At 38.0% G+C, this 288,358-nt stretch overlaps 3 protein-coding genes, 3 long non-coding RNA genes and 1 pseudogene across 28 annotated transcripts; 4 read left to right on the forward strand and 3 right to left on the reverse strand.

Moving 5' to 3' along the window:
- The first annotated feature begins 6,120 nt into the window (after window positions 1-6,120).
- LOC143680469 (keratin, type I cytoskeletal 18 pseudogene) lies at window positions 6,121-16,808 on the forward strand (annotated as a pseudogene).
- A 4,030-nt stretch (window positions 16,809-20,838) lies between these two features.
- LOC143679258 (uncharacterized) lies at window positions 20,839-28,780 on the forward strand. Its single transcript, XR_013173616.1, has 3 exons — window positions 20,839-20,937; window positions 24,964-25,107; window positions 28,589-28,780. It is a non-coding gene; the product is annotated as an uncharacterized LOC143679258 (long non-coding RNA).
- Window positions 28,781-51,558: 22,778 nt separating this feature from the next.
- On the forward strand, window positions 51,559-160,929 carry LOC143681281 (uncharacterized). Of its 17 annotated transcripts, none has more exons than XR_013174518.1 (6): window positions 84,863-101,668; window positions 107,410-115,710; window positions 141,805-141,993; window positions 142,927-144,164; window positions 145,120-145,190; window positions 145,888-160,929. It is a non-coding gene; the product is annotated as an uncharacterized LOC143681281 (long non-coding RNA). The 17 variants fall into 17 exon arrangements; XR_013174516.1 differs by having other exon boundaries at window positions 142,927-143,115; window positions 144,107-144,164; window positions 144,963-160,929; XR_013174514.1 differs by having other exon boundaries at window positions 84,867-101,668; window positions 107,410-107,922; window positions 115,186-115,252; window positions 115,657-115,710; window positions 142,927-160,929.
- On the reverse strand, window positions 65,506-101,314 carry LOC143681282 (uncharacterized). The gene is made up of 3 exons (XR_013174522.1): window positions 100,953-101,314; window positions 80,079-80,198; window positions 65,506-68,949 (listed from the first exon to the last, which is right to left on the reverse strand). It is a non-coding gene; the product is annotated as an uncharacterized LOC143681282 (long non-coding RNA).
- Window positions 139,749-154,689, reverse strand: KCNRG (potassium channel regulator). Its single transcript, XM_077158181.1, is given in 8 exon segments — window positions 139,749-140,286; window positions 150,278-150,933; window positions 150,935-151,039; window positions 154,117-154,145; window positions 154,147-154,200; window positions 154,202-154,327; window positions 154,329-154,374; window positions 154,376-154,689. Coding segments are annotated over 7 exon segments (771 nt in total). The 3' UTR covers window positions 139,749-140,286; window positions 150,278-150,836.
- Window positions 151,970-207,200, reverse strand: TRIM13 (tripartite motif containing 13). Of its 7 annotated transcripts, none has more exons than XM_077158175.1 (4): window positions 207,098-207,200; window positions 199,117-199,373; window positions 166,416-166,507; window positions 151,970-157,604 (listed from the first exon to the last, which is right to left on the reverse strand). In XM_077158175.1, exon 4 carries the CDS (start codon window positions 157,596-157,598, stop codon window positions 156,372-156,374), a length of 1,227 nt encoding a protein of 408 aa, XP_077014290.1. In that variant the 5' UTR covers window positions 157,599-157,604; window positions 166,416-166,507; window positions 199,117-199,373; window positions 207,098-207,200; the 3' UTR covers window positions 151,970-156,371. The 7 variants fall into 7 exon arrangements, with proteins under 7 accessions (XP_077014290.1, XP_077014291.1, XP_077014289.1 ...); XM_077158176.1 differs by having other exon boundaries at window positions 199,061-199,373; XM_077158174.1 differs by lacking the exon at window positions 199,117-199,373 and having other exon boundaries at window positions 207,098-207,197.
- Window positions 207,201-239,922: 32,722 nt separating this feature from the next.
- On the forward strand, window positions 239,923-264,580 carry SPRYD7 (SPRY domain containing 7). The gene is made up of 5 exons (XM_077158182.1): window positions 239,923-240,215; window positions 244,548-244,664; window positions 246,858-247,024; window positions 252,909-253,011; window positions 262,140-264,580. Exons 1-5 carry the CDS (start codon window positions 240,110-240,112, stop codon window positions 262,235-262,237), a joined length of 591 nt encoding a protein of 196 aa, XP_077014297.1. The 5' UTR covers window positions 239,923-240,109; the 3' UTR covers window positions 262,238-264,580.
- The last annotated feature ends 23,778 nt before the right edge of the window (window positions 264,581-288,358 follow it).

Consider the following 288,358-nt stretch of genomic DNA (forward strand, 5'->3'; position numbering starts at 1 on the left):
AACCTTCCATACATGGTATACAATCAATGGCTCATGACATCATCATATAGTTACATATTCATCATCATTATCATTTTTTAGAGAAGTGTTCTATTTTAAAAAATGTGTCTGCAACATTTTCCATGATTCCCCATTTTAAGCAGCTTCTTTGATTAACCAACCAATTACTGGTCATGGTCACAAGATATAAGGTTACTGCTAAAAACAAATCAAATCAATAGAGCTACTTTAAAAAATATTATGGTTCAAAAAGAGAGGGGAGGACTGAGAAATGTGAGGAAAAATTTCCCTTTGATTTACTACCAGGAACAGAAGAAATGTTTTAATGTTTTGAAAACCAACGACTAATCCAATGACTAGCCAATTTGATGAATAATCATCTGACAAATACTTTACACAAAGTTTAGAACAATTTGTCACAGTCTTTGCTCCACCAGAGGCCAATGCAGGGTCACAGACAAAGGCAGAGGCAGAAGCAAGGACAGAGACAGAGTCAGGGGCAAAAGTAATTAAGATGGCAATCAGTGTTTTTAAAAACCCCAACCATTCTGTAGAAAATATTGAACATTCTAGATATGCTCAAAGTCTAGAATACGAAACTCAGACAAAGTTGATATTTGGCAGTGTTAACTGATAAATTCCCAAGAGAATAAATAACTGCAGTTATACCAGGGCAAAAATTAAATTTTCAAAAGAAAATTTTTCACGTACTCAGCACACTTATTATTTGGCCAAAATGATTATTGGAGAATTAGCATATGGAGACTCGGTTGTTCACCAATGGGTTTGGGGTAAATTAAGGTTAGATGAAGCAGCCAGTTTCCAAGGTGAAAGAGGCCATTCTGTCTTGAACAAAAGAATCACTTAGCTCCAAAATCAATCCCGTGGAATAAGGGACCAGTCTGTTTGGTTCACTGGTGCATCCCCAGCACCTAACCTGAGGCCTACCATAGAGCAGGCACTCAAAGAATGGTTATTTCATGAATAAGTCTTCAGTGATGGACAATAAGGTCCTACACATAGGTCAGAGCCCAGAGAGGTGAGGGTCACGGATGCTGCACCTGATTCTACCTGGGCGAAAGAAGTCAGTGAAGGCTTCTGAGTAGTAAAATGGCATGGGTGAAGTAGGGTGCAAGAAGATTAATCAGCTTGAAATGAGTAGGATATGTTAAAAGAGGAGAAACCAGTAACAGGATGGATCTAGGAAGCTATTTCACCCATGCATGGTCTAGCCTGCAGATGGGAATGGGAATGGAAAGGAAGAAAAAAAATTGCTGTCAAAGGCCACAAAGGAAGTATAGGTAATTTGTTGGTTGATTCTATAAGGGAAAGGGTCAAGGAAAAGAAAGCATCAAGTCTTTTAGCCTGGAAAACTAGACCATTGAGACAAAAGGGAAGGCCAGATAAAGGTCGTAGTTTACAGGTAAAAAAAATGTTGATTTTCCTTTTGACAAGTTGAGTTGGAGGAGCCAAAAGAAAATAAAAATGGGGAAGTCCACTAAGTAGCTGGAGATGCAAGAAAGTGACCGAAAGTAAGCTGAGAACCTCAGCTTCAGTATGTAGCTTCCGGTAAAGTAATAATGGTCTTCAGATAAAAAGAATTAATATGGGAGGTATAGTAAACAAACTTCTTTCTTTAGAAAAGATTGATTACTACCACAGAAACAACTTACTGAATAAGATAATGAAATAAAGAACTGGATATACATCTTTTTGCCTAAAATTAAGCACAATTCTATTTAGATGAATTATCATGTCATTAATATCTTTGTGTACACAATCTTGGAATAACACAGGATGCCACAAAGAATTTTAAGACAAATCTCCTTGGCTGGGCTATTAAAAGAGAAGATTTTAGGATCTAGGTTGTCAACTTCTCAGCCTCAGGTTTTCAATCCGGTTTTCTGAATTATTCAACCTGAGGTGGTTCAGTATAACATCAACATACATTCTAACAACAAATGTACGAAGGGTTGCAAATACTCTATCCCTTGGTGCTATTATCTTTCACTCAGTCATTACTGAGAGTTCTCTGAGATCTGGGTACAGAGACTCAAGGAGTCTTGATTGCTTTAGTCAGTTGATGTCAGTAAACTGTTACATCCTTGGATATGTGATATATATATGTAATTATTATGATTATGACTTTAGATGTGTAGAGAGAGATGGATGATGGAAGTTAGCAAGAAAGGGAGGCACACGCTATCAAGTTACCACATAATTTTGAAGCTCCTCTCCACTTGACTATGTAAAGATTATTTTTTGATTAATCTATAATTGGCACTAATACCTAGCCCCTCCAGGAAGAAGTTCTGCAAATTTCATCCATCCATGCACTTCCCTCTGGCATGTTAAAAAGGACTGACTCATTCTGTTACCTAATTATTTCATGCATGTATTATTTTCTCCCCCAAAATCTTCTCAGTTCCTTAAGTATAAGAATCATGCCTTACTTTTCTTTAGGACCCCTCTGAGCCTGGAGTGGGTCTTTGTAAATATTAGCTTAATCTAATTACAATTAAGTATGTGCCTTGAAATTCTGTGCCAATCACTTTGTATTATAGAACACTGCCAAATTGGTCATTAAACATGCCAACCTTGATTGTGCCAAACGATTTTGTCACTTTTTGTTTTTTTAATATCCAGCATGCCACTTCTCTTTCTCACAGCCAGTTTCTACAACTTTGGAATTTACAGTATTTTCATATTTCCATAATGACACCTGCTGGTAGGAGAAGAATGGATGAACAGCAGAATTTTTATTCAACTAGCCACAGTCTAGTCTAAAACAACTAATGTTCTGGAGCATACAAAGAGTAAACCTCAATAACTCCAAATACCTAAGTACTAAAAATTTGACAAAATAAGTCTAGGGTGATTTCAATACTATTTTTCAACCAGAATTAAAATGCATCCTTGCAATCTCTGTCCAAAGCAAAATGGTTGCAATTAAAGGCAGTTATTATTCAGGGCCTCAAAATTCTCAACACATTTCTATAAAGTATTTTATTCCTTTTGAGAGTTAGCATTTTAAAATGTGGCTATTTTAATTCTGTTGTGAACAGAATTCCCTATGATGCACATACCATATGTCTGTCTCTGGGTTGGTGTGTTTGTATAGATAAAGAAATAGACACATGTAGGGAGACACATTTAAAAAAAAAGCACCAAGTTCAGTGCTAAGTACTTCACATGTTCTATTTCATTTAGTACCCTTCAACAACTTTATGAGGTAGAAATTGTAATTATCAACATTTTCCAATTAAGAAAACTCAGGCATGTAGAAGTCAAGTAACTTTTGTTAGGACACATATTTACAGTTAAAGTGATTTTTAAAATGGCATTTAAACCCAGTTTGTCTGATTATAAAACCTGTTCATTTAACTCGAAGGAATAGTCATGTCATACTTACAGGAAGGATAGAGGAAAGCAAGATAGCTTTCTGTCCTTCAGAACTATTTAACTAGTCACCAATTTCTTAAGCAGAAGGTGTTTGTCTCAGATATTGACCATGTAAAACATCTTTCTGGGGGAAGTAAAAGGAAAGTAATGTTGGTTGAATGCCATCTCATTTAATCATCATAACCCCAAAGAGTGGGCTCTTCTTATCCCCACATTACAGATGAGAAAATATGAATGTTTTAAGAGTTATAAAATAAGGTATCCTGAGCTTTCCTTTTTTTTTAGAAAGAATGTATATAATCTCATAAGAGCTTCAGGTTAAAAAAACAACAACACATGTATCAGGTATGACTTTACTTCTACAAACCTCTCTTAATTTGAACATTTTTTACAATGAGCTGCTATTCAGATACTACTGATACAACAAAAACAAGAACAAACAGGATTCAAAAACATTTTCTGATGGTAGAAAAATCAGTGTCTAACATTCTGGGTACCTGGCTCCTAAAAAGCTTTATGGCTAGTACCCCAAATGTTCAAATGACACCAGAGGCATTACCAAAAAAAAAAAAAGAAGAAGAAGAAAAGAAAAAGAAAGAAAAAAGTGACTATTTAAGAGATCATCGTTTCCTTGAACTTTTTCTGTTGTTGTCTGTGATCAGTTAATTGATCTATTTTAAGTGATCCAAAAGACAATGAATGAGACATTTGTCCTGAGCTTGTCTTGCCCTTTGGAAGAGCAAGTGTAGGAAGCAGCAAGATCAGCCTCTTTTGGAAATACTGCTGGGTAAGCCCTAAGTCTCCTGCAATGTGCAAGCATGAGACATGCCTCCGGCATTCATTTATTCAACACTGGAAGCTCCCAGAAGGATAGGTTCGTGCCTGCCCTAAATCCTCGGGCTCAGCACATTGCCTGACACACAAGAGGCATCAATAAATATTTTTAAACAAAGAAGAGTGAGTGAGTGAGTGTGTGTGGCCAAAGAGTCTTGACCCTGGGTAGACCTTGCCCAGACACCAAGATGTTAACCACATTAGATGGCTTCACTTAACACCACCAGAGTGAGTTTATTTAACACAACCATTCAGAAAGTAGGAATATTAACCAAGAGGGCCCACAGTAAAACAATGGATAAGCTATAGGCACATAGGTTTCTTTAACAGTTCAGAGGCAAATGTAGAACTCATTATGACATGTATGAAACAGGTGTTTTCTTATTGAGTCCACAATTTCTCTTCATAAGAAATCAGGCGGGTGTGCCAGTGACGGGGTAAAGATGGAATCTCAGAACAGATTTTCTTTCTAACTCTCTGTGGGTTGCAGTCTATTCTGGTCTCCACTCAGCTAGCCATCCCCTTGCGGTTGTTTCGTCTTGACAAGTATGCTTACTTCCCAGACTTCCCTGGATTTGCTTAAGTTTGGTCTCCTTCACACAGAGAAGGAATCACTTATAGGGAAAGTGTGTGAAATAGACTGCTTCTGACACGCCGTTTCAAAAGTATTCCCACTCTTCTAAGGCAGCAGGGCACGAGGCAAAAATCATCATGCTTATTAATCAAAAGCCATGATTTGCTTTCAAAAAGGAAAGTCCTCTTGAGTACCTTAAAAATCTTTCTCTTACCTACAACCACCAGATGGGTTCCTAGGCCAGGAAAGTCCTAAAACACAGGGGGCCCAGCCTTTCCAGAATATCAACTGGTTCCACCCACCACCCCATATTATCGACAGCCCCTTCCAACATGAAATAGTTAGAATGGGCAGAACCCAAATACCCTTAACGAGTGGGAGAAAGATCAAAGGAGAAGGAGGAGTTATAATTCAGAAGGTAGGGTTTAACAAATGAGTATGACTGCTGAATCATTATGTTTATATTTTAGTCTCCGGTGTTTAAGAGCAGTTAGAAGTAAAAACCTAAAATTCTGGAATTGTAACCCACACCAAATTCTGAAATCTGTTCTACAACTAATTGTCACAATGTGCTTTGACAGTTATTGCTTTTTTGTATATCTGTTATTATTCACTATAAAAAAAGATTAATTGACCATAAAAAAGCCTTTCACTTTACTTCTATGTATGTGGATTATAAAGCAAGTCAATAAATACTACGAACACCCATTACATACTAGCCCTGATAGGCGCACACACACACACTGATAATAATAATCAGGTAGATCCCACCTTCAAGGAAAGAGTTCATAGTCCAGCATCAGAGTCCGTAGCCTCGCCTGCCACAAGAGCTGTCATACCTTGACAAGTCATTATTTAGCTTACTCTGTTTCCAGCTCCCATCGCCACGTTGTTGCAGAGGCTATCTCAGTTAGCAGGTGGCAGAAGCAAACCTCAGGAAGACTGGGCTATTCCAGCACACCACGGCTCATTAGGACATCTCAAGAAGGGCAAATCCTAGTTCCCAGGTTCCAATATCACATTGCAATAAAGCATCTGACCCTAGGCTTTGTTTCTCATAAATATCTTTTGATTGATAGATGGGGTTATATAAACAAACTAATTTTTGTTTGGGTCATATAAATGAGTGCATGTTTATGCCTCTGTATATATGTGTGTGTGTGTGTGTGTGTGGTGACAGACACACTGAACTGGAATACTTCTGGCCTTATACTTTACATGGTTGATGAGAATACTTCATTCTTTGCCCTCTATCTGGAGAAAATACTATAGTGATTCATTTCGTCTAAGGTTTGTCAAAGACAAAAATCATGGGGGAGACCCCAACTCTCTTCAAAGTTCATTTTGAAAAGGTAAAATATGTCCTCTGACTAAAGATAAACCTGCAAATGGTTGGAAAGGTTTAAGGAAAAAGGGGAAATAACATTTATTGAGAGCTCATAAAGTTAGCTCCTACGCTAAGGAGCTTCTTTGACGTCTGACAACAATCCTATGCAAGTATTATCATCCAAGCTTTACAGCTGGGGGAAATGAAGTTCAGAGAGGCTAAGAAATGTGTTGAAGCCACACAGCTCATAAGGACATAACTGGCATAATCCAGGTTTATCAGACCCAAAACCCATTCTCTTTCTATTCCTGCATGTAGCTTGCTCTCTACGCTTGTACTCTCAGATACTACTGATTAGTCCACGTGGGAGAGTGTAGCTGTGGAACAAGAGGATTTGGGATTTATGCGACTCAAAGTTTATACACAGTTTGTGTCCCTCTTCAAAGAAAAAAAATAAAATTAGATACAAAACTGAATATTTATCTAGAATGAGTAAAGAAATCACAACAGATTACAATTTTTATTTATTTTTTATTTTTTTTATTTTTTTATTAACGGAAAGAAAGAAAAAAAAAGAAAGAAATTAACACAACATTTAGAAATCATACCGTTCTACATATGCACTCAGTAATTCTTAACATCATCACATAGATGCATGATCATTGTTTCTTAGTACATTTGCATCGGTTTAGAGGAACTAGCAACACAACAGAAAAAGATATAAAATGTTAATATAGAGAAAAGAAATAAAAGTAGTAACAATAGTAAAAAAAAAAAACCCTATAGCTCAGATGCAGCTTCATTCAGTGTTTTAACATGATTACTTTACAATTAGGTATTATTGTGCTGTCCATTTTTGAGTTTTTGTATCTAGTCCTGTTGCACAGTCTGTATCCCTTCAGCTCCAATTATCCATTATCTTACCCTGTTTCTAACTCCTGCTGGACTCTGTTACCAATGACATATTTCAAGTTTATTCTCGAATGTCGGTTCACATCAGTGGGACCATACAGTATTTGTCCTTTAGTTTTTGGCTGGACTCACTCAGCATAATATTCTCTAGGTCCATCCATGTTATTACATGCTTCATAAGTTTATCTTGTCTTAAAGCTGCATAATATTCCATCGTATGTATATACCACAGTTTATTTAGCCATTCTTCTGTTGATGGACATTTTGGCTGTTTCCATCTCTTTGCAATTGTAAATAACGCTGCTATAAACATTGGTGTGCAAATGTCCATTTGTGTCTTTGCCCTTAAGTCCTTTGAGTAGATACCCAGCAATGGTATTGCTGGGTCGTATGGCAATTCTATATTCAGCTTTTTGAGGAACCGCCAAACTACCTTCCACAGTGGTTGCACCCTTTGACATTCCCACCAACAGTGGATAAGTGTGCCTCTTTCACCACATCCTCTCCAGCACTTGTCATTTTCTGTTTTGTTGATAATGGCCATTCTGGTGGGTGTGAGATGATATCTCATTGTGGTTTTGATTTGCATTTCTCTAATGGCCAGGGACATTGAGCATCTCTTCATGTGCCTCTTGGCCATCCGTATTTCCTCTTCTGGTAGGTGTCTGTTCAAGTCTTTTTCCCATTTTGTAATTGGGTTGGCTGTCTTTTTGTTGTTAAGTTGAACAATCTCTTTATATATTCTGGATACTAGACCTTTATCTGATATGTCATTTCCAAATATTATCTCCCATTGCGTAGGCTGTCTTTCTACTTTCTTGATGAAGTTCTTTGATGCACAAAAGTGTTTAATTTTGAGGAGCTCCCATTTATTTATTTCCTTCTTCAGTGTTCTTGCTTTAGGTTTAAGGTCCATAAAACCACCTCCAGTTGTAAGATTCATAAGATATTTCCCTACATTTTCCTCTGTTTTATGGTCTTAGACCTAATGTTTAGATCTTTGATCCATTTTGAGTTAACTTTTGTATAAGGTGTGAGATGCGGGTCTTCTTTCATTCTTTTACATATGGATATCCAGTTCTCTAGGCACCATTTATTGAAGAGACTGTTCTGTCCCAGGTGAATTGGCTTGACTGCCTTATCAAAGATCAAATGTCCATAGATGAAAGGGTCTATATCTGAACACTCTATTCGATTCCATTGGTCTATATATCTATCTTTATGCCAATACCATGCTGTTTTGACCACTGTGGCTACATAATATGCCTTAAAGTCCGGCATCGCGAGACCTCCAGCTTCGTTTTTTTTCCTCAAGATGTTTTTAGCAATTCGGGGCAACCTGCCCTTCCAGATAAATTTGCTTATTGGTTTTTCTAATTCTGAAAAATAAGTTGTTGGGATTTTGATTGGTATTGCATTGAATCTGTAGATCAGTTTAGGTAGGATTGACATCTTAATTATATTTAGTCTTCCAATCCATGAACACGGTATGCCCTTCCATCTATTTAGGTCTTCTGTGATTTCTTTTAGCAGTTTTTTGTAGTTTTCTTTATATAGGTTTTTGGTCTCTTTGGTTAAATTTATTCCTAGGTATTTTATTCTTTTAGTTGCGATTGTAAATGGGATTCGTTTCTTGATTTCCCCCTCAGCTTGTTCATTACTAGTGTATAGAAAAGCTACAGATTTTTGAATGTTGATCTTGTAGCCTGCTACTTTGCTGTACTCATTTATTAGCTCTAGTAGTTTTGTTGTGGATTTTTCTGGGTTTTCGACGTATAGTATCATATCATCTGCAAACAGTGATAGTTTTACTTCTTCCTTTCCAATTTTGATGCCTTGTATTTCTTTTTCTTGTCTAATTGCTCTGGCTAGAACCTCCAACACAATGTTGAATAATAGTGGTGATAGTGGGCATCCTTGTCTTGTTCCTGATCTTAGGGGGAAAGTTTTCAATTTTTCCCCATTGAGGATGATATTAGCTGTGGGTTTTTCCTATATTCCCTCTATCATTTTAAGGAAGTTCCCTTGTATTCCTATCTTTTGAAGTGTTTTCAACAGGAAAGGATGTTGAATCTTGTCAAATGCCTTCTCTGCATCAATTGAGATGATCATGTGATTTTTCTGCTTTGATTTGTTGATGTGGTGTATTACATTAATTGATTTTCTTATGTTGAACCATCCTTGCATACCTGGGATGAATCCTACTTGGTCATGATGTATAATTCTTTTAATGTGTTGTTGGATACGATTTGCTAGAATTTTATTGAGGATTTTTGCATCTATATTCATTAGGGAGATTGGTCTGTAGTTTTCTTTACAATTTTTTTAGGTTGACAAATACTACAAATGTTTTCCTTTTGATTTATACTTTTGCTTTTCAATACGAATACTTTCTTCTTGTCATATCTGAAAAAAATTACAAAATTAACCTGAAATTAAGTAAAACACAGAGCAATTAAATGCTACTACAAGAGGGTACAAAGGTAGCTCAGTGGTAGAATTCTTGCCTGCCATGCAAGAGACCCGGGTTCAATTCCTGGCCCATGCACTTTCCAAAACAAACAAACGAAAAACCAAACCAACAAAAATTCAAGAAGTGGTGCTGCAATAAGGGAATACTTACATGGAAAAAATGAAATGTAACCCCCACCATACAGTATATAAACAAACAAACAAAAATGCTACTATACTGAATTGAGTTACATAATTGGATAATTGAACAACTTATATATATTCAATATACTCCTCATATTTTCAAGTACATATACCATGACTTCTTGATGAATGTGTGTGTGAGAGTTTTGCCCCTAAAACTTGATTTTCAGGGAATTTTTCTTGCATCAGTGGGAATTTTGCATGTCCTTTCCTCTGAAACCACTATGCTTTATGAGAACAAGATGCAACAAATACAATGGGATGTGATCCAGAATGTGATGCAGGAAAACATACATCTTCTCACACAAGCATTCTTACAATTTGTAGTATCACATACAGGTATGTGCCCTACAAACACAGGAATTCCTTTAAAATCTATTCCTTGCTATTCTCATGAAAAAAAGAAAAAATATACAGCAAGTTTATAACTGTATATTCTGCATTGAGTATATTCCATCAATGGACAGAATATATTTGGCTAGACATCAAACTTCTGCAGACAGTTTTATATCCAATAAAGGTAAGATTTTTTTTATAGTTGAGCTTCTCAAACTTTTATTTGAATCGTGTTTCTTCTCCAGTACCCCTGTACTTCCAGATGAATGCTGGAGAATTGGTCCATATCCATTGGACCTTTGGCCTTCACCTTCACTCACATCTCAGGCTAGGCAAGTCAGTCAGTGGGCTGGAAGAGTCCTAGATGGCTAGGAAAGGGACGGCTGCAAACTACATAAAAGCATCCTACTAAACTACAGGTACCCACAACTGAACTTACTCTTAGGCAGATCCCAAAATGCCCATCTTTCAGATATCACTCAAGATGAGGCCAAGGGTGATGAGGGCAAAGAGCGTTCTTGAGCAGTTGCGTTTAAAACATCTTGCTTTTATAAAATTTTCAAACCCATATGACTCTGTAAACATACTGCTAGTATCTCTTGCAGAGCTTTCATGAAATTGTTGGTGATTGGCTTCTTGTGTAGAATAAATCATATTATAGGAAGACAGAGTTGGGAGAGAAGTAACCAAGGAGCCAAGATGAAATTTGATCATTCAAACAAGGTTTCTGGGTGCTCCTATATATCAGACAAGATTTGGTCCAAAGCAGAAGGCATGTTAGGGAAGAAAAATAAAAGTCCAGCAATCAGTTGTATTTTGATGATTTTAATAAACCACAGGCAACACGGTTGGCTAAAAATCTGCTCCAAATGTGGCCTCCATAATCCACTCTAATAGAATTTCAGAGAGCAATACAATATAGTTCGGTAATTAAGATCAGCCTTTTGGCCTTTTCTTCTCCTCAGGCTGGTAGTTTCTTTCGTTGCTCAGATGTTTATTATGGACCATTTTATAGCAAACTAGCAGTACCATCAACCCATGTGTTATTTTCAGACTGAAAGGTGGTGGTTGTCTTCTTTTCTCTCTTAAAAGAGCTTTAATATCTAGTTTCAGGGAAGGCAAATTTGTTTTCATCAAGGATTGAAAAAATAAGTATGATCCCTCTGAAAAGACAGTATGAAGCCCCTTTATTTTGTTAAATATTGACCCTGGTATAGATCCTTCAAGGGGAAATAGCAACGCTTTTAGCTCCAAAGAACACACAAAATTGACCTGACAGGATTCCAGACCTCCATTTTTAAGTCTTTTATAAACTACTGCCTCTTTCCCCTTCTGTTGCTACCTGAATTGGGTGGGATGGGCCAGTGTGCTTGAAAACGCCTCTGCAAATAAAATCCTCAATGTTGCAGCCTAAGAAAGACCCCTTCTCCTATTCCCTAAACCCAAACATAAAACATGGGCTTTCCTAATGGTTGTGAGGTTGAGAAGGAAAAAAAAAGAAAGGAACCTCTTTGCCACTCTTGCTTAGAGTTCTAAAACTTAAAATCACATCACAGATTCTCTTGCTGTGATCCTGGATCACAAAAGAAAGGACACTGACAAAATTTGGTTCCTAGCTACTATGTGCAAGGAACTTTCATTCATACTTCATTGATATGCTCACAAAAGACTTTTGAGGCAAATACTAGATCCTTATTTTATAGATGAGTAAACAGAGGTTCAGAGAAATTAAAACCATTTTCTTCCAAGATCCTGCAATTGTAAAGGGTCAGGGAAATATTTAAACAGAAGACATCTGACACCTCGTGAAGCAGTATCCAATAGTAGAAAGTGGGAAGACCATTGGCTTTGAAGTGAAATCTGGCTCTGAACAGAACGCCATTTGACCTGAAATAGATGCTGATGCCCCTTTCCTCATCCTAAAATAGGGGTAAGAATAACTCCTCTTCAGAGTTGTTGTGAGGGTTGAATGAGGTGTATATGCAAAAGGCCAGCACTTGAAAAGTAATCCATAATTTTAAGTATTTCCCTTTCTGTCAGAACTAAAATAAAGGTGGCATAACACAACTAGATTTGAAGTTTCTTGAAGGCAGATACCACATCTTTTTCCTTAGCTTACATACATCCAGCACTTAGCTGATATCTGTGATAATGTACCTTTCCTTGCCCAGAGCTTTGCAGTGACAGCTAACATGGTGTTTTCCAGACCAACCCAGGCATCCTCATGCTCAAAACACTACAATTTTTATGTCAACAGATGGAGCGTCTGGAATAGCCCACACAACAATGTAATTAAAGCACGAAATGGGCAGGAACAGCATCTTACAATGCACTAAGCCATCAGTTCCAACATCTCTTCTTTTTAAATTTTTTGAAACCAGTGGAATGTAAGCAAAACAATAACCAAGTTGGCAAATAAACATCCTAAGCAGCCTCATGCACGCTCAAGACAGGAAAGGCCAAAAGGCCAGATTATATCAGATCCATCTAGGTGACCCAGGGAGGGCTGCCTTCTAGGGTTTCAGGTGAGCTGGCCAGCACTAACCACCAAGCATGTGAATGCTCAAATCCGTAGCCCTAAACAAAGGCAGCTACTAATGTAAGAAATGGGGCTTAACATTACTCTATATATACCCAGAAGAACTGAAAGTAGGGACGTGAATAGACATCAACATACCAACATTCATAATGGCATTATGCACAATTGCAAATAAATGGAAACAGCCCAAATGTCCATCAACGGAAGAAGGATAAACACACTGTGATATACACATACGATGGAATATTATGCAGCTGTAAGAAGGAATGAAGTTCTGATGTATGCAATAATGTTTAAGAACCTCGAGGAGATTATGTTGAGTGAAATAAGCCAGACAGTACAGATATTGTGTAGTCTCACTAATATGAACCAATTAGAATAAGTAAACTTTGAGAGTTAAAATCTAAAGTATAGGTTACTAGGAGATAAAAAGAGGGTAGAGAATGGGCAGATGGTACTTAATTTGTAAAGAATGTTTAATCAGGTTGCTTGCAAATGTTGAGAAATGGATAGTACAATACTATGTGATGGTAGCACGATACTATAAATATAACTAACAGTGCTGTGAGTATGGTTGAAAGGGAAGGTCTAGGGTCTTGTTTGTCACTAGAAGGAAAGCTAGAGGATAAAATATAAGACTGTATAACACAGCGAAACCTATAGTAGATGATGACTGTGGTTAACTGTACAAATAGAAGAAAGTCCTTAAATAAACTAAAAAAAAAAAAAGGAGAGAGAGAGAGAAAAATGGAGCATGCCCAACAAATACACGCTTTTGGCAAGAATTAGTCTGTTTCAGGTCTAAACCATCATTTTTGCTACCCTGGAATTCTGCATTAGCTTCCTAACTGATCTCTTGCTTCTGCTCTTGCCCTCTTTCAACTATTCCCACATGGCAGCCCAATCAGATCTTTTCTGTCCCCTGGCCTCCCACAGCTCTTAGAATTCAGACCAAGCTTTTCATTACGGCCTATAACACCTAGTGGGATCGGGACACTGCTTACCACTTGATTCAGTGAATGAATGAATGAATGATATAGCAATTACCACATATCCAGATGAAACACAGAGTGTTTTGGATAAGAGACGTGACTGTTACTCCTCTGATGTCCTTCTCATGATCTCTTTAGCACATGGGCTGTGTATGAAGCAACAAAGATAATTCAACCCCTGCACTTCAAAAGCTATATTCCAGAAGGTGGTTTTCCAAACATGGAAGGAAGGAAAGGGTCTTGCTTGGCAGCTGTTAGCTTCTTTCTCTTTTTATTTCTTCAGGCTTTGATGGAGACTATGGTGTGTAGACAGCCATGAACAACTGTGCTCATTTGAAACTGTTATGTACCACAGAAAAGCCATGCTCTTTTAATGCAGTCTTGTGGGTGGGACCTTTTGATTAGATTATTTCCATGGAAATGTGACCCCAGCCATTCGAGGTGGGTTTTAATTAGGTTACTGGAGTCCTTAAAAGAGCTTACAAGAAAAGAGCTCAGAGCTGGTACAGAGAGCAGATGCCTAGACACAGACACTTGGAGGTGAATGGAGAGCTGGCAGAGAGAGCCACTGGAATGAAAAGCTGAGGGCAATGCAACTCGGGAGCAAAGGACCAGGAGATACCAACCTCGTGCCTTCCCAGCTGACAGAGAAAACCTTGGACATGATCAGTCTCTCTTGAGTTAAGTTCTCCTCTTGTTGATGCCTTAATTTGGACATTTTCATGGCCTTAAACAGTACACTTGTAACTTAGTTAATCCCCTTTGTAAAGACCAACCCATTTCTGGTATATTGCATTCCAACAGCTTTAGCAAACTGAAATAACCACCACGAAAAAGACATCAGGAATGCTAAGGAAAAGGAGCTGAGACAGCTAGAAGGAAGGGAGAGAGAGAAATCAGCACAAAGATAAGGAAGGGTCAGGGAGGTCAGAGAAGGAAGGAAGCAATGAGGAGAAAAGAAGAAATCCATATGTGACTTTCCACCTTTCCCTGCTTATGACAGCCATTTGACTGGGCTCATCTGAAAAGCCAGAAATCAAGCTGCATATTGGAGCTTCACACAGGTCTGTGACCACCCAGGAATGGGCTGCAGTAGCCAGAGAAGTACCTCATGCTCTCAGCTTTCTGAGTGGATGCTTGAGCAACAGGCAGAAACTACGGCTGGATAATATTCCACCATTACTGCCTTCACCTCCATTTCTGAAAATAATTTGCCCATAGTTCTCCAGAGTTCCATATCATTATATTTGTGCAACATTGCCTAGGTGAGGAAATAAGAGTTGAGTAAGCCTCTTCTATTCTCCCTATCCCCTTTCTCATGAGGTTTTAGAGTCATTCACTGCTAAAATGCCAGCAGCAGGCTTTAGCTATTTTAGTTCTTTAAATAGGCCCAGTGGTTCCTGACTTTTTCTAAACTACTAAAGCACTGTAAGTGGCTGCGTATCATATATTGTACAAGAGTGCTTTTTCTCTCCTAATAAATGATGAGAACCTAGATGGTAGAAACCATATAGTCCCTCTTTCATTTGTATCCTCCAAAGTGCTCAGCAATATGAGAAACATAGCAGGCACTCAAGAAAACTCACTGCACTGAACATGATCCAATGCTTTTTTATCTTCATTTTTCCCTTCCCAAAAGTCCTCTTTCAAGGACATGAAAACTTTTAGTCTGGTGTTAGAGAAGAAACCAAGAAAGAATCCCAGCTAAAATGTCAACAGTAATTTCAATAAATCAGTGTGTGCTACTGATTCATCTAAATAATACAGCTGATCTACCACACTAAAAAAACACTCTGATACCCCAGGAAGGGGGCAATACTAATAAGAGTAGATCCTACCACCACGTGAACACTAAGGAGCTGGCCCACCAATAGATGTGTAGGAAATGCTAGTGCAATTTTAAAAATATCACTTCCCCTACTCTCCAAGAAGCAGTTTTCCAGGTTAATACAAATATATGAGTAGATGTAGTTAGACCCATCAAGGCTCCCAGGAACCCTCACAGGTTCATTGGGTTGGCATCCTAAGACCTTCTCACATTTGTGAGGTCTTGATTGAGCTGTTACTGCCACTGCTGATTTAATAAATCTTCAGTGATGCAGCAAAATGTAAGGCTGAGACAACCACTCTTGCCCCATGGCCAGTATCATTAAATGATGGAATTGTTTCCATTGAGTCCAGACTTGGCATCAGAACTTCTCTCAACCCAAGAGAGAGAACTGCCTCAATCAAACAGAGTTTGGACTTGACATGAAACCTTTTTTCCATACCAGGCATTATAGGTTGAATTGGGTCCTCCAAACCATTAAGTTCAAATTTTAAACACCCATCCCATGAATGTGACCTCATTTGGAAATGGGATCTTTAAAGATCTGATTAGTTACAATATGACTGGTGTTCTTATAAGAAGAGGAAATTTGGACACAGACATGACAAAGGAGAAGGCCATATGAAGATGAAAGAGGCACACATTGGAGTGATGCATCCATAAGCCAAGGAATGCCAAGGATGGCTGGTAAACACCAGAAGCTGGAAGAGCAAGGAAGGATTTTCCCCTACAGGTTTCAGGGGGCACACGGTGCTACCAAGGCCTTGATTTTGAACTTGTAGGCTCCACTACTATGAGGTAATAAATTTCTGTGGTTTTTCGTGGAGATGGATGCCCCCAAGTCTCAGGACCTTTGCAAGATCATGGCAGACATCTGGGCCCAGTATGACAAGTTGGCTCAGAAGAACGAACTGGAGCTGGACAAGTACTAGGCTCACAGATTGAAGACAGCTCCACCGTGGTCACCTCTCAGTCTGCTGAGATAGTAGCTGCTGAGATGACACTCACACAGCTGAGATATACTGCCCAATCCTTGGAAATCGACCTGGACTCCATGAGAAATCTGAAAAACAGCTTAGAGAACAGCCTGCGGAAAGCTGAAACCCACTACACCCTGGAGATGGAGCAGCTCAGTGGGGTCTTACTGCACCTGAACAGAGCTGGCACAGACCTCGGCGGAGAGGCAGTGCCAGGCCCAGGAGTATGAGGCCCTGCTGAACATCAAAGTCAAGCTGGAAGCTAAGCTCACCACCTACTGCCGCCTACTGGAAGATGGGAAGGACTTCAGTCTCAATGAAGCCGTGGACAGCAGCAACTTCATGCAAACCATCCACAAGACCACCACCCACAAGACTGTGGATGGCAAAGTGGTATCTGAAACCAAAGACACTAAAAGTCTGAGGCTTTGAGGCAGCAGATGCAGGGTGCCCTTTGGCGAATGGGTGACCAATAAAAACTGCATCTTCAAATAAAAGTCTGTGGTTTTTTTGAGCCATCCAGTGTCTACTATTCTGTTACTACAGCCCTAGGATCCCAAGACACCATTTCCACGAAGAGCTACTCTGAAGATTAAACTCCATATCAGGCTATGATATATGCTGCTTTTGTCTTAAGAAAGCCCCACAAAAGTAGCCCCACCTTTACAGGAGCTACTCCCATTATCGCTATCACCTCCAACCCCAACAAAGCCCTTGTTCTAGGATGTTTGTGCTAAATCAAATTGCCACAAGTCTTCCCTTGCACAGATGCTACTGCAATCTCAGGACCTTTCTTTCTCTAACCTCCTTCTCTGTTAACATCTGGATGCCGGTTGTCTATTCCTCCAGGAACCTTCTTTCTTAGCTCCATAGATAACTGGCTAGTTAGCCTAACAAGCTCACCTAATGTGCTCATCTTCTAAGGAACATCCTTGCATTTTAGAAGAGCCCTTCTGGAAATAATGGTCTGAATGACACTAATAGTAAAATTCCAAACCTTAATGTTAACAGGCTACAAGAGAGATTGGGAGCCCCTGAGAAAAACTGCTTCCATCATACTTTCTTAGTTTTCTGAGTGCCCATTCAACAATTCTCTTTCAATTAGTTACTGAACTGGGTCTCTTATAGACCCATTTCAGCAGGCCAGCTGTTATGGTTAGGCTCATGTATGAGCTTGGCCAGGCAATGTTGTCCAGTTGTCTGGTCAAGCAAGCACTGGCCCAACTGCTATTGTTGAGGACATTTTATGGACTTAAATCATCAGTAAATTGATTGTTTCTATGACTGATTACATCTACTATCAATTGAGAAGATTGCCTTCAGCAATGAGAGAAGTTTCATCCAATCAGCTGAAGACCATAAAAGGTGAAGTGATGACTTTGACAGTCAGAAGAGAAAACTTTCATCTCTACTTCAGCCCATCTTCTCCTGGGGAATTTGTTTAAGAACCTTTGTCAAAAACTTTCATCATTGGTTCAGTGGCAGCATGCTCAGCTGCTATGTGGAAGACCCAGATTGGATTACCAGCCCATGCACCCTCCCCCCCAAAAAAAAAAAATGATGAAACACTTTCATCAGAGCTACTAGCTAGCATCCTGCTCTAGAGACTTTGGACTCATGCAGCTCCACATTTGAATGAGACAATTTTATAAAATCTCATAGTATTTACAGATAACTCCTATCAGTTCTGTTTCCCTACAGAGCCCTGACTATTATACCAACTTAATCACCATGTAAGAATATCAGCCATAAAACTCCTAAAAAGTCCCAGGAAAAGCTGAGGTCATTGTGGAAAAGAAGTACCTGGTTTGTTTGAGGCCTTTGGCTTATGCTAACTGGTAGAGTTTCTAGCAAATACCCATTCCTGCCCCCAATCCACCCACCCTCCCCCTTCCCCTGCCAACTCCCAGCTCCCCACCCCCCAACCACCACCACCACCAAAATACAAATCCTGCCTCTGCAAATTTTAAGCTGGTACCTTTCAAAAGCTGAGTAGATTAGCTACCCAATACCACTTAGGGTAAGTGGCTTAATGTTCTCGCCAGATCTGAATAGGCCTAAGCAACAAGGAGGGGATGGGATGAGTGTGTATTTTCCTTCCTTTCATGAGCTCTGTTCTCGTGGACTGGCTGTTTCTAAAACTAACAAACACAGAAAGCTTTAACGGCATGAGTAATTTTTGTTTTGCAGAACATTTATCGTTCACTTTCAATAATGCCACTCAAAAAAGACTTATAGGATTACAAGAACCAAGTATAAAGATTCTAATACAATTCAATAGTCCTTAAGTGAAAACATGAACATCATCGACTGCAGCTACCCTGTGCAATGGCAGGAAAACTGTCAGGCTCAATTACATGAAAACGCGAGAGGATTATTTAGACAAGCAGTTCACCATATCCTTCAATTGCTCATATGATAGAGGATGCTTAAGATCAAAACTCTAATGACACTAAATCAGTGGTCTGATTATAAAACATGATTTTCAAGTTAGTTCCACATAACTAAGATAGTCTCTATCTTAGTACCCAGAGTAGGATAAACATTACAACAGTTATTCCTTGGGGGGCCAATTGCAAAAGCCACCTGCCAATCAAAATTTGCAGTCAAAGCTAGAGAAAACGCTTAATGCAAATGTACTAATGAAGAGTGATTTGAGAATGCAACATACTTGAGACACCACCACCACCACCACCCTTGCCTTAGTTAGTGCATCTTGTTGGTGGATCTTGTTTTATTAAATGCAATCCACTTTCATAGGTACTTGTTCAGTTGAGGCTTTGAAACACTACTAGACAAACTTGGGCACACAGCAAGGATGCAAAATAAGTCTGATGAATGAATTCTTAGATATAGCAAGGATCTCCAATAAATGCAGAGAAATTTCCTTCTAAAACCATATCTCACTTTACTCAAAAATGCTATTAATACTCTACTTGTTACTTACTCTCCTTAAGGCAATTTTTCCTTGTGAAATGTTTTAAGGTTTATATTTTCCCAGTGACAAATTAAATGGTTTATTATCAGTACATCTCTACATTTGCACAGAGCATTGATAAAGAAAATCTAGCAGGCCCACATGGAAGTGTCCATGCTAAGTCCCTTGTCAGTAAAACCAGACACCTAAGCTAGTTTTACTTCCTGTAAATGCCGGGCTTTTACAGAAAACCAAATTTAAATACAGCCGATCAGTTGTTGCCAGCTTACTTCCTCATTCCTAAGCAACCATCTGCTCCCCACTTTCTTAGCCCCCCCCACCTATGTAAAATGGAAACTTGTCAGCCAACGTGAGCTTCCCCTTTCTACATCCCCTCCCCCCACCTCACAGGAGTTCCTTTCTATTTTCCTAGTAGGGTTCAGAAATTTCTCAATAAAGCTGTGAGATCCTAAATTACTCGGTTTTTTTTTTCTTTTCTGAGCATGTATTATTGTTTTCCTATTTCGTAGGCAATTAAATTAAAATGCAAAAGTTATGTGATTATGCTAGAGTGGGTCATTAGCAGACAAAGGTAAAAACTCATGAACTGTGCTTTGGTTCCTGTCACATTTGTCTTCACAGTCCAAGCGTGTTTCATAACTAAAGTTTCCTTCGGCTGGTGCCTCAAATTCTTTATTTTTAAAATACAAATGATTCAACCAATATCCCTGTGGTTTGGAAATGCCTGCTAAAACCTCCCTGCTGGTTTCTGCCGTGATCCCTTCTGGATTGGATATAGTTCAGTTAGATGTCTTCTCACTTTTTCACAAGTCGCCTGTTTTTGTAAAAGTTTGTAAAACTTTGGAAAAAAAAGATCTATAAAATGTTTTCACTGTCATTAAGGGGAAAAAATGGATGGCTTGAGACAGACGCGGCTCCCTGTAGAGCTAACCTTTGATCCTGGCATCCTTTCATGCACTTAAGTCTTCTTTCCAGTCAATGGCAGTGTTGTGTAGACAAGGGCAGTGAGATCAAGTTCAGTCTCTTCTTTAGTACTCTATAGCCAAGGGGTAGCCAGCTGAATTTGGTTGTTTAAAAAAAAAATCTTCCCGGGTGCTTTGAAGTTTTTTAGACAGTATAATAATATCAAGATTTGTAGGAGATATTTTGCACAGTGCTTCATAAGATATTCTTATAGCTTCAAAGAATTACTGGGATGAGAGAAGGAGGAAGCTCCAGGACATATGTGAAGTATTTTTTAACGTTCTGTGAAAAAATGACCTGAAATGCATTTCAGGAAGATGTATAATCGTAGCAATGTCCAAAAATGTGTCCAGGCAGGATTGCACCTAAATTATTCCTGATAAATGGACTTCTACCCTATTTTTAAAGGGAAGGGGTAATATAATATCCCTCAGTAAAATGCCTCCGGTATAAATGCTTACACCATTTAGAATCAGGAATATGTGAACCCTGTTAACTAGACAAGTCCTGTATGGTGTGCACTCATTTATTCTTTGTTTGTCTTCTTTAAAAGAGTACAAAATATTCTGGTCAACACAAAGAAGCTTGCTGGAGTGTTCTACTATCTGTAAATGGATTAAGCAACCCTGTGATTAACCCAACTTTTGAAAACAACACAAGGTACTCTTTCCTTTATAGTCCTTATTACCCGAACCCCACAAGCACTCACTGATGAGGACTTCTTTCCAGATAAGATCAATGGCTGGGCAAGGTGACTCTGCCGCTGCCAAGTGGAATGGGGGCTAGAGATGGAAGAACAGTGTGCATCCCCGGAGCCACAGTGTCTCCATACTGGAAGCCAGTTCAGCTGATAATTACCGAGAAACTGAAGTTCAATGCCTGGCATTTTGGCCTCGACATTAGAATTTTAAACTAACACCATTGGACAAAACCTTTTTTTTTTTTAAAAAAAAAAAAGCATTTTATTATCAACTTGTGGAAAATTCCTAAAACCCCTATAATTGACTCATATTGGGAATGCAGCATTTACAACTATAATTATAGCCTTGGTCTGCAAAAAATAAATGGCCCCACTACTAATAAGTGATGGTCCCGATACTGTATATGAGGTTAGTAATGCCTCTCTCTGGTTAAATACACACACATGCACACACACATACATTTCAGAAGCATGATAAAGCTAGAACAAACAATAGAAAACACTGTGGTTAGCAGTTGGAAATGAGTTTTAATATACATGTAACCGAGAAATCAGGATGATTTGATTACTGAATTGTTACATAAATTGTTACATATTCCTTTTTGCTTTCTGAAATATGGGAGTAGACAAAGAAATACCTGAAATCTCTGAATTATAATCCAGCTGCCTCGATCTCTGATAATGATTGTATACCTTTAGCTTCTGCCCCTGAGATTGTAAAAACCTTGAGACTAACCTTCATCTGTACATAGTTATACAGTTTTTCAACTTTACAGTCTTGTAATCACTAAAGACAGCCCCTAAGGTTTGTTAGTGAAGCGTCTGGATCCGTCCGGAACTAACCCACCTCAAGTCCCCAAATTATCTTGATGACTGAGACCGGATTTAACCTAAGTGGGCCCACCTGGCATGTGCAGTAGCTTAGACTTTAACCTACAAGTCACCTAGACCTCATTCTGCCCTTTTCTTTCCTACACTCGGTGACTAAGTATGGAATCAATCTGCGCATGCTCAACAATGAGACGCCCCTAATTACGTCATTTGGGGCCACTGTGCTCATTATCCTAAACCCTGCCCAAGTTCTCTCTAATAAAACTATTTGAATTAATGCAATTCAGAGAGACAGATTTTGGGCTGCTAGGCTGTTTGCTCTCCTATGACGTGCCTAGTAATAAACTCTTTCTCTCTTTGAAACCTTAGCGTCTCAGGAATTGGTTTATTGAGCGTGTCCAGTAGAAAAATCCACAGCCCTTGTCCAGTAACATACATGATTAATTAATCGATTTTTTCCCCTATTTTTTGGAACCCGGGTGTCAGACAATGTAATCTTTGCTTCTGAATGACTATTGTGTCTTTAAGAAATCTCTTAAAACTTTAGTAGTGGTCCTGAGACACTTAAAACACTGTACTAAGAGGTAAGTTTTGCAAATTCTCTTCTTTGCTATGTCCATTTAGATCTACAGTGCCACATGTTCATCAGTACACCCAACTAAAAGAAGTATTTTGTTACGTACTCTGGGTCTTGTGCTAATATGGTTCAATTAAATGATTTTATTGAGATAAAACAGTTCTCTGGGGTTTCAAGAGAAAACCATGGGACAAAGAACAGGCAATTCATAAAAGAAATAGAAATAACCAAAAAACACACAAAGAGATACTCAGGCTTGCCTGCAATCTAAGTAATGCAAATAAAATCAGTTTAGCAATTTTCTATGAGAATGCCAAGTTTTAGAGGATTGATATAACACTGAGGGTGCTGGAGAAAATGTGCAGAAACACATATTTGTGTATTATTGATGATAATGTAAATTAGTATGAAATGGGCATAAATTTAGCAACTCAGCGATATATAACTCTCCAACTGTTAAATGTTTCTTACCTTTTGGTTTGTCAATTCCACTTCTAAGAAGTTTTCTTAAACAGATATTTAAGAAACATGTAAATGAGTGGACAGTGTTCAATAACATGTATGCATGTGAACAAAGAAGAGATCAATGTCTGTTCCTTGCAGTGCCATTTACAATAGTGCAAAACCAGAAATTAAATCATGCCCATTAAGAGGAGATTGGTTAAATAAGTCTTTGTTCATTTATTCAACAACTCCCACTTAAGATTCTACCAAGTGTCACATACTATTCTACATACAATATGCACAATGCAGCCATTATAATAATAATATAGGTCCTCAGTTATTGGTATGCAAAAGGGTTACAAAACAGCTTATATTGTATAATCTTTTACATAAAAGCATGTTTATGTATACTTGTGTGTATATATGAATACATATGCATTGGGAGACATCTGTAAGGCTGATTACCAATATGTTATCGTATTATCAGTGGTTACCTCTGGGATTTTTGTTAGTTTGTTAATCTTAGTTCATACTTGTCTACACTGTTTGGATATTTCACAATATTTAATTTTACAGCCTACAAATACCAGGGGTATATTTATCTCAAAGGGTAAGAAAATGAATGCTTTGGTCCAATTTAATCATATTAATATGCAGGAGAAAATACCAGACAGCCACAGAATTCCAGAAATCCAGCTGCAGTTCTAAAAAGTGAAACACAAAAGCAGATGCCTGCCCACAAGGATGAGGTAAATAAAGGATGAAGCACAACACTTCCATAGAACTCAAGTGCACAGAGCAGCTGAATGCACTCTACTGAATCAGAAATCCAGGCCAACCAAGATCCTGAGATCACAAAGCCTAAAAACTAGTAACAGCCAACATATCATGCACAAACCTTTTGTATAACTTGGATTTTATTTACGTTGAAACATTGGTCCTTTAACAGTTTATAATGTTGTTTTTTTACTCTATATCATCCTTTTTTCCCTTAGAAATGATTCCCCATCCCCTTAATCCTACAAGACAGTTCTCACTCTGAGCAAGGGGAAAGTGAATATCTTGGTCTAAAGTCTAAAATATGCTTGGTTTTACCTGATTTTTGATGATCTCAGGGAAAGTAGCAAGTACATATCAGTAACTCTATCTTAATTCACAGGTATTTCCTTTTTCTGCCACAATAAGTCAAATCAACAGGATGGGCATAAAGATAGGTAGAGATACCATAACACAGGACACATTAGGACCCATGCTAGAAATTCTCCTGTCGATCTGGTGAAGCTGAACATATGAATAGCTGGTCCAATATGAATAAGAAAGAAACATATGACCACTTCAGATCTTTTATCTGCTAGGAACAGATGTTCACAGATGCCTCATGTTAAATGCATAGAGCAATTATTTAAAAGTCTGGATTTCTATGACAATGGGGGGACTAAGAATTCAATTTTGCCGATTTTTTTTGTTTGTTTTTGTTCTTGTTGTTTATTCTTATTGGGTAACTCTACATTTTTCTATCTTGGACTATGTGTGCATAAAAAAACAGCAGCTTTCTGAAACCTGTGTGTAACTCCTGCTCCAGTTCTTTAAGATGGAATCAAACCCCAGCAGTAAGCAAATACCTTGCTTTCACAGTTTTTATGATAAAAATGGAAACCGAAACTCGAAGACATTTAGTTCAGCCAAACAGAGCAAACAAAGCAAGCACTGTAGTTTGGTGTCTTTTACTAGGCCAGCTTTGAGTTCTGAACACGCAGGCTCTCTTGATCACACAAAAATCTTAAGAAAGCATTGTGTGCACGTGTGCACCGTACTCTATGACAACCCCCTAAAATACATCAACATTCTAGCCCTGCTGCTTTCAAAAATTGTTCTAATGAATCAGTATAATCAGCCGGAAGACTTTTTAAAAGCTGAGAAAAATATTCTGAAGCATATGACCTTTCTGATTAGAGGGAGAGCACATGCAGATCATTGACCAAACCCAAGTCTCAGGACACTGCTGTTAGGAAAGCCCAAGACTTGTTGACTTGACTTGAGTTGTTGTTGACTTATGTTCCCTGAGTTTCAGACAGGAAGCATCTAGCCCTCTCTGGCCTTTCACCCTTACCTTCCCATTTGTTTTATTCTTCAGATGAAAAATCCAACCTCGAGCATTCCACTGGTCTTCCTAAGAATCGAGCAGGCTTTATAGACCTGAATATCTTGCAAGGACAAAGAAAATTTAGGAAACCCTAAGAACGTAAGACTGACTCGTGAAGTTTTGAATGTCCAGCAGGTTAGTATGCAGGTCTGGCTTCCCCTATTGGAGAAGGAAGGTAAGAGTTCAGGTGTGTGTGGTCTTTACATTAATAGTTCAAAGTTAGAGAGTGGGACCAGAGATTGAGTGCAGAAGACCCTGCCTTGACTGCCAAAGCACGTTCTCACTGCAGTTGCTTCTTTAAGAATCTTTGCGAATGGAGAACTAAAAGAAATGACTGAAAGAGAAAGAATACACCATGTTCATTAGCCAAATGCTGCACAGTTAAAGATTATTTCCATATTCTTTAATGACATTTGGTGGAATGATGTCAGAAGCGGTTTTAATCTCAAATCTTCTTAAAATTGTTAGAAAAAAAAAATCTCGAGGCCAAAAATTGCAGTAGATTGATCTTTCATCTTAGCTGTTCAACAACAAAGGGTTTGGATTTGGTTTAATGTGTGTGTTTTCATGTAGTTTCTCAGCAATTAGGACTGGATCCAATCCTTTTTGTATGGTTCTATTGCAATAATTGTGTATGAAGTGTCCAAGAATGTTTTATTTGCCTGTGCTCAAATATTTAGTACTTAAAATTGAGTAAATTTTCTAAAAATCTCTTAGTTTATATCTAAATGATGAACTAAAATTTAAAAACAAAACAGAAATTTTCAATTCAGTGAAAACTATTATATAACAGTCTATTTGACTAAAAATAGCACATTATGCTCATATTTTTGTGTTAGTATTTATTATTAATATATTTATTACTATCATGGAAATAGGATTTTGGGCATAATTAATAAGAGTAGGAAAAAAATCATCCACTCTTAAACCGAATGATCTCTCTAAGATTCCTTCCAACTCTAAACTTCCACAATTCTTATTAATTTATTAATCAGAACTAAATGGAACACATCTTCCATTTATCAGAGAAACACTCATACTTCTATATCTCTACATCTTGTAGGAAGAAGCAGTTTTCATGAACACATAGAAGCTATACTGTTGAAGACAAAGTATGTGAGGTCTTATAAAATTAAACAAAAAATTTATATAAGAGCCCTTTACATTTTATAATAACTCACTCTCATCCTTCAGAATTCTTTGAAGGAGGGCCTATGTATATTTTAGCCTGTGACTAGGCTGCATTCTTTACCAACTTCCCAGGTCTCATCCAATCATTGCTTCCCACCAAGTAATAGCTAGATACTAAAAATCCAAAATGGAGCCAATGAAAAGGTGAACATTGGCTCAGCTTCTATTGAAGCAGACAAAGGCGTAACTAGCCTATCACTTCTTGTCAGGCTAAGGACCACAGTAGATTGATGTAGCCTCAAAGGACCAGCCAAGGGCTTCCACAGGTCATGTGGTTGACTCTCCAGAGCTTTAGGCAAGGCTCCACTTATCTAGACTATTCCTCCCACATCAGTTTCTCTCATTTCCAAAAATCTCCAGAAAAAAGATTCAAAGTAATCCATTCCAAGGCTTAATAAACCTCTCACAATTGGGAAATTCTTCTCTATGTCCAACCTAGCCCTCCCTGCAAGTTATAGACCATTTCCTTTTGTTCTTTTCTCAACAGTAAGGAAAACAGCTGGTCTCCAGGCTCCATGCAATAACCCTTCATATAGTTGAATTGTTTTTAAGTCACCCATTGGTTTCTCTCTTTCAGGCTGACTAATCCTAGTTCCTTTAACCTTTCTTCATAAATCCTATCTGTTCAACCCTTTGAACAATTTTATTCTTTCCTCCATATTTCTACAGCTCTAATTTATGTAATAGCCCTGGACTACTGAAATGAAATCTGAGAAGTTGAGGCTTAACAGTAGACTGGGGTAGGTGGGGGGGGGTTGAGGATTTTGAAACAGGATCTAGAAATGGCAAGATTGGATGACAGAGAAAAACTAGACAAAACTACAATAGAACTAATGCATAAAATCAAGGTAGTCTTGGGAATCTAAATATTAACAGTCATTCTGAATTTTCCACAATTCCTTGCAGTCATTGTATTTTCAAGAATGGCATGGGTTAAAGTTAAATTTAGCTGCACGTTTTATGAACATCAGTCTTTCCCAACACTTGGGGAACATGCTGTGCCACGCACCCTTCAGTACAACTTTAGACTGCAATAAAACACCTAGGTAATACTGGCTGACTCAGGGAAATGCAAATCTCCAGGAACTCAGCCACTAATAAATGCTGAATGCAAAAGTTAAAGTCACACACCAAGACACACAGTTTGATTCTATCCCAATATTTCATCAGGGACAGAACCCGAGGATTACCTGAGAGAAGCATTTGTCACCCTAAAATGTTCAGAGCCACATTGCAGTTTCGATCTAAATTTCAGTGGCAGAATGTCCTGAAAATGTGGGAGTGTTTCTTAGCCCTTCTGGGTGCCTATGTCTCAAAGTATCTGCCATACATAACACACCAAGAGTTTTCTTCACTGGTGTCTTTGTTTTTCAATTTTTATTAAATAAGAACCCAAGAATAAATGCATTTAAACGTATAAACTTACATTTTTTATTCTTGATTATGTCAGGGTACTTAAAAAACAAAAAGAAAGAAAAAAAATGGTTTGCACAAGATTAAGATGAAACTTTCTCTACTTTGTAAGGTTTAAACGCTGATTAGATGCACCCTGGCAAGATTCTTTTTATATGATGCCCATTTTGACAAGGACCAAGTTGGGTGTTTTCCAAGTTCTCATTTCTCAAATACCACATTTCTGCCCCAGAACTTTTTTCTTAAGGCATCATTTTCCCCCCAAAGATATGTGGTTCAGCTTACATTTTTCCACAGTACATCACATCCTATTCTTAGGGACAAAGGCAGGGTGCCTTGTCAGTTACGTGTGTATCTCTGCACACATTTGTGAGCTGCTGTGTGTTTGTGCATCTAGAAGGTCTTCACCACCCTGTTGTGTGAACATGCTGGTCCTAGCCACAGATTGAAAAGATATTGATCTGCTTATCAGGAACAAATGGCTGTCAGCTGTAAGATTAATGACTAAAGATATTACTTGGTACCATAATGAAATTCAGGAATCAAGGTGGATGTGGAGAGGGATACTTTCAATATTCAAATTTTGCTTTTTCCAACCACCACACACTGAAAGAAAGGTCAGGCAGCAATAACTGCACAGATGGGCTTTTCCCTCCTGCTACAGGCCAAGGGTGATGTTCTTGACAGCCGAGGGGCATTTGCAATGCAATGCAGAATCCAGGAATGCCAGATGTGGAGTGGGCTCCTTTTACGTACATCTCCAGCCTGACTCCTCCAACTCTTACCACTGCAAAATTTAAATGGGTAACATGGGATCTGGCACCTAGTCAAGTTCAACAAATATTTATCAAATAAATGAATGAAAACAAAAGGTCATAGATCTTGGACCATGTCACGCTGGTGCCAACATCTTGCTATAGCTTGAGAAACTCGACCAGAGAGGGGAAAAAGGCTAGTCTGTACACCATGAACTGAACGTGGCAGTCATGTGTTCTTTTTTTCCCTTTTCCAGCTGTACTGTGACCACCTGACTGAATGAAGATGTGGTGGAAGGCTTATACCCTAAAATGAATTGCTCAGTTGTACTGCTATTTAGGAGATATATATAGACCTACGTTCCCTGTCCTGAATAATCCAGCCTCTTAATTAATACAGGGCTAGGAATCAAACACTGAGGATTGGGCCTGCTCCCCATTACACTACGAGCCCAATTCCTTTATGACTAGTTATTTCTGCATTCCATTGTCGTAAACTAAACCCCCAATATTAAAATGGTGTTGGCTGTGTTTCAAATCATCGCCTATTTGTGACCTTTCTCTCCTAGGAAAAAAGCACAGCAATAACCATAGTGTATCTCCAGAATCACAAAATCTGAAAATCAGAAAAATATAGCTTTTATTTGTAGATTGAATGAAATTTTAGCTTGCTGCTAATGGCCATGGTTCATGAAAATCAAAGTGCTAAAGTGTGTTATTTGATATGGATAAATATGATTACCTTTATTGTTATACGCTTATGATAAGGCTTTGAATCTTGGTCATTTTAAAGTCCAATATATTTAACTTGTCCTTTGTCCCACTGACTCTCCATTCGGCCCCTTCCCCCCCCATCAGTGACACCTTCCCTCTGATAAGGTGCTATCTTCCCCTCTCCCACCAATGAGAATTTTTATTAGCTCAATCAAACCCGAGTTTAGTTACTGAATTAAAACGATAACAGTCATTTCCAAAGGACCTTATATTTTAACAGGACAGGAAATCCAAGCCAGCCAGTAACTAATTTAAAAGAAGGAACATATAAATTATTAATCTATGAGTTCATCATATTAAGCTATGAGTTCATCATACTAAATAAAAATAGAAATAAAGCACAGTGAAACTTAAAATTCCTTGGTGTCCTCTAGGTCTTTGGTTACCAAAGAATAATCAAAAGATGATCAAGACATCAGAAAATCTGAATTACTGTTTTTTCCATACTTTGAAAGGAATGTCTTAAACTAAAACTGAGGTACAAAATTGGTGCAGTGATGATGAAAAATTTGCCTTCAACTCTTTTCAGTTCAGAGTTGTAAAAGGACAGGGTAGGGCTCTTGCTCATGGCTGGTGGAAATATAAATCAGGATAAGTCTGATGGAAGGAAACTGGCAGTACAAAACAAGGCTACTTGTATACACTACTTGACTCATCAAGGAATTAATCCAAGAGAAATAATCAAAGATACACCCAAAGATTTGGAGTGAAGATATTTTTTTTAATTCACAATCTCTAAAATTACAAACACTCTATACCCACCAAACAGACAACTCCTCATTCCCGGTTCCCTCTAACCCCCAGAAACATTTAATCTATGTTCTGTCTCTATGAATTTGCTATGTCTAGATATTTCATGCAAGTAGAATCATATAGTATTTGTCCTCATATGCTTGGCTAATTTCACTCATTATGATGTCTTCAAGATTCATGCATGTTGTCACATGTATCATAACTTTAGCCCTCTTTATAGCTGAATAATTTTCCATTGTGTGAATATACCATATTTTGTTTATCCATTCACCTTTCAGAGGCTTAGGTTGCTTCTATCTTTTAGATATTATGAATAATGCTGCCCTGAACAATGATGGACAAGTATCTGATAAATCCATGTTCTCCATGTTTTGGGTAAATATCTGGGAGTGGAATTGCTAACTTATATGGAAATTCTGTAGTTAACTGTTTTCTGTTTTGTTTTTTGTTTTTTTTTTTTGTACTTAACATTTTGAGGAACCACCATAATGTTTTCCACAGAAGCTGTACCATTTTTTATATTCCCACCAGCATGCATGACAAATCCAATTTCTCTACATCTCTAGAAAATATTTTCCATTTTTTAAAATAAAAGTCATCATTATGGGTATGAAATGGTATCTCATTATGGTTTTGATTTGCATTTCCCTAACGGCTAATGATGTTGAGCATCTTTTCATGTGTATAAGGGCCATTTGTTTATCTTCTTTGGAAAAAATGTCTGTCCAAATCTTCTGCCCATTTTTTATTTGGGTCACTTATCTTTTTGTTGTTGAGTTATAGCATTTCTTTCCATACTCTGAATAGTAAGCCCTTATCAGATGTATGAATTGCAACTATTTTCTCCCATTCTTTAGATTGTTTTTTTTCTGTTACTTCCTTGATCATATCCTTTGATGTACAAAAGTTTACAATTTTGATAAAGTCCAATTTATCTATTTTTTTCTCTTTTGTTGCTTGTGATCTCAGTATTATATTTTGGAAATCATTGCCAAATCCAAGGTCATGAAGAGTTTCCCCTATATTATCCTCTGAGTTTTATGGTTTTAGCTCTTATATTTAGGTCCTTGACCGATTTTGAAATCATTCTGTATATGGTGTGAGGTAGGGATCCAACTTCATTCTTTTGCATGGGGACATCCAATTTTTCTGGCACCATTTGTTTAAGAGACTATTTCTTGCCCCTCCCACCCCAATCTTGCAGGTACTTAGCACCCTTGTCAAAAATCAGTAGGCATCAACTAGTTCCATCCCCCATCCCGTATTATTAACATCCCTTTCTAACATGCAAAAGTTAGAATGGGCATAACCCAAATACCTCTAAATATTGAGAGAAAGATCAAAGGAGAAGGTAGAGTTACAGAGAAGATAGGCTTTAACAAATGAGTATAATTAAGTCATTTCTTTTAGTCTCCAGTATCTTAGAGCAGCTAGAAGGAAAAACCTAAAATTGCAGAACTGTAACCCATGTCAAACTCTGAAATCTGTTCTATGACTACTTGTTGTGGTGTGCTTTGAAATTTATTGCTTTTTTGTATATATATTGTGTATGTTATTTTTCACAATAAGAGTACAATAAAAATTTTTATTTTCACAAAAAATAATAAATAAATAAATAGGCCCTAGATGTGTGGCTCTATGTTTGGACCCCCTATTCTATTTCATTGGTTTTTATGTCTATCCTTATGCCAATACCAGACTGCTTTGATCACTATGGCTTTGTAATGAGTTTTGAAATTGGGGAGTATGAGTCCTCCAATTTTGTTCTATTTTTTTCAAAATTATTTTGGCTATTAGGAACCCCTTGCAAGTCTACATAAATTTGAGAATTGGCTTTTCCATTTCTGCAAAAAGGGTTCAAGAAGTTTTATAAGCTTTGTGTTGAATCTGTAGATTACTTTAGGTAGTACTGACATCTTAACAATACTAAGTCTTCCAATCAGGGAAGGAACAGGGGATGTGTTGCCATTTATTTAGGCCTTAATTTAGCAGTATTTCGTAGCTTTAAGTATACAATTCTTTCACCTCCTTGGTTAAATTTATTCCTAGATATTTTATTATTTTAGATACTATTGTAAATGGAATTCTTTTAATAATTTCCTCTTCAAATTGTTCATTACTAGTTCATAGAAACACAACTGATTTTTTGTGTGTTTAACTTGTACCCTGCTACTCTGTTGAACTCATTAGCTTTATTAGCTTTTCTGTGGATTCCTTGGGATTTCCTACATATGGGATCATCCCATCTCTGAATAGAAACTGTTTTACTTAATCTTTTCCAATTTGAATGCCTTTTATTTCTTTGTCTTGCCTAATTGCTCTGGTTAGAACTTCTACTACAAAGCTGAATAACAGTGGTGAAAGTGGGCATCCTTGCCTTGTTCCTGATCTTATAGAGAAAGCTTTAAGTCTTTCACCAGTGAGTTCCTTGTTAACTGTGAGTTTTTCATAAATGGCCTCTATTGTGTCGAGGAAGTTGCCTTCTATTTCTATCAGCTGAGTGTTTTTATCATGAAAGGAAGTTGAATTTTGTCAGATGCCTTTTCTGCATCTATTGCGATGCTTTTGTGGGATTTTTTCCCTTCTTCTACTATGTTGTATGTTGATTTTCATATGGTGAGCCACCTTTGCATCCCTGGGATGGATCCCACTTAATCATGGTATATAATCCTTTTCCTGTGCTCTTGAATCTGGTTTGCTAGCATTTTGTTGAGAATTTTTGCATCTATATTCATAAGGGAAATTGCTCTGTAACTTTCTTGTAGTCTGGCTTTGGTACTAGGGTAATGCTGGGATCATAGAATGAGCTATGAAGTGTTCCCTCTCTTCATTTTTTGGAAGAATTTGAGAAGGATTGGTGTTAGTTCTACTTGGAATGATTGTTAGAATTCACCAGTGAAACCATCTGGTCCTGGACTTTTCTTTCTTGGGAAATTTTTGATGACTGATTCAATCTCCTTCCTGTTGAGATTTTCTATTTTATGCAACACTTTTAAAAACAAAATAAAATATTTTTTCCAATCAACCTAAATGTCCAGCAATAGGAGATTAATTTAAAAAAATCTGGGCATCCACTGACAGGTTTGTTGTGCAGCCTTTACAAGATGAGTAAAATATACTGACTAGAAAACATCCACACTACAAATCACAATGTATAGAGTAGTCTGAATGGAATGACTTCATTTAAGGAAAACATTCTCACTCACAGACATACAGACACATTTCTATACTCATACTTCTTCTAAATACTGTAAGAATATGGTACAAGCTATGAATGAAGTTACCTCAGGGAAAGTGACTAAGAAAAAGAGAAAGTGAGCTGGCAGGGTATGGGAAAAGAGAAAGTTTAATTTTATGCTTTATAAACTAGTTTTTTTCCAGCTAGTATTTGTTTTGTAATTTAAAAACAAACATGCAAAGCTTTTAAAAATCATGTTTCAAAAGTAGGACATGGGAAACAAATCAAAATATTTTCTTGAGTGAAAAAAAAAAAAGATACAAAAAAGTACAATTCTACAAAGGTTTCATGCACTAGGGTAACATTCCAGAAACCTACAATCTCCAGATGGGTCCCTGGACCAGATAAGTCCTGAAATGCAGAGGGGCCAGCCTCTCCAGAATATCAGCTAGTTTCATCCTCCTATTCCATTTTATCAACAGCCCCTTCCAATATGAAAAAGGTAAAAGGGTATAGCCCAAATACCACTGAAGAGTGGGAAAAAGATCAAAGGTGATGGTGGAGTCATACAGAGAAGGTAGAATATGATTGCTGAATCATTATATTGATATTTCTTTTAGTCTCCAGTATCTTAGAGCAGCTAGAAATAAAAACCTAACATTGTGGAATTGTAACCCATACCAAACTCTGAAATCTGTTCTACAACTGATTGCTGCAATGTGCTTTGAAATGTATTGCTTTTTAGTGTATACACTATTTTCCACAAAAAAGAAAAAAAAAATTTCTTCTAGCCTCCAGTATTTTGGAGTGGCTAGAAATAAAAATCTGAAGTAGTGGAATGGTAACCCATAACAAACTCTGAAATCTGTTCAGTATCTAACTAACTTATTGAAGTGTACTTTGAAAATCATTGCTTTTTTTTCTTTCCTTTCTATATATGCTATATTTAACAACAAAAAAGGCTTAAAAATAAATAAATAAATAGAAATAATAATTTAGAAAGTACAACAATGTGATCCCAATTTTATAAAAGTAAATCATGTATGGTACAGAGTATAAGGGAAATATAGAAAGCCAAAGGAATGGAAATGTATCAAATATTACCAGTTAATTCTAGGTGGTGAAATTAAGATAAATTATTTTCTGTATTTTTTCCCTAAACTTTATAAGTTTTCTTCAATGAACATGTATTACTGGTATAAAAGATAAAAACATTAAATTTATTCTTAATACATTAAATTTGGAAAATTGCCAGATCAATAAGTTAATGGTATTTGTTTATTTGTTTTTCTAATGCTGTTAGGACACATACCTCTGCCAATATTGACATTCATTTTTAAATGCTAAGCAGTGTTACTCTGGAGATCCAGATGACAAATTTTCTAAAGATGAGTATGCATTTAGATTACTATGTTATGCACGTTCTAGTAAAGACTCTTAAAATGTCAAAAGAGGTGGGGTGCAAGGGTAGCTCAGTGGTAGAATTCTCTCCCGCCATGCAGGAGACACGGGTTCAATTCCCAGTCCATGCACTTCCCCCAAAATGAACAAACAAACAAATAAACAAACAAAAATTCAACAAACGGTGCTGTAATATGGGATACTCACATGGAAAAATAATGAAATGTAACCCTGCCATACAGCACACACACAAAAAAAATGTTAAAGGAAAGAAGGGTCATTAAATAGCCAAACAATGCAGCTAATGGAACTGAGGTCCAAAGAGTTAAAGTGGTTTTCCAAAAGTGCAAATCTTCATTCAGTGGAAGAGCTGAGGCAAGAACTGATTCTTTCAACTCCCAGTCCAGTGTTTTTCCATGACACGATGCTGCTATGTGTTGGATTAAAAATCACTGAAACCACAACAAAAGTAAGACTTTAAGAAATGCACAGCAAGATGGCAAATGGATTAAAATTTGTACACAGCTTCATGGAGAACTGCTAAATCCAGCAAAGTACCAGGTTCCACCCGCAAAATTCCATCGGACTTTCTGAGAATTCTATCTTGAAGTGACTAGATTGGACCTAGTAGGATATTTAAAGAGCCTTGATTTTTATTGGAATAGTAACACAATTCCAAGTTTAAATGAAAACATCTGGTTTCATTTTTTACTGATTATGATAGCTGGAGATTCTGAGACATCAAGCATGACTCTGTCATTTTTTTGATATGCAAATAAAGTTCTTGGCTTGAGTGTATAATTATACTTTCCACTGTACCCCCTTGTAGCTAATTATTTTTTTATGTCCTCTCATGGGTCACAAAAAAGCTTGAGGTATGGTTATTAAGAACTGCATCCTTCCCCCAAAAAATGCCTATGGGCACAATTCCAAAAAAATGTAGATCTTAATTTGAATCCAGATCAATGGGAAAATGGCCAGTTCTGCTTTTTTCCCACCCCAACCTCCCTCCCAAAAGTTGTGACCGAAACCCAAGGGAAACCACATGGCAGAGCAATCAACTTCTATTGCAGCTATGAAGCATTGCCATGTCTTAAGCGCCAAATGGCTAAAAGTGATAGTCAAAGATTACCAGCATCAGATGAGAACCTTGGAATTGTTCTGACACTCTCACCAGACATCCCCTACACACACATACATACACACCAAAAACAAACAGATCCAAAGTTCTCAGCGCTCTCATTAATCAAGGAAATTTGATATAACAGGTTATGAGGCACTGTCACCCTTATTAATCAAAGACTTACTTTGGCCCAGTGGATAACAAAGCTAAGATATAATTCTGGATCTCAGCAATAAACTACTTTTGGCACTTGTTGCACACATCCTCCTAATTCAAGGGGCCTAAGGCCTAGCTCTTTTTGTCACAGAACAGTCTCTCTTAGTTAGGAATCATGCATGTAACCTCTGACAGAAGCAGGGTACCAAAGTGTAGTTGTATATCCATTCATGTCAGGCAACACAAGATTTCAGAAAATGGGGGCCTGGAAGTTTCCTTTCCTGTTTTTATTTTCACACAGACCTAGATATAAAGTTGCTAATTCCACCTGAACCAGAGAGAGAGAGAGAGAGACACTGAGGAGAGTACTCAGGGCACAGGTAACAAATACATACCTTTCTAAAGCCAACCATCCTGAGTCTCATTTTAGAATATTTCTAGATTTGAGGCAGAGAGGCAGAATCCAGAATACATCTTAATTTATTTATGCAAACAGAGATTTAACCAGAGGGGGGAACTAAGTGGCCCACAAATAACAATTAATTAGTGTTTAACTTAAAAAAAAAAACGTTAGCCAGCAAAAATAGCCAGGATTTAAAAAAAATATGTTCTGCAACATATGATATTTATGATATGAGAGCAAACAGCATGCAAACCGGAAGCAGGATTGTATTCAAATAGGCAACTGCCATATTATATCACTGAATTTGTATCAATTTAAGCCCAGCCTATGCATTCTAAATGTCCAATGCTGCATTGTTCTTTTTTAACCCATTGCTATTCACAGTAGTAACTGTGATATTCTAAGATGTCTACTATATAAATCACCTGGGTTAAATTCATTTAGGATATTCAGTACACAATAGATAAATTTCATATTTTAATTAATTTTAAACTGACAAGCCATGTTTAATAATCGTCAAAGTACTCGAACATAGCCCAATCGTGAACACTTAAAATCACACCTGTTTAACTTACCACCAACATGACAAACAAAACAGAAAAAGAAACAGAACCAGCTTTGGCAACCCAGCAAGCTACTATCATTATCTAATAGTATGTACTTCAATATTTAAGTAAGTCCAGATTTTTATACCACTTCAGATCTCCCATTCCTCAGTAGACGTAAATTTTGTTCTAAATTCAGAAATCAAGCTGGTTTCTCTTATCCTAGCTTCCTGAATACTCTGATCTCTACTTTTCCACCATCTTCTATCACCACTCACATATTTTCACCATTTGACCCACTGTAGGATGAGGGAGCGAAAGAAGAAACAAAGGGAAGTTTCCTGATTTCTGAAGTTGAGAAGAGGATTTGAGTTCTGAAAAGGAGAAAGATGACAGTTTTGCTTAATTCAAGTATTGAGTAAATTCAAAGTATGAATGTGCTTGGTTTTTTTGTTTCGTTTTTCTTTTTTGATACACCACATTTTAGCTGCTTATTTATTTATTTAATTTATAAGAAATGTGACTATAAGGTAATGAAACCTGTCCTACACACAGAAATCTCTTCACCCTTCAAACCCGATACCCACCCCCCCCCAGATCATAGCTTAGGTGCCCTTAAATGCCAAGCACCCTGGTGATAAAATGAGCAGACTAACACAGCTGCACCACGGAAAACACGAAGGGGAAATCTATCCTTGGAAAAATAAGTAAAATATATGTTAACGTAATGTGTAATTCAGGGAACCAGAGTCTTTAAATAGATCCCCAGATGTGCTGCTGTCTAAACCTTTTAAAAAAGAAACCGCTTTTCATTACTTCCTGAAGCCTCCCTTATTGTGCAGGTGATTTCAAAGCCTCCCGTATTAAAAGAGAAAGACATTTCTCAAAAGCTGTCAGATATCCGCTGTGTCCCGGGCAACATGCATGCTCCAGAACCCCAGGGAAAGCTCTCAGGCCCCCAAACTCGTCTGATTTCGGCCACCCGCCTCCTAGGCTGTGCTTACAGGACTCGATCCAGATGAGTTTATAAAGCTCGTATAAAATGGAATCTCATGATTCTGAAACCAATATTTCAAAACTGTTAAAACAATTGAAACAATTTAACCATTAATGGCCTGGATAGGATCACCATAAACTCCTGCCCTTCCCCTGGACATTGCATGCCTCACCAGAATCTTTAAGTCAGTCTTTAACTCATTTAATCAACGAGTGTAATTAAAATTGAATAGGAAATGTCCAATTGAAAAAGCACATACACACACACACAACTTAACCAATTTTCATGCAACTTGGCCTGCCTTTCTTCCGTTAAAGATTCTGTGAATTTTTCAATTGTATGAGCAAAATAAGAAAAGAGTCATCGTTCTTTCCCTAAATGGGCAAAATAAATACATACACATACACACACACGCGCACGTGCACGCACACCTGGGTAATTCAATAACATATCGGACTCTTGTTCAAAATTTCCAAAACAAAACACACACACTTTGTATACAGATTATGAAAGGAAAATGTTAAACCAAGATCGAGCTGAGAGTCAGGGAGTAGGAGGCATATTATTTGTTGCTCTAAATGCTCAGCCAATACCCACAGCCAGTCACATCACACTTTTCACTAAGGCTGCAACTGAGGTAGAGACTGGTTATCTTCTGGATCATTATATTAGAATGACTCAGATCAAAAATGTGGTCAAGCGACTAGTTTCGACCTCCACACAAATGTAACTGCTAGAAAAGGTCCCCAAAGCAATGTGACAGCCAAAGACAGACTCATTTCAGAAGTGATGGTGGTCATGGTGTCACAGGTTCTTGGAGGGGTACCTCAAATAGGCCAGAGGGCGAGGCTCTGGACACACTCCGAATGCTTGTGGCCTTTGGGGACCACAGCGAACAAGCCAGCTAAAGCAGCCGGCCTCAGCCTTTGCTGCTTTGTAAGGAGAGCAAAACATTGAGATTTTTCATTGTGACTTCTGGAAAATATTTACAGCTGGGCCTTCAATGCCCTGTCTTCCTTCCCAAAGTTAGGAAAGTGAGGTATTGAATCACAAAGTCAATCGTAAATAGCCTGAATGCCCCACTGCTTATTGAAAAGTGAAACTCTGGCATAAGGAAAAAGAACTCACATACATTGTCTGCTGGAGGAGTCTACCTCAGGATAACTGTTCCAGGGCTCAACTTAGCATGTGCATCCAAAGTCTTAAAAAGTATGCATGCCATGTAACCCAAAAGTGTCCCTGCTAGGAATTTACCCTAAGAAAATACTTAGAAACATACACACAAGATTCAAGGATATTCAATGGAGTGCTATTCATAAAAGTGAGAAAATGAAAATAATCAAATGCTCAACAGTAGGATATTTGTTCGACAAAATGTGGTTTATTCTTCTGCAGATTATGAAAGTCACTAAAACAAGCTATAGAAGATGAGTGACAAAATCAAGTTATAAATAGCATCTACATGTAATCCCAATTTGGTAAAAAAATACTACTGTATAAATATATGGCTGTAGTGATAAGATGCCAATAATAGCATACTCTGCGGGTGATGGCAGAATTAAATTTTATTTCCTTTCTTTGTGCTTGACTATATTTTCCAAACTTTCTATAGTCAAAGCATATTAATTTTATAATCAGATGAAAGATCAATTTTATTTTTAAAATTAACCATGCATGATTCTTACAAAGAAATTATTTCCTTTTCTTCCTTTTTGCCCTCTCCTATCACCCACCCTTAAATAAAAACAGCCTGAATGTCCGCAGGCTGCCCCACTTCACCTGGGCTCTCTACCTGATTAAGTGAAGCAGAAACAGTTTAGAGGGAACTGGACTGTAAAAAACCAAATGCTGATAAGTTCATCTTCAAAGACAGTTGGTAAGACCATGACTGTCTGAAAAATTTTAGTGATGAAATGAGCCACTACGTGGGTTATTTACCTTCATTTCTACCGAGAAAATGCTAGTAAGCTTTCTTTTCCCCAATTACATTTGGAAGCAGAAATGGTGGCATTTCATCTATTTATTCATTCAGTCATCAGAGACTTACTACGCTTCTAATGGTGCCAGGCCTGAAATGCAAAGAAGGCAAGGCTAGACCTTGGCTTCAAGGCCCGTCCAGTTTGGCCGTCATCTTCTTTAATTCCAGTTCTTCCTTACATATTGGGCTTCCACTAAAGTTTCATCTGAATAAAAGTCTCTTTGGCTTCAAAAAAAAAAAATTTGGAACCGTCACTCTACAGTTCTTGGACCATAGAGATCTCAGGGTAAAGTGGCATCCAGCTGAGCTTTATATGAATTCATGGGTAAAACTATTGGCCAAAATGCCTCCCTCTCTCTTCTCATTATAATGTGTATGATTTATGTCCTCCTATATGCTCTCCGAAGACTTCCCATCACTTTCCTGCCTCTTGCCACATGGAGGCCCCTATGTGGACCTGGATCCCTAACTTTGCTAGTGGAGGAAAATCACATCAGGACCAAGGGCTGAGTTTTCTTTAGGCCATGTGACTGTGAGCCAGGGGTCTAGCCCTTTTTCCCAAAAGCTGTTCTGGGCATGCTTCATAAGAACTACAAGGGAACTTGTTTAAAATCGAGAGTCCAGGCGCCAGCCCCAGGAAGCCTGACTCAACAGGAGTGGGGTGGGAATCTAGGTATTTAATAGGCTGCCAGGTATCTTCTGAGCTTGAGAACCAGAGTTAGTAGACAAAGTTTTTCCTCTGGCTAAGGGAGGCTTAGAATGTTGTTGGATCTGTTAGCACATTTGCTATAATTCACCTATTTATATGTCTCCTACACTCACTAGACGTGGAACTCATTTTGGACAAGGAACTTACCCTAATTTTTGTATCTACAGGCCCACTACAATGTCTACCTTGTCAATGAAGGTTTGTGGGAAAATTAATGAAACAAAGGGCAATAATAACAATTCATCTGCTCCTACTGGATTGGGGTATTTTTTTAATGAATGGGTTATTATCATTAACCTGCTATTTATTAGGTTATTAGAGTCCATATGCTTCTCCTAAGATTAAATTAAGTGAAGCAATTAAAAATAGCTTTAAAAAAATTTTCTTACAATGCTTTTAGGTTTTATGAGTACTTAATGAGTTAAACAGGATGAGAATAGTTATCCAGCTGTTTTAATAGAGGAAACGGGCCAAGGAGGGATGAAATGACTAATAAGTTTTCATGACTATTTTCATAGCCAAGGATGCAGTGTGATGTAGCACAAATAGCATAGTCTTGGTTGCTGGGTTTGGGGCACATTCCCATCTACTAGCTGTGTGATCTTGAACAAATTGTTTAATTTTTCTGAGCCTCACTGTTTTGTGAATACAGGGACAGTCAGCAACTTGTCTAGGAGTCGATGAGTCTAGAAGGGCCACTTAGCACATAGCAGGAGCTGAGCAAGCATTGTTTTCCTTCGTGGAAAGAACATGATATTGGTGTCATATCTTAATACACAGCTTGTAAAATGTACTCAACAGATAATTACATGATTAATTAATTAATCAATTAATGTAATTTTAGTGTTTTTTTTTAATAAACCTTTCCTTTTTCTTTCACCTATCACAATTTTATCAATCAGTCAGATTATATTACCATAATCCCTCCCCAACCACAAACCTCAGGTGGTCTGCAGACTAATGACAAGCCAGGTTCAGTGGCCACCCAGAGGAAGTAACCTAGAGACTACAAATTAAAAAAGCAAAAGGGAATGGAAATTTAAATGTAAAATTAAACACCACTCATGTTACCTAGCCCAATAAAGTTTTTAAACTAACATATAAGCCTCTCTTTATTTTGAAATTTTTCTACCATACAAAGGATGGTAAAGGGAAAGTAATCATATTGTGTGAATTTAATTTGTATAAAACATCCCTGCTGTTCTGCTGTGGCTTCTCTAATTTTTTATATTAGCAACCCTAGGGTATAATTTAAAGGGATTTTAAAGGCCACCCAACCCTACTTTTTCCATAGGGATTTAAATTCCTCAAATGTAAATACTCTTACTATGATTTCTGGGGGGCTGAGGGGTCATCACTGTCTGGATGGGGAAGGGCCCCACTGGAAGAGTTCACAGGCTTGGTGTCAGAGAGCTCTGCCACTTACTCCCTGAGTGGCCTTGCATAACCTCCCTGAACCTCACTTTCTTAATCTATAAAATGGAGATAAAAATTCCTACTTTGTGAAATTGTTATGAGGGTTTAAAAAGGCAAGAAATGTCAAGTGCATATGACAACAGCAGGCACTCGATGAATTGTTGCCTCCCACCCCTACTAAAATGCTACAAAGGGATTCAGTAGCTCCGATTAAAAGCACTATATGTAATGTTTTCATAATTAATCACTGTGACATCCAACTGATAAGATTTTTTAGTCTGGTTAGTTGCAAGTCCTCTCTTTGGTCTCTCCAGCTTGTAGCCATCCTGAGACCTAGAAATGCTATGAAGGTCCCAACACTTCGAGGGAGGATTCTGAATACTGTACAGATATGGAAAGCCTTCCCTTCTGGTCTGGCCAATTTCCCCATGGGACCTCCCCAAGTTACTCTGAGCTGAATGCACCACACCTTTTATCTGGCTTTCTGAATTTAAAGCTGGCCCTGACTGCTTCCCTCTATGTTTCAGGAATGATGAATTTCTTGTTATCACCCAAAAGCTATACTCATTCCATCCTGGACGTGCCCATGTCTCCCTCTTCACAGCAGATTTTAATTGCCTGGCTTTATTCTCTACAGAAAAGACTGGACTCAGAATTCCACAAAGATAGCAACTATCTTGTCCCCCCTCAGTCCCTGTGCCTGGTATGCAGTAGGCTCTCAATCAAGTCTGTTAACCGAATGATTCCCTTTTGGCAAAATTTTCCACAACACTTGACTAAAGAGTAAAGAGAAAACAAATGGGGAAGAAACTTAAAAATACAGGCAACCAAGCAAGGAAAATGACATGTGTGACCCTAGCTGGGTCTCAGGGAGTGCTGGCCTTGCCCCATCCCACCCTCACACTGGGCATGGCCACCCTGTCTTCCTAGTCAAGGCAGAGAAACACCCCAGGCCTCTTTGTCAACAGGAGAGCGTCATCTTAGCCGTCCCCACCAGCCCTCCCACCAGTCAACACCTCCTGCTGGGGGGAGGGGGGAGCCTGCACAGTCCTGTCTCAGGGTTTTGCCTCCCTGCAGGCCTAGCTGGACTCTCCCTCCTAAGTGTGCTTTGCAGTCTGCCAAACAGGCCTCTTTCTGCATGCAGGGAAGCCCCTCACACACATAGGCAGGACCTCCCCGGGCTGGCTCAGCCCTGTGGGGAGCATCCAAAGTCCCAGGAAGGAGACGCCTCTTTGAGCCCTTCCCAGCCTTGTTACCCACCCTTTAACCGTTGCAACCACTCACTTGAGGTATGAAAAAGAAAGTCCCGAATTCAAGTGCATAGGCAAAAACATCTGAAATCCTAAAAAGGCAGTCAGCTTTGGAATCACTGGTTGCAGATGTGGGAAACTTTACAATTCTTTTTCTACTCAAAGAAACCTGTCTCTGAGCTAACCCCTGCCCAGAGATCGCTGGGGCCTGGAAACACCCTTGTGGATTCCCCAAGCCTGGGCGGGTGCCTGGGGCTGCCCTGGTGTCCCAAGGTCGCCGAAGGTTCTCCCTGCGGGCCAGGCCGGCCCCGACTTAACGACAGTGGGCCTGCCTGTGTCCAGCACCAGCAGGCGGAGGCCGCTGTGCCGCCTCGGCTGGGAGCGCCCTCCCGGCCAGGCCCAGCTTCGATGCTCCGAGCCCGTGTTTCTGCTGACTTCGCCGAGGCCGGCAAGATCGACGACGAGAACCTAGAGTTCCCTCCCGCCCCGTCTCCCTTCTCCGCCAAACCTGCCTGTGCCAAGAAGTTCCAGAAGCGCTTCCCCCTGCGCGCCCCTCGCTCTGGGCCGAGCCCGCCCGAGCGCCTCCGACTCGGCTCCTGCGCCTCAGCCCGCGTGGGCTTTTCCTGGCCGCCGCTACTCGGTCCCCCTTGCTCGGAGCGACGTCGTCCGCGCCGTGCGGAGACCTAGCGCCCCTCGGTGCGTAGCCCCGGCCCGGAGCGGCGCGGGCAGAGCGGCGAGGCCCGGCTGGGGCACTAGGGGCCCCGGGAGCTTTAGCCCGCCCTGGCGACTAGACGGATCTGATGTGGGAAAGTCCTGGAGTTAGGACCCGGCCGCGGGGGTGAGAATGTGTGTTGGGGGTGGTGTTCACTTCAAGTCCCAGTTTGCAAAGATATGAACATGCCAATAATAATGGCCCCACGGAAGGCAACCGATGAATTCCGCGCACACTTCAGACGTGGCGTCCAGTTTGCATAAAGCTCAGAGCCCCCGCCCCGCCCCCCAAAACCCTAGGGCGCTGAGAATTTCCAGGGAGCGCCGAGCCGGGCAAGGGATTTGAGGGGTTTTTTACCCCCTGATTCTGACCTGGATCTGCGGCTCTGAGTGTACTGTGCCCTCCGCGCCGGGTGTGGGCTCTGCGAGAGCGGGAATCTGGTGTGCCAGACTCAGGAGGTTTCAGGTTCGCACCGGGGGCTTGCAGACCCCTGGAGTGGAGGCGGGGACAACTTTTTATAGGTTCGTGCGTGGTGTGTTTTTCTAGAACGAGCCAAATGCGTGTCAAAAGAAGAAAGTCCTGATCCCAAAGTCAGGACCGCGCCCCTGGGTTTCTCCACAGACTCCGTAAGGGCGTTTGGGTGAAGAGGAGATATCGGTACAACAAGTTTTCATCTTGCTCGGGGCGCTGAGTTTGGGCGCAGCGTGCAGAGCACCGACGGTGCCCGCCCGCTCTCTCGGCGGGAGCCACCACGGAGGCGCTACTGTCCTCCCACTCACCCCGCAGGACGGCTCCGCTCCAAGAGGCTGTGACCTGCCGCGAGCGCCGAGGTCACCCGCCGTGACCGCCCTTGTGAGTCGAAGGAGAAAAGACAAAAATGCTGCGCGGAACACTATTATTATTATCGTTGTTATTATTTTAACAGTTTGAGGCAGAAAAACCTGTAAGCAGAATTGAACGTGCGAGAATTCTCTTTTGTTTAAAGAGAAGTGCACACTTGCCAGGAAATTCACTGCAACGTGCCTGTTTGCTCACGTGAATGGACCCCAAAGAAAATCCGCCGGGATCAGGGGCCACGCGGCAGCCGGGAAGCCGCTCGGGCCCGGCTCTCCAGGGACTCCGCACCCCGGGCTGGAGGAGCGGGCAAGTGGGTTTTCACCACCCAGGAGGGCAGCAAACTCTTTCTCCCTTTCTCATTTAATTTTTTCAACACCCTCCCAAAATGCGCACAAGACTCAAAAGCGGATAAGCGAAGGGCGTTGAGATAAAAAAAAAATTTGCGCTATGAAAGATGTGAAGTGGCAATAGATCGGTTCGTGGGTGAAGGCTGCTCTACCAGAAACTAAAGAAGTGAGCAAGAGCCCACAAATTTCGTTTTTACTGTAGAACTCTGTAAACGAAATCAAATGGTATTAGTTACCTACTACGGTCACCGAGACGTAAGAATTAATTTAACGTGTTTCGGATTTATATGTATGCAATTATATTTTTTACTTTGCTTCTTTCCATTAAGTTTTAATAAGCTATTAAAGTTCCCTGGATAAATCTTGTGAGTCTTTTTTTTTTTTTTTTTTTTCAAGTGAGTGGAGATTACGTGAACCAGAAGCGAAGTTTGAGCATAATTTCTTTAACCACTGGGAAGTTTGTATCTCCTGCCAAAATTTCCACGGAGGGGAGAAGAAAGGGGAGAGAGGGAGACTAAATATTCACTAAGTACCTACTATGTGCAGACACCCTCCTAGAGCTAGCTTTAGCCATTTTGTTTCATATTAATAAGTGTTCATCAGTGAGCGTTCTTCTTAAAAGGACAGAAGCCTTTTTCTTCAACATCCAGACCTCAGGACAGCTGCCATAATTGTATTTGATTCGCAAGAATTTCGTTTTTATTACTTCCTTCTAAGTTACATAATTACCCTGGTTAATGGAGTGGTTCTAACTAAATGATATTAAAGTCTGTTTCATTTAACTGATTACATCGTTTAGTGTTAAGCCTTGTCCGACAAAAATAATAATAATAAAAGTAAAGATGAGACTTTAGCACATTGCTGGCTTGCTCCTGACTTTCAAGGTCCCCGTAAAAATGAAGGAAACTCTACAACTGTTTGGGAGGAGAGGAGACTTGTGCGGGGAGAAGAGTACCGTCACCGAAAGCGATGTGCAAAAAAGAACACGCAAAAGCAAAACTGTTCCGTTGCTTCACCTGGTTGTCAACTCCTTTCTTATATCTATCAATGGCCAAAATAAGCCGCGGTGTTTTGTCCAGTCCTCACGAAACGGGTCATATTTTCAGTTCCGAAAAAGGCTGAAATAGACTACAGCTAAATATCATTGTTACAATGGAGTACTCGGACCTTTAAAAATATATAAGAAAGGAGTTGAAAATCAGATGAAGTGGGAAGGGATGGGGAGTAAACTTCACCCTGGAGTTCCAGCAGGCAGGTACATCATCAAAAATTCAGTTTCCGCAACTAATGCAAAAACCAATCTTACACCCGGAGTCCGCGGGAAATGGTTCTCTGACGCAAGCCTGATGGTGAGTCTATTTTTCGTGTTTCTTTTCCGGACTCTCAAAAAAAAAAAAAGTGATCCCGGGATTCAGCCCGACGTTTTGACTGGGAGACTGAAAACTGTACCAAACGTTTCCTGCTGTAACGCCCGGGCCGCGGCGGGGCCCAGCGCCCAGCCCGCCGAGAGTCGCGCGCTTCCCGCCCCGGGGCTGCTCAGAAAGGGCATTTCCCTTGGTGCCCAGGAGAAGCAAGCCGGAGATCGGCCAGCAGGGCCTGCTCCGGGTCCCAGCGGGGTCAGAGCTTCAGCCTTCCTTGGCGGGAGCACGCCTTCGATTTTATTCTGGAAGGGGAAATGGGCGCAGCTGTCCGCAAGGCTCTGAGGATTGCCGGGCGCTGAACGCACTTAGAAATTCTGAAACTCTGAGCTGAGCTTCCTGGGTTCTCGGAGTCCCTTCGGACTAAGAGGGCTGCGAGCGGAGGGCTGCTATTTTGGCTGATGTGCTCCACGTAGCCCCGAGGAGCGCCGCGGCAGGCTCCGAGGGCAACCCGCCGACCTGTGCGCCCCGCCCGCCCCTAGGCGTCCACGCAGTAGGGTTCGCGGAGAGAGACCGCGGGGGAGTACTCCTCCGCCGGCCCGAGCTCGGTGCCAGGGCGCTCTCCTGAGATGACCCTGTCCAAAGGGGCCGGGACGGGCAGAAACCTGGGCTTGGCTCCACCGCAGCCTACCTCCGCCCCGCTCCCCGCCGGCGTCGGCCTGGCAACTAGACCCCCAGAGCCGAAACCCTCTCGCTTTACACCTCCCCACGCTCTCGGCTTTTCCCGCCCTTTCCGGGACCCCACCCCCGCGTCTCCTGCCCGCGTCGGGGCTGAATGCTGGCACTACTCCCCACGCCCACCCCGCCGTGCCTGCTTAACCCCTTAGTGGTTTTCGCTGCCATGAAGGCCCGGCCCACCCCACTCCCACCCTACCCGCGCCAGCTTGGGTGCTGGCCTCAAGCAGCCCCTGGGGGATTATGAAATAATCCGGTGCCGGGGGGGGGGGGGGGGCTGGGGGACACGCTACCTCCGGACTCTTGAAACTTTGGCACAATCTTGGGAACACTTGTGCTCCCCCAGGACAATTCCCTTCGCCTCGCGGCCAGCGCGGGGTGTCCGAGTTTCTAGGCACGGCCTGCCTTTCCCCCGCCTCTTTAAGGACATCTGATCTTCAGACCCAAACTTTCTCCCCTTGTTACGAGCCTCGTCAATCGCCGCAAGCGACACCAAGCGAGGCCGCGAAGCGAGCGCGCTGGTATGGGGTCATCCCAAAACAGGACGCCCAGAGGTCAGCCAAGGCCTGCGGGTCGCGACCCGACGAGCTGTGCGCAGGAGGCAGCAACCTCCCCCCCCCCCGCGCGCGCGCGCGCGTACACACACACACACACACACACACACCGCCGTCCCCGGGGACGAGCGCGGGGCGTGTCGCCGCGGCTGAAACAGGCGTTCCCTTTTCCAGATCACATTCCCCATAAAATCTAAAGCCAGATGCATCGCTTGGGCAAGTTCCCATTCCACCGCGAAAGGCACAGATTTGTTTCCAAACTGGACTCAAAATCGAAGTTTCTGGTGCGGATTCCAGTGATCGACTCACAGCCGGGGCTTTCGATGGCTCTGGAGACTGATCCGGCGGAGAACGTTCTAGGCGATGAAGTCTCAGCCTAACGCAGGCAAAGCATCATTTGCGAAGGCAAATTAAAATAAAATAAATAAAAAGGAGGGTGCAGAATTAAGACAACTAAGGGCTTTGAAAGCCGCCTATCTACTTTTTATGTGCGGTGGAGAAAAGACTAAAACCATAATTACAGACGCCAGTGTAGCAAAATAACCTGATGGAATCTCTGTTTCACAAAAAAGTTACTTGCAAGAAAGTGAGAACAGTCGCCATCTGCGAAACCAAAGCAGGCATTTATTGTTATCAGTCTGTTGAGCCAAAAACAGCTTTTGTTTCAAGTTTTTAAAGGAATAGAAAGCTGTTTCCAAAAAAAGAAGAGCCTGAGGGTCTACTTCACCTGTCGCTCTCCTCTCATCATTGTATAAAGAAATATGGGTGGGATGGGCTGTCTTTGCCATTGTGGGTGAAGGGCGGAGGAAATAAAAATCAACCAAGCTAGTCTGAGGTTGTACTGCTTGTTACAAGCAAAACTTTAGCAGGAAAACAAGACTGATTAACCGAGCGGTTTTAAGTCTCCGTCTCATAGCTTTAAAAACTACAGCTAGTCGCTGGTGAAGTGAGTAAGCGGCAATGCAGAGTCTAAACCAGTATATCGTCCCGAGTGTCCCAGTTTAAAGGGAGAATGAGCGCGGGGCGGAAGCACCTGGGAGCAGCTAGAGGTTTGCACTGCATCATGTGGCAGTGACAGAAAGCACACAACTGACTGCGCTCACCTTCGCCCTGTTTAAGGTCAATAGCTTTTAAAAGCCTTGGTGAAACCCATAGGCATTACTATAGCAAAGGTGCTGCTGCATAGAATCAAGTTGAGTATTAGGGTTAGATGGGACTTTTGGACATCCTGCTGCATCAGTACACTGAGTGACAGTGCGAGCGGCTCGCAGGCCAATGTGCCAGTGTTGGTTCGCTGAACAGAAATAGGGGGTCGCATTTTAGTACTGGCCGCCATGCCTGAGGGGTGCGTGTGGGGGGCGGAGGATATCTCATGAAGATATTCTCACCTTTTCCCTTGCATGAAAAAGTCTGCGGCCAGTTAGTTCCCCCACGCCGGCCGGGCCTTGTCCACATTTGCCCGAGCCGCCTTTGTCCCCACAGTGACTACGGTGCGGGAGGCAGGCGGACCACGGAGGATGTCACCAAAGTTTTCTGTAGTCTATATAGCGCACAGGGCTCTTGCTTCTCGGCCGGCGGGGTGCTTGACGATTTTAGTGGTTTACCAAGCTCGCTGGCCTCTAGTCCCGAGGGGCCTCTGCCGGCCCTCGCCGCGCTAGCCCGGGCCTCCTCCTGGGATCTACCGCCGGGACAGACGCTCGCCCCCGGGCCCCGCTGTCCCCGCGCCGCCTCCCGGCCTCACGATCCCAAACAGGCTCGAGTTTCAACTTAAGACCCAGGCCACTCTTTCCTGAGGAATTGGTAGAGGATCTGCGCTAGTTTAGCCCAAGGGAGGAGGAGCGACGAGGCTCCCGGCAGGGCCCATTCCTCGCCCCCACTTCCCGCTTGATTGGGCCCCAGCTCCGGTCTCCGGAGCTCAGACCTTGCCTCCCACCGCCGCGCTTCTGGGAAGCCGCGCTGCGCCCGATGCGCCCCGGGTGCTTTCGTTTTGCTTTCACTCCCTCCTCTCCGCAGCTGGGATGACTGCGGAAGAACAAAGTGAGATTGAGAGGCGCGTGTCCTGACAAAGTAGCGGGGCCACCGCGGCCCGGCCCCAAGCTAGAGCTGGGGGAGGACGGCTGAGACAGAGGCCTGGGCGCCCCTTGCCCCTTACAAGACGGGAAGGGGCCGGAGACCCTGGCTAGTTTGTCAAGAGACGTGGTTTGTAGATAATGATGCAATAAAAATTAGCGCACAGAATTCACCTTCTTAAGCGGGCTGTCATTTTCGAATAGAGATGGCAGGGCAAGGTGTAGAGGAGGGAAGAGGGGCGACTGGAGCCCTTTGAGAAATTGGAACGAAACCAGGAGAAGAGCCCGCAAGGCCGGGGAGTAGAAGCGTGGGCTCCCGCACCACGTTCGGACCACCGTCCTGTGCGAGCCGCCGAGGCGCCGTCCAGTTTGCTGCGGTCCCACTCGGCTCCGCGCTTGGAAAAAGCAGCACCAAAGCAGAGGCAAGCAGTGTACAGACTTGCTTTCCTTCCCCCTCGCTTCCCTTTTTATAGCGGAGCAAAACTGATGCGTTACCTAAAGTCTCCCTCTTTTAAAAGGGTGATATGGGGGCGGTGGAGGAAACCTAGAAACGTTCCCCAGATACAGGCAAAATTACTGCTTCCCCGCCTGGTTCTGTGCAAAAGCGCTGGTAGGTTTGGACAAGCGCAGTGTCCAGGAGGCCCCGCTCTGCGGGCGCCGGGCCATCCAGCGTCCCCTCGACTTGCCTCTGTGCCCTAATGTGGGAGAGTGCATAAGAACAAATTGCCCAAACCCCTTTAAAAATAATCGAATCCTTCCAGACTGTTTACCACACTGTCCCGCTGCCCGGAAAGGTCCGACGCGTTTCCTGCACTCGCCCAGCTCAGCCCCGACTTCCTGCACCCATGATCGGGTGAGCTAAATTATTTTATTAGACTCTGGAAAGTTCAGCTGCGATCTAAATAAATAATCTAGGGAAAGGACCGGAAGCTGTGAAGGGAAAGTGCACTCAGACCAGCGATTTACACTTGGTTTGGTTGTAAGTCTTGACTCTTGGGTCCACCGACCTCCTTGTTTACATTGAGTTCAGGAACTGAGCCTTTAGGCCAGCAGGGCGCTCAGTTTCATTTCGGGGCCTGGCGGGGCCTATCATTTCGTCATCAGGTTTCGAAGGAAAGTTCGAATGATTTTGTCTCAAATCTAACTTCCTTCCAGTAACTCCTGGAAAACTGTTATGCCCCTACCCCTACACCCCACCGTGGCTCGGGTCTGCCAGTCCTTCGCTAACTAGCCGTTAGGGGAGGGCGCAGTAAGCTCGCGCAGCGCCCCGCTGCACCTGCAGAGCACCAAGAGAGTCTCCCCGCGGCTCTGCACGCCCGGGCCGCGCTTCCCGCGCTCCGCCCGCCCACCAGCTGCTGGTGAGCCACCCCCGCAGCCCGCACCCCTCCGCCCTCCCACAAAGGTGCGGAGGTGGGGGGCTAGGGCTGGCACCCCAAAGCCTGGGAGGGCGGCCGCGCCAGGAATGTCAGGCCCCTGGCTCCCAGGAGAGGCCCGGACGCGCGCGCACACTCGCCAGCAGGGCGGTGGCGCTCCCGAGGCGATGGGGGTGGGGGTGGGGGGGAGAGAAGCGAACGCAGGCAATCAAAACGCTGAACCGCGGACCCAGGGATCCCCGCCGGGTGGCGAGGGTACCCAGGCGGTGCGCGAAGCCTGGGCCGCGGCCAGAACACACCAGCGGGGCGCGCAGCTGGGCGAGGCCGCCGCCGCCACCGCCACCACCACGGAGCCTGGCAGGCGGCGCGAAGCCCCAGGAGCTGGTTTTCCCGGGCAGGCACGTGACGGAGTTGGCAGCGCCCTGGCCTGGGCTGAGAGTGGGCGGGGGGGGGGGGGGGGGGGGGAAGCGGCGACCCCGAGACCGGGGCGGGCGGTTGGCGCGCTGTATACTTAGGTCGTGCGCTGGGGCTTTTCTCTCCCAAGAGGCGGAGGGGGGAGGGGTGGGGGGAGGGGCCACCGCTCCGCCTTCTCCTTTTCGCAATGTTGACGCAATCTATAAATAGTGGAACAAAAGGACCAACTTCCTCGGAGCTTTGCTGAAACTACACCAAAAAATCCAGCTGGGGGCTTCCCTGGTCCCCGGCCACGGGGCGGAGAGCGCAGCACCGGGGGGAGGGGCAGGCGCGGCAGCGCCGACCTGCTGAGAGGGGACACCTGGCTGAGGGACCGCTGCCTCCACGGCTCAGCGCGAGTCCAGGACGCAGGTCCCTGCGCGGGCTCGAGAGCTCGCCCAGACCCGGGGTCTTTCTCCTCCGCCTTTGACAGGTTAGTCCGTGCCGCCCCCTGCGACGCTGTGGGCTTGCTTTGCACTCCCGCAAGCCTCCACTTTGGGAAGGGAACTGAAGGGAAAAACAGAACCTGGCGCTGCAGCGACAGGCACCGAGTCTGCACCCAGACAGTCCAAGGCGGAGGTGGCCGAGGGGGCTCATGGAGACTGTGCGACGCGGTCCGAGACGGAGCCGGCAGGACTGCCGTACGCCGCGTGGGCGACAGGGAGAGCGGAGGTGGCAGCGCCAGCGGCCGGGCAGGGGTCTAGGGCAGGCTCCAGGCTGCGTCCCCCGCCCGGGGGTCGACCCCCGGCAGCAGCGAGCCGGGCCCCGTGGGCGGCTACGCGTTCCTCGCTCCTTCCGAGCTCGGCCTGGTCTTCCTGCGGCGGCGAGAGGGCTAAGCTGAGACGCACAGTCGTCGTGCACCCTCGCTTAGGCGCCCATACAGCCCGCGCGTCGGAGTTGGGGGGTAAGGGTGGGGGCCAGAGAAGCACTCCCCTTCGGGGGCTCGGGACCTGAGCGCGAGCGCCCGCTGAGCCGCCGCGGCGGTTGCTCTGGGCGCGGGGGAGGGGGCGGAGCTGGCGCTGTTGACAGCCGGGCGGGAGCCGGGACGGCGAAAGTTGGGGAGAGGGGGCGGGGAGGGGAGGCGGGAGTCGCGGCTGGGGGAGGGAGCGCGCGCGCGGGATTCGGCCGGCTGGCGGGCGGGGGGTGGGGGAGAGAGACGGGGGTCACGTGGCCGGTAGTCGCCCCCGCTACAGGCTGACAGTCGGGATGACGTCACCATTCCCTGACGGCAGGGGGTGGCACTTCCGCTCCCTCCCACCACCGCCCCGCTCCTTCTCCCCACCCTCAGCTCCCGGAGCCCACTGTCCTGGCGCCTGCAGCCATTTCGCCGCGTAGGAGTGGGCGGGGGATATGGAGGGGTGTTGCTTCGCTGGGCTCCCGGGAATCCAGGGCCCGCGAGCCGCGCCGGCCCCCTCCTGACCCAGTCTCTTTGTGCGAGTGGCGATTCAGGGCGGGGCGGCTGCCGCCGGCCCCCCACGGCTTTCAGCTGGAGGGGGCCGGGGCGGACCGTGAGGCTTCAAGGCCAAGTGCGGCTGCCGGCGGGTCCTCAACCATGGGAGCGCCGGCTGGGCGCGCGAAGTAGGGCGTTTTCGACTCCGGGCTGACTGCCGGGTTCTGGAGACACGTACGGGGCCGCGCATCGACAGTCGGGCCCCTCGGGTGTGCGGTCGGAATGTGCAAAGTTCCACGGAACGCGATTCCAACAGTTGTTTTAAGCTATTTGGGGATGCTCAGGGTTTTGATGACTCAGCGCGGTGAGCGCTATTTATAGGTAGATGCGTTACTAGCAGGAAAATACCCTTTACCGGAGGACTGCAGAGCTCCGTTATGAGGCAGAAATTAAAAGACTTAACTTTTGGGGTGGGGGGTGGTGAAGAGAAGTAATGGTTTGACTGTTAGAGCCAGTACGTACTGTAAGACAGCAGGCACGTGCACAAATCATAAGTTTATCTCAAAAAGTTGGAATGATTTTCAACGGTTAATGGAGAATTTTAGGGACACCTCGTTACTGTCTTTTGGGAGGTAGTGTGTGAACCAGGGACAGTAATTCAGATAAATTACCCATCAGCCTTTCTAGTAGATTGCAGAATGTCAGGACCTGTGTTCTTTATTAATTACAGGATTTGTTAAAACATAACACCATGTGGTGGCAGGGCATAAAGGAAAATTGGATGATGTTGAAAATTCCTGTACAGTATTTGTGAAATACAAAGATTAATTGGATAGTGAATTTGTCGTTTAAGCATTAAAAAAATGGGGACCTTAAATTATGTTTACTGCCCCGTTTCTCCCTTCTAAGAATGCACTACGAAACAGTCCTCTACAGTGTATAAATGATGCACAAATACGTACCAGTCATTGCCTGTTTTGGCTTTACCTCACGGTTTTAATTCTTTTTTTCCACCCCCATAGCAGTCTGAAAACCCAGGAGACAGATGCTGAAAGAGCAATTGCTTGGTTGGCTGGAAGGAGACAAGAGTTCACACCCAGCTTGCTGTGCCTGCATTTAAGTATGATATGAGGTGTTTCAGGATGGCAAAAGTTAGGTCAACTAAAGAGAGGAAAGGACATCCCAAGCTGAGCCACAAAGGCACATAGTCAGGAACAAAAAGACCAGAGCAAAGAGAGGGGTGAGAAAGAATGCTGGACAGTTGGCGTGGTCATGCAGGACTGTACCATGCTGAGAAATTGGAACTTGAACTTGAAACCTACAAGTTCTTAACCTATTGGGAGACAGGTACACGATTTCAGGGGCATTGGGTGTAAATTCTTCTTGGACATCAGGATTAAAATCCCTGCTGTGGGAAAGAGAGAGCCATGAAAACATTTTTAAATTGGAAATGACATGGTCAGGTGTACATTTTCAAAAGCTAAACTGCTTGGGCTATGGAGCCTTGCAGATAGCAAATAACCTGTAATCTAAGAATCCTTAGGACCTGTGCTGTGTACCTAGTAACAGTGGGGACAGGGAGAAGAGGAGTTCAAGAAAAGTAATTAGAGTCAGTGGATGGGGTGGGCAAGTGATTGTGTAGGGAGAGGGGAAGAGATAATAGCCAGGTTTCTGGCCTGGGATGGGGACCAGGAGTGGGTCTGAAGTCCAGGAAGAGGAGCTCTGTTCTATAGAGTCTGAGGTATGAGAACTGTCCAAAGGGTTGGAAATAAGGTCTGGTTCTCTGGAGTCATTAAAATGAAGGTGGTGGCCAAGCATGGGATAGATAATATGGGTCCGAGTGTGTCAAGTGCAAAGAGGTCTACGAAGAGAACTCTGGGGAGCACCCACATGAAAGACAAGGAGAGGAACCGGGGCAGTAGTGACTAAGAGTCCTCTCCATAGGATATAAGCTCTGATAAGTCAATTCCTCCTTGGGAATAAGTGAAAACGTTGCTGGTTTGGTTCCTTTATATTTGAGACTCAACAGGCAGTGTATTTCTTTCATGAAAAAGAAAGTAGAATTACCTTTCTAAAGAAGGGGATGAATCTTGTTTTTCCCCTTCTTTGAAACTAGAAATACCTAAGGGCAGAGACAGGGAGAGATGGAGGGAATCTAGCGTCCTTTTTCCCTACTAAACCCTCTAAACCTTCAAGTAGAAAAGGGAATTTCAATGGACTGGGTCCTGGTGATGTTTTTTCTAAGAAGAAACTTAAAAACCACACTTAATCTCCAACAATTAATACTAAGATATGCTAAGATCTTACTCTAGCTAAGGAAACAAGGTAAAGAGAAAGGAAAGGGTTTTCCTTTGTTTATTCCATCTCCTTCCTACTTGTTATGACCAACCCGAGCCAGATTTGTTGAAAGCAGGAACTCAAGTATATTACAAACCAAAATCAAATGGCTTAAAACAACATTATTTTGTTCGTGAATAGGCTATCTGGGCAGGGCTCAGGAGGAACAGCATGTTTCTTCTAATCCACTTGGCCTCAGTGGGATCAGCTCAAAGGCTGGGAATTTGAAACCTCTGAAGGTTTGTTCCCTCATGAGTCTGGCAGTGACCCATGGATGCTGGCTGGGCCCTTGGCTAGGCAGCTGGCTACCAGCATATGGCCTCTCCATGGGTTCTGGGCTTCCTCATGGCAATGGTAGCTGGGTTCCCCCAGAGAGAGAGTGTGAAAGAGAAGCTGCATTGCGTTTTATGGCCTAGTCTTAGAAGTCACCCAGCATCACAGCAGTCACATTCTTTTCATTAGAAGCCAGTCAATAAGGCCGTACATACTGTATGGAGGGAATTAGATGCTGACTTTGAATGGCAATGGCGAAGAATGTGCAATGTATTAACATCACCACACTTGCTAATTTCAGATAAATCATTTTATAAGCATGTGCATATTAAAATGTTTAAAAGAAGCCAAATATATCTCCTTTTTGATATCAGAATAAAATATAAAAACCCAAACATTTCATTGTTATAGCCAAGCTAATTCTGGACCAACTAAGTAACGGTTTGTCTTCATAATCTTCCTGATTTTCTCTCCCTGGTGACCTTCCCTCCAGGCCAGGCTTCCTGCACACACAAGATCCCCTTTTCCCCGCCTCCCTGACCCTGTAGTGGTGATACTTCCAGGGGAAGTCAGATCTTAAAAGCTTTTTCTTTTCCCTTCTGAACTGTCCCGGACTTTGGATCTCACTGGGTCACTGAGTTGAGATTTTAGGATATAAGACTTTGCATGTTTCCCTTGATGGTGATACAATGCAGGTTATTACAAGGAAAAAACAAAAACTTAAATGACTCTTCCTCTGCTTTTACAGTATACACTGCATAATTTTTCTTTAAAACAAGCATACACAGTTATTTGATTGGTAAGGGGCTCAAAGGCTATCCTTCTAAGGAAATAAAAATACTACCTTTCCCTGAGTTATCATGGTTAAAGAGTCTTCTCTTATAACCATCTGTCTTTTTAATGTCTCTGCTCCAAAAGCTAATATTATTATAATTTATGTCTTTGATGTTCCCTTAGGAAGACTAAATGTGCTGCCTTTATGACTTAGGACAGAAATAGTGTTTAGGCCATTTTAATAATTCTTACTCTTCTAAAATGACTAATACTCATATTTTAGCAATTTTGGTTAATTATTTATATTGAGTTGAAAGGTACATCTAGCTCCGTTTATTTAGGGTATGGACAGATGAGTAAAAAATATGGATGGAGAATGAACAAACAATAGGGGAGACAACGGTTAAAATTGGGTAGATGGAAATAACAACTAGTCAAGAGGGAGGGGTATGGGGCATGGTATGTATGAATTTTTCCTTTTTCCTTTTTATTTCTTTTTCTAGAGTGATGTAAATGGTCTGGAAAATGATGATGGTGATGAATGCACAACTATGTGATGGTATTGTGAGCCACTGATTGTAAACCATGTGTGGAATGTTTGAATGTTAAGATTTATCAATAAAAAAAGGTACATCTAGATAATGATGTACCTACATCTAGATACACCTGGTTAATGAGCAAATGTTCATTTAAGAGTCCTTTATTTTTGTGTGATTTTAATGATTTTTCAAATAGCATACTTAAAAAAAAAGAGTTTAGTGTACCTTTGTTTACATAGCTTCTTATACAGCAGTGATAAAACTGACACAGCATACAGTTAAACTAATAGACTTTGTTATCAGGGCCTGAACTGTTGTAATTATCTGTGACTTCATAGCTGCTATGGAGGCAGCCCAAAGGAGCTGAAGTAAACACTTTTAAATTACGTAATGCAGTGCTGAAAGAGGAATAACCCCAACCAAACTAGGCCATATAGTTCTACAAATGATATTTTTCTGTATGCCAGAATGTTTATTACCCTATCTACAGAACGATAACATGAAGGAAAATTTGGAAGTGGGCCAGTCTGTCTCTTAGGTATCTTGAGTAAAGGCAGGGTTGAGGAAATTATTTTCAAAGTAGTTATCTATTGAATGTTTTTCTTAACCTTATAAACTAAACACTTAGTGCCATTTTGGAAAGTGCCATAGTGAAATGAGCACACTGAGAAACAAATTCAGTAAATAAAATATGATATTGCTAGCTAATAAGAATACTGCTATCTACTAACTGATTAAGAACTAAAAAGTACATTGGATCTTTATATTTTTTCCCTTCACCTTTCTATGTGTTCAAAATACAATTTATTTTAAAAGAAATATTGCTAAGGTCAATAAAAAATGTATTTCTGCAAAATTTGGGCAAGGTTCTATGCTAAAGATCATGGAGAGGACAAAGAATAAGGTCATAAGATAGTGAAGTTTTTTTAAAAATAAGAACTTTTTTTTTAATAAAAAGTTTTTTAAAAATTCAACTTTACCAAATTAAATTACAGAACAATTCCTTGCATCCAACTGACACAAGATTGATAATAACTGCTAATAAACTAGTGTTGCTCAGGGTGCAGTGAAATTTACAATCTCATCTATTGCTCTTTTCTGGAGTCTTAAAAAAATGTACGTTTTTATGCATACTCACTACAGCATCTATATGGAGGAAGCAGTGTGAATATTCAGCATCAGGGTTAAACACAGTGATGCTTCAATCTAATAGAATACTGTGCAACCATAGAAATTTTAGGGTATAGCCAAATATGTAGCCACACAGCCAACCATATACCCTTTCATTTAAAAATGCATGTATTTATATACATAGGAACATGATGGAATACACTAAAAGTTATATAATTATGGTAATTTTTACCTTTTTAAAGTATTAATATTAAAATATATAAAAAAGATTCCTTTGCACATATTTAAGTTAATGATATATATATATTTGCATCTTTAAAACACAAGGATATTTAATAAAGTAATATAGCATATTAGTTACTTTTCATAAACAACTTTTCATTTTGCATATTTATAATATAGCAGTGTACGCCAGTAAATAATATCTACTTACTAAATTAGATAATACATAGGAAAGTACAGAGTATTTGAAGGGTATAATTTGAGGATTTAAATGCTGGTAGAAAAGTTGATTTGGGGAAAATTTGAAAAGTCAGAATCCTTCTATAAAACTATTATACATGGCTGGATCTATTTTATGAGTTTTACAATAGTATATTAAGAATAAGAAAAAAGAAGATCTTTTGGCTTTATGAAAGCAATACATACTCATTACAAGTAATTCAAACAATTTAGAAAACTATGGGAAAAAATTTAAATCTCCCCAAATACAGATTTTACCATCAACATTCAATGAACATTCTAGGCATATTTTTAGATATTTATCCAAATAAGATATACAGTATTATTTAAGATAAGAACACACACTATTGTTAAATAAATGATTGTTAAAATTTAAAATTATTTGAATTTAATAGAAGGAAAAGAAACTTAAGTGGAATGAAACTGAAGAAATTGCTGAACTTTTAGAAAAATATTCTTATACCACTAGAGATTTTATTTTCTAAAACATCTAAAGTTAAAAAAATAATTAAAAATTAAGTGTTTGGAGACTTTTTATCTGTTTCAAATTTAGAAACGCCAGTAGACTCTGCCATGTAAAAAATGATTCTTGTTGGTGATGTCATTTCTACAGTCAAGGTTTTAATGTTTATTTATTTTGCGTTATCCTAATTCCTCTGGCCATTTGGTCTTGATCTGTATATATATATATATATATATATTTTTTTTTTTTTTGGTATGGGCAGGTACCGGGAATAGAACCCCAGTCTACGCCATGGCAGGCAAGAATTCTGCCACTGAGCCACTGTCACACTGCCCTTGATCTGTATTTTTAAATCTAGTGCATAACACGCCTTGCCTCTCCACATCCTAGTTAATTTTGATTCACTTAGTAGGATTTTTTTTTTCCTGCAAGGACTCATAAATGCCATGTCTACCTCTTTACTTAATTCCTGAATGCCATTTATCTGGATATCAGAGTTTTGGGTCATTGCCTTAAAACTGTGAAGATGTTTTCCAGCTTTGAATATTACTTAGAGGAAGCCTGAGATTAGCACTATTTGTTCCCTCTTTTTAGTGATTTAATTCTTCTACCTAGAGGTTTGAGAAGTTTTCCTTCATTCTCTATGGTCAATAACTGAACCAGTATGTACCTCAATATTGAATATTATATATCCATTTTATTCTGCTGAAAAACTCTATTTTTGTGGCAATTCTCCTTTTATATCTTTAAAATGTTTTTTTTCTGATTCATTTGTTGCATTGTATACTAAAGGAGATGAATCAGCCTTATGTTGTATCATCTTTGTCTCGCTTCCATATAGATTATCTTCTTTGCAATGACTTTGATCCACTCTTCTGCAGTCACTGCAATTTATTAGTCTACTAGAATTTGCTGAGTGCCTACTCTATCTGCCAGGCACTCAGTAAATAAAGTCACATCCCTGCCTTTATGAAGCATGTTTTAGTTGAGGATGGGGTACAGAGGGAGACAGTAAATAGATTTATAGTGATAATAAGAAACCCAGGTGAGGAACTGAGTGCCAGGGTGTGTGGGTTCATTTTTAGATAAAGTGGTCAGATCAGTCCTGTCTAAGAAAATGACATTTCAGAACAGACCTGAATGAAGTGAGAAAGTGAGCACCTGGCATTCCAGATACAGCAGAACAGCAAGTCCAAAGGCCCTGCAGTGGGCAGGTAGTGGGAGATGAGACTAGAGAAGTGGATAAACCACAACACAAAAGGGGTTGTGGGCCACAGTGAGGAACTGAAATTTTGTTCTAAATATGGTGGGGAGCCTTTGAAGGGTTCTGAGCAAGGAGATGATTTACACTTCATAGGAGCCACTCCACTTACTGCTAGGTATTTCAACAGGGATAATGTACCTGCAACACGTGTTGAGAACTGATAGAACAAAAGGAACACTGAGATAATACAGTAACTTCAGAAAGCAGCTAAAACCCCTAGTACCAGGTAAACATAAGGAAGACCCTGAAGTTACCAGAATCTAGAAGGTAGGAAGAGAGACTCCACAGAGCTGGGACCCTGGCCTGAGGCAGAACTATGGCCCATTTGCTGCTGGTACTTCTGAGAGGATATGTGGGGTTGGTTCTAGGAGTGTGGAAAATAGTTGAAGTTTGGGCTACTGCTGCTGTCGGGATGAAGGCACAAAACTTGGACCATGCCAACAGGTAGAGAAGCAAACAAGGACCAAGCTCTTTCTGTTCTTCCTGACTCAGTCTTCCTCTCATGGCCCCTACTGATAGGACATAACCAAGAATGAGCTAGCAAATAGGACATGACCAAGAATGAGCTGGCAAAGTAGAAATGTAGTTTTTGCAGAGGACCAGCACCAGCATCACAAAGCAGAGTATGGAAGGGTTGTAACTGGCATCAAGAAAAATTAAGGATGATCCCCAGGGTTTCATTCTGAGCAATTGTGTGAAAATAATGGTATTTATTGATATGGCAAGGACTTGAAAAGTTGCCGGGGAGAAGAAAAGCAAGAGATTTGCTTTGAACGTGTTAACTTTCAAGTCCTTATTAGATATATAAGTGGAGTTCTTGGGGGGCAGCTGGATTTGCACCTGAAGTTCAGCAGAGGTACTGGAGCTAGAACACAAGTTTTAGGAGTCCTAAGAACATGGACTATTTAAAGCCAAGAGACTGGGTGAGATAGGTAACCTAAGGGGAAATGAGTGTTGATGGACAAGAAAAAAAGGGTGAGGAATATGCCTAGGCTCTCACACATTATGGAAAAGAAAAAGGAGCTAGTAAAATGAAGGTAGTTGGTGATCTCAGTTTAGGTGGGACTGTGGAGACAGTCATAACTGGAAGAGATTGAAGAAATAACGTAAGTTGAGGGCATGGAGACTGCAAGTATAGACAGTTTTTGAAGAGCTTTGTTAAAAAGGGTACAGAAAATGGGGCTGTGTCTTGAGGAAGATAATATTACTTTTTGCTGATCAGAACAATTGAATGAAGAGGGAGAACTTGAGAATGCAACACTGGAGGAGATAATCACAGGAACAAAATCCATGAACATGTTAGAAAAGATGGGAACCAGAACCCAGGTGGAGGGGCTTGCTTTAGATAAGAGCAAGGAGAGCTGATCCATTATAACAGAAGAGAGGAGATGTGAGTACAGGCGAAGATTGTTGTAGATTCGGTGGTGGGAAGGTGAGGTGCTTGTCTTATGACAGCCTCTACTTATCGGTGAAGCAAAAGTTCAGAAAGAGTAGGAGATGAGATATATTTTTCTTGGAGAATAGAAGAATGAATTGACTAGGGGAATGTGTTAGGGTTGCCAGCCATTTCTTTTGCTGGGAATTTGATTTCCAGCTTTGACTACTTTGTTTTCTGCTGTTCCAAGTTTGTTTGTTTGTTTTTTTAATGGTATTAGTTTGGCCGTCAGCTGGTTTAGATTATGGACCTTTTTGTGTTTGTTCCTAGTGATATTTTTAAAGAAAGTTTTACTCCTATTTTTCCCATTTTGTAAGCTTTGGGGGAGAGACATTCTACGGTTGGCTTTCACTCCCCATCTTTATCTGGAATCAAAAAAAAAATGCTTTTAAATGAACTTCATATTTTTTCAGTTCACCATATATGTAGGAAAATAACAGACAAGAAGTCATAGTACTATGATATATTGTTATAAAAGCCACCATTTAGGAAATGCTTTTGTGCCACACTCTCTATTAGGCACTTTACATACATGATCTTTAATACTTAAAACACCCCTACAAGGTAAGTATTATTACCAATTATTTCTACAAGGTACTATCAGATCACACATTTTACCTGAGGTTCACAGCTGGCCAAAATAAACAAGGTAAGAACACATTTTTCTCTTTGGTTTTTGTCTAAAGTTAGCATTTAAGAGACTGCTGTCTTTGAAATACAATGTGATAGTTTGTAAAAGTGTACCACACAATCTAAGGGACATTTTACAATGACAGCTTTTTTATATCATTCTTTATCATTAAACTCTTGGTGGATAAGTTGCTAACAGATTTAAGGAACTGTGTAAATTTGTTGCAGTACCCCTTCTATACAGCAGCTAACATACTAAGAGTCATATCAAAATAATATATTAAACAATTATTATTTTACAAGTTACATGATATGTATCTGTGTTTGTTTGGAAACTCCATTATTTGGGTTTAATATCAAACAATTCTCTAGGTTAACAATATTTGTACTTATGTATTTATATACCCACACATGTAAATGTATTTTTAGCTTGTGATAATTCTAAAAACATCACTGAGACATAAACCTATCTATGACAAGTAATGGATTTCTATTTCTGATTATAGAAGTAGTATATGTTAAGTGTAGACAATTTTTAAAATATGTTTAAATAAAATAAAGGAAAAAAATTTTTAAATGAAGGACAGCAGTTTACTTGAACACCGAAATTATATGGAATCTTGAATATGGTGTGAGATCTTGTTGGTTTGTACAGGTTAGTGTGATACCCTGATACATCCCAGAGTAATTGAGACAGAGAATAGAAAAGTATTTGCAAACTCCTCTTGGGACACTAGGGAGAAAGGAAGAAATATTAAACCTCCCCACCTGGGGACTTGCTGATATTCTTGAAAGCAGGGATGACAAACAATTTAATAGGGTGAGCCCTCAATCTTGGGGTTCAACCCTATGAAACTTATTCCTGCAAAGGAGAAGCTAAGCCTACTTAAAATTAGGCCTCAGTCACCCCCAGAGAACCTCTTTTGTTGCTCAGATGTGGCCTCTCTCTCTAAGTCAACGCGGCAGGTAAACTCTTTGCCCTTCTCCCTATGTGGGACATGACTCCCAGGGGTGTAAATCTCCCTGGCAACGTGGGTTAGGACTCCCAGGGATAAGATGGGACCCGGCATCAAGGGATTAAGAAAGGCTTCTTGACCAAAAAGGGGAAGAGAGAAATGAGAGAAATGAGACAAAAAGTTTCAGTGGCTGAGAGATTTCAAACACAGTCGAGAGGTTATCCTGGAGGTTATTCTTAAACATTGTATAGATATGCCTTTTTAGTTTATGGTGTATTGGAGTGGCTGGAGGAAAGTACCTGAAACTGTTGAACTGTATTCCAGTAGCCTTAATTCTTGAAGATGATTGTATAACTATATAACTTTTACAATGTGACCTTGTGATTGTGAGGACCTTGTGGTTGACATACCCTTTGTCTAGGGTATGGACAGATGAGTTAAAAAAAAATAAGGACAAAAGATAAATAAATAATGGGGGTAAGGACAAGGGGTAAAAAAATGGGTAGACTGAAATACTAGTGGTCAGTGAGAGGGAGAGGTAAGGGGTATGAGATATATGAGTTTTTTCTCTCTACTTTTTCTGGAGTGATGCAAATGTTCTAAAAATAGTCATGATGATGAACACACAACTATGTGATCATACTGTGAGCCACTGATTATGTACTTTGGATGGACTGGGTCTGCATTAATATATATCAATAAAAATATATATTTTTAAAAAAGGACACCAGGAAAAATAGCCAATAATATTTTTATTTAGAGGCATCTGACTTAATAGTTAACACATTACCATGTAATTTTTTAAACTGATGAAGTTCAAACCATTTGTTTGTGTACACTGTTTTCCTCTTTATTGAAAACTCTTCCAAAACATTTTCAATGGCTGCATAATGTTCCTCATATGGAATACTATTTCCCTAAGAAGTCATTCAAGTTATTTTTCTTACACTCTTACAATGTTGCTATGAACTCTTTTTTTTTTTTTCACATTGGCAAGCACTGGGAATCGAACCTGGGTGTCCAGCATGGCAGGCGAGAACTCTGCCTCTGAGCCACTGTGGCCCACCCTTTTTGTTTTGTTTTGTTATGAACTTTTTTATGCATTTTTGTTTGTGTACACTGTGTACACTGTTTGCACACTGTTACACAATTTGTTTTAGCATTTCAGGTTATTTCTTAAATTAGGAGATTCCTAGAAAGGGGAACCTATTTTCAAGCCTCTTCATCTGATACAAATTTTACTGTAAAACATAAATCTTTTAATTTTCTACATAGTTTTATATTGATAATCCAAGGAGGTAAAATTTATGTGGACTACCTTTTTAAATGGAAATTATTATTAAAATTTAGACTTAGGTTTTATGGGTCTGTTTTACTTTTGGTTTTGTTTTTTGTCTTACTATCTCTTCTAAGGAAAAATCTGCTTTTCCAGGTACTCTTTTGTTCAGGTTCAAATTTACACCAAGATGAGAATGTAAAGTAAATGTATTCAAGACATCACCATCTCATTTTTCCTGTTTTCAAATATGCTCACCCAACAGGGCTAGCTAGCAGTCTCCTGACTAACCATCAGTTTAATCTCACTCATTTACAGTAAAGAGTTAAGCATTTATCTGTGGATGAAGATCCGAAAGTTACAGGCCAAATTCATCCCCAAACTTAGCAAATTTGGTGAGATAGTATTTTTTAAGAATACCTAAATTAATATTACAAAGGAGGTCAACCTCCAAGACTGAAACACAGAGCCACATAACAAGCATGACAGGCTCACCTTTTAAAATGAATTTAAAATGCTGATAGTCACAAAGCTTGGGAAAATCTCTAGGAGAAACCTAATCAAAGCAAACAAAGGATGGCTGCTTTTTAGTAGCTATCATTTATTCATTCATTTACCAAATACTTATTGATCATTTATGTTTCAAACACAGAAAACAAAAGAGATGCAAGGCTGTTCTCCTGGTCTCATCAATTCCACTACTCATTATTATTATTATTATTATTATTATTATTATTTGTATGCTGTATGGCAGGGTCACATTTCATTATTTTTCCATGTGAGTATCTCTTTGTTTCAGCACCATTTGTTGAATTTCTGTTTGTTTTGCTTGTTTGGTTTTTGGGGGAAATGCATGGACCAGGAATTGAACCCAGGTCTCCCACATGGCAGGCAAGAATTCTACCACTGAGCTACCCTTGCACCCCCATATTCAGTATTATTTAAAGGAAGAGAAAAAGAAATATTTTGTTTTTCCCTAAGGATTTTAAAGTATACTGAGTAAGAAAAGTGTAAAGGAATACAATTAATAGGAAATACTGATGATCTCTATAACTGTTGTATGATTCTAAACAATAATGATCAGTGATAGCACTCCCCTTGTGCCCCCCCCCCCCCCCCCAGCACCAGCACCACCACACATACACACAAAAGAAGAGATTTCCAATTCTTTGGCTAACATTACTCTAACTTGGTATGCCCCAAAACCAGATGTTGTGGTATAAAGTAAAATGTACTGAATTTGGGGAGGAAGGAAAGCTAGGTTTTAGCAAGTGGCCGAGTTGGGGTTGAAACCTTAGGTGAGACATCCACCTTTCCAGGATATTAGTTTCCTTTGCAAACTGGTGGATTTGGACCAAAGGATTTTTCTGACCCCTTCAAGCTTTAAAATTCACTAAGTCTATGCATTTCTCTTTAAAAACACTCTTGGAAGTTTCCTATATAGTTTTACTCAGCAGTTTATAATGACCATTTTCTCACGTTAATTGAGTATTTCTGAAACCATGCTTAGCATTACAACATATGGAAATACCAAACTTTAAACATTTAGATTGCTTCCCAATTTCTGCAGTTATATAAGGACAATTTAGAATCCACTTGTCTTTTAGTACTCAAAATACAATTGTAGACTCTCTTCTGTCTTGTTCCTTTTGTCGGGGGGAAAAATTATAGCTATTCCTTCTCATCTCCTCCAGCCTGTATACTGGCTTTCTCTCATAATAAAAGCTTCACTTTTAGGGCGGGCCACGGCAAGCATCCTTGCCTGCCATGCCAGAGGACCCGGGTTCGATTCTTGGTGCCTGCCCATGTAAAAGCTTCACTTTGGATAATGTTATAGAGCCAGGACTTTCTCCTTTCTAAAACAGCATTATCTCTGAGTGAAGTCCGTTTCTCTGCAGATCCCCTGCAGCAAAAGATCCCCTGCAGCAACGGTGGCTCAGTGGCAGAATTCTCACCTGCCATGCTGGAGACCCAGGTTCGATTCCCGGAGCCTGCCCATGCCAAAAAAAAAAAAAAAAGAATATGACTGACTTAAAGCCAATTCTGTGCCTGCATAATATATATTTTACCTTTAACCAAAATTGAAATCCATGAGATTAAAACCCAACCAGCAATAAAGGCATGTTAAAGCCTTTTTTTCTGGCAGCAGATTAATCTACATCTCCTTGAAGTTTGTCACACACACACACACACACACACACATATATATATAAAAAGAGGCTAAGTTATTAGATGCATACAAGTTTAGAATTGTTTCATTATGTGGTTACTCTAACTCTTGTAATCCTTCTTATCCAAAAGTCTATTTTGTCTAATTATTAATACAGTTATACCAATTTCACTTTGAAAATATCAGTTTATTTGTTCATTTTTTTACTTTCAGCCACTGTATCCTTGTATACCTTTTGCAAATAACAGTTTTAAAATTTGTTTTTGTTTACACTTGTCTTTATTTTAACTGAAGCATTTATTGTATTTACATACACATCTGAATTCATTTTTATCACAATAAACTATTCTATTTATTAAATATTAAAAAAATTAAAAATAAAAACCCAACCAGCAGACAAATAAGCAAAGAATCATTCTAATTAGCTACACCAAAAAATTTAGCTTTAAATTATATATTCAGTATTTAGCATTAAATTACATATAAGCATTAAATGATAGAAATTTAACATTTTAATTAATTATATAAATTCAGCATTAAATTATGTACAAAATAAATAGTTAACTATGAATTTTGTGCCTTTATCATGATCCTGAACTTGCTATACTACAAACTTATTACATTGAAACATCAGTGTAAGCATATAATTACAAAAAGCAAAATTTAAGGTTTTCACTGGTGAATTCAGTGAAAACTATATAATCTGCTATCTATTTTTTACTGTTTTGTAATAAGGTATTATTTTGATGCTTATCACATTCGGCATCAGCTTTGATATGTCTTAATCCACTATTCAGGACTTTACAGAAATCAGACAGGTGACACATTTTAAAATTACTCTTTAAAAAACCAAAGTGAGTTAAAAATGTTTTCAATTTTATGACTTTTGTTTGGGAGAAGAACAGAAGCTCTGTTATATCCATTTGATGGTGAAAGATTTAGAATTTGAAGGAACACACAAGTTAATTATTTCTTCTAATAACTCTGTATACTGTAGTCAGAGATGATAGAATTTTAGTGAGGAAGGAATCTTGGTGGTCATATAATCCAAGTCTCATAAGACAATTTTATTACTCAGAGTAAGCTTTTTTGGGGGGAAGGGAGAAATAGAGAGTTCCTAAAACTCCCTATCTGTATGTATGTAACTGTATATAACCAACACAGACAATAAATCTAAGAACTTTGCTTTGGTCCTAAGTATACACTTTCCCCTTAAGATTCTTGTTGGATGATCCATTCCATCTTTCTTTATTACCACAGTTATAAAAGGGAAGTGCCTTTACACAAATTGATGCCCATATATAAAACCCAACTTAAAAGTTGAAGTTAGTTTAGCAGAGCCACAGCCTTGCACAGCTCCTTGGGGTGGGGGTGGGGGCATTTGCATATATCCATATATATCCACATGTGTGGCCTCCTAATTGTACATCAAGAGATGCCATTTACATACAGTGTAAATGGTGCTCCCTGGAGTTGTGCACCATTGGAACAGGGCATATATATGTTTTCTATATTGAATGAATTAGGGTAGGTTAACTGCCTTAATAGATCAACCCCAAAATGTATAATGGCTTAGATTTGTTTCTTGCTGAAGTAAACAAATTAGTTAATACTTAGTTTCCAAGGTCTTTCAGTACCTAATTTGCAAGGTTGCTCTAGGTCTTCTTTAGTTCTTTGTTGGAAGGGGAGGTTTTTTGGGTGATGGAGGACCTAGAAGTAGTGCATATCACTTCCATTCTCATTCCATTGGCTATAATTTAGTGACATGCCCCTACCTAACTGTGAAGGAAGCTACAAAATGAAGTTTACATGTGTGCCAAGAAGTGATACATAGATTTTGATGTCTAGCTAGCAGCCACTGCTTGTTTGAGTGTGTGCCTGCACTAATTCTCACTCAACCCAGCACACAAACACATATACACTCTGAAGTGCTTACCAAAAGATAAGTTAATTCATACATTTATGCTTTAAAACAGAGCAAGTGAAAGAAAGGGCTTTTATTTAAGAATTGCACTTACCTCTACCCTTTAGGCAAAAGTAATTGTTAATGTATAGCATAGTCAACTGACAACTGAAATTTCAAAATAAGGAAAAAAAGTTTTGCAAGCATTACTATATGAGTTTCCCATCTGCTAAAACAAATACCATATATGGGTTGGCTTAAACAACAGAAATTTATTGGCTCACAGTTTTGAGGCTAGGAGAAGTTCAAAATCGAGGTGGCAGCAAGGGTACACTTGTCCTCAAAGACACTGTGGGGCTGGCTGCTGGTAATCCTTGGGTTTCTAGGGCTCTTTCATCTTCTGGTGATAGCCTCTCTTTTCTCTTTCGAGTTCCACTGACTTCCAGCTTCTGGTTGCAACCCATGGCTTTTCTTTCCATGTCCAATTTCCTTTGCTTATAAGGACATCAGTCATATTAGATTAAGGCCCATGGTAACAGTTTTGACACACCCTTATCTTTAAAGGTCCTATTCAGAAATGCGTTCACACCCACAGAACCAGGCATAGATATCTGAACATTACTTTTCTGTAATTCAGTCTCCAAATTACCTTTATATATTTGAGGAGTTTTGGCTTTGTTTGCTTATTCCATAAATCATTCAAATTCAAAACTAAACTAAAACTCACATTTGGTTGCTTGTTTTAGGGACACAAGGACATCACATTCCCTTTTAACTATTGTATTAGTACATGTTTGAAAAAATATTCAACTTTTTATACAATGAAGATAACAGTTACACAAATGAAGATAGTATGTTTAGTGTGTTTTCTTTGGATAGTTGTCATTGTAAATCCTCAAACTGTTCTCAATTATTCAGAGTTTTTAACAGAAACACTGCATGGTTGTACTTGTGAAGGCATAAACAGGAAACGTGTGCTATACAAATGTAAGTAAAATGAAAACTCAGTTTCAAAGATTTGATGTTTTTCTTCCCCCCATATTTTCATGTTAGTTCTGATTTTATGTGTACTTAGAATGACTGCACGAAGGCAAATAGTATTATTACCTAATTAGTATCATAAGCAACTAACATTTTGGGGCATGGGAAAATCTGTAGAAAAACCTAGACATGGTATATTCATCAAGGAGAGGATGCAAATGAAATAACTTAGAAACTGCTATTGATTTGGCATTATTAGAAATTGCTCTTGTGTATAGGTTGCCCAAATTCATTGTTGCCAGAAGACAGTGTGGATGAAGAGGTCAGAGAGTGAGTGATACTTCATTTAAATATTTGAAAATCCATTATAGGAAACACTATTACACTTTATACAGTCTTATTTTGACACCTCAGCAGTTCCTTGAATGTGTTCCACTACACTAATTCCTTCATGAGACAGTAAGGAGTAGCGTAAGTACTGGGAAAAGCCAAGATATTATCTCTAGTTCTTCTCTGTGAAGAAATTAGGAGTTTTCTTATAGTTCATTAATAATTATATGTTCTACACAACACAATTTCAGTTTCTCTGCTATATGTACACTTCTTTGGAAATTCAAAGGCAAGACTCAGGTGGACTAGTCCAAAACTTCTAAACAGTTCTGGAGAATGTTACCAACATACAAATGGTTCTATAATTTTAAAGTGTTTTTACTTCAGGTAACTGTTTCGTAATTTTTTGTTAAACTAATAATGGAAGGAACAGTTTACTCAAATTCACACAATATATGAGTGAAATAGCAAAAAATAGAACCCAGGTATCTAAACTTTCTTTCCAAGGTAGACTGCACTGACCCAGAAAATGTCTAAAAATACAAGGCAACCTGTCTATTGAGTGTCTACTTTTCTGCAGCAGATGAAGTAACATTAAGTCTCTCACACATACACACATATAACATTTAAGAAATTATCTTTTAATTGAAAATGGAATATATATAAAGAAAAGATGCTGGTAAATGTGAAAATCACAAATAAAAGTACATTAATGCAGTGCAAACTAAATAATACTAAGGACATGGAAAAATGAAGTGACTTAAGAAGAGATTGATAATGGACAGAAGTTTACTGGAATTAGGAAAATTTTATTATGGATTTAAAGTAATGATGGATTTGGATTGCCAAGAGAAACGATAACTCCATTCATTCATTCATCAATTTTTTTTATTTACCAAATGTTTATTGAGTATTTATTATGTGGTAGGCACACTTGAGACATCAGAGACAGAGCAGCAAACACAACCATGGTAGATCAGGAACAAGCAGGTTACCACCCAGGCACAATCTGATAAAAGCTCAGATAAACAAGAGTGGAAAGAAATAAAATAGAAAGGAAAAGGCTTATATTGAAAGACCTTAAGTACTAGGATGTTTCTAAACAGATATTCTGTAAAGCTGTCTTCTGTGAACTGAATTCCTTATATCACCACAGTCAGAATAGACTGTTTTCCCTTCTCTGTTGGTCAGCATCTCCTAGCCTCCTAGATAACATTATAATTACCAGGATAAAGCAAAATAAATATTGCACACAGACTCTCAACTGTGGAGAGCAAAAAATGGAAAGAATGGCTAGCAAAACCTTAAATCTTCTTTTTCATCTATTTTCATATATTACCATCAGTCTCTTCCTAGCAACATTCTCCTATTGGGTCTTTGTCTACCTGGTGATTCAGTTCTTCAAATTTCTTTTCTTTGTTCCTTCCTGGTAGAATCAGTGAAACGAAAGGAAATTCAATTATAATTCCCTGTATCTATTCAACAAGCAACACTTTCTACAGAGCACTAATGAAAAGAACTACATGATTTGTATAGGCTATTGGGGAGCAGGACAGGCAGGATGGGGTGAAAGAGAAAATAATAGTCAAGAGGATATATAGTACAAGCTTGACATTTAAGAGCTTGGATTAAATGGGCAGTTTTTTTAATGAAAGGGGACATATCTCAAGGATCTTATAAAGAAGTTAACTATAAGAAGTAGCAAGTTTAGCAATAGTTTACCTATGGGAGGAAAAGACAATAAGGACCAGTGGCAGAGAAAACCTAAGGTTGTAAGATTGAAGGGCCAAAAAACTGTGGTGTCACCAAAAAAAGCTAAGAAATTAGCTACCCACACCAGCGCAACCGTGACCGGAGACACACCCCACAAACCCAAATCCCACCCACTGACTCCCATACCCTGCGCTCCAGGCGCCCCCACCCCACCAGCCCCCAGTGCACATAACTGCTCCACACCTACACCCCAAGTGCAGCCCAACCCACCTCTCCTGCACCCCTCCCAAGCACTACCTCCCCCTCCCTGTTCCCTGCAAGCTGTTGCCAGCGCATACATGCTGCGGACACTAACCTCCATACCCAGGCTACCCCTGCCCATAGCGTCGCACAGTCTCACCCTACCCCGCCCACCCACCCCCAGCTCTGCGCAGCAGTTTACAGCACTCCTATGCCCACATATGAGCATGGGCCCCCAATCACATCATTCAGCTCTGGAACCACGCTTTATAGCAGTCCTAGAACCACGCATGCACACGGCCCTCAGCCACACTTCCAGCTCTGAGAAAGTACCAGCCTGTGCAGCTGGGTCACATCTGTCCCCAGTTCACAAAGGCATAACGCTGATCTGCTGCCACAGCTCTACACACAAAGGGCCCCATACCTTAGACCAGTGCACACCAGGGTTATGACCCCAAACCCGTGCACCCAAGGAACGCAGCCTGGCTTCCTTCCTAGTCCCCAACTCCCATCCGTGTACTCCCTCCGACTCCCTGCTTCTGCACCAGGTTCCAGCTTTCTGCCTCTCAGTTCCTCGGCCTCTGCAACCAGGGCTGCCCTCTGTGGTGCAGAAGGCTCTCCCAGGTCAGCTGCATTCCCGTATTGCCACCTTAGTGGCCCTCCTGTCCCTTCTTAATATTTCTGTGGAGCAGGGCTAATCTCAAACTACTCTAATCGGCCATCTTCTAGGCATTCCCCGACATTTACATTTAATGTGCTTACTGATATGATTAGGTTTTATAGCTATCATATTACTACTTGTTTTCTATTTGTTCCATCTGTTCTTTATTGCATTTCCCCTTCTATTTGCTTTCTTTTGGATTGAGTATTTTTTATGATTCCATTTTATTTCCTTTCTTGATTTATTAGTTTTAACTGTTTTGTTATTCTACTGGTTATTTCAGGGTTTATAGTATACGTCTTTAACTTATCACAGCTTACTTTCAGGTGATATTATACTACAGATATAGCAAAAGAACATTACAATATTATACTTCTTTTTCACTCCTCCTGGTCTTTATGCTATTGTTAACATATGTTTTATTTATGTACATTGCAAACACTACAATATATCGTTATTACTTCATTTAAACAGTTGATTATCTTTAAAAGAGATATAATTATCGATGATTATCTTTAGAAGAGATATAAATATTAAGAAAAGGTTCTTACATATTTACCCATGTAGTTACCATTTCTTGTGCTCTTTATTTCTTAGTGTATATCAGTATTTCCATCTGTTATCATTTTCCTCCTGCTGAAGGACTTTCTTGGACATTTCCTACAGTCTGGGTCTGCTGACGATTATTTCAGTTTTTGTATGTCTGAAAATATCCTCATTTTACCTCTGTTTTAACAATATTTTGCTGAACAATTTTCAGTACTTTAAGGATGCTGTCCCACTGTCCTTTCATTTGCAATGTTTCTGATGAGAAATCTGCTATTGTCCTTACCTGTGTTCCTCTACATAACATATCTGTCTTCTCAGGCTATGTTTAAGATTTTCTCTTTAACACTGGTTCTGACCAATTTGATTATGATGTACCTTGGTGTAATTTTTCTTTCTTTTTTGTGCTTGGTTTTTCTTGACAGTCTTGGATCTCTGAGTTCATAGTTTTCATCAAATTTGGAAAATTTTGGTCATTATTTTTTCAAATATCTGTCTCTACTTCTCCCCTCCTTGTCTCCTTTGAGGACTCCTATTAAATATATATGAACTGGAAATTTGTCCCAGATGCTGTTCTCATTTTGTTTTCATTTTTTTTGGTTCTTTTTTCTCTTGCTTTAATTTCCATGCATTATCTACAAGTTCCCTTATCTTTTCTTCAGCCATGTCTTATTTGCCAATAAACCAATTCAGTGTAATTTTTATCTCAAGAAATTACAGGCTTTCATCTCTAGAAGTGTGATTTGGGTTCTCAGAAATATATTCCATGCCTCCACCTAACTTTTTGGACATAAAGAATACAGTCATAATAACCTTTAGTAACTTTGGATGCTAATTCTTACATGTGTGTCAGTTTCAATTGATATATTATTCGCTTTTCCTGCCTCTTTAGTGTCTGGTTATCTTTGAATGCAAGACATTGTGAATTTTATCTTATTGAGCCCTAAAACTCTTTTATTCTTATAAATATTCTGGAGTCTTGTTCTGGAATTCAGTTAAGTTACTCGGAAAGGTTTGATCCTTTGGATCCTGTTCTTAAGATTTGTGAAGCAGGTCTGAAGTAGGCTAGATTCAGGGAGCTATAATGTAATAGCAGAATATTATACCACAAAGCCATCTTTAAGCTTAGGATTTAGTTCTGCAGAAGACTTTAGGAATGACCTTGGCAACACATTTAATCCCTTTTCTAATATAAAAGTGATAATTTTAGAAGATATATTTACTTGCATTAAAAACTACAAAGCACTCTGAAAAAAAGAAGGGAGAGGGAGGCAGAAAGAGAGGGAGAGAAATAAACTGAGGACAATGGGCATTCCAGAAATTCATTTTGAGGATGAAGATGAGTTTTGGTAAGAACTGTTCTATAATACATGAATGCATTTCATTCTGAGGATAGTGGATAAAAACACAGACATTAGGGACAAATAGACCTGGATATTCATCAGAATCCTCCACATGTAAAAATTCAACCTAAGTCTTAGTTTTTTCACCTGTAAAAATGCCATACTCCTTCACAGAGTTAATCTGGAAGAGTAAAACCAATTAAATCCACTGAATTAAAATATGACAAAAATAATTAAAAGCAATTTTAAATTCCCTGGTAACCAAGTGAATTATGTATCTAAATTGGTGAGGGAGAGATTTTAAAATGAATCAGTTGAAAAAGCCACAATTAAAAAACACATCCCTCGAGAGGATAAGTGATTCAAATCCTAGCCACTTACCCATGCGCCTAACGTAGTTCCTTTTATATAGCTATTATTGTACCTATATGAGCCTATTAACACTTAACTGTCTTGATTCTAGAGCTGTATAACTTTTTTTTTTTACATTTTAACTTTTTAAATTGTATAACTAGTATACAAAGAAGAAAATAAAAAAGCAATAGTTTTCAAAGCACTCTTTAACAAGTAGTTACAGGACAGATCCCAGAGTTTGTCATGGGCTACCATACCATCACCTCAGATTTTTCCTTCTAGCTGCATAGGAGACTAGAAGGAATAAATATTTATTATCACAATCGACTTTTTTTCTTTTTTGTGAAAAATAACATATATACAAGAAAGCAATAAATTTCAAAGCACAGCACAACAACTAGTTGTAGAACAGATATCAGAGCTTGGTATGGGTTACAATTCCACAATTTTAGGCTTTTACTTCAAGCTGCTCTAAGATACTGGAGACCAAAAGAAATATCAATTTAATGATTCTACAATCATGTTCATTTGTTAAACCCTACCTTCTCTGTATAACTCCACCATCACCTTTGATCTTTCCATCCCTCTCTTTAGGGATATTTGGGCTACAGCCATTCTAAATTTTTCATGTTGGAAGGGGCTGTCAGTAATATGGGGTAGGGAGATGGAATTAGCTGATAGTCTGGAGAGGCTGGCCCCTCTAGGTTTCAGGACTTATCTGGTCCAGGTTCCCATCTGGAGGTTGTAGGTTTCCGGAAAGTTACCCTAGTGCATGGAACTTTTGTAGAATCTTATATATTGCCCTAGGTGTTCTTTAGGATTGGCTGGAATGGTTTTGGTTGGGGGTTGGCAGGTTATGATAAGTAAAATGTCTAACTGAAGCTTGTGTAAGCCAGAGTAGCCTCTCAACTCTATTTTAACTCTCTCAGCCACTGATACTAGAGCTGTATAATTTTAAAACTGAGTATGAAGGATAGCAGAATCCCAGAAAGATCCTAACACTAAATTCCTTGCAATTTCTTTATAGACAGATTCCAGACTGTTTAATAGGAACAATCCAAAGTGTATTAATGCTTGAACCCATCGCTGAGAACCTAAGTCCATTGCTCTTGAGCAAAACTCATTATACAAGATTAGGCCAGATCTTTTCCATTGGTGAAGTATTGGCTTTTGTAGCCAAATGTGTACTTTTCAAAAGGACATACAAAAGTTATATCAATCTCTGCAATAAACACCTGTTTTAGCATTGTCATAGAATAGCAATCTTGCCTTTGTTTAACAATCGAAACTGGAAACGTTTTACTCTATCTTCAGCTCTTAAACTCTTTCTTGGCTTGTTTTTGAACTTTTAAAATAATAATAAAATGCATAATTTGGTAAGTATTTTTAGAATAACACTGGATAGACTCCTCAAGTATTAGACATCATGGATCTTTGCAAACTCATCTTGTGATTTATATTCTTTCTTTTACCAAAGAAGGCTTCATTTAAGAAGTACAAATTTGTTATTCCAGCTTTTTCATTTCCCAGCAGTTTCTCTCATATTGCCTATCTATTGCTTTCTGAAATTATGCTCTTTTGAGCTATGTGTGCAGAGCACACAAGAAATTCTGATGGTAGACTTTGTTTCTTAAATACCACTAAAATATTCTTAGCCTATTAATTCTGAGAACTGGGATGCTTATGAGTTACCCTAAAAAGAAGACAGGAAGGAAGAAAGGAAGACAGGAAAGAAAGAAGGATGAAAGGATGGAGGGAGGGGTAGAAAAATAAACTGATTGTTCTTAGGATACTTTTAAGTGGCTCTGTGGAGCCAGGTGGGTGTAAACACTATCACTTGTTACGTGTAACTTTTTTCCTTTTGGTATAATTGGAAAGGCCCTTAACAGGGCATCAAGAAATCCAAATTTTAGTCCCAGTTTTGTTGCTATTCTGCAATGTCATCTTCAAGAATTCATTTAGCTACTCTGCCCCCTTCCCCACCCCAACTTGAAGTAACTGATAAGGTCAATTCATCCAGTTATAATTTATTTTTAATCTTACTCCAAAATTTTCAAAAGACTGAAGTATAGTAGTTTTTAAAAGCGTCAGGCCCAGTATTGACTTCCGAATATCTACAACTTTAAGAAATTACTACTATAAAATATATGAATTGAAAAAGCTAAGTAGTTTGTTTCAAGACACTGTCATGTTTTTGCTTATTTGTAACATAAAATAAAGAAATCCCTAAGTCTGAAATTTTGCAAGTGTGTTCTCAGCCCAAAGGTGAATTCTTGGAAAGTATGAGAAGAATATAATATGTTCTCCTGTCTCAGATATGAGGGCAAAAAAAGTTTTTCACTTCAAAAGAAATTACAATTTTTGCTTTTCCCTAGTGATTTTCTTTTATAAGCCAGATAAAGATGACTTTTTCTAAAGTTAAATAAATACTTCCAACATAAATTTTTTTAATTATGAAAATATGACTAGTTAAATTTCCAGGAAAAAAAAGTCAATTCTGCAGACCCTGACTTATTCACTAAAGGAAAAATATAGAATGACTACAGTGACTAGAAAATGCCTCTGATAATCAATACTACTGGAAGCTTAATGTTTGTTCACTCAGGAAATCATTAATCTGAATATGTGTTTATTTTTCACTTTTATTGAAAAAAGATTTTTAAAAAAATCCAAAATTAGTTACTTAAAATAACAATGAATATAAAATATTGATTTTAAAGATCTGTATTTGGGAAACTATTTCATCAGTAAAGTTTGTTTTTTTTTTAAGTTATCCTTTAAGTTGTGAATATAAAATTTGATTGCCATTAAAAGTATATTAGGGAAAAAAATAAATAAATAAATAAATTAGGGTAGGCCACAGTGGCTCAGCAGGGAGAATTCTCACCTCCCATGCTGGAGACATGGGTTCAATTTCCGGTGCCTCCCCATTGAAAAAAAAAGAAGGGATATTAGGTTGGAATATTTTTCCACTGTAGAGAAAGTTGCCCATGGAAATATTTGGATTTGAAAATACTTGCAAAATTAGTCTATCCACTCAATCTGACCTGAACACTTACTATCTTAATGTAAATATAGTCCACCATTGAATTTGAAATCCTCAGAAATCTGACTTTCAAACTTAATTCTGGGGTTTGGAATAAAGAAGAAAAAGAAGAAAAGGAATATACTCGTAAGCCCTTAGGCAGCAGCCCTTTCCACACCCAGTAAGCTTAGGACAAAATGGAAACTAGGAGAACTAGGTATTTATTCCTATAATTAATCTTTTATAAGACTGAATAATAATGATGATAATTGAATAAATAACATTTAATAGAAAATAATAAATGATACATTAAAATAATTAATAGTAATAATAATTGATCTTTTATAAGACTGAAGAATCCTTCTACCTCCTGACACTGGGTCAGGCATGAAGAATAGTATTATTATACCTGAGAAAGTTTCTAAGTTTCTCAGAAGCCATAATGCATAAATAAAGGGCATACTCGTCGGAAAGGTGGGTTATGGCCCTAACCAGAAAATTAAATCACTAACTTAATTTTTGTACAATTAAATTGTCTCATAGCATTGGTGATAAAGAAATATTCTTAGGATCCATAGAATAATTAGTTACTTCTGAATTTCCAAATTGTGAATTTTCAAAGAACATTCTCATGTTCAAAGAGGGTAAGCATCAAATAGTCCATTCCCTGCCATACACTACTATAAATGACTTTGACTAATTTGTAAAAAGAGAAAAGCTGAAAGGAGCATGCTATATAATCATGAAATACCCTAGAACTTCGCCTCTAGAAGCCCAGCTCAAGGCAAGGGGAATTTGTGGTGTGCCAAGGAGTTTCAAAGTAACTGAATAAATATAAGGCATCTCAGAGTATTCAATTTTACTCAGATTTTTTTTAATTATATAAAAGCATTATATTTATTTATATGCATATTATATATGCTTTTATATTAAACATAGGGAAATTACAGCATATAATGCAACATTTACTTTAAATTTAAGACAAAACATGAAACTAAAGAAAATTCTAACTTGGAACCGGGCTTCATGGCTCCTCTAAGGCCAATTATTCACTCTCCTTTGCAATAACCATATATTTGAAAAAAAGTTTGAGGAGTGACTGATGATTATTCAAGACCTGGTATCTTGAAACCTCCACTGAAACTGGATGTTATCAATAAATGCAGATTCAGAGAGAGGTTTTTAGTTCATTTGAATATGCATTTCTGAACTAATGGCTATATCCTCTTATTTGACACATAAGTCATCTGTTACTGTGCTCATCAAAAGGGTTTAAAACATCTTATTCTTCCTGTGAAGACCTTTTAAAAATGGATTTTGGAGTAGTTTCAGTAATATTTAAAATGGTAAGATAGCAGAACTTTTTGCAAGTTATTACATATAAAACAGCAACAAATAAGTCTGGTCACGATATATTACAACAGAGTCAATTTTTTCAGATAAATGAAGTTCATTACCTGAAATTCAAAACCTTTAAAAAATTATTTTGAGGAAAATACAACATTAAGATGAACATGCAAGTAATCTTTTCTCTGTGACTTAGGGTCATCATTAGGAAAACTATATTCTGTTTCCAGTGCCCTTGGTTTAGGGCCTTAGTTTTCACTTGAACCACTGATACACTGTAAAGTCTTTCTGATTTCTTGTCACCATTCCCTTCTCAATGCAAACCAGTCCACCAGAATTATCTTTCTAAAACACGAGTTTGATCACATCACAAAATCTACCACGAATGGGTTGCAATGACTGGAAGGGAGCATGAGGAGACTTCTGTGGTTCTGGTAATACCCTTTTTCCTGATCTGGGTACCATATACTTGGGTGTAAATTCAGTAACATATACACTAATGACTCATGCAATTTATTATTTATATTACACATCAATGAAATTACCTTAAAAAATACTGTTACCTTAAAAAATACTGCTAAGACCCATACAGAACATGTCAATATGACTTCATCACATGCACGTTTGTCATTTAATTAATCATCACAACCACCACACCAACAAGAAAGCCAAATGCTTTAGCAATCTGAGTCATAACATTTCTTTACTATTTTCATTCCTGCAATGGCCCAGCCACAAACCCTAAACTACAGAAACATTCCCTGAATATATCAGGCATTCTTGTGTGATATCCTATGAATTATTTCAGTACCCACTCAGCTTTGTGAAGTCTTCCCAGTTCTTCAAGCAGAATTACTATTTCTTGTTTTATATTTCCTTGGTACTCTGTATATGTCTCTATTACGGGCATTTGGTTTTATTATCATTAGCTGTTTGGGTATCGGCCTCACTTGATAACCATAAGCTCCTATTTGGTAGCAGCCATGTATTACTCTTCCTTTGTATTTAAAGCCTAGGTAGTAGGCATGAGCTGGCTCACTGATGGCAGCTTTCATGGTTGATACCCCTTCCCCCTTTACTTACAGTTCTTACTTTTGTAGCTGTCAGCGTGCCTCCATCAGTCATACCTGCAACACTGTCCAATTTTGATTCCAATCCAGGAAGAAACAGGAATGCACTTAAACAAGCTTGTTAGAAACAGGCCTGAAATAAAGAGCAATAGATTATCTATGAAGATACTACCATGAAATCTACTTCTAAGACTGCATCCTAAAGAAAAATTTAGTTAGTAGATTGTTGGGGAATCTACTTTTACCTTGGGGAAAAAATTGGAATCACATTAACTGTCCCCAAATAAGGAACTGGTTACATTACAGTATATCTTTATATTCCGTAAGTATATTTATTTATCCATTAAAGTATATAGCTGAATATTTATTGCTAGAACAGAAGAAACAGGTATGAAATTACAATAACAAGGTGTTAATAATAGTTATTTCTGAATGGTGGGATTATTAATTTTCTTACATTTTCTTTAATACCAATTTGCTTGTAACAGGAAAAAACAACCAAAGTTTTCAGATATACTTATTTATTAGCAAGAGATCATTTGCTTTTTCCTTACTTCAACAAATAATTGCAATATTAATAAGAACACAGTTCTTGCTATCATGGTTCTTAATTGTGAGGAAAAAAAAGGCATGATCAAACATTCTGGGAAAATTTTCTACTCCTCTCTTTTATTTTTATTACTTAATTGCCTATTCCTTCCTGTATTCATCAAGGACTTTGGCACTTGGCTCATAGTATCTGTGTCCTCGGCATTTTCTGCCATCAAGTGCCTCCTCAGTGTCCATATGGACAGCCCATCCAACAATCTTGAACTCTGTGACTATACCAGTTTTCAAAAACTATTTCGCTTTACTCAGCAATTAAGACCTGGAGCCAATACTCCAACTTTCTGATCACCAGGAAACTGTTCACAGCCTTCGACACTGATTTCTGACCACATTTACTTATCCTTCAGTTTGTTTATTATGCCCTAACCACTGCTTTTACCCTATTTGACTTCCATTCCTCAACTGTTCTTTTTTCTTTCAAACCAAGATCTCCCACATAGCTTCATCTTTTCTTTTCCAGCCTAGAATGCCAGACACATCAGTTTCCCCTGCTATAATAACCTTGCTCCTAGTTAACTCCCTCTGCCATTCTCTAGGAGATGTATTTAATACCATTTTACTACAACTCAAACTTGCTACTTGACCTATGCCCTATCTCTCTATGCCTGCTTTATCAGAGAAAAATCAAAACAATTAGCTAGGCGGACCCTCAACTTCCTACCTAACATTTAGAATTTATACATACAACTATCTTCACCTCCTTCCCTCCACCCTTGGAGGAAGAGGTATCCTTTCTCTTTTCCAAGCTAATTCCTTTACCTGAACCCTTGATCCTATACCCCTTCATCTCCTAGAAAATCTTGCTTTACCTTTTTTGTTTGTTTGTTTGTTTGTTTTTAATATTTTTATTGACAAATCTTCACATGCATACAGTCCATACATGGTGTACAATCAGTGACTCACAATATCATCTCATAGTTGTATATTCATCACATGATCATTTTTTTATTACTTAAAAAAAAATTAACTAACACAACATTTAGAAATAATTCCATTCTACATATGCAATCAGTAATTCTTAATAGCATCACAAAGATGTATGATCATCATTTCTTAATACATTTGCATCGATTCAGGAAAAGAACTAGCAAAACAACAGAAAAAGATATAGAATGATAATGTAGAGAAAAAATAATAATAATAAAAATAAAAAATAAAAAAATATATAAAAATGAAAAAAGGAAAAAGAAAAACAAAAAAAAGAAAAAACTATAGCTCAGATGCAGCTTCATTCAGTGTTTTAACATAATTACATTACAATTAGGTAGTATTGTGCTGTCCATTTTTGAGTTTTTGTATCTAGTCCTGTTGCACAGTCTGTATCCCTTCAGCTCCAATTACCCATTATCTTACCCTGTTTCTTACTCCTGACGGTCTCTGTTACCAATGACATATTCCAAGTTTATTCTATAATGTCGGTTCACATCAGTGGGACCATACAGTATTTGTCTTTTAGTTTTTGGCTAGACTCACTCAGCATAATGTGCTCTAGGTCCATCCATGTTATTACATGCTTCATAAGTTTATCCTGTCTTAAAGCTGCATAACATTCCATCGTATGTATATACCACAGTTTGTTTAACCACTCGTCTGTTGATGGAGATTTTGGCTGTTTCCATCTCTTTGCAATTGTAAATAATGCTGCTATAAACATTGGTGTGCAAATGTCCGTTTGTGTCTTTGCCCTTAAGTCCTTTGAGTAGATACCTAGCAATGGTATTGCTGGGTCGTATGGTAATTCTATATTCAGTTTTTTGAGGAACCACCAAACTGCCTTCCACAGTGGTTGCACCATTTGACATTCCCACCAACAGTGGATAAGTGTGCCTCTTTCTCCACATCCTCTCCAGCACTTGTCATTTTCTGTTTTGTTGATAATGGCCATTCTGGTGGGTGTGAGATGATATCTCATTGTGGTTTTGATTTGCATTTCTCTAATGGCCAGGGACACTGAGCATCTCTTCATGTGCCTTTTGGCCATTTGTATTTCCTCTTCTGACAGGTGTCTGTTCAAGTCTTTTTCCCATTTTGTAACTGGGTTGGCTGTCTTTTTGTTGTTAAGTTGAACAATCTCTTTATAAATTCTGGATACTAGACCTTTATCTGATATGTCGTTTCCAAATATTGTCTCCCATTGTGTAGACTGTCTTTCTACTTTCTTGATGAAGTTCTTTGATGCACAAAAGTGTTCAATTTTGAGGAGCTCCCATTTATTTATTTCTTCAGTGCTCTTGCTTTAGGTTTAAGGTCCATAAAACCGCCTCCAATTGTAAGTTTCATAAGATATCTCCCTACATTTTCCTCTAACTGTTTTATGGTTTAGACCTAATGTTTAGATCTTTGATCCATTTTGAGTTAACTTTTGTATAGGGTGTGAGGTACTGGTCCTCTTTCATTCTTTTGCATATGGATATCCAATTCTCTAGGCACCATTTATTGAAGAGATTGTTCTGTCCCAGGTGAGTTGGCTTGACTGCCTTATCAAAGATCAAATGTCCATAGATGAGAGGGTCTATATCTGAGCACTCTATTCAATTCCATTGGTCGATATATCTATCTTTATGCCAATACCATGCTGTTTTGACCACTGTGGCTTCATAATATGCCTTAAAGTCAAGCAGCGTGAGACTTCCAGCTTCGTTTTTTTCCCTCAAGATACTTTTAGCAATTCGGGGCACCCTGCCCTTCCAGATAAATTTGCTTATTGGTTTTTCTATTTCTGAAAAATAAGTTGTTGGGATTTTGATTGGTATTGCATTGAATCTGTAAATCAATTTAGGTAGGATTGACATCTTAACTATATTTAGTCTTCCAATCCATGAACATGGTATGCCCTTCCATCTATTTAGGTCTTCTGTGATTTCTTTTAACAGTTTTATGTAGTTTTCTTTATATAGGTTTTCTGTCTCTTTAGTTAAATTTATTCCTAGGTATTTTATTCTTTTAGTTGCAATTGTAAATGGGATTCGTTTCTTGATTTCCCCCTCAGCTTGTTCATTACTAGTGTATAGAAATGCTACAGATTTTTGAATGTTGATCTTGTAACCTGCTACTTTGCTGTACTCATTTATTAGCTCTAGTAGTTTTGTTGTGGATTTTTCTGGGTTTTCGACGTATAGTATCATATCGTCTGCAAACAGTGATAGTTTTACTTCTTCCTTTCCAATTTTGATGCCTTTTTCTTGTCTAATTGCTCTGGCTAGAATCTCCAACACAATGTTGAATAATAGTGGTGATAATGGACATCCTTGTCTTGTTCCTGATCTTAGGGGGAAAGTTTTCAATTTTTCCCCATTGAGGATGATATTAGCTGTGGGTTTTTCATATATTCCCTCTATCATTTTAAGGAAGTTCCCTTGTATTCCTATCTTTTGAAGTGTTTTCAACAGGAAAGGATGTTGAATCTTGTCAAATGCCTTCTCTGCATCAATTGAGATGATCATGTGATTTTTCTGCTTTGATTTGTTGATATGGTGTATTACATTAACTGATTTTCTTATGTTGAACCATCCTTGCATACCTGGGATGAATCCTACTTGGTCATGATGTATAATTCTTTTAATGTGTTGTTGGATTCGATTTGCTAGAATTTTGTTGAGGATTTTTGCATCTATATTCATTAGAGAGATTGGTCTGTAGTTTTCTTTTTTTGTAATATCTTTGCCTGGTTTTGGTATGAGGGTGATGTTGGCTTCATAGAATGAATTAGGTAGCTTTCCCTCCACTTCGATTTTTTTTGAAGAGTTTGAGGAGAGTTGGTACTAATTCTTTCTGGAATGTTTGGTAGAATTCACATGTGAAGCCATCTGGTCCTGGACTTTACTTTTTCGGAAGCTTTTGAATGACTGATTCAATTTCTTTACTTGTGATTGGTTTGTTGAGGTCATCTATTTCTTCTTGAGTCAAAGTACGTTGTTCATGCCTTTCCAGGAACCCGTCCATTTCATCTAAATTGTTGTATTTATTAGTGTAAAGTTGTTCATAGTATCCTGTTATTACCTCCTTTATTTCTGTGAGGTCAGTAGTTATGTCTCCTCTTCCATTTCTGATCTTATTTATTTGCATCCTCTCTCTTCTTCTTTTTGTCAATCTTGCTAAGGGCCCATCAATCTTATTGATTTTCTCATAGAACCAACTTCTGGTCTTATTGATTTTCTCTATTGTTTTCATGTTTTCAATTTCATTTATTTCTGCTCTAATCTTTGTTATTTCTTTCCTTTTACTTGCTTTGGGGTTAGTTTGCTGTTCTTTCTCCAGTTCTTCCAAGTGGACAGTTAATTCCTGAATTTTTGCCTTTTCTTCTTCTCTGATATAGGCATTTAGGGCAATAAATTTCCCTCTTAGCACTGCCTTTGCTGCGTCCCATAGGTTTTGATATGTTGTGTTTTCATTTTCATTCGCCTCGAGATATTTACTAATTTCTCTTGCAATTTCTTCCTTGACCCACTCGTTGTTTAAGAGTGTGTTGTTGGGCCTCTACTATTTGTGAATTTTCTGGCACTCCGCCTATTATTGATTTCCAACTTCATTCCTTTATGATCCGAGAAAGTGTTGTGTATGATTTCAATCTTTTTGAATTTGTTAAGACTTGCTTTGTGATCCAGCATATGGTCTGTCTTTGAGAATGATCCATGAGCACTTGAGAAAAAGGTGTATCCTGCTGTTGTGGGATGTAATGTCCTATAAATGTCTGTTAAGTCTAGCTCATTTATAGTAATATTCAGATTCTCTATTTCTTTATTGATCCTCTGTCTAGATGTTCTGTCCATTGATGAGAGTGGTGAATTGAAGTCTCCAACTATTATGGTATATGTGTCTATTTCCCTTTTCAGTGTTTGCAGTGTATTCCTCACGTATTTTGGGGCATTCTGGTTCAGTGCGTAAATATTTATGATTGTTATGTCTTCTTGTTTAATTGTTCCTTTTATCAGTAGATAGTGTCCTTTGTCTCTTTTAACTGTTTTACATTTGAAGTCTAATTTGTTGGATATTAGTATAGCCACTCCTGCTCTTTTCTGGTTGTTATTTGCATGAAATATCTTTTCCCAACCTTTCACTTTCAACCTATGTTTATCTTTGAGTCTAAGATGTGTTTCCTGTAGACACCATATAGAAGGATCCTGTTTTTTAATCCATTCTGCCAGTCTATGTCTTTTGATTGGGGAATTCAGTCCATTAACATTTAGTGTTATTACTGTTTGGATAATATTTTCCTCTACCATTTTGCCTTTTGTATTATATATATCATATCTGATTTTCCTTCTTTCTACACTCTTCTCCATACCTCTCTCTTCTGTCTTTTCGTATCTGACTCTAGTGCTCCCTTTAGTATTTCTTGCAGAGCTGGTCTCTTGGTCACAAATTCTCTCAGTGACTTTTTGTCTTCCATGGTTTCTGCTGAGAAATCTACACATAGTCTTATTGGGTTTCCCTTGTATGTCATGGATTGTTTTTCTCTTGCTGCTTTCAAGATCCTCTCTTTCTCTTTGACCCCTGACATTCTAACTAGTAAGTGTCTTGGAGAACGCCTATTTGGGTCTGTTCTCTTTGGGGTGCGCGGCACTTCTTGGATCTGTAATTTTAGGTCTTTCATAAGAGTTGAGAAATTTTCAGTGATAATTTCTTCCATTAGTTTTTCTCCTCCTTTTCCCTTCTCTTCTCCTTCTGGGACACCCACAACACGTATATTTGTGCGCTTCATATTATCATTCAGTTCCCTGATCCCCTGCTCAAATTTTTCCATTCTTTTCCCTGTATTTTCTTTTTCTTGCTGGATTTCAGATGTTCCATCCTCCGGTTTACTAATCCTATGTTTTGTCCCTCGAAATCTACCATTGTAGGTTTCCATTGTTTTTTTCATCTCTTCTACCTTGCTTCTGTTTCTTTTTGGAATTCAGATGTTGCATCCTCCAGTTCACTAATTCTAGCCTCTGTCTCTTTAAATCTATCATTGTAGGCATCCATTGTTTTTTCCATCTTTTCTACTTTGTCCTTCAATCCCATAAGTTCTGTGATTTGTTTTTTCATACTTTCTATTTCTTCTTTTTGTTCAGCCCATGTCTTCTTCATGTCCTCCCTCAATTTATTGATTTGGTTTTTGAAGAGGTTTTCCATTTCTGTTCGTATATTCAGAATTAGTTGTTTCAGCTCCTGTATCTCATTTCAACTATTGGTTTGTTCCTTTGACTGGGCCATATCTTCAGTTTTCCTGGCGTGATCCGTTATTTTTTGCTGGCGTCTGCGCATTTAATCAGATTTCCCTGGGTGTGGGACCCAGCAGGTTGAAAGATTTTCGTGTGAAATCTCTGGGCTCTGTTTTTCTTATCCTGCCCAGTATGTGGCGCTCGTCTGTCTGCGGGTCCCACCAGTAAAAGATGCTGTGGCTCCTTTAACTTTGGAAGACTCTCGCTGTGGGGGAGGGTCACCAGCCGAAGCAGCTTGGGGGAGTGCCGATCCGAATCTCCCAGCCGGCCCAGGAATCCGCGCGTGGGGGGGCGCCGGCCACCGCGGCTTGGGGGACTGCCGATCCGAATCTCCTAGCCGGCCCGGTAATCCGCCCGTGGGGGGGCGCCGGCCGCCGCGGCTTGAGGGACTGCCTGTCCAAATCTCCCAGCTGGCCCGGGAAGGAGGGAGGGAGGGGCTCCGGCCGCCAGCTTCCATGGCCCGGGGAGGCACGCGCCCCTTGGGAATCTCACCGCAGCAGATTCTCCCAGCCAGTTCCGCCGTTCCAGAATGGGTATGCTGTCTTTTTGGTCTCTGTCGTGGCTCCGGGAGCTGTTCTGTACCGTTTCTGTTTCTTTAGTAGCTGTTCTGGAGGAGGAACTAAGACCTGCACGTCTTACTAAGCCGCCATCTTCTCCGGAACTTCCTTGCTTTACCTTTATTCCTTCCCTCTTTTTAATCTCTCCTCTCTGCTGACTCTTTTGCATTATATAAATATGTTAAACTCTCTGACTATAGAATCTCTGTAAGCTCCTCCCCACTATTATCATCCCTTATTCTGAAGTAGAAATGAAGTCTTAATATAAGTCTTTATATTATAATAAAATAAAATAATTTATAATAATATAACCTTTCATAATTTTAGTATACTTTCAACCCAACTCACATAGAATCCTGGTACCATCAATTCACTGAAAGTGCTCTGGCAGATGCTACTAATGACCAAACTGCAAATGCCATGATTCTTTTCCAATCAATTAACCAGTCTTTATCTTCTGGTACTCCTGATTTCTCTCCTGTATCCTCTCTCCCATTGCTTTTTCTTACACCAAGCTCTCTTGATGTTCCCTTCAATCCATCTTAGCCTCTTCTGCTATCTCCTCTTCCTTTTACTAATGTTAAAGTTCCCATTTAATCTCACTATATTCCATGTCAGTGGCATCCAATTTTCCCATAATTTCAAATACCATCTACTCAGTGATATTTTTCAGCCCAGGCTTTTCTCCTAAGCCCAATATGTATAATTCCTACTGAACTTTTCTAAATAGACAGTCCATTGACACTTAATCTTCCATTCTCAGGGTGTCCTCAGTGAGCTTCTTATCTTCTTCTCCTTTCCCAGTCTTCCACCTGCACCCTCCATGCTCCATTTCTGCCCCCAGAAAAGAAAGCACGGTTCTTCCTCCACTTGTTTCTGTCCACTATACTTTACAACCAAGCCAGGCACCAGGGAGTCATTCTAGACTTCACCTTTTTCTCTATTCCACCATCACATCCCTACTCCAAAATCTTATGTCCTACTATGAGTAAAAAAACATTTATTAAATAGTGATATTAACAATTAAAGAACACTTTACAACATTTCCCCCCTCCTGTTTAAATCATGAAATGACAACCATGTTACCTTATTAATAGACCAGAAAGGCTTATACAGAAGCAATTATAGCTCACACTATTCCTAGAGTTCAGAAGCGTTATTTATACCCCAGTACCTAATAATGCTCAGCACAAAGCAACTGTCACTTAACTATCTGTTCAATTTAATTGAACTTTTCAATAAAGAGAATGTAGCTTAAAGATATCAACAATTATTAAGCTACATGTTAAGCAATTCAGTAAATTAAAGGATTCATATTAACTTTATATAATGAAATACAATTTTTCACTGTTAGTTCACTAGAATTTCTTTAAAAACACATCATACACACACACACACACACACCACAAGTTAGACTGCCTATAAATTCCTACCTTCTGTCATGGATAATACTTAACCTATTTAGGCTCTTTCAGTTTTAATCCATTCCTTACCCCCAAAATGATGAAAGTAAATGCACACTCATGGCCTTTCTTCAAATAATATTAGTGTCCTAGGGGTAACAGAGAGGTCCTTTTGCTTCTCCATGCCCTTCCTATTTGTTCTCTGAAGCCTGAAAGATAAAACCTTTTTATCCCCACAAGATACTCAGATGCAGTTTTCCTGGAGGACAACAAAGTACAATATTCAGTAATGCTAAATGAATGAAACTCAGTAACACTAATATACAAAAGATAAATATAGAGCTTTACTTTATCAATTGGGAAGGACAAAGGGAAAATCATATATTTTTTAGGGGCCTATAGGAGCAGTGCCTTCCAACCACTCCTGATTTTTTCCCTCTATTTTCTCTAATGCACCTGCATTTTATAATTATAATTGGGGGAAAATGTTGAAAAGCAAGTTCAAAAGTCTAGTTTTATGTACTGAGTATTTGTACATTAAGGAATCTTGAACTTAATCATGATTAAAAACTGACTGTACTATTTTTACTTCTAAAGGACTAGACATTAGGAATTTCAATTATATATGAAAGGAAAGGAAATTTGAGTATAAATAAAGGTAGTGGGAGTTTGGGAGTCATTAGATTTAATCACATGCTACAAGAATTTCTTAGCAGGAAAAAGTTTCATATCCTCTTTACTACATTAATAGTCTTGCAGTTTATTAAAAGTATGGTGGTTAAGTCACATCTACTTTGGATTCTTTTGCCAAGGCATAAACATTTAGCTGTTAACAAATCTTTTATGTTTATAAAGATACACCTTCCAATAAGAGGAAAAAAGTTCTTGGATCAAATATGTGCATAATTCTCTCCATAGAAAATTGAAATAAATTTATTTAATCTTCTGTTTCAAGTCAAACCTATTTTATTTCTTCCTTAGGAACTTATTTAAAATGTAAATATTGTCCTTAGTCTCCTGGGTCATAAGTTAACAGTATGGGGTCAACAAGTAAATTAAATGTTATCAGCAAAAAAATAAAGGACTTAAATTAAAAACAGAGAGCCTTAATCCTATGCTGAAGACAAGTAAAGCAAAAGTCTTCCCACAAGAACTGTAAACTATTCACTTATTTAAAATAAATTACTTCTTTCAGAGCTTCCTTCAAAGGTTAATTTGTTTTAATCACGTAAGAATTTTTAACCAAAAGGGAATGTACTATATTTTATCCCCTTATTTCCCCACGGATTAGTTCCATAAGAAATATATATATTTTTAAGACGTATTTTTTATGTATTAATAATAGAAATATAGCATGAGGCTCAACTGTCTTTAGAGAACTGGTCACACATCCTCAGTCATATCTCCTGGACACAAAAGGGTCTCAATTTTACTTTTGTTCACTAAAAATAAATCATAAGGAAATGTTAATAAATTCTTGGTTTCCGACCCTCCTCAAATTCCAGCAAGAGGTTCATCCCAAGTTAATGAATTCTCTGAGAAAGCCATGAGTTACAATTTCTTACGTTTTACTCAATCTAAAGTTTCTGTTTTTAAAACATATAAATTTTCTCTTGATAAATTGTCAAGAATGGACTCATTTTCTCATTATTTATCAACCCGCTTTATTATCTAAAATTGCTTTCCCAATATAAGGATTTTAAGAGAGAGGGCAAAAAGTTCATAACCAACCTTTAGTATTCTTCTGATTCTATACAACCATGTTGTATTGTTTTTTGGAGACGGCCCCCTTTTTAAAATTTTTTTATTGTGAAATATGACATATATACAAAGAAATAAAATGCAATAATTTTCAAATTACACTTCAACAAGTAGTTACAGAACAGATTTCAGAGTTTGTTATGGGTTACTATGCCACTATTTCTGATTTTTCCTTCCAGCTGCTCCAAAACACTGGAGGCTAGAAGGAATATTAATAAAGTGATTCAGCAGTCATATCATTTGTTAAATCTCATCTCTCTTTTATGCCTCCTCCTTTTCCTTTGACCCTTTTCCAAATCTACAGGGATCTTTTTTTAGTGCAGTTTTTTAATATATAGTATATATTTACATACCATGTAATCATCCAGATTGTATGATTCACAGTATCATCATATAGCTGTGCATTCATTATCACCATCAACTTTTTTGTGAAAAATAGCATATATACAAAAAAGCAATAAATTTCAAAGCACACAGCAACAATTAGCTGAAGAACAATTTCAGAATTTTGTATGGGTTACAATTCTACAATTTCATGTTTTTACTACTAGCTGCTACAAGACACTGGAGACTAAAAGAAATATCAACATAATGATTCAGCAATCATACTACTTATTAAATCCTACCATCTCTGTATAACTCTGCCATCTCCTTTGATCTTTCTCCCACTCTTGAGGATTATTTGGGCTAAGCCCATTCTAACTTATTCATGTTAGAAGAGGCTGTCAATAATATGGGATAGGGGAACAGAACTAGTTGATGTTCTGGAGAAGCCCTTTTAAACTGGAAAATGAAACCAAGATGGTAAAAGGCTTACCCATTAAAGAAACCAAGGATGTCTGGGGTGGGTGTAGGGGTGGGGGGCGGGGGTGATAACTGAAATAAACGTTTCTCTTTCCATATATCCATATTGCTAGAGGGAGAAAAATTCATACTTCCACAATAAATCTTAACCATTGTTAATTATAAATGAATTTTAATTCAAAACTGTAACTTGTGGCCAAGAATATGGAAGCAAAACATCTCACACAGGAAAAAAAAATGTAAACTTCCACAATCTTAATAGAATCAGAGTTTTGAAAATGCTTACATGAATCAGCTATATCCACTTGTAGGAACTGGGGCTCTAAACCATGCAAAGTTCATTTCTGAAACAGGTATATTTCCTGATACAGGTATAAATTTCCCCCTATGTAACTAATATTGACATACCTTAAAAATCACAAAAAGCAAAAAGAAACTATTCTGAGGGTCATAACTTTTATGCATAATTAAGTCTTATATTGCTCTGCATTAAAAGAATCTACCCAACTGTAAAATAAATCTTTGTTTTTAAACAGTATATATCATTTACCATATGGAAAAGTTATGTACATTTATGTAACCTCTAAGGAGATGTACTGTGTAGCTCAGGGAAAAGAAATTATCAAAGTTACCTAGACAGAATGTCAGCATCTAAAATAAAATGCAAACTTATATTTTAAAAGGGAAAACAGATGGGTGAATCTGTGGGAAAAACTGATCCCATTCCTATCAGCAAATTTCTCTAGATGTTGTATAGGTGACGTATGTCCTTTTGGCCTGATTTTTAGTTCTTTTTACCTTATAAGCTGTAATATTCCTAGGGGTGAAAAAACAACTTAAGCATAGCCAAACAAGCAATGCTTGTTTTAAATGTATGGTAATAAACAAGTACAAAGCAGTCAAACAGATTACCTTGTTCATAATGAGTACTTAATAAAGAACCATATATTTCAACCAGAAAACAGCCTTCCCTTAAAAACAGAACAAATATTTACAATTTTATATAACTTATAATTTTAACTCAGACTATAAGAATGCATAAAATATACTACACTAAAACCAGTGATTCTCTGGTGGGCAACTGGTGATCATGTCTCTTCCCTGAATACCTTTCAACATTTACTGATACCAGTAACTGTGCTGAGGACACAGAACAAGGTTAGACATGGTTATGAAACTTTCAAAACCAGGAGTTATCTTTATACTTGAATGCATGTATTTGTGTATTCACTACCACAGCCAAACATCAACACATATACAAAATGACTGTTTATATACCATATGAGTTTCCTATTGCTGCTGTAACAAATAACCACTTACAGAGTACCTAAAAAAAACAACAGAAATTTACCTTACAGTTCTGCAGATCCAAAATCCAAAATGGGTCTCACTGGACTAACATCAAGGTGTCAGCAGAGCTGCATTCCTTTCCGCTTTCTTGCCTTTTCTAGCTTCTAGAGGTTGCCTGCATTCCTTAGTTCATGGCTCCTTATCATCTTCAAAGCCAGCAAAGGCCAGCTGAGTCTTTGTCTAATAACTCTCTTTACTTGGATACTGACTCTTCTACCTCCTTCTTCCACATTTAATAGTCCTTTATGATTACACTGGGCCCACCCCAGTAATACAGGATAAGCACTTTAGTATAAGGTCAGTTGATTAGCAATGTTAATTCCCCTTTGTATTATAACGTAACATGAACTCAAGTTCCAGGGATTGGGATGTAGGCATCTTTGATGGGGCCCTCCCTGCCTACCACATTTATGAATTTTTCCCTTTATTCCTTCAGGAACACCATGGACTATCCTTCATCTCTGAAGATATATGGAAACTATTCATATATGTGAATATGTGAAATATGAATATATATTCACATATATTCATTATTCTAGGGAAAAGAGCCTATGATTTTCACCCAATTCTTAACTTATGGTATACCAGGGTTGATCTGAAGTTTAGTGTGGTAGTGTCAACAATATCAAATTTTAGACTGGCTTCCTAAGATGAATATTTTTAACTGTGATCACAAAACGTTGATATGGGTTGAGTGTTTCTTCTTCTTTTATTTGTGAGTTTTTATAAGTAGTTGTAATCATCCTAAATACATTTTATATCATGTACTTATAAACATTGTTTCCATGCTGTCATATGTCACTTTTTGATGATGCTAATAGTAAATCCAGTGGATTTTCCAGAATTCTCAATCTTTCTACTGTTAAACATTTCACCCCTCACCTCCATTTTTGCTATTATATTTAATGTTGGAATGGGCATCTTCATGCACATATATTTTTCCATAATTTAGATTAATTTCACTTAGACTAAATTGCTGAATATTATTATGACCCTTCTTCTATAGTGCTAAATTACTCTCCATAAGTGCTGTTTTAATTTATGTTGTCACTGTCTTGGTTTGCCAGGGTTGCTATAACTAATACCACCCCATAGGTGAGCTTAAGCAAAGGAATTTATTGACTCAGTTTCAGAGACTAACATCAAGGTACTGGCAGGGTTTGTTTTCTCCAAAGTCTGTGGCATCCAGCAGTCCTCTGTCACATGTCCATCTCTTTCTCCTTGTGCCTGCTCTTCTACTTTTCACTGACTTCTTGTCTCTGGCTTCTGCCTAACTGCTTCCAAATTTCCTGTTTATTAGGCCTCCATTCATACAAATTGAGAGTAACCGTGATTCATGACCAAAAGGGGGAAGAGAGAAATGAGACAAAATGAAATTTCAGTGGCTGAGAGATTTCAAACAGAATTGAGATGTTATCCTGGAGGTTATTCTTATGCATTATATGGATATCCCTTTTTACTTTATGGCGTATTGGAGTGCCTGGAGGGAAGTACCTGAAACTGTTGAGCTGTATTCCAATAGCCTTGATTCTTGAAGACAACTGTATAAAGATATAACTTTTACAGTGTGTCTATGAGATTGTGAAAACCTTGTGGCTGGTTCTCCTTTTATCCAGGGTACGGACAGATGAGTAAAAAAATATGGATAATAAATAAATAAATAGGTGAGTTAAGGGGTAAAATAAATTTGGGTAGATAGAAATATAAGTGGTCAATGAGAGGGAGCAGTAAGGGATATGGTATGTATGAGTTTTTTCTTTTTATTTCTTTTTCTGGAGTAGTGCAAATATTCTAAAAATGATCATGGTGATGAATACACAACTATGTGATGATATTGTGAACCACTGAGTATATACACCATGTGTGGAGCATATGTGTGTGAAGATTTGTCAATAAAAGTATTTTTAAAGAAATTTTTTGCTACATTTGCTACATCCTAACTTTGGAAGATACATCTTTGGATAGTATCTTCAACAGTTCTTATTTACAAATAGGTTCACACCCATAGGAACACAGACTAAGATCTAAACATATTTTAGGGGGTACATGATTCAATACCCAACATCAGCCTTGTTAAGAATACCATCAATGTGACATTTTTATGTCTTTGAGGATACTTGTACATGGAAAAAATTAGAGGTGTCACTCTAACTTTTATTAAAGTTATGAAATTAAACAATCTAGTTCTTCCTTAACTTTTAAATTCAGTTTGCAAATATTACTATTCTTTTGTAAATTCTAGTAATAGTTACTTTTAAAAGGGCTTTTTAAATTCCCTTAAACACTTTAAACTACATTTTGAACTTTAAAAACATTGTTTCCTTGAGTACGTGATATAAAACTTGACCAAGTACGTAAACACTTTTAAATCTAATAAATTAAACTTGTAAATACAGAGAATCTTAAGTTCTTTTAAATACCTGATACTGTTCACAACCACAATATTCTTATACCTTTCAAGACTACTCTGATATATACTTTAGTAGGCATACTTTTCTTAAACTTCACAAGAATTTAAAATAACAAAGTATACATTGTTCTTTCCTAAGCTTTAAGCCCAGGATGGATATACTATAGGCTTGATTGACTAAATCAATTCTATATTCAATTTTATGTCTTCCAAGTGTTAAAAGACTATACACACTGGGTTAAAAAACTACATCATTTCAAGCAAGTTGGTTTGCCATCTCAGGCACTGAAGCTGATTATTAATCAGAGCTCCCCAAATTGGGTAATCTTACAGACATATCTCCCAGAGCAAATTACAAATAACCTAATGTTTCCATTTCCCCACTAAGATAACAGTTAACTTTCATCACTGCCTAGGTGATTTTACATATCTTTGGATACCTTATTTATGGTCATCTAATTGAATTCTCCATATTTTTCAAGTTCTGTGACTACAGTCACAACACTAAAGTCATACTAACAAATGGGATCTAACATTTTATAGAACAAAAGAAACACATGCTTTAAAAATAGGTATATGAGAACTGTGTGGTCCATCCATCTGATAAACACAGCCCACCCCCTGCTCCTTAACAAAACATGCCTTCAATTAATTAGAGAAAGTAGCTAACAGTGAGACAGGATGGTGAACATTTATATATGCACATCTCTTCTTTGCATTCATTTTGAGGTTCTGCATCTTTTTGAATGTTTATTAATGATTCGTTGTTGTTTCTGTATTTCTTTCTTCTTTGTTAACTGTATGCTGAGCTTTTTTTTCCTTATAGACCTATCTCTATTTATTGAGGATATTAAACCTTGATCTGCTTTATATGTTGCATATCTTTTTCGAAGCTTGTCATGTGTCTTGTTATATTGAATTTTTCCCTTTGTACCAGTTTTTTAATATGTGTATAGCCACCAAACAGTGTTTACCAGGATTCTGTGCTAAGCCTCTTTATCATTCTAAAAGTGGTCTTATCCAACCCCACAGTTTAAACAACCATCTATGATCTGTCAACTACTAAATCCATAGATGACATGCAAACCACACCTTTCCCCTGAATTCTAAACTTCTAAGTCAAAAACCCAACCCCATCTCCTCTTGCGTTATCTCTACGGTGTGGGAAGAGGGGATATGTACTTAGTCCACAGGCATCTCAAAATAAACACGACATATGTCAAAACCACTCAAACCTGTACTTTCTATTTTTCCTATCTTCAGGAAATGGAACCAACAGCCATTCAAGTGTCCACAGCAAAAAAAGCCCCCTTTTCTGTCCTCCCACTACACAAGGCTCTATATATCTAGCTCCTAAAACATTTTCTCCATCCTTACTCTGCTCTAGCCATATGAGCCTTGAATTTACTCGTTTTTGCTGCTCAGAAAATTAACATATAGTCTTCCTTTGCCTAGATATTCCTTTCTTTTTGGTCTAGGAAATTCCTAATCATCCTTCAGACTTCACCGCAGGAAGGTCTTACTTAATGTCCAATGGTATACGCCTTCATGTAACCTCTCTATTATAGCACTTATCACAGTTGTAATTTGTATGATTTTTAACTTAATATTTGTTTCTTTCACCTAACTAGACCACAGGGGAAGAATTGTGACTGTTTTGTCCACCCCTGTACGCTTCAGTAGCTAGAACAGAGTAGGTGTCAAATATTCACTTGGGAATACTTATATATTAGTGCTGAATAAGTAAATCCATTGTCTTTTATACTTCACATATGCTCACCCCCCATGGCTACTTCTTTAGTTCAAGTACTTATTGTTTTTTGCAGGGAGACTATAATGGCCTCTAGAGGACTCCCTACTACCTCTCTTACATTTTCTAATTTGTTTTCCAGTACCCTTGTCAAAGTGAATTTCTAAAATACAAAGCTGATTACATTACTCAGTGATTTAAGATTTTTCAATTGCATCAATAAAAAATTGGTATGCAAGGTCCTTTTTTATTTGACCTCAATCCACATATCAGGCTACCCCTTTCCTGACTCCTCCAAAAGCACCTAGGCTACAAATAAAATATTCAAGCTACTTGAAATATTCTTAAACATGCTAGGTTCTTTCTTACCACTTTTTTTTACACTCCAATGACTCTGCTTTCTATGGCCTATTTCTGTTCTCTCTTCTACACTGGGTGTCTTAGTTTCCTAGGGCTGCCCTAAAAAAATACCACAAACTGTGTAGCTTAAAACAAAATAAATTTATTCTCTCATAGTTCTGGATGCTAGATGGCTGAAATCAAGGTGTCAGCAGGGCTCAGGAAAAGAATCCTTAACATCATCAATGAGGGACAGATGGATATTATGTGCTTCCAGATGTGATACGCTGAGAAAGACACTTCACCTGTACAGTAGTGTAACTGACAGTGCATAACCTCAATCTAATCATGAGGAGACACAGATAAACACAGAATGAGGTGTGTTCTATTAAAAGGGGGCAAGCTGTAGTCTTCAAAAATGTCAAGGTCAGGGGGTGCAAGGGTAGTTCAGTGGTAGAATTCTCAAACCAAAGACCTAGGTTTGATTCCCCAGCCATGTACTCCCCCACCCCCGAAAAAAAATTTTTTCCACAAATGGTGCTGCAGTAACAGGACAGTCATATGAAAAATGAAATGTGACCCCCTCCATACAGCATTCAAAAAAAGAAAAATGTCAAAGTCACAATCACAAAAAACAAAGAAAGGTTATAAAAATATTCCAAAGTAAAGGAGGCTAAAGAGACATGACAACTGAATGTAATACCTTACCTAGACTGGATCCTGTACTGGAGGGGGAAATTATTAGATAAGCCTACAAAACTGGCCTATGGGTGGTACATTAAAGTATGGTTTAAATGTATATTTAAGAAGTTGATAGGAAATACACTCTCAGTTACTTAGGGGTGAAAGGTTAGAATGTATAACTTAACCTCATACAGTTCAGGAAAAAACCATAAATATACATACAGAAAGAAACACATGATATAGGTGTTCTCTGAATCATTTCTATTTTTGCAGCATTTTATAAATCTGAAATTATTTCCAAATAAAAAGTTTTGCTTTGAATTTTAAATGAAGTCCACATTAGAAAAACCAGACCAAGAGGAAAATAAAAGGGATTTAAGAGCACGTTTTTAAGAACCCAGCTAAACAAACTCTTTAAAACACTCACTAGTGTAATTAAGTTTTCAAAACGTATTTCTTCAAGAGTCTTCATTCTTACTTGAAGTAAGTTATTATGCTGAAGCCAATGTACCATGAGTTGCAGCTTACTCATTAGAAACAGCAGAGGGGAAGCACTGAAATTAGAAGACCTCTGTTCTCCACACTTCCGATATTTACCATTCATTTTCTGGTGCATGCATTCCAATTTTCAAGTAAAAACTAAGGTTTTAAACTGTGATTTAGGTTCTACTTTCATGACAAATAAAAGGGACTATTGCAGAGACCCAAATTAGGAGGGTGGAAGGAAAAGAGGATGATTAAACGCTTCACAGTACTTAAGAATGAAGCTGAAAATACTGCCCTAATTGAGCACCTAAATGAGTACTTTCTTCTCATGAAGTTTATTACTTTGTGGAGTATTAAAGCCATTGCAGGTATTCGTACTCATTTTTTTACCCGTGAATTTGATGGTATGTAATAAAAGCCCTTTTGAACTTTTTTCTTTTAAACTTGATTCAGGTATTTGCACCCTCTTGTGGTCAAACATGAAATTCTTAGTTTGCAAAAGGCCATCTTTTCCAATTGTGCTTTTTGTTAAAACATAGGAATTGTTATTTGATTTTGTTTTCTCCCACCTCATGAGATACTAGGATTCAATAGAAAAATGCATATATGTGCTTAGCACCTGTACCTGACACATAGTGGAACTCAAAAGAATGTTACTGTTAATATCATCATCATGATGTTAGAATTCTCTTCACATACTATATCTAAAAGAGGGCTAGATCAAAAATGTTACAGTGAGGATATCAGGTTGTGTTATATACTGGTTCATTAAATTCTAATACAGTCTTGCAAATAAATTCCCCAAATAAATGTCTTATCCAGAGTTTCCCTAACCTATTTACCCCACAGGTACATTATATTTTTAAAGCACAAAGAATATATGGCTATATCTGGATATTATAAATTTGGATGGTTTTTACTTTATATATTTAAGACTGGCCTGCTTTTTTCCTAACTTTTTTCTTTCACTTTAATAATCAGGAAAAAGCAATAAAACTATTCTAATTCCATATACTCTTATAAAATGGTAAAAAATAAATCAAAATCCTTATTAGTCATCTGACAGACATCATTACTTATGTTTGGCAAAAATCATTTGTAAGGCTGATTTATGATTGTAAGGGGCTCTTGAACAAGAAAGCTAAATCCCTAATGGTACTGACTATAGTCTGATTTTTAAAACAACTATTAAAGGAACCATTTTAAAGTTTTAAATGACTCATATTAATGACTGATTCAAAACAATAGCTAACATTTTACTAATATGCCAAGCACTGTTCAATCACCTTACTACTGTATTTGCTTCAAATACTAATATTACTCATTTTACAAAAGGTCAAACTGAGTTTAACTCACCTAAGGTCACACAGCTGGTAAAGGGCAGAAACACACAGGGAGTTTGGTTCCAGAGTCCACCTGCTTCACCAGTGCCTAAGGCTGCCAAAAAATCATACTAACTCTGTGATATTTTCTTGATGGTTTCAAAATTGTTAAAATCCATTTCTTTTCCGACTGTATCTCATTAATGCAAACCATGGTAGCCTCCCCATTTCCTTACTTCTTGGTACCTAAGGCACTAATGTCCATCATCTTATACCCATTGTCTTTGTATGTGATAGGTCAGTGTATACTCTAACGGTTTTGCCTCAGTATAATTTCAAGTTGTCTTGCGACAAAAACTGGAAAATACTTAACACCCCAGATTTCAACCTATTGGATTCTTTAGAAAATTCAATGTAACTGGAGATCAAGAAAAAAACTTACCAGTCATAAACAATGTTAAACTCTAGTCCTTTAGAAGCAAAGCAGTTTAAAACTGTGCCATCATAATTAGCCTGATGGCAAGTAGGGTCACGCTTCCAGCACTTTATCATCACTTATAGTCCAGTATAGCACCCGGTGTTTCAAGGTGGACCAGATTTGCGAGCTCCCATCCAGCACATGGAGCAAGTTTCTTCAGCTGAGCCTGACCTATATCATCTATAACGTGAGGAAAATACCCACTGCGGACGGTTGTGAGCAGTAAACACGATAAATCCCCAAAGCGTTTCCCACAGTGGCCAGCACGGAGTCCACAGACCGTGCGTGGCAGCCACGACGTGATCGATGCTGCCTTCGGGTCACTTGCCACCCACTCTTAAGAAATCAGCCTAAGTGACACCCAAAGTCTGTTCTCTGACATCTCCAAAAACGAAGAGAATGGCAAAAAAAGGCCATGCGGATGTGGGAAACTGGGATTCGAAGATTGCGCCTCTGCAACCAGCAGCCCGAGGCCGGGAGGAAGGGCTCTCGCTGAAGTTAACTGAAGCAATCTTTAACTCGAGGCTGCAGTAATGGGAATCGCAAGCGCACACAAACACGCGGTCGGTGTGGCGCGCACTCACGCCGCCGATTTGCGCTCTGGCTGACAACGCAGCGCGCTGGAAACTGGCCCGTCTCCAGACTCTGAGCCGGGCTCACCCACGTGCGGGTGACTCGCGCCTCCCGTGCCCGGCTTTCCTGGTCTGTAAACCCAGAGTAACTGTACCTACCTCCGGTGTGCCGCGGCTAACTGCGATCGCTGTGGTAAAGTGCTGGCGTTCCTCAGGAGCTCACACACCAGCGGGGCTGTGGTGAGTTCACGTGGACTCAGAACACACTCTTGTCTGGAGTATAGACACTGGCGATAAGACGTTTTTCTCTTCGTTTAAGATGGGTTCTCGGTTGTTTACCTCGCTCAGCAGGAAAAAAAAATTGCTATCCATACATAAGTGTTTGCGGACCCCGGGGTCCACAGCCCACGCGTTCGCTCCACCTCCGCCGCCGAGAGATGCGTTGTACGCAGGCGCAAGAAAGGAAGCTGGAGGGTTGTGACCGAGGAAGCGGAGGGAGCGAGGAGAACAAGGGTGACTGTGCGCATGTGCAAGGCGGGGGCAATGTTGGGGTAGGAGTTTGCGCATGAGCAAAAGGGTCGAAAAAGCCGAGAAAGGGGGTTGAGAGACGATATTGACAGCTGTGTAGGCAGCCCGCGTTCCCGGCATGCCCCGGGGCGGCGGGGTTGGCTCTAACGAATTTGAATGAGGAGCCTCAGCGCTTTCGGCGCCATTTTCGAGTGATGCCTGATCTCATTAATCTAGCGGGAGAGACGGGATAACCTGTCCGAGCCTCTAGCGCCGCTAGACTTCGTCGAAAAATCATTGAAAAATCACCAAAAATTTCTCCTAGTAGAGGGCAGCCGGTGGATCTTTGCCAGGGTTGGCCGCAGTCGGTAAGAGCCAGAAAAAGTGGCAGAGCGGGACTCGGGGCGGCAGTGGTGGGACCGACGGGCGGTGGGGGGTGCAGGGAGCAAGCACTGGATCCGCCCTCACTTCAGTTGCGAAAAATGCCAGGAAACTGGGCCGGGGTGACCTGGGTGTGTGCGAGCGGGCGGCGGAGGGCTGAATGTGGCGGGAGCGCGGGCACGGCGCGTGGGGGAGGGGAGCGCAGTTTGAGCGGGCCCGGGGCGGCGGGGCGGCGGCCCCTGCATCTGTCAGCGCGACCCGGGCCCCGCCGCGCTCCTTTGACAGGAGGGGCGAGCGCGCCTCGGCCGTGTCTTCTTCCCCCGCAGTTACCCCCGGCCCACCCGTGGCCATCTCCTCCTGACCAGAAATTTGGGGCCGACGGAAAATTGAGGAGCGGGAGGAACGAGTGTCCGCAGTCGGAGGCGGCCGGCAGTGCCCTGCCCGGGACCTAGCTCCTGGTGGGGTCGTCTTCTGACGTCTCGGGCCCCTCGGTCCCGGGGCAGGTTTTTTCTGGCGGGGGTCGCCTGGCTTTTCGGATTTGGAGATGACGGGATGCTGGCGGGCCGTGTCACTTGCCCTCGCAGGGTTGCCCTTTGCTGGCGGGGAGGGGGGCGCGACGCGTACAGATGGAAGTCGGGGACTCGCGCTGCCTGTTTTCTTCTCCGCGTCTGCACCCTGCCTGGGGCGCACTTTCCTGAGAAGACTTTTACATTCTCGGGTCTTTGAGACCTGTCGCAAGGATGAAGAAGAAAAAAAAGCAAATCGGTGAGAGAGTGTTGGGTTTTTTCCTCCGCCAAAGTCTTGACTCGGACAGCTTAACGATCATTTTGCAATCCGCACCTGAAATTTCTTAGGCACTCTCTAGACTCAGAAGGGGGGGGGGGTGCTATTTGTATGACCCTTTAGTGATTTTGCTTTGTTTTTTTAGTTCGGGATTTTTTGATCAATGCTTCCTCGACAACTCTTGAATGATTTTGAGTCAGGGACGACTGGAACTTTTAAGTACTACTCGGTAGATAATGACCTTTATGAAAATTCCTCCCTAAAGATGTTAGATCTCGAGTCCTTTTCCGCGCTGGAAGGCACCACTTGATTAACCCTTTGCTGGCGTGATGTTTGCTGCGTGGGGCGCGCGGCCCGGGGTTGCAAATATCCCGGAGATGTTTTTTTTTTTTTTTTTTGCGGCAGCACTTAGATTATTCGCAAAGAGGATGACGCTGTCTGGGAACCTCAATCACTTACTGTTTAGGATTGCTCTCCTAAAGATCATTTTCCTGGGATTGATACAACGATTGATTGATTTCTTTTTAAAAAGGCTAGGGGATCCGCCCTCACTCAGAATCTTTCCCGAGAATAGGAGAGCGCGGTGAGATTTTTTTCAAATTGTGTCTAACGGAGCTCCCAAAACCCTGGGTTTGTTACCCCCTGATTGGCTGGAAGGAAGCGGGACTGGGGGGTTTGAATGCTGAACGCTAGATTATAATTTTCGGCTTTTCAAAAAATTATAGTTTCAGCTAGCGCCACGGAAATAATTATGAAACGTAAGACGGGGAATTTTTTTTAAAATGGGTATTTAGTAGTTTTTTTTCCACAAAGGATTTTCGGGTGAATCTGAAATTATATTAAAAATAAAACTAAAGAGACTTTTCACAAAATTGTATTTCTGCTGGCTGAAGTTACTTTTATATATTTGCTCTTGTTCTTTATTAGTAAAAAATCTAATATGAAATTTAGGGTTTTTTTCCTTTGACAGAAATTTTTCATCTTAAACTACATAGATTTGTCGGATGCGATTTCGGAAGAATTGTTTCTTCTATTCTAATGAAAATACCAAATGGAAACTCTTAATTTTCACCATGGTTAACGGAATGAGCTTTTCCACATTTTCCACAAGAATTAAATGTATTTTTTAAACTTTTCAGATCTAATTAAGATGTATAGGTTTGGGTAGTTCGGGCATTGCAACTGACTTTTAAACTTTAATTTACAAAACATTAATATTTCTTTAGACAATCATCAGGTAAGTAGGCACAGGTGTGTGTGTATTTCATTCCTTTAGTAAATTCATTGTGAATAAATATATAGCACATAAGTGTTGATGTGTTGTGAATGCAACATTGTGGGTATGTTGTGTTTTATTTGGTTGGTTTTCAGTTGATTTTTGTTTAATGGTGATTGAGGCTGCCGTCAATATATTTTTATTTATTACCGAGCATGTCATTCCATTTAATTGCATTTTGATAAAAGGCGGGTGTGGTTTAAAAAAAAAAAAAGCCGTAAACTCACTGATAAACAAGATGGCTGTAAAGGCTCTGAAAAAGATTTGGTTTAATAGAAATTTATATCCTTTTATGAATAGCAGTTGAAATTTTGAAACTAGGTGTGCATTTTCACATTAAATAAGACATGTATTATTAGAGTATATTCAACTGAAGAGATCCTACGGTTTTATAAATTTGTGTAGAACTGTAAATATAATTTATATTAATAAGTGAAATAGCTAAGTTTATAACTCACACTGTTTTGTATTGCTTTCAGAACAAGAATTGCAATCACAGAACCCATTGTTCATTACCCTTTTTTTTAAAATTGAGTCATTTCATGAAAATTTCATAATTATCCTCTATAAAATTTGATGTAATAAAATTGTAGGAATTCTCATTTCTATTTCAAATATTATACCTAAGGTAATAGAACCGGTGGTTTTTGCTTTTTACTGTGTGGGTTTATTGTGTTAAATTTAATTTTCTTTCAAATTATTATAAGTGACTTTTAGATTTTTGGGGGGAAGGGGTGCTTTAAATCCCACAATGTGGGTTAAAGTAACCATAAATTTTTAGCACTTTGGTTTATAGGGATTTTTGTTTGTTTTGGAGGTGAACAGTGAAAGATTGTTTTGTATAATAAGTCATCTTTAAAAGAAGTGAAAGATTCCTTTATTTAAAATAGTTCACTTAAAGCTTGAGAACACACTAGCACCTAAATAAAATCCACAGCATTCAAAATATTTTCCTTTCCTTGTGATGTTATGTAAGAGGAAGATTTTGGTCTTAGAATTGAGTCAGTATGAGTTCCAACAGATGTTAAGTGTTCATATGCACTTAATCATATATGTCTGTAGAAATCGATAGTTCTAATTTATTTTGTATTCTATTTTAAGGATAGCACAGAAATACAGTGGTGGGGATGATGTTACTGTAGTAGCTCAACTCTTTTTAAAGCTATGTTTACTATGCTGCAGGGGTGGGAGAGCATGTGAAGGGGTAAGGTATCAATTTCCTGGTAGCATTGGTTTTTATTTGTTTGCCCTTCATACTGTTTTGAAAATCCAGATAAAAATGCGGTTTTAGTTAGGTTTTTAAAAATACTATTAACATCTTTTTAGTTTTTACACTTTCATAATTTAACCTCAGGTGTTTGTATATAACACTACATTTTTTTTTCTAGGCAGATTAATACCGATTTTAATGTTCATCAAGAAATTTTCAAAATATCCTTCATCTAAAGCCCTTGTTTCATCATACTTTGTGTACTGTGTTTTTGTTTGATTTTTGTTTTTTGTTTGTGGAGACATGCATTTTTATTTTTTTTAATGTAACTTTTCAGAATGTCACAAGAAATATTGGTCAGTTGTTTTGATTTACAAAAAAAGAGAAAATGCCCAGAGAATGCATTAGATATTTCTTCTGCATGATACGAAACTTTCTCCAGTTAAAAGATCAATTAGATTATACATTTATACACTTTTAAAAATTTTGTATCCCTTATTTTAAAGAATGCTGGTCTCAAACTTGCTGGGCTTTTTCCTTTTATTTCTTAGAGTTTAACAATTCCCACATTGATTTATTTTTTAATCTTTTTTTTAGAGGAAACAGATTATTGGTGTGATAATAACTAGAAAACACATCTTAGAAGGCACTATTATATTAGATATTAGTGTACATGTAGTTTTTTTTTTTAATTCACCATACTTTGGGACTCAAGATTTGACTTGCTGAAATTCTGTAGCCTCAAATCTCTTAAGACCACTGTAAATCACTAATAAACTATCACTTTATTTCAAATAAGTATTGAAGCTGAGATTAAGCCATGTTTGCATTTAATTTTTAGAAGTGACAGTATTAGAATTTTAAAGTTGTGATTGTCCTAATAAAAGTGGCGCATCAGCCGTAAATTATCGTATTACTAGTATATGTTTGCATATTTGCTGATTAATTGCATATACAAATGACTTTAGATCCTTTATATCAGTGTTGCTTTCTGATAGGGAAATAGTTTTTTTTTCTTTGCCTGTCTTAGAAATGCTCCAAAGGATCTTCCTTTTAGAAAGACAAGCTTCAAATAATTGGGGTTGATGCTAAATATATTTGTATATTTAACTGTATTATTTTCCTTATCAAATGATGAGAAGTTTAATATATTTTTGTCTTACTTCAATAAAGAATGTTTGCACTGGAAAGACTTGTAGTGGTTTCTAGGTGTGAATAATAAGCTGTATTTTGTAATGGAGTAATAGAGTTGAAATTTAATATTCCAGAGTTGTTGAATTTTTTTTATCATATACATTTGGTTTTAAGATCTGTCTTACTTATATTCAAACCTCTTTGTCCCTTATGAGTATTTTTTGGTTTCCCTACCATTAAAAACTTAATATTTGTTGTGAAGTACCTTTTGGTTTATTCTGTTTTCCTTCTGTGATTTTTAAACTTCAGATACCTGAATTTTCAGAGTGCTCATCATTTTGAGGAACACTATGAAGAAATAGTTTTAACTTTTAAAAATATTGTGATATTTAAACTGATGTTTGAGTTATGTGTGAGTCTATGATTTTGTCATTAAATAATCAAATATTTGGTGGTAGAGTAATAAAGGTTTTTTAGGCTTTCCTTCTTTCCTAAGTCATGCTTAAGTAAAAGTGGAAAACTTATTCAGAGCATTATGGTTCACATGAAGTACATTATCAACCTTTGGTGATTTAATATTTTTATCTAGTTGATTGCTACTAAGTCATTAAGATTTAGAAAGATGAAAACGATTGTAAAAACCACTTATATATATTTGGTCACATCACGTATACTTGGAAACATTAAACAGTCATTTGGCTCATGATTGTCCATTTACTACTTATAAATATATTTTTAATTTGTTTTAAAAAATAAATTCTAAATTTTGATCTGTTAAAATATTTGGAAATGTCAGTATTTTTCACTTAAGCATGGCAGAAGACTAAAGTTGAAAATAATGATTTCAGTTATTAAAAATGTTTGCTAATTTGGGGAGAAAGGTAGTTAAAAATTTGTCTCTGTCTCTTGAGTAATCTTTTAAACTGTGAATTTTAAGAGTTTTGGAAGCACAGACAAAACATACTGATATTTTCCCTGTGTAGTCCCCTCTACCAGTTCTCTAACTCCTACAAACACACACATACACATATACACTTATTCACACTACTTTGAAATGAATGCCCTAAGAGAAGTGAAAGCAGAAACATATTAATCTGATTTGTTTCAAGAAGTTTCTGATGATAAAGCAACATATCACAGGTGTTTCTAATCAAGTTATATCTCTTTTTAAACATTATTTTCAAGTTAGGGCATCTTTGAACATAGGCAAGAATGGGGTCATTTTAAAGACCTTACCTCTGTTGTGAGGGATCAACTCTGGAACTGCAGGAGGCAGAAATCTGTTGAGTGTCTTCACGCTGTAATACATGACATCTTTATTGCAGGTTTTGACCTTTAGGAGAGAGCCAATTCTGGAGAACAACCTAACTTCTTTTGATTGAACACATACTCACGTAATGCGCTGGCAACATGATAGGCAATTAAGGTATACTAATAAATTTTAAAAGCATATACTTTTATATCTTTGCAAGGTATTTGGGCTATATTATTGATAAAGCTAAAACTTTTGGTGACCTAAAATCAATTTGTAAAATTTTATTAATGAACAGAAACCATCTTGTGAAGTGGCCAGAAGCTGAGTTGTCAGTAGTCTTGCTTATTAAAGTGCCACACGTTTTTTTATAAAGTTGTATTCTTACGGTCTTGTATTAGGTCCATCTCCAAGTGAATATTCGAAAAATAAGTATATAGAGTGATTTTTTTCTTTTTTCCCTTTCTTTTTCAGTCTTATGCTTGTTATGACAGGGCTCCATGTAAAAGAATTAAATAGTGGACTTTTCAGCTTATAAAATGAAGCATTTAAATGAAATGGAATTTGGTGCTTGGCTATTTGACAGGTAGAGTACTAGGCTGGGGCCTGCAAAATTAGATAAGATTAATGAGGCTATTTTAAGAGAATTTTAACGTATTCCCAGTTCTATAAGAAAACCAATGGGCAATTTTCTGGAAAGTGGAAAAATTCCCTTCTTAAGCGAAAGCTAGTTATCTTGCTCTTAGGTACTCTGAGTAAAATATTTGTTTGTTCATATCAACAATTGTTAACTCCTTAAATAATACAGAATGCTTAAACTTCCAGTGACTTTTATTATCTTAACCTCCAAAATACTTTATAACAGAACCACTTTTCTGCGTACTTTTTTCCATTGATTTTTATTGTTTTAGTTGAAATTTTCAGATATTATTTAACTAATGAAACTTGTTTTCTAAGTGGAAATCAAATATAATGAAAATAAACTTATTGAACAGCATTTCTAAGTGTTACTGGATTAATTCTTGCATAGCAAAGTATTAATCACAATATGGTGTTTTTTTTTTAAATAAAAAGACCATTTGCCAAAGTGAGATATGCTAAAATGTTGCATACTATAATTTTTTCTTCAGCTTTTTCACTTAAAAATATTTATCTTACATACTTAAGATAAGGAAATCCCATAGGTTTGTTTTCATGAGAAAGTGTAATTTGTTCTTTAGTGAAGTCTAATTATCACCATGGTCATAGAACTCTTATATGCTATTAACTTTAACAATGTAGGATTTTTGAAAGCAGATTCTTAGGTGCCTGTTTTTAAATGTTTGAATGTTACAATACACACCAGAATACTAAACTTTATTGGATATTTCCTTATTATTAGATATGTATGTTTAATGAATCTAGGAATGTTAACCCATTAACAGTTTGGGTTAAATAAAATTTAATTGAAATCAGAGTTTGGAATATAAGAAGTTCAGTACTTTTATATTATATAGGATGATTGTTTGAAATCAATACAAGGTATAGAATGCATTCATAATTTTGATTTGTGATTGTTATATAAAATTAACATAATTTTAATAGGATGAAAAATATAATTTTTTCCCTCTGACTTCACCTGTGGTTTTCCAGATTAGAGAACACTAAGGTGAAAAGTGGAAAATTTGATGATCTGAGTATCTAAAAGAAAAAAGAGTCCAAGTTCAATTTAATTACTTTCAATCCAGGTATCTTTAAATACAGCCTTAATGAGTTAGATGAGGGAAGATGGGCAGCATTTTTATTTATATTATAAAGATATAAATCCACAGAGTTGTTTCTAATTCAGAGAGCTTATGATTTGTGATCTTTGGAGGTTCCAAAACTTACTTGGACACAAATGTTTAGCATCATCTAATTGCTTTCTCAATGGCTTTATAGTGGCTTATGAAATTCCTTTCAAAATTTTTTATCTTTGTGAATAATATCTATAAGAATCAGCACAGAAATGAACAGTTTTCTTATATATGATCAATTCTTACAGGGTTAGAAAGTTTAGCCTAATGAGTAGTATATGTTATATTACTTTAGGAGAGGGAATAATAAGGGCTTTTCCTGCTATGTTTGATTGACCATCCTTTAACTCTGCCTTAAAGGACAATTTGTAAGGATTTTAGTTCTTTTAAATTTGCAGATATATCTAATATCTAACTAAACCCTGATGTTAGTTCATTATGTCAGAGTTTGGGAAAGGGACTTATGTTAATTTTTGTCTCTTTTTTTTTTAGTGATAGATTCATTTGTGCAGTATTTATATTATTTGTTAAATGCCTCTTCAGGGTTAACATTCACTTTCTAAAACATTCATTAATATTAACTAAAACTTCTTAGTTGTCTCTAACATACAGTTTATATCAGTGTTCTTGTTTTATTGAAGTAGTTATTCATAGGAAGGGAAAGATTTATTATAAAGAATATTTGTAGAAATTAGAGATATTTTAATGTATCTGCATATGAAGGACTTAAGCTTATTCTATCAGTGTTATATAATGCTAAGTTGTAAGGATAGCTTATATTTTAAGCAGTTTGTCAGCTATGACAGTTTTCTTTTAATAGAAGTTTTATAATGTTGCTGAGGATTCATTGAATAGTAAATATAATTTTTAAATGAAATTTTAAAAGATTCTGTTTGAAGCAGTTTTGTACAGGTATGTGTTTTATGATTTTTCCTGAACCAACAAATATTCTTTATTTCTATTATTTTTCTTGTAATAAGACCAAATACATCAGAATTATTTTCTAATAAGCATTTTCAAAAGGCAGTATTTATATAATAGAAATTTTATTAAATACCATTTTGAAGTAGAATTTCTATTTCAAAGAACCATACTTTTCCTATTTCATTAACATACATTGGTTTTATTTTTTTACTTGCCTATTTTTCATACTTAGAGAGTCATTTGGAGGACAGACATGCAGCATGTTTCAGATGTTGTTGCTGAGACTGATTAATCAACTGGTTAATAGTTTATTAACCCATAATTGTTCTAAAAGTCTTTTAATTTTTAAAAATCCTTCTTTGGTATTTGCTCTAAGTCTTCCTTATTGTAAAACTCTCATACTAAAAAATTATATTCAAAGTTATTTTGTTATTCTCAGATCTTCAGCATCATTTATTTTATTATTAGCATTATTTGTTGTTCACTGAACTGTTAAAGCAGAGAAAGTAATTTTTCAATGAAAAAAATGGTTTTTTTAAACAAAATATTATCTGAATTTAAAACATTAGTGCTATTTCACACTTTTATCATAATAAATATCAAACTTAGCCTTCTTGACTAGGTATTATTTTCACTTAGCCAATTCTAACATATCTGTTGGGTTTTTTCCCTCATAATTTATTTATATTAAAGTATCCAAATAATCATTGTAAAGCCTATGTTAGTACAGCAAGTCTTATAAACCATTTTAAAATTAAGGCAAATAAGGGAAAAAATCTATAAATACAAATATCAGTTTCTTAAATTCTAAATACTAAACATTAAATGCCAAAAAAAAAATTAAATGACATTTGATTAGCTATCAACTGTGCATGTTCTCAAAATATCAAGTAAAAGTTGTTAGAATATCAATGTTGCTATTGTAATGACCTATGTTACTGAACATTTTCAGGTTCTCTTTGATCAAATTTTTATGACTTTGTTTTATACTTTTTGAATCAAAAATTGCTTAAGATGCTGAAGGTTAAGAATTTAAATGTAAAATTGCATGTCTATAAATAGCATCATGTTATTTATATTTAAAGATAATTTAGCAGTACAAATATTTCTATTTCTGTTACTCATCAATCGATTTAGGTACTTGTTAGGTTTTTAGCCTTGTATTGCACGTTTAAAGTAGGTAAATTGCACATAGAAATTTACTTTTAATAGTTGGGATTTTTGTAAAAAGCTAATGGGCTAAGATCTCATTTTTTTTGCTGTGTCTGAACTCAAACATACGGTAGTCATTAAATATGTGGTATCTGGGTGCCTGGTACTTTTTTTTTTTTTTACCAAAATATAATTTTATTTCTTGATTGGAGTGTGCACACTTTAATTTTTTGCAGGAAAATAGCTAGAGCAAATACTCTCTTTATGGATTAGAGAGTAAACTGAAACTGGTTAAAACTCTACTGAGAATTTTGCTAATTGAGCATTTCATTCAAAAAAGGGAAACTAAAGATCATTACATGTCATTAACTTTTTTTCTTAGGTATATTATGGATTCCTTTTCTAATCAGAACACCAGTTTTGTCTCTTTTCCTTTTCCCCTTCCCCTAAAAATCCCTTCTTAAATAATTATATCAAGTAGCAAAAAAAGCAGAACTGGTAAATAGGTTAACCTGAACCATTTTTCCCTTTCTGTGTTAGTTGCATATGCTTCTTTCAGCTTGCTGCTTCAGCAGCAGTAATGAATACACAAGTATCATCACAGCCCTGTTCTTGTCCTTTACAGCTGGGAGCAGGGTCTCAGTGATGGTTGCTGCTTGTCAGCTGTTGCACAGAATAGTATCAGTAGGCAATAATGGTGACCAAAGGAGTCTGTACCCATAAGCTTTTACAGACCAGGTGGGACAGGCCCAGCTGTCAGTGTACTGGTATTACAGTATAGAAAATAGATTCTCTGACAAGATGCATGTATTTTCTTCTTAAAAGCAGCATAAAGAGTGTAGTTGGTACCAGTAGTTCTTAGACTCTGTTCACTTATACTATTAAGTCTTTGATGTTAGTTCATTTAATTTTTATTCAGTTAATTTCATCTGTTAGAATAGAAAACTGTCTTGCTTCTGTAAGGATATGTGGTATATTTCATGTTTTTTTTTTCTTTTTCTTTTTCAGTTTTAAACTGTTAGACTTGGGAAAAATTAATCAATTGCCTCTACCCCAAGTTAGGTATAATATTAAGGAAGGAAAAGAAAAGTTGACTGTGTCCACACAGGAGCGTTTCTTTCACTTTTGGGCCACATTCTTAGCCCTCATTATCTTCATTTTTATAGTACAGTCTAAACAAGGCCAGATTCTTGTTGGTTTCACTATACCTGAAAAAAATAACACCCTATATTACTTAGTGTTTTATCTAGCTAAAAGCAAAGCAGTTTGCAGGTGGAAACTTGTCTTATTCTTACTATTAAAATAATGTATTATATCTAAACTTTTTATCTGGAAAGTTCATAATATTCTAAATCTTTTGAAAGTAGAACTTTGTAATTTCAAGTAATATAGCAAAATGTTCTTTGTTTTTATAGTTTGAATTTGCATAGGTTTATACAATCTAAATATTCGTACATTTTCTCCTCTTTTATATCTAAATAGTTCTAGTGTATTGTAGTTACAGGGAATTGAATATTGAGTTTCTATTAACGTTCTGATTTCATTTGTAGAATTGTTGGTGGAAAACTACAAATGATATTTTAGAAGCACCCACATGTGTGAAGTACTGCCCAAAATGAAATGGGGGGGGAGTTCTTCACACATTCTTCACAAACCATTTACCTTTTTTGCCTTCTGTCTCTGTCTTTCTCCTTGTTCATCTTGGATTTATGCCCAATATCTAATTAGGAATATTATTTCTCCTACAATAATTCTGAAGTGCTGGTATTTCCTCAGTCATGTGAGGAAAATCTCTATTATCAGAGCTTTATTTTTCTTCAAGTGCCTTGGGTCTAACTTTAGTCTATTCAGTTTCTTTAGAACATTCAGTGCCTATTTTATAGACCTGTAATTGATAAAAACAGATGGAATGCATCACTTACAAATTTTTTAAATTTTCGTGTAGGTGGTAACTACTTTTCTTAAATGTATTTCTGGATTTTGGAGAAAATATATAGAGGGGAACTTCTCATGCTGCTTTTGCGAGCATTTGACAATATCCTCGTAAAGTTGAAAATATGCGTGACTTGAATTCAACAATTCCATTCCCACAGACATGTATAAGAAAGTCTTTATTATTTTTAATAGGGGAAAAATTGAAAGAAACATAGATATTAAGATGTTAAGAATAGCAAATTGTGACAGTCACAGGATGAACTTTTGTTATATAATTATTAAAATGAGAGCTGCATATATAATCATGGATGAATTTCCTTAAAAAAACTGTCGTAGAAGGTTATGTAGGTTATACTATGTATACTTTTTATAAAGTTTGGAAGCACTGATACATCTTGTTTATAAATATTTATATGTATAGCAATAGTATTAAAACATGCATAGGAAATACCAATTCAAGATTGTGACTATCTCAGGAGAGAAGGGAATGGCATCAGACTATGGCACACAAGGGACTTAAACTATTTATGTAAACTTTTTTTCTCTGGGTCAAAAAAAAAGGCAAAGAATTATGACAAAATATTATAATTCAGTAGAGCTAGATTGTTGGGGTCATTGATGGGATATGGGAATTTATTTTGATACTCTCTGTTTTCCGTGGATTTGAAATAGTTTTTCGTTTGTTTGTTTGTTGCAAATAAATGAAAAAAGTGTGCTGTCCTATTTTTGATGAAGGTAGTCTACCATAAGGTGCACATTTAGAGGGCTTTATTTAGAGCATGCATGGGTTTGTTCTTTCTGTTATGTATCTTATAGTAAGTGATTTACTGTTAGTTGGTATTAGAACTACAATTTATAATCAAGGCCCACAGAAATCAAATATGTTCTAACCAACTAAAGTTACTTGGATATATTTTTTTAATTTTTAACGATGAACTATAATACATTTCCTATCTTTGTGAAATGGTTTTTATTCCTTCTTAATCTTATAAGTAGAGGAACCATCTAAACAATTTCCTTTTTCTTATCGCTACTCTTGCATTAATTCTATAATTCAAACAATTTCACAACTACATTTTTGTTTGTTTTGGCTAAAGCATGATAACAGTATTTTTAGAGATTCCTTTATGCATTTTAAGCTCCAGGGTGCACTTCATATTTATACTATATTACAGTAGAATTCTTAGAATTGGGCAATATACAAATTGTAAAATTTGAAATAGTAATTATGTATGTGTGGAGAGAGAAGTCAATCTGGAGATCTGATCTTGAGTTTATCTTACAATAACTATAATTGTGATACCCTCCAGAAGCTCTGCTGCAAGTTCGACATTGAAGAATGAGTTTTAGTGACACTTACATTTTTTACTTAAAGAAGTTGGGAGTAATAGAAAAGTTAATTTTAAAAAGTAATGATGTTCTAAAAAATTATCATGGTGATAAATATACAACTATGTGATGATATTGTGAGCCATTGATTGTACACCATGTATAGAATGTATGAGTGTGAAGATTTCTCAAAAAAGAGAAGCCTTAGACAGAAAAAAAAAGTAACGATGATGCCCCCTTCTTAACATGAAAAAGTCAGGATGGGTATTGCCCAAAAGATCTCTATAGATTGGGAGAAGTATCATAGAAGGAGAAGGAGGTATAACAGAGAATAGGATTTGACAAACAAGTATGACTGCTGAATCACTGTATTAATATTTCTTCTAGCCTTAAGTGTTTAGAAGGAGCTATAAAGAAAAATCTGAGATGGTGGAATGGTCACCAGTGACAAACTCTGGGATCTGTTCTGTAACTTCTTGTTGAAGTATGCTTTGAAAATTATTGCTTTTTTTTTTTCTTTGCCTTGTATATATAAAAACATGAAACACAATTTTTCAAGTAATTATAATGTTTTAGGCTGAAATGTATAAATGCTGCTGCAGAGTATTTATAATCTGTGATTGTTCTATACTGCGTAAAGTTCAGAAAACAGTGATTATCAATCCCAGTTCAAAGTGTTCTGACTTACATAATGTGATCAAATTTTTAAGTCTTCGCTCTTATCTTTTTCCTAGGTTTAATAACAATAAAATAAACACCCTAATAAAACAGCCTACTACTTAGCCTAGCAATTCTTACCTTGTAAGTATTAATTCTCAAATCTCCTTATATTGCTATAAAAAGTTACTGCTTGGTATCATGTTTTGTTTATTTCTGTGTATATTTCTGCCTATCTTAGAATGGTAGCTTTCTAACCTCTCCTAACCCCCTACACATTGAAATTTGGTAATTTATTTAATCCAGTTTAGAGCAAGAATAATGCCATTGCCTTGGGTAAGATTTCTATTTTGGAAGGTATTATTGCCAGACCCTAAGTCTGAGAATCACAATTTTGAACCCTGTTCCTTCAAAAGAATTTACAAATAAGTAATGCTCTTTTTTTAATCATCATTATTTAGGTTTATTGCTAGTTATCTTATGGTTATATAAATTGAGAGTATATTTTTCACTCAATAGATTCATTGTTTTTTCATGTTTTATTATAGTACACTTCAGATTCTTGGTGAGGAGCTTCAAGTTTAGCTGTTAAGCTTTAGGAGGTGAGAAAAACAGGAAGATAATCCCTTTTCCTTTTATATATATACATACCTCTTTCTTAGAATAAGAAACATTTTTCCCCTGGTTCATATAACTTTTGAGAAACTTGTAATTCTGAGGCATAATTCTAATAGGTTGGCTGAATATTAATATCATCCCTAGAAAAACTTATAAATCAAGGTTATTTTAAAATGCACAGGATAATTATTTACCTAAAAATATCTGAGACCCTAAAATCAGTTACCAAAGAAAATTCATTTCCATCTATTCCTTGAGCTAATTCTTCATCTCTAAATAAAAGAAACTGAAGTCCAACTATTTCCATTTTTAATGTCTTGGAATTTGTAAATGAAAACAAGTGCTTCAGATTCTTTTACATTATCTCATGCTACTGCTTGGGTAACTCAGTAGATAATGGGGGTGGAGACTGACCTTATGATCATGGGAGATCAGCCATTGAACTCAGTAGTTAGAGTTTTTAGAGGGGAAATTGGTTAAATATTAAGAACTTTTAATAATGAACCAGTTTGAAAAGTGGTAGCCAAATGCCACAGGTCACTTTCTTTTTCTAAATTTTCCCTTTATATTTTTGTCTCTGGAAAATTAGAATGGAAACATTTGCAAATCCCCAAAGAATCCTATATAATTCAGACTTGGTTTCTTAATTAGTCCCTTGGAAGCCAGCTCAGCCTTTCTTCAGTTTAACTCTTAGGAAAAGAGAAACCTTGGATTGGTATTACACTCCTGTAATACTGTAGATAAAAGGGCAAACCACTTTTCAAAAAGAACTAGATATCATTTAACATCTAACAAATTTATAAGCAAGGATAGTGTCACATTTTTTACCTCGTTTCGTTGCCTTTACAACTAAGTTAATAGACTTCTTGGAATACATCAACATCTTTTAAATACAGAATATTTGCCATATTTCATAGTTGCAGTGCTCTCTTTTGACTGTTTGAGGTAGAATGCCTGAATTCCCTTTAATCTTAGATACCAAAGTGATGATTTTTCCATTTAACCCTCAGAAAAATAGGCACATAGTGACAGTAATCAGTGATCCTGTGTGATTGTGTGCCTCTCCCCACCCCACCCCACCCCCACCCCATTTTTTTATATTTGTTGAATACAAGGGATTTTTAAAAAGCTATCCAATTTTGGAATTTTGTATACCATGTACAATACTGTCAAAATTAAATATGGCAAAATTTTTGGTTAGTTTTTACAAACTGAGTAAAGACATGGAATATTTTTCAGGGTTTTATTTTGGTTTTTTTTTTTTCAATTTAAAAATCTTAAATTTTTATTGCCTAACATAAAAGGGAAAAGTAGAAATAGTGATAATTCTTTCCTTTTTCCCCACTTTCTTTTTTGAACCATGTTTTGAATTTTCACATTGCATTTTTGGTACATACACTTAAATTATGGAATTCTATGGTAAGTGGATTTAAAACCTGTCCTAAATCTATCCTTTAGTACTAAAGGAAATCACTACTTTAGGTGCATTGTCAGCAGTTAAGAGTGTTGCATCTATTTTTTTTAATAATCTACAACAAAAAATTTATGGCATTAATTTTATAAATAGGGAACGGGGAGATGAAGCAGGAAATTCATCATTAGTTTCTGAATATTAGTAGTCCTATACACAGATGTGATAGAGACAACTTACTTTGTACTTCAGGAGACTTATTAAATTTGCCTGCTTTCAGAAATAGCTTGTTTCACTTTTTTTAGGGGGTAGGGGTGCATGGTTCCGGAATGGAACCCGGGTCTCCCGCATGTAATGTAAGCGTTCTACCAATGAACTACCCATGCACTTGTGTCTCTTTTTAGCAGCCTATTTCTTACATTGAACTAGTTGTCAAGGAAATTTTTATAAATGTGTTCTGGTTAGCAGTAGAATGACAATGGCACATAACCATTCTAGAAAAATATTGTCAGTTCTTGAATTACAAATAGTATAAATGTAGAACTGACTGAAAATACTGTTTAAAAAGCAAAAACATGGGCGCAGTATTGGCTCGGTGGCACAATTCTCTCCTGCCATTTTGGAGATCCAGGTTCAATTCTGGTGCCCATGCCAAAAAAACAACAACAACAACAAAAAAAAAAACATGGGGGCAAGGCTAGTTCAGTGGTAGAATTCTTGCCTGTCATGAGGGAGACCTGGGTTTGATTCCCAGCCCATGTACTTCCCCAAAAAACAAAACAAGCAAGCAAACAAAGAAAGAAAACAAACAAAAAATTTCAACAAATGGTGCTGCAATAACGGGATACTCACATGGAAACAGAATGAAATGTGACCCCTGCAATACAGCATTTAAATTAAAAAAAAGGAAACAATAAACCAAAATGTATTAGTCATTGGTCAGTCAGTCAGTGGTGACAGAGCATGAGATCAATTGTATTTTCAATGAAGATGTAATGCTTTTGTATGGTGCATTAGACATAACTGAAAGTTCTTCTAGTTTTCAATTATTTTTTTGATGGAAATTTAGTCTGGTATAAGTTGCTGTCTACCTGTGCCATTTATGAGGAAATTTTAATTACCTGAAATTTGTTAAATGGATAGAAATGGGAGAAATTCATGAATGTGTGCCAAAAGAGGGGGGGAATCGCTCTTTTGGCAATTGAGTTAGTGGTAAAGGGTGTTATAATGCAAAGCTGAAAAATTTTAAAGGTTACCAGCTCCTGCCAACATTTGGTGGTAGAGAATACCTTACAATCTTCTGCTATGGTAAATTGCTGTCAGTAAATATATCGAATGTGGGCTCTGAAAATCTATTCTGTAATTTAGAAATGTAGGAAGGAAAGTTTATAATAAGTAACAGCTGTTTATAGTCATTATTCAAATAAATGCTATTTTTGAAAATAAGGCAATGTTCAATGAAATGCCACCTATTTCTATCCAAAGATATATATATTTTTTGACATGTATATGTTTAACAGAATGATTGCATTAAATCTGAATTTTGATGTCAAAAATAAAGAAAGGAAACTGGCTTGTTTTCCCATCCTGAATAACTTCCCATTCAATTGCAAGATAGATGATTCAAAGATTAATAAATAATTTTTTATTTATGAAGTTACTTTGGATATTTTCTTGGGACAATGAAAATAAAGTAGAATTTATAAAACAGTCCCTGATTTAAATAGAAATGAATATAAAAATATAATGAACTCAGGTATAACATTTCAAATTCTGAGCATAAATCCAGTTTGGTAACATCACCAGATTATTTTATGCAAATTTGGCCCTGTGCCTACTAATTGTCTGAAGCATGTGTTTTTAATGTTATTTTCATGTTTTTTTTAAAGTCAAGTATGAATTGAATGCAGAATTGAGATGCATTTTGATTGTCAGCAATCACACCTGACTTTTTTGTCTAGACTGTCCGTTTTGCTCTTGCTGTTTAATCCAGAAAGCAAATTGATGCGTATTTTTTAATTGTTAAAATAAATTTATTTTAAGAATCTAAAGTATGTGACTGTGTAATTGTGAAAACCTTGTGTCTGATGCTCCTTTTATCTACCTTGTCAACAGATGAGTAGAACATATGGAATAAAATAAATAATAGGGGGAACAAATGTTAATATAAATTCAGTTTGAAATGCTAATGATCAATGAAAGGGAGGGATAAGGGGTATGGTATGTAAAATTCTTTTTTTCTTTTTCTGTTTTTTTTATTTCTTTTTCTGAATTGATGCAAATGTTCTAAGAAATGATCATGATGATGAATATGCAACTATGTGATATTGTGAATTACTGATTATATATGTAGAGCTTAATGAGCATATATTAAGGATGTTTGCATTTCTTTCTTGTAACTTTAAAAAAAGAATCTAAAGTAATCCCCTGTTTTTTCATAGTAAAATCATTTCTAGCTCATGAAAATTAAGTTTTGGTATGTTTCATGATGCATACCACAAATATAGCCATCACTTTCCAATATTCAATCACTGGTCAAGGTAACAACACTCTCAAAGAATATCCAAATTTTAACCTATTGTAGATTTTTTTGTAGTTTTCATATCCTTAGGTTGGCTACTCAAGTTGTTTCTTTATGACCGTTGTATATGGTGCCCTTATGTCAGAATTAAAATTGGTAGTTTGTTCTCCAGATTCTTAACAGGACAGTAAAATGCAATGAATTTTTTTCTAAAAGTCAATTTTATTTTAAGTTTATATTTATTCATTTTATTTTAGATCTTAGAATATTAGAACAAGAACCATAGTATATAAATGTAATGTTATAATAAATTGAGTTGCAGTTATGTCAGCAATAACTGATAGAAAAGTAAAATTCTCATAAGAAAGGTTGCCCTAACATACCCCTGTCCTTACCTTGGTTCCCATAGCATGAGAAACTAGGCCATTAGTGTATCCTAGATACTCCACTTTGGATCTGCTATATTTTGTCAACGTTTCTTTTAAAATATTGTATATAAAACTAAAGCCAGTATGTTCCATATGATCTGAGGCACAAAAAACAATGTCTTTTGTGAATAAATGCAACCGAATATTATTGGTTCATGTTGAACTGTAGTTCACTGAAATCCTGAGTTTGTCAGAAAATGTTTCAAATCCCACTATAAATCTAGATTCAGCAGGCATTTATTAAACAACTAGATTTATTTCTTTATTTTTATTCACTACTAGGTATGCTCCTATTGTCTTAAGATTATACAGTCTAAACAACAGGACGATAAAGTAGGCATTAATAGCCCCATTTTACAGAAGAGGAACCAGAGACTCAGTGTCTTGAAACAAACTTGCCCAAAATAAGGATTCCTAAGGGACAGAGACAGGTTTCTAGTATTTCTGCTGCTGCTTATATTGATATTTTTAGAAATATAGTAATTGAGACCAATGAATTCTCTTGCACTCAGGATGATTTTATAGCTTGTAGACATGCCTAGAATGTTTAAATACTTTTGTTAGATGGAATAACAGCCTTTGCAAACTAGATGAAGTGATATTAGGGCAGCTGTAAGAAAGAAAATGTTCATATGCCTGAACTAAAATGTCAATAGAAACAAAAGTAGAGTTGCAAATCATTTACAGGGTCATAGAGTTGCAAACAATTGATCTATGTAAAGTTTGTTTCTTTTATACTATATGTTTTTTAAATTTATTAAACACTGGTATCAAGTATAGAAAGAAAACTAAGGTAAACTAAGTTATTTAAAGATCCCGTTTTACTCAGATTCATATTCAAATTGGCTTCTTAAGCAAGATATTTAGCTAACTTATTTTTGCCTATCAAAATGACTTTTTTCTTGGAAAATATGAGAATGGAAATTTGTGTATCAGAAGCCAGTAAAGATAATTAAGGGCCCATATCACAGGATATAAACGACCAGACTTGGAATTAATGCTACTATATAATGATAAAGAACAATGTTTTACTTTCCTTGGCTGTTACAGCAAATATCGTGCAATGAGACTGCTCAAAAATGGGGATTTATTAGCTTATGGTTTTGAGACTTAAAAGAAATCCACATCAAGCTGTCATCAAGGCAATGCTTTCTCCCCAAAAACTGGTGTTCTGGGTCTGGCTGCTGGCAATCTTTGATCCTTAGCCTGGTACGTGACAGAATCTCTTGGTCTGTCCCTTCTCTTCCAGGTTCCAGTAATGTTCAGCTTCTGACTGCTCCCACTGTAGCTTTCTGTCTGCATTTTATTCTGCTTATAAAGATCTCAGTAATAGATTAAGAGGCCATACCTTAATGGAAGTAACCTCATCAAAAGGTTCTACTTACAATAGGTTCACTCATGTAGGGATGGACTAGATTTAATAGTGTGTTTTTCTAGGATACATAAATACAGTTCCTAACCACCAAAGGCAAGAACCAAATGATTCTGCTTCCTGACTTTATTTTAGTTCTTTCCCTTTGGTTCTCCATTGGGCATTAGTGCTTTTCCGTATCCGTTTAGGGTCTTTTCTTTTAGACAGCAAACTTTGAAAGCAGAGATTTTGGCACTTTTTCGAGGTATGGTCTATGTCATATCTCCATTTCTATATCTTAGTCTTCTAGAAAACATCATAATGTTTTAAATCTTTTAATACCTCGAAAAAGTGCCACACAAGCTAGTGTAGTTTGAAGGATAGATGTGAAATAGTGAAACTGCTACCTGATGAACACACTACTCAATACTGAGAATAATTGTCTATATGCAAAAGTGCTTAGTGAATGGACAGTTCAGGATCAATTAAGATTGAAGAAAGAATCTACCTGAGAAGATAGACTTAATTTGTACTTAAAGTTGGTATGAATGGGAAGGGGAGTGATGAGGGTATAAGGCTTCAGCAGTAACTGAAGTGAAGAATCAGAGATCAAAAAGGAATATACATTTTGGAGGAGGAAAGAATTGGAAAACAATTGTTGTTATAAGCATATTAATTTTTCAGAAGGCTTTGAAGTATCATCTTTGGGAAAGGATAATGACTACACTCAAAGAAGTAATTTTATTTATTCCACTTGTAACTTACCTAGTGACCACAGTGGAATCTTACTTGGCTAATCTTTTGTCCAAGACTCATAAATATGTCAGTATGCTTAAGTCCTGAGTATACGACCTTGGTACTTAGAGAAGTAGAGACTCTATTTAAGGAGCCAAATATATTTTTGATGATTATATGAGTTTTAGGAAGTTTTATTAATTTGCCTAAAGATAGGAAGCTAACTAAAATGCAATTGTAGGTGTACAGTATTTAGATTTGGTTTTATAAAATGTAGAATTAAGAATTGCAAAGAAATTGATGAACTGAGATCTCAAAGAATCAGTTGGCTCTTATTTATAAACTGAATATAAGGGGTGATTGACACAGGATAAAAACTGAGTCTAAACAGAATAGCAAAGAACTAATATCCATAATTAGGAGGCAAAGGGGAACAAAAGGAAAAATGTTAAGGTAAATACAAATTTATGCATGTTCTTATCAAACCTTTTATAATTTACTGCTGACATTACCATATTTTTGTCATTTATTCATATCTAGGAAGTAGGAAAAAAGCCATTTAGAATTAAAAATTTTAAAAATATGTAGTATGAATGTTGTGCTTATAAGTAGTTTAACTTTGTATATAGGGAAACTTTTGTCAGGGAGCCTGACTTTTCTGGGAAAAATAATCTAGAGTAAAAAATCCACTTCCCACAGTTTTTAAGCGATTGTTCATTTCTCCATCAGAAGAAATCAAAGAAGTGAAGAAACACTAAAATTTTATGTTCATTAAAACTCCAAAGAAGATTTTTTTACTATTATAAAACAGACTTTTTGGGTAATATCTGAATGTTATTTTGTTGCATGTCTGTTCTTAACACTCAATTTTTAAGAGTGTCTTCTCTAGTTATTAGCTTTTTGGTTTTATGCATTTATATCCATTCAGAAACAAAAGAGTCAAAAGAAGATTGTAATCTATTGTCTGAATTTTATATGTTTAAACATTTAAAATTTTTTTCCATTTGAAGTGTTGAAAAAAATCACCGTCGTTAATGAAATTCTTGTGCTTTTTAATTACATTCCATAACTTAGGACTTTGTTTATAGTTATTAAAGAACAGTTATTTTTTTTTTCTCCAAGTATAATATCAGCATATTAAACCACTTGGGCAGTATTCCACCATCTGTGGCCCAGGGAGAGCTGCAAATGCAGACTCCAAAGCATATTTGAAGAAAGTAATTACCCTTACAAATTGTATTAATGCTGTTTTAAAAATAAAATTAAGTGATTGAAAAGTCAAAAGTAAGATAGCAATATGTCTAAACAACAAAGTAGTGGAAACATTTTCATGCCGTGTCTTAAAGCCTGAATATTCGGTCTTGATGGTAAAAACAGTCTAAACATATAGATTCAAGGGAATTTTGACTCCTTTTGAAGGCATAAATAATATAAAGCTTTTTCTTCCCTGAAGTAGAAGATCATTTTAAATGGAAAGGAAGAATCAAACCTTACTCTGGTAAGGAGATTTTCGTTGCTGTTGAACAAAAATATAAAAAAGCATGTAGCTTCTCTATCCAGATGAAATCGCTCCACTGGAGTCTTTCATTGTGTTAATAAATAAATTGAATCAAGAATTTCGATGTTTTTCTGAAGTGGGGATACATTTTTTTTCTATTAGTTTAAATTTATCAGGTTTGTAGTTATTTTAACTATTTCAGTCAGTTAAAAGTCGACATAAAAGTAGAAAAATACCTTCCTTTGGGAATACTTAGTAACACATCAGCAATAAACTTGCAATATTGTCACCAAAAATCTTCTACATGAGATGAAATTAAGATAAAAGATTATAGCATATTTGCTGATGGAAATGATCCAATAGAGGGAAGAATTGCTAAAGAAATACCCTTAATTAAATGAGAATAAAATCTAACAAGGTGAGGGATTGATCTTAAGAACAGCCATGATTCTAATAAAAACAAGAGTTGTGTGGGTACAGTGTATGTGAATGGATGTGTGGGAATTAGGAAAAATTATCTTATGATAGCTTCTGTTTTCTTAATAAAAGTCAGGATGAAAGAGGAGATAGAAGCTGGAAGTTTGAGGAGAGAGGAGATATCTTTTCTAGGACTGTTAGAGAATGAATAGACTAGAGTTGCTCTTGAACCAATTTTAGGTAATACAAGATTTATAGAACATTGACAGATTTGCATTTGGCAATTTTCTTATTTCAAGTTTGGCACACTTGGCTGAGTTTAATGTTTATGGACTTTGTGTATTTGAAAATGTCATCCTTAAATTTTTGTCTGGAAAGCCAGTGAGTTGTGGGACCCTAAATGACAATTCTTGAAGGTAATTGATAAATATACATATGTCATTGCAAACAAACTTATCTTGTTAAAAATTGTTAAGAAACTTAAGGTAGTAATAGCCTAGAGTGATATGTGAAACACAAGTTGCTGAGATAGGAGATTAAATATAATATATAAACCTTTTTAATAATGTGGAAAATATTCACAAAAAGTTAATGTGGAATGAGCTTATGACATTTTGTGGTTTGTATAAACAATTAACTAGATATTTAAGTGGGGAGGCATACTTCAGTGTTTTGGTGGTGCATATCACCTTATTCTTAATAGATTTATAATTATAGCTGTGGCATAGCCATTTAGTAATGAGAAAACTGGTGCCCAAATCTGTTGTCAAGGCTTGAGCGGTGGTAGCACCGCTCTGTTACCTTTTAGAAATAATTTCATTCTTACATCTGAGTAAGTAGATACTACTAGGTTGTATTCCTCTCTGCCTCAGAATGGAGTAGAGACATATAGAGAATAGGAAGTTCAAGAGCCACAGGTTCCTTTTTCTATTTCTCATCTAAGTACCAAGTTAACTCATCTTTCCAAGGCTTCATAGTTCTAGAACTAGTTCTTATATCAAGTGGCATTCAATTCTAGAATAACCATTCTAATATGGAAATAAATGTTGAGGGTAAAATAATGTTTTGATTTTTTTTTTAATATGAATTATCTAAGGGACAGTTATTTCATTTAGGGCCTTTGGTATATTTTTTGCTATATTTAATATTAAAATATTTCATTTGACCTTGTCTTTTCCTTTAAAAGAATATTTTTATCTTGCTAACTTAAGATTATTGAAACCGAGATCTTGTATGTCATTTCTATTGTGGGGGTTTTTTTCTTTGATATGAAATGTTATCTACTTGATGAAGATGTGTTTTGAAAGTTGTACTGCAGGGAAAAAATGCTGTTCGTAAATTCTGCTTTTACCAAGGTAAAGACCAAATTTTATGAATTCAATTTTTGTTTATAAAAGGAAATAAATTTCATATGTTAATGTAGTCAGAAGTTTGATAAAATATTTCCTGTATTAACTTGTTGACACAAGAAGAAAGTGTTTTTGTTTTCTCTTTATCTGTGTGTTCCTAACCTATAGCACTGTACTTGGCAAAATAGGCTTTCATTAACTTTCATACAGAAATAAACGTCATTATGTTACTAAAAGCTTCTAAAAAGTAACTAATTATGCACACTGTGTCAGTATTAGAATCTTTAAGCATGGGCTTTTAGATTTTATTTTGTCCTCTAAAGAAATATTTTTTATATTCTTTAGGTACTAATGTGTTTTTTAAAAAAATAAAACCTTGGAGTAAAGTAGCAGCACATAATGGTTTGTGGATTTTGAAAAGGTGCAGGCCATATTGTGCTGCCTCAAAAATACAAGGATCTGATCTTCTGAAAAGAATACATTTCTTTTTGTTCATAGCTCTTAAGATATTGGTGTCAGCGGTACCTTAGCAGCACGTAAATATTGGTGTTAAGATTTTAAAGTTATCTCCAGTATTAACTGTGCTGCTGAAGTAAGGTTGGCCACACTCTACAGTTGTATTTTAAAGTTGTGTTTAATGATGTGTTTTCAGTTTTACTGTTAATGTCTTTTCAGTATTATTGATAGTCTTGTGTTTGGTATGATTCTTTAAAAATAAGTTAGTACTCGGCAAGCCACGGTGGCTCAGCAGGCCTAGAGTTCTTGCCTACCATGCCAGAGACCCGGATTCAATTCCCAGTGCCTGCCCATGCAAAAAATAAATAAATAAATAAGTTAGTACTGACAATTTTAAGATGTTGTGTTTATTAAAATAGTATACTTGCAATTTAATAATTGTATCGAATGCCATCAAAAGTTTATTATTTTTTAGCATTGAAGAAATTTTAAAGCACATTTATATTCAGAGTAAATATTAAGTTCATTTCTTACTTAGGATAAAACATAAATATTAGTTTTCCCTTTTGTTTCTGTACTAAAATGAAATTACTTTGAGGATATTTGCTCATCTAAGATAAATGTATACTACAAAATTTATTGTGTGTATTGAACAATATTTAGAAGGTAATTTTTAGCAATGTTTCTAAATATTTTGTTGTACATTTTATAAAGGAGGGGGAAGTATCAAAATGTGGATTAAATTCCTGAAATTCTGTGTCTCAAAGTGTACTTAATCATTCAACTTTGAAGCTGGGAAACCTTTACAGATGGCCATCTTATTCTACCCAATAACAGGTACCTGAGGAAACAGATATGAATTAAGTAATTTGCTATAGATGACATTTTAGAATGTTAATTTCGTGTCTTCTAACTCTATATTACACACTTTTTCTTGTTTTTCATTAAAAAGTTTTCTTAAATCCTCACATTGTGTTTGACAAAGTTGAAAATATGAAGGTTTTGTGTGCTTTTTTAATATCCAATATTTTAACTTCAGAGTGAGAAAAAATTATGATTATGATTTTATAGATGCAAATTAAAGTAAAAGTATTTTAATTAAAACCCAAAGGAAAATGTTTACTTTCTATTTCTTATTTGTTGATGTTTCATCAAGTCATTAAACTAAAAATCGATGTTCAGGTTAAGAGGAGTGGGTTTCTGTATACAGTATGCCATAGCTCTGGTCTTATTTTTTATAATGGGTCTCTTACTCTTTTCGATTGTAATCAAGTAGATAATCTACAAAATGAAAGCAGTTCTTCATGAATAACTTTCAGCCATTATACTTGTCTATTTTGATAAAGTATTTCTGATATAATTTAAGTAATATTTAAGGAGTAAAGAATTTTGCTTTCAATTCTAATTTGAAGGTAAATTGTTACTTAAGTCAAAGTTCTTATTTTAAGAACAGTTTCACTTTTTTCCCCAGAAAAATACTTTTCCCCAAATAAAAAATCAAGATGCCATTTATATAAGTGGCTAGAATTAAATACTGACTTTTTCATGGAAATGATACTGCATTGGTGCTTTTAAAAATCATCCATCAGGCTCTTAACCTGTTTGCCTTATTTTATTTTGATCATTTTATGAAAGGCTGTATCAAGTTGTGATGTCTTTGAATTATGTTCCTCAGAGAAGAATATTCTTAATTTAAAATTCCTATGGATATGAACCCATTGTAAATAGAACGTTTTGATGAGGTTACTTTGGTTGAAGTAACCACCTAAATAAGGATGGGTCTTGATCCTGTTACTGGAGTCCTTACAGAGAAGACCACAAAGAGAAAGTCATGGAGGAAGAAACTGGAAATCAGCTGAACCCTGAGGAAAATTACGACAACACCATGAGCATTGCCTCTTGACAGAGAAAAGCCTAGGACCAAGGACTGCCAGCACCCAAGAACATCATAGTCTGGGAAGAAAGCACGGCTTTGCTGACACCTTGATTTTGGTCTCCTAACCTGAAACCATGAGTCAATAAATTCCTGTTGTTTAAGTCAACTCATTGTATGGTATTTGTTTTAGCAGCCAGGAAGCTAATATACAAATATATAACTTTTGGTTCCATGAAAATATGCCCGGATCTAGCACACAGATGCTAAGAAATATTTATTGAGTGAATTGCAAAGTTTGACTAATATTATACTGATCATCATTCTTTTATTGTCGCAAAGGAACCTAGGAGTTAAGTTCCTTCTTTTTGTTTTTGTTTTTCTGAACTGTATCTGAAGCCACGTTTCAGAATATTATATTTAGTCTAATCTGCCTTCTAAATAATAGGAAAGAAACCCTGGACTTTACATTTACCAGGTGAATCTTTATATCTAGCTTCTTATAAAGTGATGTAGGACCATTTGGGGCTATGATAGCTAAATGAAAACTTTTTTAATCCTGAGAATGAATTAAAGAACAATTGAAATATTGGAGGAGTTGGAGAATAGAAGCTATTGCATTGAAATTTGTTGTAATAGTGTCTGTTTCTTTGCAGTCTCTTATATTAGAGAGGAGGAAATAGTGTGCCAATAAATACTAAAATATATGTTTACATAACTCAACAGAATTAGAAATTTTGTTTGTAGAGTTAATATGCTTCCATCTTCATGAATAATTTTGAAATATATAAGGTGCCAATAGTAAAGCTAAATTATACCCTTTATTGTTAATCTTAATTTGACTAGTTTGCAAAGAAGAAATAATTATGTATGGATTTATATTGTTTTCCTTTTTTTTCCATTTTCTTTGGGGGAAAATATCCTAATATTTTCCATTCAGGTTTCTTTAAGTTGATGCCAAATAATTCTAATATTAGCATCTAAAATCTGTTACTTTTGAGTATGGATTGAGTTTAGAGCTAACTCAGAGGACTTCAGGCACGTATCCAGGAAGTAGCAAGAAGAATATTTCAATTTTCAGTAATTCCGTTTTCTTCCTATATTCAAATGGAAATTTCTTAAGATCACATATATTAATATGTGAAAGTAGATTTTAAGAACTTGTCCATAGATTTTCTTTAGTCAATAATATGTTTTTTGGTTGTTAAAAAACTGTTTTTAAATCAATAAACATGATTATTGACATGCACAGGTTATCCATAATTAGATTCATAAGATTATCCTTCCATAAACTATATGATCTCTAAGTTAATGTATTTAGTTAATTTACAAGTTGAACAATATAAATCCAAATTCCATCTTTCCTTTTACAGGTGGATATTACCATCCCTTCCTCATGGGAAAAGTTTTAAGTGTTGTTTCTCATTGACTATTAATAAAAGAATGTCCTAAACTTTTGAGATAGATTTGTCTCTAGTATTTGGTCAGATCACTTGCATATCTGGAATAAGAAATAGGAGACCCTCATTAATACATTCCCATCTACTATAAACCTGTTTTCTTCCTCTTGTCAAGGGATTTCTTCTAATTTCTGTTTCATGCCTAATAGCTTGATCTCTTTTAATGCAAAATTAACTCTTCCACCAGAAATCTAAGAGTGTATCTCCTTACCTAGTTTATTTATAAACTATATCCCAGGTATCTTTGATATCTTTTTTTTAAAGCTCTATGCAATAAAAAATAAGTCAACAGAATAAGTTAAAAAGCTTTTTTTTAATTACTGTGCAAAATGGCAAATTAGTTGCTGTTTTTCATGTTTATTATACTGAAATTAATTCAACACTTATAATTTCTACTTAGGTCTATTTCTTGGTTATTAAACATGGAATATATGTAAAAAATCTCTTAACACTTTGATTACCATATTGGAAGCACACATTCCCCCCTTGATTCTATAGAACTCTGAATAATCTGAAATTTACTACATTCCTGTGATTGAATCTTTGTGTTTTGATACCATAAACTGCATGAAGAATTTTGTTATTGTTTTTATTTGTTTTATGCTAGAGTGTTAGATTTTGTTTGAAAAGTTCTGAGAAAAAAAATGTTAAGCCAATTTATACCAAATGTTCCTCAGTTTAACTTATTGAAGCTATTCTATATACTTTATTTATAGCAACACTGATTGTTCCATTCAAAGAATATCTTTAGGAAATGGTAGAAAATTTAAATCACCCTAGTGTTTATTTCCACATTTCCTATTTTAAAGTCTTTGAAAATGCTTATATTTATAGATCTGACATTTTCTGGGATATAAGTTCATGCAATACTATTTCTGGGATATAAGTTCATGCAATACTAAGATCTTTTTTTTTTCTCTTGCTCTCAATGCATATGATGACATGGGGGACAGTTTCCATGTAATCAGTTAAAAGTATTATTTTAGCATGAAGCAACAGAGTCTAGTATTTTCTGTCCCATGGTGTCAGTCTAGAAATGTTCCATAGATCTTTTTGGAAGAAAGTGTGCAAATTTTTACTTAGTCTACGTAGATGTTTACATTCATTGATTTACATTTTCTTTAATAACTTTTCTGGCAGTATACAAATTTTGATGTTTGGCAAGCAGCATTAAAAGAATTGAAACATTTACATTTGCTTATATACGTGTATGTCCAGATTTGTTTCTTTTACTGTGTAGAGGCTTCAGATCAACAACTGAAGAAACAGATAAATCCCAAGTCCTCATGGAGCATACATTCTGGAGGGTAGGGGACAAAAACTGTTATGTATAGTATATCCTATGTCAGATGGTAGTAAGAGCTGTGGAGAAAAAGCAAGTAAGGTGGAAGGGGTGGCATAAAAGGTGTTCAGAAGGCAGAGGAGATTTGGTTTTTAAATACTGTGGTCAGGAAATGCCTCGCAGAGAAGATGACATTTGAGCAAAAATCTAAAAATGATGACTGAGACCAGTTTCAGGTGGGGTGAGGTAGAGAGTTAAGAGAGATGTTTGAGAAAGGATGTTGAGTAATTTGAATTGTTTCAGTGCAACCATGTGTGATAGGGTCTGGAAGGGGTAACAGGGTAGCCGGGTTAAGTTTAGTGGGTTTTTCTATAACTGGATTGGGGCGGGTGATGAAGGTGAGATGGTATTCCTGCACTCAGAAGAGAGGGAGAAGAATGAGGATTTTAGGAGAGGTTAGGTCATGTAAACTGTGTAGGGCATGAAAAATGAGTGGTGTGGACTATAAGTTTGTCAGCTTCTTGTGTAAGAGTGGCTGCCCCTGCAAGAGTTCTTAGGCATGCAGGCCAGCCTTTGGTAGGGTGGGAGCGGGGTAATTGTTTGGAAAAATGCTATAGGTTGCGGGAAAGTATTGCTTGTTTGGGTGAGTAATCCTAGGGTGATGTTAAGAGACTGGAATAGAGGACAAAGGGGAGATTGAAGTTTGGGAGAGAGAGGGCAGGGGCTGTCTTAACAGCCATTTTTAAAGCTTGGAAGGGTTTGTGGATCAGTTAAATGGGTTGAGAGGTTCAGCCTGGTCTCTTTTTTTGAGTGATGTTTTCCCCATTTTATTATGAATACTGTTTTATAAAAAACATTTAAGTAATGACAAATAATATGTTTTACCTCATGCAAATAAAATACCTATTCATTTACAATGTAATAATAATAATGACTGAGTAAACCCTGTAGGTGTAACTGGGGGAAGCCTTTTAGGCAAAGGAAATAGCCAGTACAGAGACCCCGAGGTAGGAACCTTTCTGGGGGTGTTGTACAAGGTACAGCAAGATCTGTAGCTGTGGTCAAATGTGTACGAGGAAGAACAGTAGTCAATAGGAGCAAAGAGTATAGGAACCAAGTCTTTTTCTGATTAAGTTTTTAGCTTAACTACAGATTTATTTTTCAATACTTTATAAAAACCCTAGATTGAATGTATCTCATCCTATTTTACCTTTTTAGATAGGACAGAATGTTCTTTATGAATCTGAAGGTTAAAAACTTTCATCTGAGACCACTTAGAAAACTAACAAAAGTTTAAAATGGGTTTTTAGTAATTATGTGTATGATAATCGAATTAAGAACTGATGACACTGAATCTGAACAGGCCATTTTATAACTATGTAGCCCCCTCTGAAATTCACTCCAATAAAGAAAAGAGAACTAAATTGACAGAAACATAAATAACTGAGGCCCTCTCTATGGACTTGTTCATGTTTGTCATTTGCCCAAACCACAAATTGTTTTTGATTTCTGAATCCTTGGAATTGCTGTCATAAATACTGTACTTCATATTTCTCACTTATTCCTATTCAGAGCAGCATCTTAGTTGAAGAGTTCTTTGCTTCTAAATGTTTTAGCCTAACAATTTCATCTTCTGTAGTACATACCACTATTTACCAGTATAAATCTAAAATGCTGCTTTCACCTATAGGATAAAATTCAAACTCCTTGTTTTGGTACCCCATAATTTTGCCCCCCAACCTTCCTTCCTAAGTCATTTCACTTAGAATAAGAAATCTTGTTTTTTGAAACTGTATAAATGAGCATGCATTTTTGTGACTTGTGTAAGTTTGTTTTTTGAAAAGGAGAGAGAGACAGTCTTGCAAAATAAAAATGATTATTTGAAACAGTCTTATCACTAGGTAAATACCCACTTTGGAAATCTGTAATGAGACTCCAACTGTGTTCAGGAACTTTAAAAGCAGTAATGAAGAATTAACTATCATGGGAAAAACTGAAGAGATAATTTTAAAATCAGCTTTAGGTGAGCAGTTTGTTCTAAGTCCTCAAAGCATTGTTGAAAAAGAATTCAAGAATCACTTCTTAAATTCTTGGTTGAGAGGTTTCACTGCCATTTCCCTATCCCTTCAGCCCCCAAACCTCAAAAGGTAACGTATAAGAAAAGGGTTAGGTAAAAATCTATTTTAATTTTGAAACTATATTAATTATGTTAAGAAATGAATCTAATATATAGCTATAAATATCTCATAATACATTGAAACTGACTTTCAGAGCTAAAAATTAAGACTTTTTAATTTAAGAATAAAATTTGTTTTAATTTTTCCTAGCATAGACATAATAACCTGGGCATGAAAATCGTAGGAAAGACAAATTAAATTGAAAAACCTCATTCTTACCAAAATTAACTGCCATTATTAGCCTTAGAATAATTCCCTGTAGGTATATATTTGGATTAGAGAATTTATTTATCATTTCTTAATCCAATCAGTCACTGTGCCAGGAACTAGAAAGGGTACTTCTAGAGAAGAGATACCACAAGGGAACATGATACTAACTCCAAAAGTTTTTCTTTGGATTTGAGGTTTACCTAAAAAAACCGACTAATTTTATAGTCTATCCCATAATACTGTTCTGTATAATTGTATGAAAGAATTTGCTACTAGCTTTTTTCTCAACATTATAGTAAATTTAAGGGTAGAGAAGACACATCTTGTTTACCCTGTGGCTTCTTCTTCTCTGACCCCCATGTGTCGCTTCCAAGAGTACCCTACCCATAATGTGAGAAGTATTTTGAGTCAAGGAAGATTATTGAAGAGTTTTAGGCAAATGAATAAGAAAAATGCCTAGTGAAATAGTTTTTTCTATTGAATATTTTCTCAGAAATCTCAGGCCAACATATTAATTAAATTATGGGTTTGTTTTCTTCCTTTGTACTTCAGTTACCATCAAATTTCTCAAGAAGCTTGAATTGTTCTAAAATTGTAGAATTCTCATTTGATACTCAAAAACATTTGTGTTAATGAGTAATGGATGTTTATATAATGAATAATTGTGGATATTTTGGTTCAAACATGCTTCTAAGGTTATCAATTTCAATGTAAATATGATGTTAATAAATGAACTCAGTAAATTTTTGGTCTATTGTATGTTTTTCTCAATTTAGAATGCAAGCAAGAATGATATATCTCAACCTATTTTTCTTAGATGCTAGTAAATAATTTAAAATTTAAGAGCAATATTTAAAAAGGCAAGTTTTAGAATCTGAAAAATAGCTAGCTATAGAAAAAAAGGAATTACTATTTGGGGGATCTAAAAATCAGTTTTTTTTTCAGGGGGTGGTAACAGATAAGGAATAGGTCACCAGAACAGTCCTGTAGTACAAATTTCATGTCAGACATTCTGTTGTATCACTTTTGTCTGCATTTTAGTGGTTATTTGATCTTTGAAAAATTAAAATAGAAAAAAACCCCAAAAATTAAGCTTCAGGTTCATGTATTTATCTGTCCACTTTTTTTTTAATTGGTGTTATGTTCAGATACCTCCAAGACTCGAGGAATTTGGAAGTTTAGAAATTGATAACTTGTTCTTTCTAGAAAATTCTACATAGGTATAACTTCAGGAAAGATCTTAATGATTTAAAAATACTTACATTCATTAAGAAACTAAATTCCTTCAGTGTACATATCTTAACAATATCAGATGGTTTTGATTTCTCAATAGCCAAGTTCAGGTATTTAATTTGAAGTCTGAAGGTAAGGGTTCAACAGATTGTAGAACTAGCATGCAAATTCTTCATTTATTCAGGTTTAATTTATTGCTTTTCTTGCTAATATACCCTTATTTCCCAAAGCAGTTGTCAATTAGAAGTCTCCATGTGTTGTCTCACGTGCGGGCACATGTAGAGTATGGATTTGAGCCAACCAGAATTCATTCAGACAATGGGAAAAACAAGATTCTCAAACATCATAACTAGTTAAAGGCACTGAGAAGCTTCCCTGAAATAAAAAAGACAATAGCAATCTTGAGATTGATCTGAAGGACAGAACTGAGATCAAGTTTCAGGAAGGCAAATATAAGCAAACTAGGGCCTGTTGCCAACTGTGGATGTGTACATTTTGGAAACAGGCTTCCTTACAAGGACCTTAAAATTGATATAGGAAAAACATGAGATTTAAAGGACATCTTGTAAAAGGAAAATCAGTGCATCAGCTTTAAGAGATCCATGCCTTAAAAGTATAAGGACAAAGAAGAAAAAAAAAAAGTATAAGGACATTTGTGCTTAAAGGACAATTTTTGATAGGGAACTTTGTGGGATTTTTTGTGTAGTTTTAGGACAGTTTTTACTGGAAATGAGAGCCTAGTTTTTACAGAACTGACTAAGGAAGATACTCTGAGAAAATCGGTGCTTCCAGAAGTATGTATCACTTGTCTGAGACCTATGAGGTAATGAAAATACAAGAACCAGGAACATAATTTTTTTTTTTTTGGCATGGGTAGCCTTCAGGAATCGAACCCGGCTCTCCAGCCATGGCAGGCGAGAATTCTGCCACTGAGCCACTGTTGTACCTCCCTGAACATAATTTTTAAAGATCGTATCTTGAAAGTCATAGGAAATCCATTATAGAATGGATCATTAAGGTTCTTTTTTGTTTTCCTTTGTTTAGTTCATGCAAGAACTTATTTATATTTATAGTGTTAATCAGTAATCATTAAGTTTTAATTTCCCTCTTAAAAGTACTAGGAGAATGAAGGTAAAGAATTTAGATAAACAGGAATTCTACAGAAATTTTTAATCTTATAGTTTTGATTTAGGGAAAGTTTTGTTGTAATATCATTGGCGCATAATACGATGTTTGTATTCCAGAATGCTTGGACTGCAGAGCTGTAGCTTGGGCTTGCAGTTACTCTTGGAATTATCTTTCTGTCATCAAACATAAGTGAATTCAACTTCAAGTTAGAGCCCTTCTCATCCTACCCAGGTCCATAATAGATGCTCATTTATTTATTAAATGGAGTGTTACCAGGAAAATTAGACTCACTCAAATTGGCAGTAAGGCTAGTTGATTCTGGCATCAGATATGCAGGAAATAATCATTCTATATAATCTTTGCCAATCATTTGAGTCCAAATTATTGTTGAGACTTGATTGAGCAAACTTACAGCTTAGCTGAGAAGATAATTTTTATAATTTTATGACTTTTTTTTTTATTTACACCTTAGTTTTTTAGTATTTGAGCTTAGTTTTTAGAAGTGCTTTTTATACTACCCTAGTTCTCTTCCAAATTATATACAAGATTCTTGATATGGGAGATAACTTGTAAACCACTCTTTAAGGACTGTGTTGTATGTTGTACAGTCCTACCATTCAAATACAGGCAACTAATATAAGTCTAGAAAAGAAATTTAAGAGCTTCTAAAAACCAATTTTTTTTTCTATAAAGAGCAATTCTATTTTATACAATAATGAACATCACCTCTGGCACATTTGTTAACGATTATTTGTCCTCTGGGATATAGGTAAGCTAATAAATTTTTAGTTATTTTTAGTAGTTATTTAGTGAAAATGACCCAAATCAATCAAATCACCAAAACATTATTTTAATATCTATCCCTTAGGGTGTAGAGTTTGTTTGTTTTTAAGTGCACATGAAAACCACTCAAGCTGTAGGTGCTATTAGTGGTAGAAATAGTAAATGCTAACACATTGAGTGTTTATCCATTGCCAGAAACTTTTACATATGTTAATCAGCTTAACCTCTAAGCACCCTATGAGGGAGGTACATTATTCCCATTTTATTGTTAAGGAAATAGCATGCCAGTTGTCACAACATTTAATAAGGATCTGGGGGGGGGTCAGGATTCAAGTTCAGATGATTTTATTACAGAGCTCATGCTCTTAGTAATTACTTCTGCAGCCTCTGGCTTATAGCCAACAAGAGATTGGGAAGACAGAACTAACAAATATTACACTGTGTAGTGGTCAAAATGTAATACCTTCCTTTTTGATAGCACTTTTAGTTTTTGTAGTAATTTTAGTTTAACATTGTCTTGTTTATTCCTCAAACTATAATAGGTTATATTTTTCCCATTAACAAGTTTCCTCAACTATAAGCAAAGATGAAATAATTTTCCAGAGTTTAAATGTGACTGTTGAACCCAGATATTCACATGTTGTCATTGACTACTTCATTGCGATAGAAGCCAAGGAAATGGTGACATTGGCCTTCCTGTTCTCGAAGGCAAAAAAAAAAAAAACTGCTGTAGACTAATAGGCTGACTTTGAATTTTGTTTTTTAAGGAACATCTTAAAGATAGTTTTGTACATGGAAACACTATACCAAGCACAATTTGTCTTCTCAAATGTTCCACTTTGAAGTGTGGTTCAGTAACATTGGGGATTGGGTTTGCTTGTATCTATTTCCTGTATTTGCACCCATGGATATTATACATGCAGACATATTCAACTACAGCCCTTAATGTAGTAGTATAGTCTTCCCTTGAGAAAACTTTCCTTCCCAGCTGTCTAGAGTTAATCTACACAGTCTATGGGTTATCAAGTCATACTTGGTTGTATTTTTATGATATTAAATTGTCTTAAATGTCAGTATTATCTCACACTTAGACACATGTCCCTCTTTGGAATCTCATCAAAATCTAGGAGAGAAAATAAACCTTTTGCAATTAAAGGACTGCAGACAAACTAATCCATATATCTGAGTCATAAACATTTTGGAAGTTGACCTGTTGCTAACCTGTTATCACGCATAGCATGTTCCTAGTATTCCATGTTATTCATTCTGCCTCATTCAGAGCAATTCCCTCTTGTATAGTAGATTCCTATTCAGCCTTCAGAAATTTTCTTAGCTATTACCTCAGAAGGGTAACTTCCTCTCCTCCACTCCCCACCACCATATAGAAAATAACTTCCTTTTCTGTACTATCACCTTTATAATAGTTTATTATTACTTATATTCTGCCTGTTTACTTCCATACCTCCTATTAGAATAAACCTAATGGGCTTAAGCCCAAAGACTGTATCTTAATTCAGCATTTTTTGTTGTTGACCAGTGCAGTAAATATGGCTCGTAACTTCCCATAGTATCAGTTAAATGTTAACCCCCTTATTAAGTAAAATACATTGATATTGATAATAGTATGGCTATCCAATAGCAAGTCATTGGTTAGATAGCCAGAAATTAGATTTTACTTTTCAGTGGAATGCTCTCAGACTCTACTAGGTGGAATCTATTTGTAGATCACCATTACAATTTCACTGAATGTCAAGAGGAAAGAAATGAAAAGTACTTGTCAAGTAATGTAACATTTTATATGCATAAGTCTTCATAAAGGCTCTTTATTTCTTATTGAGATATGCTAATTGAATAAACTTCACAAGCCACATATTTTTATTTTAATTTACCTCAATGTAAATCTTAAGAAAAGTTATCTCTTTAGTAGATTGAAATGGATTCCCAGACATTCTTCCTGAGATGTTACAAGAAAGCAATATAGAGATCAGAAATTCCGGTTAGCTTTGTTACCATTTCAAAGTTCAGGGTTTAAACAAGTATTTGTACTTAAACAGCTATTTTGTGTTTTTTTCCTTCAATTTCATTATTCATCTGATTGGCCCTATAGTTTCTCTATAATTGATTACTTAAGAACAGCTTCAAAATCATGATCAACCTTGCTTAGGCTGATCAATCCATGTTAGCTTCTGTATTAGAATCCAACCAAAACAGCAGTTGTGTAATTGCCTTTCTCTACAGCATGAAAAAAAAGTTTTCATTTGCATCTCTCTCACTAGGATTATAGGGTGTAACCCTGTTTCCTGGTACTGCATTTTTGTTCTTTTCTTGCTGATTTCCCAGACCAAACCCTACCTACCTGCCAAACCCACAGCACCCAACAGCACTTTACAGTTTTTAGCTTCTGGATCCTGTCTACCTAAATTCCCTGGTATTCAGATATTTTGCCCTGGATTGGGGGATCATCTGGCTCTGGGCCTTACTTTGAGTTGGGACACAAGATATATTCCCAGATTAACTAAAACTCTAGTCTTAATGCCCTCCTGTTGTATGTATATAGTGTCTTGGGTCAGTTTCATGTTGTGGCCCCTGTTGCTCTACACAGCTGATTCCTTCCAAACTAGACATGACCTAATTGTTAGTGAAATATTTGTTTTATAGTTAACAAATGTGTTTATTATAAATTTCTTGACATGTCATCTACTTTAAAATTAATTTTATTCTTAAGTATTTTTCTAAAAGTGTCTGCTTACTGCAGAATAATACTCATTATGCTCCTCATTTTTAGATGAGGAGAAGCCCTAAGATATTGTTGCATTATAGAATTTTGACTTTAAGAATCTAAATAAAAAATGTGGCAGTTCACCAGCATTTAGCAGGTCTTGGATAGACAATTACCAAATAGAATTACCCAGCAACTTGTCAGGAAACATGGGAATGGCTGATGAAATCATCATATAACCTCATTCTTAATCCAGACCTGCATAATTATTAGCCATGAAGAGATCTAATATAGAATTTTATGTTAGAAAACCCTTTCTTTGCTAAATTACTTTTTCATCATGTTTTATTTCCTATTATGACTGTTTTGTTTTAAATTGTGCTGTTTATGTTTTTATAATTTTAAGAATGTGTAGAACTTATTTTTATTAATGTGAGAATTTATAATTTTACAAATTGTAGCATCTGATTTGTTATTTCAAGTTAACAATTTCCTTGCACATGTAAGGACATTAAAATTAAAGTTTGAAAAAAAAAGAAAAATAGTTTTGAAAATATAATTGATAAATAGTAGATATCCAATAATGGACAGCCAATAATGTTTGAATTAATATTTAATGAATAAATCTGATTTATTTGGTGGTTTTAAATTATTTTAGCAAAAAATCTTATAATTTTAGAGTATTTTCAAAGTTTTTACTTTTAATATTCAACTTTTATATTTAACTTCCTAAATTTAAAAAGATGAAAATTCTCATAGCTTAAAATGAATTTTTTTTGATTGAATAGTTCTTTTTAACCATATTTTTTATTCTTATCACTTATTTTTATTCTTTTTCTTTATTACTTGCTCCTATGGGGGAAAAATGCTCTAATGTAGGCATTTCTAAAGAAATAATTTAGAATTAAGATTCACTCAAGACTTTGTATAAGAATTAAAGATAACATGCAAAATCAAGTGAATATTATATATTGGAAATGAAAATGTGCATTAAATTAGTTGATTATAGACATGATAATCTGTAAGTTATTTTTTTTACCCTTTTGTCTTCATTAAAGCCCCAGACAAATTTCCATTTAATTCTCATTCAGTAACGTACAATTTACTTGTTCATCTAACACGTCATTTTGTTCAGAGCACTTGCCTCTGATACTAGTTTCTTTAACGTCATCATGATGCAATTTATTACAATAACAATTCAACATGCCTGAGCAGGTCAAACCTGCCCACTGGATTAGAAAGCCATGAAATGAAGCAAAACAAAAGTCTATAATGCTGTATTATAAATTTATTGTAACCCTAAAAAATGTTTAGGTAGCTTGGTAACTTTGCCAAAGGAATAACAACGTAAACAGAATCTTAAACTGTTCCTGTACCAGAGAAGTTAAATGTGGTCCTGTTCAAATACTTGAAAATTTCCTCTATTACTGGCTGGTTAAGTGGCCTTAAGTGCATTGTTGTCTCTCTTCAAACCACATTTTGAATTGTAGCAGGTAAACTTGGTCCTGTCTTGTCCCAAATTTATAATCCTGTAAGAGAATTGGCTTCTAATATATCCATTTTACAAATAACTCAGTATAGCAACATATTACTTATAAAAGCAGGGGAAAGGGTTAAGTAATCTTGTATACCAATGGGAAAACATCAATATTGTCTTAGAATTCTGAAAGTTATATGTTAATTTTACCATTATAGAAAACATCTTAGATTTATTTCTTCTAACCTTTGTCAGACCAACACCTTGACTGTGTGAGTCATTATTAACAAAAAAGAAAAGCATCCCCCACTGGAACTTGGAGAGAAGAAAAGCACTGTAAATGATAATAAATAAATTTTTTAAATGTTTTACAAGACAAAACATTTAATGAATTAATGGTGCACTCTGGCATACTGAATGATTTAGTTTACTTAAGTTTACAAGGATCTTAAACCTTGATTGAATATTTTTTGGAACAGTATTATTAATAAAGGTTACAATATTTCATGATATTTTATTGCTTTAAGCAGAGTTGCTGAATATCATTGAAATTTATGGGTAAGGGTTTTACTAGCAAGTCCTATAAATTGTTATGTAATATACTGTTGGTATAGAAGTTTTAAGAATTGTACTGACTTTTAAGTCATGTGATCTAGACGATGTTTGATTACAAACTTTCTTAAGATTGACTTCTCAAAGTAGAATAAGTGACTAATTGTTAACTAAGGATTTGATTCAAAGAATTCCAATTTCTCTTAAGCAAAATTTCACTTTATTCCAAACTGAACAAAATTATATTGTATTCATGATTTGACAATACATTTGAAAGCTAGACACTCTAAAGGATTAAAATTATAAACCCTTTGGGTTAAAATATATTGGCTGTAAACAGCCACTTGTAAATGTCTCCTACAGCTTGAAGTTGTTTGGATCCAAGGGGAGGGGATTTTCAAGAATGACTACTGGTTTTAATCATATATATATATATGATTATATATATCATATATATATGATAGAATAGGACCATTTTATTCACATGCAAATCTTTTTGAATAGTATGATCTCAGGTTGTGATAATTTATGATTTCAAATTCTGTAAATAATATAACAATTTCATCAAAAATAATTATTAAAATATTCAAATGCCTTGAGTTTTGTTTACATTTTTCAAGTGAAATATTTTCTTTTTAAAGGCCTATCCTATGCCTAGTACTTAACTAGAATATTGGTTGTAGATGGGAATATTAGACTAATGAACAAGAAACAACTAAACGAAAATATAGCATAAACTCTTGCTGACTTGAAGTGCAGTAGAATTGCAAAGGAATGTGGCTTTAGATAAGTTAGAGAAGACTTTGGAGGAGGTTGAAGATTAGCTATGCTTAAAGGATGTAAAGGATTGATTTGGAGAAAGGAAAAAATATGAATATGGAAAACAAAATGAACTAAGTCATGACCCAGAAAGGAAGAGTAACGTAGATAGAGTAGGTCAAAATCAAAGAGTATCGGGGAATAGGTAGAGGAAATGAGTATAACCATGTTTGAGATTATTTTCCTTCTTTTGTATAAGGTGCCCTCGATTCTAATTGAAGAAAACAAGAGTATTTTGGATTTCTGACAGCCCTGGAGGGCTAAGGTGTGATGCTTTGAAGAAAAAAACCACAACTTGTAAGAAATATTGGAAGGAAATCTAGGTTTAAATAAGACAAATTTATCTGAAGTGATTAGGGGGTATGTGGCTCATAACTCAGCAAATCAGGTGAGAAATTTTAAGAGGAAAGGGTTATATAGCCAAAATTCTACTTTTGTCCTACTAAAATTGACCTAATTACGATGGGTATGATTGTGAATTAATAACATAGTACCATTGATAAGCCAAATAGAAATACTCCTTTTCCAGGCCTCTCTCTGATATGCATTCAAGCCTTAGTTCAATTTAGTGACGCCCAGAATACCTTTCCCTTCATCTTCTGTCTAAATACTACTACTGCTATTATCCCTTGCTTGAAATTTTCCCAGATCACTTTTCTTCCTCAGCCAGAAATACTATTTCTCTCTTTGTGCTCCCATAACTGACAACAATTAACACATCCTGCCTTGTGGGTAGGGACTCTTACTCTTTACAGTATACTCTGCAAGCTTAGCACAATGTCTTAAACATAATGGCAATACCTGATTGCTGAAAATCAACAGTGATACCTTTATGATTATTTGTTTGCTCCAGAAAAGCTGAATGCCAGCTAAAGATAGAAATGCCCAGGCTCTTTCTTGGTAATTAGAAGTTCTCTGCCTTTTACATGTTTCACGTATCAGGGCTCTCCTTATTCTATGATACTTATGATACCTGAAGTCTTACTGTTTTAAAGGGCAAATGGAATTGTGGATCAAATATGAAGCTTTTGCTAGCTGCTGTTGCATGTTTTAAGTCATATTTATGGCATAGTAAGGAAATTATTTGTATGTACCTTTAGAGCTTTTTCATTTATATTTGTTTTGAAAGAACTTGCTGCATGTAACGTATTTTTTTAAGTCTATTGTTGCTGTTGAGTTTTGGTTTGGTCTTGAGGGTGGTTGACGTATTATACTTAACATTTAATCAAAAGTCAGGAATTTAAACCAGCAATTAAAAAATGATTCCTGTGGCAACGCAGTTTCCCCTCTATATTGATTTGCTTTATGACCTGGTTTCCAGGCATGAATTTTGACATCACCATCGGCCCCAAAAAAAGGTGAGAACTGACTATACCACGGGTACCTAGGACATGTGAAGATGGGATTGAGTCGAAGCAGACAGCATACATTGTCTGTACAGAATGCCTAACAACTCGCTCTGGTAGAGGGCAATAAATGCCATATGTGAAGATCCCCTCAGCACAAAACTGTAAGTAACTTTGGGAGGCTTACGGGGGATTGGACAGTTGTCACTGCTGACGATAAAAATATGTTCATTTTGTAATTTGTGGCCTATAAGCTTATAAATTAAGATGCCCTGAGTTGTCAAGAAGTGGATTTTCTTGATTTGTGGATGAGAACGTAAGCCAAAATAAAGTGTAACATTCCCCAAAAAGTAACCTGGGATCTCTGCCATAAGACCGGAGGCAAAGGTTATATGAATTTGGATAACTAGGTTAGAATTAGGTTATTGGGCCTTTGCCTGGAAAACCAATAGAGAACTTTGGTCTCGATATAGCAAGGAATAGGGAGACATTATAGTTTCTTGAAACTAAGTGACAAAAGTTGACTTTTTGGATGTTATATATGGAAATATTATTTACAGGTTTCTAAGAAATAAAGTCTGGTGGTAAGGAAATTGGCCACGTGACTATTATAGTTATCTAAGAATGAAGAAAACCTAAACAGAGTAGTGGCAATGAGAATGGAAATGAAAAAAATAAGAGTAAGATATTTCAAAATAAAAAATTGTAGTGCATCATGGTAGATGGATAAAAGATGTCAAAAATTTTACATTTTCTATATTGGGAAACTGATGGTATCTCTAAAAGAGAAGCTGGTTTGAGAGGGAACATATTGAATCCCATTTTGTAATATTGCATTTAAGATAATGTCCAGGCATTGTTTGAAATCCCTTGATTAAAGATTGTGGATTCACAGAAATTAAAAAGTCAGGACTTTTTGGATACACAGAACTTAAAAAGTCAGTAAAAGGACTGGAGAAGTAAATTCGGCAGTTAGCCACATAAGAGCTGATAAGAGGAAAGGAGCTGACTGAAGCTCTTTAGTAAGGGCAATGGATCCTTTTATTAAAACAAAAATTGTATACACACATTTATGTGAATAGATTACTTATTAGGTATGTAATCTTAAATAAAACATTTCCAAAATTGAATTCAAACTCCCTTTTTCCCTTACAGTACCATATTGCAAGGTTGTGCCTATAAGAAAATCCCTTCAGTTGTATTAGTTATGAAGGTTAGTGAATAAAATGTTTTAATACTCTTGAACCTCACCTTCTCTTCTATGAATAAAACAGAGATCTTTCCCAGTAAGTAGACTGAGGGATTGAAATAGAGAACTTAAAGTCCAAATAATTCAGTCAGTTAAAACTTTGTAAAATTATCATGGCTTTATTTCTCAAATGGAAGGGCAAGTAATTGAATTGAGGGAAATGTGCTGGTCTCCAGTTTCAAGAAACAGTATAGCACAAAGGCCTGGCATTCTGGCTAAAGAGCTGTAATAATAAACAGAAATTTGAAAACCAGGAAGACAAATTTCCAAGAGTGCAAGTGTGGCATTTCAAAGATTTGACAAGAAATTCAGGAAGATGGTCAAAAATAGGTTTAGATCATTGAGATTCCTTATTTAAACACTTGTTTTTGATAGAGACACACTTGTGGAAATGAAGGTTCTAAGAGGTCTGAAGTTTTCTCCTCCTCACCCTAAACTAGGTTTGCTTCTGAAGAAAGTATGCCCCAAAAAATCAAATAGAAATTGAGCACTGCTTAAATTATAACCAGGAGTTTGAACAGTGACCAAAATTTTTTTTTAATTAAGGCAAATATTTTGGTTGTTTTAGGAGCTATACCTTGTTTAGTAGGATTCCTATTTTGAAAGTCATAGTGTCTTTATCTTTTACCTAGTTGCTATTTGCCATGAAAACTAGACCCCTATCATTAGACTCAAATGTCACTACTCTACTTCTTTAATTGATTTTTGAACTTGTAATGATATATAAAAAACCTGAAATGTTACTCTGCATTTCCAAAATAGCCATTGAGAACCTCAATAACATGTCTTCTGGATGTACCATGATATTTCAGACCATTTTACTTCAAATCTTAAACTATTTGATTAATCCAAGTTCCATGAACTTACGGCTTCAAGTGAGGTTATGCAGAACTGGGAGCATTTCTTTCTGTGTTTCCAGCTAGGTATATCTGACCTATATACCTGGTCTGCTGATTTCTACTGTCTCTTAATGATTGCTAAATTTTGGAGGTAAGTTGAGATTTAATATCAATTGTAGTCATATGACATTAATTTTGAACTTGCATTCTTTTAATGTTTAATTGCAAAGCATTCTTTTAGCATTATTTTTTTTATTAAAAAATAAATTTATATTTTTCTGTAAATTTTAACAATTTCTTAAACAGAATATATTTGAAGCATTAGTTTATTCTAATATTATTATATTTTATATGTGTTATTACTACCAGTTCCAGGGTTCAGATTATGTAACTTAATCTATAGTCAGGTTATCTTATTTTATTGATAAGCTTGTATAAATTTAGGGAGAACATACACAAGCACATTCAATAGCATTTGTTCAATTCATAATTTATCATAAAATTCATTTTATTAGAGTTTGCAAAAAATCTGTTTGTTTTCATATCTTAAAATACAAGCAATTTTATAAGGACAGAGACCATCAAGTTCTGGAAAATATACTGCAATTGTTTAATTTGTTCCAAGCCTAAATGCAGGAAAACTTTTCCACATCCCTCAAATATCTTTCATTTTACCTCAGAAAATTGGTAATTAGATTTTACTCAGTTACTCTTATCCCAAGGCTATTTATATTTTAATAATGTTCTGATTTCTTTAGGTACCATTGCAAAAGTAATATTGGGAAAATAATATTAACATGCATAGTTTATTCTATAGCATATTATATGCTTAACATTTCTATTTCCAGGCCCAGCAAAAAAAGAGAATTCTAAGCAATAAGTTGCCTTTCCCTGTTCTGTGCCTGCCCCTCCCTCCGTAACTTCTCTAGGAGGTTAGGTCTTGGTGCAGAATGAGGCCTGGCTTGTTGGACGTTTTAGGTGAGGACTGTGGGATTTTGAGAATTTCTTTGCCCTTTTTAAGTTATCATGTTATTTATTTTACTAAATGCTGTGACCAGGATAGCATTACATTTTTATTAGCAAATTATATATATTCCAATTTTGGCTGGTCTGTTTTATCTGCATTAACCATTTAATTTCGTGTAACTTTCAATTAGTTAGTATTCCTATATACATCTATATTTTTATCTTGTGTCTGTGTGAGATTACTCAAGTAAACTTTTAATAGAAAATACCATGTTTGCTTTGTTTTGTTTTGTTTTTTCTGTAGTCTTTAATTTGAATCAGTTCTTTCAGACTGAATTATATAAAGTATCCATCTTTGAATCTACTGTAATTCTTATTTTTCCAACTGCCTGTTCACTGAGACTATAGCTTTCCAAGTTTTTCAGTTCAGTTGAGCCTGTTGGACACCTAGCACTGTGCAGGAATATAAAGACCAGTTTAAAGCACAATCCCATTTCTCATCTTAAAAGAACTCATGGAACTTCAGATATTACAAACGGGTTTTCTTGGAGTCACATTATAAGAAAAATGAGACAACTACTCCTATTTGGCTTCCAGTTTGAGAACCCAAGGAAATTTGAATTCTTACTAGAACTGTTGTGAAATAAAGAAGAGTAACATGAAATAGAAACACTTGGTATTTGGTATATCTTACCCAGGAAATAGAGTAATCATTAAAACATTAATCTAGCAATCATTAAATGTTACTTGTTTTAATGATTTCTGGATGTGAGGTGCTGGTATGAAATCTGAAGGTGAAAAAGGCTACTTAACTGAAAACCTGTCAGGGGCATCTATAACATTTGTGTTTTGGGAGCAAAGTTCTATTTATTTTGCTGCACATTTAGTTGTTACTTTTTTATCCTGTGCCAGGTTTAATATTAATTTTTCATCCATGAAAGGTGTCAGCTTTAATCCATTAGTAGATTTTTGTGGTTAGAGCTATTTTTTTAGTTTAAGGCATTTTCTAAGCTTAATTATGAGAAAAGTTGTGTGATGAAGTTATACATAAGTTTTCATCTCCAATAGGACCTTCTCCAAAAAGCCTAATAGTTTTTGAAGTGTAGTTCTGTGGCATACTGGTGGATAATAATGTTTTTTACTAGTCCGTTGCTATTTCAGAAATCTAAGTATTTTTAGTAATTTTATCCCTTCTCTTTCTTGGACACTTTGTTTAAAAATGGTTAAGTTTCATGTCACATTGCTCTCTCCCATGGGTTCTTTGGCTCCAGGAAGGTAATAAAAAAAATTTCTATTTAAAAATTTCCTTAGTGGCTTCTACAGTGCTAAACTTGCTGTTACAGAGTCAATTTGCCCAGCACAGTGGAAAAATACCAGTTACAAGAGGTTTAGCATGCTCTTAGCAAATCTTTTTTTTTTTTTGACTCAAGCAAGGTCTCTGGTGATGTACATCTCTAGTGATGTGACCATTTGTTGTTTATGATAGAGAATCAATACAAAAGTTTATAAAGCTAAGCTGAAGTTTGTCAGGTGTGAACAATATTAGAAATTAGAAATAGAGTATGATTCCCTAAACCATATATTTTTCAAGCTCCTTTCCCTTGGCCATTTTATACTATTGCAGGCTTCTGATTTCAGATATACTTTGAAAGCAGCCCAAATTAATTCCAACTTTATCATAACCTAAGAGCTCTTTGTAATTCTGACTTGTATATAAAAACTAAGAACACTAGAACTCTTTTGCAGGAAATCATTGTTGAGAGAACTTCCAGTCACTTATGAGATAACTATTGAGGTTCAAGAATCGTGCCTTAACAGGAACAAAACTGTGGCTGATGGAAAGAAACTGAAACAAACATGAGTGGGAAAATAGGGGAGGCCAACTATTAACGGTCATTTACTATCAAACCTGAATATGCCATTATGATGATTCATATTTGAGTACATGAGATCAATTAATAAGTATAAATGATTTGTTAGAACAAGATTTTGAACATGGTTGGCCAGGATAAGCTCTGCCATTATTTCTTATAATTCAGAATAAATTGACAAATCAATTCCGTGAAGTTAAGTGATACCTATATGAAAATGTCGAAATCTCTTTTTTCTAAAGCAGGCAGGACTTTTTAATTGGACCTATGCCTGTTTTCTTCAAACTACATATGTGTGCCTGCCTTCCAAAAATAAGGTTTAATTTTATTTGCAAGCCACTTACAGTGTCCACTTTATTTTGGAATGGACATTAGAGGCTTACTGAGATGATAGTGATAGATGTGTCTCCAGGTGGGATAATCTCTGAAATATTTATAAAATAAAAAACTCAATACATTTGGAACATACTGTTTCCACAATGAATAATATGTGTATTTTTTATTGTGGTAATCTATTTCCTTTTAAAAACCTCTTCCTCTCTGTATTAATGCTTAACTTTTGAGAAACTATTTAAAAGGCTTCAGTTGTTTTAATTTAAACCCATTGTCAGTCCACTGTAAGCTGCAGAGACTGAGGAATTGTTTTGTTCCTTATAACATCTCCACGGTCTAGAACAGTATCTGGCAGGCATAGTAGGGGTCAATAAATATTTCTTGAATGAATGAATGAATGCTATGTATACTGTATGTTTTCATAAGTAATATGTTTCTGTTAGCACATTAAAAAGAACATTTTCTTTCCAATCTCAAAAGTGTTTCCTGAAAATATGAATAACTAAGAACACGTTAATAGCAGTTTAAACATTTCCTGCCTTAATCTTTGCCAAACTGTAGTTACAATATTATTTGCTTCACAATTTTTTTTATCAATTATCATTTTTTAATAATCTCATCAGCAAAGTACTATACAAAATTAAACTGTTACATGTATAGCCATGCCAATTATCCCAACTAATTAATATGCATGTCAAAAATTTATCATAAGAAGAATATTGTGCCCTAGAGGAGGATGCTACCAAGGGAGCTAGACCAAACTTATTCCCAAAACTAAGACTACACATTGAAGCATGTAAGATGGCTTTTCTGTAGAAAAGAATGAGAATGAGTGCAATGAAAACCAAAATCAAGCTTATTTTTAGGGCTTTTTTTCTTGTTTGGACCATTATCTTCAATTGCTAACTTTAACATTACCAATCTTGAAGTATCTGTACTTTTACATTATAGATAACATTTTGTAGGGCGCTTAGATTACAAAAAATTGCCCTTTCCCATAACCTTATTCACAAATCTGAGTAACTACTGGAAACTTCTGGAATAACAACTATGTAGAGGGGTTTCACAGAAAGGGTGGTAGAGTAAAATTTGTGTCAGTATAAGAGATACTAATAAGCTACGCAATAGCAGCCCCAATCCCACCTCAACACACACACATACCTGTCATCTTTTTTTATTTCTAGACAATACATCACCTTATCTAGTGAAAAGTAAGTCTTCCTCTTGTACCTAAACCCCATTCATCTAATGCCCTCCCCACAGGTGACATGTATCTTTGCTGAAAATTATATATATATAAATTTTATATATATATAAAGTGTGTATACATTTTCCACAAATGTTAGTGTGCAATTTGTTCTGTACCTTGTTATTTCTTCCACTTATATCTTGACAGTCCTTACCAGTTTATAAACTGCTGCCTCGTTCTTTTTAAGGGCTGTGTGGTATGCCATCACATTAAGAATAATTTATCAGTTTCCTATTGAAAACATTGAGCTTACTTGTATCTTTCACTGTCATGATATACTTTGCAACTTGAGTGAATTCTGAGAATAAGGATTTTTGTTTTACTCATTTTTTAATCTTGAAAATTTAGTATAATGTCCAAGAGGTATTTTTGAATGAACTGTACTTTTTAATATGGTGCTTAACCACTTTCACTCAATAGATATTAACCCTACTATGTGCAAAATAGTCAGGGCACTTTGACTTAGTGATTCTTTTTCTAGGTGTTTATCCCAGTGTTTAAAATGACACACACACAACTCACAGGAGAACAGTAAATGTGTAAAAGTATATGTATATACTTAGGTATATATATATGTATATTTTAGATGCTGATAGGAGTTATTTCAAAGCTTTGCACCAAATTAGGTGCTGATTAGTAGCAAAAGATATTACTGCTGTCACCAAGCGTTTGGCACAGTAGTGTTAAAAAACTGCTGAGTGGATCGAGAAATTCACATTCAAATGAGAAAAAAAAATTGTTCTTTTATGGTGTATAAAATCATATATAGAGGAAAGGTCTGATTCATATGACTGGGTAAGGAGGAAAGCAAGGCCTTACCAAGCTGCAGTTGAAAGTAAGCAGTCCATCCTCTTCATTATCATCATCACTAACATCTCCTCAGTGCCCATCATGTGCCAGGCAATGTGTTGAATACTTTACATTAACTCCTGTAACCGTCACATACCTGAAGGAGATACCTTTATTAGCACCATTTGCTAGATGAATAAATTGAGGCAGACAGGTTAAATGACTTGCCTAAATCCCAGAGTAAGAGACAGCTGGGATAAGAAACCAAGCATTCTGATTCCAGAGCCCATTCTTGAAAACCTTTCAAGTGTTTATGAAGAAGAGAAAGGGAGAGGATACACTGAGATAGAAAGAACAAGTGGATGGTCTTGTTTACAGAATAGCAAGCAGTTCAGTGTGGCTTAAGCATTGAGGGGTGGCTGCCCGGAGATGGCATGGTAGGGTTATGGGTCCAAAAAGTTAGGCTGAGTACATACTTGACTATCATACATGCCCCAAATACAGAATTTCCAAACAAGAAAAACATTTATTGTTCAATGGCCGTTGCACTTTAAAGAGAATAGACTTCATTTTTCCTTCTGAGATTGCTCTAACATATGGCTGTCTCTGGTTTCACTGTTTTATTCACAGTAAGGGCTTCAAGCCTTTTTACTCTTTCAAAACTATAGCATTCTGTTTTGTCTTCTAGCGCTGACCAGATGGAAGCCTTCCTTTAGTAAACTGTCAATCAGTAGACCAAAGACATTAGTTCTATTGGCCAATTTTCAATTATCAGGTTTTACAGAAACATGCCTAGAATGCAAAAAAATTTTAAAACACATAAATTTGATTTGTACCCTCAAAGGCATCATACCATTTTTGATCAGATTGTTTTTTTCAGACTTTATTTACAAATTCACATCAGTAATTTCAGAGTTCTGAAAACAGAGACTAGCTGTGGTCTTCAAAATCATTTTAATTCCACATTTAGAAATAGGCCAATTGATGAATTTTCACTGAGAAATTATGAACAATTAAATTGGCTTAATTTTTTATAGAGCATACTTTATTCCCAATTTTTGTTTTCAATTCACTGAGTATTGCTTTAATAAAAGGATCAACTATTTTCATTTTAATTTTTACAAAGAGTTTATGTTTACAATTTTACTTCCAGATCTATTTTTGCCAGTTATTGACACCTGATATAATTAACTTTCTCTTGTGACTTATTTCTTTCAAATCCATTTTTTAGGTGAAGTTTTACAGATATAAAATGCCAAGAAAATTTTATTGTCAGTTTTTAATCAATAATTGTGCATTGATAAAGAGCAAACTGTAGGGCCAAAAGGCCTCAGAATCACGGCAGAACCAATACAAATAATTTAAGGAAAATAATCTTTCAGACTAGTTATAGTTATAGTCTGTGTTACTAGTTATAACACAGTTATAACTATGCTACTAGTTATAGCATAGTTATAACTGTGTTACTCCTTATCTTTCATCAAGGATGTTTTATCTTGTGTCCTCCTATCATTTGTTTATGAGATATGAAGAAAAGACTAATTTATTTTTTAGGCAGCTACCTACACTATATGTAGTTCATGGAGTTAAAAAAGATGCTTAGAAACATCCCTAGCTTTCTTTTAGTTATTTTGATTGAAATACAGTGGTTATAGCCTACAATTAGAAACTCGTTCTAGGCAAAGAAATTGGTTAAAAAAAAAAAAAAAAAAAAAGCACATCTCTCAAAAAAAGAAATACTTTATTATGTTTGAGACAGCAAATTTTTAACATTGCTAAATCATTCCAGCTACTCCCAAGTCCCAGTTCTTGATTGTATAGCTTAGAAACACTTGTCAAAGATAACAAAAGTTACCAGAACATCTCACAAAATAATAAACTGTAATATACTATAAGTAGGTGGTAACAATAGTGTATGCCCTTTCAAGAAATCACTGGGCCAAAGAACCTGATTCCTGGCTTCAAGTACAAGAAAAGAAAAAAACAAAATCAACCTATTTTTAAAATTTTTAAATGAAACTATACTTTTCCATTTGAACCAATCTAAAAAAGAGAGTCAGATGGACTAGATTAAATGCTACCAAAGAGACCTAGAATCCTGTGATCACAATTTGAACTTGATAACATGGTATCACGTGATTGGTCATCTGCCAGAATTCCAGCCAAGAATTTCTAGTACTGTGAACCTGAGAGATAGTAACTGAGCAACCGGCTAGGTTACCACAACTTTAGCATAAATCACACTGGTAAAACACACTGAGCTATATGGTATACCATATTGACAGGAGCCAATTAAGGCTTATTCCTTCACTTTTCACCTTCCAAAAACATCTGAACAGAGTTAGATCAGAGTAAAAGTAAGCAAGAGATCTGAATAATTTCACTTTATTCAGATTATCTCTACTTTGAAATGGGCACTAATAACAAAATAAAAAACATAACTGGATGGAACAAATTCTGAAATAACTGATACTAGGAATGGTGACCAAGAAGTTAGTTTTTAAAGTAGCTTCTGGTTTTGGAATTCTCTATATTGGAAGTTTAAATATAAAGCTATTTTCACATGAAAATGAAATATATACTGTTGCTGCAAACAAAGAGCTACTCAGCACTGTGGTATACACACAGGAATACCAATTTGAGTATCTAATCTTGTTTTTCAAGATTACAATTAATTCCTACAAATGTATAGTTTTTAAGGCGTACTTAGCATTTCCAGGATATTTTCTTTTTGCCTAATATGCTTCTTTGTAAAATCAACAGCACCATCTTCCCTTAGGTTTCTAACTTTTGGAAAAGGGGTCTTTAATCCTTAATCACCAGTAACATAAAACAAAACAAATATCTGATCATTTTCCTTCTTTTCTGAAAGACATACACAGAGGTATCATAAAATACTCTTGAAATTAAAATAGGGTCTTAGATTTTCTTCATAATCAGCCTATTTCTTTGACTGCCTCACTTTTCCCAGAATAACATTTCAACCTGTTTTGAAGGGCAGGAAATTATAAAGTGTGAAAACCTAAGAAGTATCATATTGTATTATACTGTCCAGTGTCATCCAGTCCTTGAGCAGCACCAGCAGCTGAGGAAGAGGCAGACATTCCTCTTCCTGATGGCTACTGATGAAGCTTAGAAAGTACCCCAAAACATATCTAACTTTACCAAAAAGAATATATGGACATGTGCAAGTCTTTTTTTTTTTTTTTTTTTTAACTCCTGAAACTTGAAGCTAGCCTTCACAGTTAGTAAAATAATGGTAGGATAGTATTAAGACAATTGTAAAGAAAAATAATTGTGTTCTAACAGCAGAATGGATATAGCCAAGAACAATAGGGATGGGGGTGGGTGTATATTGAATGCAACTATCCTTAACATACTACTGACAGCCTATCTCAATATTTTGAGTTGTCTAAAAGCACCAAGGATCGAACAGGATACCAAATTTGTTGTGGGATATATCTGTCCTTAAGAGTAAAAAAAAGGATGAAGAAAAGAATCAATATTCAAATCATAAAGACTGAAAGAAGAAATATACATAGTAAGAAAATCACAGAGATAAAAACTAAAGATCTCTTAAAAAAATCAGGTATTTCAATTCTAAGCCAAATTCATTAGTAGTGGACCAGTAATCGATAAAATTATTTCCTGCTACAACTTGAATAACCATAGTCCCAGTTTCTCCTGGGCAGTCTTATGTTGTCCTACATAATAACAGTACCCTCTTTATTAAGAAGTGTCCGGGTTTGGACAATTATTATTTGGTCATTTCACCTGTAACCCAACTCCATTGCTTGCCCCAAAAACACGATTTTGAGGGAAATATCAGAAACTGGTATAGAAGAGAGATACCTCAAAGTACAAAATACCTGACTCCAGTTTGGTGATCAGTAATGCTATTCAGAGCCACACTGGAAAACCAAGTCATGGTAAGAAGGTCTTTGTGGAGGCAGCTGGGAGTAAGATCATCTGGGGAAGAAAAGAGTTACTACTCCAGGTTGGTGCTGAAGATTGCTCAATAAACATGGTAATCCTCCCATTTAGCATCTCAATTGTTTTGCTGCAAGAGCCAAACTCCCTGGAAAAAAAACAAAGCTCCAGTGTTCCACCATAGGAAATGCACCTCAGAGCACAGGTCTTGGCTGTAACAGGTGTTCTTGCTTTAGATCAACCAAAGACTCAAGTTCAAAGAAAGCAGCCTCTCTCTGAAGCCTAAGATAGTCTGAAAAGTCAGTGGGTAATAAAAGCTGGTGAATTCTCGAAAAATCTAAGATGAAACTAAAGAAAACACTTTCTCTGTCTACAGAAATCTCACCATCAACCATCCTGTCTCTGCCATCTAACAGTCATGCCAGCCAAGAGGCAGGAAACTGCTTGATGGTAGAAAACCTTGTGTATATCTTCCCTCCCATGTTCAAAGTGACCAGTTCCTGACTACTCATTCTTTTACTTCAAACTGGGGGCTACAAACCATCAGCTTCAGACTTACAAACTTGTAATCAATAAATGCCACTGGTTATATACAATTAAGAAATGGAGTGGTGGGTAACAAAGAATAGACCTAGATTCCCAGGTAACTATTTTAAAGCAAATAGTGTTTCCATAGCTGTGTTTGCAAATTTGAGTTGCTTGGGAACTCAGTACACAAATGAAAGGAGCGAGATAAGGAACTGAATAATTTAAGGAAAACTGCCAAGATACCTGAGGAGATGCCAAATAGACCCCTTTCCTTTACTGCATTAAAAAAAATTTGCCATTAAAACCTGGTACAAATCTGTATTTTTTACAATAATAATGGGAGGAAAAAAGCACCTGCTCCCCAGACCTCTTTTCTACTAAGTCTTCTGTCAATTGGTCAGCAAACTCATTTACAAACTCATTTACAGAGAAACAGTGTCATAATTTTTATGAACTCTTTAGCAATTTAGTGACTAAACCATGAATTGTTGGTTATGGATGAGACAGCCATTACCTCACCTAGAGGTGATTGTTGTTCTCATAGCTAAAAAGAAACCACGACTCTGTGCTTTAACTTTTGTTGCTACCTTCTTCTCTGCGTTACCTCTTCTCAACCAAATTAAAGAGGGCTTGGGCAAAGACATTCCGTTCCCTAAAATTCTGTTCCACTTAATGGACTTTCAAAGTCATGTTCCACAACAGAAGTAAGAGAACAGTTCTAAGATAAGGTCACTTTTTTGTTTTCATCTGAATTCTAAGTGAGAAAATTTATCTTTTTCTTTGGGAGATATGGCATCTTTATCTGGTATGAACACTTTACATGTTAAAAGACAGTATTAGTGTTTAGCTGATTACTTTGTACTTTATAATAGCTGACAGACTGTTTCATTTCTTGTCAAATCAGACTTCATTATACTTTTCGAAAAATTCTACTTAGGCAAATGGACCCATTTAGTTGTACAGTTGCTACAATACTTTGAAGCAACAACACAACACTTACCTGCAGTAACAAGGTGACCTGCCCATTTCTAGCTGGCCATTTGCTGAAACTTTTTTAAACAACCTATTTCTGTCTGCACAGCTAACTTACCAGTAAATTCCTTTGGTGATACATTTACAATAACTAAGGAGAAAAAGGCAGGCTGAATTCTCCATACACATACCCCCAAAATGTAAATGCCATCATTTTTGTTTATACAAAATTCACATTTTGGCAATTAAGGGATCAATCATCAGTAGAAAAATCTGGAAACCCAGTTTATCCATATCTTCAAACCATATCTTTTTTTTAAAGAATATTCACTGCCAAAAAGAGTGACCTTATAAGAGTAGTCTTGACTACTAACTGTTGTACTCACTCATCAATACAATTTTAGATCACTTTCTTTTTCTTCTCCCATTTTTATCATAGCTTAAACACAACCAATGTTAGGAGGATGTTGCTTATTTCAAAAGCACTCTTTAAAAAAGGAAGGAGGGCTCAGGACTGTATTACTAAATTTCACTTTTACCTTTGTTACCCAACAAACAACATGTATAGGACATTTTTTAAAGAAATACCATTGAAGGAAAATATCTGACTGGAATATTTGCCAAATCTAAATTGTTCATTCTGTCCTCTAACAAATTTCTAACAGTACAAAGAACTGTGTACTTGAAACAGATTTTATAATAGTTTATATTTGCACACAAATTCTGCCACATTGTTTAGTACCATCAAAGTATAATCCTTGAATCTCTCACTGAAAATGAAAAGCCCATCTATTACCTGTTCCCAGTAAAAAACTGACTGTTCTACAATGTCGGCTGATTTAGTCAGATAGTAGGAACTGAAATTTGAAAGATGATCTTTCCAAGCTGCAAATTCATCAAATAAAGACCATTCCAGAAATATGGCAGGACTGAGAGAAATGTGAAGGCCAAGCAGAAGGACTACCACAACTAACTGATAAAAGTTCCAGGGAATTTTGCTAATAAATGTGCCAGTCTCTTGAGGCAAAGAAAGTTTATCCACATCTACTAGTTTTATGGCCTCCCACTGACTGGTATCAAAGTTCTTCATTAAAGGGCTTGTGGGCAAATTAGGAGGAGGCAGAGGAGTTTCCTTGATTACTTTGATTTTTTCCCTGAACTCTTGCATCTGTTGCAGAAATATGATGGGTTCTGACACATCCTTGAAGGCCTCAGCAATGTTAAAGGCCATTTGTTGCTCCTGTAAGATGGTGTTGAGTTTGTTGATCTCGGGATCATATGCTTGCATAACGGCAAGTTTCATGGTCTCAAAGTCAGACAAGATCTCATTCTTCTTTTGATCCAATGTGTGTTGTAACTTTTCAAAAAATTCCTTCACTTTATCTGAATCCTTCGTCAGTAACTGTAAGGATTTCCTCTTGCTAGTTTCCAAGGTATCCAAGCGAGAAAGAGCATCTCCCCGATGCCAGGTCTCAAAGCTCTGGAAGAGGGACTCAAAGACATTCCTTTCCTGAACATAGGCATCTTCAATAGAACAGAATACATGCTTGGTATGATCACCACGAGTAGCACAAATCCCACATATGAGCTGCATATCAGTCAGGCAGAAAATGTTGAGAGGCTGCCCCAAGTGTACTTTGCACACTGGCATTTTGGGAGAGAGCTTGATCTTGTTATACTTTTCCACTATACCCTTCAGGGAGTAATTGACCTGCAGGCTATTGACCCCAGAAGCTGAAGTTTCCTTCCGGCAGGTGGGGCACTTGAATGGAGATGGTCTCCACAAGGAGTTCCGCACATTCCCCTCTAAGAGCCCTTCTAAACATTTTTTGCAGAAGTTGTGCGAGCAGGGCAAAACTCGAGGATCATCAAACAGACTACAACAAATTGGGCACGTGAGATCTTCTTCAAGCAGCTCCATCACATCCTACGATAGAAAAAAACATTTTACTCCAGTAATCCCTTCCATTATGACTATGTAATAAATAGTAACAACTATCTTCATAAGCATTAAAAATGACCTTTCACTGAAATAACCAGCCAAACAAAGGAAATAAGAGAAACTTAGGAAGGGAATGCAAACCAAAGCAGTTTTAATCCAATGAGACTAGAACATGCTCCTTAACAGTAAGGCGTCCTGTACACAAGGCCTTTGTATAGGCTTTCCAACAAGTCTTTGGCTAAGACAGGGTTAGGACTAGGACAACTGCAAGTTGAGCCAGCAGGACCCAACTGATTGTTTTAAAACAGAGCTGACTACTAGCTGTTAGAAACAAAGTACACAGTGTCTGAATAGAAAGAGCTCTTTACTTTGGGCCCACAAATATAAAATGGCATGCTATTTAAAAGAAAGAAGCATAGAAATATAAATTTAAGCACAAACTTTCATGTAGACTTTTACTAGGCAATGGCATCTTTTTCTATTTCAATATAAGGGTTACAATTACTAAAATAGATAGAGTCACAAGTTAAGAGAGTTATTATTCACTCTTAGAGAATGTCTTTTTTTTTTAACCACCACGAATGTATGTTATCAAAGCCATTCTGATTTAGATCCTAGAGCATTAGTTTTCAAAGCATGGTCCTGAGAAACCAGGGTATCCCTAAGACTTTCAGGGCATCAGTGAGGTCAAAATTACTTGTGTAATACTAAAATGTTGCTTCTTTTTGCACTAATGATGCAAAAACAATGGTGAGTAAACAACTGCTGGAGCCTTTGGAGGATCAAGCAAGGCAATAGGTAGCATCAAATTATTCTGGTAGTAATTGTGTTCTCCACCACCACACATACACACCAAGTTCAAGCCTAAGTATGTGTCTTTTTAACATTTTGTGTAACAAAACAGGAAATACACATAAAGCATTTCTGCCACATACGAACAGATGTTGTCTGGGGAAAGCACTTCTGTAACTGAGATGCAGGCTGAACCACCCACTTTTTTTGTGGAACTTCATTTTTACTTGAAAGATTGAATGATGACCTATGGCTATTCAAACAAGTATATGGTAGACATTCAAAAAGGAACAAAATGGACAACTCAAGGGAAACAATAGTATTTCTTGCCAAAGGTACAAACTGAGTTTTTAAGTGAAATTTGGAAAACATATTTGCCACTGTTAGCATGATACTTTCCCATTAACAAAAGACTTTTCTGAAGAGCTAAGTAGTGGGAAATTAATAAATGTGCTTGGATTTTTTTTGGGGGGGGGTAGAATACTATAATGAAATAGGTCAATATTTGGAGATCTGCATAACCCAGTGAACTGGTATTTTTTCAAGTCACAAATGTCCTAAATAAATCATGCATAGATAAAAGATCCATTCAAACTACAAGAAAGACCCCAAAGTTCAACAATTTCACATTCTATAATGCAACTAACCTTTAATAAACTACCATTTGTTATTTGTCAAGTTTTGGAATAATATCAAAGAAGATCCACAATTATCTCACGAAGCTATTAAAATATTCCTCTCTTTACCAACTACATCTATGTGTGTTAGGCCAAATTTTCTTCGTATATTTCACACAAAATAACATGGCAACATCCTGAATGCAGAAGCAGGGAAGACTCCAGTTGTCTTTTACTAAGGCATTCATGAGAGTTCTGTAAAAAGTAAAGTAATGCCACTCTTCTCAAAACTTTGTTTTGGAAAATGAAAATGTTCAATGTATTAATATTTAAAAACATTTTTTGGTTTCAGTTTCTAATATGATAAATATCTATAACAATACACACACAAAAGCTCCTGAGATCAATTTTTCAGAGTATAGATGGGTCCTGAGACAAAAAAAAAAAAAACTGAGACCCCTAATCTAGAGAATACCATCTGTCAATGTAAGTTTCTATTTTGAAATATGCATTCATCCCTAAAGTTTATAAATGAAAAGCAGTGCTGAAAAGTTCCTTCCTCATTTAGTTTACTCAGATATATACACACACACACATATACACATACATATATCACATTACTACCAAAATAAGTAAAGTACAATGTAATAATCTGTAGGCCATTGTGTAATTAAAAATAAGTTAATGTCAAGAGTCACATATTAGAGCCAAAATCTAGAATAAAAGTACTTAAAAGATAAACTGAGCTTGCAGAACTAATTAGATTATGGTTTTATATTAGAGGTTGTGAGACGTATGTGTGTAAAAAAGATTTTTCTGTCACAAATTTAGTGCCATATGACAAAATGTGACTATTTGTGAGAAATCATAAAACCTTTGAAAATGCATTTGAAGACAGTAGTTATAAAGACTGCAGTTAGTGTATACTCTAAAGAGGTTATCAAGAACTTTTAAAACAGCCTTACTCTTTAGAACAATGAAAGTAATTCTTGATGATCCTCCAAACCTAGTCCTATTCCATACTCACCTCCACTGCTGTTACCTTTCACCTAAGAATCCTACACTAAGGCTAGATTTTGGAGGAGACAGTAGAAACAGGAAGGGGGTGGGGAGGGCAGCATCAATAAAGTACTTATGTTTGCAAGATTAGTAATTCCAGAAAATCCAATCTAAGCATATTAAATAATTAAAAAGAAAAGCAAAGGATACCAACTGATAAGGGTACCCAGGGCAAACAGAAAAGAAACTGAAGAAAACTGACAAGGGAACTGCAGTAGGCACCAGGCAGATTTTAAGGCAAACAAGTATGATCAAAAGTAAAAAGACCTTTCACTGTGCAGAAAGAAAATGTCGCAGAGAAATTTAGAAAGCATAAACCATCATTCCAAAGCCATAATCAGCTTAAAGCTTTTAACATCAGATAAACCAGAGGAAAAAATACTATTTGGAAAGTTTTTTTTTAATTGAATCAAAAATTTAGCCCCCGTTCCTTTTTTTTTTTATATGGGCAGGAACCGGGAATCGAACCCGGGTTCTCTGGCATGGCAGGCAAGTATTCTTGCCTGCTGAGCCACTGTGGCCTGCCCCCCTGTTCCATTTTGATTAATAAAGTTTACTAATTTTGGTTTACATTTAAAGATTTTTATTTTACACTCACTTTAACAGCTGAACACTGTTTTCTCTTCTTCCCTTAGCTTTATGCCTCAAAACTTTATCTCTAAGTTTAATTCAAAATCTTTGCTGTAAGACAAAAACTATGAAAACACTTCCACAGCTGACTCAAATACCTTTCAGAGAAAAATCAGACTTATTAGTTCCCTCAAAAGCGGTTTCTTTGAAGTCCCAAAAATTTTAAAGGAAAATACATACGATTTTTAGTCTAACAAATGGAAGGGTATACTTAACACCCTTGGTTAAGTATATGGCTAATATAAAATCTGAAATCAGTTCAGCATACTGCTTTGAAGTAAATGAAAAAAACACAACCCACTACAACCCCTTTTTCTAATTAATTCTTTCCCAATAGAGAAGTCAATATTTGTAAACAAAATATTGTTCACTGTTCATAAACTTTCAACTTAACCTGTGTCAAATTAAGTGTTTTCAGAGCAAAAAAGTTTTCCAAGATTCATTTCTTCCTTTGAATGTGTTTCTGAATACCAAAAAGTCTAAATTTTGAAGCACAGAAATTTATTTTCCTACCAATTAAACATTTCCCAAGTGTTCTATACTAAGCAATAAAATAGCCAAATACATATACTAAATTGCCTACCATCTCTGGAAGAGAAACAACCACCTCATTTCTCAGCCATATTTGTATTTTTAGAATATATTTTAAATTTTACATAAAGTAAAATTCACTCATGTTGGTGTACAGTTCTGAATTTTGACAAAAGCATAGTTGTATCACCACAAGAGATGTATTTAAAACAAATTAATATACCTGCACTCAAGAACGGACTGCAGTAAGTGCTTTATCAATCCTACCTTAAATAAGTATAAAGCAACAGTCTCTACAAATGAAAACAATGTATCATGATAAACAGAATATTAAAAATGGAAAAAACAAGACTTAGAAAGGAGCCATATAAAACAGAAAAGCTAATATGTATGTATCAGAAGTTAACTTCCTCATTAGAAAAAGAAACTTTTGTATTAATCCGTTTAAGTTCCATTGGCTGTTAGCCATATAAAGTTGTACAAAACGTTACCTATGATTTTTTCTTCAATTCCCTTTAGGGAACAAAAGGAAAAGCAATGTATTGTGCTTTGTATCTTAAGAGTCCAATTGTACTGAGATTTTTAGACCAAATTTCCATCCTACTTTGAAGTAGCTTTGAATTTAGGAATCTCAAAGCAATACCAAAGTAAGCTCTACTAGACTGAGTCCCTCCAATCTTATCTTGGAACAACACTGAGAATTCCTCACAGCATGCTAATCTTATTTTCAAGTAGTATACTGTATTCTAGTTTACCATGAAACCCACTAATAATGCTATCTTGAAACTTAATAAGGGTTTAGTTAACTACTGAATTTAGGTGAAGGATAATTCAATGTAGTATTCTTTTGAATTTCCTTTATGTTTAAAATTTTTCACAAGTTGGGGGAAAAAAGTGAAAAGTGGAGCCAATTATAGGAATACCATATTGAGGTTAAAAAAAAAAAGTAAAACTTTAGAAACCTCAGCCCCAAGTAAGCTTCACAAAGAGCTTACTCTGCTATAGTACTGTTTTAGCTTTTATAAAATAAAAATTGTATTTTTGGAAATCTCTGGATCCAGGCCTGTGAAAAGATTAACCGAAGGTCTGGCTCTTGGTCTATGACCTCTGACAAACCATTTATACATATTAAAATTTCTCTCCTCATTTGTATAACTGTTTTGAAAGGTTTATAACATATGAAAATTAACAAAATCTTTAAGTGCACTTCAGTCTGGCTTTTAGAGACTGTTTCATAACTTGTATAATTAAAACAGGACAAAGTGAAATTAAGAATAGGCAATTTCAAGATTCATCTCAGAAAAGGAATACTGAACTGAATTTATAGCATATAGTGTCTAAAATAGCTTCTAATTGTTATGTAGCTCTTGCAAACACATTATTAAAGTTACTATGGTTACTATGTATCCATGTAGGACAAGAAATAACTTACCTTTCCTGGCATTGACCTAGAATGAGGTAGTAAAAATTTTCCCCAAGATATTTCTAGCAGGGTAACTGATGGGTTGTTGAATCAAAGTGACATCCTCAAAAATCTAAAAACCATTTCATCTCATAATCTTAAAACCACTTAGAATAACTGTTTTGTTTTCTTCTTGAACCACTATTTAGCCCTGAAAATCTTTTATTTATGGTTCTTTTAACTCCTTCTCCATGCTGATTCACAGTAAATCTTTTAATTTCCTCCTGTTCGTTCCTTAACCCTTCCCCCCCTCCTTTTCACCTTACTGCCTAGCTTTTCTCCCCCCACCCCCGTTTTTTTGTGTTACTTGGTAATCATCCAAGATACTATTTTATACTTCCTATAATTCTGCAATATTAAATTAGTAGAGCTTCAGGATACGCTCTAGATCAGAAATCCCTATCCCACTTATGTACAACTATTAAGATATTTATGTGGACCCAAAAAAGAATTCTCACCCTACTCAGATGAAATCAATTTGAATAAAATTAGTGCCTGCATTTTAGGGAAACAGACATATAGACTACGTTATGGCCTATGAGAAAGATATTTAAACATTCTGCATTCCCCTAGTCTTATACCAACCATACCCAGATATTTATCTTTACCTGTTAAAAGTTGGAATTAAGATAATTAAGTTAGAATTACTGACTTCTGCCAATGTTTTATGAACCAGAACTGTCTGGTTTCTTTTCACCCAAATAAATGTAAATAGGTTTAAATGAAGGTGGTAAATTTTTATCCCTAAAACAAATTTTCTTTTATAACCATTAACTCAGCAAACTTTGCCCTATTAAAGTACTATCCCCAACAAGTTGGTATCTACTCCATCATCAAACTTTGTATTTGAGGTTAATATCAGCTTTCAGAAAATATTGTCAAAGTGTAAGCATTCAAAAGAAAGCCAGCTAGATTCATCTAGATAAGTGAGATTATTTACATAGTATGTAATACCGTGCCAAGTGAAAGTGGGCATTTAGTAGATATCTGATCAAAATTAAAAAGAACTTATTTCTGAGGTGACTAGTGGAAATGTAGTTAGTATGAACAAAGTCCCATTTTCTCAGTGTAAAATTATGTATCTTATTCTAAGTATAAAATATATGAACACCCTTATTCCAGTATTCGAACCTGATTTATAAGTCAGCTTTTCCTTATAAATGTCTATATCTATAACAAATGAATTAAAAAATAGAATTCATTTTATGGGAATTTGCTTTATAGGAAGCTTGGATGGAATGGAACCATTCTGTTTGTCAAAGGACACTTGTATATAGTTAACAGTAATGAGAGATAAGCACAGCCATTTTATTCCTCTAGTACCATTTTAGTTTCTACAGTCCCAGAGAAGGTAATGACAATGGTAATGCAACGAGCTAATGATATTTAAAAAGATTAAATATAAGCCGAAGGGCAATTCCTGCCCTAAATTCAGAAACAGAGAGCATTTAGGTATTGTTATTCTAAAAACTATGATATAAAGGACACAAAAAACTGACAACATACTGAAGTTGGAAAGGTTATCTATGCAATCAGCTTTCTTAAATTATAAAATCTGTGCTTACTACAAATAAGTAACATTTTTCTTCTTATAAAGGGAAGTAAGAAAATAGTGGGAAAAAATCACCCACAATCACATTAGCAAGGAATAACCACTATTATTATTTTGGTATATTTCCTCCAATCTCTTGTCTGTGTGTGTATGTGCATATACTTTAATCACAACTGGGAGCATGCAGTATATACAATTCTGTATCCACTTTTTTTCACCTAATGCATCACACACATTTCCTCTCTCATAATTATATAGTCTTCAGTAATATATTAATTCATCTTATGGATATGCTTTCTTACTGGTCTTTTTTGTTTGTTTGGTATTGTAATATTTAAATGTATGCCTTGTACAAAAGTCTGGGTCCACAGCTCTGATTATTTCCTTGGACACCTCCTTTAAGTCTATTGCTGGATCAAAGGGAAGGGACATTTTTAAGGCTCTTGAAAAAACTGCCAAATTTCCTTCTAGAAAGAGTATACCATTTTATGAACTCTAAGCAATGATGTATGAGAATGTACCAGATCTCAAAGTATATGAAGTTCCAGACTTTAGAAAACAGACCCATACTTTCACAGAACTTATTAAGATTCTAAGTATTAAGTCACGCTTGTTACCATTCCTACCCCTAGGTTCAAAATATAAAACAGTTTAAGGCAGTTAACAGTATACATATGTATATTACCAATATACATACTGGGGAGCACATGGTAATAAAAGTTATGAAATAGGAATAAAACAATTGTAATGGGCTTAAAAACATATTAGGTACTTAGCTTAATACCTAACTTTCTAAGTAAAAAAAACTGAGACCCAAAAGATTAAGACTTTTAATTGTAGACAGGAAGCTAGGCATAGAACCTGAGTTTCCCCAATTCTTAGCTTAGCTCTGTCCAGAAAGTGGGTCAAGAATTCAGTATTCTCATCTGTAAAATGAAGTTTAATCATGGGCCTTCTAAAATCCCTTCTAAATTCTATAGTTTTTATAAATTTAGTTTTAAGGGGCTCTGCAATAAAGGGAAAAGAACAATCAACCTGCTTTTAGACAATTAGATTCAAGTACCAATATCTCACACGGTTGGGAAAATTATGTGTGACATAAATCACATGAAAATCACAGTAATGTGCTTTTGTGAACTGTTAAACTATTAAACATGAGGGGGCTTAATTATATATGTGTACAAATACTATTATTTCCTTAGATGATGACCTTAGTATATTGCTGGATCAAAGGGTAGGTACATTTTTAAGGCTCTTGAAAAAATGCCAAGTTTCCTTCTAGAAAGGGTATACCATTTTATGAACTCTAACCAATGATGTATGAGAATGTACCAGGTCTCAGTGTGTACATGTAATTCTAGAACTTAAAATATATATTTATATACACATATAAGGTGTTATGTTAGAACAAGAGTATTGACCAATAAAAGGTCCTAATAGAGTTGACTGCTGAATTGTGATTTCAAGGGAAGGCAAAGAAAGTATCACACAGGACAGGAGGTACAAAGCAGTTTCATGAAAATGAGCATGTCTGAATAAAAGCTCTGACAAAAGTAGGTCCAGGGGCCCTAATACAAATATACTGAATGAAAAGAACAGAATGATGTTATGCAAGGACTACCAGGGAGGTTTAATCATCTGGTGCAAAAAAAAAAGTATTTTTAGGTAAGGAGAGCCTGAAGAAATTTATCTTCCCATTGTGCAAAAAAAAAGCAATATAACCAGTTAATCAACAGTTTCACCAAGTCCTACTAGAGGGAGTGCCTATATAAATGAAATTCTGCCTTCAAAGCCTATTATATAAAGGCCTCTATTATAAGGAAAAGGTAAGCCCTTTTCTACAACCCTTAGCAACCTGAGCATTCAGAGGTACAGAGGGAAAATGCTGTTGAGGCTTCATTCTTCCTTTGAGACGTAAACCAACTTGGGTTATAGTAAATGTCAAACAATTGCCACATAAAGAATTTCCCGTCTGGATTCCATTTTTCTGAGTTTTGGCAAAATATGAAAAGAACAAAGACCATGTGAGAAGTGGGTGGGAGATATATATATATTCAGTTTTGAAAGGTTATGTGCCTAAAAGTTTTCATTTTTGTAGGTTTTTCTTTTTTTTTTTATTTGGGAGTGACATAGGAAAAAGTATTGTGGTTTACCTCTGTCCCCTGTACTCAGGTGTATTCGGCAGGTTACTATTTCCCAGGGCAAGGCAACCAGGCTTTTTTCACGTTGTAACTACCACAGGCTACTGCAAAAAAAAAGGAGAAAGAAAAGGGTATTATGCATCTATATGCACAGGATCCGCAATCTTGACTTTAAATTTTTTCAATCGCTCCCACCCCACTCCACCCCCACACAAACACAAACACAAAACACGGAGCCAGCCTGCTAACCTAGCGAATGGGCCCCGTACGGTAGGCGAGGCTGTCGCTCTTTGTGCTGAGGGGGCGACGGCTTAGGGCGCCCTCGCCCGGCACTAGGCAGGCCTACCAAGTGTGGGACTAGGCGGTGGCGCGTACTCTGACCTCTGGTTCAGAGTCCCTGTCTCTTCCACGCGACAGCAACAGGCTGGCAGAGAAGCTGGGCATGCTCGGTGACGGAGCAGGTTTCCTGGGGCAGACAGTAGGCCCAGGCAGCCAACAGACCGCCCCCGCCGCTCCTCCCTGAGCCGCGTCCCCCGGCCCGCCAGTTTCCACAACGCAACTGGGACGCGAGCTCAAAGCTTTCCGCCAGCCCCCTGCCTACGTAGGTCCTGGCTCTACCGGGGCAGGCCCCACCCTCGCAGCAAGCTCGAAACCCCTGCACGAGCCTTTCCGGAGAGAAGCCGGGCGGCCAGTACCTACCTCAGACCTCCAGCGCCGCGTAGGGGCCCGCCGGAAGCCGCACTACCGCTCCTCCTCCCGCCGCGAGCCCCGTGCGTTGTGCGCCCAGGCGAGCGTTCGGCACCGCTACAAAATGGACTCGCCGAGCTCGCCGGCCCCGCCCCGCCGCTCTCTCCTCCCCCTCTTCCTCCTCCTCCTCCTTCAGCACCTCGGGTCTCCGCTTCCGTACTACCTGCCCAGTCTTGCCTCTCCCCGCGCGAAGGGAGTGGGTAGGGAAGGGCGGGAGCTCTTTTGGGGTCTGCAACGGCCAGCGACCACCGCCGCCCGCGCGCCCAGCCACTCAGCTCGCGGCAGGCGGGGCTGCCTGGGTCGCCTTGTTCCCCACCCCGATGGGGCTGCTCGCGCCTGCGGGGTTTGGGGAGCCCGGGCGCGCGGCCCCGGATGGGGGGGCTCGTGGAGAGGCGTGGGCTTGGCCTAGATAGAGCAAGGCCGGCAACGAGAGGCGGCGCCGTGCCGGGTGCAGCCACTTGGTGAAGTTCTCCCGTTACCGACGCGCAATAAGATCGTTGGGTTTGGATTGTTGTACTTTTTTTTTTGTTCGTTTAATTTTTAGGAACAAAAAAAAAAGCCCAACCCTTCACACCACTTCAACGGCATCTTTCAGGACCAGAAGCCCGGCCGCCGCGGCAGGGGATCGGAGGACGCGTACGCAACGCATTCCCCAAACCCGGGGTGAGCGGAAAGGGTCTCTCCGCGCCGGCTCGCGAGCGCCCCAGAGGGAGGAACCCGGGCTGTGGCGCTAGACAAGGTTCCGGCAAAAGCGCCACCCAGGGGAGATGAACCAGCCTGGCATTTATCTGGGCGCTTTAGGCTGTACCCTAGCAACCCAATTCCATTTCAAGTTTTATTTTAGGAAAAGAGCACCGTATTATTTCCTTTGAAGAGAAGGAGGAACTTTACAATTGGCTTTAAATTTTCCACCGCCGAAGGTTATTTAGACTCGTTATTCTGACATCCAGCTCCCTGTATACCTTCTTTAACGCCAAACTCATTAAGCACCTACCAATGAACAGTTCTGGAAAGTGTTCAAAGAAGAATGATAAAGAAATGATTCCCCTCCAAAGCTTACAATCGTGGAGGGGGGGGTGGGGGTGGGGAGCGTGAGATAAGTACAGAATCAAGGAGCATGCCCTGAAGTTGAGGCCCTGCGGGTTCGCCACACTCACATGTACTCTGGAGAAACTTGGGCCTTGGAGGAAAAGAGTGGGATTTGGAGGAAAGGTATTCAAGGCCCACTATACACGTTACTTGAGCTCTTAGACTGATAATGCTCAGCCTAAACCCCCTAAAAGGGTTCTCCCCACTCTTCCCTTCGGAAATACCCCATTTCCTCTATGTATCGTCTCCTTTGCTTAAGAAGTTCATAAACCTAACTTTTCATTAACAGAGCAGTTTCTATAATTTCTTATTTAGGCTCTATAAATATGGAGAATGAAATTTCTCCATAGGGAGAATGGAATGAAAAGTATCCCCGAGGAAACTGGTGAAGGAACTTCTCCAAATAAAAACAAGAGGGAGAAGTCTCTTTCTGGGCACAGGTTCTTTCTACAGCACCATAACAGAACCAATGAAAACTGCACCCATCTCCTATTAAGTTAGTGTTACTTAAAAAAAGAAAAAATTATACAAACATTTAAAATGTCCTAGTATTAAAATAAGGCAAGAGTGAGTAAGGTTAACTCATGAACCACGAGTTATTCTTAATATATTTTTATAGTACACATTTGGTTAGATCTAGTTGGTAGAACATACTAATTAATGAACTAACTTGTGCTCAATAAAATATAAAAGTCAGTTAAATCTACATGGGAATCCATATACCATTAAATTTCACTACAAAGGGAATATATTAAACTCTCTTAAGCGTAAAAAAACAGGAAAGGAGGAATAAACTTTTCTCTCTCTCTTCCCATGGTCCTAATACCCAAAATAGAAATCAGGGAACTACTCTATGTAGTGTGAAGCTGGATTAAAAAGTACATACAGGGGGTGCACGGGTGGTTCAGTGGAAGAATGCTCATCTTTCATGCAGGAGACCCAGATTTGATTCCCAGACCATGCACACCCCCCCCCAAAAAAAAGTACATATATAGTGCATCTGTCCTGGAAGAGCACAATGCAACTAGATCCTGTTAGAGAGTTCACTGAGGATTTGTCCACATTCTTGTCCTGTGATATTTCCTTCTACTGAGCATTCTTCAAATACATGGAAGGTCAGAACTCATGTATTTATATATGACAAAGTTTTACAAAGGTAAAAGCTGGCCAGCTCTCTCCCCAGCTGCCGAGCATAAGTGATCAGATGCTCCATATCAAAAGGGACAGTGCCAAATTTGGTGTACACTGATGCAAATTGTCAGAGTGAGAAGATCTTATAACTAAGCCTGAAGCAATTGTGTGAGCCTCCCTACATACACTGAAACATCTTATTGTTCTGTCCCTTGCATGCTGTCAAAGACATGAGTGTGTCACACCCCAACATTCCCCGTAAAGGGCATTCACAATGCCTGGTGTAGCTGAAAGAACATAAACTTTGAAATCAGTTCAGTGTCAAAAGTCTAGCTCTACCACTTACTATTATTGCTCAAGTTATTTAGCATCTTTAAGCCTCAGTCTCCCCTGTAGAATGGAAGTCATGAAACACTTATTTATAATTTATTTGTTTAGCCTTTTCTCTACCCTTTTCCCTAAGCTTATGGAAAGAAGAAGAAAAGGAAAAACATTAAACTCAATGAGCAGAAGACTCTGCAGCGTTGGTTTGTTTGTTTTTAAGCTCTGTATTTTCAGAGAAATCGATTTAAAATCCAAAATATTCAGTTAATTCTACCTGTAAAAATATATTTATCACAAAAGACGGAAATTTACATGACACGATGAAATTAGAGGGAATGAGTTCCTAGTTTGAATAAAACTTGCAAACCACATGTATTTCTGTTGCACAATGAGAATCAAGCATTAGACAGAGCTTTGGAAGAGAGTGAGAGATGCTTAAGCAACAGTAAACTTGGCTATTATGCCATTTCTGTAGATGGATAGGAAATCACAGGTAATTAAGGTGATGTCACTTATGTTTATAATTATATATACAGTGAGATTTTCTAATTCTCAGAATTGTACTAGGGAGCAAAGGGATACAGACCAAGGAATTTCCAATTAAAAACTACGAAACAATTCAGTAATAGTACCTAGCAGTGTATGGTTAAGAACCAAAGTGATTGGTAAAAACAAGGTCAGCAGAAATCACCAGAACCTTCAGGGGAGCCTTCATAGAGGGGTAGGAATTTAATTAGACCTTTAGAGATTACAGGGTTTGAGGAAGAGAAAGAGGAATATTTAAGGGGAATGTTTTGAATGTCAGAATAAAGAGTTGAACTTCATCCTGAAGGAATTGGGAAGCCACTGAATATTATGCATGAAGTACTGACAAGATGAAAGGAAACGTTTAGAAACATTAATCTGGTAGCAGGTCCAAGATTTAAGGGAGGCAATTTTTCCGTTAGTACTTTTGAGATTTATTATTGAATATTACAGGTTTCTTAAAATGCAATAATGTATATCAAAGTGCAGTGTATATGGTTAGGTCCTACTGAACCATTTAATATCAAATATATCATTCATTGAGGTTCTCAGTGTATAAACAAATGTAGAAAAAATTTATTTATGGCAGATGTTTTCCTAAAATTCTTCAAGATGGAATTACATACGCGTGTATATGTATTTATGTGTCAATTATGCTTACATAATAATGTATGTAACATTTATCTTACTGTAATGATCTATATCGTGTAAGTGACTAAAGGTAATGCTGCTTAGCTATGTTTTAAAGTATGCCTCACTAGAGCTTTAAAAATCATTACATATATACCCTCTGAAATATGGTGCTGTTTTGATGTTTTAACAATGATTAATTACATTCAAATATGTTAATTAAATATTTTTGTAAATTTGATTCCTGTGTATGTAAAATTTTGTTCTTGATTAAGTGTAACTTTATAAGGATCCATAAGACATGATTCATTCAGGTAAAGACTAATAAATACTGTATATTTGCAACCATTTAAGAGAACAATTTGTATAAATTGTTCCTGAGAAATTGTTCTGTTAACTCATAATCCTTACATGCGCGATTTTTATCTTGAAAAATTTCTCCCACTATGACAATGTCTTACAATTTCAGTTTGGAAAACCATTTTCATCCTTTCCTATAGTATCTTTTTGTGGAACATTCTGCAAAGAAGTGTTCAGCATTGCTGGAGGTTCTGCTGTTTTCAGGAACTGGTAGATGCCTGGACTTTACGTCCTCTGCCTTTATCTTAAATAAAAGCTGTGGTCATCTCCTGGAGCTTTGGTTCCAAGGATCAAGGTTTATCAGGTAGCTACCTACAGAAGCATTGCAGAAGAAACACATGCTGCTTACTTTTTAACATGAACCTAGTTGGGGCTCTCCAATGTCAAAGCAGTTGATAATAAATGACTTGTCCAAAATGTTTTTGTCTCATCCTGGTTTTGTAGTTGATAACACCATGCTGGTTGTTGTCAGAGTGAGGATAGCTCCCCAGGAGTTAAGGATCGATCTAAAGCAGCCCACACCCGTCCCGGTCATGCAAAAGACACAGACAAATCAGGAAATGCACGAGATCGATTATGCCATATCAGCACCTTAGCCCATTTTAGTCATCTTGTGAAGGTCATTGATCTCCATGTTCAAAATCCAATGGGCATTTTTTCAGTCCTCATTTTCCTCGCTGTCTTGGCAGCATTCAACCCTGAGTGCTGCCACCTCAGTCTGAAAAGGCCCTCTTTTCCTAGGCTTCAGCAACCAGGACACTACAACCCATCCTGGCTTTTCCTCTTCCTACTCAGGAGTCCTGGTTCATCCTCTTCCATTCTGCATTTAAATTCTGGAATTCCTCAAGCACTTAGTTTTAGGATACTTCCAGGACTTCAATGATTATCAAATGACTCTCACATTCCCTTTAAGGCAGAGTTTGAAAGCTGGTAGCCTCTGTTCACGTTATTGTAAAATGTTGTAAACTTGGAATTTAAATGCTTTAGGAGAGGCAGTCTCTCTCTCCTCTCCTTAGCCCCTGACACCTGCAGGCATTTGCATCAGTCCTTGTAGTGCCTTAGGCTGTGCTGCCAACTTCAGGATCCCTGGCCCAGTAGTTCCTCCTATCTCTACTGCAGAGGCTCCCACCCCTCAGTCCCTGTCCTCCAGCCACAGCACAGCAGGCAAGTCTCAGCTTTCCCAGAGGTTTCAGACCAAGGACAGGCCCCTCTTTGTCATCTTATAGCAGCGAATACTTTCCTTTCGTCACATGCACTGCGGTTCATCATATGGTTATCTCTGTAGTTATTTGAATGTTTATCTTTTCCACTTGACTGCAAACTCCCTAACAGCAGGAATAGTGTGTGTGTGTGTGTGCATTTTCTCTCAGCATTCTCAGTTCCTAGGCCAGGGTGATTATAAAACATACGCATGTATGTTTCATGGAAGTGAGTTTTATATTTTGAAAATTATTAATTTATTTCAAGCTTCTGAAAACTTAGCATTTGAGACCAGCCGAAATAGTAATGTACTTTGAATTTTAATTCACTTGAAATAAGCAGTTCAATATATTTTATCAAAACAAAGTATTTCCCCCCTTGATTTGTGAAGCAGTGGACTTCTAGAGTTCACACAGACGTGTCTTCACTTCTTCACAGCATACCTCATCTCTAAATGAAGAGGATTTCTTGACTAGTACTTCAAAGAATTCTTATAAAAATTTGAGATTCTTTTCTAAGCATAAAAATTAATCAAGATACCTGGGCTGTGAGGGTAGTCCAGTGGTGGAATTCTCGCCTGCCATGTGGGAGACCCGGGTTCGATTCCCAGCCCATGCACTTCCCAAAAGCAAACAAACAAGCAAAACAAAAATAAAAAAAGTAAACACAAAAAAATTCAACAAATTGTGCTGCAGTAACGGGATACTCACGTGGAAAAAGAATGAAATGTGACCCCGGGCATATAGCATACAAAAAAAAAAAACCATATCTTAGCAAGATACCATTAAAGAAATGACTGAATGATATAGCGAAATACAGATGTAAGACATTTTATGTTACAAAACAATATAGTCATGGAATGGCATCAATAAAACTATTAAAAAGACTAATAAAAAAAATAAATAAATAAAAAGAATAAGAAAAACAAATACACCAAACTGTCAGTTTGAAAAGTTGAGAAATTTTCAATGTCTATGTTTTATATATTTATAATGTTTAAATTTTTACATTGAGCATCTATTACTTTTATAATGCATACCAAAAAAGGAAAAAATGCTAACCAATTTGCAAAAGAGACTAATTCAGTTGTAGGAAATATTTGCAATATATCTATATCTATATCTATATCTATATATATATAACAAACTCTTCCAAATGTATAACAAGAGAAAATGCCAAGATAAAAAAAAAAAAAACACCAGCACAAGCACGTGAGTAAAAGTTCAAAAAATAAGAAATACGAATGATCAATAAGCATGAGAAAAAATATTCATTTTCACTGATGAGAAAAAACAAAACAATGATACACCATTTTTCAGTTCATTGCATTGACATATATATTGGCATTAAAATGACCAGTTGGCTACCGTTTAGAGGCACAGGCCATCTTCTTTGCTCCTGGAGGTGAATAGATGGATACAGCCTTTTGGAGGAAAGTTTGATAAATGTATCAAAATCATTCAGGAAATTAACTTTAGTTCAGTTTCTAGGAGCTGGGTCTTGAAAGATCTGTAGGATGTGCTATGGCTGCAAATGGACTGTGAAGGAGAGGGAGGAGTAAGGAGAGACCCATATCAAGTTTTCTAAGGTGGGCAAATGGCAGACAAGCCATTAACTACATTTGGGGTGACAGAAAGGGTCTGAGATCTGAATGGGCAAAGAATGACTTTGGTTTATGATATGTGCATTCTGAGGATCTGAAAGATATCCAGGTGGAAATTTCCAATGAGTAATTACAACACCTGATCAGAATCTGCATTTAAATATATATGTATTTTTTATATATTTTATATATATATATATATACATATAAAATGTCTTCAGGTGATTCGCGTGCACATGGAAGTCTGGGAAACACTGGTCTAGAGTGATGAGATATCCACAAGAAGAGCTCGAGAGGATCTCTGGGAAGTGGGACTTGGTGGGACCCAGTGGGGGAGGCAGTGCAGAGGGAAACAAGGAAATGGAAAATGATTTGCTTTTCCTCATAAAACTCTTCTAAACTTTGACTTGTCGCTATGTGCAAATGTTACTTTGATGTAAGTATGTGTGTGTGTGTGGTTTCCTGTATGGAAACTCTGCCACCCTCTCTGCCAACCTTCTCCAAGAAGGAGTTGCCATGGAGGTCAGACCTGGGGTTCTGGTCCTGCCTGGATTGGAATCCAGAATTTTCCATGCACTGGCAGTGTGCCATGAGACAAATTACTGCTCTGCTCCTCTGTTGCTCATTGGTAACATCGAGATAACAACAGTCCCTATTTCCTAGGGTTGTGCGCCTGTGAATTCAAGTGCAACATCTGATGCTCTTAGAGCAGGGAACCACAGTGCCTGGAAGTGCTCAGTAGGGGTTTGTCCTCAGCAGCAGCAGCAGCAGCAGCAGCAGCAGCAGCAGCAGCAGCAGCAGCAGCAGCAGCAGCTCATACTCTCTGGATCACTTGGGTTTGTGGGTTGATATGGGCCCGGACATAGCTTTACTCTCCACTGCAGTGAAGGAAGTGGTGTGCTCCCAGGTGGGAGCCTCGCCGCTTAGGCACATTTCCTGGTAACTAATCAATGGCTCTGGGCGGAGTGGAGGGTGGGGAGCCCTGATCTGTAGCCGGTTGCCACATTTCCACGGTATAAACACTCTCCCCGTGGCCGATTTCAGGCTACCAACATGACTTCACCGAATGCAGAACTGGAGAGAGACGATCAGAAGAAACTCTGCCCAGCCAGGATGAGCTGGCTCCAGCACCCGGCCATCCTCTGCTGCCTCTTTGTTCACTGCTGGAAGTAGGATCTGGTCTCTCTCAGGCAAGGACCAGTTATCCCGGTCCAATGGGCTGAGGTCAGAGTACATTTATGCCTGGGAGATCGAGGAAGCCTTTCCAGCCACAAGCCCAGACAAAGCAGTGCCCAGGCGCAACCCTCCAGAGTCCTCATAGCAAAGAGGTCCTTGAATTCTCCTTTGCTGTTGCTCCCTCTGTGTTCCTCTTGGCTGGGGATCGTGGATGGGTGGGGGTGTCTACAGTCCAGGCTAAGACCCTATCATCCTTGGAGCCTGTACCCATAACGCCTTCTGAAGAGCAATAGCACTGCCCCCAGATTTTTCACATGTGGTCTTCCCATTATTGCACTCTTTTCCCTTAAGACATTCAAGTAGTCTTGTCTGCATCGTTACACAGCCTTCATAAGGATGGTCTGATATCTGCATAAGTCCAAAAGAACCTAATTGTAAGGCAGCCAAAGGAAAAAGAGCCTGGAGGAAAAGAAAACTGGGGAAAAGGGCATAGATATAGGAAAAGAATAGGAATTTCAAGAAGTGGCTAGAGCCTTACTTATCGACAAGAGAAATAAATTGAGCCCTAAAAAGTGACCTCAGAATCTTCCAATTAGGTTTCTAAAGATTTTAGGAAGAGAAAGTTCAGCTCTGTAGTGGGGCCAGAGGTATGCAGGGGAGGGAAGAGTTTAACAGCAAAGCACGTACAGCTTACTACATGGCAAGGACTATGTTACACACTCTTCTTGTTTTAACTCATTTTAATATTTTGGTGGGGAAACTGAGGCTTGGAGTAGTTCATTAACCTGCCCAGGGCCACATAGCACCTGCATTAAAACCCTGGTCAGTCTTTTTATTTTAATATATTTTTTTATTAGAGAAGTTGTAGGTATACGGAAAAATCAGGCAGCAAATTGAGTTCCCATATACTGCCCTCCCCCACTCCCCAGCAGTATTAACACCTTGCATTACTGTGGGACACTTGCAACTGATGAAAGAACATTATTATATTTATACCATTAGCTATAGTCCACGGTACACATTAGAATTCACTGTGTTGTACAGTTCTTTGTGGGTTTTAAAAAAATTTTTATTCTAGTAACATAGACACAGCTTCAGAGTTCTCCTTTTAACCACATTCAACATATACTTAATTCAGTGCTATTAATTACATTCACAGTTTTGTGCTGCCATCACCACCATCCATTACCAAAGCATTCCAATCACTGCAAACAGAAACTCTGTGTTAATTAATTGCTAGCTCCCCATCAAGCTATCACCCAGGTCAGTCTTCATACCAAGGCAGCCAGAGGGAATGAGAATTAAGGAAGTGGAGACAGAGCGTATGAACAATTCTATCTGGAAGGCACAGTGGGAAAAGATGTGAGAAAAAGAGTGATAGCTAGACAAAGTATAGGGACATGAAATCACTGCTTTATTATAAAACCAAGGATGATGCTAAAAAAAAAAAAAAAAAAGAAAGAAAGAAAAAGAAATCCCCAGGTAATAACAGGAGCAGAAACAGAGAGAACACCCAGCCCTGACTCCTCGCCCAGAGATTTGTCTTTCTTTTAGGAGTATTTTTGCTCTATCAAAGGCTCCTCGGGTTCTTTCTTCTCCCATCTCAGACCCAAGCATGCGGCGACATCCCACGGCACAACACAAAACTGGGGAGTTTAAGTGACTTTTCTAAAGGCAAACGCAGTGTTTCCCAACCTTGCCAGATCAGAGAGAAAGCCCAGGACACTAGTTTAAATATACAAAATCCCAGGAGATTTGGACTTAGTGGGTCTGCACAGCGGGGACTAGGGATGGATATTTTCAAGTGCCGGGAAAGGCCAAAGAGAAATAAATACAGTAAGTAACATAAATCCACATTCTCAGGCTCACCTGAAAGGGTTTACTCCTAACCCCATGCTGGCTAGTTACTCTCCTAGGAAAGAACCAGGCGCAAGAGAGGGAGGCCCTTTGCCAAATTATAAGGTGGCAGGATGGGGGGTTGCGGGGGGGAAGGACAAGGCTTAACCACGGGCCCAGGTTTGCCTGGGGAGAGTCCTGACCTCTCTGGTTTAGTGTTCCCTTTCATTCCCTCAAGTGTCCCAGTTCAGATGATAAGTTATATGATCAACCTGTCTATGAAATAATAGAGCTAGAACAAAAGCCCAACTCTACAGAAACAAGAAGTGGTCTGCCAGCAATTTCCATGATGACACCCCACACATCATTTCGATTAGTCCTCGTAGCCCTCCATGACTGAGTTTTGTTGACATGAGTTTTGCAGATAAGGACAATGACAGGGTTAAGTGACGTGACCTGGGTCATCCACCTACAAGGGGGAAGCTGGATTCCAGCACCCATCTGCCCAACCCCACTCGCAGCTCTTTGAGGAACCTCCCTGCCTCCTTGTGTGTGGACACCCCCCCACCAACCGCTGACCCTGCAAAGAAGTAGAGCTCTACCAAGAACTTTGGTAGACTTCGGCGCTAAAGAAACACTCTCAATATTCCTATTTTTTCATCTTAAATTTGAAAGTAGAGATCTGCTTCTGCAGCTGTGTGTCTAACTCAGCTCTTGTTTCTGTAACCTAGTTTGAAGGAAGAAACGCTTCCAAAAGAAGCAACCACATCGACAAAGGCCCAGTGAGACTCAGACGGGTCCAACCGATGAGCAAATGGAAAGAAACACCAAGGAATCAGTGTTGCATCACGAGCAGAGCAGCTCCAGGCCATTCTTCATGAAGCTAAAGATCTAAGGGTAACCCAGAAAAAGAATGGCTCACAATTCTTTGCTTTACATTTGCAAAATTTTATCTTCTCAATGGTTGCTCTCCCAGAAGAGGTGGTTTGACATGCTGCCTTGCTTTCATGTTCAGATTGTCTGCAGTTTTACAACTTTTTTCCCCTTTAAAATACAGGTAATTCATTTCATTTTAATTTTTAATTTCAAAAGTACCCCATTAATACGTTCTCTATTTAAAGGCTCACATGGCCTTTGGCCAATGCCCCAATGCCAGACCTGTACACTGTTGCTGGTTTGCTTTGTGTCTTCTAAATATCATTCTATCTAGGAAATTTTTTTGTCTACCGTCTGCCTTTTCCAATAAAGCTTCCAATACAGGAATATTTTTTTTCTGCCCCCAAACTCCATCATAGGGAACCTGCAAAAAAACTCAGGGATCAAAAGCCCCAAGAAGGCTGTAGCAGCTCCTATTTCCTTCCAGTTTTTCTCCCTTCTCCCCAACCCCCGTTGAGTGGTTGGCAGCAAGGGCTCAGAGTGAGGCTCCTGGGTCTGAGTCATGGTGCTGTCACCTGTTCGTTGAGTCACCTTGGGCAAGTCCATTCATTCACTGTTCCCTCAGCAAATACCTATTGTGTTCATTTTGTGCCAGCAAGATAATTGTGAACAAGACAATACTCCAACCCTGATGTGGCTTACATCCTAATGGGAGAGACAGAACACAAATCAAGTGAATGTGAATGAATGAAAATAGCACTATTTCAGATGGCAACTAATTCCACAAAGAAAAATGAAACAGTCAGGAGATAGATTGGAGAGAGGCGACCCTCTTAGCTAGGTGGTCAGGGTATGGAGTTGGAGCAGAAGGCTTACAGTTAGGGAAGTCTGCAAAGACATGAAGAGAACAGCAAGTGCAAAAACATGAGGCAGAAACAAACCTGAAGGTCGGAGGAATAACAAGTAGGCTAGTGAGCTGAAATGGCACCAGGGAGAAAGAGAATGGTGGCAAGATGAAGCTTCCACTTTCCCTCCATCACCTCTTCTCTTTCATTTTTTTACATTAATGAAGATATTTATTAGATGTGAGTAGCTTTCAAATAGAAAAGGTATAAATGAGCCTTCAAAAAAATATTGCTACATAGTCTTTTAATGCAATCTTATTGAGATACATTCACAAACCATACAATTATCCAAAGTATACAATCAGTGGTTGATAGTATATCATATTGTTGTGCATTCATCACCACAGTCAATGTTTGCACATTTTCATTACTCCAAAAATAAAAATAAGAATAAAAATAAAAATGAACAAGAACACCCAAAATCTCATACTCCTTCCCCCCCCCCCCCATAGTCATTTGTTAAATAAAGCTGCTGGAATGCAATGTACCAGAATTGGAATGGCTTTTAAAAAGGGAATTTTTTAAGTTGCACATTTACAGTTTCTAAGGTTATAAAAATGTCCAAACTAAGGCATCCAGGAAAAGATATCTTGACTCAAGAAAGACCAATAAGTTCAGGATTTCCCTATTAGCTGGAAAGGCGCATGGTGATGTCTGCTATCTTTCTTTCCCAATTCTCTTTTCAAATGGCTTCTTGGGGGGCATTTTCTTTCTGCATCTCCAAAGGTCTCTCAGAGCTTGTTGAGGGCTGTCTCTGTCAGCTCTGAAGCTTTTTCCAAAATTGTTCCCTCTTAAAGGACTCCAGTGAGTGACACCTTGAATGGATGAAGACACATCTCCATGGAAACAGCCTAATCAAAAGGTGCCACCCACAATTGAGTGGGTCACATCTCCATGGAAACAACTTAATCAAAAAGATCCCACTCAATAATATTAAATCGGGATTAACGAAAATGACTTTACTGGAGCACACAACAGTTTTAAACTGGCACACACCCCTAGTATTTATTTAGTCTTTATTTTCTTACTCATTTGTCCATACACTGGATAAAGGGAGTGTCAGTCACAAGGTTTTCACAATCACATGGTCACACCATTAAAGCTATATAGTTATACAGTCATCTTCAAGAATCAAGGCTACTAGATTACAGTTCAACAGTTTCAGGTATTTCCTTCTAACTATTCTAATATACTAAAAACTGAAAACAGATATCTACATAGTACAAAAGAATAACCTCCAGAACGACCTCTCAACTCTATTTGAAATCTCTCAGTCACTGAAACTTTATTTTGTTTCATTTCTCTTCCCCCTCTTGGTCAAGAAGGCTTTCTCAATCCCACAATACCAGGGCCAGGCTTATTCCCTGGAGTTATGTCCCACATTGCCAGGGAGATTTATACCTCTGGGAGTTATATTTCACGTAGAGGGTAGGGTGATGAGTTTATCTACAGAGTTGGCTTAGAGAGGCCACATCTGAGCAACAACAAAAAAAGATTCTCTGGCATAATCATAAGTAGGCTTGGCCTCTCCTTTGGAGAAAGGAGAAGGAGCCTTTGCTTCTCCTTTTCATTAGGGAAAGTCCCAAGTTCGAGGGCTTGACCTTTTAAATGGGTAGTCCCCAATGCTTGCAAGAATATCAGAAATTCCCCAGGTGGGAAAGTTTAATATTTCCACATTTTCCCCCAGTCACTCTAGGGGACAGCCTCCTCTCTTTCTATGTCCCTTCCTTCAGTATCCCAACACCAACAATTCCCCAACTCCATAGGATCCTGTAGGCCACTGTTTTACCACTTTTTATTGTTCTTTATATCCTTCATGTCTTCATTGTCTTCCTTAGCTGGTGTGCTGGCTTGGATGTATTATGTACCCCAGAAAAGTCATGTTTTAATTCTGAGTCCATCTTGTGCGAGGCAGCCATTTCTTTTAGTCCCGATTCAGTACTGTAGGATGGAACCTTTTGATTAGATTATCTCCATGGAGATGTAATGCACCCAAGTGTGGGTATTAACTTTTGATGAGATGGAGATGTGACTCCCCCCATTTCAGGTGGGTCTCGATTAGTTCACTGGAATCATTTAAAAGAGGAAACATTTTGGAGAAAAGAACAGAAATGGCAGAGCCACGAGAAATGACAGAAGCCTCAGAGCCGACAGAAACTTCAAAGCAGAGATTAATCAGATGCGGATATGTGGAGAACAGAGACACGGATGTTTGGAGATGCTTGGTGCCCAGCGGATGTCACAATGAGATGTTCAACAAGCCAGAATCTGGAGAGAGCCAAGGGAAGCCAGAGATGAAAGCCAGCCCATAGAAGCAAAGTGAGGAACCCCCACATGAACAGAGGCTGAAAGCAACAGAACCCAGGAACAGGGGACTAGCAGATGCCAGCCACGTAGACTACTCAGCTGACAGAGGGTGTATTAGCTAGGGTTCTCTAGAGAAACAGAATCAGCAAGAGATATCTGTAGATATAAAATTTATAAAAGTGACTCATGTAACCGTGGGGATGTAGAGTCTAAGGTTTCTAGGGCAGGGCACAAGCTGGTAACTATAGTGAGGTCTACTATGAACTCTCAGGAGAGGCTGGATGGACAACCATGGGGATGGAAAAGTTCAAATCCATAGGACAGGCTGTGAAGCTGAGACTCCAATGAAAGGTCAGGATGAACTCTACAGGAGAGGCTCACTGGGTGAAGCAGGAAGAATGACTGTCTCTTCTGAATCCTCCTTAAAAGCCTTCTGCTGATCAGATTAAGCATCACTCATTGCAGAAGACACTCCCCTTGGCTGATTACAAATGCAATCAGCTGTGGTTGCAGCTGACATAATCATGATTTAAGTCAATGAAATGTCCTCATAGCAACACACAGGCCATGCTTGCCTGACCAGACAGCTGGGAACCACCACTGGCCAAGCTGACACATGAATCTGACCATGACAGAGGGGTTCCTGACCCACTGACCTTTCTTGAGTAAAGGTAACCACTCCTTGGTGCCTTAATTTGGACATTGTCATAGACTTAGAACTGTAAACTTGTTATTTATTAAATTCCCCTTTGTAAAAGCCATTCCAGTTCTGGTATATTGCATTCTAGCAGCTAGCAAACTAAAACAGCCAGCTTAGATGCTAAGTTCCTTCTTATAATCACTCCCCTGCATAAACACTCAACTTTTAGCTTCTGTGCTGGTTTGAAAGGATGTATACCCCCTAGAAAAGCCATGTTTTAATGAAAATCCCATTTCATAAAAGTAGAATAATCCCTGTTCAATACTGTATGTTTGAAACTGTGATTGGATCATCTCCCTGGATGATGTGATTTAGTCAAGAGTGGTTGTTAAACTGGATTAGGTGACGACATGTCTCCACCCATTTGGGTGGTCTTGATTGGTTTATTGGAGTTCTATAAAAGAGGAAACGTTTTGGAGAATGGGCAATTCAGAGAGAACAGAGAAGAATGACATAGCCATGAGAGCCCACAAGCCAGTGACCTTTGGAGATGAAGGAAAATGCCTCCCAGGGAGCTTCATGAAATAGGAAGCCAGGAGAAGAAGCTGGCAGATGATGCCGTGTTCACCATGTGCCCTTCCAGATGAGAGAGGAACCCTGACTGTGTTTGCCATGTGCCCTTCCACTTGAGAGAGAAACCATGAAGTTCATCGGCCTTCTTGAACCAAGATATCTTTCCCTGGATGCCTTTGATTGAACATTTCTATAGACTTGTAATTGGGAAATTTTCTCAGCCTTAGAACTATAAACTAGCAACTTATTAAATTCCCCCTTTTAAAAGCCATTCTTTTCCTGGTATATTGCATTCCAGCAGCTAGCAAACTAGAACAGCTTCATACCATTTTATTTCCTCAAACTTCTAATCCTTTCTCTCCACCCCTCACTTTTCAATGAGAGTAAACAACAGAGGACTCCCACAAGCTCGTGCATGCCATTCACCCACCCACTGCTTGGCTGCCCATATCTGCACCTTCTCACCTATCCCTACAGAGGAAGGCCACACTATCAAGGGCCCCAACTCCCTTCCCCCTCACCTTCTCTAGTAGGTCTTCTACTTTCTCTTCCATCATTCCCTCAGCATGGGAAGTTGTTCTCTTTCCATCTTGAAAAAGTCTTCTCCAGGCCTTTTAGCCACCACTTCATTTTTCTGACATCCCTTGCATGCAGGGACTTTTCCCCATCAACTTCACTTCTTTTCCTCTAAACTTACTTCAGCCAGGCTTTGTGACACATTCTACTGATACTGCCTCGTTTGCTAAATCTTTCCCCTAGTTAAATCCAATGGTGACTTCTCTCTTCTCCCCTTGCCCATCCTAGGGACAGCATTTGAGTACCTCTCCAGCCCCATGGCCACGTCTCTCATCCCTGCCACCATTATTGACCCTCTCCTTGATTTCAGCCCAAAGCCTCTTAACCAGTTTCCCCACAGTAGTTCTTGTCTCTCTATCACTCCTCTGCTCATACTCCACCCCCCCCACCCCAAGCTTGGCTTCCCATCCTACCAGAATCAAAGTCAAAGTACAGGGGTCCACAAGGGCCTATGGGCTCTGCCTTCTGCTCTAGCCATAGCCACTCCCTGGTAGTTCCCTCAGGCACCCTGAGTGTGCCTCCTCCTCAGGGTCTTCGCTCCTGCTCTTTCCTCTGCCTGGAATCCACCCGGCAATTCCCTCCTTCACTTTCAGTTTCTGCTCTAATGGCACCTTCCTGGCCATCCCCTTTCCAAAGGTGGCTCCTGAGCCGGACTCCACACTCCCTCTCCTCTGCCCAAGCCATTTTTCTCCACGGCTTCTCACTGCCTGCTTCTTTGATGACTGGCTCCTCCCACTGGAATGAAAGTTCTGGACAAGGGGGAACAATGTGACCTGTGGCTAGAAAGTGCCTGGCACGTGGTACACTCCACAAAGACTTGGTTCATAATGAGTGAATGAATGAATGGAGAGTTGGCACACACCATCAGGAGCCAGGCCATGGGGGGGGCTTGTGAGTCCCGGTGAGGACTTTGGATTTCAGTTTCAGTGTGAATGGGAGTCCTTGGAGAGTCCATAATCTGACTTACATTTCAAAGTGCTCATAGGAGCTGTGGTGTGCTAGAAAGATGTACTGGGGCTAAGAGTGGCATCAGAGAGGCAGTTTGGAGACTAAGGCAGTGTCCAAGCAGGAGAGACCATGAGGTTTGGTGGGGTGAAAAAATGTTCAGCTTTGTGATCTATTTTGGAGTTATAGCTGATAGGACTTGTTAATAAGTTTAATGAAGTATCTGATAAAAAAAAAGAGGAGTAGAGGATAACTTCTAAGTTTTGGGTTTCAATATTTAATCTTTCTATTTCTAACCCTGTTTGCTGTTCTGTAAAATGGGGACACTTACAGCACCTCCCTCAGGGGATTTTGGAGGAAGGGGATGGAAGATGTAAAGTATCCGACCCTCAATAAACAGGGTTAGCTCTTGGCATTGCTCCAATGAGGATACGTTTTCCCTGCTTCCCTGCTTCATTTTGTAAATATGAATACAAAAATATTCACTCCACAGAGAATGAGGGAAAATAAATACTCTTTTTGCAGAGCAGACCCTCCCTTCCTATGGGATAAACTTTTACTTTACTTAACAGAGTACTTCACATTAATGTTGGAACATTTTACTTGCACGCAGATAAATAAAAGGATTCTTCACATTTCAGAAGAATGACAAGATTCCTTGTTCATTCAATACTTAACAAATACTAATGAAAAACAAAGTACAGAGCTCTTCTGATTAAAAAGCAATCAAAATGTAAGAGAAAAAATATCTGAAATTATAATGATTTTTTAGGACAGGCTTTTACCATGTTTTCATACAACAGAAGCTAACAGACCACACTCTGTGGTTCAGTACAGGACAGTTGGCAACCCTCATTGTAAGTGTGCCTCAGCTTTCTGCAAAGCCAACACCCAGCCCTTTTTGGCTGCATTGGCCTGTCCTCATTTCCCCCTGGAAAGCTGTTTTAAACTTAGTCCAGATAACAGTCTGCCTTTATTACAATTAGCAACTCATCTCAATAGGTCCCCTGGTTTGGCAAGTGCCTGTCTGAGGTATCTTTTTTCAAAAGCTTGGGATGGCTGCCTCCAGCTTCCCTGTGGGAATTTTGGGGCTGCTGTGACCCTGCAGGGACGTTCCTGCTAGCATCTTCTCTTGCCTCATGGGGTCACCTGATTACAGGTGATCTGGGCCCCCCACCTAGCTGGAGAGCACCCTTCTTCCCAGCCCCGGGCTCCCTGGGAGATTGTAAGGGATCTCAAATCTGGGATGCTTTTTGCTCCTTGCCCTGTAAGTTCTGCATAAATCCTTATTACTATCTGCGACCTTGCAAAGGCAACCTGTAATCTGTACTGGAGCTAGACGAACTTCCTCCCGAAAAACGTGTCCCCAAGTTGAGTCTCAGGCACGTGAACCTCTACCTCCATTGCTCAGCATTCTCCCTTCTAAAGTCTGGAAGAAACTCTGGCTTTTCGAAGCGGCGTCTAAGAGCCAACAGGGAAGCTTGTTAGAAACGCCACATCTCAGGTCCTGTTCCAGACCTGCTGAATCAGAATCTGCATTTCAGCAGGATTAAAGTCTGTGCATCCAGGAGAGTGCTCTCAAGCCCTTTCCCTCCCATTTAGCCAGGAGACTTCTGCTAACTCGTCCTGTTTAAGTGCCCTTAATCCTCAGCCTCATGTCCTTATCCTCACTTTCCAAAGCATACCGAACTGCTTCTTTCCAACACTCCTGCTGTCTTGCCTCTTCGCAGGCAGGACCTCATCTGTGGACCTCTCTCTCACCTCCATGACCCTCTCCCTCCTCTGCTCAAGTCAAGGCCCTTGGAACCTGGTCCACTGTAGCATTTCCTTACAGGCTTTTTTTCTGCTAGGTGCTTCTCCCCAGGTAGGGGCTCAAATGCTAATTGACATGCTCCCCCTTCAGCACCTCTCGCAGTGCCTTCACCTGCCCAGGGAGAGCCCTTTAGAGCTGGCCCCACTCCTTGCTGACACCCATGGACCCTCTCCTGCTTCCTCTTTACTCCCAGCTACTCCCTATAGCTCAAGAGACCACCAGGACACCGTCCAGGCATGGCTGCCCTCAAATGGGGGACCCCAGAGAAGAGGAGGAATGTTCCATAAGCCAGGCCAACCTCGGAGAGATACTTTCCTCTGAAACAAGGAAGGGGGTGGGGCAGGGCACATATATATTAAAAAGGCCTCAAGCACTTGATTCTTTAAGGGTGAGAGTTTGAGTTCAGGATGATATGTGTGTGTGTTTTAAGCGTTCCAAAGTGAGAAAGAAGATGACACATAGCTTTGAACTACGGAATACAGAACCTGGTCTAGAATCATAACTGAAGACTTTTTGGGTTCTCAGTCTAATGGTCAGGTTCATTAACTGCACATTTTTTCCTACACCTTTATCCTTCATTACACACTTGATTTCTCCAAAAAACAAAGATATATTAAATTGTGGGGAGATGACCGAGTAGGGAGCTCCAAGAATCAGTCCCTCCCCCAGAACAACTATTCAACAGGCAACTGTCTGGATCAACTATTTTGAAACTCCGGAGTCCAGTGGATCACTGCGCAGCATTCAGCGAAGAGCAAGAGGGAGAAGGTGGTAAATTACCCAAACTACCCAGAAAACAGCTCTCTCCAGCACAGCAGTTACTGACACCCATCGGCCACTCTGTTGGCAGGCAGCAGTGAGTTCAGGCCCCTGGAATACCTTGCCCGTGCTGCAGAGGGACATAAAAATCCATTTCCCAAAAACCTGATGTGTGTTTGGGGAAATGTTGATCACTGCATTTGATTAGCTACTTCAGACTGCTGGGGACCTGACTCTGAAGGCAACCTTTGCTCCCACCCACTCCAGACAAAGGCGGTGGAGAGTTAAAATGTCATGCTTCCTCAGTGCTGCAGAGGACAGCTGAAGGCTGCATTGGCCAGGCAGGGACCAAGCCAAGAATGCACAGCTTTGGGGAGCCCTGAGGGAAGCAAATGGTGTTCTTCCTGGTTCCTCCCTGAACCCCTCCCCCGGCTACTTGGAGCCAGAGAGTGCTCTCACTGTAGAACTCTGGCTGTATTAGGGAAAGGTAGGAAAGGCTGCCTTGGAAAACTCCTCTTCAATGTGCTCTCCCACCTAGAATTTGTCCTCCAAGCAAAAGCAGCTTGAGACAACAAAAGCAGTATAAGACACAATTGAGGAGGACAGCCTGGGAGGGAAGCTTACCTGCTTTAAGTCCTACAGTGAGACATCTGGGAGAGGGAGAAATTCCGTTTCTTGAGAAGTAGAGGGGGCATTCAAGCTCCTGTAAACAGGGGAACTATTAAGGCCATGAGCAAGCCAAGCCCAGGACAACACACAGGCCCCTAAAAGATAGGGAGGATGGCACTTTGCATTCACCTAGGGTGACCTTCCTAACTGAAGGACAGTACCAGCCAACACAAAGCCAATTTGCAAAGATAGTATTTTTGGCTTAGGTTGGCTTGGTTTTGTTAGCTCCTAACCCTTAAGAAAATCTCTGCCACATCACCAGCTGATTACAAACTCAAGAACAAGACATCTCAAGGAATGAATCCCAGAGTTAACAGTGTGCAGTAATAGATTACAAAACAAAGAGGAAATGATGGCCCATCCAAAGGAAGAGGATAAAAATACAGAAAATATTAATGAGGAACAGACCATGGACATAACAAAGACCTGAAAAAAAAAAAAGAGCTTCAATATGCTCCAATAGATGAAGGAAAATACAGAGAAAGAAGTAAAGGATATCAGGAAAGCAATGAATGAAGAACATGAAAATCTCCATAAAGAGACAGAAATTTTTGAAAGGAACCAAACAAAACCACTGGAGTTGAAGACCACAATCGCCGAAATAAAAAGTTCCCTAGACAATTTCAACAGCAGTTTGGAGCTGGTAGAAGAAAATCAGTGATCTCAAAGATAAGACCATAGGAAAATTTCAGGCTGAGCAGCAGAAGGATAAAAGAATAAGGAAGTACAAACAGAGCCTAAGAGACCATCAAGCTTACCAATATATGCATTATGGGTGTTCCTGAAGAAGAAGGAGAGCAAGGGGCAGAAGGAACATTCAAATAAATAATGACAGAAAGCTTCCCAAGTTTAGCAACTATGTGCATATGTGAGATAGTGAGGTAGGGTTAGAATTAGGGCAGTGGCTGAATAAGCAAAGGGGAAATTCCCAGAAGCAGTCAGGCCTCAAGGAGAATGACATCTCAGAGAAGAACAGCAATAAAAGCACCTGGGGGCTAAGGAACCCATATCTGAGTAAGTGTTCTACAGAGAAGGGTGGAGCCAACTGATCCACCCAAATGTGCTATCTACCACCTAGAGAGAAGAGAGGTGTGCAGGTTTGAAACTGATGTGTACCCCAGGAAAGCCACGTTCTTTAATACTGTCTCAATATTGGTGAGTGGGATGTTTTCTATTAAGTTGTTCTCATGGAGATGTGTCCCTATCCATTCAAGGTGAGGTCCTTACTGGAGCTCTTTAAGAAGGAGCCATTTTGGAAAAAGCTTCAAAGCCCACACAGCCAGAGACCTTTGGAGATGCAGAAAGACATTTGCAGAAGCCAGGAGAAAAAGCCAGCAGAGGTCACCATGCGCCTTCCCAGCTGAGAGAGAAATCCCACACACTATTGGCCCTTTCTGGAGTCTTTTCCTGGATGCCTTAGTTTGGACATTTTTGGCCTTAGAACTGTAAACTTGCAACTTAATAAATACCATTTTTAAAAGCAATTCCATTTCTGGTATATCGTATTCTGGCAGCTTTAGCAAAACCAAAACGGGAGGGTAGGAGAGAGAATCCCAAACAAGGAAGACGTGGGGGGGAGTAAGTAAAGTTAATCTATAAAAGCAGATGGCTCCACAGTATAGGGATCTCTTGTGTTTCTCACCTCTGTCTTTACAAGAGTGCCCACTGTCCTCTCATATTGTGTGCTCAGTAAATTTTCTGCCTGCTTACTCTGTGCTGTGCTGTGCCCTTGACTTCTTTCTCACAGCATGGCCAAGAACCTAGAAAGCCAAATCTACAACATAAGCACATCTAAGAAACAAAGAGAACACAAAACAGGATAAACTTGAAGAAAAATATGCCCCATCATGTATTGATCACACTGTCAAATGCCAAGGAAAAGGAAAGAGTTCTGAAAGCTGCAAGAACAAAGCAATGTGTATGTACAAGGGAGTCCCAATTAAATTAAGTGCCAATATCTCACTGGAAACTACGAAGGCAGTGGGTTGAAATACTTAAAGTGCTGGAAGAAAGCAATCGCGAACCCAGAATTTTATATCTGGTGAGACTTTTTTTCAAAAAAGAGGAGGAGAATAAGAAATTTCCAGATAACCAAATCTAAGGGAGCTAATCACCACTAACCTGCCCTACAAGCAATGCTAAAGGGAGTTCTTCAGACTGAAAGGAAAGGGCACTAGACAGTGGTTCAAAATATCATAAAGAAATAAAGAGCTGCAGTAAAGGTAATCATTTAGATAGTTATAAATCCAGTAACATTGTATTTGTTGGTGTGCAATTTCACTTTTTACTCTGTATAGGTGCTAAAATTCAAAGGCATAAGTAATGATAAATCTATACATTTGAGCATACAAAGTACAAAGATATAATTTGTGACAAGTACAAAAAAGATGAGGGGCTAGAGGTGTAAAAAGAAACAGGGTGTGTGTACACTACTGGAGAAAAGTTAGTATCAAATCAAATATGATTATTATATATTTAGGATGTTAATCTTTAACCCCATAGTAACTAAAAGAAAAATATATCCAGACAGAAATGAGAAAGGACTCAATATGGTACAATACAAAAATCAAATAAACATGAATATGGGCATTAAAGAAAGAATTGAAGGACAAAAAATGTATAAGACATAAACAGGCCAAGTAGCAAAATGCAGAAGTCATGCATTACCAATAGTTACATTAAATGTAAATGGCTTAGCATCAATACTCAAAAGGCAGAGATTGTCAGAATGGATAAAAGAAGCATGACCCAAATATGTGCTGTTTACAAGAAACTCATCCTAAATTCAAAGGCAATAGTAGGTTCAAAGTGAAAGAATGGGAAAAGGAATACACCATACAAGTAGTAACCAAAGAGAGCTGGGGTAGCTATACTAATAACAGATAAAACAGACTCTAAGTAAAAAAACTGTTAGAGAGAAAAAGACTGCCATTATATGCTGATTTAAAAAAAAAAAGGTCAATTCAACAAGAAAACATAACAACTTTAAATATATATGACCCCGAAGAGCAGAGTCCAAAAATATATGAAGCTTATATTGACAGACTTGAAGAGAGAAATAGACAGTTTTATATTAATAGTACAAGACTTGAATACACCACTTTCAATAATAGACAGAACATCTAGGCAAAAGACACAAAGAAATAGAAGATTTGAATGATACTATAAACTAACTAGACCTTACAGTTGTATGTAGAACATTTCACCCAACAGCAGCAAAATACACATCCTTCTAGTGCACACTGATCATTCTCCAGAGAGAACTTATGTTATGTCACAAAACAAGTCTCAATCAATTAAAAAATATGAAATCATAAGATATATCTTTTCCAACCAAAATGAAAGGAAGCTATATATCAATAACAGAGGGAGAATGGGAAAATTCACATATATATGGAAATTAAACAATGCATTCTTAAACGACTATTGGGTCAAAGAAGAAATCACAAGAGAATCTAGGAAATATTTTGAGGTAAATGAAAATGAAAATACAACCCACCAAAAAGCAAAGGCACTACTAAGAGGAAAATTTATAGCTCTAAATGCTTACATTAAAAAAGAAGAAAGAAATCAAATCAGAGATTTAACCTCACAACTAGATCTAGAAAAAGAAGAGCAGCTAAATCCAAAGTGAACAGAAGGAAAGAAACAACAGATTAGAGCAGAGTTAAATGAAATAGAGAATTAAAAAAAAATAGAATCAACAAAACCAAAAATTGCCTCTTTGGAAAGATCAATAAAATTGACAAATCATTATCTAGACAGAAGAAAAAAGAGTAAGGACACAAATAACTAAAATCAGAAAGGAAAGGGGGGACATTGCTACTGACGCTACTGAAATAAAAACATTACACAGACAAACTCTTAGAAACACCCAAACTACCTATACTGATTCAAGAAGAAATATGAGTTCAACAAACCATTAACTAGTAAATAAATTAAATCAGAAATTAAAACCCCCCAACAAAGAAAATCCCAGGACTAAATGGCTTCACAGGTGAACTTTACCAAACATTACAAGAACTGACACCAACCCTGCTCAAACTCTTCCAAAAAAAAAAACTGAACAGGAGGGAATACTCCCTAACACATTCTATGAGGCCAAACTCAACTTGTTACCAAAACCAGGTAAAGATACTACAAGAAAAGAAAATTACAGATACTACAAAAAAAGAAAATCAAACATCAATGCAAAAATCATCAACAAAATACAAGCAAATCAAATCCAACAGTATATTAAAATAATTATATGCCATGGTTATTATCCTCTGGGATTTATGCCAGCTGCACAAGGGTGGTTCAACATAAGAAAATCAATTACTGGAACATAACACATTAACAGATTGAAGGCAAAGAAAAAAAAAGATCCCCTCAATTGATGCAGAAAAGACATCTGACAAAATCCAGCATCCCTTTTTATTGATTAAAAACAACAACACCTAGAAAACTAGGAATACAAGGAAATGTCTTCAACACAATAAAGGGCATACAAAAAAAACCTTATAGCTAACATTATACTTAATGCTGAATGAATTTTGAAAGCTTTCAGTCTAAGATTAGGAACAACACAAGGATGCCCACTGTCACCACTGTTATTCAACACTATACTAGAAGTTCTAGCCAGAGCAGTTAGACAAGAAAAAGAAATAAAAGACATTCAAATTGGGAAAGAAATTCCCTGTTTGTGGATGACATGATCATAAAATCCTGAAAAATCCACAAGAAATCTCCCAGAGCTAATAAATGAATTCATCTATGTGGGAAGGTACAAGATCAACACCCCAAAAATCAGTAGTATTTCTATATACCACTACCAGACAATTGGAAGAAGAAAGCAAGAAAAAAATCCATTTACAGTAGCAACTAAAAGAGTCAAATATCTAGGAATAAATAACCAATGATATAAAGGACTTTTACACAAAAATCTACAAAACATTGCTAAAAGAAAATAACATCTTAATGAATGGAAGGACAATCTTTGTGCATGGATTAGAAAACTAAATGTTGTTGAGATGTCAATTCTACCCAAGCAATTTACAGATTTAACACAGTCCAATCAAAAGTCCAACAACCTTCTTTGCAGAAATGGAAAACCCAATCACAAGTTCATATGGAAGGTTAAGGGGCCCCAAAAAGCCAAAGCCAACTTGAAAAACAAGACCAAAGTTGGACTCACATCCCAACCTGAAACCTTATTACAAAGCCACAGTAATCACAACAACATGGTGCTGTCACATAGACCACTGGAGCTCAGAAATCAACCCTCACATTTATGGCAAACTGATGTTTGATAAGGGGGCAAAATTCACTTAACTGGGAAGAAATTGTCTCTTCAACAAATGGTGCTGGGAAAACTAAATATTCGTCTGCAAAAGAATGAAGGTGGACCCCTACTCAAACCCTATAAAAAATAAGCTCAATGGATCAAAGACCTAAATATAAGAACCAGAACTATAAAACCCCTAGAAGAAAACATAGGGAAGCATTTTCAAGGCCTTGTAGCATTTTCAAGACCTTGTGCTAGGCAACAGTTTCTTACACTTTACACCCTAAGCACAAACAACAATAGGAAAAATAGATAAATGGGACTTCATCAAAATTAAAAGCTTACGCATCAAAGGATTTTATCATGAAAGTAAAATGACAACCTACACAACAGGAGGAAATATTTGGAAACCACCTATCTGATAAGGGTTTAAAATCTAGAATATATAAAGAAATCCTTCGACTCAACAGGAAAAGACAAGCAACCCAATTTAAAAATGGGCAAAAGTCTTGAATAGACATTTCTCCAACGAAGATACCTGAACAGCCAAAAAGCACATGAAAAGATGCTCAACATTATTAGCCAGGAGAGAAATGCAAATCAAAATGATGAGATATCATTTGACACCCCTTAGAATGGCTGCTATCTAAAAAAAAAAAAAAAAAGAAAAGAAGTTTTGGAGAAGATGTGGAGAAATAGAAACAATCATTCATTCATTGTTGGTAGGAATGCAAAATGGTGCAGCCACTATGAAAGTTTGGCAATTCCTCAGGAAGTTAAGTGCAGAAAGGAAATCAAATCAAATCACCCAGCAATCTCACTACTAGTGATATACACCAAAGAACTGAAAGTAGGTTCAGTTGATTCAGTTCAAACACCTTGAATAGATGTTTTCACACTGATGTTTCTACTGGTATAAAGAACAACTTCTTTAAATAATAATTTTTAAAAAGCTTTTATCAACCTTTTGGAAAGTACCTTTGCTTTCCTGTGGATCTAGCCATTCCCTCTTCCCTCCCTTCTGACCACGATTTGATGCAAGCTACGATTTGATGGAAGCTCTGGACTGCTGGCTGCTCTATGGAGAAAGCCCATCTGAAGCCAGAGGGGAAACAGCTAGAGGCAGCTAGAGAGAGAGAGAGAATGAATGTGAAATCGAGAAAGGTGAGAGCCAAACTTAACAAGGGCCTTGTGAGCCTCAGGTACTATATCCTGAAGACCAACCTCATCCCTGAGCTTCGATGGACTGAACCAGACTGAACTGCATTTACTGGCAACAAAAGATGCTTGAATACTACATCATCACTTTAATGTTCCATTTCAATAATAATAATAATAAACAGTACCCTTGGAATGTTGTCCATATTCATTATTAAAATAGTCATCTTTCCAAATTTGTATACATCTTATTGAGCAGTTAATTTTGTAGTACTTTTTATACATCAGGCACTCTCCTAAGAGCTTTCCAAATATTAAATCATTTAATCTCCAAAAGAATCCAATGAAATGGGTGCTGCTACCAATCCCATTTTTAGATGAGGAAATAAAGGCAATGAGAGGTTCAGTAACTCGTACAAAGTCACACATCTAATAAGGGACAGAGCTGGAATTCAAAGGCAAACTGTCTAGGGTGGCAGGGGCACAGGCATTTGCTGAAACACTGAAGCTATGCTTCCTCTCTAAAGGGCATGAAAAAATTAGATATATATAGAGGGGGAGACAAGGAGAGAGCCAAAGGGCAGTTTCCCCAAACAGTCACCTCTCTGTATTTTCAACACATGCCTACAACCCAATTTTGGGAAAAGTATAATTTTTCTGTCATCCTCTCGAGAGTCTAATAGACTGGTTTCCTAAACCTTGGTTTCCCCATCTGAAAAATGAGGTTGATGGGTTAGATGAACTAGTTCGTCGAGTGAGTGTAAGAATCTTCCAGCTCTAAAATTATTAAAATTTTCTGAAACACTGACCAGGTAGCTTTTCTTCCTTTGGTCTGACTAGTAGATATCTTGGCTTAGTATTCTTTAAGCTAATTTTGGCCTTTCTTGTGCCTTTTGAATTAGCCGCCTTGTGGGTCTGTTCTTTACAACGGGTGGTATGCTAATGGTTTGTGCAGGTTTAAATGTAAATTCATGGGCAGTCTCAAGCCCAAGGGTTTACCAAAAAGATGATATGAACCAGTACATGAGCAAGGGGCCAGAGAAACACAGGATTTCTACCGAACCGAGAGTGCCCTCTGCTGGCCACATGCGCGTGACCTTGCCTTATAAAGGACATTTGACACTGTGGGTGACAGCACAAAGCTTGGCCCCTCCCTTCTCCTGCAGCATTCCAACCAAGCCACGTTGGATTAGCACTTTACTAGGAGCTGGGCCCAAGGGTGCTTAGAAGCAGGGAAGCAAAGAGCAAGAAAAGTGGTCCAGCTCTTTGAGAAAGGGGGGAAATTCAACTTCCCCATGTGGAGAATTCCTGATATTTTCACAAGCAGTGGGGACAACCAAAGCAATAGGCCAAGCCTTCAATCTTGGAGTTTGTTCATATGAAACTTATCCTCGCAAAGGATAGGTCAAGCCTACTTAAAATTAGGCCTAAGAGTCACCCCCAGAGAACCTCTTTTGTTGCTCAGATGTGACCTCTCTCTCTCAGCCAACATGACAAGCAAACTCACTGCCCTCCCCCTCTCTACATGGGACATGACTCCCAGGGGTGTGGACCTTTCTGGCAACGTGGGACAGAAATCCTAGAATGAGCTGGGACTTAGCATCAAGGGATTGAGGAAACCTTCTTGACCAAAAGGGGGAAGAGTGAAATGAGACAAAATAAAGTGTCAGTGGCTGAGAGAGTTCAAACAGAGTCGAGAGGTTATCCTGGAGGTTATTCTCACACATTATGTAGATATCACCTTTTTAGTTAAGGTATATTGGAGAAGCTGGAGGGAAGCGACAGAAAATGTAGAGCTGTGTTCCTGTAGCATGTTTCTTGAAGATGATTGGATAATGATATAGCTTTCGCAGTGTGACTGCATGATTGTGAAAACCTTATGTCTGATGCTCCTTATATCTACCTTATTGACAGACAATTCATATGGATTAAAAATAAATAAATAATAGGGGGAACGAATGTTAGAATAAATTTTGTAGATTGAAATGCTAGTGATCAATGAAAGGGAGGAGAAAGGGGTATGGTATGTATAACTTTTTTCTCCTTGCTTTTTATTTCTTTTTCTGAATTGATGCAAATGTTCTAAGAAATGCTCATGATGATGAATATACAGCTATGTGATGATATTGTGAGTTATTGATTATATACCAAGAATGGAATGATCATATCTAAGAATGCTTGTGTTTGTATGTTGTTATGTTTAAAAATAAATAAATAAAATAAATAAATAAATAAAAGAAGTAGCCCAGCGTTAAAAGAATGGTAGGCTCATGGGACAAACCCAAACCAGGTCCTCACATTGCAACCCCAAATCAGGACATGAACTGTGCCTCATGTCCCCACAAGTTTGCAAACCACAAGTTTCCCTCAGGAGCCTGAGTCAAGCAGCACAATACAATGCCCTTTTGTTAGGGAAGGAGGGCGAGGGACAACCTGTAGCATTTCCTCTGTGCACTGAACACAGGGAGGACATGACTAACCCGTTCTGCCTGAGGGGACCTGGCTGCGTCCAAATAGCTCTTCAGGGTGGGCCAGGATTCAACAGGGAAAGGGTGAAGGCTGTCAGGGGTTGGGAGGATATCTGTGCATTTGGAGATTAATCATTAAGTGCATTTAAAATATACAACCTAGAACTCTGGCACTTTTAATAATGACACTCTAGAGTATCTTCCCACTAGATTTTGTTGGATTTCTTTTTTCCTGATAGTATTTTGACTGGTTGTGTTTTTCAAACTAGGTCAGGAGGCCTCTTTAGTTTCTAAAATTAAAAAAAATAAGAATTACTATTTCTTCTCTTTTTAAATCTTTTCAGCTTCCGGACACCCAGCCATTAAGCATGACTTTTAGTTAACTTTTCATTTCTTTTAGAGAAAGTTCTGCTGGTAACATACTTGCCATTCAAGCCAGCAGGAAGAAGAACTTGGAGGAAGAGGAGGGACTTATTTTTTTCCCCTTAATTTCTTCTCAAAACACATGAGGGGGCGAAATAAAGGAAGTGGAGAAATATCCCATTCGATCCGGTGGTCACTCGGGCGGATTTCTTGGGAGACATGGTCTTAAGGAATATTGATTGTGAAAGCAGTTACAAAAGTGGGCATTCTTGCAATGTGCCAGGCTCCGATTATGAATTCATTTCATGTTGTTAAGAGATAGGAGCAAGAGCCTGAATGGAAGGGACAGATGGAGGGAAGAGGAACAGAGGACACCAGTGTGCAAAAGATACAGAGAACCCGGGGCTCCAGCTGGCACCTTTCAGGCCTCTGTAGTGCCCAGCCAGGAACCAGGAGGTTTCACGTTCTGGGCCTCACCACTGTGTCCCAACCTCCGTCGCTCCTGCCATCAGAGACAACACCTTCCCTTCCTAGCAAGTGTCAAATGTGACTTCAGTGGCTGAGCTCAACCGCGTTATTCCTTGGTACCTAATTGGCTTTTTTCTTCTAGTTTTTCAGTTCCTCATATCCCACGTTTGAGGGGCGTCTGGGTAATCCTCATGTCTGTCTACTTAGTAATCTTTGTTTATGTATTAAAAGCATCTCTAAAACAAACAAACAAAAAAAGTGGGCATTCTGTAGACCTCTTCTAAAACAGTTCCTGCAAAGGCAGACATTCAGAAAATCTATGCAAAAGGAAGCAGAAAGGAAGGAAAGATACAAAAGAGAGAAAAGGAGAAGGAAAAAAATGGGGGTAGGGGAAGAAAGAAGGTTAGGTGGCAAAGAGGAATAGAAAAGAATATAGATGGTTACAGGGCTTGCACCAGAGCGAAGGTGTTAAATTTGCAATTAAAATGCAAAAAGTATTCTTTTTTTAAAAAAAAATGCAGACAATACACAAGTGCATATCATAAACAGTGAAAATGTCCTCTCCCCACCTCATGCCCACTAACAGACGTAGGGGAGAGGGCAGGGTGAGGGTGGGAAACAAACTACATCAAAAGCAGGAACTGCACACTGACTGCCGGAGCCCAGCCCCGAGGGCTTGCGGTTGAAACCAAACATTTTCAGCCAATGGCTGAACAGAACACCTTTAGACAGGCCTCCTGTCCCTGAAAATCCTCAACTATTTCTCAGCCACTGTGAGGCCCATTGCCAAAAACCCAACCCAAACCAAACCCTTTATTTGCACGCGTGCCTGAAATGTTAACAGTGCACCTGTGGCCGCTTTGGAACAAGCACACTAAGCTTCAGGAAGTGAACAGAGCGAAAGTGTTTGCGGGAAACGCAAACGTGAAGCTGTCACCCCAAGTACCGATGCTAGCTGGCGTGCGGTGGGAAAGGCTGACCAGAAGATTTACATGGTCAGAGACTATGTCCAACTTCCCTTGTCTGGCGGTGGGAATGAGAATAAAGATGGGGAGGGGGAGGGTGGTAGTTTCATGTCGTATGCGTGGTGATAAATGGAAACCTGTTGAATTTCTACATGTATGGTAGAACTTCACATTTATCTGGTAAAGAGACAGTATTTTCTCACACAGAGATGCCATGAAAGAGTTAATCCTGAAGAATGCTCACCAGGTAATAGAATAACAACTTAAAGCACAAACATAGGTTATCCTCTTTTATACAACTAAAAAAGAGCTCTAATGTTTTACTTTACTAATCACCCTTTATGCTATAATTCTTTTGAATTATTAAAATTGCAATTTGGTCTTTAACCAGAATACCTACTAGATTATAACAATGGATGGATTAGTTCAGTTCTCTTTGTATCTCCATTATACGCCTTTGAGAGTACATTGGTAGGTCGGTTTATACCTGATTTTTTTCCACATGACATTTAACATTGCCCAGCGCCTTTCTCTTCAGAGGTGCTATTTCAGTTTGCTAAAGCTGCCAGAATGCAATATACCAGAAATGGTTGGCTTTTTTCTTTTTCTTTTTAATTAATTTTTAAAAAAATACCAAAAAACACCAAACGCAAAGATTCATAACTTTTGATTATTCCGTTCTACATCTATAATCTGTAATTCACAATATCATCACATAATTGCACATTCATCATCATGATCATTTCTTGGAACATTTACATCTATTCAGAAAAAGAAATAAAAAGAAAGCAGAATAAAATTCATACATACCATACCCCCACCCCTCCCCCTCACTGATCACCAGCATTTCACTCTAAATTTATTTTAACATTTGTTCCCCCTATTATTCATCTTTATTCCATGTTGATAAGGTAGATAAAAGGAGCATCAGACACAAGGTTTTCACAATCACACGGTCACATTGTGAAAGCTATATCATTATACAATCATCTTCAAGAAACATGGTTACTGGAACACAGCTCTACTTTTCAGGCAGTTCCCTCCAGCCTCTCCACTGCATCTTGACTAACAAGGTGGTATCTATTTAATGTGTAAGAATGACCTCCAGGATAACCTTTCGACTCTGTTTGGAATCTCTCAGCCATTGACACTTTATTTTGCCTCATTTCACTCTTCCCCCTTTTGGTCAAGAAGGTTTTCTCAGTCTCCTGATGCTGAGTCTCAGCTTATTCTAGGGGTTTTCTCAATAATGATTGGCTTTTACAACAGGGGTTTATTAACTTACAATTTAAAGATCTTAAGCCATTAACATGTCCAACTCAAGGCATCAACAGGACATACTTGGATTCCGAAGACAGGCTGCCGGCATCTGGGACACCTCTGTCCCATGGGAGACACATGGCTGGCAACTGCTGGTCCTTTACTCCTGGGTTTCACTGCTTTTAGCTTCTGGTTCCAGTGGCTTCTTCTCTCAGCTTCTGTGGGTCATCTCATCTTCTCCAGGGCTTTTCTCTATGAGCCTCTCTTAATGTATTTTCTTAGCTTCTGAATGTGTTTCATCCTCTTAGAGAGGACTCCAGCAAGAGAATCAAGACCACCTTGAATGGGATGGGTCACATCTCAATTGAAATGATCTAATCAAAGTTCCCACGTACAATAGGTCTCCACCCACAGGGATGGATTAAATGGACTAAAAAATCATGGCCTTGAGGTGACATCATGAACGTGGTGATGTAAACAGCTACTGAAAATCTCTCCTTAGAGATTCAACAATAAAAAAGAATAATTCTGAATTGTTCAGAAATCTGGAGGAGGCTATGGACTGGAGAAGGACTCTACGAGTCCCGAACTGAAGAAGTAGAAGGATATTGTCTCGGCCCGCGGGAAGATCAACCGAAGCTCAAACTCCTGTGAGGGAAGAATGGCATGGGACAAAGAGACGCGAATAACGGCAGCAAGACAAATATTCTGATCAAGCTGCAAAATTTTATTGAAAAGGCTAGGTATATATACACTCTAGGAGAGGGGGTAGCTAGTAGGAATAGGTGACGATCTCTAATTGGGTGAATAAGGACAAAGGGATGATTTGGGATTGGTGACTGCTGTTGCTAGGGCAGAGGGCAGGTGTAGGTTAGTACTTTTGGCGCGAACTTTAGGCGCGAACTACAATTACTTCCGTGAAGAAGGCTGATTATAGTTTAGGCTGTTCTTTGTTTCAGCCCTGGCAGCCATGTTGGATGTTTCCGGCATCGCTGAGGGTGGATTTTATACATGCTACCTTAATTGTCCCCAACAGGATATCAGGTAGGAAATTTCTGTCCCAGACTGGCCTGTCCTCTCCCCTGTCCCTCACTCAATCTCACAGCATGGGATGGGCAGAGAAGCAGCAGCAGGGACCCCTCCCAATGGAACACAGAATAAGTATTCTCCTACAGCAGTGGGACAGAGCCTCAATTTTTGGAGACCTTGGGGGCAGGGGAGAACATTTCGAAGCTCAGTTCAGTGAGAGAGTCTGAGAAAATGTGGACAGCGCCTGTGTTTCCAGCCCTGGGTCTGAAAGTGTCCTCCACCCCTGGAAGATGGCAGTGAGAGACCTGATCCCTTCCTGGGGGAAGACTAAAGACCAGGACAACTGGGCATGCACTTCACCACAAATAAGACTCAATAACACCCATATTGAGCCAGATTTTGGCTGGCAAAGAGAGGGAACAGGACCCCTGCAGTCAGCCTGGGCTGGTGAGGTAGAACCTGTGCGCACAGCTCTGAGGATGGGTGAGTTACTCAACAGTGCCATATGCTGGAGAGAACAGAAAGTGCAAGAGAACTTGAGGGTTTTTCAGAGACTACCCAGAAAATTATTTCAGGGTGACTGGAGCCCCTGCATGGGAACCAACCTCCATTTTGGCTGAGAAACACAGATGACCTAACTGTTAAAGCAGTGCCCTAAAACAAGCCCAGGTCCTGCAGGACAGTGAAAAACAGAGCCCCACTGGGAGACAGCAGACTCATTTTACCCACAAGTAGAGACATTGCTGTAATGCCCAGTGCCTTCCCTGAGGCAGGCTGCTGTAGGTGCCTGGGTTGAGGGTACGGTGGCTGGGGGACAGAACAGCTCTGAAAACTGGCTGGTGAGAAAGAGATTAACAGATAGAAAACAAACCCAACCAACAAGAAAGCCCTGGACAAAACGGATAAAACAACCTCTAGAATAAATGAAGCAAGAAAATCAGATGCCTGTAACACCAGCAGAAAATCAGGACTCATGCCAGGAAGAACAGAGATATGGCCCAATCAGAAGAACAAAACTAAGTCCTCAACTAGGATACAGGAATTGAAACGACTAATTAATGATGCTAAAACAGATCTTCCAAATCAATTCAACAAGTTGAAGGAAAATATGGAAAAAGACATAAAGGATGTAAAGAAGACACAGGGTGTCCATACAGAAGAACTTGAAAGCTTGAAAAAACAAATGACAGAACTTATGGGAATGAAAGTCACCATAGAAGTGATAAAAACAAAATGGAGACATACAACAGCAGATTTGAAGAGGCAGAGGAAAGAATAGTGAACTAGAAGACAGGGCATCTGAAATTCTACACACAAAAGAACATATAGGGAGAAAAACAGAAAAGTTTGAGCGGGAACTCAGGGAACTGAATGGCAACATGAAGTGCACAAATATACATGTTATGGCTGTCCCAGAAGGAGAAGAGAGGGAAAAGGGGCAGAAAGAATAATGGAGGAAATAATCAATAAAAATTTCCCGTATCTTATGAAAGACATAAAACTACAGGTCCAAGAAGCACAATATGCTCCAAACAGAATAGCCCCAAATAAACCTACATGAAGACACTTACTAATCAGACTGAAAAATGTCAGAGACAAAGAGAGAATTCTGAAAGCAGCAAGAGAAAAGCAATTCATCACATATAAAGGAAGTTTGATAAGATTAAGTGCAAATCTCTCAGCAGGAACCATGGAGGTTAAAAAGCAGTGGGATGATATGTTTAAGATATTGAAAGAGAAAAACTGTCAACCAAGAATTCTATATCCAGAAAAACTGTCCTTCAAAAAAGAGGGAATCTACAATGGTCAAAACAGCTTGGCACTGCCTTATAAAGATAGGTGTACTGACCAGTGGAATTGAGTGTTCAGAGGTGGATCTCACATGTATGGCCAAGTAATCTTTGAAAAAATGGTAAAATCAACTCAACTGGGACAGAGAAGCCTCTTTAAAAAATGGTGCTTGGAGAACTGGATATCCATATCCAAAAAAAAAAAAAAATGCTAAAAACAGATCTTCTAAATCAATTCAACAAGTTGAAGGAAAACACGGAAAAAGACATAAAGGTTGTAAAGAAGACACAGGGTGTCCATACAGAAGAACTTGAAAGCTTGAAAAAACAAATGACAGAACTTATGGGAATGAAAGTCACCATAGAAGTGATAAAAACAAAATGGAGACAAACAACAGCGGATTTAAAGAGGCAGAAGAAAAAATAGTGAACTAGAAGACAGGGCAGATATTTCAATATCTTCATTATAATTCAAAGTAATACAACAGAATAGAGGTATGAAGACAACTCAAGAAGATCTGGTGGTCTCAAAACAGTCCTTTTAAAGAGTTGCAATCAGATTTCTCTTTGACTCTTTTACCTTTTTTGTTTTTTCTTTTCTTTTTAAAAAAAAATATTTTTATTGAGAAATATTCACACACATACAGTCCAACCATATTATATAATCAGTGGCTCACAATATCATCACATAGTTGTGTATTCTTCACCATGATCATTTTAGAACATTTGCATCACTCCAGAAAAAGAGATAAAAAGAAAAAAAAAACTCATATATCCCATATCCCTTTTACCTTCCCTCTCATTGACCCACAGTATTTCAAAATACCCAATTTTACCCTTTATCTCCCCCTATTACTTTTTTATTTAATATCCTTTTTTTTTACTCATCTGTCCATACCATGGATAAAAGGAATATCAGACAAAAGGTTTTCACAATCACACAGTCACTTTGTAGAAGTCTTTAAGAATCAAGGCCACTAGAACACAGTTCAACAGCTTCAGGTACTTTCCTCCAGCTACTCCAATATACCATAAACTAAAAATGGATATATATATAATGCATAAGAATAACCTCAAGGATAAATTCTTGCCTCATTTGAAATCTTTCAGGCACTGAGACTTTATCTCATTTCCTTCTTTTGGTCAAGAAGGTTTTCTCATCCCCACATTGCCAGGGAGATTTACACCCTGGAGAGTCATGTCCCAGGTAGTGGAGAGGGCAGTGAGTTCACCTGCCAAGTTGGCTTAGAGAGAGCGGCCACATCAATCAGATTTCTGTTTGACTCTTAAGTGGAAGAAATACAAATACTCTTCTCCTGGGGAGCTAATCCTATGTAGTTGAAATAGTCAAACCACGTAGCTCTTTATATTTGCAGTGTTGTAATTGTGTAACAGGGGGTACTAAATGCACTCAGATAAAATGCATTTTATTTGAAATAGAGAAGGTTTCTTGGGGGAACAATAAAATAAAGAACGTTATAGTAATTTTATGAGTGAGGCATGATTACCAACCAATAAAAATAAAATATTCCATAATGCTTTCCATTTTTCATTAAATATTGGTTTGCAAACATTGTTCAGGTGTTTGCTTTGGTTACAGTGAAAGTCTTTAAAATATACACCCCATCTCTGTTGGTATATACTAGGTGACAATCTTTACAGTAAAGGAATTCTTTGCACAAAAAGCTGACTGGGTCCCAGGTCTGCAGGGAGCACAAGCCACAATGACGTGAGAGCCCTGGGGACTGGGTTAGCTAAGCCTGACCCGAGGGGCTCCTGAAACAACACAGCTAAAGATGCAGAGACAAAAGCCCAGGTCTTAAGCTGCAAAGATGGGTCTTGCATGTGGTCAAGGGGCAAAGGAAGGTGAACGAGGGAAGAGCAGTAGGGGTGAGTGCCCAGACACTGAGAATAAGGTAGAACAAGGCTTTCTTAGGCCTGAATCAACTAAAAGAGTTCGAAACTATGACTATGGATGAGAGACTGTGCCAGAATATTTCCACACACGACTTTTAGTCGCTCTTACCAATTTTACCAATTTAGTTTATTACCACTAACAATTACCACTATTACCAATTTAGTTTATACTGAGAAACTTCTGGCCTCAAGGGACATATAATAAAATTAATATTAATGCTATTGGCATTACTTCCTCCCCAGGTTCTAGACATGGAGTGCACCAAACCTTCCTCAAAAGCCACTTCATTAGTTTCCCGAGAAACCACTATCACAGGGTCCAGAAATACTCAAAAGCTGGTTCTGTCTACCGACCTCCATGGGGCAGGCGAACAAGGAATCAGCACATAGGAGGTCAAAGAAGAAAGTCACCATTATTCAGTTTGGATGGATTGTATGGTGTGTGAATAAAACTGTGTTGAAAGAAAAAAACCCAGGGTGGGCCACGGTGGCTCAGCAGGCAAGAATGCTTGCCTGCCATGCCAGAGGACCCGGGTTTGATTTCCGGTGCCCGCCCATGTAAAAAAAAAAAAAAAAAAAACCCAAGCGAAAAATATTCATAGAAAATTATGGGAAGTTCCTGAGAGGATGGTAATATTTTCTATCATGATAAAGATTTGGAATACACAGATGTAAACATTTGCTAACACTTAGGAATGTGCACTTAAGATTGTGCATTTCATTGTATATAAATTTTACTTAGAAAACCCATCAACACATATTTAGCTCTAGTTAACTATAAGCAGGCTGAATTCTTTAGAGAGAAGACTAGTAATGTCTAAAATGTATTTTGAACTGCACCAGAAAAATAACGTGGATTGATGAATAGATAGAGAAATTAACAGATGGGTTATATACCAAATATAGTAAAATGTTAACAATAGAATCTAGATGATAAGTATATGGGTGTTCGTGATAAAATTATTTCAACTTTGCTGTATGTTTGTAAATTTTCATAATAAAATGTTAGAAATAATTATCTAGAAATTTAATGCCATCCCAGTTCAGCAGGAAATGCAAACAAGGCCGTGGCTGGAATTAGACCTGTTGTCTGATTGCTGAGTTTTATATGAGGTTTTAGGCATCTGATTACTGGAGAGTCTTACTCTCCTACAGCATCTACCTAAGGACTAAATTTGCCCCAACACTGGCAGTCCTATGGGATTCAGAGCTGTGAAAAAGGCAGACTCAAGGAGATAAGCCATTCAGTCTCTACAGCCTAGGGAATGTATAGGATTTCATGGTTTTATCTTTTTTAAATTGTAGCTTCTTTTTTCAAATCTCAACTATTTTTCCTAGGTCCTTGAAGAGCTGCGAGGCCTTGGAGTTTAGAGTATCCAATGGATAAAATGGTCTTTTCATTAGCAGCCTCAACCTAAGACGTAGGAACCAGCATTTCTGATGAAATTAAGGGGGTTGGATATATTGTTTACTTGGAAAACTAAGTCATGGATGGACCCTCATGAAAATGGATGCTGTTTGTTTGGCACTAACGTGCATCTCCTACAGCTTACGAGGGCCTGATTCATAGAAGGCAATAAAAAATATTTGAAAATGAATGGTGAATCAGCAGATAAACCAGAAAGTCAAAGTAGAAATGAGACAAGATGACTAGATTTCACTATCAAAACCCCAAGAGATCAGCTATTGAGGTAATTAGATTAAGAATAAAAGGTCATGGTGTCTTGGCAATCAGACAACAGGTCTAATTCCAGCCACGGCCTTGTTTGCATTTCCTGCTGAACTGGGATGGCATTAAATTTCTAGATAATTATTTCTAACATTTTATTATGAAAATTTACAAACATACAGCAAAGTTGAAATAATTGTATCATGAACACCCATATACTTATCATCTAGATTCTATTGTTAACATTTTACTATATTTGGTATATAACCCATCTGTTAATTTCTCTATCTATTCATCAATCCACGTTATTTTTCTGGTGCAGTTCAAAATACATTTTAGACATTACTAGACTTCTCTCTAAAGAATTCAGCCTGCTTGTAGTTAACTAGAGCTAAATATGTGTTGATGGGTTTTCTAAGTAAAATTTATATACAATGAAATGCACAATCTTAAGTGCACATTCCTAAGTGTTAGCAAATGTTTACATCTGTGTATTCCAAATCCTTATCATGATAGAAAATATTACCATCCTCTCAGGAACTTCCCATAATTTTCTATGAATGTTTTTTGCTTGGGTTTTTTTTTTTTTTTTTTTTTACATGGGTGGGCACCGGAAATCAAACCCAGGTCCTCTGGCATGGCAGGCAAGCATTCTTGCCTGCTGAGCCACCGTGGCCCACCCTGGGTTTTTTTCTTTCAACACAGTTTTATTCACACACCATACAATCCATCCAAACTGAATAATCAGTTGCTCTCAGTATAATCACAGAGTTGTACTTACATGGCCACAATCAATTTCGGAACATTTTATAGTTCCAAAAGGAAAAACACCATGCGTTTTATACCCCGTATTATTGACACAACTCTTTTGTGCTTATTACTCTTACAATTGATGGAAGAGCCTTAAAATATTACTGTTAACTATAGTCTATGGTTTGCAATAGGTGCATTTCCCCCCATTTACCACCCTATCATTAATGCCTTGTAGTTGTGACATACATTTGTTCTCATTCATGGAAGAACATTCTTGTATTTGTACTATTAGGTTGGTTGATTTTTAAAAATATATATTTTTATGGAGAAATCTTCACACACATACAGTCCATCCATAATATGCAATCAAGGCACACAATATCATCACAGTTGTATATTCATCAAGTTTTGGGATAATAAAAGTGTTGAACCTTTGAAATGGTTTGATTATAGCTATAACAACTGGGGAAACTTATAAGGTGGTCTTATATTTGGGGTAAACAGAACTCCATAAGCATCTCTTAAGAATCTGAAATATTCTCAAGTAACGCGATCCATGAGAATGGTCGACGACATGCTCTTCCCAAACTTCAGTCTCAAGTTAAAGGACAGACAAACAAAATCAGGCATCTCGTCTCAAACCTCTTCCTTCTTTCACACTCCCTACTAACAGATTCACAGAAGGTGCTTGCTCACATTCCCATTTACCCCCATGGAGCTCAGGCTGTTTTGGATGGCTTCCCACGTGTTTTACAGAGCACAGGCAAACCATTCTTAAAACGATTCTTTTAAAAACAATAAACTCAACCAAGTCTTTTGCCCCTCAAAATTTTGCATTGGAAACCATTCAGAATGCTTTCTTGTTATAACGTCTTAAGGAAAATAATAAAGTAATTTACATTACCAGATTTGATCTTCATTTAACTGGCATGTTTCTGGCCAACATTTCCACTGCTACCCCTGGGATTAAAACATGACCCTCTGTCACATCTGGGCAGTGCCTGGACATTGTGATGTCATTAAAACACTCTAGCAAAATACCCTAAAGGCTTTTAGTGTGGAAAATTTCCAGTATACACAAAAGCGAAGAGAAACATAATAAATCCTCATGTACCCATCACCCAGCCCCAATAATCATCATTTTACCATCTTGTAAAGGTTTGTGAAAATCCTTTCCCCACGTATTTTTCAACTCTTTTAAAAACTTTTTTTACAGGATAGTCACGTGGAGAAATAATGAAATGCGACCCCCACCATATGGCATACCAAAAAAAAAAATCTGTAAAGGATATATAACCTAAAATTTTTTCATTTTAACCATGATTAAGTGTACAATTCAGGGGCACTAATTACATTCACAAGTTGTACAACCATTGCTACCAACCATTAGCAAACCTTTTTCATCATCCTAAACAGAAACTCTGTACCCATTAAGCAATAATCTCCTTTCACCCCCAGTCTCTGGTCACCTCTAATGCACTTTAAGCTCTGTAAATTTGCCTATGATTTCATATAAATGGAATCACACAATATTTGTCCTTTAGTGTTTGGCTTCTTTCACTTTGCCCATGCTTTTTGTTGTTATTGTTGTTAGAATATTTTAAAGAAAATCTAGACATCATATCATTTCACCATAAATACTTCACCACACATTTTTGACTGCTAAGGACTTCAAATGTTTTTGTTTTGAGATAGTTTTTTTTTTTTTTTAGTGAGACATAGCCACATACAAACACAAACATTCTTACCATAAAATCATTCCATTCTTGTTATATAATCAATAGCTCACAATATCATCACATAGTTATATATTCATCATCATGATCATTTCTTAGAACATTTGCATCAATTCAAAAAAAAGAAATAAAAAAGAAACAGAAAAAAATTCATACGTACCATACCCCTTACCGCTCCTTTTCATTGATCACTAGCATTTCCAGCTACTAAATTTATTTAAACATTTGTTCCCCTTATTATTTATTTATTTTTAATTCATATGTTTTACTAGTCTGTTGATAAGGTAGAGGAAAGAAGTATCAGACACAAGGTTTTCACAATCACACAGTCACATTGTGAAAGCTATATCATTATACAATCATTTTCAAAAAACATGGCTACTGGAACACAGCTCTACATTTTCAGGCACGTCCCTCCAGCCTCTCCCTTAACTAAAAAAGTGATTTCTATTTAATGCGTAAGAATAACCTCCAGGATAACCTCTTGACTCTGTTTGGAATCTCTCAGCCATTAACACTTTATTTTGTCTCATTTTGCTCTTCCCCCTTTTGGGGAATCCCTTGAAGTTGAGTCCTAGCTCATTCTAGGATTTCTGTCCCACATTGCCAAGAAGGTCCACACCTCTGGGAGTCATGTCCCATGTAAAGAGGAGGGCAGTGAGTTTGATTGTCGTTTTGACTGAGAGAGAGAAGCCACATCTGAGAAACAGAAGAGGTCCCCTGGGGGTGACTCTTGGGCCTAATTTTAAGTAGGTTTAGCCTATCCTTTGTGGGGTTAAGTTTCATATGAACAAACCTCAAGATTGGGGGCTCAGCCTATTTATTGCTTTGGTTGCCCCACTGCCTGTGAGACTATCAAGAATTCGTTTTGAGATAGTTTTAGCCTTAAAGAAGAGTTGAAAACATAAAGCAGAGCACATAGAAGTCAGCAAATCACATATATCACTCCATTTCCGAAACTAAGCAATGTACTAGCTTCGCAGCTTTCTAGGTGAAACTTGTATTGTAACTGTGTCAGTGAGTCAAGATAAGTGCATAGAAGTCAGTGAATAGGAGGACATTCACATGTACCCTTATGCTAGCATCTTATATGACCACAGAATATGAAAACCGAAAGATGAACCTTGGTGAAATACTCACTTCAGTGCAAAAATTTATTCAGTCTCCTATGTTTTTTCCATCAATTTCTTTTTTCTATTCCAAGACCCAATCCAGGATCCCATGTGACATTTAGTTATCGTGTTTCCCTAGTCTCCTCTGGTCTGTGACAGTTACTCCACCGTTCTTAGTCTTTCATGACCTTGACTTTTGAAAGAATACTAGTTGCTTGTTTTGTACAATGCCCCTTAATTTGGGTTAGTCTGAGGTCTTTTCATGATTATATTGAGGTTATTCATTATTGGGAAGGAACCCACAGAGGTGATGTGCCTTTCTCTGTGCATGATGCCAGGGAGTACATGATGCCAATATGCATTACTGATGTGCCAGTTGGAATTTGTTGTGTACCCCAGAAAAGTCATGTCATTTAATTCTCATTCACTATTGCTGGCTGGGAGCTTTTTGATCATTCCCATGGAGATGTGACCCACCCAATTGTGGGTGGTAACTTTTGATTAGATGGCTTCGATGGAGTTGTTACTCCACCCATACCAGGTGAGCCTTGATTCGTTTACTGGAATTCTTTAAAAGAGGTAGCATTTTGGAGAGAGTCCCTTTTCTTAGAGCCATGAAGTAGAGTCCATGAAGCCAGAGACTTTTGGAGATGAAGAAGAAAAACAGTACTGGGAGAGCTTTATGAAAGAAGAAGCCTAGAGAGAAAGCTTGTATATGTTGCCATGTTCACCATGTGACTTTCCAGTTGAGAGAGAAACCCTGAACTTCATCTGCCTTTCTTGAGTGATGGTAACCTCTTGTTGGTACCTTAATTTGGACATTTCTATAGACTTGCTTTAATTTGGCCTTAGAACTACAAACTTGCAGCTTAATAAATTCCCCCTTATAAAAGCCGTTCCATTTCTGGTATATTACGTTCTGGAAACTAGCAAACTAGAACAGATTTTGGTACCAGACAAGTGAGGTGCTACTGTGGTTTGCAAATACCAAACATGTTGGAATGGCTTTTTAAATGGATAAGGGGAAGATTTTGGAAGGGTTGTTAGGAACTTGATAGAGAAGGCCTAGAATGCTTTGAAGAGATTGTTGATGGAAACATGGACTCTAAAGATACCTCTGACAAGACTCTAGACTAAAATGAGGCATGTGTTATTGAAAACTGGAAGGAAAGAAATCTTTGTTTTAAAATGGCAGATAATCTGGCAAAATTGACAAGTGGCTTTGTCTGGAAGGCAGACTTTAAAAGCCATGAACTTGGATATTTAGCAGAAGAGATTTCCAAATTAAATGTGGAAATGGAAGAGTCATACCACCTCAGGCCTTGGAGAGGGTTCAGCACATTTCTTGGGGTTGGGAGAAAGCTTGGCTGCCACCACATGGAGGGGTTGAGCATGTGCCCCAGAGATGGCAGAGAACCTGGTTGTGGCCCTGATCGTTGGAGAGTATGGAGCTGAGAAAAAGATGGTCTCCCCAGTGTCCTGCAAGGTTGCATATGGAGAGAGGCGGGCCACTGCATAAGGTCTTGGAAAGGGTGGAACTGCCGCTTTCTAAAGCCCTGAAGATAAATGAATCTTAGATTTTGAAATCTAGTGGAGTTTGCCCTGCAGGTTTTTGAAACTGCTTGGGTCTAGTGGCACCTGTATTCCTTCTAATTTCTCCCTATGGAAATCGGAATATGTATCCAATGCCTGTCTCTCCTTTGTATATTGGCAGCAAATAACTTATTCTGAGTTTTACAGGTCCAGAGCCAGAGGAGAATTTTGCCTTAGGACAGATCATGCCTGTAGCTAACCTTGATGAGACTTTTTACTGTTTCTGAGTTTGTATTGCATTTGTATTGTTACTGAAATGGTTTAAGGCTTTCTGATATTGTTATAGAATGAATGTATTCATTTTGGAATGTATTCATTCCAAAAAGATATGTATTTTGGAAGTTCAAAGGGTGTAATGTGCTTGTTTGAATCTGTGGTAGACCCCAGAAAAGCCATGTCATTTAATCCTCATTTAATACTGCTGGCTAGGAGCTTTTTGATCATTCCCGTGGAGATGTGACCCACCCAATTGTAGGTGGTAGCTCTTGATTAGATGGCTTCGATGGAGTTGTTACTCCACCCATACCAGGTGAGCCTTGATTAGTTTACTGGAACCCTTTAAAAAAGGTAGCATTTTGGAGAGAGTTCCCTTTTTTCAGAGCCATGAAGGCAGAGCCCACGCAGCCAGAGACCTTTGGAGATGAAGAAGAGAAACAGTACTGGGAGAGCTTCATGAGAGAAGAAGCCTAGAGAGAAAGTTTGTAGATATTGCCATGTTCATCATGTGCCTTTCCAGTTGAGAGAGAAACCCTGAACTTCATCTGTCTTTCCTGAGTGATGGTAACCTCTTGCTGGTGCCTTAATTTCTATAGACTTGCTTGAATTTGGACATTTTCACAGCCTTAGAGCTGTAAACTTGCAACTTAATAAATTCCCCCTTATAAAAGCCATTCCATTTCTGGTATATTGCATTCTGGCAGCTAGCAAACTAGAACAGCCAAGTTCTTTAATCCTCTTTCAGTATTCCTGGGTTGGATCTTTTTTATTGTTGCCATGGAGATGTGACCTACCCAACTGTAGTTGGTAACTTTGATTAGACAGTTTCCATGGAGATATGTCTCCACCCATTACAAGGTGGGGTTGTTTACTGGAGGCCTCTAAGAGGGAAACATTTTTGGAGAGAGCCAACAGAGCCAAGAGAGCCACACAGCCAGAGTTCTTTGGAGATACAGAAGGAGAACACCCCCCCCTAAGAATCCTTATGAAATGAGAAGCCATGAGAGAAAGTTAGCAGATGTCTCCATGTGCCTTTCCAGCTGACAGAGGTGTTCTGGACCCATCAGCGTTTCTTGAGTCAAGGTATCTTTTCCTGGATGGCTTATGTGTTAGTTAGATTCAGTTGTCAACTTGGCTAAATGAGCATACCTAGTTTTGTTGCTGTGGACATAAGTCAATGGTACGTGAACCTCATCTGTTGCTAATTACATCTGCAGTTGGCTAGGAGGTGTGTCTGCTGCAGTGAATGACGTTTGACTTAATTGGCTGGTGCTTAAATGAGAGAGCGCAACGTAGCACAGCCTAAGCAGCTCGGCATTCCTCATCTCAGCACTCACAGCTCAGCCCAGGCCTTTGGAGATGCAGAAGTCACTCAGGGGAAAGTTGTTGGAACCCATGGGCCTGGAGAGAAGGCCAGCAGAGACCATCCTGTGCCTTCCCACATAAGAAAGAACCTCAGTGGAAAGTTAGCTGCCTTTCCTCTGAAGAACTAACAAATAAATCCCCTTTTATTAAAAGCCAATCTGTCTCTGGTGTGTTGCATTCCAGCAGCTAGCAAACTAGAACACCTTAGATTGGACCTAAGGTGTGGGTGAGTTTGCCCTGAAAGCAGAGAGTGGACCTTCCACTTCATTCCTCAGGAAGAGTTGTGTTACTTCAGGCCTTGGAGAGGGTGGAGCACATTCCTTGGTGTGCCTGTTTGAATTTATTATGTACCCCAGAAAAGCCATGTTCTAATCCTGATTCAGTCTTGTGGAGGCAGCCATTTCTTTCAATTCTGATTCAATATTGTAGGTTGGAAACTTTTGGTTAGATTATCTCCACGGAGATGTGGAATACCCAATTATGGGTGTGACCTTTTGATTAAATGGAGATGTTACTCCAACCCTTCAAGGCAGGTCTTGGTTAGTTTACTGGAGTCCTTTAAAAGAGGAAACATTTTGGAGATATCCAGAAATGACAGTGCCTACAGAAACATCTGAAATTACAGAGCCAACAGAGAGAAAAACTGAGACAGATGGTGACAGTCGGATTACAACAACACAGATGTTTGGAGATGTTTGGAGCCCATCAAATGTTGCCATGAGATGTTAGGCAAGCCAGAACATGGAGAGACCCAAGGGAAGCCAAGAGATGTAGGCCAGCCCTGGAGAAGTAAAGTGAGATGCCCCCACAGGAACAGAGACTGAAAGCAATGGATCCAATGAGCAGATGCCAGCCATGTGACTACCTAGCTGACAAATATTTCTTGACCCATCAACTTTCCTTGAATTAATGTATCTTTCCCTGGATGCCTTAATTTGGGCATTTTTATAGGTTTAGAACTGTAAACTTGTAGTTATTAAATTCCCCTTTCTAAAAATGGTTTCACTTCTGGTATATCACATTCTGGCAGCTTGCAAACGAACACACTTGGAAATTGAGGAGAGCCTGGCTGCCACCCCATAGCTCTGAAGGCGTTGAGCATGTGCCCTGGAGATGGCAGAGAGCCCAGGTGCAGTCCTGATCTTGGAGAGGGTGGAGCTGAGAAAAAAAGGGTCTCCTCAATGTCCCCCAAGTTTGCATTTGAAGAGAGCTGGGTCATTGCATAGGCCTTTGGAAAGAGTGGGACTGCTGCTTTTCAAAGCCCAGAGGATAAATGACTTTCAGACTTTGAAATCTAATGGAATTTACCCTGTAGGTTTCCAGACTGTTTGGGCCCTTTGACCCCTGTGTTCCTTCCAATTTCTCCCTATGGAAATGGAAACTTCTATCCTATGACTGTTCCTCCTTTGTATTTTGATAGCAGATAACTTGTTCTGAGTTTTACAGGTCCAGAGTGAGAGGAGAATTTTGCTTTAAGACAGACCATGCCTTTAGCTGACTTTGGTGAGATTGGTACTGCTTTGACATTGTATTGTATATGTATTGTTACTGAAATGGTTTAAGGCTTTGTGATACTGTGACAGAATTAATGTATTTTGCATTTGGAAAGAACATGTCTTTTTGGAGTCCAAAGGGTGGAATATGCAATGTTCTTTAACACTCATTCAATATTGCTAGGTTGGGGAGTACAAGGATAGTTCAGTGGTAGAATTCTCACCTGCCATGTGGGAGACCCAGGTTTGATTCTTGGCCCATACACTTCCCAAACAAACAAAGAAACCAACAAAAACAAAAAAATAAACAAACAAAAAATTCAACAAATGGTGATGCAATAACGGGATATGACATGGATGGAAAAAGAATGAAATGTGACCCCACCATACAGCATACAACAATAAAAAAATTAAAAATATATTTTGTTGGTTTGGATCTTTTTTATTGTTTCCATGGGGATGTGATCTATCCAATTGTGGGTTGTAACTTTTGACTAGATGGTTTCCATGGAGATGCGTCTCCACCTATTCAAGGTGGGATTGCTTAGTGGAGTTCTTTAATAGGGAAACATTTTTTTTTTTGTTAATTAAAAAAAATTAACAAAACATTTAGAAATCATTCCATTCTACATGTACAATCAGTAATTCTTAATATCATCATATAGTTGCATATTCATCATTTCTTAGTACATTTGCATCGATTTAGAAAAAGAAATAAAAAGACAACAGAATAAGAATTAAAACGATAATAGAGAGAAAAAAAAACCCTATACCTCACATATTAGGGAAACATTTTTGTAGAAAGCCAACAGAGCCAAGAGAGCCACATGCCAGAGATCTTTGGAAATACAGAAAGAGAACACCGCAGGGATATCCTTATGAATGAGAAGCCAGGAGAGAAAGCAAGTAGACGTCTTCATGTGCCTTTCCAGCTGACAGAGGTATTTTGGACCCATCAGCCTTTCTTGAGTCAAGGTATCTTTCTTTGGATATCTTAGTTTGGACATTTTCACAGCCTTAGAACTGTAAGCTTACAACTTAATAAATTCCCTCTTTTTGAAAACCATTCTCTTTCTGGTATATTGCATTCCAGCAGCTTTTACAAACTAAAAAACTGGTCATCCTCAGTACTTGGCTAAACCGGTGTCTGTTAGGATTCTCCTCTGCAAAATAACTATTCTTCCCTTTGTAATTACTAAATATTTGGGGAAACATATTTTGAGACTATGCAAATATTCTGTTTCTGCTTAGATTTTTGCCCAGTAGTTTCAGCATCTGTTCATGCATCTTACCTGTGGCAATTTTTACTGGGCTGTGTTCTAATGATGATTCTTTATTTCCTTCACTCCTTCTACTTTATTAATACAAATTTGTCTGTAAGGGAGATTTGTCTTTTCTCCCTATTTATTTAGTTATTCAATCATTCGCTTGTGTCAGAATGAACTCATAGATATTTATTTTATTTTTTAGATATAATCTAATAATATTATTTTCTTGCAGAAGTTGTTCCAACTTTGGCCACTGGGAACTCATTTCGGCTGGCTCTTGTACCCTTTCAGTATGATTTCATCCATTTTAAAGTTCAATCATTTGAGCTTTTTTTTTTTAGTATCTGGCACCATGAGACACTCCAAGTCCATTTTGTACTTTCCCTGCTTCAGCCCTGGTTCTTTTTATTGGAAAATGGTATTTAGAAACCAAGACCTGAGCAATGGGTGTCCTCACTGTGGCTATCTATTTATCTGTATTTTTTTAAAAAACAAATCATGACCACATACCTCCAACTCCAATCCAGCACTACAAGATTCATTCTAGCCTCCCCCTTTCTTTATTTGTAAATTTTCTCTGATACTGAGAAACCTGGCTGTAATTATCTACAATATATTTACTTAGATGGTGAACCCTGGTGCACAAATAGTTTCAGAATTCCTAACCCATAGTCCTATGAGGAACAAATATATCAACTAGAGGTCAATGCTTATCACTAGTCCTGTTTGTCTGTAGTTTTATAGTGTCCATTAAAACAGTTTTCTAAAATAACTTAGATGAGTTCCCTTCTTCCCTATTTCCTATGGGCCTGTTCTCTGATGAGACCAGCTGAGATCAAGCTATTAATTGAGCCTGCAAGCTCAACCACTGGACATGACAACCCATCCACCATAGAAGTAAAGGATGCTATGTTTGTAATGCAAAAGTTATTTGCATGCTGCGCTTATGACTACTGCCAAAAGTTGGCCTATTTGCCATGCAGAAAAGGAGGCTACATTGCTGAGCATTAACCTTGCTCCAGACACATTGAACACTTTGGACTTTTGACCCCTTCTTGGGAATTCTGTTAATATCTCACCACTGCTGACATTTTTGAGTTTATAATGTTGCTGTTCCAGTTCAATAAGCCAACTCTGCCCACATCATTTCACCATTGAAACTCATCTGTATCATGTTTTTGGATTTTCAGACCATTTACAGTCAGATAATTGTGTGCCTTTTGTCCCAAAGACCACCCAGCTGATAGTTATAGTATTGGAGAGAACTTCCTACATCCACAGGTGTCTGACATTGTTGATACTCATAATGATTTCTGACTCTAATACCCTCGCCTCCTCCTGATCCACACACTTTAGCAAGACAGTTTGTTCACTAAATATGGTTACCTCCAGGAAGGGATTATCTCCTCCTAGCTGCTTCTTGGGTAATTACCAGGACAAAAGGGGTATGAAGCTATATGGCATTATTCAGACCTGTTTTTTAAATTTTAGATCCTACCCCAATCCTTTGAGACAAAAGGTCTGAGTTCAAGTAGAGAAGGATTGGAGAAAAGGTGAAGTTATAGCTGCTTATTTCAGCTTGCTACAGCTGCCAGAATGCAATATACAAAAAATAGATTGGCTTTTATAAAAAGAATTTATTAAGTTACAAGTTATATCCTAAGGCTGTCAAAATGTAAAAATCTCTGTGACATCACTATCTGGACACAAATTTAAAGAACAGACAACTCAGGAACTAAATCCCAAAGTTAATACCTTAAAATATTAAAATGTACAGTGTACAACAAAAGGTTATAAGATGAACAAACAGAAAATTATGGTCCATCCAAAGAATCAAGGCAAAAATCCAGAAATCATCAATAAAGAGGACTAGACTTTGGACATAATGGACAAAGATTTTTATTTTATTTTATTTAACTTTTTTATTGTATAATATAGAATAATACAAAATGAAGGAAGAGAAAAGCAATAATTTTCAGAGCACTCTTCCACAAGTAGTTACAGGACAGATCCCAGAGCTTGTCATGGGCTACCATACCATCTTCTCAGATTTTTCCATCTAGCTGCTCCAGAATACAGGAGATTAAAAGGAATATATATATATTTTAATCATCACAATGGACTTTTTTTCTTTTTTGTGAAAAATAACATATATATGAAAAAACTATAAATTTCAAAACACAGCACAACAATTAGTTGTAGAACAGATTTCAGAGTTTAGCATGAGTTACAATTCCAGAATTTTAGATTTTTATTTCTAGCTGCTCTAAGATACTGGAATCTAAAAGAAATATCAATTTAATGATTCAGCAGTCATATTCATTTGTTAAATCTATTTTCTCTGTATAACTCCACCATCACCTTTGATCTTTCTATCCCTCTCTTTAGGGGTATGTTGGCTATGGCCATTCTAATTTTTTCATGTTGGAAGGGGCTGTCAATAATATGGGGGTAGGGAGATGGAACTATCTTATATTCTGGAGAGGCTGGGCCTTCTAGGTTTCAAGACTTATAGTGTCCAGGGACCCATCTGGAGGTTGTAAGTTTCTGGAAAGTTATTCTAGTGCATGGAACCCTTGTGGAATCTTTAGGATTGGCTGGAATGGTCCTGGTTGGGGGTTGGCAAGTTATGATAGGTAGTAATGCCCAAGACCATGTTCTTAATAATACATTCCTGTGGGTGCAGACCTACTGTAGGTTTGACCTTTTGATTAGGTTATTTCAACTGAGTTGTGATCCACCTCATTCAAGATCAAGGTGGGCCTTAATCCTCCTACTGGAGTCCTTTATAATAAGATAAAAGCCATAGAGAAGCTAAGAGATTAAATTAAGAGAAGCTCATAGAGAAAAACCCTAGAGAAGCTGAAAGGGGACCCACAGAAACTCAGAGAGGAAAACACCAAGGCCAGAAGCTGAAAGCAAAAAAAACCAGGAGAGAAGGACCAGCAGATGCCAACCACATGCCTTCCCATATGCCAAAGCTGTCCCAGATTCTTGCAGCCTGCCTTCAGAGTGCAGGTATTGTCCTATGATGCCTTGAATTGGATATTTTCATAGCCTAAAAACTGTAAATTATAAGTTCATAAATCTCCATTTAAAGCCAACCCATTTCTGGCATTTTGCATTCTGGTAGCTTTAGCAAACTGAAACACTATACAAGTAGTAAACCAAGACAGCTGGGATAGCTATACTAATGTCAGACAAAATGGTTATGAGGGACAAAGAAGATCATTATGAAATGATGAAGATGTCAATTCAACAAGTTCTTGGTTTCATGCAAAGTCTAAGAAACCACTGCCTAACACAAGACCTTGAAGATGCTTCCTATGTTTTCTTCCAGGACTTTTATTGTTTTTGCTCTTATATTTATGCATTTGATCAATTTTAGTTAATTTTTGTATATGGTGTGAGGTAGAGGTCCAGCGTCATTCTTTCATTAAATTCCTTGCCCATTTTAAAATTGGTTTGTTTGTCGTCTTGTTGAGTTGTAGGATTTCATTATATATTTTGGATATTAAACCTTCATCAGATATGTGGCTTCCAAATATTTTCTCCCATTTTGTAGGTTGTAATTTTACTTATTACATGATAAAGTCCTTTGAGGAACAAAAGTTTTAAATTTGGTGAGATTCTATTTATTTATTTGTTTCTTTTGTTGCTCATGTTTTTGGTATAAAGTATAAGAAATCATTGTCTACCATGATATTCTGTAGATGTTGCCCTATATTTTTTGTAAGAGTGTTATAGTTCTGGTTCTTATATTTATGTCTTTGATCTATTTTTAGATTATTTTCATACATGTGTGAGGCAGTGGTCCCACCATCATTCTTTTGAAAATGGAGATCTAGTTTTCCCAGCACCATTTGTTGAAGAGACTATTTTTTCTCAATTGAGTGAACTTGGAAACCTTGTCAAAAATCAGTTGGCCACAGGAGTTACGATTTCTTTCTGAATGCTCAATTCTATTCCATTGGTTTATATGTCTGTTTTTGTGACAACACCATACTACTTTTGATCTTAGTTACTGTGGTTTTGTAATAAGTTTTAAACTCAGGAAATGTGATCCTCCAAATGAATACTTCTTTTTTCAAGATAACTTTGGCTATTGGGGGCCCCTTTTGCTTCTATATAAATTTGGTGATTGGCTTCTCATTACTGCAAAGAGGACTATTAGAAATTTGACTTATGCTGAATTTGAAAATTACTTTGGGTAGAATTGTCATCTTAACAATATCTAGTTTTGTAAATCCATAAACACAGAATGCCCTTCTATTATTTAAGTCTTCTTTGTCTCATTTAAAGTGTTAGTTTGTTTCTTTGACTAGGCCATATCTTTGTTTTTCCTAGTATGACTCGTAATTTTTTGCTTGTGTAATAGGCATCCGATTTCCCTGATTAGTTTATTCTGGAGGTCATTTTCACTCTTTTCCATAAGGTTTTCTTGTTGGTTGGCTTTGTTCTCTATCTGTTCACTCAGTTCAACTTACTCTAGAGCTCTAGCATAGTTTCTGTTTAACTGATTGGAATTTTTCAGCTCATTGTTTGTCTGGTTCTTGCCCTGCCTGTATGGAACCTTTTTTTGAGGAGGGTCTCCCCACATATGATCGACCCTAATCAGATTTTCCCAGAAAAGGCAGGCCCAGGTCTTAGGAGGAGGGTGTAACAAGTATCAAGTCTCCCTGAGGGTGAGACCCAGCAGGTCATCAGGCTTTCTTGAGAAGCCCTTAGATTCTGTACTTTTCCCATTTCTGCCCAGCAGGGGGTGCTTGTCAACCTGCAGCTCCCCACTAGCATAAAATAGTGTGGAGCCTTTAATTCTCAGCCTGCCAGGGGCATGGTTAAGACAGAGGTTGAGGTGGAAGACGGGCTTAAGTGGTTTCTGATTCCCAGCCCCTGGGATTTGAATTCTCTGATTGAAGGCCACCACTTGAGCTGGGCCCTGCCCCCTTTTCTTGGAGAAGATATGCTCTTTTAGGAGTTCTTTCCTTCACTTTATTGGTTACTTTGTCCCTCAGACAGGGCCCTTGTCTGGGTCAGCACTGACAACTGAAAATGCCTGAGGCTTTCTCTAATGAGCTACTTAGAATACTTTTTAAAAAGAAAAAGAAAGAGAGAAAAAAATAAGATAGAATCCCTTTGGAGCCAGTTCCCAACATTTGCCAGTCAAGAGTTGGAGTTTGGTAACTTGATCTACGTGTACTTTTCTTGGAGCACAGCCTTTTCCCAGTATTCTGAGCTCAGGAGACTCCATAAGACTCTAGGTTTTTGTTTTTTTTTCTTTGTCTGCCCTGTCTCCTCTCTGCTAGGGGTGACCTCAGGGTTAATTTCTTGCTTTCTTTCGGTCAAAACAGGGTTAATTTCTTGCTTTCTTTGTGGTACTGGCACAAAGACAGAAGTATTGACTAATGGAATTGAATCAAGAGTGCAGCAATAGACCTCTAAATCTGTGGCCAATTGATTTTTGACAAGACCCCCAAATCCACTGAACTGGAACAAAATAGTCTTCAATAAATGGGCATGGGAGAACTGTGTATCAATAACCAAAAGGATGAAAGAGGACCCTTACCTCACACCCTTTACACAAATTAACTCAAAGTGGATCAAACACCTAATATAAGACCTGCTAGGTTGGGAGAACAGGGAAGGTCACCGTGACTCGAGCTGCACAAAATGTGCCACCCCTTCCAGATGTTATCTGACCCCCTTGCTTAAAAACTGCCCACATCAAGACCCAGGTGCGGACTCACCACCCCCTACCTTGGGTTCTGTGAGATCTGCCTGGGAGCAGAATAAACCCCCTCACTCTAAGATTTCTTTGTCTGCCTTTTCTCTCTTTTGCCTCCAAAACCTTTCAAGACCTAGTACCATAAAGCTTCTAGAAGAAAATAGAACTGGTAAACATCTTCAAGACCTAGTAATAGGAGGCAGCTTCTTAAACTCTACACCCAAAGCACAAGCAACAAAAGAAAAAATAGATAAATGGGAACTCCTCAAAGTCAAATGCTTTTGCACCTCAAAAGACTTTGTCAAAAAGGTGAAGAGGTAGCCAACTCAATGGGAGAAAATAATTGGAAATCACACTCTGGACAAAGGTTTGATATCCTGTATACCTAAAGAAATCATACAACTCAACAACAAAATATTTAATTATAAAATGAACTGAAGATATGAATAGGTATTTTTCTGAAGAGCAAATACGGATGGCTCAAAGGCACATGAAGAAATGCTCATTTTCATTAGCTATAAGGGAAATGCAGATCAAGACTACAATGAGATATATCACCTCACACCAGCAAGAATGGCTGCTATTAAACAGACAGGAAACTACAAATGTTGGAGAGGATGTGTAAAAATTGAGACACTTATCCACTGCTGATGGGAATGTATAATGGTACAGCTTCTATGGATGACAGCTTGGCTGTTCCTTAGGAAACTAATGTGGAGTTCTCCTATGACCCAGCAATAGCACTACTTATTATATACCCAGAAGAGCTGAAAGCAGTGACACAAACAGACATTTGCACACCGATGTTCATAGCAGCATTATTCACAGTGCCAAAAGATGAAAACAATCCAAATGCCCATCAACAGACATGTGGATTAACAAATGGTGGTATATACATACGATGGAATGTTATGCAGCATTAAGATGAAATGATGTCCTGAAACACATGACAAGATGGACGAGTCCTGAGGACATAAGGCTGAGTGAAATAAGCCAGACACACAAAAAAATAGGTACTGTATGACTTCACTTTTATGATCAAAGGTGATGGTAGAATTATACAGAGAAGGTAGGGTTTAACAAATTAGTATGCTTGTTGAATCATTATATTGATATTTCTTTTAGTCCCCAGTAACTTAGAGCAGCTAGAAATGAAAACCTAAGATTGTGGAATTGTAACCCATACCAAATTCTGAAATCTGTTCTGCAGCTGATTGTTGTGCTGTGCTTTGAAATTTATTGCTTTTTTGAATATATGCTATTTTTCACAAAAAAAAGAAAAAAAAAGGTCGATTGTGATGATTAAAAAGTATTTATTCCTTCTAGCCTCCAATTTCTGGAGCAACTAGAAGGAAAAATCTGAGATAATGGTATACATCGCAGCCCATGACAAACTGTAGGATCTCTCCTGTAACTACTTATTGAAGAGTGCTTTGAAAACTATTGTTTTTTCTTCCTTTGCTTTGTATACATGTTATATTATACAATTTTAAAAGTTTAAAAAAGTAAAATAAATAAAATAAACTATAAAAAAAGACATGGACAGACACTTTTCTGAAGATACAATGGCTCAAAAACATATGAAAAGATATTCAACATCACTGGCTATTAGGGAAATGCAAATCAAAATCACAATGAGAAATCATCTCTCAACTACTAGAGTAACTATTATCAAAACAAAAAAAACAAAAAAACAAAACCCCAGAAAACTACAAGTGCTGGAGAGGATGTGGAGAAAGAGGCACACTTATTCATTGTTGGTGGGAATGTAGACTGGTGCAAACACTCTGGAAAGCAATTTGTCATTCCTCAGGAAGCTAAGTACAAAATTGTCATATGATCCAGCAATCCCATTACTAGGTATATGTTTGGAAGAACTGAAAGCACAGACACAAACGGACATTTGCACACTTATGTTTATCAAGCATTACTCATGACATCCAAGAGATGGACACAGCCCAAATGTCCATCAATAGACAAGTGGATAAACAAACTGTGGAATATTACCAGCTGTAAGACAGAATAAATTAATGAAGCATTCCACAATGAATGAACCTTGTGGACATTATGTTGAGTGAAATCAGCCAGAAACAGAAGTTCAAATACTGTATTGTCTCACTAATATGAACTAACATTAATGAGTGAACTTTGAGAGCTAAAGTTGAGAACACAGTTTTTCAGGAGATAGAAAGAGCGTAGAGCTTGTGTGTCTGATGCTGAAAGAGTACAGAAATGTTCAGCAGGGTTGATGTTAAAGATCCAGAAATGGATAGCACAATATTATCTGATGGTAGCACAATATTGTACATAGAGTGAACAAAGCTGAGTATGAATATGGTTGAAAGAGGAAGACTAGGACATGTATGACCCCAGAAAGAAAGATAGAAGATAAAGACTTGGACTGAAAAACTTAGTGAACCCTAGAGCGTACAACAATGGTGATTAAACGTACAAATATAAGAATGCTTTTACACAAGGAGAACAAATAAATATCAACAGTGCAAGGTGTTGAAAATGGGATGGTATACAGAAAAAATATAATCAATGCAAACTGGGCTCTATGGTTAACACTGTGAAATGTTTCATTAAATGTAGCAAAGGCAGTGTACTAAAGCCAAATGTCAGTAAGAGGGGATATAAGTGAGGGATATGGGATTTTTGGTGTTGTTGCTTCCCCTTTTTATTTCTTCTTCTTCTTCTTCTTCTTCTTTTTTTTTTTGCTTCTTCTTTCTTTGTGGAAGAAATGGAAATATCCTCATATAGATTGTGGTGGTGAAGGCATAACTTTACTGGACAAAAGTGGTGGATTCTTTTGCCCGATATGCTCAATAACCAATTCCTGGGCTTCAAAGACAGAAAGTGTACTACTAGGCATGTAATAGGAGACCAGATGTCTATTGGACAAAATCTTTCTCTCCAAACTTCAGTAATTCTGATAGATTTTTTACAGAAAAAGATGGGCAGGGTTTAGGGTAATGAGCACAGTGGCCTCAGATGATATAATTAGAGGTGATCTGATTATTGAACATGTATAGATTGATTCCATGCTTAGTCACAGAACACATGTAAGAAAATGGCAGAATGAAGTATAGGTGACCTGTAGGTTAAAGTCTAAGCTACTGCTCATGTCAGGCAGGCCCATCTTGGTTAGATCCAGTCTCGGTTATCAAGATAACTTTCGACTTGGGGTGGTTTAGCTCTGGGCTGACTTCATTAATAAACATTAGGTACTATCTTTAGTGATTTTAAGACTCTGAAGTTGATAAATTGGACAACTGGGTACAAATGAAGGTTAGTCACAAGTTTTTTACAACACAGAGGTAGAAGATAGGGCTATACAATAATTATCAGAGATCAAGGCAGCTGGATTACCATTTAGAGTTTTCAGGTATTTCCCTCTACCTACTTCAATATACCAGAAAGCAAAAAGGAATATCTATATAATGATTCAGCAATCAAAATCACCTCTTAAGTCTTGATTTCTTGGTTACGTAACTATGTGACTATACTGGGACCATTGATTTTTTACTTAGGATGGATTGCATGGTGTGTGAACAAAACTGCTTTAAAAAAAACCCAGAAAGATGCAAGTGCTGAGGAATGTGGGGAGAGACATGTACTTATTCACTGTAGGTAGGGAGGTAGAATGGTGCAGCTCCTCTGGATGGCAATGAGGTGGTTCCACAGGAGGCTAAGCATAGGTTTGCCATATGATCCTGCAACCCTGTTATTAGGTATATAATTGGAAGAACTGAAAGCAGGGACACAAACGAACATCTGCACACTAGTGTTTATCGCAGCAGTATTCATGATTTGCAGTGGATGGAGGTGGCCTAAGGGCACATCATGATTTGCAATGGATGAACAGAAGGGAAAACTGTGGTGTATACATACAATGGAATACTGAGCAGCTGCAAGAAGGAATGAAGTTGTGAGGTATGCAACTAGGTGCATGAAACTTGAGGACAGTATATTAAGTGAAATAAGCCAGAAATGAAAAGACAAATACTATAATGCCTCACTAATATGAACTAACTATAACGTGCAAGCTCTGAGAATTAAATTTGAGAGCACAAGTTATCAGGGGAAGGCTTATTGTAAATGTTCCTAGATAGTGGGCTCTTACAGCAGTCACATCTTTACCTGAGTTGGCAATAGTTACTTTGAAATTCTGAGATGCTGAGCTTTTTGTGTATAACTTGGTCATTCCCTGGAACTTCGGGTATCTGTGTGACACTTGAGACTCAGAGCTAGAGTTTTGCAGCTCTGATAGTCAGCATTATCCCATATAGGAACTATTTTAAAAGCTTTAAAGGAGATCAGACTTCAACTAGAGATGTGAATGAAGGTGATCTGGTTAGGACTAAGGTAAATCAGACTAAAATGTAAAGGATTATATTGACTGCATTTTAAACTTCAACTTCTGTGTGATACCAAGGAAGAGATGTTTATTTGGTGCAAACTTTATATTTTCATGAGCCATTGATTGTAGACTAAGTAAGGAATGTTCATATGTGAAGAGTGTTTCTGTTTGTGTGTTGTTTTGCCAATAAAAATTGTTTTTTAAAAATTGTATTTTTATAGCACACCATCTAATTTAACTTTATGGTCAGTTTACTCAAAAATCATAATTACACAATTACAAAAATCATAATTACATATAACCTTGAATAAAGAATGAGATATTATTGGTTTGTACAGGTTAGTGTGATGCCCCTGATACATCTCAGAGTAATCTGGATGGAAAATAAAAAAAATATTTGCAAAGCCCCTTTGAGGGACAGGGCAAAAATGTGAAAATATTAAGCTTCTACCTGGGGAATTCCTGATATTCTTGCAAGCATTGTGGACTTCAAATTTAATAGGCCAATCCCTTGATCTTGGGGCTTGCCCTTATGAAACTTATTCCTTCAAAGTAGAAGCTAAGCCTACTTATAATGATGCCTAAGAGTCACCCCCAGAGAACCTCTTTTGCTGCTCACATGTGGTCTCTCTCTCTGTCAAAGCCAACTCTGTATGTAAACTCACTGCTTTCCCCGCTATGTGGGACATGACTTCCAGGGGTGTAAATCTCCCTGGCAACATGGGACAGGACTCTGGAGATAAGCCTGGCCCCGACATCATGGTATTGAGAAAGTCTCCTTGACCAAAAGTGGGGAGAGAAATGAAACAAAATAATGTTTCAGTGGCTGAGAGATTTCAAATAGAGTTGAGAGGTCATTCCAGAGGTTACTTTTATGCATTATATAGATATTCCTTTTTAGTTTTTAGTGTATTAGAATAGCTAGAAGGAAATACCTAAAACAGTTCAACCATAATCCAGTAGCCTTGATTCTTGAAGATGATTGTATAACTATACAGCTTTTACAGTATGACCATGTGGTTGTGAAAACCTTGTGACTGGCACTCCCTTTATCCAGTGTCTGGGCAGATGTGAAAGAAAACAAAGACAAAAAAATAACGAATAATAGGAGAGGGATAAGGAAAATGGGATGTTCTAGGTATTCTTTTTATTTTTATTTTTATTTTTATTTTTATTCTTATTTTTTTTGGAGTAATGAAAATGTTAAAAAAAATTAAGATGGTGATGAATTTACAACTATATGATAATATTGTGAGTCCTTGATTGTACACCTTGGATCATTATATGGTATATGAATATATCTCAATTAAATTTAATGAAAAAAGTCAATGTCATGGGAGAACAAAGTCTGTAGGTGGGACCGTTCTAGGTTTTAAAAATCTGAATAGGACTACAAAATGTAATGCATAAATATTGATTAGATCCTATACTGAAGAAATTTTTTAAAGAAGAGATTTGGGGAAGAATTTAGGAAATTTGAATATGGTCTACATTCTGGATAATATTATGCAATTATTGTTCGTTCTTTAGGTGTGACAATGATATTGTAGTTATGCAGGCAAACATCTTTATTCTTAGGTGATGCATGTTGAAGTGTTTAATGGTAAAGTATAATGATGTCTACAACTCATTTGCAAAGAGTTCAGTAAAAAGGATATATAAAAAGATGTATAAGTTGCAATATTTAAATAAATAAATACAGAAGATTATGCATAAATATATAATTATGAAGAGATATGTGACATACAATTTATAGAGACTCTTACTATGATGTGTGTATCTTTAAATATACATATGCCCTTATAGAGAGAGGTAAAATGCATACAAAGTTTTAACAAAAGATAAATTTAAGTTAAGAGCATATGGGTATTCATTGTACTATTTCAAACTTTTCTTTGATTAAAATTTCAAAGTCAAAAGCTGCTGGGAGAAAGCTGGTGTTGGGTCTGAGAAGGGCATGGATTACTGGGTTAGAAGAAAAGTTCCTGGTGAGGTGAAGACTAAAGCAGAATGAAGAAACTAGGGAACTGGTAAGTAGAGATGGAACAGGGAACATAAAGACTGACAAGCTTGAGGCCGGCCTGAGGGTTCAGCGAGGGGTTGTGGTTTTGGCTGTGCATTTTTTGCAAAAGTAACTATAAAATGAATAGTCAGTATAAAAACTCCCAATAATATTTACAACCAGCAAGCATGCATGGAGGTATTATCAAAACCTTGACATCTGCTTTCTGACTACGTACATTTATAAGGATTAAATCAAGCATATTGCTCTTCATACTCAAAATCTTTACTAATTTGAGTTATAAAGTGCCCTGTATAATTGTGGACAAGCATGCCATGACAGCTCAAAAGGGGAAAGAATAGTCTTTTTAACAAAGGGTTGAGGAACAACTAGATAACCACGTGTGAAAGAAGGAAGTTGGCCCTACCTCCTACCATCTAGAAAATTAACTCAAAATTAATCCAAGACCTAAATATAAAAATTAAAACTACCCAACTCTTAGAAGTTAACATAGGAGTAAATCTTCCTGGCCTTGGATTATTCCTATTTTTCTATATCTTTTTCAAATTTCATTATTTTCTTAAAATTTTTACCTTCCCTTTTCTTCCTTATGCCACATCTCTGTATTTTCCAAGTCTCCTACTTGCTTAATGGTCTTAGCAATCAAAAGTATTAATATCTTTTGCTTGGGGGCATTTTGAGACATCCTGTGAAGGACACTTTGGCGAAATGTTGCAAAATGTTCTATGGTGTTACTCATACAGCAGAGAAGGAAAACTAGCCGTAGTGGTTTGGTACAATGCATGCTCTCGTGCTATTTTTCTCATTTATTTTTGGTTGTTTAATGTAGATAATTTTATCAGTCAGCTCTTACCAGAGGAAACAGAACCAATAGGATATATGTGTACGTGTGTGTGTGTGTGTGTGTTAAGAGATTTATTTTTAAATATTGCCTTAAATGATCGTATGGGCTGCCAAGTCTGATACATGATGGGCATACCAGCAGGCTGAAAGTTCAGGCAAGAGCTGATGTTGCAGTCATGAGGCAGAATTTCTTTTTCTCTGGAAATCTGTTTTTTCGCTCTTAAGGCCTTCAACTTATGCAATGAGGCCTGCCCACATTGAGGGTCATCTCCTTTGCTTAGAGTCAGCTCACTGTGGATGCTAACCCCATCTACAAAATACCTTCGCAGTGTTTGTCCAAACAATTGGACACTCAGCCTAGCAAATGTGACACATGTAATTAAACACACTTAATATACTTATAACTCAGTAAATCTCAATTAAATGAGTACAACTGAATACCAACTTCTGAGGTAAGGGCAGAGCAGGAAACAAATAAATATTAGGATGCTATTCTTTTTTTTTAATTTTATTTTTATTTTTTATTTTTAAAAAAATGACAAGAAACACAAACATTCCCAACACATACACTCAGCAATTCACAATATCATCACATAGTTGCATATTCATCATAGGATGTTATTCTTAAATCTAACACCCTCAGGAGGTTGTTTGAAGAGTCGATAATAGCACAGAAGCAAGAGTCAGGTTGCCTGGGTTTAGATTCAGCTTCATCCTTTAGTTGACTGTGTGACTTTGGGCTCTATTTTTATCCTTTCTTTGCCTCGGCTTCCACATCTGTAAAGTGGAGGATAATTTCTACCTCATAGGGTTGTCACCAGGATCAAATTAAATTATAAAAAGCACTTAGAACAATGCCTGGCAATAGTAAACACTGTATTAAGGTCAGTAACTCTTATTCAAAATTATAATCATGAATAAATAGATCAAGGCCCCCAGATACATTTTAGTTTCTAACAGTATGAGGTTTTGGTATTGTTTCTGATGTTTAAAAGATCATAAATATTGCTTCGATTCTGCTAATAAAAATGTTTGCCTTAATCACCGATTAATGAGTTTTTAAGAAAGAACCCATTTTATATGACCTGGTAGAGAGAGTACAGTTAACCAACAGGAGATGCCTGGCTGGCTTAAAAACCATTAGAGAAAATGTTAAACTTAACTCCGAAACACATGCTTTACATTACTGTCCTATCAGTTCTCAAGTTCCTGGCATATGTCACTGAAGCAGACGGACTCATTTTTTTTTCAAGTACTCATTCTCTATTATTGCTTTTGACTGAGATAAATGACTTTCTAACCAACTATGGAGGGAACTTTCCGTAGGCTTTATTTGTGATTGTTATTTAAAGTGATAGCTGTGAAAGACTGTCAAAATACCTTTAATTTAGGGCTTTTCAAAAAGAAAGGATAATTGCTTTGATAATAATAAAAAAAGATAATAGAATCCTAGCTATAAGAAAGAATAAGGTCTGTGAGCTCATGGATACCATTCGTCTGCCATGACAGGGAAGGCTGTCTCAGGAGCTAACTGGTTTGCTGGCTTTGCACACTAAGTGCACATGAGTTCCTACAGCTGGAGCAAAGTGCACTGGGCAGTGCCCCAGAAAATTACTTTTCCAGCCAGAAAGACTATGGTATTTTGCCTCTCTATAGTAACAGTCAATCCACAACCATCTAGGAAATCTGCCTTTTCACTGAAAATTTGACAGACTTGAATGGCTTAAATGTTTAGTATATATTTAATACCTGTACTACTTTTAATCAGACTTCGTACTTTACATTGTAACAACCTATTTTATTTTACAGGGTAGATACGGGGTTATGGCAGACTATAACCAATATGCAGGTTAATGAAATTAATGCAAAACTAAAGTGCAAATCTGCATGTTGAACTGAGAGCATTTCTAAGAGGATTGGGCAAGAGAGTTATATCTTTACAATTTGAGAGGTAGCTTGCCTGATTCGACGGAGCAAATACAGCCTTTGGAGTCAGACTGGTGGACTTTGAATCCTACCTTCTTTATTCCCATTCGTCTGAGACTGCCCAAGTCATCTAATCTCTTTAGGCCTGTTTCTTCATCAGTAAAATGGGGACAATATCCACCATGCCATCTGTGCCAATCTGAATCTATTGTGTGCCCCAGAAAAGCCCTGTCCTTTAATCCTCATTCAATATTGCTGGGTGGGAGCTTTTTGATTACTTCCATGGAGATGTGATTCAGCCAATTGTGTTAGGTCGGGGGAATGGGGAAAGGCACTGCAGCTGGAGCTGCAGAGGCTGTGTCACCCTTCCCAACCTGACTTCCGGAACTAATGGACCGCCCCTTCCGGATGTTACCTGACCCCCATCCTTAAAAGCTGCCCCGCACTGAAGCCCACGTGCGGACTCACCTCTCTCCATCTTGGATGCAGTGAGCTCTACCCGGGAGCACAGAAATAAACTCGCTCACTTTAAATTTCCTGGTCTATTTTTCTTCTTTTTCACCCTTTTGCCTCCTAAACCTTTCAAATTGTGGGTGGTAACTTGATGAAATGGTTTGAATGGCCATGTGTTTCCACCCATTCAAGGTGGGGTTGCTTACTGGAGCCCTTTCAGAGAGAACCATTTTGGAAAAAAAGCTTTAGAGCCATGAGAGCCACCAGAACTGGCAGAGCCAACAGAATAGACAGAGCCCCCAGGGAGCCTGAAGATTCCTCAAGAGAAAGCTAGCTGAAGTCACCATGTGCCTTTCCAGCTGAGAGAGAAAACTTGAACATCATCTGCCTCCTTAAACCAAGGTATCAGTCCTCAGATGCCTTAATTTGGACATTTTTATAGGCTTGCCTTAGGTTGAACATTTCTGCGACCTTAGAACTGTAAACCTGCAACTTATAAATTTCCCTTTTTAAAAGCCATTCCATTTCTGTTATATCGTATTCTGGCAGTTTGCAAACTAGAACAATCTTTCAAGAATTCAATTAGAGCGGCGCCCACGCCCCGCAGCAGCCGAGCCGCCCGCCCTCCTTCTCCGCTCTCTTTCTCCGCCGGCCCGCCGCGCAGCGCCCACGCCCCGCAGCAGCCGAGCCGCCCGCCCTCCTTCTCCGCTCTCTTTCTCCGCCGGCCCGCCGCGCGGCGCCCACGCCCCGCAGCAGCCGAGCCGCCCGCCCTCCTTCTCCCCTCTCTTTCTCCGCCGGTCCGCCGCGCGGCGCCCACGCCCCGCAGCAGCCGAGCCGCCCGCCCTCCTTCTCCCCTCTCTTTCTCCGCCGGCTCGCCGCGCGGCGCCCACGCCCCGCAGCAGCCGAGCCGCCCGCCCTCCTTCTCCCCTCTCTTTCTCCGCCGGCCCGCCGCGCGGCGCCCACGCCCCGCAGCAGCCGAGCCGCCCGCCCTCCTTCTCCCCCCTCCTCCCCCTCCTGCTCCGGCTGCTCTCCAACCACCACGGTGCCCTCTTCCCCCACCTTCACTGTGCTCCTCCGCCACCAGCCTCGACAGCCTTGCCGCCCTCACCTTTCCTCCTCCAGAACAGCTACTGGGGGAGTGGAGATAATACAGAGAAGCTCCCGGAGCCACGAGGGAGATCAAAGGGACAGCGTACCCCATCCTGGAACGGCTGACTATCTGGGAGAACCAGCTCCGGTGAGATCACCAAGGGGCACGGGCTTTCCTGGGTGGGACGGCAAGCGACCGGAGTCCCTCCCTTCCACCTTCCCGGGCCAGCTGGTAGAATTGGACAGGCGGTCCCCTTAGGCCGCGGCGGCTGGTGCCCCCACCACACGAGGCCCCACGGAACAACTGAGATAGTTGGGTCGGAAATCCCCAGACTGTGGAGAACAGTGACCGGGGGATCCCTTCCAAACACGTGACTCCCCCGTCGGCTGGGAACAGTGCACTCTCCCGGGCTGTGACAGCTGGCGCCCTCCGGCCACGCTTGGTGCCCCGGGCCGACTGGCTAATTTGGCCAGACGCTCTCCTGTGCTGCGACGGCCGGCGACCCTCCCCGCGTTTGGAACCCCGGGCCGGCTGGCATTCTTCCAAGACGCTTCGGCTGCCGAACCTCCCCTACGGCGAGAGTTTTCCAGAGCTGAGGGACCCACAGCAACTTTCGCTGGTGGAACCCACAGACAGGCGTGTGCCACGAGCGCCACCTACTGGGCAGGATAGGAAGAACAGAACCCAGAGATTGCACAGAAAAATCTTTCAACCTGTGGGGTCGAACACCCGGGGAAATCTGACTAAATGCCCAGACGCCAGCAGAAGATAACGGATCACGCTCAGAAAATTGAACACATGGCCCAGTCAAACGAAGAAACCAATAGTTCAAATGAGATACAGGAGCTGAAACAACTAATGCTGAATATACGAACAGAAATGGAAAACCTCTTCAAAAACGAAATCGATAAATTGAGGGAGGACATGAAGAAGACATGGGCTGAACATAAAGAAGAAATAGAAAAACTGAAAAAACAAATCACAGAACTTATGGAAGTGAAAGATAAAGTAGAAAAGATGGAAAAAACAATGGATACCTACAACGACAGATTTAAAGAAACAGAAGATAGAATTAGTGATTTGGAGGATGAAACATCTGAATTCCAAAAACAAACAGAAACTATCCGGAAAAGAATAGAAAAATTTGAACAGGGTATCAGGGAACTCAAGGACAATGTGAACCGTACAAATATACGTGTAGTGGGTATCCCAGAAGGAGAAGAGAAGGGAAAAGGAGGAGAAAAACTAATGGAAGAAATTATCACTGAAAATTTCCCAACTCTTATGAAAGACCTAAAATTACAGATCCAAGAAGTGCAGCGCACCCCCAAGAGATTAGACACAAATAGGCGTTCCCCAAGACACTTACTAGTTAGAATGTCAGAGGTCAAAGAGAAAGAGAGGATCTTGAAGGCAGCGAGAGAAAAACAATCCGTCACATACAAGGGAAATCCAATAAGACTATGTGTAGATTTCTCAGCAGAAACCATGGAAGCTAGAAGACAGTGGGATGATATATTTAAGTTACTAAAAGAGAAAAACTGCCAGCCAAGACTCCTATATCCAGCAAAATTGTCCTTCAAAAATGAGGGAGAAATTAAAACATTCTCAGACAAAAAGTCACTAAGAGAATTTGTGACCAAGAGACCAGCTCTGCAAGAAATACTGAAGGAAGCACTAGAGTCAGATACAAAAAGACAGAAGAGAGAGACATGGAGAAAAGTGTAGAAAGAAGGAAAGTCAGATATGATATATATAATACAAAAGGCAAAATGGTAGAGGAAAATATTATCCAAACAGTAATAACTCTAAATGTCAATGGACTGAATTCCCCAATTAAAAGACATAGACTGGCAGAATGGATTAAAAAACAGGATCCTTCTATATGCTGTCTACAGGAAACACATCTTAGACCCAAAGATAAATATAGGTTGAAAGTGAAAGGTTGGGAAAAGATGTTTCATGCAAACAACAACCAGAAAAGAGCAGGAGTGGCTATACTAATATCTAACAAATTAGACTTCAAATGTAAAACAGTTAAAAGAGACAAAGAAGGACACTATATACTATTAAAAGGAACAATTAAGCAAGAAGACATAACAATCATAAATATTTACGCACCGAACCAGAATGCCCCAAAATACGTGAGGAATACACTGCAAACACTGAAGAGGGAAATAGACACATCTACCATAATAGTTGGAGACTTCAATTCACCACTCTCATCAATGGACAGAACATCTACACAGAGGATCAATAAAGAAATAGAGAACCTGAATATTACTATAAATGAACTTGACTTAACAGACATTTATAGGACATTACATCCCACAACAGCAGGATACACCTTTTTTTCAAGTGCTCATGGATCATTCTCAAAGATAGACCATATGCTGGGTCACAAAGCAAGTCTTAACAAATTTAAAAATATTGAAATCATACACAACACTTTCTCGGATCATAAAGGAATGAAGTTGGAAATCAATAATAGGCAGAGTGTCAGAAAATTCATAAATACATGGAGGCTCAACAACACACTCTTAAACAACAAGTGGGTCAAAGAAGAAATTGCAAGAGAAATTAGTAAATACCTAGAGGCAAATGAAAATGAAGACACAACATATCAAAACTTATGGGACGCAGCAAAGGCAGTGCTAAGAGGGAAATTTATTGCCCTAAATGCCTTTATCAGAAAAGAAGAAAAGGCAAAAATGCAGGAATTAACTGTCCACTTGGAAGAACTGGAGAAAGAACAGCAAACTAATCCCAAAGCAAGCAAAAGGAAAGAAATAACAAAGATTAGAGCAGAAATAAATGAAATTGAAAACATGAAAACAATAGAGAAAATCAATAAGACCAGAAGTTGGTTCTATGAGAAAATCAACAAGATTGATGGGCCCTTAGCAAGATTGACAAAAAGAAGAAGAGAGAGGATGCAAATAAATAAGATTAGAAATGAAAGAGGAGACATAACTACTGACCTCACAGAAATAAAGGAGGTAATAACAGGATACTATGAACAACTTTACGCTAATAAATACAATAATTTAGAAGAAATGGACAGGTTCCTGGAAAGACATGAACAACCAACTTTGACTCAAGAAGAAATAGACGACCTCAACAAACCAATCACAAGTAAAGAGATTGAATTAGTTATTCAAAAGCTCCCTAAAAAGAAAAGTCCAGGACCAGACGGCTTCACATGTGAATTCTACCAAACGTTCCAGAAAGAATTAGTACCTACTCTCCTCAAACTCTTCAACATAATCGAAGTGGAGGGAAAACTACCTAATTCATTCTATGAAGCCAACATCACCCTCATACCAAAACCAGGCAAAGATATTACAAAAAAAGAAAACTACAGACCAATCTCTCTAATGAATACAGATGCAAAAATCCTCAATAAAATTCTAGCAAATCGTATCCAACAACACATTAAAAGAATTATACATCATGACCAAGTAGGATTCATCCCAGGTATGCAAGGATGGTTCAACATAAGAAAATCAATTAATGTAATACACCATATCAACAAATCAAAGCAGAAAAATCACATGATCATCTCAATTGATGCAGAGAAGGCATTTGACAAGATTCAACATCCTTTCCTGCTGAAAACACTTCAAAAGATAGGAATACAAGGGAACTTCCTTAAAATGATAGAGGGAATATATGAAAAACCCACAGCTAATATCATCCTCAATGGGGAAAAATTGAAAACTTTCCCCCTAAGATCAGGAACAAGACAAGGATGTCCACTATCACCACTATTATTCAACATTGTGTTGGAAGTTCTAGCCAGAGCAATTAGGCAAGAAAAAGAAATACAAGGCATCAAAATTGGAAAGGAAGAAGTAAAACTATCACTGTTTGCAGACGATATGATACTATATGTAGAAAACCCAGAAAAATCCACAACAAAATTACTAGAGCTAATAAATGAGTACAGCAAAGTAGCAGGCTACAAGATCAACATTCAAAAATCTGTAGCTTTTCTATACACTAGTAATGAACAAGCGGAGGCGGAAATCAAGAAACGAATCCCATTTACAATCGCAACTAAAAGAATAAAATACCTAGGAATAAATTTAACCAAAGAGACAAAAAACCTATATAAAGAAAACTACAAAAAACTGTTAAAAGAAATCACAGAAGACCTAAATAGATGGAAGGGCATACCGTGTTCATGGATTGGAAGACTAAATATAGTTAAGATGTCAATCCTACCTAAATTGATTTACAGATTCAATGCAATACCAATCAAAATCCCAACAACTTATTTTTCAGAAATAGAAAAACCAATAAGCAAATTTATCTGGAAGGGCAGGGTACCCCGAATTGCTAAAAACATCTTGAGGAAAAAAAACGAAGCTGGAGGTCTCGCGCTGCCTGACTTTCAGGTATATTATGAAGCCACAGTGGTCAAAACAGCATGGTATTGGCATAAAGATAGATATATCGACCAATGGAATCGAATAGAGTGCTCAGATATAGACCCTCTCATCTATAGACATTTGATCTTTGATAAGGCAGTCAAGCCAACTCACCTGGGACAGAACAGTCTCTTCAATAAATGGTGCCTAGAGAACTGGATATCCATATGCAAAAGAATGAAAGAAGACTCATCTCTCACACCCTATACAAAAGTTAACTCAAAATGGATCAAAGATCTAAACATTAGGTCTAAGACCATAAAACAGTTAGAGGAAAATGTTGGGAGATATCTTATGGATCTTACAACTGGAGGTGGTTTTATGGACCTTAAACCTAAAGCAAGAACACTGAAGAAGGAAATAAATAAATGGGAGCTCCTCAAAATTAAACACTTTTGTGCATCAGAGAACTTCATCAAGAAAGTAGAAAGACAGCCTACACAATGGGAGACAATATTTGGAAACGACATATCAGATAAAGGTCTAGTATCCAGAATTTATAAAGAGATTATTCAACTCAACAACAAAAAGACAGCCAACCCAATTACAAAATGGGAAAAAGACTTAAACAGACACCTCTCAGAAGAGGAAACACGGATGGCCAAGAGGCACATGAAGAGATGCTCAATGTCCCTGGCCATTAGAGAAATGCAAATCAAAACCACAATGAGATATCATCTCACACCCACCAGAATGGCCATTATCAACAAAACAGAAAATGACAAGTGCTGGAGAGGATGCGGAGAAAGAGGCACACTTATCCACTGTTGGTGGGAATGTCAAAGGGTGCAACCACTGTGGAAGGCAGTTTGGCGGTTCCTCAAAAAGCTGAATATAGAATTGCCATACGACCCAGCAATACCATTGCTAGGTATCTACTCAAAGGACTTAAGGGCAAAGACACAAACGGACATTTGCACACCAATGTTTATAGCAGCGTTATTTACAATTGCAAAGAGATGGAAACAGCCAAAATCTCCATCAACAGAAGAGTGGCTAAACAAACTGTGGTATATACATACGATGGAATATTATGCAGCTTTAAGACAAGATAAACTTATGAACCATGTAATAACATGGATGGACCTAGAGAATATTATGCTGAGTGAATCCAGCCAAAAACTAAAGGACAAATACTGTATGGTCCCACTGATGTGAACGGACATTCGAGAATAAACTTGAAATATGTCATTGGTAACAGAGTTCAGCAGGAGTTAGAAACATGGTAAGACAATGGGTAATTGAAGCTGATGGGATACAGACTGTGCAACAGGACTAAATACAAAAACTCAAAAATGGACAGCACAATAATACCTAATTGTAAAGTAATCATGTTAAAATACTGAATGAAGCTGCATCTGAGCTATAGGGTTTTTTTTGTTTTTGTTTGCTTGTTGGTTTGTTTGTTGTTGTTGTTTTTTACTATTACTACTACTTTTATTTCTTTTCTTTATATTAACATTTTATATCTTTTTCTGTTGTGTTGCTAGTTCCTCTAAACCAATGCAAATGTACTAAGAAACAATGATCATGCATCTATGTGATGATGTTAAGAATTACTGAGTGCATATGTAGAATGGTATGATTTCTAAATGTTGTGTTAATTTCTTTTTTTTCTTTCCGTTAATAAAAAAATTAAAAAAAAAAAAAAGAAAGAAACACTGTCATAAAGAAATTTCATCTAGATTTGGATGTGGTTCCTTTTAACTTTGTATCCAACATGCAAAAAAATTAGCTTAGTGCTAAATAAATATTTGCTAATTTAAAAAAAAAAAAAAGAATTCAATTAGAGGAAAAAATTAGATTAGATATGTATGTGAAAGAGTGCCTACTTAGCAGACTGAAATATTTTCTCCCTCAAACTTTCTATTCAACTCACCCCTCTCCCCTAGCCAGGGGTGAATGGGTTGTGGAACATCAACTAGATTCCCAGAATAGTGGTTAAGATTTTCAGAAAAAGAAAATTCCATATGTAAAATGGTTACCAAGAAAATATTTCATAGGTAGTCAGGAGGATCTATCCTAAATCAGCTTGGAGAAGTACAATTACATTAATTTTAGATTTAATCTATAGTAACTAAACATGGAGTTTTCTCTAAGTATTTTAAAAATATTTTTATTATGAAATATAACACACAGAAAAGTGATAAATTTCAAACTACAATTTAACAAGTAGTTATAGAAACAGACTTCAAAGTTTGGTATGGGTTACAGTTTCACAATTTCAGGTTTTTCTTTCTTGCTGCTCCAAGACACTGGAGACTAAAAGACATATCAATATAACGATTCAGCAATCATACTCATTTGTTAAATCCTGTCTTCTCTGTTACAAATCCTCCTTCTTCTTTGATCCTTTTCCCAGTCTTTAGGGGTATCTGAGATATGCCTATTCCAACTCTTTCCTATTGAAAAAGGGTGTAGACAGTATAGGATAGGGGGATGGAATTAATTGATGTTCTTGGAGAGGTTGGCCCCTCTGGGTTTCAGGATTTATCTGGCTTAGGAACCGTATGCATGTTATAGGTTTCTGGAAAGTAAACTTAGTGCATGAAACTTTTGTAGATTCTCAGGCAGAGCCCTAGGTGTTCTATGGGGTCAACAGGAATGACATTAGTCAGGGTTTGGCAAACCACAGGAATTAGCAATATTTAGCTTATGGTTGCATAAGAGTAGCCTCCAGAATAGCCTCTCAACTCTCTTTCAGCTCTCTAAGCCCCTGATACCTTATTTTGTTCCATTCCCCCACCCCCAGGTGAAGTTTAAAAACACAGGGTCCCCCTTTACCCTGTATTCTGATTTACCTCCGTCCCAACCAGATCAGCTTCCTCTGAATCTCTAATTCAAGTGTGACATATCTTTCCGCTTCTCTAACAGTTGCTCTAGGGAGTAACGCTGCTTTTCAGAACTGCAGAACTCCAGCTCTGAGTTTTAGATGTCACACAAATACCCAAAGTTTCAGGGAAATACTAGGTTACACACACAGAGCACAGCATCTCAGAATTTAGAAATAACACTTAAAACTCAGGAGTACATGTGGCTGCTGTTAGAGCTTACATTCTAGGCCCTAATTTTCTTATAAGTATTTTCTGAACACCACCGTACAATATTCGTTCTTTCCTTTCTGGCTTGTTTTGCTCAACATAATGTCCTCATGGGTCATTCACCTCCTTGCACGCCTCATGACTTCATTCCTTTCCTAAGAATTTTAATGAAAACACCATTTCTGCACAGGAATGAGCCCCAGGAAGCTGAAAAAGTTTCCTTATTCTGTGGAGAAAATCCTCCAGAAGGGGTATTGCACTTGGGTCTCTAGAAAGTTCTGTATAGACGCCTGTTACACACGAAGTGACCCTCCTGCGCCCATTTCCGAGGACCCTTCAGGATGGGGGCGCGGTTGGGAACAGAACTCCGAGACCCGGCCCTCTGCAGGGCCAACCCGAGTGTGCCATGGGAAGCCGGTGGCAGGCGGGGACCCACGCCGGGAAGGACGCGGGCGGGAGGGACCAGGGCCTTGCGCGGACCCGGCCAACCTCCGCTTCCTCCCAGGCGCCCCGCCCACTGTCCCCGGCACCCGGGACACTGTCCAAGTGCCCTCCCGCCCGGCGGCCCCGGCCACCCCCAAAGGCCAGCGAGCCCGCGTCTTGGGCACCCAAAATGCAGCCGCGCTGATGCGGAGCCGCGGGCGGCGCGTGTCCGTTTAGGTCTGAGGATATTCCTCAGAAACCAGCCGCCATGGGGGGACGAGGTTCTCCTAGCACTTCCGCGGTCAGGTTAGGGCACCCGGGAGGAGCCCGCGGGGGTCACTGTGGCTGTGGCGCTCTCCCAGCCTGATCTTTGTCGATTGTCACTCCACCCTTAAAAATCATGGGTGGGGGTCAGCTAGGAAAGCACAACATGCGAGGACCCAGAGCTGAGGCGAAGTGCGGGGAACAGCCGCCACCCCGTATCGCTCCTCTCCCCCCAATAACGCCCCTCCCCACCTCATATCGGTTCCGGGTGGCCCTCGCCCCGCCCCGTCCAGATCGCCCCGCCCCGTCCAGATCGCCCCGCCCCCGTCGCCCGCGCGCCCCGCCCCGCCCGCTGCCTCCTCGGCGGGTCCCGCGGGGTCAGGCCTTTCGCCGCCTGTGCTGCGCCCTCCGGGCTTCGGGCGTCGCTGTCCCGGCCGCAGAGCTCCTCACCGAAGCCTCCTGCGCTGGGGCGAGGGGCGGAGGCGGGGCGGGGGCCGGTGTGGCCGCGGTCTCCGAGCATCGCGGCGGCGGAGTCGGCGGCCCGGCGCTATGGCCGCCTCGGTGTTCTGCTGCCTGCGGTGCTGCCGAGACGGCGGGACGGGCCACATCCCGCTGAAGGAGATGCCGGCAGTGCAGCTGGACACGCAGCACATGGGTGAGGCGCCCCCGCCGGGATCCAACGGCCCGGTCGCGGGCGGGTCCCCCGAGACCTCCGGACGGCGCTGCGGGGCGGGGCTGCCTGGGCCTCTGACCTGCCCCTCGGGGACCCCCGGCCGCCTCTGGGCTGCGCTCAGCCGGGACGTTGGGCTGCCAGTCTCCAGCCCTGTCCCGGGCCGCTCGAGCTTGTTCTGTCGGGAGTGGTTGCTCTGGCCTTCTCAGTAAAACCCAGCGGCAGCGCCGAGCCCTGCGGGGGCACCTCGGGTGAAAGGGGCGCCCATTGCCCGAGCCCTCCTGGGTCTCGGCCGTGAACAGCAGCCCCGCGCTCTGCGGCTGGGTTTGCCTTCCACTTCCACGGGGTCGTCTGTCTTGTCATCTCACGTTCTTCCTCTTCCTTCCGTGGCCTCTTCCTGCACCTTCTTTTTCTTTCTTTAGGCTTTTCCTATATAGTTCCACGTTTCTGGAATATGGTTCTAGATGGAGACATTTTCCAATCTAATTTTTAGAGTACTGCCTTTGTTTTGGATTTTTCTATTCTAAACATCTTCGCACCTTTGACTTTCCCCATCTCTTTCATATCTGAAGGACAGGACGTTGTTGTTATTTCTAGCAAAACCCTCCCCTGCCCAAGATCCTTTTATAATCCTGGAAACACTGCCGTTGTATTTGTAGATTATATTCGTATAGCGTGTGCTAAAACCACAAATGTGATAATTGTATACTACCTGGTATGTGGGTGTTTACTTCTTTGGTCTCCAAAGTGTAGTATAGAACCATATACCATAGTAAATATATGTGGCTCATTAAGTCATTTCTCATCCATCACCATTTATAGACAGTGGACTTTCAAACCCTGTAGTTTCCCCCAGAAATGTTTCCATTTCATTTACTCATCACTCAAGTGATATTTATTGAGTGACTGGTAGGTGGCAGGCATTGTTTTAGGTGCTGGGAATGTTAGTAAAGGACATACACATAGTCCCTGGAGCTTATGATCACCTTTAGCTCTTCTCTCTCTCTCTCTCTCTCAACTCCCAGATTATTCCTTTCCTCTGGCTTTTCTCTTCTCCATGAGAAGCTCATCATTTGCACCCTCTCCACTCTTTTACTTTCTCCAAAGCTGTCCAGCAGCTTTTAGCTGCTACCTGGATGAAGTATTGTAAGGTCGTCCTCCAATATTCTGCCTGCATGGAGGTTTTTTCCTTAACCTGCCCTCCAGTAAGCTCAAGAGCTTTAAGCACAGAAAAAGCCTGATTTTAGAAGCTGAATAAAATGAGAGAAAAAGCTTATGGAATTAGAAGAGGGAGTACTTTTCAAACAAGAGTTGATGTTAAGTTGAAAATATGAAAAGCACATTGATTAAGTTTGCATGTGTTTGGATATGTGAAAGGTTATAATAAATCTAAAGAATGTGATTGCTTTTTTAAAGAGAAAATAATCTATATATTACATACACAAATGACTGTCTCTTTCAGAGTTGTCACTTATTTTGGTGATCTTGCATTACTTAAAACTATTTTGGAGCTCTTGGAATATTCTGTGGCATAATTTTTGAACTGTGTTTTCATGCATGTCATCTCTTCTGCTCTTATTTGTGAATTGGCTTTTTAGAGACGAATACTTTCCAACTAATACTTTGAAAGGGAAAGCACTTCTTTGGAAATGTCTAATATTTCTTAAAACATACTCTCTGACTACATTTATATGTTCTGGCTGTACTCAAATTTGGCTCTCTAAGTAGTATTTGTCACTAGTAAAACTTCTCAAATCTCATAGATCTTTGTGCTTAAATAAAGAGGAGTGGAATAAGCTTAAAATAATTCCCTAATGAATTACAAACACCCCAGAATGCTCTTTGAATATATTCTTATTTCTATATAAGACATCTTAGTACCTAGGAGAATGCCTTGGAGATAAGAAATGATAAGGAAGTAAGAGAGAATAAAACCATGCTCAGAGTTGAACTGTGGTTCCAGCGATAGAGTGGTCTATATATTATTGAGGGTCTTCTGATACTTCAATGAACTTTGCACCCTAGGATGACATCCAACATGATAAGTTAGCTACTATAGAAGCTTGTTGGAAAGTTTTAGTACATTTGGGGGCCCCCTGAACATTACCAGTGAAGAGAAAATACTATTTATTTGCATAATTCTGTGAAATATATTTTACTTAGGATACTTTTGGTTGCAATTAGTAAAACAAAATACGATGCAGGGTTGTTTTAACAATGAAGAAAATATATGGCTTCATATAACTGAGAAGTACAGAGGCAGCCCTGACTTCAGGACAGACCCAGTGCTGCCAAAGACGGGATGTCTTTCCACCTATAAGCTCTGCTTTCTGCAGTTTATTTCCAACGGCTGGCCTGCATGATAACTTGTAGCAGCTCCCTGGGCTGTAGGGTTCCTCATTTAGGTCCAGCAAGAGGAAGAGAATATCCATGCACATATCATCGTTTGCACCCTCTCCACTCTTTTACTTTCTCCAAAGCTGTCCAGCAGCTTTTAGCTGCTACCTGGATGAAGTATTGTAAGGTCGTCCTCCAATATTCTGCCTGCATGGAGGTTTTTTCCTTAACCTGCCCTCCAGTAAGCTCAAGAGCTTTAAGCACAGAAAAAGCCTGATTTTAGAAGCTGAATAAAATGAGAGAAAAAGCTTATGGAATTAGAAGAGGGAGTACTTTTCAAACAAGAGTTGATGTTAAGTTGAAAATATGAAAAGCACATTGATTAAGTTTGTGCTGGAAAAGTCCTGAGACTTTATGTGGTCATAGTGGCTTGGGTCACATGATTGTACCCAACTCAGTCACTGTGGCCAAGAGATATGGGATGCACTGATTGGATTAACCCCAGACAGATGCTGTACCCCTGAATCCAGAGATGGAGTCAGCTTCCTTGGAACTGTTCTGATTTGCAGAGGAAGTCTCTTGGGAAGAGAAAACAGGTGTTACACATCCACTGCAAACTACTTCGACAGCATATTCACTCATTCATTCCTTTATGAGCTATCTCTTGAATATTTTCTAGGTATCAAATGTGACATCGTCTTTGCCACCAGTGAGAAGCTGGGCCCTGGGATGCTCTCTAGTTGGAACTACTGGCAATCTATGGGGTAGCCAGATACAGATTATTTATAAAGTACTTTTCCAGATTTTCGAGTTTAACATTCGAGATTAGGAAACAGTAGATGTGAATACATTTTTCACAGTCATAATTAGGATCTTAGGTTTACCTTCTCTAAGAGAGTAACTCCCTTAAATCAACCTACTTAGAATTGTGATAGAAACTGAAAAGGTTGCATTCCTCTTACGTGTTTGTCCCAAATAATATTTCATTTAAATATGAGCTCAGCACTGAGTCAATAAAAAAGCTGCCTCCCTGTCAGTACCTTTTCCTCCCACGCCCTAGTTGTTTTGAAGCTCTTGGGAGGTCCCCATCAGTTCTAACATGCCCAGAGCTGATTTGTTCATGACACTTCCGCAGACCTTGAGAATCATGGGCCACCATAGTACGCCTTATTCCTTACTTCATGTTGTCTGACAGTCCTGCTTTCCTCAATCAATATTTGGTGAAGAACTGGCTCTTGGGTCACGTTCTCAAGAGACACGTGTTTTTCTTAAACATGTCATCCATGTATCAGTGTGATTTGAGTTAAACCATAAATCTCTATGACCATAAAGTACACTTAATGATGTTAAAACATGCTGTTTACATATTTGCAATATGATTGACAGTACCTATCTTAATAATAAATATTTTTAAGATTCTAAAATTAACATTATTCACTGTCAGCTTTTTCAGAAACTGAGATGTCTCTTCCTTTCCATATTCCACGTAGTGTTCAGTTCCTTGGCAAAAGCGCTGCATGTAACATCTTGTTCTTAGTAAATCGCCAGCCAAATTTTAGTAGATTGTTTTAATTCATTTGGCTTGAATTGAAAAGTGTACCAGTTTTCCAAAGCTTCATTTAAGTATTAATGTTTTGCTTTAAATTAAGAGATTTATGAAATCATCAAATTAGTTTATTGGCTAAAATTTTAAGTCTAGTTCTACCTTAAAAGGAGCTTAAACATTCAGTATAATTCAGAGTAATTGCAATTTATTTGAAACTTCCTACTTAAACAAGATTTCTACCACAAGTAGATATGAAATATAAATTTTCTGTTACAACTGTAGTGACTCAATATTTTAAATAATTTATCAATATTTTCTATATTTCAAAGAACATACAGCATTGCTATGTCTTGTATACAGAATTGAAAGTAAAACAATTTAACCTTGATCATGAGATGTGAAATACAAAACACAGTGTCTACGTTTTTGTTTAGGCACGGATGTTGTCATTGTGAAAAATGGAAGAAGAATCTGTGGAACAGGAGGTTGCTTAGCCAGTGCACCTTTACATCAAAACAAAAGCTACTTTGAGTTCAAAATCCAGTCCACAGGTGGGTATATTTGTACTTTACTTGGAAAAGTCTTGACTGTTCTCGAAATTAAGAGTAATTTTCAATATATGAAAAGGATCCATGAGATAATGAAAAAGCACCACACTTTTACTTAGAAGTCCTCTTTTTTTTTTCTTGCCTGATCCTGGTTAAATTATTTAATATTCTATGCTTCAGTTTTCTCATCTTTGAAATGGAGATGATAGGAGCTGCCCTTCTGCCTCACACGCGTCTATTGTAGGTGAGAAAGTGTATGAAAAATAGATGTAGGTCACAAATATTCACAGTGGAAGGGGATGCACTCCTTTATTTGGTCAAGCATATAAAGTGTAGGCTTTTGCTGTTTTACCTGAGAATAAAACCAATCTCATGATCCTGAGTTTTTCTTAAGCTACTCTGATTCAGTGTCTTAGGAAGCAGCCATCAGATCTAGAAGATTGATAAAGGTTAAAGTCTGTACTTCTCTTTATGGAGTTTCTTTCTAATCATATAGCAGTTCTATATGAATATTGTAAACTTCTGGCAATGTTGTATATGGGGAAGTTATGTTTTTTGAGTATAAAGAAACCTGTAGCAAAGTCCTGCATAAGTCATGAGGGTACAGACTTGGAAAGCTAGAGTGGAGTAAAAGGTTCCCTCTGCTCCTCACCTTGTTAGGATGACTTAATGTATTCCTTTGCCATTTGTTTTCTAAGGTAGGTGTAAATATTGATTTTCCTAACTGTGGAATACATTTGACTCTGCCCTCCACACTCTTTAATGAGTGTGGTCATTGGCTGCAGAATGTCCCTGGTTACGGTAATTTTCTCAAGTGTAATATGCTAGTTTCTTGAGAGAAGCCAATGTATTATTTTTATTTTTGCATGGGCAGGCATCAGGACTCAAACCCAGGTCTCTGACATGGCTGGCAAGAATTCTGCCACTGAGCCACTGTAGCACCGCCCACCAATGTATTCTTGAGTCTTACATCTAAAATAAAAATGTTTTATGTGGAGCTTAAGTAAAGGATGACATCCTCAATGATATCTCTAGAAAAAATACTTGGTTGGAGTTTGCAGCATTGATCCCTCAATGAAATCTTAAGGCGAACATGCAAAAGTATATCATAATTTTTAAAAAAAGACAAAAACGTATTAGTGTGTACAGTGTTTTAGGAGTAAAGAGACCCTTTAACTGTGTCTACAACTGTTGCCTGCAAAATTAGTGTTATCACCTCCTATCACCATCACAGTTGTCCCACTCTGGAGGATATGGCCAATTTAGGAGGCCAGGTCAGTGAGGTCCAGGCATGTAACTTTCTGATGGCCTCACTCAGTCTAGAGGAATTAATGGATTGGCAACATGGTCTTCAAAACTTCTTTTATTTGTAGAATTTCTCCTAAATGATTTTGATAAAATAGTAACAATAATAATAAGTTTTTAAAAACAGAGAAGGAAACAGTATGAGACAAAACCCAGAGCCCTAGGTATTCTTTTTGGCTAATAAGAAAGCTGCTTACTTAAAAAAATCAGTTTAGACCAAAAGGTATTAAACTCACCAACTTTAAGGTATTAGCCAAGAAAATGATTTTACACTTTAACATTTTCTCCTCCAAATGATACTGATCATGACATATATTATTTGTTACATATTATAGATGAAAAAATACACAGTAATTTCCCATTTCCCTTTCTATCCTTTCCAGATATTTCTACCTGCAGGTTCCTAGAGACTCCTTTAGAAATAGGATTCCAAGTCATTTAAATGTTATGTACAGCTTTAAAAAAAAAATCATCTGTCTTAGAAAATAATGATAATGATACAACTAACATGTTTTTGAATGCTTACTCTGTGCCAGGCACTTGGATTATCTCATTATTTGTTTCTGTAGTCTGTAAAGTGGGCGTATTTGTATACATGGATCACAGACAGAGAGAATAACTACCTTCCTAAAATGCTGTGGCTAAGTCAGGTTTTAAACCAGGCAGTATGGCCAGTTCTGATCTGCCAGACCTGGCTGCATCTGCAGAGAACACAGTATGGTTTACAAACTATTTTTAAATGAAGATATTTTTTCAGAGATTAGCAAAACATAGTGTAATGATAATACACCACTTCTTTTAAAAACTATTTGCGTGCTCTTTAAAAGTAACTCCATCTTTCACATTTGTCTTCCTCAGATTTTGGGGGCATTTAAACTATTATATTTTTAGGAATCTGGGGTATTGGAGTTGCAACTCAGAAAGTTAACTTGAATCAGATTCCTCTTGGCCGAGATGTGCACAGCCTGGTGATGAGGCATGACGGAGCCCTGTACCACAACAACGAGGAGAAAAACAGGCTGCCTGCGAATAGCCTCCCCCAGGAGGGAGATGTGGTGGTGAGTGTCCTTGTGGAGTTGTTTTCCACTGAAAATTATTAAACGTGAGTTGCTTTTAATAGCTTCAGATTTGCTTAGGAGTTTGTGGTATGAATCCAGAGCACCAGGATTGGATCTAATGATGTATACATTTTCCAAAGAGAACACCTGCCTTCCCCAACTGCCGGCTGCTTTGTAGAGCCGCCACTGACGGGAGAATCAGCACGCGACCTTATCTCAATTCAGGGGAATTATTGACAGGTCGGTCGTTGCCCGACATTTTTTTCCTTCTCATCAGACAAACCCTGGCCCACAATTTTAAAAATTTGCTGATGCACATATGAGAAGGTATTAGATGTTTTTGCATATGGAGATTTCTTAGAGAAAATTTTGACATTCATTACTTAATTTGTTCTGAACTTTGTTAGAGAATTACAGCATTATATCAGGAGAGTTAGTCCTCAGTAAACTTAATTTTACCTATTTAACTTCCTTCACTTTCAAAACTTTTCAAAGAATAGGACTCAAAATCCTAAGACTTAATTGTAGAAATTTTTTCAGAAAGTCAAGGATAGAAAGAGTTATATATTGTTAAGAGTTCTCTATTTTTATTACCACTTAGATATTTAGCTCTTCACTAGAGCTACACTGTTGAAAATGCAAGTCAGAGATACTTTCTTTGTTTCCCTTTCTATCCTTTCCAGATATTTCTACCTGCATTGTGTTACCTGAGAACCTTACTTAGCCACTGAGTTCTGGCTATTGGCTGTTGATTGAGAGCAGGTTCCTAAGACTCCTTTAGCAAAGATGCCCTTATCTACCAAATCTTGCGTTCTCAGCATTGGTATCAAGTTGAAAGGAATCTGTGAATGATAAGGGAAGGTTTTTAATAATAAGATGACATAGCAAGTTAAATCCAGGTTATTGAATTAAAGAAATACACAGACAGTATTTTGGAAATAATGGAGACGTGGAAAGAGAGTTTTTTTTTAAATAGAAAATTTTAATTATGGGCTGATCTCTCTTTTCTGCAATTTAAAAAATATGAATGGCAGTTAAATTTTTTTTTTTAATTTTTATTAGAGAAGTTTTGGGTTTACCAGGCAATCACACATAAAGTACAAGATTCCCATGTACAACACTGAATTGATGTGGAAAATTTGTGGGAATTGATACTACTTCTTTGTAATTCTACTATTTTTTAACAGTAGTTACATTTGTTACAACTGATTATTGAAGTAGTACTATTAACAATTGTCCATAATTTTTACATAGGGGTATTTTCCCCATATTCCTAATTTATTACTATTATTATTTCATGCTGCTTGTCTTTTTTTTTAACATTTTTTTATTGTAAAATATGACATATATACAAAGCAAAGAAAGAGAAAAGCAATAATTTTCAAAGCACACTTCAACAACTAGTTACAGAACAGATCACAGAGTTTGTCATGGGCTATTATTCTACCATCTCAGATTTTTCCTTCTAGCTGTTCCTCAACGCTGGAAGCTAGATGAAATACTTTTTTTTTTTTAACTTTTTTTATTGTATAGTATAACATATATACAATGCAAAGAAATAAAAAGGCAATAGTTTTCAAAGCACTTTTCAACAAGTAATTAAGGACAGATCCAGCGTTTGTCATGGGCTACCATACAATCCTCTCAGATTTTTCCTTCTAGCTGTTCCAGAATATAGGAGGCTAGAAGGCTTATGTACTGGTTTGAAAGGATGTATATCCCCTAGAAAAGCCGTGTTTTAATCAAAATCCCATTTCGTAAAGGCAGAATAATCCCTATTCAATACTGTATGTTTGAAACTGTAATCAGATCATCTCCTTGGAGATGTGATTTAATCAAGAGTGTTTGTTAAACTGGATTAGGTGATGATGTGTCTCCACTCATTTGGGTGGGTCTTGATAAGTTTCTGGAGTCCTATAAAAGAGGAAACATTTTGGAGAATGAGGAGATTCAGAGAGAGCAGAGCAGAGCAACATAGCCACAAGAAGCAGAGTCCACCAGGCAGCAACCTTTGGAGATGAAGAAGGAAAATGCCTCCCGGGGGGCTTCATGAAACAGGAAGCCAGGAAAAGAAGCTGGCGGATGACGCTGTGTTCGCCATATGCCCTTTCAGCCGAGAGAGAAACTCGGACTGTGTTCGCCATGTGCCCTTCCGGATGAGAGAGGAACCCCGACCGTGTTCATCATGTGCCTTTCCAGATGAGAGAGAAACTATGACTGTGTTCACCATGTGCCTTCTCAGATGAGGGAGAAACCCTGAACTTCGTCGGCCTTCTTGAACTAAGGTATCTCTCCCTGGATGCCTTAGATTGGACATTTCTATAGACTCATTTTAACTGGGACATTTTCTCAGCCTTAGAACTGTAAACTAGCAACTCATTAAATTCCTCTTTTTAAAAGCCAGTCCATTTCTGATATATTGCATTCCGGCAGCTAACAAACTAGAACAGCTTACATATTTTTTTATCATTACAATTGAATTTTTTTCCTTCTTTTTTTTTGTGAAAAATAACATATATACAAAAAAGCAATAAATTTCAAAGCACAGCACCACAATTAGTTGTAGAACATATTTCAGAGTTTGATATGGGTTACAATTCCATAATTTTAGGTTTTTACTTCTAGCTTCTCTAAGATACTAGAGACTAAAAGAGATATCAATTTAATGATTCAACTGAATGGCAGTTAATTTTTAATCTTTTAAAAAATGTTTCTCTAAATTGACTAAAGAAAAACAGGAAATGAAAGACATGAATTATTTTTAAAATCAGCTTTTCCCTGTTCATCTTTTGGAGTAGTTAGTTCTGTATTTGTTGATCATTGCCAGATATCCATAATAGGAACCATCCTTATTCAAATGGTTATTTCTTGAAAGAGAATCTTGAAGTTAAGATGATACTGTCAACCTGTTTACACCAAAACCTGAAATTCAGACATAAGGCTAATTAGTAACAAATGCTTTTCTTTGTTGAAGCACTGAATTTCTACCATGTGTTGTTATTGCCTTATGTTTTGTTCACTGTGACACCACAAATCAACAGGCTTAGTAAAGTCACTTTTAGTTTGTCAGCATTATTAAATTAGACGTTGCGTTTTCATGCCCATTCTGAAATTATAAGGAGTATTAAATAAGATGAAATACAGGCAGAGTCAAGGAAAGTATAAAACGTCATTGTGCTGGTGAGAGACTGTTGTGTACTCCAGAAAAAACATTTTCTTTTTCTTAATCCAATCTTGTGGCAACAGACCTATTATTTAGGGTGAGATCTTTTGATTAAATTATCCATGGCGATGTGACCCACCCAATTGTGGGTGGATCTTTGGACTTTGTGGTTTTTGTGGAGATGTGACGCTGCCCCTTCAAGGTGGGTCTTGATCTGCTTATGGAGCTCTTTAAGAGGGCACCATTTTGGAAAAAGCTTCAGAGTTGACACAGAGGCCTGTGGAGATGCAGAAAGAAAACACTCCTGGGAAGCCATACGAAATGAAAAGCCAAGAGAAAGCTAGCAGCCTTCCTAGCTGACAGAGAAACCCCAAATGTCATCAGCCTTGAGTCAAGGTATCGTTTTCTGGATGCCTTAGTTTGAACATTTTTATGGCCTTAGAACTATAAACTTGTAACTTAAATTCCATTTATAAAAGCCAAACCTTTTCTGGTATATCGCATTTCCAGCAGCATTAACAAACTAAACCTGCTGTATTAACTTAATCTTCTCAGTTCAAACACTGTTTTACAGTGGCATGGGAGAAGTAGAATAGATTATAAAATGGGAAAAAAATATCCCCATGTGTTCTGACATATACCATTCTCTGAGAAAGAATCAAGAAAAACTAGCTTGGAACATCCTGCCAAAGGATTTGCTTCATGAACTAGTCATACAGTCCCAGCAGAGAGTGCCGCACCAAGAGTGCATGCACGAAACTGCTTAGGCTTGGTTTTTCCTCTTCTGTAAAACCTGGAAAAGTGTAAATTCCATTATAAATTGTGCTTTGCAGTGTAATTTTAGAGATATTTCATAAACATCCTATGTAATAATAATGCTAGCAAAAACTTATCTAGCTTTTGTTATAGGTCAGGCCCTTTTCTAAGTGGCTGGCCAGATTAGTGTTTAATCTTCATAAATGACCCTGTCAGATAAGTCATGTTCTTCTCCCCATTTTACAGATTAGGGCAAATGAAATAACTTCTTGTATATGGTGGTGCTGAGATTATCCAGTCTAATTTCAAGGTTGTTCCCTAAATCTGGATCCAGTTATTGATGAAACACACAGACCACATAGGATTTTTTAGTATCAGTTTTTAGTATCAGTTCATGTATAAAAGGACAGATTAAGTTGGAACATACTTGAACTGAACTCTGCTGGTGCTCTCACTTCCTGTTTCTTTTCCTTCTTTGGTATTGGGATTTTGCTGTTAGTTCAGGGTTTAAGATGTGCTTGCTTGTAGTAGGTTCTGCTGCCACCAGGCGGTGAAGTGTGCCTAAATACCGCCTGCCACTCTGATAGAGAGAGTAGCACTTTGTTTTAATGGAATTATATTTTTGTTTTTAAAATAAAAACAGATTTCTTCATTTAAAAAGCTACTCCTAGCTAACAGTTACCTTTATTATTATATTTAAATACATGAACTAAAGGGAACAAAGGCAGTCCATGTGCAGTTTATCTTTTCCATTATTCCTTAATGGAAGGGAGTGAAGACTTGTAGGAGCTCTTTCTACTTGTTGAGGCGCTTTTGAGGTTATATAATTTATCCACAGGCATAAATCCTTGAAGTGGCTTGCTTCTTTGTCTGTGATGATTTCTCTGTTGAAAGATCTCTACCATCTATTCGTTCTTATTTAGAAGGAAGATTTCTCTTTTCCATCAGTAAGTGACTGTTGTGAAGTTTGAAGGGGAGATAGGGTGGCATGGAGGTTCAGAGAAAGTATTCTGAAGCTGTGCCACATGAGGTTAACTCCCACATCTGCCACATTCTAGCTGTGCAACCTTAGGTGAATTACTTAACCTCCCTGTGCTAACTCCCTCATCTGTGAAGTGGGGATGATGATAAAACCTATCTTGTTGTAAAGATTAATTGAGTAAATACAAAGTGCCCAGAGTAATGCTTGGTAGATTAAACATGGATATCTAAGTGTTTGTCCAGTATTTTAATCACAACAATTAGGATTACTAATCAACTTGATTGTGATTTTTATACCATCAATAGTGTTCAAAGTAATATATTTTCATCCCACTGTTTTTTTTTTTGGAATCTTTTAGCTATTGGTTTTCTGTTTTTCAACTTGTATCCTAATTACCAGTTTTCATAATTAAGTTGCAAATGTAGTTTTACCTCTGTAATATACTTGACATAGTTGAAATCAGGGTAAAGAGATATGGAAATGTATGATTTCTTTTTGGAAATAAGTCATATAAGGACGTTTCTTCACAATTTGAAACCAGTGATGGGACAGGTAGCAGGCCCTAATGGTGAAGGCTTCATTGGTTCTCAAGATCATGTTCTGTGCAGAAAGGGTCGTGTTTTCTGTCTGAGTTTAAAACGCCTTTGTCCATGCTCGGTGGTACTTATATCATCTTAGTATTTAAAGTATAACATCCAGATGCTCTGGGTGTAATATGTTATGTGTATGAACACATTCATGAATATAGTAATAATACTTGTTTTACCTCCAGTGTGGCCTCTTGGGATCTTACCTCCCCTATTAGATTTTTTTGCTCAGTTCAAGTAGAACTCTACCAAATTGTAAACCATTAATGAAAGCTATTGTGACCCTTTGCTTAGTCAGTTTTTTGCATTTCCATGCTTTCCAACCAGTGTCTTCTCACTATTCCAGTTCTTATGGAACATTTATATTTTTTACTTAAATTATTTTTTCCTTCATAGGGTATTACATATGACCATGTGGAACTAAATGTATATTTGAATGGAAAAAATATGCATTGTCCAGCATCAGGTATACGAGGGACAGTGTATCCAGTTGTTTATGGTAAGCCAAAATACTTCTCATGTGTTATTAGATATAGGTTAACTTTTTCTTAACCTTGTGATTGTCATTCAGAAGTCTGGACAAGTTGTTAATAAGACCCTTTTTATAGGACGTGTACTGAGTAGGATGCCACAGTCCCACTTTGCAGGATAAAGGGTAGATTTTTCTTGCTGTATATTAAAAAGCAACTTGTCAAATGCGGTGATTGTGCTTAAATATGCAATAACCATATTCCCTTTTAATCATCTAGTATTTTATTCTAGAGGGTTCCAAAAGGCTTTTCCTGAATTTATAAGCATCTTTCTGCCAGTTATAAGGAAAGCTGAGATGACCAGGAAGTATAATTGTAAAGAAGACTCTAGAACTGGGCATGGGGATTTCATATAGATTGAGCATGAATTATCTTTATAAAGTTACCTAGGTGTTAAAGTTCTTCAACAGCAGTCCAGACTTCGAGCAGGGTCATTTTGATTTTTTGCTTTTGACAGCATGTGTGTATAAGTACTATAGTTTCCGTACGAGTGTGCCCCTTCATGAATGTTCAGACCCGAGAACTGGGTTACTTGGGATATGGCTCTATAACCACCTACTTATTTTAATTTTTTACTATAGAAAACCACAAGCGTACCCAGAATTAAAGAGAATAGTGTAATGAACCCTCACGTACGCATTACCCAGCTTCACACACTGACCAGCTTGGAGCCCCCAGGTGTCACCTTATTCTCCGGGCTCTTGCCATTCTGCACCTCTCTTCCAGGGGTGATTTTGAAACCAGACGTTATGTAATTTTATCCATAAGTATTTTATGGATCTCTTTAAAGTCTCCCTTTTTTTAAAAAATTTATTTATTAATTTAAAAAATTAAGAACAAACAAAAACATTAACATATTATTCTATTCTGCATATATAATCAGTAATTCTCAATATCATCACATGGTTGCATATTCATCATTTCTTAGAACATTTGCATCAGTTCAGAAAAGGAAATAAAAAGACAACAGAAAAAGAAATAAAACGATAGGAGAAAAAAAAAGATTATACATACCATACCCCTTACCCCTTGCTTTCATTTATCACTAGCATTTCAAACTAAATTAAAGTCTCCCTTTTTTAAAAAGACATAGTCACAAGGCCTTACATTCTATTCTACTTTCCTATATTTTCAACTTTAAAGCGACAGGCATATGACTTTTCATTTTTAGACCTATGGTTTTAGGTCTAAAAATAATTATTTAAGTTTCTTACATTTAGGCCATAATAAAACTAATAACTTTTTTGTAGTAGCTTACTATAAATGTAGTAATATTAGTGATGTCAAACTGGAATGTAAAGAAAAGTATACAATACCAAATGTAAATATTTAATAATATAATAGCAACAAAAGCTTGAACTTTACTTTTTAGTTAAGATTTTCTCTTATATCTTTTTCTTCTAAAAAGTTTTTTTCTGTGATTTTTTTTTACTTCTGTCTTTGCAGTGTAAAAATGTATTTTTAAACTAGATTTACGTTCTTTTTCTTGCATATTAAGTAAACCTAGAAGCACTTTATTTACTTAAGTAAATGGAAATGTAGCTTGATATTTTAAATACTTTATCCTTAGAAACACAATAAACTTCAGTGGAATGAGTTGTATAAGTGATTAGAACACAGAAAATTATTATTCTAAGTTATTTCTTTGATGCAGCATTATCTTTAATATGGTAAAGTTATATATAGCAAATTATATGTAGTAAATTAATATTTCATAAATTAAAATCTATAAATTCTTCCAGTTAATCCAAATATTTTAATGGCCTGATACTAGAAATGTAAAAATTAAACTTCTAAACTTTAATTCCCTTCCTCTTTGTCCTCCATAATCCTAGATCAGTCTGGTCATTCATTTTGTCTGTTCTTGCGCACACCCTGTGGAGAAAAAAACTGCATAATACTAGGAAATCTCCATGCAGAGTTATACCTTTCAGCCACGTCTAAACTCTCAGTGTCTATTGGCAGTTCTTTCATGTCTCTCTAACTTCGTTTCATTCCACATTCCCATACTTTGCTATGCTTCTAAATTCCCTCCTTGTGTCCACAGACGATCTTGCCTTCTGCTTTATAAAGAGGCAGGCTGTCAGCAGTGAATGCCAGTGCCCCTCCCTTGCCCTCCTGAAGCATTTCTGGATTTACTCCCATCCTGCCTCCTTTCCATCCCACTCAGAGGAGCTGGACTCCTCACGGTTAAAACTAACTCCTCTCTCTGTGGTCTCATGTCAAACTCTGCCAGCCCTGAAACTTCACTTTGTCAGTTATTTCCTCTGTATCTGCTGTCGTCAGTCTCTCTCTTTTTAATGTGCCTGTACGCATTTGGAGTCTCTCCTATCCCAAAATTCTCCCTGTAACTTATTTACCCTCCTCTATATGGCCACATTTCTAATAGATTAGCCTGTATCCACTGTCTTTTTTAAATCGTCCACTTGTTCTTCCACCCCATCTGGGTGCCATCACCCCCACTTCTTTGAAACCACCCTAACCACTAGTGACTTCATGAATGTCATGTCCAGCACTTACCTTTTCTTCCCATTTATTATGAAACACACATACAGAAGTGTGCACTGCACATATGTGTACAGTTTAACAAGTGAGCACCCACATTATTGCCACTTAGGACAAGGAATAGATGATTTTAGGAGCCCAGACTGGGCCTCCGTCACAACCACATCCTTCCCCAGGGGATGATGACTGTCCCTTCCTGCTCGCCTCTCCCCACCCCATCCCCTGCCAGGCAACCACTGATCCGCTTTCTGCCACTACAGATTAGTTGAATCTTCTGGAATATTACATTAACAGAATAATACAACTTGTATACTTCTTTTGGTCTGGCTTCTTTCCTTCAGCTCTAATTGTTTTAAGATTCATCCACATTGTGGCATGTCTCAATAATTCATTCCATTTTATTGCTGAGTAGTGTTTTATTATGTGAGCATATTATAATTTGTTTATCATTTCACCTTGCTGATGGACATTTGGACTGTTTTCAAATGTCCATCAGCTATTACAGATAAAGCCACTATATCATTCACATACGAGTCTTTGTATGGAAATATGCATTTCCTTTCTCTTGACTAAATACCTAGGAGTGGATTGGCTGGATTATAAGGTAGATGTGTGCTTAACTTTTTAGGAAATTATCAAACTGTTTTCCCAAGTGGTTGTTCCATTTTGCATGTCCACTAGGAATGTATGAAGGTTCCATTACCTCCACATCCTTGCCAACAGTTGGGCTCATTTGCCATCCATGTTATTTTCTTTTGTGTAGTATCTGTTGAGATCTTTTGCATGTGCAGGCACCGGGAATTGAAGCTGGGTGTCTGGCATGGCAGGCGAGAACTCTGCCTGCTAAGTCACTGTGGCCCACCCATCATTTTTTATTTGAGTTGTTAGTTTGCTTATCACTGAATTTTAAGAGTTCTTTTCATATTCTGGGTACAGCTCTTTTTATCAGATATAAAAGATTTGCAAATACTTTTTCCCTATTTGTGACTTGATAAAGTCTAGTTTATTGTTTTTTACTTTTTCTTTTTTGGATCTTGCTTTTGGTATGTTATCTAAAAAATCACAGCCTAGCTCAAGATCAACAGACTTTTCTCCTATGTTTTCCTCTGAAAGTTTTATAGCTTGGGGTTTTACATTTAGATCTGTATTACACTTTGAGGTTTTTTTTTAATTTAATTTAATTTAAAATTTTTAGAGAAGAAAAAGAAATAGATCAAGAGAAAGAAAAAAAGAAAAAGAGGAAAGAAAAGAGAGAGGAGGAAGGGAAGAAGGGGGGAGGAGGGAGGAAAATTTGGGGAGGAGAGCACCATATTACCCTTCTGTCACCAAATCTTCATCCTGATCGTACTGGAGAAGAAGAATTTCAGAGGCTATCACAGTGACTTTCCTTCTGGGAGCCTATCACTTCTTGGTCTATTATTCAGAGCAACTCGTGCGGCTTGCCTGAGACTTGACATTGCATCTTTACCAGAGTCATAACATTGAGATCTTACAGTAGCTGTCATTTTGTGTCTGGCTTATTTCACTGAGGATTATGTCCTCATCCATATTGTCTTGTGCCTCAGGAACTTATTCCATCTTATTGCTGCATAATTGAGTTAATTTTTATATGTGGTTGTGAGGTATGTACTAAGTTTACTTTTTTGCATATTAATGTCTAGTTGTGCAAGTTCCATTTATTGAAAAAATATCCTTTCTCCACTGAACTTTTTTTAAAATTTTATTGTATAATATAATATATATACAAAGCAAAGAAAGAAAAAAGCAGTACTTTTCAAAGCACTCTTCAACAGGTAGTTATAGGACAGATCCCAGAGTTTGTCATATGCTGTCATACTATCATCTCAGATTTTTCCTTCTGGCTGCTCCAGAACATTGGAGACTAGAAGGTATGAATATTTTTCTTATCATCACAATTGACTTTTTGTGAAAAATAACATATATACAAAAAAGCAATAAATTTGAAAGCATATCACCACATTAGTTGTAGAACAGGTTTCAGAGTTTGGTATGGGTTACAATTCCACAATTTTAGGTTTTTACTTCTAACTGCTCTAAGATACTGGAGACTAAAAGAAATATCAATATAATGATTCAGCAATTACACTCATTTGTTAAAACCTACCTTCTCTGTATAACTCCACCATCAACTTTGATCTTTCTATCTCTCTCTTTAGAGGTATTAGGGCTGTGCCCATTCTAACTTTTTCATGTTAAAAGGGCTGTCTTTAATATGAGGTAAGGAGATTGGTTTAGCTGATGTTCTGGAGAGTCTGGACTGTCTAGGTTTTAGGATTTATCTTGTCCAGGAACCCATCTGGAGATTGTAGTTTTCAAGAAAGTTTCCCTAGTGCATGGAACCTTTGTACAATCTTATATATTGCCCTAGGTGTTCTTTAGGATTGGCTGGAATAGTTTTGGTTGGGGGTTGGCAAGTTATGATAGGTAGCAGTGTCTAACTGAAGCATGCATAAGAGTGGCCTCCAGAGTAGGCTCTCCACTCTATTTGAACTCTCTCAGCCACTGACATTTTATTTGTTACACTTATTTTCCCCCTTTTGGTCAGGATGGCATTGCTGATCCCATGGCACCAGGGCCTGACTCATCCCTCGGGGTCATCTCCCATACTGCCAGGGAGACATTCACCCCTGCATGTCATGTCCCATGTAGGAAGGAGGGCAGGGATTTCACTGGCAAAGTTGGGCTTAGAGAAGGTGAGGCCACTTCTGAGCAACAAAAGAGGTCCTCCAAAAGTAGCTCTCAAGCATACTTACAGGTATGCTAAGCTTCCCTGCTATGTACATAAGCTTCACAAGAGCAAGCCTCAAGATCAAGGGCTTGGCCTATTTTATTTGGGTGTCCCTAATGCTTGACACAGTATTAAGGGATTCCCTCAGGGTAAAGTTTAAAAGTTCCATATTCTTTCTCCCAACCTTTAATGGACTTTGCCAATACTTTTTGTTTATCTGCCTAATATATTCTAGGATGTATGCAGGCATTATATTAAGCTATACAGGATTAAAGGCCCTCGTTCTTATTCTGGGCTCCCTGTGTTTCCATTGTTTAAATGAGCTATCCAGACAGGTTGAGTTTCCACTGAATTGCTTTAGTTCCTCTGTTGAATATCTGTTGTCCATATTTTTGTGAACCTATTTCTAGATTCTTGTTTTTGTCCATTGATTAATTTGTCTATTTTGATGCCAGTACCACACAGTTTTGTTTATTGTGGCTTTATGAAGTCTTGAAACCAGGTAGTATTAGCCTTCCTACTTTGTTATTTCTCAGAGCTGTCTTGGCTATTCTTGGTCTGTTGCATTTCCATATGAATTTTAGAATCAGTTTGCCAGTTTCTACAGAAAAGTCTGCTAGGATTTTGATCAGAATTACATTCATATCATAAAATTCACCCACTTCACATATGCAATTCAATGATTATTAGTAATTTTACTGAGTGGTGCAACTATCACTATGAATGAATGAACTTTAAAATATTTTCAACCCTGCAATAAGCTCCCTTATGCCAGTTTATAGTTCATCACAGTTCATACTTCCAATGCTAAGAAACCACTAATCTACTTTCTATGAAATTGCCTTTTCTGGACATTACATATAAATGGAATCATATGTGATCTCTTGTATCTGGCTTATTTCACTCAGCAGAACATATTCAAGGTTCATGCATGTGGTAGCACGGGTCAGTAGTTTGTTCCTTTTTATTAATGAGTAATACTCATTTGTGGATGTGCCACATTGATTTTTTTCCAGTTTTTAATTGTGAATAATGTTGCTATGAAATTCACATTTAAATCTGTATGGATATATGTTTTCATTTCTCTTGTACCTAACGATGGAATTGATGGGTCATATAGGTTTTATTTTGTTTGTTTGTTTTTTTGCATGGGTAGGCGCCAGGAATGGCTCACATAGTTTTATGTTTAACTTTTGAGAAACTGTATGGCAGTAGTTACTTTTTATTCCCTAAATTTTTAATTTTGAAGTAATTTCAAACTTACAGGACAATTGCAAAAATAATACGAAACCCATTTAGAAAACTTCAACATCGCCACCTCCCCTCACCAAGATACCCAATTCTACCAATTTTAACATTTTGCCACATTTTCTATATCATCTTATCTATCGATCCATTAGTCTATCAGTTTTCTAAACATTTGTGAGTAGGTACTTTCATGTACATTCCCTGAGAAGAAAGATATTAATTTTTGTAGCCACTTTGAGTACAATTATCAAGTTCAAAAAATTTAACAGTGATACAGAGTTTATATTCCAGTTTTTTATATGTCCCAGAATTGCCCTTTTGAGCCTTTTTCTGTCATTATTAGATACAATCCAGGTTCATGCATTGCATGCATTTAATTGTCATGTTTCTTTAGTTGCTCTTTTTTTCAAATTGTGCCATCATATATACAACATAAAATTTCCCATCTCAGCCACTCCTAGCATACCATTCAGTGGAATTAATGACCCTCACCACTATCTGGTACCAAATTCTTCCCATTACCTCAAACAGAAACCCAATACCCTTTATTCCTCTCTCCCTTTCTCCTAGTAACCAGTACTCTACTTTCTGTTGCTTTACATTTACATAATTTAGCTGTTTTATATAAGTGGAATCATACAATATTTGTCCCTTTGTGTCTGACTTATTTCACTCAACATAATGTCTTTTAGGTTTATCCACATTGTTATGTGTATCAGAACTTCATTCCTTTTTAAGACTAATATTCCATGTGTGTCTATACCACATTTTGTTTTTCCACTCATCAGCTGATAAACATTTAGGTTTCTTTCACCTTTTGGCTACTGTGAATAATGCTACTATGGACATTGGTGTACAAATATATGGTCAAGTCCCTGTTTTCAATTCTTTTGGCTATATACCTAGAGTGAGATTGCCAAGTCATATGATAATTCTGTACTTAAATTTCTAAGGAATCTCCAAACTGATTTCCATAATGGCTGCACCATTTTACATTCCCACCAACAATGTACAAGGTTCCTGTTTTTCTGTATCCTCATCAGCACTTACTATTTTCCACTTTTTTAATAGCCACGCAAGTGGGAGTGAGGTGGTATCTCATTGATTTTCATTTTCATTTCTCTGATGGCTAGTGACATCAAGCATCTTCTCATGTGTTCACTGGCCATTTGTCTATCTTCTTTGGAGAAATGTCTATTTAAGTCCTTCACCTATTTTTTAATTGGGTTGTTTGTCTTCTTGTTGAATTATAGTTATTTATAAATTCTGAATATTAAACACAGACATGGTTTACAAATATTTTCTCCCATTCTGTTTATTGTCTTTCTACTTAGGGAGAGTAAAATTGCACAGAACTATACATACACTTACACACACACATACTCAAGTGCATGTAAAAGCTGGTAAACTCTGTAAACAGCCTGCAGTCTAGTTACCATCTTGTACCACCATCAGCTTCCTGGTTTCTTTGTTATTATTATTGATTTATTTATTTAAAATTTTTTAAAATTATTTTTTAAATTATTCAACATAAAACATACAAACTCAAACATTCTTACCATATGATCATTCCATTCTTGGCATATAATCAATAACTCACAATATCATCACATAGTTGTATATTCATCATCATGATCATTTCTTAGAACATTTGCATCAATTCAGAAAAAGAAATAGAAAACAGAAAAAAATTCATACATACCATACCCCTTACTCCTCCCTTTCATTAATCACTAGCATTTCAATCTACTAAATTTATTTTAACATTTGTTCCCCTGATTATTTATTTTTAATCCATGTGTTTTACTCATCTGTCGATAAGGTAGAGAAAAGGAGCATCAGACACAAGGTTTTCACAATCATACAGTCACATTGTGACAGCTTTATCATTATACAATCATCTTCAAGAAACATGGCTACTGGAACACAGCTTTACATTTTCAGGCAGTTCCCTCCAGTCTCTCTATTACACCTTAACTAAAAAGGTGATATCTATTTAATAGCTTCCTGGTTTCTTTATTGTCCTCTAGTTGTGTGAGATGTTATCACTGGGGGCAGCTGGGAGGAGGGTATACATGCTGTTTTTGCCACTCCTGTGAATCTGTAATTTTTTCCAGAATAAAACTTTTTTCCTTTAAGAAATTTATTAGAGAAGTTGTAGGTTTATAGAATGATTATGAGTAAGATACAGTATTCCCATATGCCACCCTGCTACCAGTACCTTGCATTCATTGTAACCATTTGTTAAAATTCAAAATAAAACTTTTTTTTTAAATAATACATCTTAATTGTAGAAAATTGAGAAAATACAGGCAGGCAAATAAGGAAATTTAAATTATCCGTATTCACAGCATTAAAGATTAATAATATTTTGATATCTATCTTTCAAGTCTTTTTGATAGACAGATTTTGGTTTTTTGTTGTGCCTGTTTTTACCCAAAAGGTTCATATTTTGTAGTCTGGAAAGCATTTGTGTTTATTCTTTTTGCCTATTAATATTATGGTATTATGGAAACAGTCTGTTTTATAATTATGTATTCATTCAAACAAAGATATTTGCCTCTAATTTCTTTTCTTTCTTTTTCTATCCTTTAGTTGATGACAGTGCAATTTTGGATTGCCAGTTCAGTGAATTTTATCATACTCCTCCACCTGGTTTTGAGAAAATATTATTTGAACAGCAGATCTTCTGAATGTAATTGTTTTTGAAACTTGTATTTCTGTACTATTAAAAGTGTTTACCATTTAATAAAGCTTTACCTATCCGATAGATGAAAATATATTCTTAAAAGTGTGCTTGTTAGTATTGTTTAAGGAACCAATGCATCCAGTATACCACCAGGAAGTTGTGATTTCAAATACTTGCGTTTTGTGATATGAAAATCAGCATATTGGGTAGTTTATTTAATTCTTATTTAAATAAAATTTAACATTATGGTTTGAATAACAGTGTTAAGTGGAAATCTATGGAGAGATTTAAAAGGAAACTTATGTACAATGTTTGTTCTAATAGAGATGTGCAGTAGGGGGACCTCGGTGACACTAAGTCTGCAGTCCAATAATCTGGGCGTGCCTCAGTGTCCTTTTTTATGTACTGTGTAACAGAGGGTGCCAGAAATTTATACTACTGGTCACTTCGGTTGGCAGTCTACTGTAAAACTTTCTTAAGCTCTAAGTCGCCTTTTTTGTTTGTGTGATGTCCCTGCTTTGGATCTGCCTTGTTCGGGGAGGTACGCAGTTTGGTCATCACCAGAGCGCCGTGGAGAGACCTTCCGGCTTACGGGTCAGGGGCGCTGGACGCTGGAGTGCGGCGGGAGGACATCGCGGCACGCCCAAACGTAAATGAGATTATTCTATTATGGACTGTTTTATTTAAACGTATGTTTTTCTGTAATGAATAATAAAATAAAAAGTAATTAAGGAGCATTCAGCGCCATGCCATAGTATACACACGCTCCTCCCTTCTTGTTTAACCCACACCACCCTTGGCTATTTCACAAGTACAGAAAAAAAGGCGTCCTCTCCGTGATCCCGCATTGCCCAACTTTGAGGAAGAATAGCTGTCCTTTTACAGCACCCTATCAAACCGAGGCAACCATCCCGCATCTTTACGCTTAGTCTTGTAATGAGCTTACTGTTTCCTTCCTTAATAAGAGGCTTGACGCGGATAGGAGGTCGGAATTGTTTGGCCACCTACTCCCGTTGTCTCTCCAGGAGGGTTCCTGGGTCTGTCTGAGCTCTAGCTTCCGCATTTGTAAAAGAAACTGTCCTACCTGATAGGATGCTGTACCTAGTTAAATAAGGTAATGAACGTAAGCATTTAAACACCATAGTAGCACCTAATAAATGTAGCTTCTTGTGGGTTCGAAAGCAGGGGTTTTCATGGAGTGGTCCTTGGGCCAGCAGCATCACCAACAACTGGGAACTCGGTATCAGTTCCCAGACCTACTGTATTAGAAACCGCTGGAGATGCTGGCCCCCCACCACCCCCCAACTCCTTTCCTTTGCCACCCCAGCCATGGTCTGGGATTGAACAAGCCCTCCAGTTGATTCTATTCATATTTTAAAGTTTGAGAACCCTCAAACTTTTATGCCTGGGATAAATGTTCTTAGGATTTAAAACAGCCTGTTTTTGACACATAGGCTAGGGAATCCAGCACAATGTTTATCTGTTGTTTATTGAGTAGACAAGTGGCATCATCCCTTGAAAACATAGATATCCTTGAGCAATATATTTAGTTTCATGAGTCCCAAATTTTACCTCTGAGAATATATGGAGTTGAACTAGCTATGAATTATTTATGCGTTTTTCTCTGATTTGCTATCATAGTAATTTTAATTCATAAACAGCATGTTTATTTGGGAAAGCAAATTCAAATAACTATGGTTTGCTGTCTTTGTGGTGTTATATACCTCTTAAGTTACTTTTTAAAAGCCAGTCTTTTTTACCATCATATTCTTTCCTCAAAACTATCTTTTTCTGCTGCTAACCATACAGTATAGTCACAGTATTGAAAATGATACCTGAGTTATGTCTGTGGCAACAGTTTGCTAAAGTCTAGATGTTGCTAATCTGTGAGCATTCTAATTCCCCTTATGAAAATGACAGCCCCCAAACCCATAACCTCAGTCTAATCATGAGAAAAACTTCAAACTCCAGTGAGGGGTAAGTTATAATAAATCAGACCAATACCCCTCAAAACTTTCAAGGTCAACCAAAACAAGAAAAGTCAGAGAATCTGTCATTGCCACAAGGAGCCCAAGGACACAAGAAAAGTAAATGTCCTATGGTGCCCTAGGTTGGATCATAAGACAAAAAGGATGTTAGGGAAAAACTAAGGAACTGCAAATAAAGTATGGACTTTAGTCAATCAAAATGTATCTATATTGGTTCATTATTGTAGCATATGTACCCTATTAATGTAAGATATTTGTAATAGGGGTATCTGGGGGAGGGGGTACATGGTACTCCCTGTACCATCTTAAGTTTTCTGTAAATCTAGAACGGTTCTAAATAAAGTCTATTTTAAATTACATTGAGCTAGGAGAATTTCAAAAGTAAAGCCTTTCATGAGACAAACAGAATGATTATTGTTCATTATAGACCTAGAGCTTAGATATTTTAATGATAATTAAATATAGATGGAGTTGGGACATAAAACCCTCTTTCCTTTTTTTTGCATGGGCAGGCACTGGGAATCAAACCTGGGTCTTCAGCTTGGCAGGCGAGAACTCTGCCACTGAGCCACCGTCACACTGCCCCATCCCTCTTCCATTTTAATACACAAACACTTGCATTCATTCCTGGCTGGAGGAGTGGTACCCAATGTCTTGATTCGGTATATTGCAAAAATCCATTTATCCCTACTGGTGGAGGTTTTCATATGCAACTATAAATTAAACAATGATTTATTTATGGTGCTATTATTCCAGTGATTTAAGCATTGCAAGGGATATGCGATGTAAAATATGTGACACATGAAAATTTTAGGAATAACAGGTTACATATTAAAAACCAGAAAAAGAGAATTTGGGTTTTAGGCTTTGCCTTGTCAACTAAGATTATTTGAACACGTTTTTAACTTGGATTATAAACAGACAAATGCATGATATTGTGGCACAATTTTTTTTTTTAATTTCAGTCCAGATATGTACTGTTAAAAGTATAGCTGGAAATGTTGGTGAAATCTTGGACATGATAAAATGCATTTAATCAATAACTTATTTTAGACAATGCAAAACACTAAAGAAAATCTGTAATCAAAACTGGGAATTTTCCTGTGCACAGATATAACCAAGTGTAGTATTCATAACCGAAATATAATCAACCGCCATTTGTACTAATTTGCATTATCTATGCAACCTGGTACGGAGCTACTGTTGGGAGCTAACTGGATGTTCAGTTGACTGAGTGGCAATGTAATAGAATCAATTAATTATTTCTCTTCCATTTACTGAATAAGAAAGGAGATTCCCCTTCAAGTTGCTCTTTGAAATAAATGGGAACAAATTATTAAATAGTGGGTATGAATACAGAGTAATGTTAGCTATAATTAACAATGTAAATGAATTACATGCCATCCATCTGACAGTTCTATAGAAATTTAAAGGAAAAATTGCCCAATTATTGACCAAAATGTATAATGTATAGTTCCATAGGGATCACTGCAATAGCACTGGTCAATAATTGTGTTTCATAAATGCTTAAGATTATCCCTGCTCTCCAGGAGCTCTGCTAATTGTGACTCATAAGTGTGACTCTAGAATGTCCAAGATAGATTTACAAATGAAAAAGACAGTTTGTCAAATTTGTATAATATGATCCAATATTTTAAAAGAAAAACAAGAGTCTAAAGTGGTATGCATAGGAAAAACTGTAAAGTAATATACACCCAAATATTGTATCTTAGGAATAAGATTATAGGGAAATATCACTTTCATATATTGTATCTGATAAATTTTTTACAATGACCATGCATTGTTTTTGGAATTAAAAAAATAATTTTAAAAAACAAGGGGAATTAGTGGCTCTGGAGGAAACCCTATATACTAGAGAATGTTGAATTTTACATCCTTACTTAAAAATCTAAAACTATCATGATTGAGATAGAATCATGATTGAGTTACTTAACTACAGGATACACTCTATAACCTGGAAATTTATTTTAAAGGACCTAGGCAATAGTATACCCCTGGTCTCCAGATCCAGGGCAATAGCAGGGCTAGTCAAGACCCAAGTGAAGTATCCACTCCAGTTCTAATAGACTCCATTCTAAAAAGGACACCAACAAATCAGTGACGCCTGTGAGGCTGATGAAAGCCTGCTTAGTCCATCTATGAATGAATTAATTATTAGATATTGAGGAAACTGGGAATGTTAGAAGAAAATATTCAATCCATTATATTGAAAGCACAATGGCTTGCAAAATGCTAATCATTATTATAGGAGGGAAACTAGCATTAAAGCCCTGTACTCTATCTGAGTCTCAGAAACAGATTTCAGGAAAGGTAATCATAGATGTTTTCAGATATCTCTGATGGGTCATCACTTGAGAAAAAAAAAAAGGATAGATTTATTCTCTGTTGCCCTGGAGAAAAGCAGCTCCAATTGTTAAGTACAGGGAAGCAGGTTTCAGTTTCATATAGGAAAGAACTTTTCTATTGTTCACCACTGAAATTGCTGTCTTGCAAAGTAATGAACTTCTTCTAGGAACTGTTCAAACAAGCCAGATGACTTATCTCAGACATCTCATAAATATGGTTCTTGCTTGGTTAGAGGTTAGTCCTCTAAAACTGATCAGATTCATTCAGACTGTCACTAAGTCTCCAAACACGTTAAATTGAAAACATGAAAATGGGAGATGGAGGATCCTCCTACTAAGATCTGTCATATTAAGATTTCTGTTAAATCTGGAAAAAGGTGATGCTCCTGGACTTCATTTAAGATGAAGCGCTAGGTCAAGAGGGTAAACTAGAGTTCTCACACATTTGTGTGTAGACAGAAATGATTTACAAATGACTGAGCAGGAAACCCTGAGAATATCTATGTGGGGAGATTGCGCTGGCTTAAAACTGTTAGATACCCTAAAAAGCTTGGCTCCTGTAATCCAATTTTGTGGAGGCAGACCAATTGTGGGTGAGAACTTTTCTGTTACTTGTAAAAATGATCGCAGGTTTATTGAGACTAAAGTGAAGGCCAGGTCTACATGCATGGGAATGAATCCTTATATGGCCTCAAAATACCTATAAATACTGATTTTCCAGTAAATTATTCATTCTATTTTATGTAAGGGATTTGGTATGATTTTCCGATCTTTAAGCACAAATGACTTTTTTCCTACAGAAAAGGTAAATGACTCAAGACATAACAAGTCTGTGGTACAATTAATAAGATGAGGGGAAATAACTGTCTCTTAAAAAACGATTCTTGTCATTTTTATTAGGTTGTCTCATGGAGATGTGACCCTGCCCATTCAAGGTAGGTCATAATCCTTTCCTGAAGCCCTTCATGAGACAGAACTCGTAGTCAACCAGGGAGCAAAGAGATGAAACCAAGACACAGATGTTTGGAGATGCTAAGAGAAAAAACTCAGCGTCTGCCCCAGAGAAGCTAAATGAGGAACCACAAACACTTAGAGAGAAAGCCACAGGAACCAGGAGCTGAAAGCTACAAAACCCAGGAGCAAAGGGCTAGCAGATGTCACCATGTACCTTCCCAAGTGACAGAGAAACCTCAGATGAGATCAGCCTTTCTTGAGTGAAGGTATCTTCTTGTTGATGCCTTAATTGGGACATTTTCATAGCCTTAGAACTGTAAATTTGTAACCCAATAAATCCCCTTTGTAAAAGCCAATCCACTTCTGGTATATTGCATTCCAGCAGCTTTAGCAAACCAAAACAAGAGTAAACAACTCTTATTTATGATGACATCCTGGGTCTTACTTAAGCTCAGAAAGAGAGCCTTGAACGCTGTCAGTCCAGTGAGTGGTCACAATCAAAAGTATCTATGGAATACTATTATTAGGAAGGATTTGGGAATTAAGCAGAGGTTCTTGTCAGCCATTATAAAAACAAAACACAAAATCTGATCTTGCTTGGGTACCATTTGCTTATTGGGTTTCAGGTAAAAAAAAAAAAAATTTTTTTTTAAGTAAGTTGAAGAAAACCCAGGGGACAAAAGCCAAAGTCGACCAATACTATTATCCAAATCTATATATATCTGGTAGGGTGAACTTTTACTTGCTCATCAAATTCCTGAAAGCCAATGATTAAGGCCACAACCCTTACAACTTAGAAGAGGAATATTTATTGGCAAAAAAGTTTTATGTTGTTTTCATGCTGTATAGGAAAAAGGGATTGTTACATTCAAGAGGTAGTAGAAGGCACTGGTCAGAAACTAAATTGTAAAGTGAGAGACCCTTGGAGACTCTTTGTCCAAATCCTTGGCCAAGGTGACACAGCAAAATCCACCTTACCTAGTTCTTAAGAATTCAACATTCATTAAACAAATATGAGCACTTAGTCTGTGCCAGGCACAGTACAAAGTTCATCCTACCCTGCCATGTGACTAGATAAATCCATTAACAGTGAATTCTTAAAGGGCTGTTGAAGGAAGCTAGAAATTTAGATGTACAAAATTTTTAACTCTTTAATATCAGGAGAGACTGTTTAGCCATCCTACAACACATATCCTCATACAGCTGACACAGAACAAAAGTCTGGATAGCTCTGTAGAGAGGCACTTTTGATAATCTTATTTAACGGGTGGTACCTGGTGAGGTGCCCAAAATGATAAAGTAAATACTTACCTTTTTGGATCACCAATGGAACAGCTCACAAATAAACATGAGTTAATTATTCACTCACAGCCATTCCTTGTTTCTGTTCAGGCATGGAGGCGTGGCCCCAAAGGCAGGCAATGAGAAAACACTTGGTTTTTGGCCTAAGATTATTTTCTCATCATTAGATTAGACTATGAGAACACTGAGGCTCTGAAAATTCATAGTACTTTAAACTGATGAAATTTCCAATAACACTATCTTCTGTAGTTGGCATCCATTGAATTTTTTCCTAGATCTTGTTCCTACTATTGAACTATCCTTTAGAAACAGCTCATTATTTGCTGGATTTTTTACAAATCCAGACATTTTTCCTTTTAATGTGGACAGGCACCAGGAACTGAACCTGGGTCTCCAGCATGGCAGGTGAGAACTCTGCCACTGAGCCGCCGTTGCCTGCCCCAAATCCAGACATTTTACAAAATTATTATAATTATTATTTATTAGAGAAGCAGGTTTACAGAGAAATTATGCAGAAAACAGAGTTATCATATTAACCCTCTCCCCCATTTTAACTCCTTGCATTAGTGTAGTACATTTTTTACAATTAATGAAAGTATTATTCTAATTGTACTGTCAATTATAGGCTATGGTTTGCATAGGGGTTCCTTATTTGTGTTGTCCTATGTTTGTTTTTAAAGTTCTAGTAACATATAGACAACCTAAAATTTCCTCTTTTAACCATATTCAGTGCTGTTAATTCAGTTCACAAATCCAGACTTTTTGACGATTAAAATTCTGAAGAGTCTTCTGCATTTAACATTTTTTTGAAGGGCACTTTCAAGGAAATATAAATTAGATTATAAGGATAATATTTAAATTCATCACAAGAATAACTTTCCAATATTTTAGAAGCATATAAGTTCATATAAGCAATTGTCATGCTCATTTAAAAACTCTTCTTGCCTATTTGTTAGGGATCAATGTTGAAAAATAATATAGGCATATTTAAGTGGCATAACTTAATTATCCCATAGCTCTTCTCAGAAGTGGTGGTTAAAACCTACTAAGTTCTTGAAATTTCAACAGTATACTGCAAATTTCTTTTGTGATTCTTTTGAGAGTGAGCTTATTCATTCAACATTTTTCAGCAGCTACTTTATGCCAAGCCCACGGTTGAGCTGGAGACACAAAGATGGGTAAGCCAGCTTTATCCTCACAGGAGTTCATTACTATACATGTTTTTCTTTGCAGCATTTTTACTCCCTCAGCAATACAGAAGTAAACTGATGGAGATTTGTCTCTTCTAGCATCACAGTCAAAATATTTCATGGTAACAGTAGACTGGAATCCTTGGGATTTATTTTACATACCTTGGTTCTGAGAATTTGAGTTGCTTAAAAAAGTGTTCAATTAAGAACTGTTGTTCTTGTGGCAGAATTAAAATTCTGAGAAGCAATGATTCAAAAGTCTTTATGCCATTAAAAAATGGGAAAAATAAATGTTAATACCCACAAAACGTCGCTCTACATCAACACAATTGCTTGAGTAATTCTTGCAAAAACTCTACCTTTGCTTTAATTATTGGAGTAATTGCTGCAATTCTTTATTGCCTGTTGATTGTTTAAAAATGACTGCTGATTTAGGTACTCCTTGGAGTAAAAATGGATCTGATCTGCTAAAACAAATGTATCTTAATCTATTTTAATGACCATTAAAATTGTTATTTTGGGATTTTGAGGTGATATATAATTAAATTTTTCCTGTGATCCATAGCTATTCAACAGTGTTTCCCAAAGTGTGTTCCGCAGAACAGCATTTCTGGAGTTTGCTAATAAGTATTACACAAAAAGGTTCTTTCATGGTCAGGTTCATGTGTCAACTTGGCCAAGTCGTGGTACCTATTTGTCTGGTTGGGCAAGTGCTGGCCTGTCTGTTGCAATGAGGACATTTCATAGGATTAGGTCATGAGCAGTTCAGCTGTATCCACAGCTGATTCCATTTGTAATCAGCCAAGGGGAGTGTCTTCTGCAATGAGTGATGCTTAATCTAATCACTGGAAGCCTCTTAAGGAGGATTCAGAAGAGACAGGCTCTATTCCTGCTTCAGCTGGTGACCCTCTCCTGTGGAGTTCATCTAGACCTTCCATTGGAATCATTGACTTCACAGCCTGCCCTGCAGGTTTTGGACTCTGCGTTCCCATGGTCACGTGAGACACTTTTATAAATTTTATATTTGCGAGAGTTCCCTTTTGATTCTGTTTCTATAGAGAACCCTAACTAATACATCTTGGTACCAGGAGTGGTTCTTAAGAAACAGAATCTTAAAAATGGGTTTTTATGAATGGTTTTCTACTCTGACTGGACTCAAAGGCACTAAGGACTCTGATTCCCATAATCAGAATGTCACTCCCAATCCATGGAGTGAGTTGGCAAAAGAGATAGTCAAAATATCACCATTCGATTCTCCTGATGCTTCGCTTGTACGAAGCCAGGCTCTGGGGTATAATGTTTTTGACACCTTTACAGAGTTTTGTAGAAATAAGAGGTATAGAGATGTTGGTTGGTTGTTGTTACACTTACTACATTAAGGAGTGAAAGGGATGGACTTAAGGCTTCAAAAGAGAAACTTAAGCGCCGTCTGACAGATGTAGACGTTTCTATGAGTATCCTGAAGGAAAATCTTATTTCCTGTAGCCATAGACCTGAGATCTCTGAAAATCAGACTCAGAATCTTATTGTTAGAGTAGTAACTTTACAATGTAAACCGAAGTCTCAATCTTGCATGGTGTTTGCCGTTAAAGTGAGGGCATTCATTGGAAAGGAGTGGGACACTGAAAAATGGGATGGTGACATATGGATTGATAATGATGTCGGGGGTGAGGTTGAAACCCTAGATCATGCTGAGTCTTCTCTAGACAACCCTGTAATAGTTTTCCCTGAGGACATAACTGCCCCACCTCTACCCTGCCTTGAGGAATTGGCCACCCAACCTCCTCCTGAAAGGATTAGCCCTAGAGTGCTTAATCCTGTTTCACTAGATGAAACTGCAAATGAAGGCCCTGAAGCAAATGGTTTAGAAGATATTTCTAATTCTTTTCATGACCCATCCTCACCACTCCTCATTTCTTCTAGATCTATAACTAGACTGAAGTCCCAACAGGCCCCTAAAGATGAGGTACAAAGTATCACACATGAGGAGGTACATTATACTCCAAAAGAACTGTGTGAGTTTTCCAATTTATATAGACAGAAATCAGGGGAATATGTGTGGCAATGGGTTTTAAGTATGTGGGATAATACTGGGAGGAGTATAAGGCTGGATCAGGCAGAATCTATTGATATGGGCCCACTAAGCAGAGATTTTGCATTCAATGTTATAGCTCAAGAGGTTAGAAAAGATATTAACAGTTTGTTTGGATGGTTGGTTGAAACATGGATCAAAAGGTGGCCAACTTACCTGAGGTTGAAATGCCAGAACTACCCTGGTATAATGCAGATGAGGGGATCCAGAGGCTTAGGGAAATTGGAATGTTAGAGTGGATTTATCATGGAAAGCCTGCTCTTACACCCCAGGAAAGTCCAGAGGATGCACCTTTTACCAGAACAGTGAGAAATAAATTTGTGAGACTAGCACCATCACCCCTGAAGAGCTCTGTGGTTGCACTTCTCTGTAGGTCAGATATTACTGTAGGAACTGCTGTCACTGAGCTGGAATCCTTAAACACAATGGGGATGACAGGATCCCGAGTTGGCAGAAGCCAGGTGGCATCACTTAATCTCCAAAGACAGGGTAGACGTGGCTATTATAATAGACAGCAAACTCAAAGCAGGGGTCAAAATTATATGACTCGCAGAGATTTGTGGCATTGGCTAGTAAATCATGGGGTACCTAGAAATACAAAAGAAGGGCAACCTACTAAATTCTTGTTTGAGCTGTATAAACAAAAGGATTCTAGGTCAAGTGAACAGAAGTCTAACCTGAATTACAAAAACACAGAGTCACGGCCCCTTAATCAATTTCCAGCCTTGAAACAGTTTACACACCCAGAACCCCTTGAGTGAAGGGGAGGCCAGGTCCCTTTGGGGGAGAACCCTGTTACACTGCCACAAATTTATACTGTTACTCTTTCTCCAAGCCTTCCCCAAGGAGACCAATGGCCTTTTACCAGGGTAATTGTGCACTGGGGAAAAGGAAATGATCAGATGTTTTGGAGATTGTTAGGCAGTGATTCAAAGGTGACATTAATTCAAGGGGACCCAAAACATCACTCTGGTCCACCAGTCAGAGTGGGGGCTTGTGGAGGCCAGGTGATCAATGGAGTTTTTGCTCAGGTCTATCTCACAGTGGGTCCAGTGGGCCCCTAGACCCATTCTGTAGTTATTTCCCCAATTCCAGAATGTATAATTGGAATAGACATACTGAGCAACTGGCAGAATCCCCACATTGACTCTCTAACTCATGCAGTGAGGGCTATAATGGTGGGAAAGGCCAAGTGGAAGCCACTAGAACTGCCCCTACCGAGCAAAATAGTAAATCAGAAGCAATACTGGATTCCTGGAGGGATTGCAGAGATTGCTGCCACTCTTAAGGACTTAAAGGATGCAGGGGTGGTGATTCCCACCACATCCCCATTCAACTCTCCTATTTGGCCTGTGCAGAAAACAGATGGGTCTTGGGGGATGACAGTGGATTATCATAAGCTCAACCAGGTGGTAACTCCAGTTGCAGCTGCTGTTCCAGATGTGATATCATTGCTTGAGCAAATCAATACATCCCCTGGGGGATGTATTGGTACCTGGTATGCAGCTATTGATCTGGCAAATACTTTTTTCTCAATAGCTATTAGTAAGGACCAGAAACAGTTTGCTTTCAGCTGGCAAGGTCAGCAATATACTTTCACTGTCCTACCTCAGGGATATATCAACTCTCCAGCCCTATGTCATAATCTTGACTACAGGGACCTTGATCATGTCTCCCTCCCACAAGACATCACACTGGTCCATTATATTGGTGATATCATGCTGATTGGCCCTAGTGAGCAAGAAGTAGCAACTACTCTAGACTTACTGGTAAGGTATTTGCATGTCAGAGGATGGGGAATAAATCCAACAAAAATACAGGGGCCTTCCACCTCAGTGAAATTTCTAGGTGTCCAGTGATGTGGGGCATGTCGAGATATCCCTTCTAAGGTGAAGGATAAGTTGCTGCATCTGACCCCTCCTATGACCAAAAAAGAGGCCCAATGCCTAGTTGGTCTCTTTGGATTTTGGCAACAACGTATTCCTCATTTGGGTGTGCTACTCCAGCCCATTTATCAAGTGACCAGGAAAGCTGCTAATTTTGAGTGGGGACCCAAACAAGAGGAGGCTCTGCAACAGGTCCAGCTGCTGTACAAGTTGCTCTGCCACTTGGGCCGTATGATCCAGCAGATCCAATGGTGCTGGAAGTGTTGGTGGCAAATAGAGATGCTGTCTGGAGCCTTTGGCAGACCCATATAGGAGAATCACAATGCAGACCCTTAGGATTTTGGAGCAAAGCCTTACCATCTGCTGCAGATAACTGCTCTCCTTTTGAGAAACAACTTTTGGCCTGCTACTGGGCCTTAGTAGAGATTGGATGCTTAACCATGGGCCACTCAGTTACCATGAGACCTGAGTTGCCTATCATGAGCTGGGTGTTGTCTGACCCACCAAGGCATAAAGTTGGGCATGCGCAGCAGCACTCTATTGTAAAATGGAAATGGTATATACAAAATAGGGCCAGAGCAGGTCCTGAAGGCACAAGTAAGTTACATGAAGAAGTTGCCCAAATGCCCATGGTCTCCACTTCTGCCACATTACCTTCTCTTTCCCAGACCAGAGCTATGGCCTCTTGGGGAGTTCCTTACAGTGAATTGACTGAAGAAGAGAAAACTTGGGCCTGGTTTACAGATGGTTCAGCATGATATGCAGTACCACCTGAAAGTGGACAGCTGCAGCATTACAACCCCTTTCTGGGGTGCCCTTGAAGGTCAGTGGTGAGGGGAAATCCTCCCAGTGGGCAGAACTTTGAGTGGTGTACCTGGTTGTTCATTTTGCTTGGAAGGAAAACTGGCCAGAGGTGTATTTATATACTGACTCATGGGCTGTTGCTAATGGTTTGGCTGGATGGTCAGGGACTTGGAAAGACCATAATTGGAAAATTGGTGACAAAGAGGTCTGGGGAAGAAGTATGTGGATAGACTTGAGTGGGCTAAAAACATGAAAATATTTGTGTCCCATGTGAATGCACACCAGAAGGTGACTTCAGCAGAGGAAAGTTTTAATAATCAAGTGGATAAGATGATCCGTTCTGTGGATACCAGTTAGCCCCTTTCCCCAGCAACTCCTGTCATTGCTCAATGGGCTCATGAACAAAGTGGTCATGGTGGTAGGGATGGAGGTTATGCATGGGCTTAGCAACATGGACTTCCACTCACCAAGGCTGACTTGGCTACAGCCACTGCTGAGTGCCTAATCTGCCAGCAGCAGAGACCTGCACTCAGCCCCTGATATGGCACCGTTCCCCGAGGTGACCAGCCAGCTACTTGGTGGCAGGTTGACTACATTGGACCACTCCCTTCATGGAAGGGGCAGTGATTTGTTCTAACTGGAATAGACACATACTCTGGATATGGGTTTGCTTTCCCTGCATGCAATACTTCTGCCAAAACTACCATCCATGGGCTTACAGAATGCTTTATCCATCGTCATGGTATTCCACATAGCATTGCTTCTGATCAAGGAACACATTTCACAGCAAATGAAGTGCAGGAATCAGCACCTGCTCATGGAATTCTCTGGTCTTACCATGTTCCCCATCATCCAGAAGCAGCTGGATTAATAGAACAGTGGAATGACCTTTTAAAAACTCAATTACGGTGCCAACTAGGAGGCAATACCTTGAAAGGCTGGGGTAATGTTCTCCAGGGAGCTGTATATGCTCTGAATCAGCATCTGCTGTATAGTGCTGTTTCTCCCATAGCAGGATCCATGATTCCAGGAACCAAGGGGTGGAAATGGGAGTGGTACCACTCACTATTACCCCTGGTGATCCACTAGGAAAATTTTTGCTTCCTGTCCCTGCAACCCTGAGCTCTGCTGATCTACAGATTTTTTAGTTCCAAAACGGGGAGTGCTTCCACCAGGAGAAACAATGATTCCATTGAACTGGAATCTAAGACTGCCACCTGGTCACTTTGGGCTACTTATTCCACTGGATCAACAAGTCTTGAAGGGGGTTACATTATTTTCTGGGGTGATTGACCCTGACTATCAGGGGAAAGTAGGACTGCAACTACATAATGGAGGTAAAGTAGAGTTTTCTTGGAATATAGGAGATCCCTAGGACGTCTTTTAGTACTACCATGCCCTGTGATTAAAATCAATGGAAAACTTCAACAACCCAATCCAGGTAGGACTACCAATGGCTCTGAAACTTCAAGAATGAAGGTTTGGGTCACCCCACCAGGCAAAGAACCACGGCCAGTTGAAGTGCTTGCTTAGGGTAAAGGGAATATGGAATGAGTAGTGGAAGAAGCTACTGATAAATATGAACTTCAACCACGTGATCAGTTACAGAAACAAGGACTGTAATGCTGCTTTGTTCATGTTATACTATTTAAGTTGTAGGATATCAAGTTTAAAAATGAATATTACCCAAGGATTTGCACCCTATTCTGGAGAGAGTTAATGTGTTTCCAGTTATATGCAGGACAGTTGAGCAAACACACACACAAAAATGTGTGTTTTATTGTTTTTTATTTACAAATTTGGTATGGTTTAAGGTGGTATGTATAGCTGCCAAGTTGACAAGAGGTGGACTGTTATGGTCAGGTTCATGTGTCAACCTGGCCAAGTGGTGGTACCTGTTGGTCTGATTGGGCAAGTGCTGGCCTGTGTGTTGCGATGAGAACATTTCATAGAATTAAATCATGATCATGTCAGCTGCATCCACAGCTGATTCCATTTGTAATCAGCCAAAGAGGAGTGTCTTCTGCAATGAGTGATGCTTAATCTAATCACTGGAAACCTTTTAAGGAGGATTCAGAAGAGACAGGCTCTCTTCCTGCTTCGGCTGGTGAGCCTCTCCTGTGGAGTTCATCCAGACCTTCCATCAGAATCATGGCTTCACAGCCTGCCCTGTGAATTTTGGACTCTGCATTCCCGTGGTCACGTGAGACACTTTTATAAATTTTATATTTGTGAGTGTTCCCTGTTGATTCTGTTTCTCTAGAGAACCCTAACTAATGCAGGGTTCAATGTTCAGAAACATTGCCTCTATTTACTATAGAATTTCAGAATACAGGCCTATGGCCAAGAGAAGGAGAGAGAGAGTACAGCATCACCTACACTCTTTTTTCTCTGGAATAGGGTGCTGTGAAACACTTTGGCATATACTGATTTAGTGAATTTAGGGGCAAGAATAATTGAAATTTGGTTGTAGGGATAAATATTATATAACTTGCTTCTGCGTTTCAGGGAGTTGACAAAAGAAAACAAAATTGATGGACTTCTAATTATGAACCCTGTTCTAAGACTTTCTGTGTATCTGTTCATTTAATATTCAGAACAACCTTCTGAGGTAGGTCCAATCACCCTCATTTATAAGTGCAGAAACTGTAAGTTCACAGGGCCACGAAGTGGCATGAGGAGAGCTGAAGCTCAGGCACTCTCCAGCATGCAAACTTCCCTAGTTCCTCCACCATAGGACATTTCTGGGATCAGTTATAGGTCTAACCTTCCCTTTTCTGTCTTTTCACATACCAGTATTAACTGATTTATTTACCGTTGCTTAACAAGATGCTTTCCTATCCTGGAGGGCTTGTACTCCATGTGTACTCTTTTTTCCCCAAAATTTGGAAAGCTATTTTCACTTGTTTATTCTTCCAGACAAACATTGTCACATACCAAAAATAAAATAAAAATTTGATGGGAACTTTGTTGAGAATTGTGCTAAAACCCTAAGTTAATAGGGAAAGAATGGCATTTTTTCTGATATTCGGTCTTCCCATCCAAGAATAGGATCTCTTTCTTGTCTTTATTTAATCTCAGTTCCTCTAGTTGCCAGTTATGAATGTCAGGCAGTTTTCTAGTTTTCTCAAAGTCCATTTTACCCAACTCAAGACTTGTTTTATAGAGTTGAATCTTCTGGGTAATGGCTTCCCCCCAAGAACATCTCAGCTTCTTCTACAATGTTGTCCATTCCTTTGGCCCACCCCTCATTTCATTCCACCATCTAGCTCCTAACCAGTACTTTCCATCTCTACCCTCAATAGATTTTTGAATTCTTATTTTATTTGATGTTTATGTCTCATTTATGCAGCTGTAAGTGCAAGTCCCTCAATATCTTCCTTTTACCTCTCAATTTATCACCCACAGCAGACCCCTTTTCCTCTTCCCTGCCTCTCCCACCCCCCATTTCACAGCTCTCACCCCTTTTATTTTCTCGGCAAACTTTGAGTATGAATGGTTAAGCAGAGAGAGCAGAATGCCGCTACAATTGGGTTGCTGTCCCCACTCGTTTATTGGCCCCACACCTCTTTGAGGTTTCCTCTCCCACTTTCTCCCCTCCCCAGTAAGGCAAGTGCTGTGCCCCAAGTAACTCTGCTTTCCCAGCTCTCAGCATACTGCCTGGTACAAACGAAAGAACCTCAACAAACATTTCATCTCTTCCCCTGAAATCCCATTGATGAAGGTGGTGCAACTGGTTTTATAAAATAATACTTTATGTCCATCCTTCACGCTGAACAACATTGTGATCCCCACCTCATTTTCATCCCAGCATAAATAAGGCATGAGGATGCTTTTAGCCAGACAGAAAAGAGGACGCTGGCAAAGCAGCCAGGCAAGACATCAGTGCATTTGTTCAGATACTCAAAGTTGGTTGCTCCTAATTTGGAAAGGACCTGCATAGTAATGTGTCATCAGAACATTATAATTCCACTTAAATATGTGAAAGTTTCTATAGCTCTGAGTATGGTTTTATTTACTTATTTCTGAATAGTTCAAGAGACTTCTGCTAGACCCATATTCAACAGAATTTCTACTTACTTCATTTGACAAATTCAGTGAACTAAATAAAGAACAGTCAGAGTAGTTTCCGGTTTCTTCCACGTCCATTTATCTGTGGAACGCGATTGTTGGTTGACACTTACCAAGTGCCCATTGAGCAGTGAGCTCTACAAGGAAGTGTAAAGGGGAAGGATGACTGTTTTCTTTAACAGGCTTGCCTTCACAGTACCTAGGGGTGGAGACGAGCTGCCAACAGAGAGTTCCTAAGTAATCTTCTTGACCTCTGCTTCTGGATAAAGAGCCAGCCCCACAGAGGGCATTAAAAGGAAAGCTTTTTTTGCCAGGCATTTCATAGGGAAACGGGAAAGTCCCTCAATCATTAAATTGTTCATTTTCCTCTCAACTTGCTGGTTGGAAACCAGATCGTCACTTCCCCACCCATGAAGAGGTCGTGGGAGCTGAGACCATAAATGAAGGGAGTGAGTCCTTTAGATGAGATAGGAAAACAAAAACAAAAACAAAAACCAAGATAGAAGTATTACACAGCACGCCAGAAATGATGAAATGGTGCTTCTGGGGAGGGAAACTGCAGCGTGCGCTCAGGAGCAGGAGGAGACTTACTTTTCATTCGCCCTTTTGTTTCTGTTTTGATGTTATTATTTTTTTAATTGAGGTGAAATTTACATAACATGCAGTTAACCATTTTAATGTATATAATTCGTGTCATTTGGTGCAGTCACAATGCTGTGCAACCACCATCTCTCTTTTTTCAAAGCCTTTGCATCACCCCAGAAAAGAACCCTGTGCCCATTAAATAATTACTCCACCTTTCCTCCCTGCCTGTCTCCTGGCAACCACTAATTTGCTCTCTGAATCTATGGATTTGCCTATTCTGGATATTTCATATATGAGGAGTAATACAATATGTGACCTTTTGTGATTGGCTTCTCTTTCTTAAAATGTTTTCAGGGTTTTTCCAAGTTGTAGCATGTTTCAGGACGTCATGCCTTTTTATGATTGAATAATATTCCATAATGTGTATATACTGCAATGTTTATCCATGCATCCATTGATAGACATTTTGGATCATTTCTACCTTTGGATATTGTGAATAAAGCTACTCAACATTCATAAACGTATTTTTGTGTTGACATGTGTTTTCATTTCTCTTGGATACATACCTACAAATGTTCATATGGTAACTCAATGTTTAACTTTTTAAAACTGCCAAACTGTTTTCCATAGTGCCTGCACTATTTTACCTTCCCATCAGCAATGTCTAAATGTTCCTATTTCTTCATATCCCCACCAACACTTTTTTAAAACTTTTTTATTGTATAATATAACAAATATACAAAGTAAAGAAAGAAAAAAGCAAAAGTTTTCAAAGCACTCTTCAACAAGCAGTTACAGGATAGTTCCCAAGGTTTGTAATGGGCTACCATACCATCATGTGCTGGTTTGAAAGGATGTATGCACCCTAGAGAAGCCACGTTTTAATCATAATCCCATTTTGTAAAGTCAGCCGTTTTTTCTAATCCTATTCAGTACTGATGTTTGGAACTGTAACTAGATCATCTCCCTGGAGATGTGACTCAATCAAGAATGGTTGTTAAGCTGGATTAGGTGGAGACGTGTCTCTACCCATTCCAGGTGGGTCTTGATTACTTTACTGGAATCCTATAAAAGAGTAAACATTTCGGAGAAAGCTAGAGATTTGGAGAGGGCAGAGAAGAGCGACAGAGCCACAACAGAGAATGCTGCAGAACTACGAGGCAGAGAGTCTACCAGCCAGCGTCTTTTGGCCATGAAGAAGGAAAACACCTTCCGGGGAGCTGAGAGGAAGCTAACAGATGAGGTCGTGTTTGCCATGTGCCCTTCCAGCCAAGAGAGAAATGCTGAACTTCATCAGCCTTCTTGAATCAAGGTATCTTTCCCTGGATGCCTTAGATTGGACATTACATAGACTGGTTTTAATTGGGACATTTTCTTGGCCTTAGAACTGTAAACTAGAAACTTATTAAATTCCCCCTTTTAAAAGCCATTCTGTTTCTTGTATGGTAGCCCAAGATAAACTCTGGGATCTGTCCTGTAACCACTTTTTGAAGAGTGCTTTGAAAACTATTTTTTTTTCTTTGTTTTGTATGTATGTTATACTATACAATAAAAAAAGTTTAAAAAAAATAATAAAAGCCACTCCATTTCTGGGAGGTTGCATTCCGGCAGCTAGCAAACTAGAACACATCATCCAGATTTTTCCTTCTAACTGATCCAGAATATAGGAAGCTAGAAGGAATACATTTTTTTATCATCACAATCGACTTTTTTCTTTTTCGTGAAAATAACATATATACAGAAAAAGCAACAAATTTCAAAGCACAGCACAACAATTAGTTGTAAAATAGATTTCAGAGTTTGGTATGGGTTAGAAGTAAAAACCTAAACTTCTAGCTGCTCTAAGACACTGGAGACTAAAAGAACTATCACTTTAATGATTCAGCAATCATATTCATTTGTTAAACCCTACCTTCTCTGTATAACCATTATCACCTTTGATCTTTCTATCCCACTCTTTAGGGGTATTTGGGCTATGGCCATTCTAACTTTTTCCTGTTGGAAGGGGTTGTCACTAATATGGGGTAGGGAGATGAAACTACCTGATGTTCTGGAGAGGCTGCTCTAGGTTTCAGGACTTATCTGGTCCAGGGACCCATCTGGAGGTTGTAGGTTTCTGGAAAGTCACCCTAGTGCCTGGAACCTTTGTAGAATCTTATATATTGCCCTAGGTGTTCTTTAGGATTGACTGGCCTCACCAACACTTTTTATTTTCTGTTTTAAAAAAAGGGATTATTATAGCTCTTCCAGTGGGTATGACATGGTATCTCATTGTGGTTTTGATTTGAATTTCCTTAGAGACCAATAATGTTGATCATCTTGACCTGTGTTTACTGGGCATTTGCATATCGAGAAATGCTATTCAAGTCTTTTTTCCATTTTTAAAAATTGCATTGTTTGTCTTTTTGTTGTTGAGTTGTAAAAGTTCTTTATATATCCTGGATGTTAAATCCCTATTAGATTTACAGATATTTTCTCCCATTCTGTACGTTGTCTTTTCATTATTTTTATTAGAGAAATTGTGAGTTTATAGAACAATTGTGCATAAAATACAGGATTCCCACACCGCACTCCACCCCTGCACTTGTGTGGATTATTTGTTATAATTAATGACAGTACATTTTTACAACTGTACTATTAATTAAAGTGCACAGCTTAACTTAGGGCTCACTGTTTATGTAGTGTATTTCTATGGATTTTCTTTCTAATTTTATTGTTACCATTTTAAATTTTATTCATTTTCCCCTTTTAATGTCTTCTCATTCTTTTTTTAACAAAAATTAATGTTTTTTATTGTAAAATATAACATATATACAAAGCAAAGAAAGAAAAAGCAATAATTTTCTAAGTACACTTCATCAGGTACTTAAGGAACAGATCCCAGAGTTTGTTATGGGCTACCATTCTACCATCTCAGATTTTTCCTTCTAGCTGCTCCAAAACACTGGAGGCTAGAACAAATATTAATACAGTGATTCAGCAACCATACTCATTTGTTAAATCCTATTTTTCTCTGTTATAACTACTCTTTTTCCTTTGATCCTTCTCCCAATCTATAAAAATCTTTAGGCAATGCCTGTTCTGACTTTTCTTGTTGAGAAGACTGTCCACACTTAAGGATAGGGGATGTAATTAGTTGATAATCTTGGAGAGGCTGGTCCCTCTGCTTTCAGGATTTATCTGACCCAGGAACCCCTCGGGATTATAGGTTCCAGGAAAGCAAACTTAGTGCATGAAACTTTTATAGAGGCTCAGTTTGAGCCCTAGGTGTTCTTTTAAAAATATGTATTTTTTTACTGAGAAATCCTCACACACATACAGTGCATCCAAATTATAGAATCAATGGCTTACGATATCATCACATAGTTGTGTATTCATCACCTTGTTCATTTTTAGAGCATTTGCATCACTCCAGATAAAGAAATAAAAAGCAAAATGAAAAAATTCATACCCTTTATCCCTCACTCTCAATGACCACCAGTATTTCAATCTAGCCAATTTTTTACCTTTCATCGCCTCCCATTACTTTTTTTTTTTTTTTTATCCTTATCCTTTTTTACTCCTCTAGCCACACTCTGGTCAGAAGGAGCACCAGACACAAGGTTTCCATAATCACACGGTCACATTATAGAAGCCACACAGTTATCCGATCGTCTCCAAGACTTATACCTACTGGAACACAGTTTAACAGCCCCAGGCACATCCCTGTAGCCACTGCAACACACCCCAAACTAAAAAGGGATATCCATACCATGCCCAAGAAGAACCTCCAGGACAACCTTCCAACTCTGTCCGAAATCTCCCAGCCATTGAAACCCCACCTTGTCCCATTCCTTTCCTCCCCACCCCAGTCAAGAAGGTCCTCTCAATCCCAAGATGCCAGGTCCCACTGATTCCAGGAGCCCTGTCCCACATTGCCAGGGAAATCTGCACTCTTGGGAGTCATATCCCACACAGGGGGGAGGGCAACAAGCTCACCCACAGAGCCGGCCCAGAGAGAGAGAGGTCACATTTGAGCAACAAAAGAGCTTCCCTGGGGGTGACTCCCAGTTGCACTATAAATAAACTTAGCCCCTCATCCACAGGAACAAGCCCCATAGGGGCGAGCCAAATGATCAAGGGCTTAGCCTAGTGAACTGGCCATTCCCAGTACCTGCGAGAATACCAGGAATTCCCCAAATGGGAAAGTCCAATATTTTCTCCCTTCCCCCAAGGGGACCCCACAAACACTTTTCTGTTCTCTGCCCAAACCACTCTGGGATACATAGGGGCACAAACCAACCCACATAAACCAAGAGATCTCACGTTCCACTCCAGATTCCATGCAATCATGGTATTCAAGTAAACTGACCGTACAAGTTAAATTATGTACTGGGTTACCCAAAATTTAACTTTTGCACCAAATAAACATCTCTCCCTTTAGTCTCACACAGAAGTTGAAGTTTTAAGCTTCAACTTAAAACTGAGGTTCATAAGCTGCCAGAATACAACATACCAAAAACGGGATGGCTTTTAAAAAGGGAATTTATTAAGGTGCAAATTTACAGTTCTAAGGCCTGGAAAATATCCAAATTAAGGTATCCAGAGAAAGATAACTCCAAAGAAAGGGCTGATGAAGTTCAGGGTTTCTCTCTCAGCTGGGAGGGTACATAGTGACATCTGCTAGCTTTCTCTTCTCATTTCATAAGGCTCCCTGGGGCATTTTCCTTCTGCTCCAAAGGTCTCTAGCTATGCGGACTCTGTTGGTTCTAAAGCTTTTTCCAGAACAGTTCCTCCTAAATGGCTCCAGCAAGAAATCCACCTCGAATAGGTGGAGACACATCTCAATGGAAACCATCTAATCAAAAGTTACCACCCGCAATTGGGTGGGTCACATCTCCATGGAAACAATCAGAAAGATCCAGCCCAGCACTATTGAATGAGGATTAAAGGGCATGGCTTTTCTGGGGTACGTAAGGACTTCAAACCAGCACAGGCCATTTCATCCTTTACCCTGTGTTCTGTTTTACCTCAATCCTATCCAGATCAGCTTCGTTCATATCTCTATTCAGAGTCTGATCACTTTTTTAAAAACTTTTTTTAATTATATAATATAACATATATTCAAAGCACAGAAAAAAAAAGCAACAGTTTTCAAAGCACTCTTCAACAATTAGTTACAGGACAGATCCCAGAGTTTGTCATGGGCTACCATACCATCATCTCAGATTTTTCCTTCTAGCTGCTCCAGGATATAGGAGGTTTGAAAGAATAAATATTTTTTTTGTCATCACAATCGACTTTTTAAAATTTTTTTATAAATAATAACAAACTTGCAAAAAAGCAAAAAATTTCAAAACATAGCACAACAATTAGTTGTAGAACAGGTTTCAGAGGTTAGTGTGGATTACAATTCCATAATTTTAGGTTTTTACTTCTAGCTTCTCTAAGATACTGGAGACTAAAAGAAATATCAATTTAATGATTCAGCAATGACATTCATTTGTTAAACCGTACCTTCTCTGTATAACTTCACCATCACTTTTGATCTTTCTAGCTCTCTATTTAGGGATATTTTGACTATGGCCATTCTAACTTTTATGTCATGTTGGAAGAAGCTGTCAGTAATATGGGGTAGGGAGATGGAACTAGCTGATGTTCTGGAGAAGCTGCGCCCTCTAGGTTTCAGGACTTATCTGGTCCAGGGACCCATCTGGAGGTTGTAGATTTCTGGAAAGTTACCCTAGTTCATGGAACCTTTGTAGAATCTTATATATCGCCCTAGGTGTTCTTTAGGATTGGTTGTAATGGTTTTGGTTGGGTTTGGCAAGTTATGATAGGTAGCTGTGTCTAACCGAAGCATATGTAAGAGCGACCTCCAGTGTAGCCTCTAGACTGTATTTGAACTCTCTCAGCCACTGATATTTTGTTAGTTACACTTCTTTTCCCCCTTTTGGTCAGGATAGAATTGTTGATCCCACAGTGCCAGAGCTGGACTCATCCCTGGAAGTCATCTCCCATGCCACCAGGGTGAAATATGATCACTTTTTAAACTTTTTAAACATTTGCTGAATGGGGTAATTCTGACTTTTTTAGCTTCGGTGCTCTAGCTTTCATTCTTGGTAATGGCTTTGATGCACAAAAGTTTTTAGTTTTTATGAAATCCAATATATCTATTTTTTTTTCTTTTGTTGCTCATGCTTTTGTCAAATCTAAGAAACAATTGCCAAATTCAAGGCCATGAAGATTTATCGCATGTTTTCTTCTAATATTTATGATTTTAGTTCTTACACTTATGTCATTGATCAATTTTGAGGTAATTTTTATATACAGTGTGAGGTAGAGATCCAACTTCATTCTTTTGAATGTGGCTATCCAGTAGCCCCAGGACCATTTATTGAAAAGAATATCCTTGCCTCCCATTGCATGTACTTGACACCCTGGTCAAAACTCAATTGGGGGCAGGCCACGGTGGTGCAGCACGCAAACTTCTTGCCTGCCATGCCAGAGACCCAGGTTTGATTCCTGGTGCCTGGTGTCTTCAAATTCATGAATGTGGGACATCTTTCCATTTAATTAGGTCTTTTTAAATTTCTTCCAGCAATGTTATGTGGTTTTCAATATCAATTCTTTTACCTCTCTCATTAAAATGATTCCTAGGAATTTATTCTTGTGGATGCTATTGTAAATGGAATTGTTTTTCTCAAGTTCTATTTCTTGTTCATCATTACTAGTGTTTCAAAACACAGCTAATGTTTGTCTGTTAGTCTTGTATCCTGAAACTTTGCTGAATTCATTTATAGGTATAGTAGTATTTTCTTGGACTTTTTTTGGATTTTCTATATATAAAATCATGCCATCTGCAAGTAGAGATAGTTTTACTTCTCCCTTTCCAATTTGGATGTCTTTCATTTATTTTGCTTGTCTCATTGAATGGTAATGGTGACAGTGGGCAACACATAGTTGTGTATTCATCACCATGATCATTTTTAAAATATTAGTACCACTCCAGAAAAAGAAATAAAAAGAAAAACTCATATATCCCATACCTCTTACTCCTCACTCTCATTGAGCACTCGTATTTCAATCTACAAATTTTTTTTACCCTATCCCCCTCTTATTTATTTTTTCCTTATCTTTTTTTTACTCATCTGTCCATACCCTGGATAATAGGGTCGCAATCACATGGTCACATTCTAAAAGTTATATAGTTATACAATCATCTAGTCTTAACCAGAGAGGAAATACAGATATTGTCAGGATGAGAAGAGAAAAAAAATTGGAAAGAGTGGAATAAATAACCAGGGTCACAGGTTCCACCCTGGCTCTTAGTGACTTTGGGCAAGTGACTCTCTTACTGCCTGTTTCCTCATCCATAAAATGAAGGGACTGAGCTAGATGGTCTCTAGGGTTCTTTCCAGCTTCTCTGGTTTAAGTTCTATGAACTTTCTTGCCTGAGTGGAATTCAGGCAACAAGAAGAGGATTTCCTTCTCACTCCGTATATGAACATACTGAGTCAAGGATGAAATTCATCCAATAAAAGTTTACCATTTAATGATTGCCAACGTACAACAATGTATGCAACACATTAAGTGTACAACAATGAAAAAGACATGGTCCAAACCTCCGGTTAAAGATAACCATAAAAGTCAATATTAAATTTGGATGTGATTGACAGAAAACCCAATAGTAAAAAAAAAATTTTAAAGACTGGAACTAATTTCTCTCATTTCAATTCCAAAGGTAGGGAAACCAGGATTTCTTTTTGGTGCTCCACCAGATTCAGTCTCCTTTGTCTTAATGCTCCACCATTGTCATTAATTGGCTTCTACTTCATGGTCCAAGATGGCTGTTGGCATTTCAGCCACTAGATTCACATTCCATCCAGCCTAAAGGAGGTAGGAGTGAGTAAGGCACCATCCCTCCTTTTTAGGGATACTTCCCTGAAACCACACACATGACACTCTGCTCTTATCCCATTGGCCAGAACTTAGTCACTTGCACTTATTCTGGGTACACATTTGCCCAGCTATAACTCAGGTGCTTTTACTAAAGGCACTTGGGAAACAGCTATTTGGTGATATCTAGTAGTTCTCTGCCACATGGAATATGGATCACTTTATTTAATCTCTGCTCCCTTCTAAAAACATGCCCAAAAATGACAATGAAAGGATTTTTGTTAAACATAAAATCACAGTGACAAAGTAAATTGGAAAGGAGACAACAACAAAGATAGAAAAAGATGGATGAATGACAACTGGCTCAGCAGATTTGAGAACACCAAGTTCTCAGTTTACAATGGAGGAAATCCAGAAGCCAAACTGCAGTGTATTCAAAAGACAAAAGAATTGGTGGTGCTGGAAACCTCTGGAAAAAGAGAGTGAATATGAGGGTAAAAATTAGAGGACCTAGAAAAAGACAATTAAAGAAGGCAAGACCCTCACTCCATTTTGTGCACCAAGCAACTCAACTGCCTCCTCCTCACCCTGGCAGAGGCTGGAATTTTATACTCTGATAGGGATACAAAAGAGGGTCTCTGGGCTGGGGGCCACCTGGCATAGCTGAAGGAGGTGATGTGCTAAAAGTCATGGGTAAATGATGGTTTACCTGTTGAATGTAGAATCTCTCAGTCCTCTTGCCTTCCACCCAGCAATGGCGACTTGGTGGATGCTCTCCTGGCACTAAGTCAGGGAGACTAGTTGTTCTGAGATCAGTTCTACACTTTCCATTCCACAGATGTCTTTCCCAAAACTGACCTGTAAGAGGATTGACCTTAATTGACTGGTGGGTGAGATTCTCCATTCCTGCCACCAGCATCCTTCTTCTCCCACCAGATAAAAGAGAAGCACCTCTTGCACCCATGCTGAATTTTATAATGAAGTATTGCCTCAGGGTGCAAAGTCCCCT

This window comes from Tamandua tetradactyla, chromosome 4 (assembly GCF_023851605.1).
Source record: "Tamandua tetradactyla isolate mTamTet1 chromosome 4, mTamTet1.pri, whole genome shotgun sequence".
Classification (NCBI taxonomy): domain Eukaryota; kingdom Metazoa; phylum Chordata; class Mammalia; order Pilosa; family Myrmecophagidae; genus Tamandua; species Tamandua tetradactyla.

What these genes read in the sequence shown, in the direction of transcription:
- TRIM13 (XM_077158175.1), bottom strand. Translation starts at nt 157,598, where the DNA reads ATGGAGCTGCTTGAAGAAGATCTCACGTGCCCAATTTGTTGTAGTCTG.
- SPRYD7 (XM_077158182.1), top strand. Translation starts at nt 240,110, where the DNA reads ATGGCCGCCTCGGTGTTCTGCTGCCTGCGGTGCTGCCGAGACGGCGGG. An exon ending in GTTCAAAATCCAGTCCACAG is followed by an intron (nt 244,665 to 246,857) that starts GTGGGTATATTT and finishes TTATATTTTTAG; the next exon opens with GAATCTGGGGTATTGGAGTT. An exon ending in CCCAGGAGGGAGATGTGGTG is followed by an intron (nt 247,025 to 252,908) that starts GTGAGTGTCCTT and finishes TTTCCTTCATAG; the next exon opens with GGTATTACATATGACCATGT.